At 50.2% G+C, this 277,144-nt stretch overlaps 15 protein-coding genes, 1 long non-coding RNA gene and 6 other non-coding genes across 42 annotated transcripts; 11 read left to right on the top strand and 11 right to left on the bottom strand.

Moving 5' to 3' along the window:
* Positions 1-7,413: 7,413 nt before the first annotated feature.
* On the top strand, positions 7,414-15,346 carry EGFL7 (EGF like domain multiple 7). 5 transcript variants are annotated; one of them, XM_060199370.1, is made up of 9 exons: positions 9,040-9,135; positions 11,349-11,472; positions 11,681-11,797; positions 12,925-13,025; positions 13,208-13,303; positions 13,402-13,560; positions 14,334-14,398; positions 14,648-14,810; positions 15,026-15,346. In XM_060199370.1, the coding sequence occupies exons 2-9, from the start codon at positions 11,393-11,395 to the stop codon at positions 15,046-15,048; spliced, it is 804 nt and encodes a 267-aa protein (XP_060055353.1). In that variant the 5' UTR covers positions 9,040-9,135; positions 11,349-11,392; the 3' UTR covers positions 15,049-15,346. The 5 variants fall into 5 exon arrangements, with proteins under 5 accessions (XP_060055356.1, XP_060055355.1, XP_060055353.1 ...); XM_060199371.1 differs by having other exon boundaries at positions 9,046-9,140; positions 11,351-11,472; XM_016187418.2 differs by lacking the exon at positions 9,040-9,135 and adding an exon at positions 9,405-10,024 and having other exon boundaries at positions 11,351-11,472.
* A 433-nt stretch (positions 15,347-15,779) lies between these two features.
* AGPAT2 (1-acylglycerol-3-phosphate O-acyltransferase 2) lies at positions 15,780-32,799 on the bottom strand. Of its 2 annotated transcripts, none has more exons than XM_007521515.3 (6): positions 32,483-32,799; positions 19,081-19,214; positions 18,734-18,909; positions 18,449-18,544; positions 17,177-17,249; positions 15,780-16,445 (listed from the first exon to the last, which is right to left on the bottom strand). In XM_007521515.3, the coding sequence occupies exons 1-6, from the start codon at positions 32,662-32,664 to the stop codon at positions 16,270-16,272; spliced, it is 837 nt and encodes a 278-aa protein (XP_007521577.1). In that variant the 5' UTR covers positions 32,665-32,799; the 3' UTR covers positions 15,780-16,269. The 2 variants fall into 2 exon arrangements, with proteins under 2 accessions (XP_007521577.1, XP_060055352.1); XM_060199369.1 differs by lacking the exon at positions 32,483-32,799 and adding an exon at positions 32,163-32,308.
* A 32,909-nt stretch (positions 32,800-65,708) lies between these two features.
* DIPK1B (divergent protein kinase domain 1B) lies at positions 65,709-74,287 on the top strand. 4 transcript variants are annotated; one of them, XM_060199368.1, is made up of 6 exons: positions 65,931-66,657; positions 69,795-69,929; positions 70,454-70,571; positions 72,023-72,130; positions 72,212-72,388; positions 72,870-74,287. In XM_060199368.1, exons 4-6 carry the CDS (start codon positions 72,059-72,061, stop codon positions 73,680-73,682), a joined length of 1,062 nt encoding a protein of 353 aa, XP_060055351.1. In that variant the 5' UTR covers positions 65,931-66,657; positions 69,795-69,929; positions 70,454-70,571; positions 72,023-72,058; the 3' UTR covers positions 73,683-74,287. The 4 variants fall into 4 exon arrangements, with proteins under 4 accessions (XP_060055350.1, XP_007521512.1, XP_060055351.1 ...); XM_007521450.3 differs by lacking the exons at positions 65,931-66,657; positions 70,454-70,571 and adding an exon at positions 65,710-65,918; XM_060199366.1 differs by lacking the exon at positions 70,454-70,571.
* A 69-nt stretch (positions 74,288-74,356) lies between these two features.
* LOC107522416 (uncharacterized) lies at positions 74,357-78,150 on the bottom strand. The gene is made up of 4 exons (XR_001601479.2): positions 78,023-78,150; positions 77,165-77,257; positions 76,349-76,414; positions 74,357-74,694 (listed from the first exon to the last, which is right to left on the bottom strand). It is a non-coding gene; the product is annotated as an uncharacterized LOC107522416 (long non-coding RNA).
* Positions 76,127-76,269, bottom strand: LOC132541123 (small nucleolar RNA SNORA43). Its single transcript, XR_009552297.1, has one exon. It is a non-coding gene; the product is annotated as a small nucleolar RNA SNORA43 (small nucleolar RNA).
* Positions 77,330-77,460, bottom strand: LOC132541129 (small nucleolar RNA SNORA17). Its single transcript, XR_009552303.1, has one exon. It is a non-coding gene; the product is annotated as a small nucleolar RNA SNORA17 (small nucleolar RNA).
* Positions 78,151-82,895: 4,745 nt separating the features above from the next.
* ABO (ABO, alpha 1-3-N-acetylgalactosaminyltransferase and alpha 1-3-galactosyltransferase) lies at positions 82,896-88,185 on the bottom strand. The gene is made up of 3 exons (XM_016187392.2): positions 88,079-88,185; position 87,836; positions 82,896-83,696 (listed from the first exon to the last, which is right to left on the bottom strand). Exons 1-3 carry the CDS (start codon positions 88,183-88,185, stop codon positions 83,091-83,093), a joined length of 714 nt encoding a protein of 237 aa, XP_016042878.2. The 3' UTR covers positions 82,896-83,090.
* A 16,872-nt stretch (positions 88,186-105,057) lies between these two features.
* SURF6 (surfeit 6) lies at positions 105,058-112,929 on the bottom strand. Its single transcript, XM_007521449.3, has 5 exons — positions 112,685-112,929; positions 109,595-109,801; positions 108,093-108,181; positions 106,690-106,875; positions 105,058-106,584 (listed from the first exon to the last, which is right to left on the bottom strand). The coding sequence occupies exons 1-5, from the start codon at positions 112,776-112,778 to the stop codon at positions 106,105-106,107; spliced, it is 1,056 nt and encodes a 351-aa protein (XP_007521511.1). The 5' UTR covers positions 112,779-112,929; the 3' UTR covers positions 105,058-106,104.
* An 8,038-nt stretch (positions 112,930-120,967) lies between these two features.
* On the bottom strand, positions 120,968-127,219 carry MED22 (mediator complex subunit 22). The gene is given in 5 exon segments (XM_007521448.3): positions 120,968-121,624; positions 123,677-123,885; positions 124,035-124,115; positions 126,503-126,667; positions 127,084-127,219. Coding segments are annotated over 4 exon segments (603 nt in total). The 5' UTR covers positions 126,626-126,667; positions 127,084-127,219; the 3' UTR covers positions 120,968-121,434.
* A 30-nt stretch (positions 127,220-127,249) lies between these two features.
* Positions 127,250-130,954, top strand: RPL7A (ribosomal protein L7a). The gene is made up of 8 exons (XM_007521446.2): positions 127,250-127,365; positions 127,907-128,027; positions 128,336-128,485; positions 129,539-129,679; positions 129,873-129,952; positions 130,211-130,341; positions 130,626-130,695; positions 130,796-130,954. Exons 1-8 carry the CDS (start codon positions 127,363-127,365, stop codon positions 130,898-130,900), a joined length of 801 nt encoding a protein of 266 aa, XP_007521508.1. The 5' UTR covers positions 127,250-127,362; the 3' UTR covers positions 130,901-130,954.
* LOC132541094 (small nucleolar RNA SNORD24) lies at positions 128,197-128,271 on the top strand. The gene has a single exon (XR_009552271.1). It is a non-coding gene; the product is annotated as a small nucleolar RNA SNORD24 (small nucleolar RNA).
* Positions 129,720-129,793, top strand: LOC132541091 (small nucleolar RNA SNORD36). Its single transcript, XR_009552268.1, has one exon. It is a non-coding gene; the product is annotated as a small nucleolar RNA SNORD36 (small nucleolar RNA).
* Positions 130,069-130,140, top strand: LOC132541090 (small nucleolar RNA SNORD36). Its single transcript, XR_009552267.1, has one exon. It is a non-coding gene; the product is annotated as a small nucleolar RNA SNORD36 (small nucleolar RNA).
* Positions 130,483-130,549, top strand: LOC132541092 (small nucleolar RNA SNORD36). The gene has a single exon (XR_009552269.1). It is a non-coding gene; the product is annotated as a small nucleolar RNA SNORD36 (small nucleolar RNA).
* A 166-nt stretch (positions 130,955-131,120) lies between the features above and the next one.
* LOC103112125 (surfeit locus protein 1) lies at positions 131,121-137,353 on the bottom strand. 8 transcript variants are annotated; one of them, XM_007521513.3, is made up of 9 exons: positions 137,250-137,353; positions 137,083-137,131; positions 135,733-135,866; positions 135,575-135,657; positions 132,986-133,177; positions 131,918-131,990; positions 131,660-131,822; positions 131,348-131,429; positions 131,121-131,267 (listed from the first exon to the last, which is right to left on the bottom strand). In XM_007521513.3, the coding sequence occupies exons 1-9, from the start codon at positions 137,307-137,309 to the stop codon at positions 131,198-131,200; spliced, it is 906 nt and encodes a 301-aa protein (XP_007521575.1). In that variant the 5' UTR covers positions 137,310-137,353; the 3' UTR covers positions 131,121-131,197. The 8 variants fall into 8 exon arrangements, with proteins under 8 accessions (XP_007521575.1, XP_060055346.1, XP_060055344.1 ...); XM_060199363.1 differs by having other exon boundaries at positions 135,575-135,660; positions 137,228-137,327; XM_060199361.1 differs by lacking the exon at positions 135,575-135,657 and having other exon boundaries at positions 137,250-137,334.
* Positions 137,348-143,870, top strand: SURF2 (surfeit 2). The gene is made up of 6 exons (XM_016187416.2): positions 137,348-137,504; positions 137,597-137,751; positions 138,230-138,333; positions 142,115-142,303; positions 142,460-142,620; positions 143,298-143,870. The coding sequence occupies exons 1-6, from the start codon at positions 137,427-137,429 to the stop codon at positions 143,379-143,381; spliced, it is 771 nt and encodes a 256-aa protein (XP_016042902.1). The 5' UTR covers positions 137,348-137,426; the 3' UTR covers positions 143,382-143,870.
* Positions 143,699-159,040, bottom strand: SURF4 (surfeit 4). Its single transcript, XM_007521443.3, has 6 exons — positions 158,825-159,040; positions 149,927-150,113; positions 149,399-149,475; positions 147,854-147,897; positions 147,233-147,419; positions 143,699-145,752 (listed from the first exon to the last, which is right to left on the bottom strand). Exons 1-6 carry the CDS (start codon positions 158,870-158,872, stop codon positions 145,486-145,488), a joined length of 810 nt encoding a protein of 269 aa, XP_007521505.1. The 5' UTR covers positions 158,873-159,040; the 3' UTR covers positions 143,699-145,485.
* Positions 159,041-159,404: 364 nt separating this feature from the next.
* STKLD1 (serine/threonine kinase like domain containing 1) lies at positions 159,405-197,143 on the top strand. The gene is made up of 19 exons (XM_060199358.1): positions 159,405-159,450; positions 161,868-161,954; positions 169,167-169,211; positions 171,759-171,833; positions 173,099-173,200; positions 176,076-176,146; positions 177,079-177,194; positions 180,094-180,212; positions 182,493-182,656; positions 184,785-184,915; positions 186,817-186,900; positions 189,841-189,957; positions 191,558-191,698; positions 192,896-193,024; positions 193,482-193,610; positions 193,816-193,944; positions 196,151-196,291; positions 196,435-196,514; positions 196,736-197,143. Exons 1-19 carry the CDS (start codon positions 159,436-159,438, stop codon positions 196,940-196,942), a joined length of 2,082 nt encoding a protein of 693 aa, XP_060055341.1. The 5' UTR covers positions 159,405-159,435; the 3' UTR covers positions 196,943-197,143.
* REXO4 (REX4 homolog, 3'-5' exonuclease) lies at positions 197,109-208,059 on the bottom strand. Its single transcript, XM_016187415.2, has 8 exons — positions 207,823-208,059; positions 204,101-204,444; positions 202,075-202,212; positions 201,765-201,958; positions 200,699-200,787; positions 199,313-199,387; positions 198,465-198,539; positions 197,109-197,973 (listed from the first exon to the last, which is right to left on the bottom strand). The coding sequence occupies exons 1-8, from the start codon at positions 208,012-208,014 to the stop codon at positions 197,860-197,862; spliced, it is 1,221 nt and encodes a 406-aa protein (XP_016042901.1). The 5' UTR covers positions 208,015-208,059; the 3' UTR covers positions 197,109-197,859.
* A 73-nt stretch (positions 208,060-208,132) lies between these two features.
* Positions 208,133-253,623, top strand: ADAMTS13 (ADAM metallopeptidase with thrombospondin type 1 motif 13). Of its 4 annotated transcripts, none has more exons than XM_060199357.1 (28): positions 208,133-208,160; positions 212,390-212,444; positions 215,034-215,209; positions 216,259-216,342; positions 216,639-216,763; positions 216,878-217,024; positions 220,655-220,798; positions 220,963-221,116; positions 223,123-223,227; positions 224,227-224,378; positions 224,473-224,536; positions 227,959-228,085; positions 228,582-228,730; positions 228,847-228,967; positions 230,523-230,603; positions 231,179-231,360; positions 231,782-231,917; positions 231,998-232,127; positions 233,430-233,613; positions 234,176-234,296; positions 236,561-236,690; positions 237,429-237,605; positions 240,689-240,893; positions 241,826-242,111; positions 242,545-242,691; positions 242,916-243,092; positions 250,447-250,631; positions 253,162-253,623. In XM_060199357.1, exons 3-28 carry the CDS (start codon positions 215,207-215,209, stop codon positions 253,345-253,347), a joined length of 3,702 nt encoding a protein of 1,233 aa, XP_060055340.1. In that variant the 5' UTR covers positions 208,133-208,160; positions 212,390-212,444; positions 215,034-215,206; the 3' UTR covers positions 253,348-253,623. The 4 variants fall into 4 exon arrangements, with proteins under 4 accessions (XP_060055340.1, XP_060055339.1, XP_016042900.2 ...); XM_060199356.1 differs by lacking the exons at positions 208,133-208,160; positions 253,162-253,623 and adding exons at positions 211,423-211,773; positions 249,846-249,904 and having other exon boundaries at positions 250,447-250,617; XM_016187414.2 differs by lacking the exon at positions 208,133-208,160 and adding an exon at positions 211,427-211,773.
* A 452-nt stretch (positions 253,624-254,075) lies between these two features.
* Positions 254,076-261,004, top strand: CACFD1 (calcium channel flower domain containing 1). Its single transcript, XM_007521441.3, has 5 exons — positions 254,076-254,265; positions 256,589-256,661; positions 257,639-257,764; positions 258,804-258,911; positions 259,208-261,004. Exons 1-5 carry the CDS (start codon positions 254,145-254,147, stop codon positions 259,296-259,298), a joined length of 519 nt encoding a protein of 172 aa, XP_007521503.1. The 5' UTR covers positions 254,076-254,144; the 3' UTR covers positions 259,299-261,004.
* A 306-nt stretch (positions 261,005-261,310) lies between these two features.
* On the bottom strand, positions 261,311-268,983 carry SLC2A6 (solute carrier family 2 member 6). 3 transcript variants are annotated; one of them, XR_009551987.1, is made up of 11 exons: positions 268,724-268,967; positions 268,035-268,197; positions 266,513-266,719; positions 265,849-265,948; positions 264,425-264,636; positions 263,923-264,075; positions 263,309-263,417; positions 262,875-263,060; positions 262,631-262,776; positions 261,677-261,904; positions 261,311-261,478 (listed from the first exon to the last, which is right to left on the bottom strand). XR_009551987.1 is itself a non-coding variant. In XM_007521440.3 (10 exons), the coding sequence occupies exons 1-10, from the start codon at positions 268,933-268,935 to the stop codon at positions 261,749-261,751; spliced, it is 1,644 nt and encodes a 547-aa protein (XP_007521502.3). In that variant the 5' UTR covers positions 268,936-268,966; the 3' UTR covers positions 261,311-261,748. The 3 variants fall into 3 exon arrangements, 2 of the variants coding, with proteins under 2 accessions (XP_007521502.3, XP_016042875.2); XM_007521440.3 differs by having other exon boundaries at positions 261,311-261,904; positions 268,724-268,966; XM_016187389.2 differs by lacking the exon at positions 262,875-263,060 and having other exon boundaries at positions 261,311-261,904; positions 268,724-268,983.
* Between the last annotated feature and the right edge of the window lie 8,161 nt (positions 268,984-277,144).

Raw genomic sequence — 277,144 nt, 5'->3', positions numbered from 1 at the left:
AATAAACCATCATCATCACAGAGAACATTCCTGAGATTATGGCTTTGCCCCATTACCCCAGCAAGGGGAGGGGGCACTCCAGGAGGAGAAGATGGAGATGAATGCAGAGCAGGGGAGGGCCCTGGGTAGCAGTGCCATCTGAGGCTGCTTCCAGAACCTTCTGCCAGGCGAGGAGGTGCCCATGGCCTCTTTGGAGCTCACAGGCAGGCAGGCCTCTGGCGGCTACCCCCAGCCTCTCTCAGGACTACACATGGCCAATCTGCTGCTCCCCCGAAAGGGGCTTCCGACCATTGTCCACAGCAGGCCAGCACAGGAAGCTGCTGTCCCCAGGCGGGGCCTGATGGTACTGGGGGGCTGGGGACATCCTGGCTTAGAATCCAGCTGATATCACCTAGCTGGGATGGTGACCAGTGACAGCAGCACCAATTCCCTGGCTTGGGGTCCCTGCTCAGGGGCTGTAATGGAAACTCTGGGGGGTGGGTAATACAGCTCCCTGTGGTTACATCCAGGGTAAATGGGGGTGATGAGGGCGCCCCAAGTAATGGGCTTGGGGGCCTAGGTATTGAGTACTCACTTGTACCAGTAGAATAGCTCACTTGGATAATGTGCTGCTTTGCCGTGTGTTGATCCAGGTTCAAGCCTAGCCTCATCACATTGAAGGAAGTGTCAGCGCTGTGTGTGTGTGTGTGTGTGTGTGTGTGTGTGTGTGTCTGTGTGTCTGTCTGTCTGTCTGTCTGTCTGTCTCTATCTTAAAAAATAAAATAAACAGGAGTTGGGCGGTAGCGCAGCATGTTAAGCGCACGTGGCGCAAAGCACGAGGACCAGCTTAAGGATCCCGGTTTGAGCTCCCAGCTCCCCACCTGCAGGGGAGTCGCTTCACAAGCAGTGAAGCAGGTCTGCAGGTATCTGTCTTTCTCTCCCCTGCTTTGTCTTCCCCCCCTCTTGATTTCTCACTGTCCTATCCAACAATAACAACATCAACAACAACAATAACTACAACAACAATAAAACAAGGGCAACAAAAGGGGAAATAATTAATGAAAAAATAAATAAATAAATAAATAAATAAACAAACAAGCAAAAGTTACCCAGGACCCTCATTCATACCTAACTACTAGGCTGGAACCGTGGTTTATGTCCTGGGGGTGGGGGGGAGGGCAGGCTGCAGGGTCCCACGGCCTTTCTGGACCTCAGTTCCCTCCTGATGCACTGGGGGATAGAAGTGGACCTCTCAGACTTAGCAAATGGAGGAGTGGTTAGCAAAGTGATTGTCAGTGTGGACAGAAGCCACTGGAGCCCAGGGAAGATGGTGATGTGCCCATGATGGCTCTGGGCCCTCTCAGCCCGACTCCTAGGGACAATGAGAGGAGGAGCTCTAATCTGGGAACTTCTGACCCCCCCACTTCCCCTCTGCCCTGACCCAGCCTCCACCACTGTCAACCCCACAGCCCCACACCCCCATCCACACCCCCAGCCTAGTGCACTGCCCTCCGGTTTGTGAGCTGGGGAGTCCCATGACCCATGAGAAGCTCCTGGAAACTTGGCTTAGCCCCGAGCCAACCCAGAGGTCACACTCCCTGGCTCCGTGCAAGCCTTTCCAACTCAGACTGGATCCCAACAGGAGGGGCAGCAGCCCCCAGCTTTCCTGGAGGTGTGGGGGGTATCCCCTATCAGACAGTATTAGAGATGGAGAAGCATGGTGCCTTGTTTGGGTTGAGACTAGAGAAAGAGAGCAAAGTTCCTTCACTTCTGACTCCTCAGGGACCAGGAGCTGTTGGAGACCCCCAGCTGGAGAGGTAAAAATGGGATGGCCACTCTCCAAGGACTAAGCACAGAGCTTCCAGCGGACCTGGGCACCTGATTTCCCAGCACACATATTTACACAGGAGCTCATGTAGCCGCCTCCCCTCCCACCCGCCACAGGTGCAGGTGGCCAGGTATCCTCCAGCCACTGAGGGCCACATGACACAATGCCAGCCTGGAGCCAGCAGGCCTGAAGCCCCAGCACAGTCCCAGCACAAGTGACCCTGGGAAGCATGGCGTGAGTGACAGGAGTGGACAGGAGGTGACGCTCCGTGGTTTCCATCCCAGAACTAGTGGTGGTGGGAAGAAAGTTAGGGAGTGCTTTTCTGGATCTGTGTGGGGCATAATGGCTCTGGAAAAGGGTCCAAGTCAGAGGGAGCGGTGCCTCAAGCCTGAGGTCTTTCCAGGCCTCAGTTTACCCACAAATTCAACATGGAACTGTCCCTAAGGCCCCAGGGGGCCTGACACCCAGGGACCAGGGTGGGCCTGGCACCCCAGCCCCAGACAATGGGCGCTGAGCTTTTCATCAGGAAGAGAACTAAGTGCGAGCCTGCCCCCACGGCCAGCAGAGCAGGGGAGAGGTCAGGCTCCAGACCCCGGGTCCTTGACGCAGTTCCTCTTCCTTTCTGGAGGGGGTTTCTATTGTTCCAGCAGCCCACTTCCCAATCTCTCTGCACACTCACTTCCTGTTTCCTGGACCAAAGGAAACAGAGATTTCTGGCTGGGCAGCAGATGCTAGCCATTTACTTTCCTTTCTCTTTTCACGTTTTTAAAGGAATGTTGAAAATGACTGATACAGACCTGAGACTACAGAGCGGAGGTAGGGGAACAAAGACTGAGGACCCTCTCGACCCCCTGTGAGGGGCTCCAAACTGAGTCACAAGCCCCTTTGAATATTTTGCCCCTGTCAACCCTCCTCTCTTCCAGAAAGGTCCAGGCACAGACCAGCCACCACCGTGAGAGTTTACAGACACCTCCCTCCCCAAGCATCCACAGGGCTCTCCAGTTCTTCATACTCTGATGACACATGGAGAAACTGAGGCAGAAAAACTTCAGTGGAGAGAGAGTGGGGATACAAAGCTTTGGTAGTCACCAAAGTAAAAGACTCTGGGGTGGGTGGGTTGGGGAGAGTACAGGTCCAAGAAGGATGACAGAGGACCTAGTGGGGGTTGTATTGTTATATGAAAAACTGGGAAATGTTATGCCTATACAAACTATTGTATTTACTGTAGAATATAAAACATTAATTCCCCAATAAAGGAATTAAAAAAACAAACAAAAAAACTTTGGTAGTGGGTATTGTGTGGAACTATAAATTGTAATCTTACAATCTTGTAACTAGCTATTAATAACAAATAAAAAATTAAAAAAAACTACATTAGAGACTAGAATCAGGTCACAGGCTAAATGGAGGTCCCCATGGTGACACAGTCTCCTCAAGAGGGGACTCCTATGACCCTTCTATATGCTACCCCAGGTGACTAGGCAGTGAGGAGCAGGAATGGTGGGCAGGAGTTCCTAGGTTCAAGGCCAGTCTCCACAGTGATAATCTCCTGACCCAGAGAGGTGGCAGGCTGACAGTTCCCAGGAGCACTGTGCGTGCAGCACCCAGCAGGCCTTAGCTAAGTATCCTATTATTTTCTTCTCCCAAAGGCTTCAGAGCACCCCACTCCCTCTCTCCTATGCAGGCAGGGCAGGAGGGGTGGGGGCTGCACTGAAGCGCAGCCTGTCCAACCTCCATTAATCTGCCCATTGCCCCCACCCCTCAACTTCCCTTTCCTTCCCCGGGAGATTAAGTGTTTTTTCCCCTCCACATTAACGGCAGCCCCATCCATCAGGACTGGCAAGTTGCATCCAAATTGAGTGGGGCTTCTGTCCAAATGGCCCCTGGGGTGGGGGAGGGGTGGAAGAGGGGACTTCCCTCCATAGCCTGGGGATGCTATGGGTTTCGACCTCCAAGCAGGCAGACGAACTGGGGGGCTCACAGCCATGTGCCTCACCACAGCCTCACTGTAGCACACACCTGCCAACAACTTCTGGAGGGAGAGTATCCTTTGTGGTGGAGCACCCAAGACCCCACGTCACCTATTAGGCCTTAGGTAGGGTGGGCAGCAGTGAGTAAGTGGGTCTCCGGTGAGTCACACCCCTCATGCAAGGGGTGGCTCTGTCCCCAGTGCTGTGGACTACCTTTGGAAGAGGCTACCTGATGTCACCCTGAGTCAAGCTCCCTGAGAACTGGGGGTGGTGGCAGGGATGCCCAGCAGACTGTGGCATCTAGGCAGGAAGTACAGTGGCCTGCACCAGAACAGGGACAGGTTCTGAAGGCAGAGTCCAGCCTGAGGAGAGAGGCGGTCACAGCCATGGGGCAGTCCCCAAGAAGTGATGTCAGAGTGCATTGAGAAGGGGTCGGTGACCCACCAGAGTACCCCTCTATTCGGTCACCCCCCGGGTCTCCTTGTCCAGGACTCGTACTTCTCATTGTTGTCCCTGGAAAAGCAGCTGCCTGCCGAGAGCCTCAGTTTCTCTATCTTAAATGCAATCTTCTCAATTTGGGGGTTTTCACGAGCACTGGAGTTGGGAGTCAGTGAAGGGCCCAGGTCTGGGGCAGATAGCATCCTGCCTGCTTGGGCTTGACTTCTTCCCTTTAGGACTTGATCTTGCTCAGAGGTAGATGGCTCACCTGGTCCAGGGATGCCAAGCTCAGCCCCCAGTACCCTGTCCCTAGGGCACCACATCGCCTGATGTAAGTTCAGCCGCATCTGGCTGGCGTGAAGCTGGGCTCAGCGTGGCTGACAGAGCCATCCTGTCCCCAAGGTGACGGGTGACTGCAGGGGGATAAACAGGAAGCCCCATCTCTCCCCTGCAGGTTTTCTGCTCCTTCCTTCCTGCAGCCCAGCTCCTGTTGGAGCCCGTACCCCCAGCCGCCTGCCCTGAGATGCCCGCACTGACATTTGCTGGGGACTCTGTCCACCCACTCCTGGGGCTGTAGAGACCAGATGCTGGGTGGTGAGGGCCCAGGAGAACCCAGCTGGACAGCGGAGACCCTGGCTGACCCCTGTGCCCAGCGCCTGACCGGCACGATCTGGGAAGGTAAGGCTGTGACTCCCTTCCCATGCACTGAAGGCCGGGAGCCATCACACAACCCTGCCACCAACCACAGCACAAAGGAGAAACTGAGGCAGGGTGGGCACAGTATCCAGTAACAGGAGGCAGGGTGCATATGCAGGCCAGGTGATAGCACCACCGACAGCTTCCAAACTTTGCAAGTGGGAGAGCAGAGATGGGGGAGAGGTTTCCTAGGGGTGGTCCTAGCCTATCCTGGGGGGCCAGGGGATAGAATGTGCCTCCATTGCTCTCCAGGATGCTCCTGGAGTCTGAGAGGAGTTGGGAAGCACCTGGTTCTGTCTTCCCTCTAGTTTAGGTAGGAGCCCAGCCCACCTCCCACAACTGCCCTGAGGCACCCCTGGACCTGAGGGTGGAGCTACTTATGGGGGTTTAAGGAAGTGAGTATTATGGGGCTGAGGTACCCTTCCTTGATTGGGTGCTGGTCTGAGCCCAGGAAGAACTTGGGGGGGGGGGCAAGCAGAGCTGTCAGAGGGCATCACAGGAAAGTGAGGGGTCCTGCAGAACTAAGAACTGGCACACAGGAACTGGTGTTGGAGAACCTACATGGGGGCTCCCAGGCCTCTGCTTTCTCTCCTTCCTCTGTGCTTACAACTCACCCATGCAAGATATCTTTCCAAAAATTTTCCTGGCATACACAGGGGTGTGGCGGGGTCGGGGGAGGGCATGGTTAATCACCTACTGCTGACCTCAGCTGGTGCCTTGGTGGGAAAGGGCTGTCCCTTGGGCATGTGGAGGGAGAAGGTCCACCAGGAAATAAAAAGCAAGAGCAAGGGCTGCTCCTTCTGCTGTTAAGCTTTGCCTTCCTGCTCACTGGACTAGGCTCTTCCCTTGTTGGGCCTCAATTTCCCCATCTGCGCACAAAAGGGGAGAGAGAGCTGTCTTTGCTAGCACAGAGCAGACCCCTGAGTCTGGGGTCTTGTGACGTGAGCAGCAGGCAGTTTCTAAAATGGGGGACAAGTCTACCTTGGCTCCACACTGAGGGGAGCACACTGAGCAGGTCACCCAGTCCTTTGGGGGTGCGGAGAGCAAAGGAACCCTGGGGAGGCAAGTGGACACCAAGAGTAACCACTATGTGGGAGCTATGAGGGGTGGCAGCTCAGCCTACCTGCTCCATCCTGGGGGAAGGACACCTTCAGGAAGAAGTCCCCAGCACCCCTTTTCTGCTCAAGCCAATGATGTCAGAGTGCCAGGTGCCTCCCCAACCTAGCAGCAGGCACCTCAGGCCCTATGGACAGGTGAATAAATCAAGGCCCAGAGAAGTGGCACCTCTCAGGGCAAGAACTAGCCGGTACCCTGAGTCCTGTGTCTGCTGTGAGAGAAGGAGGGGAGCAAAGCGGAGCTAGGCCCTGCTGGGCTGCAGCTCAGACTCCAAGGGGTTTTTTTTCTTTCAGGCTGTTCCTGCCTCCCTCCCTCCTCCCAGTGGGACTGCCAGTTGGGTGGGGCCAGAGGGAGGACCAGCAGGAGCACTCCATGCTTGTGGGCACATGAGAACAATAGGGCTCTCAAGAGAAAGTAACCTCTGCTGACTGTGTGGTCTGGGTGCCCAGATCCTGCCAACTTGGCCTTTGGGCTCCCAGGCTGCTTAAATGAGGACCCCTGTCTAAGAGAGGGGGTCACACTGGGGCTCCCACACCCTCCTCGCAACCACACCTGTGAGCCTGCTAAGTAAGGCCAAGGGAGTAACAGGGCTGGGGGGATAGGTCAGCAGGCTTTGCCCCCACTCCCCGCCTCCAATCCAGGTATTGTCACCCAGTGTGTCCCCACGGGGTGAGGCTGGTGGGGTGTGCCCTGTGTGCATACTTCCAGGAATAGGGTTTCAACCTCAAAGCAGGCAGATGCACTGGGGAGCTCAGAGGTGGGACTCCTGGTGGGGAGATCATGAAACCCAACTCCTGACTGGGGTGCCCTCTGTGTGACAGTTCACAGGGCAGTGCACTCACAGCCATGTGCCCACTGGGCACCCATACAGGGGTGATACCTTGGGGTGCTCACTGTGTCCACATAGGCCTCTGCCCCTCCCTCCCTCCCTGCCCCTCACCCACACCATGACCACTTGGGAAGCTGGGGACCCAAAGAGCAGGTTGCCCCCAACCTCCTTGGGTCATTTCTGATTGCCCCCAACCTGGGCCATGGCATACTCATATATGAGTCTTGGGGAGCCCTGTCTGTGACCCCGGGTCACTGGAAGGCCCAACCCCTCCCTACTCCCTTGCCCCACCACCACCATACACCCATCAGCCCATCTGCACTGGGGCTGAGCCCAGGCTCTGACCACTTCAGAGGGAGACTCTGGACTCCCAAGGGACCTCTCCTTACCCCTGCCTGGGCCCCTCCCCCAGTGCCCTCCACCGCCCCTTGGCCTCCTGTTTGTTCACTGGCAGATCCCGTTATCAGGGGAGAACACTCACAGGAAGTCCGGCCGGGAAAGGCCCATCCCAATCCCGATTTATGCGGCCCTGAGCATAAAAAGCCGCCCTTCCTCAGCCTGGGAAGAGCCTTCCCACTCCAGCCAGCCAGTCCACAAGGCTCATGCAGAGGCTCCACAGATAGGATGGGCAGGCTGCTGCGGGAAGCACCTTGGGGCAGCTGGCCAGGGGCTTGGCCAGGCCCTGGTCCTGGTCCAAGGAGGCAGAGGTGGCAGTCATGGCCAAACCTGGACCCTGGAGGCAGGTATGGCAGGGTGACATGTAGGGCAGGGAGTGGGCAGGGAGGGCCAGCAGGACACCTGTCAGCTGAGAGCCCAGGCCAGCCCTGGGCTTCCTCACTGCCATCTCAAACCCCCCTTTGGGACCACCCTCACAACACGGACTCCTTCTGTCTGACTCCCAGGTGCCCAGCAGTGGGCATGGGGCAGGAAGAAACTAGATACTGCTGGTACCCCTACCCTGGAGTCACCCCTCCTCTCTGAGACTCGGGTTCCCAAGGAGGATTAGTGGGGCCATCTCTGTGGAGGGAGCCCCAAGTCAACTCTGCAACTGGGATGAAGCAGCATGTATGTGGGGGGGGGGGGGTCCTGCTGAATTTGGGACCAGGAGCCCCCACTTCCTGTGGGGCTGGCTGGGACATAGCTCAGCTGAGGGACGGAGTGGTGGAGGGCAGTCAGGGCATTCTGTGGGTCTCCCTTGGTGTATAGGGGCTCTGTCCCCCCAAAGTGGCTGAAGTAGGTCCTGCACTGTCCTCTGGCCCCTGGTCCACACCAGCAGCCTGCAGAGAACCCATTTTCCAGATAAGAAGGTAAACTGAGGTCTCAGCAGAGGGTCAGCAGCATGGGGAGTGGGCGGGGGAGGGGGCACCAGTCACTCCTGCCCTCTCTGCTCCAGCCCAGAGGCTGCCCAGAGGGTCCAAGGATCAAGTAACCACAGCCTAGGGACAGAGTGGGAGCAGGAGACAGAGGGGACAGCCTCCAGAAGCTCCCCATTAATCAACTCCTTAGGCTCTCAGCTTTTAACCCTTTACTGCCTGGGGCCAAGGCTTACCCTCTGGACAGTAGGAGACCCAGGGGCCCCCAAGGGCAGGTACCCCTTTTCACAATTCCAGGCATCTCAGAACAGCACCCCCCCCACCCACACACATACATACCCTCACCCCAAGTCCTCAAACCTAGCCAGAGCTCTCAGGGTCCCATGTCAGAATAGTGGCCACCCAACAGCAGAAAGGGGAGACCTCATTCTGAGGACTCCTATGGGGCCACCTAGGTCCCCCTCTCTCCCCTCAGCTCCTGGGCATCAAAACATTCTCCTTCCCCAACTGTTGGCTCTAAGAGAGGGTCTTCCAGAAGGGTCTCCATTTCCCTCCTCCGCCCTACTAGGGTTTGCAAGACTAAAGAGCACTTGCACCCCAGGGAGCCCTGGGTTGGGGGGGGGTGGCTCCCAGTGCAGAGTGGGCCCTCAGGCCTGCCCCAACCTGAGGGTGTGAATGTGGGCAGATGTGAGATCCTACCAGCTTGGTATCACAGGGGTGGGCTCTGTAGGCTGTGCTGAGCTTGGGTCCCCTAGAGACATTAAGATTGGCCCTGGCCCCCTTCCCAGCCTGTGTGTGTGTGTGTGTGTGTGTGTGTGTGTGTGTGTGTGTTTATGGAAGAAACCAGATGCTAACCACTGATATCTCTGACTGCAGCCTCCAGCCAGCTCAGGGGACTCACAGGTGGCCCCCAGGCCTCCGAAGAGCAGACCCCACTGGTGTCCAGGGAATGACAAAGCCCTCTTCTTCAGGTGAGTCCCCCATTCTGCCCATCCACCAGCATCTTGAGGATCATAGCAGGAAAGACTCACAGCCCAGCTGGGCCTCTGGTTGTGGTGCCCTCCTGGGCCCCTGCCACATAAGGCTGCTTGAGCCTACACTGCAAATGCAGAAGTTGGGTCCCAGCCAGGAGCAGCCACATGCCCAGCGGCCCCTTGTGGACCAGGGAAGTGGAGGGGGTGCCTCTAGAGCACTGGGCTGATCCTTACTATCCAGAAAGCTACCAGCCAGGAAGGGTGGGTGTGTGTGTGTGTGTGTGTGTGTGTGTGTGTGTGTGTGTGTATGTGTGTGTGTGTGCACTTGGAGGGGCATGCCGCACTTCCCACGTGTGGCTGTGAGACAGAGAAGACCAACCCCTGGCGCCTTGTGCGCAGCACCCCCACTCCCACCCATCCCATGGCTACCCCCAGCGTTGGTGTTCAGTGTGGAGTGTGTAGAGGGGCAGGGGGCTGGGCAGCTACTAGTTCAAGGAACCCCCAGCTCTGGCCAGTGTGGGCTTCCCACAGGGGCCCCTGGCACCTGGCGGCAGTCTCAGTCCGGTTCCCTGCGGCAACTGCCGGTAGCCCCAGCCTCTCCGTGGAGGCGCAGCCAAGAGCGAGCGGGCTTTGCGTCAGGAGCCCCGGGTTCCAGCTGACTCACCCACTGGCCCGGGCGATCCGGCCGCCGCCGCGCCTCAGTTTCCCCATCCGCGCGATGGGGACGGCCGGCACCGGGGGCTGACAGGGGTCTCGGAGCGCACCCGGAGGGGGCGGGGCCGGCGGGCAGCCAGGTGGGGCGGGGCCCGAGCTGGCGGGGCGGGACTCGGGGCCCCTCGGCTCGGTGGTGGCGGCGGCGCGTGCGCGCCCCGGATCGGGCGGTGAGTGCGGAGGGAGCGGGGTGCAGGGTGCGGGACGCAGCGGCGACCCGAGTCCGATCGCCACTCTTGCCCGGGGTGGGGGACTCACCTCCAGGACGCTGAGAGGTGGGGGTGGGGGGAGACGTCCGGGACCCGGCTGAGCGCGGAGCTGGGGGTGGGGGGACGCCCACTGGGACGATGCAGAGCTGCGCTGGGGACTGGAGAGGTCAGCGGACCGGGGTGCCCGAAGCGGGGACTGGACCCCAAATGTGAGACCCAGATCCTGCGGCTGGATCCAGAGAATGGACCCAACAGCCTGGGGAAAGGGCGCCCCCTACTGGTGACGAGGGGCCAGGCCAGGCCGCGGGGGGTGCCTTAGCAGCCTCTCAGTCCCCTTAGAACCCCATTCCCAGCCGCCACCCGGGGCTCCAAGGCTGGGACCTCGCCGCCCAAGCCCGTCGTCAGGCAATCGTCTAGGGTGGTAGCACCCACCCCCACCAAGCCGCTAGTGCAGGGGGAAGGGGTGGCGGTGGGCTCGCAGCCCAGTGAGTCAGGCTGTCTCCTTCCTTCTCTTGGTGCCCGCGGGGGGTCCTAAGGTGCAGAGCACCCTCCCGGTGGACAGGGGACCGGCCCTTCACCCTGTGGTGGCGCAGGCCCCTCCCTGTGCGAACGCACATCTGGAGACGGGGCAGCGGGGGTGGAGGGGACGGTACTGCAGGTGGCCACACAGCTCCCCACCCCGGCACCCCTGGGAGCCACTCCATGGAGGGGAGTCAGTCTGCCAGCCCAGGCTCTGCGTCCTCTGGCCCAAGGGACAGAAGCATGACTTTCAAAAATGCAGTGACACCTTTTCAAACACTTTCCCTTCCTGAAAGTGAGCCGCGGAGTGCGGTGGGTGGGCATTTGTAGAGGGAGGTGAGCTTGCCCCAGGCCCCCTGACCAACCCAGGCCCCCCCAGCTCACTGGCCACTACCTGGTCCCCAGTGCTGCCTGTCCCGGGCCCATCCTGTGGTCCACCCCCTAACTGCTTCCTGCCAGGTCTGCCCCATGTGCATCTTCCTGAGCCTGCTCTGACCCTAAGGCATGTTACTGTCGAGGAACAGCTGTGAAGCCTCCCACAGTCCCACATGGTCCTCATGCTTGAGCTGGCCCCTGCCTTCCCCCTTGTGGGACCCACCAAATGCCTACCCCCAGGTGTAGGGCTGTGTGGTACAGTGGGCAGAGTCTGAGGGAGGTGGAAGGAGAGAGGGTCTACCCAGGGGGCTCATGGTGGAGAGAACAAGCTCCACAGGGGTCATGGACATGAGGGGGCCCTGCAGGACTTAAGGGCTGTGCTTTGTGCTGCAGGCCACCATTCGGAGAAGGCCAACCCTCACAGAGACGCTGGCCATGTGGGGATCCCCAGGGCTGCTTCTGGTGTGGTTCCTGGTGCTGGCAGCTGGTGGCACTAAGCATACTTACAGGCCTGGGTGAGCCCTCCCCCTGCCCAGAGCAGCCCCCTTGTGGTGGTGGTGGTGGGGGGGTGTTTCATGGCTTTTTCTATGGCTCCCACTGAGGATCCTTCCCTCTAGACATTGGGAACCCTTTCCCCCAGGTCCTCAGCTCCGTTGGGTCCAGGGGCTTGGAGGGTGCCAGCTCCAGGAGCCCCTGGCTGACCTACCGCCCTCACCCCTGTAGTCGCAGGGTATGTACCATAGGGGTGACGAGGGGCCCCAGGTCTGAGTCCTTCGCACAGCGTGTGTACCTGCCTTTCCTCACCACCTGCGATGGGCACCGAGCCTGCAGCACCTACCGGTGAGCCCACTCCCTCACCTGCACACTGGGACCCTGGGCCTAGGGGTGTAGTCCACCTGAGGACAAACTGATGGCAGAGCACTTAAGGCTCAGGTCTTGGTATCAGGAGGACACCATGGCAACCTCAAACACCAATCCTTGTCCCCCAAATCCCACCCACCCAAGGGCACTCATCACCTCTGCTCCCCTACCTTGAGTTTTTTTTTCGGTGTCTCACCCCCACCCTCTGCAGCCCTGGCTACAAGTCCTCCCCTGCTTTCCATTTTCTGTTTGAAGAGTTATTCATGAGAGAAAAGAGAACCAGCATATCCCAGCCCAACACATTCTCCACTGCGCCACCTCCTGGGCCGGGAGATTTATTTATTTACTTAATAACAGAGAGAGAGAGAGAGAAGGAAGGAGAAAGAACCAGAGCATCACTCTGCCATCGTTGATGCTATGGTGATCAAACTCAGGGCTCTCACACACAAAAGTCCAGCACCATACCCACTGTACCCTACCAGACCTACCCCTCATCCTGGCCTCAGTCTCTGGGCCCTAGACCCTACTCTTCCCAGGGGCAGGTCACAGCAGAAGTGTCTCCCCAACACGCCTTTAGCCTGACTGTGCCCACGTGAGGAATGTGTATATCCAAGTTCTCAGCTGTGCAGTGTGGCTTTCAGTGGTGTCCTGGAAGGTCCTAGAAAGCTTCCCTCAGAAGGTGGGGGGAGGGGCAGTACCACTGGGGTCCAGCGCAGACAAAGGCCAACCTCCTTCCCCTCCCAGAAACACTCAGAACCTCCAGGGTCACTACCAGAGGGCAAGGCCCAGGAGGGACCCCCCAGCCTGCCAGTTCTGCTGGTGGCCCAATGCAGGATGACCTCCACCCCTAGGATGGGAGGCTGGTCAGGTTATACATTCAGCATCTGTGCCCCCCACCAAACACAGGGTCCCAGCAAGCTGTTGTATGTAGTGAGCCTGCAGTGAGCCTGCGGTTTGGTCCCTGAGGAGAGGCCTTTGGGAGCATGCCTGGGTAATACTGTCCACTCTGGGGCTTGTGGGGGGTGTGGAAACAGGACTGGACACCTCACTTGGTGTGTCTGGCCTGGAGGCACCCCCTGAACTAACCCCTCTTCCCCACTCCCCAGCACCATCTATAGGACTGCCTACCGCCACAGCCCTGGGCCTCGCTATGCCTGCTGCCCTGGATGGAAAAGAGCCAGCGGACTCCCCGGGGCCTGTGGAGCAGGTAAGAACTGTGCCTGCTGGGGTCCCACTGCCCCGTCATGGTTCAGGCTGAGGCTGGGCACTGCACTTCCAAGGACAGTTTCCCTCCCCAGCACCTGAGCTGAGCACCACTTTCTCTGCCTGCCACCCTACGGGGCCTGAGGGACCTCCCTAAATTGGTGACAGTTTCTCCCCTCCCCCCAGCAATATGTCAGCCTCCGTGCCAGAATGGGGGCAGCTGTGTCCTGCCAGGCCATTGTCACTGCCCTGCAGGGTGGAGGGGCACCAGCTGCCAGACAGGTGAGAACAGGGAGCCCCCCTCAATAGGGGGGAGGAGTCCCCTGGATGCCTACTAATGGGGGTTCTTCAGGACTCTGGCTGACACCCCATTTCTGTAGATGTGGATGAGTGCAGTGTTGTAGGGGGCAATCATCCCCCACTCTGCGACAACACTGCGGACAGGTGCCAATGTCGGGAGGGGCACCCCCCATCTACAGACAGGGCCCTTGGCCCGCCCAAGACGGGGGCCCCCAGGGTAGCCCTGAACCCCACCACAGGTAAGCTCCCCACTTGTTCCCCCTTGCTACTTCTGGGGGTGTGAGGGGCACCCCCCTGGGGCTTGAGGTTGGGTGTGACGTGGGCACTCAGCCTTTGGTGGAGGGAGCTGTTCTACAGAGGAAGGCTGGGGTTTGGGGGGACTCGTCTCAACTGAGAGTGGAAGATGAAGACCCCCCACAGTGCCCAGGATACTGCACCTCCGCTGGCGACGGGACATTATTACTTTTGGTACGCGCTGTGACACTTCAAACTCGTACCGTGAGTAATAATGCGCTGTCGGCAGCCTGGCGCCAAAAGCATCTCCTGGACCTCGGCTCCCACCACTGTAGGCTCCGTGGGACCTCAGCGCCTGCCCAGAGCCGTGTCAAGGGGCACTGGGCACCCAATAGGCTTAGCCTCATCTGCCTAGCTGAGCCCTTAAACCTGGGATGAGGGGAGTCAGGCGGTAGCGCAGCAGATTAACTGCACGTGGCACAAAGCTCAAGGACCAGCATAAGGATCCCGGTTCGAGCCTCCGGCTCCCCACCTCAAGGGGAGTCACTTCACGGGTGGTGAAGCAGATCTATAAGTGTCTTTCTCTCCCTCTCTCTGTCTTCCCCTCTTCTCTCCGTTTCTCTCTGTCCTATCTAACAACAACATCAATGACAACAACAATAACTACTACAACAATAAAAACAATAAGGGCAACAAAAGGGAAATAAATATAAAAAAAAAAACCTGGGGTGAGGATGGAGAGCTGGGACCCCTGCTGACTCAGGCCTGGTCTCCCCAGGAGCAGGTGGCAAGGCAGAAGAGGAAGTACAGAAGCTTCGGTCCCGAGTGGAGGTGCTGGAGCAGGTGAGGCCTGCTGGGGACCACTGGGGTGCTTTCCTCCACAGGTAGTCGGCGGGGAGTGTGGGCCTGCCACGTAGGCTGAAGAGAAAGCTGACAGGGACTGAGGTGGGGAGGTCCCCACTTGGACCCAACTCACAGACTGGGCCTGGAACTGCTCCCCTACCCCTCTGCCCTTCCTGCTCCCTGGGTGGGCCCCAAGATGGAGCTGGCACACCTGCAGGCCACCCCCCAGCCCAACCTGTGTCCCCACAGAAGCTACAGTTGGTGTTGGCCCCGCTGCACAGCCTGGCCTCGCTCGCCCTGGAGCAGGGGCTCCCAGACCCCAGCAGCCTGCTGGCCCACTCGCTGCGCCAACTGGACCGCATCGACTCCCTGAGTGAGCAGGTCTCCTTCCTGGAGGAGCAGCTGGGGTCGTGTGAGTGCCGCCCCGGGGGCCCCCCCTGCCCACCCAGTAATCCTAGACACCCCTTGCAGTGTACTGTGCCCAGAGGGTGAGGAGGAGCAGCCACAAACTGGAGAGAGACGGAGGGGGGGGGTGCATTAAGGGGAGTGGGACAGACCCAGAAGGGCTGGAAGATGGTGGGGAGTGGTGACTTCTGACTTCTGACATCAGTTCCCCACTTCCCACAGGCTCCTGCAAGAAGGATGCGTGACAGGCCTGTGAGCGGTGCTCCTGTCATCCTCTCCTGCACTGGGACTCCCCTCCAAGGCAGAGGAGAGAGCACCAAGGGCGCTAGCCCAGAGGGTTCCCTCAGAGCTGAAGGGTGAGGGGATCCACCCCTGTGCAGCCAGCCCCTGCACGCCTGAAGGCTCAGGGCTGTGGCCCATAACAGGGAAGGTACGAGGGTCCTGGCCTAGAGCCTGGGCCATGCCACTCACTGGGCAGTGTTTCAGGGGGCCCCACCCAGCCCACTCTGACCTTTGTCATAATAAAAATGAGATGTGAGTGCTCATGTGTGCAGGTGGAGTCCAGAACATTCCTACACCCTGGGGCCTGGCAAGGGGAATCCCCTGTTTGGTACTAGCTGGGGGGTGGGGGGGGGGAAGGAGAGCAGCTTGGGTCAGGAAGGAGGCCTGTGGCTCCTGGGCAGGTGACACAACAGAGACAACTTCCTGCAGGTGACAAGATGGCTCCACCCCCACCCAGAAGCCAAAGAGCAAGGTGCACCTGTTCAGCCCATCTGTTCAGAGTGCATCTGTCGGCCCACCTGCCCGGCATCCCCACTACTGAGAAGCGTTATATAGGGTGATGGTGGTAGGCCTGGAGGGACAGGGCCTATGGGGACACTTGCACCGCTGCCAGGCTGTGCCACCCTGGTCATCCCAAGTACCAGGACAGAAGCCTGAGCACTGGCAATCTTCTGAGTGACCACAGCTCACCAGGCACTTGCACAAGTTCATTTATAAAAACACAGACTTAAGCACAGTGCCGTCCAGCTTCCCTCCCAAGGCCGGCAACAGCATGGCCTACTCAAGCTCCCCAGGCTCTGACTGCGTGAGGCTGGCAGGTAGTCTCTCAGACTTTTTCTGCTCCCAGCGAGCCTCCAGCAGCTGGACAGGACCAGTGTGGAGCCAGTCTCTATGCCCACTTTCCCAAAGGCCTGCCAGCCCAGCCAGCCCTGGCCCCCAGCCTCTCCTGCCCTGGATCCTAGAGGCAGCAGACTGTGGAATCCTCTGATTCCCTTTTGATGGGTGGGGGCAGTGGAAGGGTCAGTGAACAGGAGTCCTGCTGCCTGGGCCAAATGCAAGCCAGGAGCCATGAGGCAGGGCACAGTGATATTTGGCAGGTGGCACAGGGGAGGGGTCCCTCTGTCCAGTCTCTGGTCAACTCCTGCCACCCTGCCCCCCCAGGTCTCGCCCCACTGTGACTTTGGTTACTCGACTGGGTGGGCCCTAGGCCCCACTGGGGTCCCGTTCTCCTGGGGTATCTGGGATATGTGGAAGAAGGTGGTCCTCATGGCCTGGTGGCAGGTGTCCATAAGCTTGGAGACATCGGCCACAGTGAGGCCACTGGTGGGGATGGCGTCCAGCACTTCCACCTTGATGGTTCCTGTTGAGAGAAAGAATGTCTACTGAGGGGACTGGGAACTCTGCCTGTGCCCAGCACCAGCTGTACCCCCCTCCTCCTTGATCACCTTCCTGGCATAGCCCTCCAAGGACCCAGACCAGCCTAGCTAGGCTCTCCCTGAGTGCTCTGGTTTATTTTTAACTGAGAATACTTAATCCGCCCAAACACAGCTCCCGAGTATGGAGTCTGTGAGTCTCACCCACTGCTTCCCTATAAGCACCAACCCAGACTCAGCTCTTCCCTGCTTCCCCAGAAAGGACCCCTTCCAGCTCATCCCCACTGGTTCAGTCTCCTTCAGGTCGGGAGCATCTATGGTGCAAGGGAGAGGATCAGGCTCCTCCCCAGCTGCCCTTCAACCTTTGACCAAACGTTCCTGCTAGGTGTGTTCCTGCTAGGTATGCTCCTGAATGTGGGGACGAGGGGGAGGGGGTTACAGAGAAAGAGCAAAGGCCTTGAACTCCATGCTGGTGGGCATGGGGGGCCCTGGATGCCCCCCAGGTTTGGATGCTGGAGGCCCACTCCCCACACCTGCCTGGCATAAGCCTGAGCACCCAGCCACCCTCAGGGAACCTGCTTCTTTGTCCAGGAATTGGGCCTCTGCCACCCCCACCACCCTCGGCTGAGACACTTGGCTTCTTCTTGCCTTTCCCAGAGGGCAGTGTGAGGCCTAAGAGGCACCCCTTTCTGTGGGGTGACCAGGGTTGGGGCCCCACCTGAGGTGAAGAGCTTCTTCTTGGGGTCATAGAAAGAGGAAAAGGCAGAGTACACCACAGGGATGATGGGCACCTGTGGAAGGAAAACAGGCAGTCTGAGGCCACTCCTACCGGCCCTGTCACCTAGAGCAAGTTTATGGGGGCAAGTGGCTTCAGGGGAGGCCCATGGTCCTAGCTCAGGGTCCTGTATGCCTCTGTGTGCTGTGTGACTGGAGTTCCACAAACCCATTCTAAAGAATTTCTTTCAAGCACCCCCACCTTCGAGAATTCTCCCTGGACATGTTCATGTCTGTGTCCTCTGTGGGGGTCCTGAGATTACCCGGGGGGGGCCCTCATTTAGTTGGAGAATGTTCAAGTCCTCCCACTTACCTACCCCCACTTTCCAACTTCTCTCCCACCCCCAGGGTAGGAGAGCCCAATGCTGTTTCTGGATGACACCAAGGTCAAGTCCAGTGATGACACATGCGGCTAATCATTAACCCAGGCTTGTTAGCCCAGGGAGTCTCTTCCCCCAACAGCAGGAGACAGGGAAGCATGGGACCTGAAGCCAGGTGGGTGACAGTCTAGAAGGGGTGATAGGAAACACTGCCTCCTGCAGCCTGGGTATCTCATCTCCTAAGACCCCTCTCCAGGGACACCTGCAAAGGGCAGTGACAACAGCCTAGGCATGAAGCAGGTGTACACTCCACCTCCCTCCTAGCTAGGGGTTTAGGTGAGCCAGGCATAAGCCAGGCCGGGACAGAGGCAGGATGCTACTGCCCCCAACCCCACCAGGACACCCAGCTCCCCCAGAGCTAGGAGTCTCTGGAAGCAGTGCTCACAGAGCCAGGCACCAGGGGGCACTAGAGGCCATCTTTGGCAGGTGGAAGACAGGGTCTGGCAGATTTCTGCACCAACATGCCCCACCACCACCATCTTATGCTGGGACTCAGGACAGCTCAGAGCAGTCTTGCCACCTCCCTGCTCACGCGGCTACCTCCCGCTAAGGTCCTGGCCCCCAGCTGACAGGGGTGCTGAAGCCTAGGGAGGGATGGAGGCCCAATGGGATCCCCCTTTCCTCCAGGAGGCCAAGGGTGTGAGCAAGCATTTGCTTTAGGCTTGGAGTGGATGATGGGGCCAGGGCTGCCCTCCTCAGCAGTTCAGGGACCAGGTGTGTGTATTGGGGAGGCAGCCCCTGAGCATCAAGAGCCCCCAGCTGCTGGGCAGCCACCCTCAGCCTGATGCCCACTGTTCCCACAGCCCTATGCCCAGCAGCTTGGCAGACAGACGCACCTGGGCCTGCACCGCAAGGTAGAAGGCCCCTTTCTTGAAAGGCAGCAGGTCCCCATTGTCATTTCGGGTGCCCTCAGGGTAGATCCACACTTTGAGCTGTGGGGAAAGAGGAAGGAGAGAAGCAGGGGTGAGAACGCCCACCCCAGCACCCCAACACCCTATTCCCACATGGAAGGGGTACAGAGTCAGGCTGTGGGCATCTCTCAGATGTGGGCATCTATTCCTGCAGCCCCCCACCCTCACCCACTCCCCCAGGACATCCAGGAGCTTCACAGTGACACTCACGTTCTCCGAGACCATGCGCTGGCCCACCTCAGCCATCACGGACATGGCAGTGCTAGAGCGCTGGCGGTTGATGAAGAAGACACCCCCCAGGTACATGATGAGGCCCACGGGGCCCATGAACATCAGCTCCCGCTTGGCGATCTGCACACAGCGCTTGGGGAGGATCTCCATGAGGCCTGCAGTTCAGCCACCGGGCAGGAAAGGGGGGAAGGAGACACGGCTGTGGGTGAACAGAGCCAGTGCCACCCAGTCCACCCACCTCCCCCAGGGGTACCCAGCAGAGGCCATGGCTGACGCAGCTGTGCTGACCTCCCCACTATGCCACCTCTACCTTCCCCTATACCTACCCATCATGTCCAGGATGCTCTGGTGGTTGGAAATGATGACACAAGGCTGGTCCCCCTCCAGCTTCTCGAGGCCCTTCACCGAGAAGCGCAGGCCGTAGACATACTTGAAGGTCCTCACAAACCAGCTGATGATACTGAGGGGAGAGGCCATGAGCACCGAGAACAGCTGAGCCCACCCCTGCCCATGTTCTGCCCTGAATGGGAGGGAGGGTGGGGACAGGCAGAGCAAAGGGGGGCCTGCCTACACAGGTCCCCCTTATCCCCAGCTGGCTCAGCAGCTCCATGAGGGTGCTGGCTCCCAGTGGAGCCAGTAACAGAGAAAGGTACTGCAAGGTTGGGGAAACAACATAACAGTTCTGCAAAAAGACTTTCATGTCTGAGGCTCTGAGATCCCAGATTCAGTCCCATATGAAGAGCTGAGAAGTTGGAAGCAACCCAGGTGTCCAACAACGGATGAGTGGCTGAGCAAGTTGTGGTCTAGATACACAATGGAATACTACTCAGCTATAAAAAAAAAATGGTGACTTCACCATTTTCAGCCGATCTTGGATGGACCTTGAAAAATTCATGTTAAGTGAAATAAGTCAGAAAAAGAAGGATGAATATGGGATGATCTCACTCTCAGGCAGAAGTTGAAAAACAAGATCAGAAAAAAAAAAAAAAAACACAAGTAGAACCTGAAATGGAATTGACACATCGCACCAAAGTAAAAGACTCTGGGATGGGGGTGGGTGGGAGGGAGAATACAGGTCCAAGAAGGATGACAGAGGACCTAGTGGGGGTTGTATTATTATATGGGAAACTGGGGAATGTTATACATGTACAGACTATTGTATTTACTGTTGAATGTAAAACATTAATTCCCCAATAAAGAAATTAAAAAAAGAAACTGTACACATATGCCGATAACCAAAATGTAAAGCATTAACCCCCTCAATAAATAAATAAAAACAAGGAAAAAAAAAAAAGAGCTGAGCAGTGTTTTGGGTTTTTTTGTTTGTTTGTTTGTTTGATTTTTTGTTTTTTGCCTCCAGGATTACTGCTAGAGCTCGGTACCTGCACCACAAACCACTGCTCCTGGAGACTATTTTTTCCCTTTTGTTGCCCTTGTTGTTTATCGCTGTTGTTATTGCTGTCATTGTTGGCTAGGACAGAGAGAAGTGGAGAGAGGAGTGGAAGACAGAGAGGGGGAGAGAAAGATAGACACCTGCAGACCTGCTTCACCATCTGTGAAGTGACCTCCCTGCAGGTGGGAAGCCAGGGGCTCAAACTGGAATCCTTACGCAGTCATTGTGCTTTGCGCCATGTGCACTTAACCCACTGCGCTACCACCCGACCCCCTGAGCAGTGCTTTTAAAGAAAGGAGGCAGAAAGAGAGAAGGGGTAGGGAGAGAGAGAGGTACTTCACCCCTACAGAGTGACTACCCCCACTCTCCATGCTCTGGGCAAGTGGCCCTTCTCTCAGGTAGCACCCTGCCAGGAAGAAAGCATCTGGAACAAGTGGAGACCTTTGCCGGGAGCCAGAGTTTACACCCAGAATCACGGGAAGAGACCCCAGTGATGCCACATGCACTGCCCACCCACCCCCACACAGTCCTGCAGAGCCTGCACAAGCAAGTGACCTGCCCACAGCCACAGGCCACTCAGAGAGAAAGGAGCAGAGCAGAGGTCAAGGAGTTCATCCCAGCCTCTGCCCACAAAAGATGGCTGCCATGGAGTTTCCATGCACTTGGGGGCCTTGTCCAAGGAGCTCGTGATGAGTATGACCAGGTGTGTCCAAGGAGACACCTGTGACCCTACCCTAATCATCACTGGGAACTGTCTGCAGGCAGCTGGCAGGGTGTGGAGAAAGCAGAAGAGTGGAATTGGTGGGGAGGTGACGCAGTGGCTAGACAGTTGTTCTTGGAAATACGAGGTCCCTAGTTCAATTACTCAGTATCACATATGCCACAGTGATGCTCTGGTTCTCTCTCTCCTCCCACCTCTCACTAATGAATAATCGGTTTTTAAATTTTTTTTTTTAAAAAGATTTAAAATTTTTTTTTAAAAAAAGATGTATTGTATGGGAAGATAGCATAATGGTTCTGCAAACAACTTTCGTGCCTGAGGCTCCAAGGTCTCAGGTTCAACCTTTAGCACCACTAGAAGCCAGAGCTGAGCGGTGCTCTGGCAAAAATAATAATTTTTTAAAATATTTTATTTATGAGAAAGATAGGAGGAGAGAGAGAAAGAACCAGACATCACTCTGATACATGTGCTGCCAGGGATTGAACTCAGGACCTCACGCTTGAGAGCCCAGTGCCTTATCCACTTGTGCCACCTCCCAGACCACGTATTTGTTTGTTTACTTACTTACCAGAGCACTGTCCAGTTCTAGTTTATAGTGGTGCTAGACATCAAACCTGGGACCTGGAGTCTCAAGCATGGAAGTCTTTTTGCATAACCACTATGCTATCAATGCTGTCTTTCCCTCCCCCCACACACACACATTTTTTTTTTTTTTTACTGCCGCCAGGATTACCGCTGGGGCTCAGTGCTGGCACAAAAATCCCCAAGCCCCAGTACTTTTTTTTTTTATAGACAGAAATTGAGAGAGGAAGAAAGAGAGTCACCTACAGCACTGCTTCACCACTCGTGAAGCTTTCCCCCTGCAGGTTGGAACTGAGGGCTTCAAACTGCTACATGGTAATGTATGTGCTGCACCAGATGCACCACCCCCTTTTTAAAAATTTATTTAAGAGACAATCAGAGCATGGCTCTGGCACACGCAATGCTAGGAATCAAACTTGGAACCCCATGCATGCAAGAGGGACGTTTTGCCCTTGCCCACCCCTACAATGGGACCCTTGGGGTCAGCCCAGTGGGTAAGCAGACCTCACTGCTCTGTGATCTTGCAGCATCCCTGGGTCCCTTCCATCCCCTGTGGAAAGTATGACTGGGAGACGTGCTGCCCATGGACCTGGGGTCCCTTACCCAGAACTGCTTCAGGAACATCTTTCAGGAAGTCTGTGTACCCCTCCCCCAGGCTATCTGTTACCCCTAACAGTTCCAAAGGGAAGTGGCTTCCCACTTGGTACGGAAGCTACTAAGCAATAAGCAACCAGCCCCAGAGACCCATAAATGGCTTAAAGAGAGCAAACAAGGGCCAGGTGGTGGTGCACCTGGTTGAACTCACACATCACCATGTGTAAGGGACCCAATCACCCATCCACAGACCTCCTTCACCTTCCCAAACTGATACTCCATCCCCAGGAAATACCCCTCCTTGTCCCCCAGGCTCTGTCTGGAGCATCCCATGGGAGGAGGTCCCCAGGGCTCCCCCTCCCAGACAAGCTAAGTCCTGCCTCCCATTGCCCAGCTCACTCTGGCCTGTTCACAGTTGGGCCCTCCTCAATCGCTATGGAACAGGCCATGGCCGGTGCGCCGCTATGTTCCATCGCTGGGGAGCCAGAGACGACCCGAACTGCCCCTGTGGCTACAGACAGACTATGACCCACATAGTCAACGACTGCCACCTCTCCAGATTCAAAGGAGGTCTCGAAACTTTACATCAGGCTCAACCTGACGCTGTTGACTGGCTACGGAAGAAGGGCAAACGCTAGAAGAAGAAGAAGGGCTCCATCAGCCCTGCTTCCTGGAAGCAAGGGGCTTCCTCCTGGCACTGATCAGCCTCAGCCAGCTCCAGTCAGAACTGGCTGGCTTTCCCCATTCCAGTCACAGACAATCACTGGGAGTCGGTGTTCTCCTTGGCCCAGTGCAAACACCCAAACACCAAAAAGCAATCAAAGAATGGCACATGGAAGCAAGAGAGCCTGCTTGCATCCTGGAGGCTGGCTTGATTGAAGGCTGACAAATTATGTCTCTGGGTGTGAGAAAAGCAGCTATAGGCAGGCCGGGGAAGCAGGCACACTTCTGAAGGGCAGGCTGGCAGAGCCAGGACAAGCCCAGGAGACACCAGATCCCCTTTGCTTCTCAATCCTCTTCCAAGAATCCACCCCGAGGCTGGCAGGACGTAGGTCACACACAAGTGTTGTCACATTAGAATAAACATTGTGGCTGGAGGGAGAGCTCACTGGGGATGGCGTGTGCCCTGCCATGGCCTTGTGCAGCCCATATTTGAGACATGGCACCACATGGGAAGTGTTATGGCACTGGAAGTAGCTCCCATGTTATGATAGCTCACCTTATCCCTGTCTATCTGAATGAACAAGCAGAGAGAAAAGTTCCAGATGCACTGCTTGACATGGAAAGCCTGTAGTGCTTATTGCTTTATGGAGGAGTGGGCTGGGGTCAAAAAGCAGGTAGCCACAGCCTGGCTTAGCCTAGTCACGCCTATCTTTCCTCTACCACGTATGATTTTGTCCCTAGGTCAAAGTTCACATTTTATTTTTTTATATAATTATTCATTAATGATTTTTTAAAAGACTTTATCCATTTACTAATGAGAAAGACAGAAGGAGAGAGAGAGAGAAAGAACCAGGCATCACTCTGGTAGAGAAAGAACCAGACATCACCCTGGTACATGTGCAGCCGGGAATCAAACAGGACCTCATGCTCAAGAGTCTAGTGCTTGATTCACTGGACCATCTCCTGGACCACTAGTAATGATTTTTTTAGAAACTTTTATTTTTATTTGTTTATTTATTTATTTTTTTCCAGAGCACTACTCAGTTCTGGCTTATGGTGGTGTGGGGGATTATACCTGGAACTTCAGATCCTCAGGCAAAAGACTCTGTTTGCATAACCATTATGCTTTCTTCCCGTGCCCTAAAAACTTTTATTTATTATTGAATAGATGGAGAGAAATTGAGAGGGGAGGGGTAGATAGAAAGGGAAAGAGACAGACACCTGCAGCCCTGCTTCACCACTCATGAAGCTTTCCCCGTCGTGCAGGTGGGGACCAGGGGCTTGAACCTGAGTCCTTATGCACTGTAATGTGTGAGCTTAACCAGGTGTTCCACTGCCTGGCCCCCTCAAAGTTCACAATTGAACTTTGAATGGACCAAATTTCTGAACATAGTTTAAATGAGACTTTTTGTAAACGGGACCCTACCCAGAACCACAGTCAAGGCCTTTCTGGTCTCTGGCTCCCGCAGGTGTGAAAAGACCCTTCACACTCCTCTTGGAAACATTGAGTGTGGAGAGCACATCAGTGTACAGGATGGGGTTCCCCCCCGGGGTCAAAGGTCTTGTCTCAGGACATGGGGGGGGGGAACCTGCCAGGAAGGTCCCTAGCACCGGCAGAGATCATCTACACCAAAACACTCTGAACTCTCCTCTATTTTCTCAATAGATGGACCTGCCTGTAGGTGGGCACTGGGCAGGGTTCCTCAGGGGCAAAGCCTTCCTGTGCTCCCTAGTCGGCAGCCTAGCAGAGACTCCAAGAGTGACACTGAGTAGCCTGCTGCCCCAGGAGTACAGGAAGTAAGGTTCCCAGGAGAGCCTGTGCTGTGACACCACCCTGGCAGTTCCAGCCACACAAACAAGGTCATGGTCAGCAGGCCAGCACCCTGAAGAAGGTGACAGAATGTCCTCTAGGGCACAGTCCTGCTCGGCTATGACACATGTACTCACTTCCCTTTTCCTGATGTACATATTTTAAGGCTTCTTTGAAAAGAGGGGCTGTGGGGATGGTTCAGTGGTAGAGTGCACACACTGCCCTCTTGAAAGGATAAGGTGATGGCCTTGGTCCCCAGGGCTAGCTGAATACCTGGAGGACAGATATGCAGAACTCCATGGGTGGTGAAGAGGTGCTTTGCTCTCTCTCAGAAAATAAGTGGTGGGAAAATATAAATAAACTAGCAGTATTTCCACAAAGAGGAAGTAAAGGAAGCTTCCTAGAGCCCCCTGCAGCCAGTAGACCCCACCATGGGCCACTAGGCATAGACAAACCCTACCCACATCAGAACATCTGCTAATGCCACCACAGCCCAAGCATTGTGCCAAGGGCTAGACAGGATCAGGCTGCACAAGTCCATCTCCTGTCAGCCAGATAGTACCCCCTCACACAAACACACACATTCTCTCTCTCTCTCTCTGGCTGTAAGGCAAGGCTGTGTGATTGACTTGCCTCAGGTCAGCAAAGGAGCATAAAAGGGCTTGAACCCAGTTCTTTTTTTTTTTGGGGGGGGGGAGGCAGAGGGGATTGAACCTGGGACTTGGGAGCCTCTGGCATTGGAGTCTCTTTGAATAACCACTATACTATTCCCCATACTGCCAGTAAACTTTTTGTTGTTGTTTCCTTTTAATTTCATTTTTTCAAAATATTTATTGAGAGAACCAGAATATCACTCTGGTATATGCAATGCTAGGGTTCAAACTTGAGACCTCATGCTTAAGGGTCCAAGGCTTTTTCCACTATGCCACCTCCTTTTTTTTTTTTACCAGAGCATAGCTCAGCTCTGGCTTATGATGATACGGGGGATTGAACCTGGGATTTGACGGAGCCTCAGGCTTGAGAGTCTGTTTGCATAACCATTATGCTATCTACCCCCACCCGCCACCTCCTTTTTATATGAGGAAATGATACCACAGTACCACTCTACCCTTCATGGAGCCTCTTCTGATAATGTGCATAGTGCTTCCAAGTGGTGCTAGGAGTTTGAATCCAGATCCTTGCACATGGTAAAATGTGTGCTGCCCTGGCCTAAGTCTACATCTTAACCTCACTGTGAAATGTGCTAAGAGCCAGTGAAATATCTCACATGAATAATGCACTGCTTTGCCATGTGTGGAACCCAGGTTCAAACCCAGTACCCGCTACCTTGCAGGAAGCTTTAGTAATGAAGGTCTTTGTGTGTCTGTTTCTTTTCTTTTCTTTTTTAATCTTTTTATTTTATTCCCTTTTCTTGCCCTTGTTGTTTTACTGTTGCAGTTATTATTGACGTCGTTGTTGTTGGATAGGACAGAGAGAAATGGCGAGAGGAGGGGAAGACAGAGATGGGAAGAGAAAGACAAACACCTGCAGACCTGCTTCACTGCCTGTGAAGCGACTCTTGCACTTTGCGCCACCTGCACTTAACCCGCTGTACTACTGCCTGACTCCCCTGTATGTCTGTTTCTTCTCTCTCTCTTCTTTTTTAATTTTTTACATTTTTTGATGTCAACTTTTTATTTTTTTATTCCTCTATTGGAGGATTAATGGTTTACAGTTGACAGTAAATACAATAGTTTGTACATGCATAACATTTCCCAGTTTCCATATAACAGTACAACCCCCACTAGGTCCTCCTCTGCCATCATGTTCCAGGACCTGAACCCTCCCCCCCAGCCCCCACTATCCCAGAGCCTTTTACTTTGGTGCAGTACACCAACCCCAGTCCAGGTTCTGCTTAGGGTTTTCCCTTCTGATCTTGTTTTTCATAAATTTTTATTATTTGTTTACTAGTGGATAGGGACAGAGAGAAATTAAGAAGGGAAAGGGAAATAAAGAGGAAAAGAGACAGAGATACCTGCAGAAAAGAGACAGAGGTACCTGCAGTCCTACTTCACCATTTGTGAAGCTTTCCTCCTGCAGGTGGGGACCAGAGGCTTGAACCCAGGTGCCTGTGCACTGTAGTGTGTAACCAGGTGGGCCACTGCCTGCCCTCCACTCTCTCTTCCTCTCTGTCTTTGAAATTAAAGAAAAGCAGGTGCAGGAAGGGCTTATTCTGAGGCTTCCTCTCCTTCCCTCCAGAGCTCTGTAGCCCCCACCCCAACTGGCAGGGCTCTGGCCTCACCCCAGCAGCTGCCACCATCAGCTATGCAGCCCAAGTCTGAGCCCAGAGCTTTGTACCCCAAGTCCTTACTTGACACTCCTCTCTCCAACAGCAGCCTGTGTCCCAAAGCTTGGGGCAGGTTCCCTTTGTGCCAGCCTTGGAATGTAGTCACACAGCTCAGGTCACTGTCCCAAATCTACCATCCACTGACCTTGTGGCTCTCTCTCCAGGGAGGCCAGCAGGGGTGAAACCATGGTCACTCAAAGTCTACATGGCCCAGGAGAGAAGCTTTCTGGAAGCACTGTTGGGGTGGCTGCCAGGTAGGTGACAGTGTCAGCTCCATGGGTGGCAGAGTCCCCACCACCACCAAGTAGGCCCAACAACTGAAATGAAGGGGTGCTAGCTTCATGGACTCTTCTCAGGAGCCCCGCACTGAATAGCAGACCAGGTCACTAGCCAGCCTAGTCATGAGCACTGCTGACAGATTACCAGGGCCATAGCACCCAAGCTCCTGACCACCCCTGGGGCCACTAAGCCCTATGCCTGACCTCTGAGCAGAACAGACCCAGACCTGGCTGCAGTCGTGATTGTGGGATTTTGCCCTTGGCCTTCCTACATGTTCCTCAGCATCACATTCACCTGTGAGGTGAGAAGCCAGTGGAAGGACTGACTGAGGGACACACAATGATGGGAATGATGACACAAGCAGAAAGGAATCCAAAGTCAATTCAAGCAAGAGGTCCCTCAACTTGGCTCTCTCCTCCAATCTCCTCCCCTGCCAGAACTGAGCCAGATGCCACAGATGCAGTCAAGGCCAGGGTTCAGGGCTGGGAATGATGGGGGGCCAGTGTTGACCTTTGCCCTCTGCTCCTAAACCCAGGGCTAGATGGCTCCAGGAAGGGGCAAACTGTCCAAGCACAGGTCTGCCATTCCCAGCCTGTGCCCTGAGGGGTGGGCCTGGGGGAAGTTCTGGAAGCCCCCACCACCACCCTGGGGATGCTCTGCCCTAAGGATGGGAGGCCCTGGTGAGGCTTCTGGCAGAGCAAGGTGTTTTCCAAGCAGTGACACACGAGCTAGAACCCAAGGAGAGGCACCTCCAGCCCATGCAGGCACCCAGAGGAGAGAAACAAGTGGAGAGAAGTAGTGTGTGTGTGTGTGTGTGTGTGTAAGGAGAAGCAGCCATCAGGAGCTCTCCCCCCATGTGGCCCTGCCAGTGAGCAGGAACACACAAGGGAGATTTGGTTTCAAGGCCATCAGAGCACATAGACACAAACACTCACAAAGGAGTGGTCCCACCCTGTGAAGGTGGTGGGTGACATTTCTGCCAGACCAGGGCCCAACGCCAGTTCCCCAATGTGACACACACACACACACACCCAAGCAATTCCATAGTTTGTAGTTCTGGCTATGAACCTGGGCTCATATGGGTTCCAGTGCTGCCCGGCACTGACAAGCCCCACCTCAGTGCCTGAAATAAGGCCTGATCTCCTATCCTGGAGGGTCAGAGACAAAGGGTAGCCCCCACATAATTGTCACCCCATTGGCTGACATCCCATTGGCTGACAATTAGACAGACTCTCTGTCTCTGCCTGCCATGAGGCATAGAAAGTCAAGTCTATACTAAATTTTTAAAAATATTTATTTCCTTTTTGTTGATCTTGTTGTTTTTATTGTTGCTGTAGTTATAATTGTTATTGATGTCGTCGTTGTTGAATAAAACAGGAAGAAATGGAGAGAGGAGGGGAAAACAGAGAGGGGGAGAGAAAGACACCTGCAGACCTGCTTCACCGCCTGTGAAGTGACTCCCCTGCAGGTGGGGAGCCAGGGTTCCAGGGGCTCAAACCAGGATCCTTAAGCTGGTCCTTGCACTTTGCCCCACATAGCTTAACCCGCTGCGCTACCGCCCGACTCCCAGAAAATCAAGTCAAGGACTGTGTAAGGATCCCAGTTCGAGGCCCTGGCTTCCCACCTGCAGGGGGGTTGCTTCACAGTTGGGGAAACAGATCTTCAGGTGTCTTATCTTTTTCTCCCCCCCCACCCCGTCTTCCCCTCCTCTCTCGATTTCTCTCTGTCCTATCCAACAATGACAGCAATAACAACAACGATAAACAACAAGGGCAACAAAGGGAAAAAATAAGCTCCAGGAACAGTGGATTCATAGTGCAGGCACCAAGCCCCAGCAATAACCCTGGAGGCAAAACAAAAGTCAAGTCTATCTGGGGTCCAGTATGGCGGTGTTTCCCACAGCTATCCCAATTCTAGCAAAACCTGCTGAGTTTCACTGTCCTCTCCATCAAATGTGTGTGATAAACAGACCTATCTCCAGCCAGCGGGGGTTCTAGGTACCCCCACTCCCTCACCAAGGTCTAAATACCAAACAGACTCCTCTATTCCCACTGCTGTTCCCTGCATACTCAGAATCAGTCTGACCTCAGTGACCTCCCTAAGCCAGTTTTCTTTTCCTTTCTTTTTTTCTTTCTCTCTCTGTCTTTCTTCCTTTCTCTTTCTTTCTTTTCTTCCTTCCTTTTTTTCTTTGACACCAGAGTTATCACTAGGGCTCAGTGCCTACATGATGAATCCACTGCTCCCGGCACCCTTCTTTTTCTTTTTTTTTTTTTCCCTTCTCCCTTTTATTTATGATAAGGCAAAGAAAAATTGAGGGGGAAGGGGAAATAGGAAGGGAGAGAGACACACGCTTCAGTGCTCATGAAGTTTCCTCCCTGCAGGTGGGGTTCTGTGACTCAAACCCCAGGTCCTTGTGCATGGTGACGTGAGCTTCATCAGAGGGGCCACTGCCCAACCCTCTCTATTCTTTTTCTTGAAAGAGAGAAAAACAGAGACAGAGGTGAAGGGCACTGAAGCCCTGCTCCACCACCCTAGGAGCTCTCATGTGCTTGTGATCCAAAGGCACAGTCTACGGGAGGAGCCGTCTCCCGGCCCTTGAAGGCTTTAATTTCCAGTAGCTTCACTGAACCTTAGACTCCTTTGTCTTGACTAGAATGTAGGATGATCCTGAGTCCCAAAGTGGAACTACCTGAGGCTCATAAAATGCGCTTAGGTGATGGGCATGGGAACCAAGATACAGATGATAACAGGCAGGGCCTCTGGAAGTCAGGCACCCAGGCTGCTGGCATAGACTGGTAAGTACTGAGCACACCTCATCTTCAGGACCTTAAATAAGGGAGTAGGGAGGGAGCCTAGCCACTCAGCCCCCTCCCAACACTCCTCTTATGTCCTCTCCCTGGATTAGGCCTAGAGCAAAGTGATCATATCTCGTCTTCCTCAGCTCAAAGTCAAACTCACAGCTTGCCCCTACAGAACTGTAAGGACCCTGCTTCCTCTGTCAATCATCACCCTGGCTCATTCCTTAAGATCTGGGGTGCAGGGGTGGAAGAGGGGAGGAAGCTGTGAGCTCCTGCTGCAACGTGTTTTTGTCCCTATGCAGCACCATCTCAGGCATTGAGTCTAAAGACTGTCCTGGGAAGGGACAGATGGAGGAGGCTCCCACCAGAGCACCACTGGGGCCTCCAGGGGCCAGAGCATGGTACCCCGATATTCCAGTTGAGAGAGGCTGAGGACTGAAGCTGGGAAGCATGGGGTTGGAGTGGTGGGAGCTGGTAATGGTCTGCCCAGCCTGCCAGGCCCAGCCACTACATTAGAGAGAGAGGACAGCCGTGACTTCTGACTGGTTCCGTAAGAAGCAGCTTTGAAGTTGGGGTGCAGCCCCAGAGGAGCCAGTCCTGGGTGAGCAACCAGGGCCTCTGAAAGACCAGGAAGCTGTAATAAAGAGGTCACCCAGCTGGATGCCTGCTCCAGGCCCATAGGCACACATACACCCCACCCCAATAGCCACCGTGGAACCAGACAAGCACCCCAGCCTGGCTCTAGGAAGCATCAGTCTCTCCAAAGAAGCCACCTGGACATCCATCCCTGTCCTGCTGGGAGGCTGCCTGCACCTCCAGGCTAGGCCAGCCCAGGCCAGCCCAGCCCAGCTGGACTGAATGGAGGCTGAGAGAGAGAGAGAGAGAGAGAGAGAGTGGGGCGGTGGGTGGGGGGAGGGACGCCTAAAGTCTTAATCTTAGGCCAGGCCTTCTCCCTGTTCCCAACCCTGATCAACACCTGGCCCCCAGGGTCCATTCTCCCTGGGACACTGGCCTGGCAGGGGTGGAGGTGGGGGAGTGGCAGGTATGCAGAGACAACTGAACATGCAACAGGCCGTTCTGTGAGCTCCCACACCTACTCTTGTCTATCACACATTCTTTTTGGTTTGCTTGTTTTCATTACTGGCAGAGTTTCACAAGAATTTCTTTCTCTCTCTCTTTCTTTTTTTCCTTTCTTTCTTTCCCAGAGCACTGCTCAGCTCTGGCTTATGATGGATGACATGGGGATTGAAACCTGGGACCTCTGGTATCTCAGGCATGAAAGCCTTTTGCAAAACCATTATACTGTCTCCCAGGTCCAACTTTTTCAGATAGAAACAGAGACAGAGAAGGAAAGACACCACAGCACTGGTAGGGGCCAGGCTCGAACCTGGGTGGTGGGCATGACAAAACAGACACACTATCCCAGGGAGTTATCTTGCTGGCCCTTTCACCCATTCTTTGCACCCAGACGCTACCGGGAAGCCACAGTCCCCTCAGAATAGGGCCCAAAGGACAAGGAAGGGTGTGTGATTCCAGGCATTTGCCCATAGACCAGGCAAGGTCATGGTCTCACTCAAAGCCCTGTCTCCTACATGGGGGGTAGGGGCCTCAGGGAACCACAAAATCCCCACACCAGGCCATAGCCAAGAGGCTATTGCAAAAGCCAGCCTCCGGGCTGTGCAAGCCCAGAGAAGAAACAATTAGCAACAGCCGCGGGAATCAGAAGGAGCATGGGCAAGTAGGGGCACCCTTCTCAGGCAGCCACACCCCTCCTCCCACTCCCACCCCCTCACACCGGGCTCCCCGAGCCCTCAGGACAGCCCAGCCTAACCCCACCTTCCACCCCACCCTTCCGACACGCCAAGCTCCCGGCTCAGGCTCTGGAGGAAAATTCCAGCCTCCACCCCCTTCCTTCCCAGCTGGAAGCTGGTGCCCTAGGGCCAGCCCCCGCGGGGCAGCGCCCAGGCCCCCCACTTCCGAGAGAAGGAAGGAAGGCGAGGGGCGCAGGTGCACCCATCACCTGTCCGGTGGGCGGGGAGCCCGGGGGACGCCAGGGCCCCAGCCGCGTCCAAGCTAGGGCGGTGCCGGGCCACCCCGCGGTCACCGCCTTCGTCCCCCGGCGGGCGAGGCAGGACGGGGCCTCTCCCTGCTGGCCCGGCCCCCTTTTCTCTCGGAAAGTCGCCTTTGGCCGGTTCGGGGACGCAGTAGAGGCTGAGACTCCTTCAAAGTCCTCAGAATCTACCTTGGGGCAGAGCCCTCCGGACAAGGTCGCCGGGACATTGTGACATGGAGACACAGAGTCGGGGTAACCCTGCCCACCCCTGCTGGCGCACCCCAGGCGGGCCAGCCGAGAGCTGGGAGAGGCGCGGGCGGGGCAGGAAGGAGGGAAAGGAGAGAAGAAAGTTAGGGAAGCGGAAGCGGGGCGGCACCCGGGCAGTGCCCCTTGGCCCGCGCTGTCCCCCTGTACTGCTCTGTCCCCTGTCCCGCGCTCCTCTCCCCGCCCCCTGCTGTCCCGGGCCCCTCGCCCCACGATGCCCCCCACCCCCAGCCAGGCCTTCTTGCCTCATGTTGTTCACCGTCCGGCCCCCGTGTCGCAACAGGCAGACGACCGCTGCCACGGCAGAGGCGGAGAAGCAGAGCGCGCAGTACAGGCTGATCTTGGCGTAGAACCGGGCCGTGCGGCTCAACTGCACTAGCAGCAGCAGCAGCAGCAGCGCCGAGGTGACCCAGGGCCACAGCTCCATGGCCGCGACCCGACGGCGACTCCACCGTGCCGCCCCCGGAGCCCCGACGGACGGTGCAGGCTGCTGGCTCCCTCCCGCGCTCAGGCGGCGCGCACGCGAACCACAGGCTGGCGGCCACTGCCTTACCCCCCCCGCCCCGCCCTCCTTATGGCGAGGGCGGAGGGGCGGGGCGGCCCCGGTGGAGACAGCCGCTCACGGAGGTGCGGCGCGCCCCGCCCCGCCCCGCCCATCCCCAAGCCACCGCCAGGTCACCCACCAGGGGCCGCCCCACCCAGAGACGTGCCGCCGTCCGCCTTCCCGCTAGGTCTCCGGCTTTTGGCAACTTCCAGGCTCAGGGCACCCCACTCGTGACTACTGCCCCGCTCCGTCCTCCAGGATCACCCCCCCATATCCCCGGGACTCAGCCTCTATAGCCTCCAGACCCTGCCCAGCACACATGCACACCCTCATCTGAAAGCCCCCCCGCCCTCATACACACACACACTCCACTACCCAGTCTGGTCCCTTAGTCCTGTTCAATGTTCTCCATCTTCCGGCCATCCCTGAGCCCAGAACCACACTTCCAAGGCCAGCCCAAGGAGGTAGCAATCCGTGCCAGCCTTGTCATCACACAGAGGCCCTTGAAACCGACCAAGTGACCAGCAGCCACCTGTTCAGGGCCCCCTGGCCATTGCAGAAGACCAGGCTGGCCTTCTGACGTGAATAGTGGTGCACTGAACAGGGTGGAAGGCAGTAGGAATGAGGCGTCTTTCCTAGAGGGACTGGGGTGTCAGCACCAAGTGCCAGGAGCCATGTGTCATCATGGGAGTTCCTGGTGAGGGTTCAGCAACAGATGCCAGATGGTTGTGTTCACAGCGTGTAAGCAGACGTACTAGCCTGGCAGCAAAGACAGTCATTGCTTGGGACTTGGGGACAGACCCTTGTCACCCATGGGGTTGGAACCTTGTCCCTATAAGGACCATCAAGTCTCAAGAGCTGGGCTGTGAAGCAAGTGTCATTTCTGCACAAGCCCCTATCTTGTCACCAGGTGGCCTGGGGTCTTGTGTGGGCTGCCATTTCCCAGATCACCCTTGGTACACTCGGAGCTGCTGTGGACTGTATTTGGGGACACATTCTGAAAAACAAGAGGCTAGGCGATTTTATTGTTGTGGAAAGATCCTGCGGTTTACTCACACAAGCCTAGATGCCACCACTCACCACACAGCCAGGGCTGTTTATTCATAACCCACACCCACCCAGCCCCCCAAGTCTATGCACTCTGGGCTTTTGTTTGTTTGTTTGTTTTTTACTAGCACACTGGCTCTGCCTTATTATGGTACCAAGGATTGAACTCTGTTCCATAACCACTGTGTTGTCTCCTTGACTGCTGCTGGCTCTTGTTGTTAAGCATGGCCTATTATTGGCCTTGTGTTTTCAGATGCTGTAGTGACCTATTACTGAAATCTTTTGTTGATACCATCCGCCCAAAAAAAAAAACTATACTAGTTTTGCTCACCAATATACTACTTTTTTTAAAAAAGAGAGATTTTATTGGGTGCCAGGCTACCGCACCAGGTTAAGCTCACATTGTGCAAAGTGCAAGGATCCTGGTTCGCCCCACCACCACTGGCTCGCCACCTGCAGGGGCGTCACATCACAAACAGTGAGGCAGGTTTGCAGGTGTCTGTCTTTCTCTCTCCCTCTTGTCCTCCCCTCCTCTCTCAATTTCTCTCTGTCCTATCCAACAATAGAAGCAGCAGCAACAATAGAAAAAAGATGGCCACCAGGAGCAGAGGATTCATAGTACAGGCACCGAGCCCCAGCAATAACCCTGAGGCGCAAAAAAAGAAAAAAAAAATTATTATTATTATTATTTTGCCTCCAGGGTTATCACTGGGGCTCGGTGTGTGCCTGCACTACGAATCCACTGCTCCTAGAGGTCATTTTTTCCCTTGTTGTTTTTGCTGTTTTTGTTGCTGGATAGGACAGAGAGAAATTGAGAAATGAGGGGAAGACAGAGAGGGGGAGAGAAAGAAAGACACCTGCAGACCTGCTTGACCACCTGTGAATCGACCCCTCCTTGAAGGTGGGGAGCCAGGGGCTTGAACTGGGATCCTTACTCTTGAGGTCCTTGAGCTTTGTGCCATGTGCACTTAGCCCACTGCGCTACCACATGGCCCAAGTTTTATTATTTTGAAGATAGAGGTACAGAAAAAGAAAAATTAGAGCTCAGCATAGGCTTTGGTAGCACTGGGGATTGAACCTTAGACCTCAGAGCTTTAGACATAAAAACCTTTTGCAAAAGCACTATGTTGCCTCCCCAGCCTGCAGTACATGACTTTGGGTAAGTACTACTCCCTGGGTAAGTGGGAGCCTCTGACCCCAAAGAAGGTGGGGCTTCCTTGCCTCAGACTTTGTGTCTTTTTTTTTTTTTTTTTTTTTTACCAGAGCACTGCTCAGCTCTGGTTTATGGTGATGCAGGGGATTGAACTTGGGACTTCGGAGCCTCAGGCATGAGAGTCTATTTGCATAATCATTATGTTATCTACCCCTGCCTGCTTTTTTTTAGTTATTTATTTATTCCCTTTTGTTGGCCTTGTTTTTTTATTGTTGTTGTAGTTATTACTGTTGTTATCATTGTTAGATAGGACAGAGAGAAATGGAAAGAGGAGGGGAAGAGAAAGATAGACACCTACAGACCTCCTTCACCACCTATGAATCGGCTCCCTTGTAGGTGGGGAGCCAGGGGCTTGAACCAGGATCCTTACACAGGTCCTTGAGCTTTGCGCCGCCTGCGCTTAACCCACTGCACTACTGCCCGACTCTGCTTTGTATCTCCTTAACCTTTCCCTTAAATGGAGCTCTGTTTCATTTCCTGACACCCCAGCCCAGGCATTTTACAATAGCCTCCTAGCTCAATCTCATTCCAGATCTGTCTGGCCACCATGTTGCTTCAGTTTAGACAGACTTGTCTTTATTTCCACTCCTGGCAAAGGACACTGCTGTCCCATCCAGAGGAAGCTCAGAGACACATGCCACCCCACTCCAGGGAAGGGGGAGAGACTGCTGTGTCCAAGGCAGCTGCAGGATTGTCAGCTCCCTGGGCAGACAACAGCTGAACTCTGGGAGAGCAGGTGGGAGTCGTCCAGCTCCAGAGCCTTGAGTACAGGCAGACTCCTGGAGGGAAGGATGATGCTGCCAGAGGTTCCCAGAGGGGCTTCACCTAGAGGGGAGCCCTCTCCCATGCCCTCTGCAGGGCAGGAAGGCTGCTTCACCTGCAGGTCCTCTTCCTTCAGTGCCAGCCCACCAGCCTCTCCTTGCTTCCAACCCCCAGCACCCGCTTTGACTGCCCATCCACTGGGGCATCAGCAGCCCTCAGAGCCAGGCCTGACACAGGGTAGCTCTGCAAACACTCCTCTCAAGAGCAAGAGCCTGAGGGGGAAGAGTGGAGAGGAGAGATGGGAATGGGGGTGTGTGTGTCACCCAGCCAGGAAGTCACAATGAAGGAGAGGAGGCTCCCCATGGTCACAGTGTCCCATGTCCCCACAAGCCCTCCCCTCCTGCCCCCCCAGGGCACTGAAAGCCACTGAATTGTCAGGTAACAGAAACTCTCTTACCCAATGTCACCTGCCCTGGTCTACTTCTGGAAAATGTTGAAAGAAATCCTCTCCATTTCCTCCAACAGGAAGTTTGGGGGGGGGAGGGACTGGGGAGAGAGTGTCAAACGTATGGGACTGGAACAAACATTCAATATTTTAATGTTCTGTCCTATTTGGAAAGCTGGCAAAACCTCTTTTGTCTCTAGTGTTTTGTCTGCTTGCTTTGACTTGTTTTTGTTTTTTGACACCAGGGCTTCACCACTCTGGGGTGAATTTTTCAGATGGTGAGACAGAGAAGGGTCAGTGGGTCGATTGCACCAGGTTAAGTGCTTATATCACTGTGCACTTACACAAGGACCCAGATTCAAGCCCCCACTCCCCACCTGCAAGGGAGACGCTTCAGGAGTGGTGAAACACATCTGCAGTTTTATCTCTTTCCCCCTCCATCTTCCTTTTCCTCTCAATGTCTCTGTCCTGTCAAATAAAAATAGAAAAGAAAAAAAGTGACCATGGGAATGGTGGATTCATAGTGCTAACATTGAGCCCCAGGTAGTGCTAGCATTTTACCCTGGTGGATTAAAAAAAAAAAAAAAAAAGGGAGTCGGGCTGTAGCGCAGCGGGTTAAGCGCAGGTGGCGCAAAGCACAAGGACCGGCATAAGGATCCCGGTTCGAGCCCCGGCTCCCCACCTGCAGGGGAGTCGCTTCACAGGCGGTGAAGCAGGTCTGCAGGTGTCTGTCTTTCTCTCCTCCTCTCTGTCTTCCCCTCCTCTCTCCATTTCTCTCTGTCCTATCCAACAACGACAACAACAATAATAACTACAACAATAAAACAACAAGGGCAACAAAAGGGAATAAATAAATTAAATAAATATTAAAAATTAAAAAAAAAAAGGACGAGACAGAGAGAGAGGGAAAGACATCACAGCAGCAAAACTTACCCCAGTGCTGTGATGGATAGATTGGAAAGTGGGTTAAGCACATGACAAAGCAGACAGGATTTTGCCAGCTCTGCTTCTGTAAAGTTTTATAGAAATCCTGAATATTAGGTGGTCTGGGAGATGGCACAATGGATAAGGCATTGGACTCTCAAGCATGAGGTTTCGAGTTCAATCCTCAGTAGCACATATATAAAAATGATGTCTGGTGTCTCCTCTCTCTCTCTCTCCCTCTTTCTCACAAATAAATCTTTTTTTACAACAAGGGCAACAAAAGGGAAAATAATGTGACGCAAAGCACAAGGACTGGCATAGGGATCCTGGTTCAAGCCCCCGGCTCCCCACCTGCAGGGGAGTCGCTTCACAGGCAGTGAAGCAGGTCTGCAGGTGTCTTTCTCTCCCCCTCTCTGTCTTCCCCACCTCTCTCCATTTCTCTCTGTCCTATCCAACAATAATAATATCAACAACAATAATAACTACAACAACAATGGAAACAACAGGGCAACAGAAAGGAAATAAATAAATACTTTAATAAAGGGAAAATAAATAATAAAAAAATTCAATCTTTTTTTTTCAAGGGGGTGATGTCTGGTTCTTTCTCCTATATTTCTAGTTAATAAAAAAATCAAAATAAAGAAAGAAATTATTAAAGAATATTGGGAGGTGACACAATGAATAAGGCATTGGACTCTCCAGCATGAAGTTCAGAGTTCAATCCACAGCATTGCATATGCCAGAATGAGGCTCTGATTCTCTCTTTCACAAATAAATCTTTTTAAAAATTTTTCCGTATTAAAGTTGACTCAGGAAATACGATTCCCCCCCCCCCCCCAATAATCCTCTAGGCTGGTGGAAATACCAAAAACAATAAACTTTTTCTTGAAAAATCACTGATTTCTAGGGGGCCAGGTGGTAGCACACCTGGTTGAGTACACATGTTACAGTGTGCAAAGACCCAGGTTCGAGCCCCTGGCCCCCACCTGCAGGGGGAAAGCTTCACAAGTGGTGAAGCAGTGCTGCAGGTGTCTCTCTGTCACCCCCTTCCCTCTCAATTTCTGACTGTCTCTATCCAGCAAATAAAGATAAAAAAAATTTTAAAAAAAAAGAAAGAAAATCACTGATTTCCAACTACATAGGAGTTGGTGTGCATCCTGCTTGGTTTCTCTGAAGATTGTGGTGACATAAGGGACATGCTACTTTGATTGACCCAGCAACCTACCTGTCCCCACAGCCACGCAAGGAAGGTGCTGGGATCGGGGTTCCTTGATGATTCAGTCCCATCCTTGTGTAAGACAGCTGACACGCCCACCACCCCCAGCCCTGGGGCCCAGCCAAGCAGCACATGACACCAGGTGACACCAGCTGGGCAGAGTGGCATCACTTCCTGAGGCCCATGAGAGGCAGTGCACTGGGTGCTGGGTGAGGGGAGCTGACAACAAGGAGCACCCTGGCCTGAGTGGGCACTGGGTTCAGAGCTGGCAGCCTCCCCCTGCCCAGCCCCCAACTCCTCCAGACACAACTCGGGGGTGGGATGGGATCTGGAGGAGGGTTATGTTTTGAAGTTGCAAGTCAAACTCCAAATTACCCAGCAACCCCAAGCATAAGAGTTTAATTGTCTATAAAACAGAGTTACCTGTCTCCCCAGTGTGGGTGAGATGAAATGCACAGGTGCCCAGGTGATGATACTGCCACCAAGCCTGCTGGGCAAAGAGATGGGCAAGAAACCAGGGTGCCTCCAGACTTCACTTCTTCCAAGAAAAAAAGGAGGCTCCCTACCCTTCTAGCCTGCCGAGGAGATAAACAAGTGAAAGACTGAGGGTCGGGTGGTAGCACAGCGGTTAAACGCACTTGGCACAAAGCGCAAGGACTGGCTTAAGAATCCCGGTTCTGGGAGTCGGGCAATAGCGCAGCGGGTTAAGCGCAAGTGGTGCAAAGTGCAAGGACCGGCGGAAGGCTCCCGGTTCAAGTCCCGGACTCCCCACCTGCAGGGGATTCGCTTCACAGGCGGTGAAGATGGTCTGGAGGTGCCTATCTTTCTCTCCCCTCTCTGTCTTCCCCTCCTCTCTCCATTTCTCTCTGTCCTATCCAACAACAATAACATCAATAACAACAATAATAGTAACAACAATAATGATAAACAACAAGGGCAACAAAAGGAAAAAAATGGCCTCCAGCCAATGCAACAGGTGCCACTCAACATGCTTCACCTCAGACTGTGTCCAGAGACTTCACGTGTGGAATGACAACCCTTCAGCTTCATTACTCGGGTGAGACCTTTCCTTTCATAGTATTCTCTAATTCCATCCCAGGTGGTTCACTTCCTAACAAAGTCCCAAAACTTAGATATAGACCAGGTTCCATGAGATAGAGCATATGTTCACATGTATCCATAAACTAGGCCACTATATATATACCTGAAAGCAGAAGTACACTAGAATTTGCAGTGAGTATCCCCCCAACACTTCTTCTCCACTATTCCAACCTTTGGGTCCATGATTGTTCAACAATTTGTTTGGCTTTGTATGTTAACTCTCTTTTCAGCCACCAGGTCCCAGATGCCATCATGATGCCGACCAGGCTTCCCTGGACTGAAGACCCCACCAATGTGTCCTGGAGCTCCACTTCCCCAGAGACCCACCCTACTAGGGAAAGAGAAGCAGACTGGGAGTATGGACCGACCAGTCAACGTCTATGTTCAGCGGGGAAGCAATTACAGAAGCCAGACCTTCCACCTTCTGCAACCCACAATGACCCTGGGTCCATACTCCCAGAGGGATAGAGAATGGGAAAGCTATCAGGGGAGGGGGTGGGATATGGAGATCGGGTGGTGGGAATTATGTGGAGTTGTGCCCCTCCTATCCTACGGTTTTGTTAATGTCTCCTTTCTTAAATAAAATAAATAAATAAATAAAAATGGCCTCCAGGAGCAGTGGATTCGTAGTGCAGGCACTGAGCCCCAGCAATAACCCTGGAGGCAAAAAAAAAAAAAAAAAAAAGTGAAAGACTATCTGGGCCAAGGACAGTGATTGCACAGCTGGTGAGGGGCATGGAGGAGGTGTCCCAGCAAACACTCTCCCTGAGAGGGCATCTCCGGAAGATTCTTCCCTGGAGTTGAGCATAGGGAGAGCCCTGAAACTCAGCAGAGCTCCCCTGATCCCTGGGTTCTCCGTGGGTGTTCTGTGGCTGCAGCCATCCTGTAAATAAAGCAGCCTGTGAATCTTTCATTGGTCGAGCTTAAAAATAGATGAGGTGAGGCCTCTGGGCTAAATTTCTGGTTCTCTACCAGGGAGGCAGGGAGAAAGGGAGTGAGTGAGCTTGGACTCAGGGAACTCTGGCCAGGAGGGACATCCTCTGGGTGTTCTGGATCACAAAGCTGGGCACCGTCTAGTGGAGAGGGAACTTCTCCTAGGAGAGCTTCTGGGCTGGGGGACAGAGAAACAGAACAGCTGTTTTATTATAGAAGGTGTGAGACTTGTGTGTGTGTGTGTGTGTGTGTGTGTGTGTGTGTGTGTGTGTAGAGAGAGAGAGAGAGAGAGAGAGAAAGAAAGATTTTGAAAAAGAGACGCTTGCAGCACAGCTCTTCTTCAGGTGGAGACCAGAGGCTTTATCCTGGGTCCTCACATATCACAAGGTGTGAGCTCTGCCAGGTGCACCACCACCCAGTTCAAATAAGTAACGAATATATTCCTCTGAGGAAACTTTCAGAGCACAGGGCTGAAGTGGCAGCTGGACAGGCAAAACGGCATGTGAAAAGGAAGCAAGCAAAGCCACTGCCCAGGAGCCCTGGCAAATTTATTCAGGTTATACTGCCCAAATCTAGCACTGGCCAACGCCAAACTGTAACTGGAGCTGTCCTGTCAGAGTGAGCAGCCCAGGTTCTCCAGTCTTTGACCCTGGATACACCCTTCCTGCCTGCACAAGTGAGTCCCCTGTCTGTAAATGGGCCTACCACCTCTGGGTGAGAGGTCAAAGACAAGCTCCTATTGTGCTGACTGCCCCACCCCATCTATACCTGGATGTCACAGGTGCCCTGCCAATGTGCTCCTGACTCATGCCTTCGGACAGGTGTGGTGACCCATCCAGGCGCCAGTCAATAAGATACTGCACCTGAAACTAAAGCAGTGCTCGCCCACGCTACAGCTCCACTTACTGTGTAACTGAACTATCCCCATATCGCCACCTGGTGATACCCCCAGACCCACCCCTGGATTCGCTGCCTTTTGGGTCAGTCATCCAACAGCAGGGCAGCACTGCCCTCTAGTGGAAAGACACCAGAGGTGAACGGCCCTGATTCAGGACAGAAGGATAGAGGAACTCCAGATCTCTCCGAAGGAAGCATCCACCCTATAATCACATAATTGGCAGGCAGGAGCAGCCCACTCACCCAGAGCTTCTACCCTCTAGACTGCCAGCACAGAGTGGCTCTTTCAGGTGTCTCAGTGGAGTCTGCCTACCTCTCACTGCTCCAGCAGAAGTCTGTCTGTTCCCTTGCAGGTGTCTGTCTCACCCAGAATCTAGGTTTGCCAGGAGAAGGTCTCTGGGATGACTAACACACCAGGTTGCCTCTGGTGGACTCAATGGAAGAATGGATGAGTCACTCAAGTGGAAGAATCACATCTCCAACCTTCACAATTGAAGCTGTGAGCAGGGCTTCATTGGAAATGCAGGTGGATGTAAGTTAGAGACCTGGAAGTTTGGAACCAGGCAGTGGCACACCTGGTTGCGCACACACATCACCAGGCACAAGGACCTGGGTTTGAGCCCCTGCTCCCCACCTGCAGGGGGGGAGTTTCACGAGAGGTGAAGCAGGTCTGCAGTTCTCTATATTTCTCTTTTTCTTTTCTTCTCTTCTTCTCTTCCTTCTTTTTCTTTATAGAGACAGAAATTGAGTGAGAGGGGGTAGGGGAGACAGAGAGGGAAAGAGACAGAGAGACACCTGCAGCCCTGCTTCACCACTCATGAAGCTTTCCCCCTGTAGGTGGGGAACTGGGGTTTGAACCTGGGTCGTTGCACACTATAATGTATTTGCTTAACCAGATACACCACTGCCTGGCCCCCTCTCTCTTCCTTTCTATCTCCCTTCCCCTCTCAATTTCTCTCTGTCGTGTCCTATCAAGTATAACAGAAAGAAAGGGGAAAAAATTAAAAGACCACCAGGAGCGGTAGATTCTAGTGCCAGTACCAAGCCCCAGAGGCAACCCTGGAGGCAAAAAAAAAAAAAAAAAAAAAAAATCCTGGAGGTTCAGTGCCTGTGTGAGAGTTAGGACCTTTCTCTCTCTTCTCCTCTTTCCTTCCTCCTCCTCCTGCTCCTCCTCTTTTTCTACTCCTCCTCCTCCTCCTCCCCTCCTCCTCCTCCTCCTCCTTCTCCTTCTTCTCTCTCTCTCTCTCTCATTAATAACTAAATAAGTCTTTTTAAAAAAGTATTGAGGGGGTCGGGTGGTAGTGGATTAAGCGCAGGTGGTGCAAAGTGGAAGGACCAACATAAGGATCTCTGTTCGAGCCCTGGCTCCCCACCTGCAGGGGAGTCACTTCACAGGCAGTGAAGCAGGTCTGCAGGTGTCTATCTTTCTCTCCTCCTCTCTGTCTTCCCCTCCTCTCTCCATTTCTCTCTGTCCTATCCAACAGCAATAATAATAACTACAACAATAAAACAAGGGCAACAAAAGGGAATAAATAAAATAAATATATTTTTTAATTTTTTTAAATATATTTTTAAAAAGTATTGAGATTCAGACTAAGGAGTTGCACAATAGTACCACACCAGACTTTCATGCCTGGGGCTCCAGATTTCCTGGGTTCAATCCCCAGCATCACCATAAACCAGAGTTGAGCATCTCTCTGGTTAAAGTAAATAAGCAGAAGACTAGGAGATAGCTAAGTAAGGGGAAATAAAAGATGAAACTTAGACTGGGTGTCGTGTATTGCACCAAAATAAAGGACTCCAGGGAAGGAGGGGAAGGAATGGGATGAAGGGGCTCTGGGGTCTTATTGTATGATGGTGGAGAAGCACCTGAATAGGAGGAGACAGTGTTTTAGGACATCTGTCACACAGAGATGAGAAGCTGTACCTAAGTGTCCACAACTGCACTGTAAGCCCACCAGTAAAGTGGGAAAATATGTAGCAGAGTGATGTCTGGTTCTTAAATAAATAAAATCTTTTTTTAAAAAAAGTGTCCTTTAAAAAAAAAAGTGTCCTTTAAAAGAAATTTCTCTTGAGCTCAAGAGGACTTATGTGAGAGTCATTTGAGCTGAAACCACTCAGAAAGGGGTTTTCACAGGACTGGATGAAATTTCAGGGAATGGGAACAGCATTTGCAAAGACTGAGAGGCCAGGAAAAGCAAGTGTATTCTAGAAGCTGAAAACAGAATGGAGGCCGGAGAAACCGTTCAATTAGTAGAGCTCAGGACTTGTATTGTGAGGTTCCTGGTGCAAAACTTCCTGTTCTGCATGTACTGAAATGGTTATCTCTCTTCTCTCTCCTGTCTCTCTCCTCTTCTCTTCCTTTCCCTTCCCTCCCCTCCCCTTCCCTCCCATCCCCTCCCCTCCTCTCCTCTCCTCTCCCCTCCCCTCCCCTCCTCTTCTCTTCCCTTTCCTTCCCTTCCCTTCCTTCCCCTCCCCTCCCCTCCTCTCCTCTTCCCTTTCCTTTCCTTCCCTTCCCTTCCCTTCCTTCCTTCCTTCCCCTCCCCTCCTCTCCCCTCCCCTCCCCTCCCCTCCCCTCCTCTCCTCTCCTCTCCCCTCCCCTCCCCTCCTCTCCCCTCCCCTCCTCTCCTCTTCCCTTCCCTTCCCTTCCCTTCCTTCCTTCCTTCCCCTCCCCTCCCCTCCCCTCCTCTCCCCTCCCCTCCCCTCCCCTCCTCTCCTCTCCTCTCCTCTCCCCTCCCCTCCCCTCCTCTTCTCTTCCCTTTCCTTCCCTTCCCTTCCTTCCCCTCCCCTCCCCTCCCCTCCTCTTCCCTTTCCTTCCCTTCCCTTCCTTCCCCTCCCCTCCCCTCCCCTCCTCTCCTCTTCCCTTTCCTTCCCTTCCCTTCCCTTCCCTTCCCTTCCCTTCCCTTCCTTCCTTCCTTCCCCTCCCCTCCCCTCCCCTCCTCTCCCCTCCCCTCCCCTCCCCTCCTCTCCTCTCCTCTCCCCTCCCCTCCCCTCCCCTTCTCTTCCCTTTCCTTCCCTTCCCTTCCCTTCCTTCCCCTCCCCTCCCCTCCCTTCCTTGTTGTATGCTTTACATTGGGTAGTTCTCCCCCGCTAAGAGAATTGGATCAGTCCAGTTAGTTTCGCAGGCCCGCTTGGCCCCACCCCTAAGAACCCCGCCTGAGTTAGAGAGTTACACAGTTGGAGAGTTACAGAGTTCGAGAGTAAGAGAGAGTTGGAGAGTTGCAGAGTAAGAGAGAGTGTTTGTGCCGCTGCGGGGGGGAAAGAGGCAGCAGAGTTTTGTTTGGTGATTAGTTTGTCTTAGTTTATGAATCGTTGTTCTTGAATAAAGAAATACAGCTTCCCTGCCCAGTCGTATGTCTCTGGTCGTCTCTGTTACCTGCCCGTGAAACTAACCCAGCTAGAGCCTCAGAATTTTAACAACAAATGGAGCCCACGTGGACCTGACCTGCGCATTTCTCAGATAAGTAAAGACAATTTGGCTACCTATGCACTATGGCCTTCTCTTCTGCTTGTGAAGAGATCTCCAAAGGCCTCTGCTCTTTCTTCACGATACTGTTTTGCTGTTTCTGGAACATTTATCTCTGGACCACTCTGTGGTTTCCACTCGCTCGGGCGAACTCAGAACAGCCAGCGGGAATAGCCAGCGGGCGGGAGGCGAGGCGCAGAGCTGCTGTTTCCACCTGGTTAAACAGCCAGCCAGCCGGCTGCGCCCAGACAATCCCGCGCACCGCGCCCACAGCCCTGCAGCCCCGCAGCCCCGCAGCCCCGCAGCCTGCAGGAGGCTGACGCCAGCACACAGGAGCCCGATGCCACCACGCAGGAGCCCAATGCCAACACACAAGAGCCCGATGCCACCATGCAGGAGCCCAATGCCAGCACGCAGGCCAGCCCACAGAAGCTGGCTCTCCACCGCGTGGAGCAGGGCACTGGACGCGTGATCCCTCCACGCTGCTCGGCCACTGCGAGCAGGGCAGCAGACATGGCAGGGCCATGGGACAGGGCCGCGGCGGCCCATCATGGCCGCCACCCCTGGGCACCTAGGCCCACGCCTTCTACAAAGCTCGCCCGCCTGCCCTCTTGCTATGAATTCTGGGACAATCCCGGACCTCCCGGACCCCCTGGCTCCCTGCCGAAACTGGGCACATGAGATCTCCAGCCGTCGGTCCGGTCTGAAGGCAGACAAGCTGGAGTACGCAGAGATTTGTGCAGAGATCGCAACCTGCAATTCCTAGAAGTGAAGCTGCACGAGAAGCCACCTCCGGATGGTAAACCCCCCCCAACAACTAAGACAGTACAGATTTAAATTCGTGTTTGAAATGACATGTCTTCTTAACAAAGGTTTCTCTCCTTGTTTATTAATGACCATGTTTATGTGTATGTTTAAAGTTTGGTAAACAATAACTTTAAGGTTAAAAACAGTAACTTTAAGGCTAAATTCTTACTAGTCAAAGTTAAATGAAAAAGGTTTTCAACGTAATTCTCATAAAGATAAAATTAACTTACATTTAAAGTCTGAGGTAAAAATTAGTTAACAATCAATATATTTTAACTAAACAAAAGGTTAAATAGACTTGTTGATATGTAAAACTCTCGATTACCTTCTCTATTAGAAATGGTAGATCGCTAATTATTGGCTAATTATTATCGCTAATAATGGCTATGCTAATTATTCTTATGCCTGAGGTTTCCTTTCCTGACTCCATCTTAAATGGGTGTAACAAAAGGTTAAAAGACGTTGTTGCTATGTAAAAGTCTCAAATTCCTTCTCTATTAGAAATATGCTAATAACAAGTTTTGTTTCATAGTAAGTAAATTGCAGCCAGCTGCCTTTGGGACTCTAGGCCGTTCCCCGCCCCCATGCAAATGCCCGTCAAGGCAAGTACGCCCCCCAGAGGCAAGAAATGTTTTTTTAAGATGATAAAGTTTTGCCCACAGAGGCAGAAATGGCCCCCTCAGGCCTTCCCTTGGCAGCACACTGGTTCTTGTTACTTGCTTGCATGTTTCTCCATGTTTGTGCCAGTTTCTTTTTATAAAAATGCCTGTACGATATAGGTTTCTGTTCACCCCACACCCTTGATACTGTAGTCATTTAGTTAAAAAAAAAAAGGGGGAAATTGTTGTATGCTTTACATTGGGTAGTTCTCCCCCGCCAAGAGAATTGGATCAGTCCAGTTAGTTTCGCAGGCCCGCTTGGCCCTGCCCCTAAGAACCCCACCTGAGTTAGAGAGTTACACAGTTGGAGAGTTACAGAGTTCGAGAGTAAGAGAGAGTTGGAGAGTTGCAGAGTAAGAGAGAGTGTTTGTGCCGCTGTGGGGGGAAAGAGGCAGCAGAGTTTTTTTTGGTGATTAGTTTGTCCTAGTTTATGAATCGTTGTTCTTGAATAAAGAAATACAGCTTCCCTGCCCAGCCGTATGTCTCTGGTCGTCTCTGTTACCTGCCCGTGAAGCTAGCCCGGCCAGCTGGAGCCGCCGAATTTTAACAACACCTCCTCTCCTCTCCTCTCCTCTCCCCTCCCCTCCCCTCCTCTTCTCTTCCCTTTCCTTCCCTTCCCTTCCTTCCCCTCCCCTCCCCTCCCCTCCCCTCCCCTCCCCTCCTCTTCTCTTCTCTTCTCTCTCTCTCTCTCTTTCTCTCTCTCTCTCTCTCTCTCTCTCCCTCCCTCCCCTCTGTTCACAAGGACATGGACTCTGGGAGGAAGAAAGAAGACAGGCAGGAACTGGACCCCACCACCTTCTAGTTCACACAGAGCTATTACTGGAGCCTGATCTCCTCTAAGCCCAGCCTCATGGAATGAGAATGGGGGCTCTGCCCAGCATGTTCTCACAGAAGGCAACATTAAATGCCTTTGCCCTAAAAATGTCACCAACAAGGACAATCTGAGTTAATCATTAAGGGACAAAGCTCTGATTTCATTGGGAGACCATCCACTCAGCCTGGCCATGAAAGGAAAAGCTTGGGGTGGGGGGCAGGCAATGGCACACCCAGAGATGGGAAGAGGCTTCACAAGCTGTGAAGCAGGTCTGCAGTTCTCCCTCTCTACCTCCCCCTCCCCCTCAATCTCTCTCTGTCCTATCAAATAAAATAGGAAAAAGGAGGAGGAAAAACTTAGAAACCCCGAATGTTGCCAAGAGGGAATGGGCTACAGCATTTAGAGCCCATTCAGGCAATAGAATACTGTGCAACCCCCTTGGGGGGTCAGGAGGTAGTGCAGTGGGCTAAAAGCACGCGGAGCAAAGTGCAAGGACCTGCATTAGGATCCTGGTTCGAGGCCCCAGCTCCCCACCTGCAGGGGAGTTGCTTCACACGTGGTGAAGCAGGTCTGCAGGTGTCTGTCTTTCTCTCCCCCTGTCTTCCCCTCCTCTCTCCATTTCTCTCTGTCCTATCCAACAATGATGACATCAGTTACTACAATAATGAAACAACAAGGGCAACAAAAAGGAATAAGTAAATAAATATTTTAAAAATTTAGAGAGTCAGGCAGTAGTGTGGTGGGTTAAGTGCATGTGGTGCAAAGCACAAGGACCGGCATAAGGATCCCAGTTTGAACCCCCGGCTCCCCACCTGCAGGGGAGTCGCTTCACAAGCGGTGAAGCAGGTCTGCAGGTGTCTATCTTTCTCTCCCCTTCTCTGTCTTCCCCTCCTCTCTCCATTTCTCACTGTCCTATCTAACAAGGATGATATCAATAAGAACAACAAATACAACACCAATGAAAAATAACAAGGGCAACAAAAGGGAAAAATAAATAAATAAATATAAAAAAATTTTAAAACTTAAAAAAATCCATCTATGTTTAGAGTGTTGCTGTCTCACTCTCTCAGGTTTGTTTGTTATTATTCACTTATTATAGTGAGAGAGATACAGAGAAAAAGATTAGAAAAAGATTAATATACTGACCAGATTACTGCAGGTGGGGAGCCGGGGGCTCAAACCGGGATCCTTATTCCAGTCCTTGCACTTTGCACCACGTGCGCTTAACCCACTGCGCTACCACCCGACTCCCGACTCATTGATTTTTTAAAATTCATTATTTATTTATTTATTGGATAGAGACAGAGAGAAACTGAGAGGGAAGGAGGAGACAGAGAGGGAGAAATACACTGTTTCACTACTCATGAAGCTTCGCCCCCCTTGCAGGTGTGGACCAGGGGCTTGAACCTAGGTACTTGTATTTTGTAACATGTGTAAACATGTGTACTCAACCAGGTCTCCACCAGCCACCTTTTCCCATGCTTCAAACTACCTGACACCTTCTAGAACCTTCAAGAAGGAACATGGTCTGAATTTTGATGACTGTGAAATACATCAGAAAAGAACAGTAATATCTTCTACCTTGGACTCTTCAGAAAACAAATGCTCACTCTGCAAATTAAGCATGAGTCGGCCAGGTGGAGGAACACCCAGTTGGGTGAGCACACACATTACGATGAATAAAGACCTGGATTCAGGCCCTTGGTCCCCATCTGCAGATGGGGAGCTTCACAAGTGGTGAAGCAGTGTTGCAGGTGTCTTTCTCCCTAGCTCCCCTCTCCCTCTCAATTTCTTTCTGACTACCCGAAACAAATAAATACACAAGTCAAGGGTGAGTATCCACTGGTGAGGTAACTTGTAGTCCCTCCACCCTGGGGAAGGTCATTCAGCCATAAGAAGGAATGAAGCTTGCATTGTCTCTCAGAGAGAAGCAGTTTGGGAGTTCCCCGCATGCACACAGTTGGGTGGAATGTTTGCTGGGACTGGAACGGTAGCTTAGATACTGTTTTGTATTCTGTTCTCAAGTCTGGCTAGAGTCTCTTATCAGGCACACACACGTTGGGTCACTGTGGAGGATCTGCTGAGACACCATGTGGTCAGCCCTAAAATGTGCAGTGGTGTTAAGGTCAGTTTCAGGTACCACAGGTCACAGCCCACAGCAGATCTGCTCACAACTAAGAGGCTAGATCAGGTTTAGCTCCTCCTGCCTTCCTTAAGTGACCTCTCACAGATGGGGCTAGGGATCTAGGGCATCAATCCAACCATGTGAGGCTGGGAGACAGCATCATGGTTCTGCAAGAGACTTTCTTCTTCTTTTTTTTTTAATTTTTTTTATATTTATTTTATTATTTTATTTATTCCCTTTTGTTGCCCTTGTTGTTTTATTGTTGTAGTTATTGTTGTTGTTGTTGGATAGGACAGAGAGAAATGGAGAGAGGAGGGGAAGACAAAGAGGAGGAGAGAAAGATAGACACCTGCAGATCTGCTTCACCACTTGTGAAGCGACTCCCCTGCAGGTGGGGAGCCAGGGTTCGAACCGGGATCCTTATGCCGGTCCTTGTGCTTTGCGCCACCTGCGCTTAACCCGCTGCGCTACAGCCCGACTCCCTTTTTTTTTTTTTGACTTAAGAATTTGTTTATTTACTCATGAGAAAGACAGGCAGAGAGAGAAAGAACCAGACATCACTCTGGTACATGTGCTGCTGGGGATTGAACTCAGGACCTCATGGTTGAGAAACCAGTGCTTTTATCCACTGCACCACTTCCCAGACCACTGCAAGAAACTTTCATGCCTGAGGTTCCAAGAGCCCAGGTTCAATCCCCAACACAATTATAAGCCAGAGCTGAGCAGTGCTCTGGAGTCTCTCTCTGTCTCTTATTCCTACTGTACCTCTCTCTCTCTCTACTTAAAATAAAATTAAAAAAAAAAATCCCACCATACAGGATGTTTCCAAGGTTTATGGGATCCCCGGATTCATGCCAAAATAACCTCTGAAGCATGGATCAACACTCTGAAGCATGGATCAAGACTCTGAAGCATGGATCAACATAATGCTTGTAGCTGCCACACTTACCTGTCCTATGTTACAGAACATAGGCTTGGAAGTCTTTCATCTGAGTTTCCATCAATTTTGGCTAGAATGAGTATATTGGACAAACTTTTTAAATTTCTATAGCAGGTTTCCTGTCAGTGTCAGATATTGAAGATTCTCAAGAGACCAGTTGCTGGAGTTTTACATTATAGTAGGATCTGTTACCAGTAAAGCTTTTTTAAAAAATATTTTATTCCCACACCTATGGACATCTAATCTTTGACAAAGGGGCTCAGACTATTAAATGGGGAAACCAGAGTCTCTTCAACAAATGCTGTTGGAAACAATGGGTTGAAACATGCAGAAGAATGAAACTGAACCACTGTATTTCACCAAATGCAAAAGTAAATTCCAAGTGGATCAAGGACTTGGATGTTAGACCACAAACTATCAGATACTTAGAGGAAAATATTGGCAGAACTCTTTTCCGCATAAATTTTAAAGACATCTTCAACAAAACAAATCCAATTACAAAGAAGACTAAGGCAAGTATAAACCTATGGGACTACATCAAATTGAAAAGCTTCCTCACAGCAAAAGAAACCACTACCCAAACCAAGAGACCCCTCACAGAATGGGAGAAGATCTTTACATGCCATACATCAGACAAGAGTTTAATAACCAACATATATAAAGAGCTTGCCAAACTCAACGACAAGACAACGAATAACCCCATCCAAAAATGGGGGGAGAACATGGACGTAATATTCACCACAGAAGAGATCCAAAAGGCTGAGAAACACATGAAAAAATGCTCCAAGTCTCTGATTGTCAGAGAAATGCAAATCAAGACAACAATGAGATGCCACCTCACTCCTGTGAGAATGTCATACATCAGAAAAGGTAACAGCAGCAAATGCTGGAGAGGGTGTGGGGTCAAAGGAACCCTCCTGCACCGCTGATGGGAATATCAATTGGTCCAACCTCTGTGGAGAACAGTCTGGAGAACTCTCAGAAGGCTATATACGCAATGGAATACTACTCCGCTATTAAAAATGGTGACTTCACTGTTTTCAGCCGATCTTGAATCGTAGTGTGGCCAGTCTTGCAATGATGTTATTCCTCGCGCCCACCTTTGCTGCAGTCTTTATGAGATGTTTGTGAAATGACAGAGTGCGATCGAGAGTAACTCCAAGATAGACTGGCTGGGCTTCATGCCGGATTCTCATATCGCCAAGCTGCACATTAAGCTCACGCGAGGCCGAGGCATGGTGTAGATGGAAAACAGATGATACCGTTTTTGCAGTGCTAGGGATTAGTCGCCATTTTTTACAGTAATCAGATATCAGAGACATGTCTTTTGTGAGTGTTTCCTCGAGGATGTCGAACTTTGATGCCTGAGTTGCACAGCAGATGTCATCGGCGTAGATGAACTTCCTTGAAGAAGTTTCTGGGAGGTCATTGATGTAAATATTAAATAGCGTAGGAGCCAGAACAGAGTCCTGGGGGAGGCCACTTGAGACAAGTCTCCATCTGCTAGACTTGTCACCCAGATGACAAGCGAGCGCTTCCACACTACGATCATCATCTCTGGCATTATGCTATTCCACTGCAGAATACTGTGCCCCAGTATGGTTCCGTAGCCCCCATGTCCACTTGGTCGATTCCAAATTATATTCCTCCATGAGGATAATTTCTGGAACCATCCGTTCCACCCCGGTTCCATGGCTGCCAGTTCTTAGCAACATCGCCCCGCCAGATATTCGTCGGGATGCAGCATCATCTAAGTTCATTTCCCACGTCTACGCTCAACTGGACCTGCCAATATAAGTGGATATCTTCGCCCACCCTGTCCAACGCTTGACGTCTCGTCACCCAATCTGGTCCCCTACGCCTACACTGAACTTCTCTGTTCCAGACTCTTGGAAACAGAGTTGGCAGTCAGCTGAGGTAAAGAACAAACACCTCATCACAGAACCCTGCAAGCGTCAACCCGGCTTTGACCTAGCACGTTATGATTGGGCCTTCCTCAATCGCTATCGAACAGGCCATGGCCGGTGCGCCGCTATGTTCCATCGCTGGGGAATCAGAGACGACCCGAACTGCCCCTGTGGCTACAGACAGACTATGACCCACATAGTAAACAACTGCCACCTCTCCAGATTCAAAGGAGGTCTCGAAACTTTACATCAGGCTCAACCTGACGCTGTTGATTGGCTACGGAAGAAGGGCAATTGCTAGAAGAAGAAGCCGATCTTGGATGGACCTTGAAAAAATCATGTTGAGTGAAATAAGTCAGAAACTGAAGGATGAATATGGAATGATCTCACTCTCAGGCCGAAGTTGAAAAACAAGATCAGAAAAGAAAACACAAGTAGAACCTGAAATGGAATTGGCGTATCGCACCAAAGTAAAAGACTCTGGGATGGGTGGGTGGGGAGAATACAGGTCCAAGAACAATTCAGAGGACCTAGTGGGGGTTGTATTGTTATATGGGAAACTGGGGAATGTTAAGCGTGTACAAACTATTGTACTTACTGTTGAATGTAAAACATTAATTCCCCAATAAAAAAAAAAGAGGAAAAAATTTTTATTAATCGAGGAGAATGAGGAAGAGAAAGAAAGAACCAGACATCATTCTAGTGCATGTGCTACCGGGGATTGAACTCAGCACCTCCTGCTTGAGAGTTCAGTGCTTTATCCATTGTGCCACTTCCTGGAACACCAGTAAAGCTATCTTTATATGCTGTTCTGAAGAACCTGTACCTTTTTTTTTCCCAACAGGGTTATCACTAGGGCTTAGTGTCTGCACAACAAAGCCACTGCTTCCAATGGCTTTTTTTTTTCTTTACTTTATAAGATAGAGAGAAATTGAGAGGGAGAAGAGACACCTGCAGACTTGTTCATGAAATGTTTCCCCCCTACAGGTGGGGAGCAGGGGCACACAAACCTGGGTCCTTGCACATGGTAACGTGTGCTTTATTGGGTATGTCACCATCCTGAATCTGCATTTTTGGGAGAAACAAGCTGAGAAATGAAAAACCTTGACTTTTTCCTTTCTTTTCTTTCTTTCTTTCTTTCTTTCTTTCTTTCTTTCTTTCTTTCTTCCTTTCTTTTTATCCTTCTTTCTTTTTTTCTCTTTCTTTCTTTTACTACTCAGCTTTGGCTTATGGTGATGCTAAGGAATGAACCTGGAACTTTTGGAGCCTCAGGCATGAGAGACTCTTTGCATAACCATTATGCTACCCTTGCCATACCCCTGTTTTGTTTTTTTTTCTTTCCCATTCTCCTCCTCCTCCTCCTCCTCCTCCTCCTCCTTCTTCTTCTAATGCTGACCCCTGGAAGAAAAGAATAAAAGTATGTCCAGGGCTGCAGTGGCCATAGCTTTGGGCTTTAAGTAAGTCTTGAGGTCTAAAGGTTGATCCCAAGCATCACCTGTGCTAGAATGATCTGGTTCTTTCTCTGGTGTTAATAAAAATAATAAAATCTTGGGACCAGGTGGTGGCACACATTACAGTGTGTAAAGACCTAGGTTCAAACCCCTGGCCCCCACCCACGGGGGAAAGCTTCATAAGTGGTGAAGTAGGGCTGCAAGTGTCTCTCTGTCTCTCCCTCTCTATCTACCTCTCTTCTCTTAATTTCTCTGTCTCTATCCAATAATAAATAAATAGAAATATAAAAAAATAATAAAACCTTAAAAGTTAAAAAAAAATCTCCACATTTGCCCCATTCCAGTGGTGTTCCCTCCCATAACAATCTCATGAGGAGTAAGCTTCCAAGTATAAATGGGGGCGGTGTGAACTTCAGCTGTTGTCCCCGTCACTTTACAAGTAGCCAACACAAGCACAATCAGCTAAAGTAACAACTTGTGTGGGTCATCTGTAGGGCTTTGATGGTACACTGGCCAAGTTATATCCACCCGGAAAGATTTGAGGGTAACCATATTTGGAAAGAGTTACATCTGCAGATGTAACTGAGGATTTGAGATGACATCATCCTGCATCAAGGTAGGCCCTAAACCCCCTGACCGGTTTCTTTTCTTTTTTTTTTTTGTTATTTTTAAATTTTATTTATTAATGAGAACTATAGGAGTTGAGAGAGAAAGAACCAGACATCACTCTGGTACATGTGCTGCCAGGGATCAAACTCAGGGCCTCAAGGTTGAGAGTCTGGTACTTTATCCACTGCATACCTCCCGGACCACTTTTTTTTTTTTTTTTTTTTTTTACCAGAGCACTGCTCAGCTCTGGCTTATGGTGATGCAGGGATTGAACCTGGAACTTTGGAGCCTCAGGTATAAGAGTCTCTTTGCATAACCATTGTGCTATCTACCCTCTGCCCTCTTTTTTTTTGCTGTTGTTTCTTTCTTTATTATTTATTTTCCCTCTTGTTGCCCCTGTTGCTTTTTATTGTTGTTGTAGTTATTATTGTTGTTATTGATGTTGTCACTGTTAGATAAGACAGAGAGAAATGGAGAGAGGATGGGAAGACAGAGAGGGGGAGAGAAAGAAAGACACCTGCAGACCTGCTTCAGTGCCTGTGAATCAACTTCCCTGCAGGGGGGGAGCCAGGGGCTCTAACTGGGATCCTTACACTGGTCCTTGCACTTTGCACCACGTGCATTTAACCCGCTGCGCTAGCGCCCCACTCCCAATTTTCTTTTTTTTATTATGGATATATTTTTGGGGTGGGGGTAGATAGCATAATGGTTATGCAAAAGACTCTCAAGCCTGAGGCTCCAAAGTCCCTTGTTCAGTCTCCTGTACCACCATAAGACAGAGATAATCAGTGCTCTGGTTAAAAAATTATTTTTTAAAGATTTATTTATTTATAAGAGAGAAAAAACAGAGCATCATTCTGGCACTGCAATGTCAGGGATTAAACTTGTGACCCCATACTTAGGAACCCATGAATTTATCCCCTACATAACCTCCTGGACCACTAGAGAGATACAGTTTTATTTTTCTTTTCTTTGTTTCATTTTATTTTTATCAACTTATTTCATTTCTTGTTTATTTTCTTTTTTATTTCTTTATTGGGGAATTAATGTTTTACATTCAACAGTAAGTACAATAGTTTGTACATGCATAACAGTCCCCAGTTTCCTATATAACAATACAACCCCCCCCAAAAAAAAAACAACAATACAACCCCCACTAGGTCCTCTGTCATCCTTCTTGGACCTGTATTCTCTCCACCCACCCACCCCCACCCCAGAGTCTTTTACTGTGGTGTTATATTATTTATTTATTTTCAATTCATTTTATCACCAACTCTGGCTTATGGTGATGCTGAAGATGGAATAGAGGGTCTTTTTTAAAATTTCTTTATTATTGGATGGAGAAAGAAAGAAATTGAGAGGACAGAGAGATATAGAGGAGAGAGTCAGATAAACACCTGCAGCCCTGCTTCACCACTCATGAAGCTTCTCCCTGCAGGTGGGGACCAAAGGCTTGAACCTGGGTCCTTGCGCACTGTAATGTGTGCACTTAAACAGGTGCACCACTGCCTGGCCCCCTTGTTCTTTCTTTCTTCCTTTCCTTTCTTTCTTTCTTTCTCTTCTTTCCTTTCCTTTCCTTTCCTTATCTTTCTCTTTCTGACAAGAGCACTGCTCAACTCTGACTTATGGTGGCACTAGAGATTGAGCCTAGGACCTCAGGGTCTCAGTCATAACCACTATGACACAATATCTTTTATATATATATAAAGGAAACATTGACAAAACCATAGGGTAAGAGGGGTACAACTCCACACAATTCCCACCATCAGAAATCCACTTCTCATCCCCTCTCCTGGTAGCTTTCCTATTCTTTAACCCTCTGGGAGTATGGACCCAGGGTCCTTATGGGATGCAGAAGGTGGAAGGTCTGGCTTCTGTAACTGCTTCCCTGCTGAACATGGGCGTTGACTGTTCGATCCATATTCCCAGCCTCTCTCTCTTTCCTTAGTGGGGTGGGGCTCTGAGGAAATGGAGCTTCCAGAACACATTGGTGGGTTTGTCTGCCCAGGGAAGTCCGGTTGGCATCATGGTAGCATCTGGAACCTGGTGGCTGAAAAAGAGTTCATATATAAAGCCATACAAATTGTTGATTAATCATGAACCTAAAGGCTGGCATATTGCAGATGAAGATTTGGGGTCTCTGTTTTGGAAATAGCTAGTAGGTCTAATTTAGGTATATTCCAAAGGGCCCATGACTTTATTAGTTTTTGCCTGAGCCTGGCATCTGATGTTCAGGTGGACCCAGGTTATTCTCTGGAAAGATGATGTCATGGCTGGGAAAAGGGCTACAAAGCTGGATCAGGGAAGAGTAGCTCCCAAATATGGGAAAAGTGTATAAGTAATGTTGACTGTAAACCCCATCGATTTGATCTGGGGCCCATATTCAGCAGCATAGGAGCCTATATAACCTCTATATCCCTATAGGTCCGAACTTCATTCTGTCATCAGTAGGAACATTCCGAGATGCACCAATACTGCTCAGGTCTGGCTTACGGTGATTCAGGGGCGAAATCTGAGACTTTGGAATCTTAGGCATGAAAGTCTTTTTGTATAATCATTAGGCTATCTCCCTACTCATGTTTTCCCTTTCTTTGCTTGCTTCTTACTGCTCACCAGCATCATCCAGCATTCGTCTGGCTCCATCCGGCTTATCTCACATAGAAACAATTCCTTCAAGGTCCAGCCAAAATGTGGCAAAGGAGATTTCATTATTTCTTGCTTTTTTTTTTTTTTTTGCCTCCAGGGTTATTGCTGGGGCTTGGTGCCTGCACTATGAATCCACTGCTCCTGGAGGCCATTTTTCCCATTATTTTTTGTCCTTATTACCCTTGTCGTTATTATTATTGTTGCCATTGCTGCTGTTGCTGTTGGATTGTTGTAAGACAAAGAGAAATCGAGAGAGAAGGGGAAACAGAAAGGGGGAGAGAAATATAGACACCTGCAGACCTGCTGCAACACCCCTGTAGCGACCCCCCTGCAGGTGGGGAGCCGGGGGCTCAAACTGGGATTCTTTTTTTTTAATTTTATTTATTTAAAAAAGAGACATTACAGCAGCAAATGCTGGAGAGGGTGTGGGGTCAAAGGAGCCCTCCTGCACTGCTGGTGGGAATGTAAATTGGTCCAACCTCTGTGGAGAACAGTCTGGAGAACTCTCAGAAGGCTAGAAATGGACCTACCCTATGACCCTGCAATTCCTCTCCTGGGGATATATCCTAAGGAACCCAACACACCCACCCAAAAAGATCTGTGTACACATATGTTCTTGGCAGCACAATTTGTAATAGCCAAAACCTGGAAGCAACCCAGGTGTCCAACAACAGATGAGTGGCTGAGCAAGTTGTGGTCTATATACACAATGGAATACTACTCAGCTGTAAAAAATGGTGACTTCACCGTTTTCAGCCGATCTTGGATGGACCTTGAAAAATAAGTCAGAGCATCCAATAGCACAGCTATATACAAAATACCGGGTACTGTACAGCAAACCATAACAAAGGGACTTTTCAAAGTTAACCCAATTAACAAATAAAGTGATGATAATATCAACTATCGATTGTCTTTCTGAACCCTAAGACAGCAGGAACCTCACATCTTTACTATAGACCCCCTACTTCCCCCAGTCCTGGAACCCTTGGATAGGGCCCACTTTCCTGCATGCATCTCCCAATCCGAACCAAATAATATTGCATCCGCCGATCACAACCTAACCAAAGCAACGATTGCCACCTCAATATGCTTCACCTCAGACTGTATCCAGAGACTTCACGTGTGGAATGACAACCCTTCAACTTCATTACTCGGGTGAGACCTTTCCTTTTATAGTACACTCTAATTTCATCTCAGGTAGTTCACTTTCTAACAAAGTCCCATAATCTAGATATACACCAGTTTCTGTGAGAGCTTATGTGCACACGTATCCATAAACTACTGCAAAATATATACCTGAAAGCAGAAGTACACTAGAGTTTGCAGTGATTACCTCCCTAACACTTCCTCTCCACTATTCCAAGCTTGGGATCCATGATTGCTCAACAAATTGTTTGGCCTCATATGTTAACTCTCTTTTCAATCACCAGGTTCCAGATGCCACCTGGATGCTGGCTAGGCTTCCCTGGATTGAAGACCCCACCAATGTGTCCTGGAGCTCAGCTTCCCCAGAGACACACCTTACTATGGAAAGAGAGAGGCAGACTGGGAGTATGGACCGACCAGTCAACGCCCATGTTCAGCGGGGAAGCAATTACAGAAGCCAGACCTTCTACCTTCTGCAACCCTCAATGACCCTGGGTCCATGCTCCCAGAGGGCTAGAGAATGGGAAAGCTACCATGGGGGGGGGGGATTATGGGGATTGGGTGGTGGGAATTGTGTGGAGTTATACCCCTTCTACCTTATGTTTTTGTTCACTAATCCTTTCTTAAATAAAAAATTAAATAAATAAATAAATAAATAAAAAGAAAAATAAGTCAGAAATAGAAGGATGAATATGGGATGATCTCACTCTCAGGCAGAAGTTGAAAAACAAGATTAGAAAAGAAAACAAAAGTAGAACCTGAACTGGAATTGGCGTATTGCACCAAAGTAAAAGACTCTGGGATGGGTGGGTGGGGAGAATACAGGTCCATGAAGGATGATAAATGACATAGTGGGGGTTGTATTGTTAAATGGGAAACTGGGGAATGTTATGCATGTACAAACTATTGTACTTACTGTTGTAAAACATTAATTCCCCAATAAAGAAATAAATTTAAAAAAGAGAGAGACAAAAGAGAGAGAGAGACATTAACAAAACTGTAAGATAAGAGGGGTACAACTCCACACAATTCCCACCACCAGATCTCCATATCCCATCCCATCCCCCGATATCTTTCCTATTCGTTATCCCTCTGGGAGTATAGACCCAAGGTCATTGTGAGATGCAGAAGGTGGAAAATCTGGCTTCTGTAATTGCTTCCCCACTGAACAGCTGAACATGGGCATTAACTGGTTGATCCATACTCCCAGCCTGCCTGCTTACTAGGGTGGGGCTCTGGGGAAGCGGGGCTCCAGGACATATTGGTGGGGCCGTCTGTCCAGGAAAGTCTGGTCGACATCATGCTAGCATTTGGAACCTGGTGGCTGAAAAGAGAGTTAGCATACAAAGCCAAACAAATTGCTGAACAATCATGGACCTAAAGGCTGGAATTAAGCTGGGATTCTTACGGTAGTCCTTGTGCTTTGTGCCATGTGCGCTTAACCTGCTGCGCTACCGCAGAACCCCCAATGTCATATTTCTTTTTTTTTTTTTAAGATACTTTACCTTTTTAAAAAAATATTTATTTAGGGTGGGGGTTGATAGCATAATGGTTATGCAAAGAGACTCTCATGCCTGAGGCTTCGAAATCCCAGGTTCAATCCCCTGCACCACCATAAGCCAGAGCTGAGCAGTGCCCTGGTATTTCTCTGTGTCTTTCTCTCTCAAAAATGAATACATAAAATACTTTTAAAAAAATATATTTATTATTTATTCCCTTTTGTAGCCCTTGTTTTCTTGTTGTAGTTATTATTGTTGTTGTTGTTGTTGGATAGGACAGAGAAATGGAGACAGGAGGGGAAGACAGAGAGGGGGGAGAGAAAGATAGACACCTGCAGACTTAATTCACCGCTTGTGAAGTGTGACTCCCCGGCAGGTGGGGAGCTGGGGTCTCAAACCAGGGTGGTCCTTGTGCTTTGTGCCACCTGCACTTAATCCACTGGTTAACCGCCCAACTCCCCTCTCCCCTTTTGTTTTTTAAATATCTCCAGGGCAGGGGTAAATAGCATAATGGTATGCAAACAGACTGTCATGCCTGAAGCACCAAAGGTCCCAGTTCAATCTGCAGCACCACCATCATCCAGAGCTGACCAGTGCTCTGGTCTCTCTATATCTTTCTCTGTGTATTTCTTTCATTAAAATAAATAAAATATGGGGCCAGGTGGTGGTGCACCTGATTAAGTGTACACATTTCAGTGCACAAGGACCCAAGTTCGAGCCCCCTGCAGGGGGGTAGCTTTGTGAGTGGTGAAATGGGGCTGCAGGTGTCTATTTTTCCCCTTTTTTCTCCCCCTTCCCCTCTCGATTTCTCTCTGTCTCTACCCAATAAATTAATAAATAAACTAAAATGAAATAAATAAACTATTAAAAAAAGAAGTTGTGCTACTAACATATCGTAAGGTCCTAGTGTTATCATATCTATATATCTTGTAACTTTGTAATACCCAGATGTTGTTATAATTACATGCTACATAAAGATATAAAGATCAGGAAGCCTAAAAGATAACTAGTAGGGCAGTAGTAAGAGTTTTAGGCAGAAAGAATGGCATAAACACTAGCCAGGAAAGAACAGGGTAGCTTTTATTTCTTAATATATTTTATTTGTTTTATTTATTTATTGCCTCCAGGGTTATTGCTGGGGCTTGGTGCCTGCACTATGAATCCACTGCTCCTGGAGGCCATTTTTCCCATTTTGTTGCCCTTGTTGTATTTATTGTTGTCATTGCTGTTGTTAGATAGCACAGAGAGAAATCGAGAGAGGAGGGGAGACAGAGGGGGGAGAGAAAGACACCTGCAGACCTGTTTCACCACCCATTAAGCAACCCCCCTGAGGTGGGAAGGTGGCTTGAACTGGGAGCCTTACACCCGTCCTTGAGCTTCTCACCATGTGCACTTAACCCACTGTGCTACCACCTGACCCCTCATTTGTTTTTACACACACACACACCACAGCGCTGCTCAGATCTGGATTATGCTGGTGCTAGGGATTGAACAGGGCATCTCAGAGCCTGAGGCATGACATCCTTTTTGTATAATCACTATGCTATCTTCACCCCCAACCCCCAACCAGGTGTTTTCAAGAATCAAAAGGCTGGAGTGTGGGGTACAGTAGGACCTCCTCTGTATTACCTGTTCTCCTTCCTCCCAGAACATTCTTCCTATGGATGCTTCTCCAGGCATCAAATCCAAAGCAGCCTGTGTCCCTTACCTATCTGCAGCACCAGACTAACTACTTAGGCCTGGGTCAGGGGTAAGGGACAGCTCAGTCATAGCTGGTGAGACCTTCCCTAGCTCATAGGACTCCTTAGTCCCATTTCAGGTGGCACATCTCCTAACGAAGTTACAGAACCTAGATATAGAGCAGGACACATGTTGCTATATCCTTACCTTTAGGTTTCTAATTATTAAACAATTTGTTCTGCTTTATATCTTAATGCTTTTCAGCCACCAAGTTGCTGATGTTAACCATGATGCCAACCTGATTTTCCTGGGCAGACAACTCACCAATGAGTCCTGGAACCCCAAGGATGCACCTGGTGTTGAAGGATTTGCAGCGGTGCTCAAATACATAGGCCTATAGTCTATACACACAGTGATTTGAATTGTAATTGTAATACAGGTGTGTATAATTGACTCAGACAACCGAGCGTGCGTTGTGCCATTTTTCACTGTCTCGACCAACTTTTATTTATGTTGTTGAGCCAGATGTTGTGCGTGGGCCGCGGAGAAGAGAGAGGGGGTCCAGAGTGAAGAGGAAACACAAATCTTTATTTGCACTGGCACCTCAGAGTTGGGTGCGAGAGAAGCAGGTTGGGCCACGTGGAGGTAGAGAAAATGGCCGCCTCACACAGTAACCTTTCCTGCCCTGCGTCTGAACATTGGAGGGAAGCGCTGGCAAGAGAGTGAGGTGTGGAAAAAGAAGGGTTTTTATAGGAGTAGCTTTCGGAGAATGGGAAGGGGGAGGAGTAACCATAGCACTCCAGGATAGGATGATAACTCTCCTGAGAATGGGAGGGGGGAGGAGTAACCATAGCACTCCGGATATCGCGGGGATATAGACAATGTCCTGAGAGCACAACATGGCTGAACAGGCACTCCGAGAATGTCCCAACTCTCCAGGGAACTAGCAGTAGCCTGAGGGGACAACATGGCAGATGTGACTGCATTGGCACAATTTCCCAGCATATTTATTTATTTATTTTGGCTCCAGGGTTATTTCTGGGGTTTAGTACCTTCACTATGAATCCACTGCTCCTGGAGACCATTTTTCTCATTTTTGGCCCTTGTTGTTGTCGTTATTATTATTGTTGTCACTGCTGTTGAATAGGCAGAGAGAAATCAAAAGAGGAAGGAAAGACAGAGAAGGGGAGATAAAGACACCTGCAGACCTGCTTCACCACCTGTGAAAGCCCAAGGATTGGAAAGGAAGAAAGAAAGAAAGAAAGAAAGAAAGAAAGAAAGAAAGAAAGAAAGAAAGAAAGAAAGAAAGAAGAAAGGAAGGAAGGAAGGAAGGAAGGAAAGAAAAAAAAGAAAGAGGAACAAAGAAAAAACGCGGTGCGGTAGCGTGTGGGTTAAGCACACATGTCGTGAAGTGCAAGGACTGGTTAAGGATCCGAGTTGGAGGCCCCAGCTCCACACCTGCAGGGTGGTCGCTTCACAAGCAGTGAAGCAGGTGTCTTCCTCTCCCCCTCACTGTCTTCCCCTCCTCTCTCCATTTCTCTCTGTCCTACCCAACAACAATAACAAGGGCAACCAAAGGGGGGAGATGGCCTCCAGAAGCAGTGGATTCGTAGTGCAGGCACCCAGCCCCAGCGATAACCCTGGAGGCAAAACAATTTTTTAAGGAGGGGGAGGGGAGGGGGAAGGGAGGGGGAGGGGAGGGGGAGGCGGGGAGGGGGAAGAGGGGGGGAGGGGAGAAGGAAAATGAAGAGGAAGAAAGGGGAAGAAGGGGAAGAAGGGGAAGAAGAAGGAGAAGAAGAGGAGGAGGAGGGGGAGGGAGAGGGGAAGGAGGAGGAGGGGGAGGGGAGGGGGAGGAGTCGGGCGGTAGAGAAGCGGGTTAAGCGCACAGTGGTGTGAAGCACAGGGATGGGCGTAAGGATCCCGGTTCGAGCCCCCGGCTCCCCACCTGCAGGGGAGTTACTTCACAGGCGGTGAAGCAGGTCTGCAGGTGTCTATCTTTCTATTCTCCTCTCTCCATTTCTCTGTCCTATTCAACAATGACATCAATAACAACAATAACAACAATAAAACAGCAAAGGTAATAAATATTTTAAAAGTAGGAGGGCGGAGGTAGATAGCATAATGGTTATTATGCAAACAGACTCTCAAGCCTGAGGCTCCGTAAAGTCCCAGGTTCAAGTCCCCATACCACCATAAGCCAGAGCTCAGCAGTACTCTGGAAAAAAAAAAAAGGCAGAGGGTAGATAGCATAATGGTTATGCAAACAGACTCATGCCTGAGACTCCAAAGTCCCAGGTTCAATCCCCCGCACCACCATAAGCCAGAGCTGAACAGTGCGCTAGTTAAAAAAATAAAAAAGGGGGTCGGGCGGTAGTGCAGCGGGTTAAGCGCAGGTGGCGCAAAGCGCAAGGACCCGCGTAAGGATCACGGGTTCGAGCCCCCGGCTCCCCACCTGCAGGGGAGTCCCTTCACAGGCGGTGAAGCAGGTCTGCAGGTGTCTGTCTTTCTCTCCCCTTCTCTGTCTTCTCTGATTTCTCTCTGTCCTATCCAACAATGACAGCAATAACAACAACAATAAACAAGGGCAACAAGAGGGAAAAAAATAAAAATAAATAAATAAAAAAGGAGAAGGAGAAGGAAAAGGAGGAGGAGGAAGAGAAGAAGGAGAAGGAGAAGAAGAAGAAACTGCAATAGAGTGAAGCTGAGAAAGCTGAAGCTTCAAGTGGCAAGGGAAACCTGTACTGACATGTCTCTCTCTGTCTCTTGTAAAATGCTCTCATATATGTAACAAATACAACATTATTTTTTAGATAAAAGAGGTACAGGCCAGGTGGTAGTGTACCTGGTTAAGTGCACACTTTACCATGTACAAGGACCTGGGTTCAAGCTGCTGTTCCCTCTTGCAGGGGAGAAGCTTTACAAGCAGTGCTGCAGGCATATCTATTTCTCTCTCCCTCTCTACCTCCCCCTTCCCTCTCAATTTCTCTGTCCTATCCTAAATAAATTAAAAGATATACTAAAAATTAAAGGGACTGGCAGAATAACTCATCTGGATAGTGTGTTGCTTTACCATGTGCATGACTCAAGTTAGAGTCCAGCCCCCAGCACATTGAAGGGAGATTTGGTTCTGAGGTCTCTTCCTCTATTTCTCTATCTTTCTACCTCTGTCTCTATATATAAAAATATAAATATATGGGGCAGGGGTAGATAGCATAATGGTTATGCAAAGAGACTCATGCCTGAGGCTCCGAAGTCACAGGTTCACTCCCCCACTCCACAATAAGCCAGAGCTGTGCAGTGCTCTGGTGTTTTACTGTGTCTTTCTCTCTCTGCATCTCTCTCAAAAATAAATTTAAAAAAAAATATATATATATATATTAAAGGACAAGCCATAGACCAGGATATCATGATAATGGACTGATATCCAGGAGATATAAAAAGCTCTCAGATCTCAACATCAATTAAACGAAAGAGAAAAGAAAAACGAGAAAGATATGGATGGATAAAGGATTAAACGGTCATTTTTCCTAAGAAGGTTGGGGTGGCACCTACCACGCAAGCAAATAAGTTCACCACCGTTAGTTCTTAGGAGGATGACAATGACAACAGAGACCACCCCACACACACACCCGAATGGTAATTTTTTTCCTTTTGTTTTATTGTAGTTATTATTGTTATTGACGTTGTTGTTGTTGGATGGACAGAGAGGAATGGAGAGAGGAGGAAGACAGAGAGGGGGAGAGAAAGATAGACACCTGCAGACCTGCTTCACCGCCTGTGAAGCGACTCCCCTGCAGGTGGGGAGCCAGGGTCTTGAACCGGGATCCTTATGCGGGCCCCTGGGCTTTGCACCACGTGCGCTTAACCCGCTGCGCTACCTCCCGACTCTCCCGTATGGGAAAATTTAACAGTGACAGCCCCCCCCCCCCGCCCCCATCCCCTGCTCCCCTTTCCCCATCCATGTGAGAAAGGGCAGGGAATGGAAAGGGAACATGACAGCCATTAGTGAGATGACCACACCAGGCACTCACGCAGGGAATGAGAGAGGTCTGCACACGGCAGCCTAAATGCACACGAGCCAAGGCCAAGTCCTGCGGGGAGCCGGCTAACCAGTGCTCAAGAAATTGGAGGGGCCTAGCTCACCCGCACCTGCCCCAGGCGGCCACCCAGCAAGCCCATGCACGTGACCAAGAGACAATTGGGGCGGAGGCCGGGGCGGGCTACCGGAGGGGAACACACATAAAATAAATATATTTATTTTGATGCTAGATAAACAGATAAGCACCTGAACTTCACCACACGCTTCATATGTAAACACCCGCAGAACCGCACAGCCAAGAAGATGCCTCGTATTATGCGGCACCCCTCAAAGCGAGGACGTAGGCGAGGGCTCCACCGCCAGCTACAGGCGGTCCGCGCCCTCCCCAGACCCGGGGACCCCCGCACCCACCTCCCCCCGGCCTAAGGGACCTGGGACCCTACCCGGCAGCCGGCAGGGGGAAAGGGGCGGCGCGAAGTTTGGGCGCCCCCCCTCTTCCCGGGGGCGCGGGGGCGGGCTGAAGCAGGAGGCGGTCCCCGGCGCCCCCTCCCCCGCACCGCAGAGCCGCCCGCTCTCCGCGCGCCCCCGCCCCCTCCCCCGCGCCGCGGCGGCCCGGCGAGCGCGCGCCCTGGCGTGTACGCGGGCGGGGGGCGCGCGGCCGCGGCGGGAGGAGGCGGCGGGCATTGCGGGCCGGCCCGCAGGGCTGAGGCCGAGCCGAGCGGGGCCCGCGCTCAGGCCAGGGGCCACCATGCGGCGGCTGCGGCGCCTGGCGCACCTGGTGCTCTTCTGCCCCTTCTCCAAGGGCCTGCAGGTAGGCGCGCGCCCACCCCGCTCCCGGGGCCCGCGCGGCAGGGAGGGGGCGCTAGGGGCGGGGCTGGGCTCTGGACGCGGGGGTGGAAGCGCGGGGTGCGTGGCCTCCACCCGGGGGCTAGCGCATGGTGGGGGCCTGTCCATCGGCAGAGCGGGCCGGGGCGAAGGCTGTGGGTGGCCGCCTCCCCCTCCTCCAGGACCCCTTCCCCCACTGGCGGGACCCTGCTCTCGAGAGCTAGAAACCTAGCCGCGTCCCTTCCTCAGCCCCCCGCGTGGAGGATGAGGCTTGTTTTGCTGGTGCCGAAAACTTAGGACTCAGAAACGCCCTAAGAAGCGTATGCCCCTCCCCCGCTCCTGGTGGTGCCTTCCATCCCCCAGCCGGCGCAGAGAGCGATGAACTCTGAACCTGTGACCTTGGATCAGTCACCGCACCCTCTGCAGGGGAGGCCAAAGCGGCTCTGGGTGCGCGCGCTTCCCACCCCTGAGCCAGGCCAGCATCTCATCAGCTCCGCTCATCCGGGCTGCCTCACACCATGTGTCATCCCGGACAAGTCTAGTCGGAGCCATCCACACCCAGCTGGCCTCTGCAGAGGGGTCCTGTGGCCCTGGCTGAGGAGTCCTTGACAGATGCCCTTGACCCAGAGCCTGGGCGGCCTCTGTGCCCTCTGGGGAGAAGGGCTGTGTATCTGTGCCAAATGTTCTACCTGCTCTGCCCGCCCGCCAGCTCAGCCACGGCGCAGGTGGGCGCTGAGGGGGTCTATGGAGACTCCCACGCCAGGAGATGGGATGTGCGTTTGGCCCAGAGCTCTCAGGAAGGGCCACGGTCAGGCCCAGGGCGGGTGGTGGATTTGGTCACGGGCAGATGGGAACTGTGGTTCAGAGGTTCCCAGTGATCTGAACAGCCCTGCCCCACTCAGTAAGGTTAAACTCTGGCCCTCAGCTACCCCCTTGGGGCCAGGGGTGTGTGGGGGTGCACTGGCCCCTGAGCTGCACCTCTGTGGGTTGTCACAGGGCGAATCCTACTACCCTCCACGTGGCTGTTCTTGGAGCCTGAGCAGGGCTGGCACTGGACCCAGGGCAGGAGGAAGTGCCCACTGAGATAAGGGTCAGTGCGGCAGGCGGGGACTAGGGCCTGGTAAAGCGTCTGGCTCAGAAAGGTCCAACTGTAGAGAGGTCCCTCAGGCAGGCTCCTGCAGTCAACCTGACTCCAACACTGCTCATCCCTGCACACCTCCTACCTGTGCCCCCAGGCTGCCCAGTGCTGCCCTTGAGGCCCTCTGCCAGCTGAAAATCCACCCTAAGGCCCCACCCTTCACGTCTGCTTTGGGCAAGTCACCCAACATCCTGCCAAGCCCCCTTCTTGCTCCCCACCCCCATCCCTGCCCCTTTTCTCTGCTTTCCTGTTTTTCCTTTTAAACAAATCTGACGGAAACAGACACTATGGCAAGGGCCAGTGTTCTAAGGCCCAGCCCCCTCTGCCACAGTCCCTGTTTCTCTTCAGTGCTGTGAGTCTCCCAGTCTGTCCCAATCTAGGGCAGGGTGGAAAGGGGTGGAAGGGGTACCCTGAAGTTCTGGAGAAATAGGTAGCATCCAGCCTCTCCTAGAGGACCCATAAGTGGCCACAGCTGCCCTCAGTGTGTCCTGTCCTTGGTGGGGAGCCAAGGGCCTACTTTCTCTGGGGTCAGCTGCCATTCAGTGTGTCTAGGCCCCTGCAAGGGACAGCACCTGGTAATACTGTTCCCTCAGCTGCTGACTTCTCCAGGACAAAAGCCAGGCTAGGAGTGAGGGGGGTGCCCACACTCTCCTGCAGTGGTGTTCTGGGACCGCCTACCCTTATGCCACCCAGCCTATGCTCGCTCTTGCCAGGGGGTCTGACAGCAAAGCCTCCAACTGGCAAAGCAGTTCCTCCCACCGTAGACTTCTGGGACCCGGGCTTTGGAGGCTTTGGCAACGGGTCAGGCTATCTCATTGAGTCTTTTTTTTTTTTTTTTAGATTTAAGATTTTATTCATAAAGAATGATAGAAGGAGAGAAAGAACCATACATCACTCTGGTACCTGTGGTGCCCAGGATTGAACTTGGGACCTCATGCTTGAGAGTCCTGTGCTTTATTCACTGCGCCACTTCGTGGACCACTCTCATTGAGTCTTCATTGCAGTGGAAAACAGAGAACATTGGCCATCTAGACCATATCCAAGGGCACAGCCTGTCCCCCTCCATTCACAGAATCTGTTCATCTTCCCAAACTAGGCACTCTGCCCCGTGAGACTCTTCCCCATCTCTTTCTCCCCCAGCCTGTGTCCGTCACTACACTGGGGACCTCATATGACATCCTGCAGGACTGATCCTTCTGGGACCAGGCTACATTAGCTTTAGGTCCTTCAAGATACAGCACATTATATAGCTTTGTCCACTTTTTTTTTTTTTTTTTTTGTCGTCAGAACTTCACTGCTGTGGTCCAGGAGGTGGAGCACAATGGATAAAGCATTGGACTCTCAAGCATGAGGTCCTGAGTTCAATCCCTGGCAGCACATATACCAGAGTGATGTCTGGTTCTCTCTCTCTCTTCCTATATTTCTCATGAATAAATAAAAATCTTAAAAAAACTGCTTAGAGATGACTTTTTTTTTCACTGCTTAGAGATGACTTTTTTTTTTTTTTCAGCTAGAGAGAGACAGAGGGAGAGAGGGAAAGACACCAAGGCTTGAAAGCTTGTGCACTGGGGGCCAGACTTGAACCTGGGTCGCGGCATGACTGAGCATGTGCCGTCTCCACGTGGGCTATCATGTCAGCCCTTGCCAGGTTTGTAATCTTCCAAGACTGAGTGATACTTCACTGTGTGGATGGGTTTTGTTTTATTTCTTTATTTAGCCTTTATATCAGCCTTGGCTTTGAATCTGGAATCTTTAGTAGTGTTTCAGGCTTGGAAGTCTTTTTGCATAACAATTATTATCTTTCCAACCTTGGGCATATTTTTTTTCTGTCTCTGTCTTGATGGACATGGGGTTCTAGGGTGCAACGCCTGCAATGTGGGTGTGAATCCCTGTTCCATAAAGTGTCCGGCTATCATATCATACAACAAAACCCTTGTGGCCCCTATCCAGCCAGAACTTTCTCTGTTGGAGGTCTGTGTGCAGGTGTGGGTGCTGGTTCTACCCAAGTCACCTGCAGTGACCTGAGGTTCAATGTCATGAAATGAGGTCCCAAAGGGAGGGACGTGTGTGAGAAACATCTTCATTCGGTAAAACATGGCGTTGCTTGCCCTAGATTCCCATTTATTTTATTCTCTTCCCTTTTTTGGATTGAGGCAGAGAAATTGAAAGGGAAGGGAGAGAGAGAAGGAACCTAAAAAATACCCGCAACACTGCTCCACCACTTGTGAAGCTTCCCTCCCCCACCCCCCGCAGGTGGGAGCCAAGACTTGAGCTTGAATTCTTGAGCACAATAACATGTATGTTCAACCAGATGTGCCACAGTCTGCTGCTCCCCTCTTAGCCCCCACCATTTATGTTTGACTTTTTTTCTCTTTCAGATTTATTTACGTATGAGAGAAAGGAGCAAATAAAAAGAGCACCATAGCATCACTCCAGCATATGTGATGCCAGGGGTCAAACTCAGGAATTCACGCTTGAGAATCTAATGCTTTATCCACTGTGCTACCTCCCAGGCAACCTATGAGATTAAAGTCTGGGAGTCCCCAGACCCCACTCTGAGTTCCCCATATACCCTGGAGCAGGTGCACCAAGGAGCTGGAGTCAGGAAATGACCCCAAGACTTCATGGGGTGGGTGACAGGCAGCTCAGGAAGGTGGGACAAAACTGGGCTTTGTACTCTCCCCCCACCCATGTGGCCTTTCCCCATGTGACTCCCCCATTCAGAGCCGGCTCTCAGGTCTCAGGGTCAAGTACGTCTTCCTGGTCTGGCTGGGTGTCTTCGTGGGCAGCTGGATGGCTTACATGCATTACTCCTCCTACGTGGAGCTCTGTCGCGGCCATGTCTGCCAGGTGGTCATCGTAAGTGTCCTGGGGGCTGAGGCTGGGGACAGGGTGGGCTCTTTCCTGCCAGAGTTGGGGCAGGGCCCCTAAAGATCGGCTCTGCTCCTAGATGTGCCAGTGGCTTCTCAGATGGGTCTCATCTGTGCCCTTCAGTGCTACTACTGGCTGGGTGGGGGAGGATGGGGAAGCCAGTGGGGAGGGAGAGGAGCCTTAGAGCAGGAGGAGGAGCCCCAGGACAGGAGGGGGAGCCTCTGGGGAGTTTGCTGTGGACCCTGGAGCAAGGGTGTAGATGTGCTTGTGTGTGTGTCTATGGGTTCACCTGTGATGCATGTTCACATATGTGTATGCTTGTATTTGTGGGTCTGTGTCCCATGTGTCTGACTCTATTTCAGTCAGAGCCCTATGACTGGCTGGAGGGAGAGGCCAGGCCAGTCTGAGGGGTCCCTCCTCATCCCAGACCCACCAACCCCACCCTATACCCTGCCTGCTAGGAGTTCTCAGTGAGCTGGTGACCAGCATTGTTTTTTTGTTTTGTTTTCCAGAGCACTGCTCAGCTCTGGCTTATGGTGGTGTGGAGGATTAAACCTGGGACTTTGGAGCCTCAGGCATGAGAGTCTCTTGGCATAACCATTGTGCTATCTACCCCTGCCCAATGACCAGGTTCTGAGGTCTCCCCTCCACATGAAGCAGGGCTGGAAGGAGGGGAGTGGTTCATAGATTTGGGGAGACCCCAGTAAGGGGAGGAAGGGCACCTCATCTGCTCTGGCCATAGTCCCACCAGAGTTTAGGGGGTGCTAGAGGAGCCTGGGTGGGTGCAGGAGGACTTGTTACAGGACTTGCAGGGGACATGTGAGTCAGACTTAACCCTAGTGGCTGGGGACGAGGCTCTTCAGCCTCCTTTCTGGTCCCAGGTGCACTTACATTCCAGAAATACTCTTGGGGGGTCTCAAGTCATCAGGTCTGTGCTGGGCACCGCCCCATGGCCCCTCCCTTCCATTGGGGGGCTGGGGCTAAACCAGGATGGGAGAGTGGAGTTGGGGTCTCCAGTGTCTCAGAAAGGTTCCACATCTTTTTTTTATTATTATTATTTGATACAGAGAAATTGAGAGGGGAGGGAGATAGGGGGAGAGACAGAGAGATACCTGCAACCCTGCTTACCACTTGTGAAGCTTTCTACCTGGGACCTTGTGCTCTGTAATGTATGTGCTTAACCAGGTGCACCACCACCTGGCCTCAAGGTTCCACATCTTATGCAAGGTCACACAATACAGAGGGACCAGTCCCAGGGATCATGGTCAGGTGCTGGGAGACTATGGACATGGCCCATCTCAGCCCAGGCAGCTGCAGGAGCAGGCTGAGAGGGTGAGGGCCACGGGTGGCAGCTGGGCAGGTGTTCTCTGAATGGGGCAGCCAGCACACCCTGGTACCGGCACCCACTCCCCTGTGCTCCGTGGGAGAAACCTCCACAGTTGCTCAGCTTTGCAGGGTTTAGAGGGGTCAGAGCTGTCCTTGGGGTGGAGAGACCCCTACAAGGTGGTGGGTGGCAATGTGGAACTTTCCGGTGATAGTGGGCTCCGTAGTCCACACGCCAGGCCCAGGGCTGCTGCTGGTGGTTCAGACACTGTCTATGGTGTCCCGGAGGCCTTTCCCCCACAGCTTGGTGGTGCCTAACTACAAACCCTGCCCCTCCTTCCTCCCAGCCCGCTCAAGGGCTTGGCACCATGGTAACACTGCTGTGTGGCAGGGGTCACCCTGCTACTCCAGATGGCTCTCAGGAGGGGGGCAGGACCCCCTCACCTGATGGACCTGCTTGGTGGGGGGAGGTCTGGAGCTGGGGAAGTGCTGGGGTGTGGCAGCTGCTGGAGTCCCAGTTAATGCTGGGAGCCCTGCCCTGCTGTCTGCTACAGTCCTGCAGCCCAGTCAGAACACAGAGGTCTGGGGAGCCCCTCTGTCACAGGAGGTAGACTCAGTGGGGGCACCCCAGGGCCTGTGGTCCCTCTGAGAACCAGGGCCATAGCACAGATGTGATGGAACCCAGCCTGCCCCCTGGGGTCCAGACACCAAAGCATGGAGGGGAGAAGACCCTGTCAGTGGCTCTTCTTCTCCTGCAGTGTGACCAGTACCGAAAGGGCATCATCTCAGGCTCCATGTGCCAGGACCTGTGCAGCCTTCACAGGGTGCAGTGGGGGGCCTGCCTCTCCTCTCACCCAGGCCAGCAGGTAAGCTCCAACCACCAGGCCCTTCTGCCCTGAGGCCCGGGTAGGAGGGCGTGCGCTGATGGGCTCTGTGGCCCTGTCCAGGTGTACAGCGGACTCTGGCAGGGCAAGGAGGTGACCATCAAGTGTGGCATCGAGGACAGCCTGCACTCCAAGGCCGGAGAAGGTGTCACGCCACGGCGAGAGCTGGTGCTTTTCGACAAGCCCAACCGGGGTACTTCCATTAAGGAGTTCCGGGAGATGACCCTCAGCTTCCTCAAGGTCAGTAGGCACCCCTGTGGGTCAGGGCTGGAGGGAGGCCATGAGAGGACCTCACCCAGGGACATTGGTAGGCGGAGGACACTTCTCCCTGGGAACTGCATGTGGTGGGAGGAGGCTGACAGGAGTGGAGTGGGTGCAAGGTGGGCCCAGGTTCTCCAAGCCCAGAGGGCAACGGGCACAGGAACCCCTGGAGGGCACTCTAGGGAGATGAGACAGGCAGGTGGTTGGGGGTAGGGGGCAGCAAAGGGCCCCTCTTCCTCCTTGATCCCTCCCTGTGGCTGGAGTGTTATATATCTGGTGTAGCCCAGCCTGTTCCCAAAGGTTTGAGGGCCCTGCGAAGGACAGACTCATCTGTGCCCTCACAGTGGGCAAGAGCTAGCCCCCAGGAGCCTGATAGACGCACACCAGGAAAACTATTTACGTAATTTACATAATACACCGGCTCTGATCCACGTCTCCCCGTTTTGGTCTTGAAAACCAGGCGAACCTAGGGGACCTGCCCTCCTTGCCCACACTAGTGGGCCAGGTCCTGCTCATGGCGGACTTCAACAAGGACAGCCGGGTGTCACTGGCTGAGGCCAAATCGGTGTGGGCCCTGCTGCAGCGCAATGAGTTTCTGCTGCTGCTGTCCCTGCAGGACAAAGAGCACGCCTCCAAACTGCTGGGCTTCTGTGGGGACCTGTACGTGACGGAGGGTGTCCCCCACGGCTCCTGGCCCGGTGCTGTGCTCCCTCCGCTGCTGCAGCCACTGCTGCCACCTGCCCTGCACAGGGCCCTGCAGCGCTGGCTGGCACCTGCGTGGCCCTGGCGTGCCAAGATCGCCATCGGGCTGCTGGAGTTCGTGGAGGAGCTCTTCCACGGTGCCTACGGGACCTTCTACATGTGCGAGACCACGCTGGCCAACGTAGGCTACACCGCGCACTATGACTTCCGCATGGCCGACTTGCAGCAGGTAGTGCCTGAGGCGGCTGTGCGCCGCTTCCTGCAGGGGCGGCATTGTGAGCGTAGCGCCGACTGCACGTATGGGCGGGACTGCAGGGCCCCCTGCGACCAGCTCATGCGGCAGTGCAAGGGCGACCTGGTGCAGCCCAACCTAGCCAAGGTGTGCGAGCTGCTGCGGGACTACCTGCTGCCAGGAGCCCCTGCAGACCTGCAGGAGGAGCTGGGACGCCAGCTGCGCACGTGCACCACACTGAGCGGCCTAGCCAGCCAGGTGGAGGCACACCACTCGCTGGTACTCAGCCATCTTAAAACCCTGCTCTGGAAGAAGATCTCCAACACCAAGTACTCATGAGGACTGAACCACCCCTACCCCCAGACAGCTGGGACTCCTTCCTGGAGGGGTCCTAGAGCCCAGCCAGCCAGGAAAGACACCCACTGGGCAGACTGGCAAGGGGAGGGCAGGACCAGGAGCCCAAGAACTATGCAGACCAAGGCAGGTTTTGTTAATAATTATGTAGTTTACTTGCTGTGCACCTATCAGGCTCCTGGGGCTACCTTTTGCCCATTGTGAGGGCAAGACTGAGTACGCTGCCACATTAAAGCCTTTCTCATGTAGTGCTGCACAGAAAGTAATCAGCCCCAGCCTTGAATTTTACGTTGATGAGCCTAGCCACAGCACAATGGTTCTACCAAAGCAGCTTTCATGCCTGAGGCTCAAACTCCCAGTACAACCCAGAGCTGAGCAGTAAGTACTCTGGTTAAAAAATTTGAGGGTGGGGATAGATAGCATAATGGTTGTGCAAAGAGCTTCCAGGTCCCAGGTTCAATCCCCAGCACCACCATAAACCAGAGCTGAGCAGCTCTCTAGTAAAAAAAAAAGATTCACATCCAGTATCTAGAAAGCTGCTGTGGATTGCCCCACCCCTCCCCAACAAGTGTACACCCCCTCCCTTTCCATAGAGGCAAAGAACAGCCCCAAGGTGTGGGCTCAATTAGTGAGAAGTAGGAAAATTCAAGACATATCTTACACAAGTCAAGAGTTTATTTTCAAATTCCAAAGTCCCTTTAATTTTACTTTAGGGAACCAAACACACCCCCTCCCTCCCAAATTCATGAACTAGGAGAGCAGTGGGGGAGTACTCAGTGCTGTGAGGCCCTGAGCTTGATCAGCTGTAGATCTCCATGATTGTGTGAATGCCTCTGGAGGATGCAGAGTAGCCTTCCATTCCAGCATTTTTCTGATCTCTTAGCATCTCCTACAAGGTTGAGGATACTGGTCTGTCTGGTAAGGTCACTGTACCATTTGGTGATCAGATCTCTCAGATGATCTAACGCCACCTCTGGATACTGGGCTGGTTGGTAACCTTAGGACAAAAAAACAGATGTAAAGACAGCCTGCTGAAGCCTCTCCAGTCAACCTCACCACTCACTTTGCAGGAGAATTTGCATGGAACAGACTGGGGGGGGGAGGTACAGGTGGTGGCACACCTGGTTAAGCCCTCACATTAGTGCACAAAGACCTGGTTTCAAGCCGGTGATCCCCACCTGCAGGGGGAAAGCTTCACAAGAGGTGAAGCCGATCTGCAGGTATCTCTCCCTGTCTACCCCTCCTCTCTCAATCTGTTTCTATCCAATAATTAATAAAAATTTTAAAAGGGCAAAGTCCAAATGGAGGTTTGTAAGTAAATGCCCATCTTCCACATGAACCAAGGCTTCCCTTTTATCAGCAACCAGGATGGGACCACAGTCCCAATCTACATAGCCACTTCGCAAATTCTTTTTATTTGCCCTTGTTTTTTAATGTTATTGTAGTTGCTATTGAGGGGAAGATAAAGAAACCTGCAGACCTGCTTCACCACCTGTGAAGTGACTCCTCTGCAGGTGTGTGGGGGGGGGGGGGCTCGAACCGGGATCTTTACACTGGTTCTTGTGCTTAGTGCCACCTGCACTTAATCCACTTAATAAAGCCCGGACTCCCTTGCAAGTTCTATGGTGACAGTCACCTCCCCTCTTGTGGCCAAGCCCCCCCTACTACCAGCATACCTGTTAACCAACATAGTGAAAGATGGGCAAAACTCACGACCTTTTTCTTTTTTTGGTCATCTTTTGGGCTTTCACCACTTCAGGCTGTGCTGAGTTCCTTTTTATTTTTTCAGAGAAGGGGTAGGGTGGGTGGGAGAACAGCACCCAAGTTTCCTTTAATGTGGCAGGGACCAGGCTTGAAGCTAGGTCACCTCCCATGATCCAAGTGAGCTGTTATGCTGGCCCCTGATAAGGACCAACAGGGCTGATTACACACCGGTCCTGGGGAAGCCAATGCCCATACTGAAACACACCCACGCAACCAGAGGTGCCATACTCAAGGGAGCCCCTACTGGCCCACTCCCAGCATCCTCGATGAACAGTCAGGCCATAAATGAGACATGTCTGTATCTGTGGTTTAAGGGCACAAGTCTATAATGCAGCAGTTAGTAGCCGACCTCCTAGAGGTGAGGGCCAGCTAAAATGCCAGCTACTGTGCCACTCACCGGCTCAGCCTCCCGCTGCAGTCAACTACACCTCCCACCCTCCTCCAGAACCCGAGGCTCAGAGACCTAAAGCTCACAGCAGATGTCCACACAGGAATAAAAGGGCACCTGCCCAGGAACTTCTAATTAGTCCTGACAGACCTGCACTGCCACACATTACACAGTAATGCCCTCGACAGGCATTTATTAAGAGCATGCCGTGTCGTGACTGGGACTTGGAGTCAGAGTCAGGTCTGCCAATACCCAGAACCCAACTGCAGGGCTGGAGAAATGTCAGGCTACAAACCATTCTTAGTGCCCACTGGTCTGAGCACTGAGCGTAGAAATAGCCACTTTCCTCTCTGCCCTGAGGTCACAGGTGCAGCAGGATCTGCGTCTGTGGTGCCGAAGGATCGACATCTACAGGGCATCCCAGCTCCCACGCTGAGGCTTAGGCCTCACAGTAACCACGGGATCCGGGAGACCCCCCCCCCCCCCCCCCGCTCCTTACCTGGGCTTGGACAGAGGTCAGACGTTCCATAAGGTCGTTGTCACAGGCCAACGGTCACCTACCTTCCTGTGTTAAATAGAAAAACATCAGCACAGAACCCTTCCCCATGCCCAACGGGTTCTGAAAATCTAAAATCTACCCCCTTGAGATGGGTATAAAAGATACACAGAGACTGCAAAGCTACTGAAAATAAACAAAATTAAGACTTTGGGATGGCAAAAAAGCTTAGTGAGCTGCTTTGCCTGGTCTTGTGACCCAGGTTTGAGCCCAGCCCCATGGCACTGAAGCTGTACTATGGTTTGACTGCCTATTAAAAAAAAAATAAAAAAAGATATAAATTCACAGCTCTAGGTACAAACTTTACCCCTTGACAGGTGGGCACCTCTCTCCTACCGTCAATTCCAGCTCCCACTATTAACAAAAGCTGATACTGCAAAGGAATCAACCTTTTCTCGCGTTTGATGTCCCAAAGGGGGATCCAAGTGACGACCAAGAGCACTTGGCTGCCTCTGCAGCAGATCTGAAAGGGGTGTTCACCCAAATTGAATCTGCTCAGTGTGGGCAGGGGTGCCTTCACAGGGAGGTCTTTAGTAGTGCTCTCTCCCAGGGATACAAAGGAGCTCACAAAGGGAAAGGCAAAAAAAAAATGCTCTTGGTTAAAGATAATAATAACTCAGGCTCAAGTAGTTGGTCCTAAAGCTCTTACAGTAGCAAGTCTAAAGAACTTGCCTTCCCAATGTGCCCAAATGAGAATACCTAACCTTTCAAACCCCCTACAACACATTAGCTTGGACTGAAGCTCATCACTCAGCTCACCCCTTGAATGTGAGCCATCACTCTTCATCCAACAGGGATGAACACCAGTCTTCAGGTCACAGGGTCGCCTCGAAACTTGAGGGCAGGCAGCAACTACGGAAGAATAAGAGTTTGCTTACACGACAGGATTCGGGTCGCCAATAAACACGCAGTAACGCCGTGCTGAGTGTCAGACTATCAATCACCCAGTGGCTCACAGGTCAGAGCACTGGACGTAGACAAGCCTCTCTTCTCTCTGCCACCTATTGACACACATGTGACACAGCAGTCACATCTGTAACGCCTCTAGGGGCAGGGTGTGTGCGGGCACTAAGTCCTCCATTGCGTGGTGCGGGATGGGAAGAGCACTCTGGGCGGACTAGTTACACTTCACAGGCCGACCTGCTGTAGCTGAAGTCAACTCGCGAGAAGCCCCAGCAGGCCTTCCCCTCCGGGGTATTAATTTTCATCAGGCAACCAGCCCGGAGGGAAAGGGAGCCCCATGCTTTGTAAGAACCCCGACAGGACTGGGGAGACAGCGTAATGGTTATGCCGCAGACTCCCGTGCCCAAGGCTCCCAGGTTCAATTCCTGCACCACCAAAGGCAGTGCTCTGGCAAAAAAAAAAAAACCACTTTTAACAGCGGCCCCTCACCTTGACTGCCCCGGTACCTGACCTTCAGACAAAGGCGTGTTTGCTGAGCCAGCGCGCCCCCCGTTTCACTGGGCGAAGGCTGCGATGCTCGAGTTCCGGGGACGCAAGAGGCCGCGCGGGCCGCTGCATTTGCTGGCAACGAGGCGACCAGCAGAAATGGCTTAAAATCTTCAACGAGGTTGGCCGGCAGGGGCCCACCCGCTCCCTACAGACCCCCAGTCTCACCTGCAGGTGAAGAGCGGGAGCCGGAGGCCCCACGAAGGCACCACGCTGCATTTTGACTAATAAGCCGGCGGCAGCCCGGCCTGCAGGCTGCTGGAGCGCGAAAGACACACTAGCCGTGGCTGTCGCGGCGAGAAAGGGCGCGCGCCTCTGTGCGGAAGCTTTTATAGCGCGTACGGCGGCCCGCGAGGACCTCGCCGCGCCCGCCCACCTCCCTCCCAGCGCCGTGCCGCAGCGCCATCTAGCGGACGCTTCGGGCAGCGCGGCTTACCCTCCTCACCCCAGGGACAGCCAGCCCAAGGCGCCGGAACTCTCGCCCACCTGTCTGGCCTGAGGCTCTGTGCTAGGTTGTAATTGCGCGAAATGGATACCCTAGGGGAAACTAACTCCCATGGGTGGCAGGCTTGCCAGAGTCAGGCAACAAAAAGCATGTTAGTGCTATAAGCCTCTTCTCTAGTCCCCCCCAGAGCCCTGGTCAGCGAAGCCTGAGTCTGGCCATAGCTTTGTCCCCACAAGTGTTCCTCCAGAGGTTTCTTGCTGAGAACGCCCCCTTTGTCAGCAGGGTGGGTCTCCTGGTGCCATTCCTGACAGCTAGTAGGAGCTTCCTGACACTAGGCAGAAAAATTGGCTTCCTCCATTGTGGATGGTTCTGCGGTGGGGCAGGCAGAACCCACTAGGGTCCACTGATTCCCAGAACTCTTACAAGCCACTTCATTGTGGGGGGGGGGGGGAGAAGACTGTGGGACTCTGATTGGCTGTAGGGCAAAATTAGCCATTGAAGGCACATTGAGGCCCCTAATCCGGGGGACCTGGCATTGAGCTGTCTGGGCAGGCCCCTCACCGCTGGCTCCACAGCTTCAGGCATTCAGTGGGGGTGCTCCTGTGTGTGAGTGAGCATATGTGGGTTCTGGCAGGGAAGAGTCTAGCATTCAGGATCTCCTAGAAGCTGACTCCATAGATGCTGGCCTGTCAGGTTTCTTCTTCTTTTAATATCTACTTATTTCCTTTTGTTGCCCTTGTTGTTTTATTACTGTAGTTATTATTGTTGTTGTTAGTGATGTCGTTGTTGTTGGATAGGACAGAGAGAAATGGAGAGGGGAGGGGAAGACATAGAAGGGGAGAGAAAGACACCTGCAGACCTGCTTCACCACCTGTGAAGTGACTCCCCTGCGGGTGGGGAGCTGGGGCTTCGAATCGGATCTTTATGCGGATCCTTGTGCTTCGTGCCACGTGCGCTTAGCCCGCTGCGTTACTGCCCAACTCCCGTCAGGTTTCTTCTTCACTCTCAGAGGACAGTCTGGGGACAGGGATGGAACCTGGGTGGTGCAGAGCGCTGGGCTCCTCCAGCTTTAGGACAAGAGCACCCTATTAGAACCTCTGGTCTCATTGGAAGTGGGGATTGTGGCTCTCCTAAACTGGACACCAGGACAGGAAAGGGAAACATGGAGAGCCTAAGGACCCTGTCATTACCCCTAAAACCTACAGGGCCTTTAAAAGAAAAAAAAAAAAAAAAAAGATTTTATTTATGAGAAAGATAGGAAGAGAGAAAGAACCAGACATCACTCTGGTACATGTGCAGCCAGGGACCGAACTCAGGACCTCACGCTTGAGACTCCAATGCCTATCCACTGTGCCACCTCCCAGTCCACCTGCAGGGCCTTTTTCTTTGTCCCTGGACTCTGGTGGAGGCCCTTCCTTGAGATCACTCCAAGGTGATTGCTTTTTTGTGGCTGCAGTGCTGAAATTAACCACCAGAGGGTGACCTGATCTACGGTGCTTAAAGGAGCAACTAGAGAGGGACATGCAAGGGGTCCTTCTGGGCATCCCTCTGCCTCCAACACCTTTTGTAATTAGCCTCCCGTGATGTCCTTGTCATTATGTTGTGGAGAAGTTTGGTATTCTGAGTCACCTCTCAAACATTTGTGGCTAGAGTCCTTGTCACTCTTTTTTTTAAGATTTTATTTACTATGAGAAAGATAGGAGGAGAGAGAGAGAGAGAGAACCAGACATCACTTCGGTACATGTGCTGCCAGGGATCAAACTCAGGACCTCATGTTTAAGAGTCCAATGCTTTATCCATTGCGCCACCTCCCGGACCACTTTGTCATTCATTTCTAACTAGTTTGGTTTTTCTTCTTTAATTTTTAAAAATGTTTTATTTATTTATGATTGTAAGGAGACAGAGAGAAGTTGAGAGGGGACGATAGAGAAGGAGAGAGGCAGAAAGACACCCGCAGCCCTGCTGCACCACTGGTGAAGCTTTCCCCCTGCAGGTGGGGACCAGGGACTTGAACCTGGATCCTTGCACACTGCAATGTGCGCACTTAACCAAGTGCGCCACTGCCTGGCCCCCGTTTGGCTTTTCCTCTTTGACCCAAGATCATTCCTTCTTTTCTTCCTCCCTCGCTCCTTTTCTTCCTTCCTTTCTCTTTCTCATGTGTGGTTAGTTAGGTTTATTTATTATTACAAACTTTTCCCCAGCATAGTAAGGGAATGTTTATTGCAGAATGTGAATAAAAGGGGCCTGGTGGTAGTGCACTTGGTTGAGTACCCACATTACAGTGCACAAGAATGCTGGCAGGTTCAAGCCCCTCATCCCCACCTGCAAGGGGGAAAGCTTCACAAGGACTGAAGTAGCGCTGCAGGAATCTCTATGTCTCTCTCCCTCTCTATCTCCCCACCCTCTCAATTTGTCTCTGTCTCTATCCAACTCATTCGTGTGTGTGTGTGTGTGTGTGTGTGTGTGTGTGTGTGTGTGTGTGTATTAGGGAAGTAAATAAATGGGTTGGCAAAATAACTCACTTGAGTAGTGAACTGCTTTGCCATGTACAGGGCCCATGCCCATGTTCCAGCCCAGCCCCCGTCACAGTGAAGGAAACCAAAGTGCTGTGGTTTCTTTCACTTTGTCTCTGCCTTTCTGCCTCTATCTAAAACAAACAAATAAATAAAACAAAAACCTTTCCATTTTGTTGGTTTTTGTTTTATTTGTTTTGTGTTGACCAGAGCACTGCTCTTTTCTGGGGATTGAACCTGGGATGTGGCGCCTTAGGCATAAGAATCAGTTTTGCTCAGAGGCAACCAGTGGCACAGCTATTTACAAGATACTGGGTACTATATAGCAAACCCTAACAAAAGGACTTTTCAAAGTTAACCCAATTACCAAATAATGTGATGATAACATTAACTATCCATTGTCTTTTGGAACCCTAAGACAGCAGGAACCTCACATCTCCACTATAGAGCCTATATTTCCCCCAGTCCTGGAACCTTAGGATAGGGCCCACTTTCCCACATGCCTCTCCCAATCCATATCAAATAACATTGCATCAGCTGATCGCAACTTAATCAACACAACGATTGCCACCTCAACATGCTTCAGCTCAGACTGTGTCCAGAGACTTCACGTGTGGAATGACAACCCTTCAGCTTCATTACTCGGGTGAGACCTTTCCTTTCATAGCATTCTCTAATTCCATCCCAGGTGGATCACTTTCTAACAAAGTCCCAAAACCTAGATACACACTAGGTTCTGTGAGAGAGAGCATATGGCATATGTTCACACGTATCCATAAACAAGTGCAAAATATATACCTGAAAGCAGAAGTACACACATTATTATTAAGTGCCCAAGGACTTAGGTTCAAACGCCAGGTCCCCACCTTGTGTAATGGAAGCTACACAAGCAGTAAAACAAAGCTGCAGGTGTCTCTATTTCTTTCTCCCCTCTGTCTTCTCCTTTCCTCTTAATTTCTGTCTCTATCCAAACTAAATTTTAAAAATTAAAAATAAATTAATAATAAAGCTATCTTCAAGACCTTTATGGGGAAAAACTAAGATGTTCTGTTGAAACAAAATAATAAAGCACATCTAAGTAAATTGGAAAAAACATTCAGGGTGCTCACTGTTCAAAAGATGGCAGCGAGTTAAGCGCACGTGGCACAAAGCTCAAGGACCGATGTAAGGATCCCGGTTCGAGCCCCCGGCTCCCCACCTATAGAGGAGTGGATTCACAGGCGGTGAAGCAGGTCTGCAGGTGTCTGTCTTTCTCTTCCCTCTCTGTCTTCCCCTCCTCTCTCCATTTCTCTCTGTCCTATCCAACAACGATGACATCAAGAACAACAATAATAACTACAACAATAAAACAAGGGCAACAAAAGGGAAAATAAATAAATATTATTTTTTAAATTTATTTATTGGGGAATTAATGTTTTACATTTGACAGTAAATACAATAAAAAATTATAATTAAAAAATGGCAGACATCTTCAACAAAATTCTGATGAAAATGCCACAAGCTCCTTTATGCAACTGGGTAGAAGAAAAAAAAATCAAATGGAAATGCAACTGACAAGAACACTCAAGTTATTTTGGGAGAGCCAGGACACATGACCTGAGTTAACCAGAAACCAAGATTTATTTATGGGCAGAGGGTAGATAGCATAATGGTTATGCAAAGAGACTCTCATGCCTGAGGCTTCCAAGTCCCAAGTCTCAGCCAGGGCTGAGCAGTGCCCTGGTAAAAGAAAAAAAAAAAAAGATTTATTTATAAACCTAGAGTAATTAAGCAAGCATGTTATTGACAGAAAAACGGGGGGGGGGCAGATGGTGGTGCACCAGGTTTAGCGCACATAGTAATAAGCACAAAGACCTGCGCAAGAATGGCAGTTCGAGCCCCCAGTCCCCACCTGTGGGGGAAAGGGTTACTTCACCAGTGGTGAAGCAGGTCTGCAGGTGTCTATCTTTCTCTCCCACTCTCTGTCTCCCTCTCCTCTCTCAATTTCTCTCTGTCCTCCTATCCAATTAAAAAAATGGCCTCCAGGAGCAGTGGATTCAACACTGAGCCAGGAAGGTATGGGGACTCAAACCTGGGTCCTTGAGCATGGTAACATGTGTGCTCTACTAGGTGTGCCATCCACCGCCTGACCTCCGTCTCTTCAAGAAAGCAAAGCAAAGGCAGTGGGACCAGCGGGTTGTAGTCCAGGCGGTGTCACAGGGTGCGGATGGCTGTACGGTTCTTGGGCACAGCCACAAAACGCAGCTTCCTGAGGAAGGGCGGTCTCTACCACATCCTCTCATCCCAGAGGTACTCGGGGGAACAACACCTTGGTGGGCTTGTGATACAGCAAGTACTTGTTGAGGTAGCTCTCATCGTGCCACACAGCCTCGATGTCCTGGTCCCGGTCTGCCAGCATGGCCTGGTGACAGTTGGCGGTGAGCTGGCGGACCTCTGGCACCAACCCCCCAAAGATGCCTCCTGTATAGTAGAAGTCACCTTCATCCTCGGGGATGAAGGCCTGGGACTGTGGGCGGCGCTTGTAGGTGAAGGACTGGCGCTTGGCAGTGTAGAAGCCACGGTGGAGGGTGCCGAAGAGAGGGGACAGGATCTCCACACCCACATAGTCCCTGAACTTCATGTCCACATCCAGGCACACCAGGTACTGCACCTCCCCCAGGAGGCGCCCCTTGCAGAGCTCGCTGATCATCTCCATGCGCCCCATGGACACGTCCTGCCAGCGTGGGTAGCTCTGGGCCTGGAGGACCACTATCTGCCAGCCTGGCCGAAGGGCCACTGTGGGCACGTCGACCGGCCGATCGGTGAAGACATAATAGATGACCCTGTGTCCCACCATGAAGTACTGCTCAGCAGTCTCCAGGAACACCTGCAGGAATACCACGTACTAAGAACAAGAGGGCCACCCACAGAGCAGTGCATGTCAGCATAGGCCCAGCAGCAGGAAACCAGAGAAAAAAGCCCAACTGTCTTGTCTACTTCAGCCGGGGCCTGGAGAGCTTTGTGCTAAAGACTGAGCCAGCCGCAGGGAGCCAGCCCCACAGGATCACACTTACAGAGATGCCTGTGAATTCACAGAGACGGGAGGTGTGAATTCACAGAGATAGGAGTGTCCAGGGGAATGAAGCAAAGTCAAGCCAGAAAGGCAGCCTGGAGGTGGCGCAGTGGACTTTCAAGTATGAGGCTCTAAATTGGATCCCTGGCATCGCATGTGCCAGAGTGATGACTCAGTTCTCTCTCTCTCTGAATTTCAATCTCTTTCCTTTCTCTCTTATTAATAAATTTAAAAAAAAATGTCTGGGGGTAAGTCGGGCGGTAGTGCAGAGGGTTAAGCTCACGTGGCGCAAAGCACAAGGACAGGCATAAGGATCCCGGTTCGAGCCCCTGGCTCCCCACCTGCAGGGGAGTCACTTCACAGGCAGTGAAGCGGGTCTGCAGGTGTCTATCTTTCTCTCCCCCTCTCTCTCCCCCCCCATTTCTCTCTGTCCTATCCAACAACAACAACATCAATAACAACAACAATAATAACTACAACAATAAAACAACAAGGGCAACAAAAGGGAATAAATGAATAAATATTTTTTTAAATTATTTATTTACTAATGCATAGAGACAAAGAAGAATTGAGAGGCGGATAGGGAAAGAGACAGAGAGGTGCCAACAGCCCTGCTTTATCACTCGTGAAGCTCTCCCACTACAGGTGGGGACGAGGTCCTTGTGCACTACAACGTATGTGCTTAACCAAGTAAGTGCACCACTGCCTGGTCCCAAAAAGTCTCTCTCTCTCTTTTTTTTAACCAGAACACTGATCAACTCTGGTTTGTGCTAGTATAGGGGACTGAATCAGGAACTTCGGAGCCTCAGGCATTAGAGTCTGTTTGTGTAAGCATTACACTATCTTCCCCACTGAAGTTTTCTAGGATAATTATCATTTTATCTTCCCAGCCCTAATACCCAGGACCAAACTCAAGTAGGAAGGCCTGGAAGCTTCTTCACAGTCTGGGTGCCCGTAGCCAACCCCCTCCCGTCTCCCATCCTCCCATATCTCCAAACTCAGTGGCCAGTCACCTAACTCAAGTTGGACGTGCTAAGATCGACCCAGTCTGGAAAAGAGAAATTTCCCATGAGTGGTCATCCCACTTCCGGTTATCTTGTCCATCTCCAAAACTCTCTCCCTTTACACTGTCTGAACTGGAAGACGCTTTGAAGAGGGTTAAACCGGGAACAGCTGCTGGCTATGATAACATCACCCCAGAACTCATTCTTAACCTGGGTCCCGCGGCGGCAAAGAAGTGGCTCGCTTCATTCCTGTCCCACATCTTGGAATCTGAGTCTATGCCCAAAGTTTGGCGTCATGCGAAGATTATAGAGGTTTTGAAACCAAAGAAAGACCCAACACTGGCCGCCAGCTATAGACCAATTTCTCTCCTCTCCATGTGTTACAAACTCCTTGAGAGGCTGCTTCTGTCACGTATTTCTCATCTTACAGAGAAATTCCTATCACCCGCCCAAGCTGGTTTCCGCCCAGGAAGATCTACCTGCGAACAAGCCCTGGCCCTCTCAACTTACATTGAAAATGGATTCCAGAAGAACTTAAAGACGGGTGCTGTCTTTGTTGATCTCACAGCAGCCTATGACACGGTCTGGCACCGTGGTCTCCTAGTCAAGATCTCAAGATGCCTGCCTCCATGGGTGGCCAACACTATATCTATCGTTTCTTCTCCAAAACAGAAGATTCCGGGTGCATCTGGGTGACAAATCTAGCAGATGGAGACTTGTCTCAAGTGGCCTCCCCCAGGGCTCTGTTCTGGCTCCTACGCTATTTAATATTTACATCAATGACCTCCCAGAAACTTCTTTAAGGAAGTTCATCTACGCCGATGACATCTGCTGTGCAACTCAGGCATCCACGTTCGACATCCTCGAGGAAACACTCAAGAAAGACATGTCTCTGATATCTGATTACTATAAAAAATGGCGACTAATCCCTAGCACTGCAAAAACGGTATCATCTGTTTTCCATCTACACCATTCCTCGGCCTCGCGTGAGCTTAATGTGCAGCTTGGCGATACGAGAATCCGGCATGAAGCCAGCCAGTCTATCTTGGCGTTACTCTCGATCGCACTCTGTCATTTCACGAACATCTCATAAAAACTGCAGCAAAGGTGGGCGCGAGGAATAACATCATTGCAAGACTGGCCAGCTCCTTATGGGGCGCGAGCGCTTCCACACTACGATCCTCATCTCTGGCATTATGCTATTCCACTGCAGAATACTGTGCCCCAGTATGGTTCCGTAGCCCCCATGTCCACTTGGTCTATTCCAAATTATATTCCTCCATGAGGATAATTTCTGGAACCATCCGTTCCACCCCGGTTCCATGGCTGCCAGTTCTTAGCAACATCGCCCCGCCAGATATTCGTCGGGATGCAGCATCATCTAAGTTCATTTCCCACGTCTACGCTCGACCGGACCTGCCAATATACGCGGATATCTTCGCCCACCCTGTCCAACGCTTGACGTCTCGTCACCCAATCTGGTCCCCTATGCCTACACTGAACTTCTCTGTTCCAGTCTCTTGGAAACAGAGTTGGCAGTCAGCTGAGGTCAAGAACAAACACCTCATCACAGACCCCTGCAAGCGTCAACCCGGCTTTGACCTAGCACGTTATGATTGGGCCTTCCTCAATCGCTATCGAACAGGCCATGGCCGCTGCGCCGCTATGTTCCATCGCTGGGGAGCCAGAGACGACCCGAACTGCCCCTGCGGCTCCAGACAGACTATGACCCACATAGTCAACGACTGCCACCTCTCCAGATTCAAAGGAGGTCTCGAAACTTGACATCAGGCTCAACCTGACGCTGTTGACTGGCTACGGAAGAAGGGCAAACGCTAGAAGAAGAAACTCAAGACTTCATGCTTTTAAGCCCAATGTTCTAGCCATTATGCTATCTCTTGGACAATATTTTTTTATTTATCACTCATAAGAGAGTTTTAATTTACTTGTTTAATTTTTTAAAGATAGAGAGATAGAGAGAATGAAAGAGATCACAGCCCTGAAACTTCCTTCAACATAATGGGGGCTGGGCTCGAACCTGGGTTACACACACGGCAAAGCACACAATGTTCAAGGGAGCTATTTCACTGGCCCTTACAAAAGAGTTGTTTTTTAAATTTTTTAATATTTATTTATTTTCTCTTTTGTTGCCCTTGTTATCTTTTTTACTGTTGTTGTACTTATTATTGTTGTTGTTATTTATGTCGTCGTTAGGACAGAGAGAAATGGAGAGAGGAGGGGAAGACAGAGAGGAGGAGAGAAAAACAGACACCTGCAGACCTGCTTCACCGCCTATGAAGCGACTCCCCTGCAGGTGGGGAGCCGGGGGCTCAAACCCGGGTCCTTGCACTTTGCGCCACGTGCACTTAACCCGTTGCGCTACCACCCGACTCCCATAAAAGAGTTTTTATATGAAACAAAGAGAAAGAGAAAGAGAGAGGAACTAGAGCACCACTTGAGTACACACAGTGCCAAGAATCAAACCAAGAACCTCAAGCATGAAACTCCAGAGCCCTACCAGTCAAACTGTTTCCCTACTCCCTGACACTTACTTCTTCTTTTTTTTTCTGGCTTATGGTGGTGTGGGGGATTGAACCTGGGACTTTAAAAAAATTTTTTTTTATCATATTTATTTATTTTCCCTTTTGTTGCCCTTGTTGTTTTTATTGTTGCTATTGTTAGTGATGTTGTCGTTGTTGGATAGGACAGAGAAAAATGGAGAGAGGAGAGGAAGAGAAAGACAGACACCTGCAGACCTGCTTCACTGCCTGTGAAGCGACTCCCCTGCAGGTGGGGAGCCGGGGGCTTGAACCGGGATCCTTATGCTGGTCCTTGTGCTTTGCACTACGTGCGCTTAACCCGCTGCGCTACCGCCCGACTCCCTGAACCTGGGACTTAACAGCGTCAGGCATGAAAGTCTCTTCGCTAAGGAAGCCAGACCTTCCACCCTCTGCAACCCACAATGACCCTGGATCCATACTCCCAGAGAGATAGAGAATGGGAAGGCTATCAGGGGAGGGGATGGGATGTGGAGATCGGGTTATGGGAATTGTGCAGAATTGTACCCCTCTTATTCTATGGTTTTCTTAATGTCTCCTTTCTTAAAGAAAGAAAGAAAGAAAGAAAGAAAGAAAGAAAGAAAGAAAGAAAGAAAGAAAGAAAGTCTTTTCACATAACCATTATGCTATACCTCCACCCGATGACTCTTACTTCTTGACGGCAAACACTGTCAGTCCAATGGTGGTGTTTCTGAATTGCTCATCCAGGATGGTGATGTCAAAGGTCCCATCCCAGACAATAGGAGCAAACCAGGGCATCATGACCGGTACATATACCCTCCTGGGGAAGAGGATGACAACACAGGCAGTGACAGCAGTCAGGTGACATTCTAGCTCACTTGGCCTCTCATACCAAGCCCATCCGTTTAATCCAACATGTGCACGATGGTACCATTTTAACATGCCATCATGGTGGAAATGAAATGTTCCTTTTTTTTTTTTTAACCATTTTATTACTTTTTAAAGTATTTTATTATTATTTTTTTTTGAGAGAGATGCAGAAAGAGAAAGACACAGAGAAACACCAAAGCACTACTCAGCTCTGGTTTATGGTGGTGTGTGGTATTGAACCTGGGACTTCGGAGCCTCAGGAGTGACAGTCTCTTTGCATAACCACTATGCTATCTACCCCCACCCCATTTTATTACTTTTTGTTTTACTTTATTTATCTATTTTTAAATATTTATTTATTAATGAGAAAGATAGGAGAAAGAACCAGACATCACTTTAGTACATGTGCTGACAGGGATTGAACTCAGGACCTCATGCTTGAGAGTCCAATGCTTTATCCACTTTATCCTGGACCACTGTTACTTTATTTATGTATTTTTTAAACCAGATCACTGCACAGCTCTGGTTTATGGTAGTCCAAGGAATTGAAACTGGGATTTTGGAGTCTCAAGCATGAGAGTTTCTTTGCATAACCATTTTGCTATTTCCACCCCTCCATATATATATTAGCAGAGCACTGCTCAGCTCTGGCTTATGGTGGTACTGGGGATTGAACCTGGGACCTACCTTTTGGTGCCTCAACCATGAAAGACTTCTGCATAACCACTGTGCTACCTTCCCAGCCCTGTTCCATGTTCTTGAGCCACTGATAGGCACAGTTCACTCAAGCACGGCCATCTCTCAGTTTGTGGTCACTTGGGGCTGGTGGCCCTGCTAAGGGTACAGAAATGGTGCAGCTTCAGTCAGTGTGAGCAGTCAGTCTCCTATCTAGAGGTGGCACGGTGGGTCAGAAGCCACCAGGTTGTGTGGTCCAGGAGGTGACACAGTGGATAAAAGCACTGGACTCTCATGCATGAGGTCTTGAGTTCAATCCCTGGCCAGCACATATATGAGAATGATGTCTGGTTCTTTCTCCTAACTTTCTCATAAATAAATTTTTAAAAATCTTAAAAAAAAAAAAAAGAGGGTGAGTCAGGTGGTAGGGCAACGGCTTAAGTGCATGTGCAAAGCACAAGGACAGGCCTGAGGATCCTGCTTCCAGCCCCCGGCTCCCCACCTGCAGGGGACTCTCTTCAAAGGTGGTGAAGCAGGTCTGCAGGTGTCCATCTTTCTCTCTCCCTCTCTGTCTTCCTCTCCTCTCTCCATTTCTTTCTGTCTTATCCAACAACATCAATAACAATGACAACAATAAAAACAAGGGCAACAAAAGGAAATAAATATTTAAAAAGAAGAAGAAGGACTGGCATAAGGATCCTGGTTTGAGCCCCCAGCTCCCCACCTGCAGGGGGGTCACTTCACAAGTAGTGAAGCAGGTCTGCAGGTGTCTGTCTTTCTCTCCCCCTCTCTGTCTTCCCCTCCTCTCTCCATTTCTCTCTGTCCTATCTAACAATGATGGCATCAATAATAACTACAGCAATAAAACAACAAGGGCAACAAAAGGGAATAAATAAATAATTAAAAGAAGGAGGGGGATCAGGCGGTAGCACAGCAGGTTAAGCGCACGTGGCGCCAAGCACAAGGACCAGCATAAGGATCCCGGTTCAAGCCCCCGGCTCCCCACCTGCAGGGGAGTCGCTTCACAGGCGGTGGAGCAGGTCTGCAGGTGTCTGTCTTTCTCTTCCCTTCTCTGTCTTCCCCTCCTCTCTCCGTTTCTCTCTGTCCTGTCCAACAACGACAACATCAGTAACAACAACAATAATAACTACAACAATAAAACAAGGGCAACAAAAGGGAATAAATAAATATTAAAAAAAGAAAAATAAAAAAAGAAGAAGGAGAAGGAGAAGAAGGAGGAGAAGGAGGAGGAGAAGGAGAAGCCACCAGGTTGTGGAGTCCCTGGCTGTAGGTGACCATCAAAAGGCAAGACTTCATTAGGCCCTGGAGCAAACAAGGCTGCCGGAAGATAAGCATGGGAAAGGACCCCATGGCCTTTGATTGAACCCGCAACTTCTCCAGTTATGTCTGCAAACATTAGCAGAACATTCTGACCTGGCCTTGGCTTTGCTGGCTGCTGAATAAACCCAAACATATAGTAGGAGTTCATAAGCACCAGGGGCTGCTTGAACTTATGTAACCGATTGCCTATTGTTTAACTGATGATGTGAAGCATATATACATGTATTATCCTAAATTTGCTGTGCTGTGTCTCTGGCACAAGTCCTCCCTACCCCTCAGCTCTAGTTCCTCCTCTCAGGACCGTTTGACTTATCCCTGTTCAGGACACGGAGATTAGACCTGACCTGGGTCCTCGGCAGGTCCCCTCACCTACCTGAGCCTCCATTTACTTGTGTGTGGAATGAGGGCTTATCAAAGCAGTCCCCCTTGGGAGTCCTCAGACGTGATGCTGAGGCAGTGGTGTGTGCACACTGCTGAGGAGGCACCCCCTCGTGGAGGCAGGCTTGGAGCCACTGCCTCTCAGAGACTCACATGCTTGGAGGAGCCTGGTGGTAACAACCCACATCTCCACTGCCCAGGAACTAAGACCGAGGAATTCATGCTAGGTTTCTTTCTTGTTCAACTCTGGAACCTTCCATTATTCCCTCTACCCAGACCATAGCCTTTCCCAGCCAGCTTAGCTTCCTGTGGCCGTGAGAGAAAAGGATGAAGCACAGGAAGGGGATGAGAGCAAGGCATTTGTAAAAACAATAATAATGAGAGAGGGGCCCAGTGGTGGGAAACCTGGTTGCGCACACGTTACAATGTGGGAGGACCCAGTTTCAAGCCCCTGATCCCCACCTGCAGGGGGAAAGCTTCGTGAGTGTTGAAACAGTGCTTTAGGTGTCTCTCTTTCTCTCTCCCTCTCTACCCCCTCTCAATTTCTGTCTCTATCCAAAATAAATAAATATTTAAAATAATAAAATCAAGTAAAAGTAAGGTGCAAGTGCTGGTATCAGGAAACACAAGGTCGAAACTCTGTAGAAACTTGCCTACTTACGAGGGCTTGAAGAGTAGGATCTTGGGGTAACTCATCCTGCAGAGAAGACAGGCGAAAATTAGGAAGGACATTCACCTCCAGACAGATGGAGTACTTAGGGCTGCCAGAGTGGGGCGCTCAACCTCAGCTCTCCCTTCTCCCCTACATTCATTCATTCATTCATTCATTCATTCATTCATTCATTCAGGCATTTGTTCACTCACTACAAAAGTACCTCAGAATATGCCTGCCAGCCCTGGAAGTAATGATAGTCTTATTTATTTATTTGCTTGTTTGTTTATTTATTTATTTCCACCACTCCCATCACCAAAGATCTGCGTCCCATCCCCATCCCCATCCCCATCCCCATAGATAACCACTATAGTTCTCCCATAGTTTTAAAAATAGCTTATTTTGGGCGGAGGGTAGATAGCATAGTAGTTATATAAACAGACTTTCATGCCTGAGGCTCCAGAGTCCTGCACCACCATAAGCCAGAACTGAACAGTGCTCTAGTTAAAAAAAAAAAAAAGGGGGGGGGTCAGGCGGTAGCACAGCGGGTTGGGCACATGGGGCACGAAGCACAAGGACCAGCTAAGGATCCCGGTTCAAACCCCTGGCTCCCCACCTGCAGGGGAGTTGCTTCACAGGTGGTGAAGCAGGTCTGCAGGTATCTGTCTTTTTCTCCCCCTTCCTGTCTTCCCCTCCTCTCTCCATTTCTCTCTGTCCTATCCAACAATGACATCAATAACTACAACAATAAAACAACAAGGGCAACAAAAGAAAATAAATAAATAAATATTTAAAAAAATAAAATAGAGTGGACATCCTTGCCTAGTTCCTGATTTTAGGGGGAAAGTTCAATTCCTCCCCATTGAGTGCAATGTTAGCCATGGGTTTGTCATATTATTTTGAGGAATTTTCCTTTCACTCCTGATTTCTTGAGGGCCTTTATCATAAATGGATGTTGGACCTTGTCAAAGTTTTCTGCATCAGTTGATAAGATCTAGTGATTTTTATCTTTCTTTTTATTGAGATTGTGGATCACACTGATTGACTTAATGTTGAACCATCCTAATTTCCCAGGCATGAATCCCACTTGGTCATGATGGATTATTCTCTTAATATACTTTTAGATTTGACTACCCAAGATTTTGTTGACAATCTTTACATCAATGTTCATCAGTGATATAGGTGTATAGTTTTCTTTTTTTAAAAAAAAGAATTTATTTATTCATGAGAAAGACAGAAATAACCAGACATCACTCTGGTACATGTGCTGCAGGGAATTGAACTCAGGACCTCACGCTTGAGAGTCCAACGGTTTATCCACTACACCACTTCCTGGACCACTAGATCTAAAGTTTTCTTTTTCTTTTTTGCCTCCAGGGTTATCGCTGAGGCTTGGTGCTAGCACTATGAATCCACTGCTCCTGGAGGCCATTTTTCCCATTTTGTTGCCCTTGTTGTGGTTATTATAGCTATTGTTGTTGGATAGGATAGAGAGCAATCGAGAGAGGAAGGGAAGGCAGAGAAGGGGAAAGAAAGATAGACACCTGCAGACCTGCTTCACGGCTTGTGAAGCAACCCCCTGCAGGTGGGGAACCCGGGGCTTGAACCAAGATCCTTACTCTGGTCCTTGCACTTTGTGCCATGTGCGTTTAACCCACTGCACTACTGCCAGGACTGTATAGGTTTCTTTTTTGGTGGAGTCCTTTCCTGCTTTGGGGATCAGAGTGATAGTAGCCTCATAAAATGTGTTTGGGACTATTCCCTCATTTATTTTCTGGAAGAGTTTGAGGAGAATGGGTGTTAGTTCTACTTCGATTTTTTTTATTAAATAATTTATTTCTTTATTGGGGAATTAATGTTTTACATTCAACAGTAAATACAATAGTTTGTACATGCATAACATTCCCCAGACTACTTCGATGTTTTACAGAGGACAGTAGTATAGCCATCTGGACCTGGCTATATACTATTGTTCTTGGAGAGGCTTTTGATTACTGTTTCAATTTCTGCGCTAGTGACTGGCCTGTTAAGTTTATTTACTTCTTCTTGTGTCAAAGTTGGCAGTTGCTGTGAAGGGTTGCTACAAACAAAAGAATATGCATGATCAGGGGGCTAGGTGGTAGCGCAGTGGGTTAAGAGCACATGATGTGAAGCAAGCGCAAGGATCCCGGTTCGAGCCCCCGGCTCCCCACCTGCAGGGGAGTCGCCTCACAAATGGTGAAGCAGGTCTGCAGGTGTCTGTCTTTCTCTCTCCTTCTCTGTTTACCCCTTCCTCTCTCTCTCGATTTCTCTCTGTCCTATCCAAGAACAATGACAGCAATAACAACAATAATAATAACAAAAATAAACAAAAATGAGAAAAAGACCTCTAGGAGCAGTGGATTTATAGTGAAGGTTTGGAGCCCCAGTGACAACCCTGGAGGCAAAAAAAAAGGGGGGGGGGACACAAAAAGAAAGAAAAAGAAAAAGGAGTGGTCTGGGAGGTGGCATAATAGGTAAAGCACTGGACTCTCAAGCATGAGGTCCCGAGTTCAATCCCCGGCAGCACATGGACCAGAGTGATGCTGCTTCTTTCTCTCTCTCCTCCTATCTTTCTCATTAATAGATAAATAAAAACTTTTAAAAAAAATAAAAGGAAAAGGAAATGCTGGGGAGCCAGGCAGTAGTGCAGCGGGTTAAGCGCTTGTGGCGCAAAGCGCAGGGACCCGCGTGAGGATCCCAGTTCGAGCCCCGGCTCCCCACCTGCAGGGGAGTCACTTCACAGGCGGTGAAGCAGGTCTGCAGGTGTCTGTCTTTCTCTCCCCCTCTCTGTCTTCCCCTCCTCTCTCCATTTCTCGCTGTTCTATCCAACAATGACAATATCAACAACAATAATAATAGCTACAACAATAAAACAACAAGGGCAACAAAAAGGAATAAATAAATACTAAAAAAAAAAGAGAATTCTTTTAAAAAAAAAAGAAAAGAAGTGGAGGGCAGGCAGTGGCACACCTGGTTAAGTACTCACATTATAGTGTTCAAGGAATCAGGTTCAAACCTCTGGTCCCCACCTGCCGGGGGAAAGCTTCACAAGTGGTGAAGCAGGGCTGCAGGTGTCTCTTTATCTCCCTCCCTCACCATCCCCCTTCCTTCTCAGTCTCTATCAGTAATGAAAAAAATATAAAAATAATACATTTTAAAAAAAGAAAAAGGGAAAAAAATGTTTGCCTTAGGACTTCCGGAGGCGGAGCTACGAGCAGCAGATCGCTTTCTCTCCTCTCCTCTCCTCTCCCGGATCAACTAGGAATACCAAAGGAGACCACCCGGACCGAAACAAGACAGGACTAGAATGACCACAGAAACCCAGTAAATCACCCGTGAGTACAAACACGCGTGGCTGGTGACAGAGAGGAGAGAGGGGCCTAAGGAGAGATTAAGTGACTGCTAACAGTTCGACAGTTTGTCAGTGGAGACACCACCTCCAGTCTGCTCCACCAACAAGGGGACAGCTAAAGGGAGGAAAGGACTCCCCAGAGACTCACCAAGTACAACTCTGAGTCTCCATTGCTACTACCCTCAGAATCTGGAGCAGCAACAGGGAGGGACACCAGGGCACAGAGATCTAACCGGGAAACTCAGGAGAAGACCTATACCTCGGTGGCATAGCTGAAGGGCTGTGAAAGTCTCTTTGCATAACCACTGGATTATCTCTGCCACACCCTGCTTTATCTCTTGGTCAGGAGTCATTGATTAAGCCAAGAAGCCTATTGATAGTTTAAAAGCCCTCAGGCTACCATAGCCTACAGGGGGAAAAAAAAAAAGGCTTTTACACCACTGAACTCCAACTCAGGGATTGAAAAACCTCTTAACTTATATAAAATGGTTAAAACAACAAGAAAAAATAATGGAGACTCGAACCAGGACAAGAGTCCAGCTAAAAGTCCTCCAGAGGGCAAAGCACAAAACAACGAGTTCAACATCCAAACATTAGCTAAGGAAATAATAACAGGAGTGAGTAAAGAATTTGAAAAAATTATAATCAGAACTGCAGGAACAACAAATGAGAATATGGAAGAAAATTCTAATAATCTCATGGTTATTAGAGAGCTGAAAGCTGAAATTGCTGAGCTAAGAAGGCAACTAGCTGAACAAGCTAAAACAGTATCAGAGCAGGGCAACAAAATAGATGAACTCCAGAAAGCAGTAGAGGGCAGAGAGAATAGAATCAATGAGGCTGAAGACAGAATTAGCAAGATTGAGGATGAATTAGAGACAACTAAAGAAGAAGTAAGAGATCTCAAAAAGAGATTAAGAGATGCTGAAAACAACAACAGAGTCCTATGGGATGACTTCAAAAGAAACAATATACGCATTATTGGCTTACCAGAGGAAGAAAGAGAAGGGGAGGAAGAAAGCGTTCTCCAGGCCATAATAGCTGAAAATTTCTCTAGTCTAGACAACACCAAAGACATAAAGATTCAAGAAGCCCAGAGGGTCCCAAACAGAATTAACCCAGACCTAAAGACACCAAGACATGTCATACTTAGATTGGAAAGGAATAAGGATAAAGAAAGGATCCTCAAGGCTGCAAGAGAAAAACAAAGAGTCACCTACAAAGGAAAACCCATAAGATTAGCAGCAGACTTCTCCATACAAACACTACAGGCCAGAAGAGAATGGCAAGATATCTATCGAGTGCTCAATGAGAAAGGATTTCAGCCAAGAATACTATATCCTGCTAGACTGTCATTCAGACTAGATGGAAGCATCAAAACCTTCTCAGACAAGCAACAGTTGAAGGAAGCAACCATCACCAAGCCTGCCTTGAAAGAAGTTCTGAAAGGTTTCCTATAAACAACCAGACCACCACAAATAGAACATATATCAAAACACTCTAAAACTCTACAAGAATGGCGTTAAAATATCTTCAATCTTTGATATCAATAAATGTGAATGGCCTGAATTCACCTATTAAAAAAAGAAAAAGGAAATAAATGCTGGGAGTCGGGCGGTAGCGCAGCGGGTTAAGCGCAGGTGGCACAAAGCACAAGGACCGATGTAAGGATCCCGGTTCAAATCCCAGGCTCCCCACCTGCAGGGGAGTTGCTTTACAGATCCGCAGGTGTCTATCTTTCTCTCCCTTTCTATGTCTTCCCCTCCTCTCTCCATTTCTCTCTGTCCTATCCAGTAACAATGACATCAATAACAGCAACAATAATAGCTACAACAATAAAAAACAACAAGGGCAACAAAAGGGAATATATGTATATATATATGGAAATGCTTGACCAGGCAACAGCTGACTGATCAGCTGAAATGCAGATGTGCTCAGGAGATGGCTGTCTCTAAGAAACACTGTAAGCTGAAGTGTTGTGACCCAGAGCAGATAGCAAAGGGTCAGAAAAATTATGAATTGTTGCCCAAGCTGCCATTGATCACTTAATGACCCAAAGTCTGTTTTTACCCTATAAAAAAAGGCTCTGGTGGGGGGGGTCAGGTGGTGGTACAGACATGGCCCTAGGAAGCCTCACAATTCAAGGCTATCCTGGGAACTGTGAACACTTCTTTCCAGGGGACCAGGAACCTCAGTCTTGGGTGCACATTTGGGGGTCACTGCCCTTATAGGGCCCCCTGGACTCATTGGGGCCTCGTGTGCTGTGGGGCATTGATGCTCTGGAGTCTGGAGCCCACCCCCCATATATTCATGCTGGGACCTCTCTGCTTCCTTCATACAGACCGGATCTCAGAGCACAGTAATTTAGTGCGGCAGGGGATTTTTTTTTTTCCTCTAGGGTTATCGCTGGGGCTTGGTGCCTGCATCACAAGTCCACTGCTCCTGGAGGGCATTTTTTTCCCATTTTCTGATGCACTTGTTGTTACAGCCCTTGTTGTTGTTGTTATTGTAGCCATTGATGTTGTCAGATAGGACAGAAAAAAAACCGAGAGAGGAGAGCAGACAGAGAGGGGGAGAGAAAGACAGACACCTGCAGACCTGCTTCGTAGTTTGTGAAGCGACCCCCCTGCAGGTGGGAAGCTGGGGGCTCAAACCGAGGTTCCTTTTTATTTTTTTTAAACCGGGATTCTTACGCTGGTGCTTGCGCTTTGCGCCGTATTTAACCCACTGCACTACCACCCGACCCCCGCAGGGGGATCTTCACCCACTAGAGTGCACATTTTTCCATGCCTAAGAACTGGGCCACAAGGAGCCAGTTGGTGGTGCACCTGGTTAAGCGCACACATTACAGTGCTCAAGTGTTTAAGCCCCTGCTCCCCACCTGCAGGGGGAAAGCTTCATGAGTGGTGAAGTAGTGCTGCAGGTGTCTCTCTCCCTCTCAATTTCTCTCTGTCTCTATCCAATAATAAATAAATAATATTATAGAAAAACTGGGTTTTGAACTCCTGGTATGATCTGGAAATGCCCATGCATGGTAACCAGGGAAACTCTCATGAACAGTGGAAGAGGACTCTGGTGTCTGTCCTTCTTGGTCCCTATCCAAAATTATAAGGAAAGGGTGGGGTTGCAGCATAATGGCTATGAAGAGAGACTCACAACTGGGGCTTCAAAGTCCCAGGTTTGATCCTCTACATCACCATAAACCAGAGCTGAGCATTCAGTGCTCTGGTAAATAATAATAATTAATCAATAATATAGGGGAAAAAATTCTGGAAGTAGTGGAATTTCACAGGCACAAAGCCCCAAGCCCTAACTCTGACCCTTCCAAAAAATAAATAAAAGGAACACAAGGAAATGAACCCCAAAGCGACAGTGATTGCCTCCAACCTGTTTGGGGACAGGATATATATATATATATATATATATTCTTTATATTCTTTTTTTTTTTTTTTTTTTTTTTTACCAGACCACTGCTCAGTTCTGGCTTTTGGTGGTACAGGGGACTGAACCTGAGATCCTCAGGCATGAGATTCTCTTTGCGTAACCATTATGCTGTCTTCGCCGCCCAGTACAGGATTATTTGGGGGCAGCTCCCAGGCCCCTGAGGAGAAGGCCCACCTGCCCACCTGCCTGCTATCAAGGAAATAAATGTCAGGTTCAGGTCCCGGAACACGCTGGCAGCGGAGGACCTAGTGGGGGCTGTATTGTTACGTGAAAATGTGACGCATGTACAAGTTATTGTATTTTACTGTCAACTGTAAACCATTAATCCCCCAGTAAAGAAATGTAAAAAAAAAATGTCAGTGATAAAATACATCCTAGCTGTAATCAGAAAAAGAAGTGGCAGGGGTTAAGTGAAATCAGTCAGAAACAGAAGGATGAGTATGGGATGATCTCACTCTCAGGCAGAAGTCGAAAAACAAGATCAGGAAAGAAAACACAAGTAGAACCTGAACTGGAATTGGCGTATTGCAACAAAGTAAAAGACTCTGGGGTGGGTGGGTAGGGAGAATACAGGTTCAAGAAGGATGACAGAGGACCTACTGGGGGTTGTATTGTTATATGGAAAACTGGGAAACGTTATGCATGTACAAACTATTGTATTTACTGTTATTTAATTCCCCAATAAAGAAATTTTAAAAATAATAATAATTTAAAAAAGAAGTGGCAGGGGGCCGGGTGGTAGTGCACTGGGTTAAGCACACAGAATGTGAAGCGCAAGGACCCAAGCAAGGATTCCGGTTTGAGCTCCCAGCTCCCCACCTACAGGGGGGTCACTTCGCAAGCGATGAAACAGGTCTGCAGGTGTCTGTCTTTCTCTCCCCATCTCTGTCTTCTCTTCCTCCCTCCATTTCTCTCTGTCCTATCTAACAATGACAACATCAATAATAGCTACAACAATAAAACAACAAGGGCAACAAAAGGGAATAAATAAATGTTAAAAAAAAATACCAACAAGACAAGAATAAAAGCAGGGCTACCAATAAGAATAAAAAAAAATACCAACAAGAATAAAAGCAGGGCTACAAGTGTCTCTCTATCTTCCCTTCTCAATTTCTCTGTCTCTATCCAATAATAAATAAATAAATCACTAAAAAATATTTTAAAATAAAGAACATTGAAAAAAGTGAGAGAGAGAAAGAGAGAGAGAGAGACCTGCAGCACTGCTTCACCACTTGCAAAGATTTCCCCCTGCAAGTGGAGACTGGGGGCTTGAACCTGGATCCTCATTCATTGTAACATGTGCACTCAACCAGGTGTACTATTACCCAGCCCTACCCCAAAAGTATTTCTTTTGCATAATCATTAGCTGTTTCCCCAGGCCATGAAGAAGATTCCAACAGTTAGCTGCACCACCCACCCCATTCCACTCTCTACAGGCACTTAAAAAGGCCACGTTGTGGTGCATTTGGTAGATTAGACATTTAAAAAACATAATTTTATTTTAATGAGAGAGGAAGAGAGGAAGGGATAGAGGGAGGAGAGACAGAGACTGGAGCATTATGCAGCTCTGGCTGGGGACTGAACCTGGGACCTCAGAGCCTCAGACATGAGAGTCTTTTGCCTATTATGTTTTTGTCCCCAGCCCCGTAGATCAGACATTTTACAGTGCACAAGGACTGGGATTCAAACCCCTGGCCCCAACCTGCAGGGTGAAAGGTTCACAAACAGTAAAGCAGTGCTACAGATGTCTCACTGCCCCGATTTCCATCTCCCCATCCTATTGATTTCTCTCTGTCTCTAGCCAGTCAATCAATCAATATAAGGGGGACCTTCCTCTCAAATTAGAGGAGTCTCCTGTCTGTTGTTCCTCTGTTCTCTGACTCAACTTCAGAGGTTTACACTGTGTTTACAAACCAAGGAAGGGCAGGAGACTCCACTCCCTGACCGCCTCCTTTCTCCCTTCCCTCTTTCGTCCAGTGTTGCCCTGGGGGTTTCCTCCATCTACCCTGAATCTCTGGCAGGTACTGGCACCCCAAAAGTCCCAGACTTCACAGCAGAAGGAAACCCCTGTCGCTGGCCAATGTCCTCTCTGATCCAGACACAGAGAAAAGAGAACCCCAGAGAGGGGAAGGGTGGATAGGAGGCAGATCTGCATGGCAAAACAAGGCATCCAGTGTCTCTCCAGGGTCTGCTCTGTGCCCAAACACTGCCTTGGTGGCATTCTGTCTGTCTTAAATAACTAGAAAGCAGCAGCATCCTTGCCCAAGACCTCTTTCTCTCTCAATGCCTAGGTTCACATCTGTCCTCACAGAGGTCAGCTCACAGCCCTGGCTCTACTACAGCTGGGAAACACCCCAACCAGATGCCCGTGCCCCTCTTGCTTTTGTCTTCCACTCACCTCTGGCACCCATAACTCCTTGGGGATCTGGGAGCACCTTGGAAGAAGAGGCTGGGACCAGGCAGGGACTAAACAGGCTCAGAGCAGACTCAGAGCAAGGTGAATCTAGCGCATAAATCCCGCCCCACCTGCGTAAATCCAGGGCCAAAGCTCCCAGGCAGGAGGAACTAGCAGGTTTCTGAGCAGTGCAGAGCAGAGAGGGTGGTCATCTCGCCGAGTCGGTTGAAGGCGGACCACACCATTGCTCCTGCAGTATGTACCCCGCAGCTGGGATCGTCAAGCGGCCATACTTCAGGCTTCTCCCGGCTCTAGACCAAGCCCCGCCCTCAAGATGCCCCCTGTTTACCTGTCATTTGGGTTTATCCCCACGCCCTCTCTACTTGTCCTTCACACCTGAAAAATTGCTTCTTCTTCTCCTTCTCTTCCTTTTGTTTTTTTAAAATTTATCTTTATTTATTTATTTTTAAAATATGTGTTTATTCATTAATGGAGGAGGGGAAGCACATCACTCTGGTAATGGCAGGAACAAAACTCAGGGACATCATACTTTTTAAAAATATTTATTTATCCCCTTTTGTTGCCCTTGTTTTATTGTTGTAGTTATTATTGTCGTTGTTATTGATGTTGTTGTTGGATAGGACAGAGAGAAATAGAGAGAGGAGGGGAAGACAGAGAGGGGGAGAGAAAGACACCTGAAGACTTCCTTCACCGCCTGTGAAGCGACTCCCCTGCAGGTGGGGAGTCTGGGGCTCGAACCGGGATCATTACACCCGTCCTTGAGCTTTGCGCCACCTGCGCTTAACCACTTATGAAGCTTCCCCCATGCAGGTGGGGAGCAGGGGCTTGAACCCTGGCTCTGGAGCATGGTAATGTGTGTATTCAACAGGGTGTGCCACTGTCTGGCCCCCTCTCTAAAGTCTTTAAATTTACCTTTATCCCAGAATGTTGGACATCTCTGGGCCAGTGTTTTTCCTCAGGATGAACCCTTGAAGCAAGAGACGGTTTGACCTCTGGGCTGTATAGAGATGAGCATGAACTGTGCCAAGTGTTGTGAGAGAAGCAGGAGTGATCAGGGCAGGGGAGACAGCACAATGCCTGAGCAACACTTTCATGCCTGAGACTCTGAGGTTCCAGATTCAGTCTCTGGCACTACTTTATAAGCCAGAGCTGAGCAGTGCTCTAGTTAAAAAAGAAAAAAAAAAAATAGAGTGGTGGCACATCTGGTTAAGTATGATGCACAAGGACCCAGGGTCAAGTCCCTGGTCTCTACCTATAGAGGAAAAGCTTAAAAATCAGTGAAGGTCAGCAGGTGTCTCTCTTTTGCTCTATCTCCCCATCCCCTCTCAATTTCTCTCTGTCCTATCAAATAAAAATAGAAGAGGGGCTCAGGAGATGGATAAAGATTTGGACTCTCAGGAGTCGGGCGGTAGCGCAGCAGGCTAAGCACAGGTGGCGTAAAGCACAAGGACCAGCGTAAGGATCCCTGTTTGGAGCCCCTGGCTCCCCATCTGCAGAGGAGTCGCTTCACAGGTGGTGAAGCAGGTCTCTCTTCTCTGTCTTCCCCTTCTCTCTCCATTTCTCTATCCTATCTAACAACAATGACATTAATAACAAAAATAATAACTACAACAACAATAAAAGGACAAGGCAACAAAAGGGGAAATAAATAAAATTTAAAAAAAAGATTTGGACTCTCAAGTATGAGGTTCTGAGTTTGATCCCCAGCATTGTATATGCCAGAGTGATGCTCTGGTTCTCTGTCTCCCTTTCCCATCATAAATAAATAAATCTAAAAAGAAGGAAAAGATTGCTTTTGAGAGATTATCTTCAGGGTAAGACCAACTGCAGTGCAGGTACATCAGGGTCTGTGGCCCAGGCAGAAACTAAACATGGTACCCATAGGGGGCCCTCTCTCTGCCAACTGCCTATACTCACGCTTCCCTTGAAAGCTCTTACCTCACCAGAGGATAAGGTGAGGGCACATGATTATACAGATAGATCCTGGGGTCCCAGCCAGTGGCCCACTTGTTTCTTTCTCATCTCCAGCCCTCTGCTTCCAACCCCCCAGCCTGCTTCATGGCTCAGTGCCAGCCACTGGGGGTCGGGGTGAGAGAACCAGTCCTTCCTGCTTCAAGTACACCTGGCCTGCGTTAGAGCTGGTTTACAGGGCCCTTGCCAGGCCTTATCCAGGAGAGAAGCTAAATGGGGAGTCAGCAGCTCATCAGTGACCGATGAAATAGCTTAGGCTAAAACTCTTAGAGGAAAACTAAGTGTTTTGTGATGAGGAAGGGATGTCTTAGACATGGCCTCCTAGACACACACACACACAAAAATATTGGTCTGGGAGATGGTGAAGTGGGTAAAACATTAGATTCTGAAACATAAGGTTCTGAGTTCAATCCCCAGTAGCACATGAGCCAGAGTGATTCTCTTTCTCATCTCTTTCATTAATAAATATAATCATTTTTAAAAAATATTTAATTTATTCCCTTTTGTTGCCCTTGTTTTATTGTTGTAGTTATTATTGTTGTTGTTATTGGATAGGACAGAGAGAAATGGAGAGAGGAGGGGAAGACAGAGAGGGGGAGAGAAAGATAGACACCTGCTGACCTGCTTCACCACCTGTGAAGCGACTCCCCTGCAGGTGGGGAGCCGGGGTTCAAACCGGGATCCTTATGCCGGTCCTTGTGCTTTGCACCACCTGCACTTAACCCGCTGCGCTACAGCCCGACTCCCCAAATACAATCATTTTAATTATCTTTATTTGATAGAGACAGCCAGTAATCGAGAGGGTGGGGAAGACAGAGAGGGAGAAAGAGGAATACCTGCAGTACTGCTTCAGCACTTGCAAAGTTTTCTCCCTGCAGGTGGGGACGGGAGAAAGATAGGAAGAGAGAAAGAACCAGACATCACTCTGGTACATGTGCTGCCAGGGATTGAACTCAGGACCTCATGCTTGAGATCAGTGTTTTATCCACTGCGCCACTGCTTTTAGATTTTTATTTAGGGACTGAGTCGTGGCATACCTGGTTGAGCACCCATGTTACAATGTGACCATCCGACTCCCAACTTACACTATGCAGCTGTTATAATGAAGTCCTCTCCTTTGCCACATTATGGACAGAGCTCTATTTCCCCATCTCTCTCAATTCGTTATAAACAATAAAATGGAAAAAATAGCTGCCAGGAGTAATGAATTCATAGTGCCAGCACCAAGCCCCAGGGATAACCTGGAGACAAAAAAAAAAGTATTTTAGATAGAGAGAAATTGAGGGGGAGTGGGGAGAGACAACTATGAGTTTCAAGGTTTGTGAAGCTTCTCTAAGCAGGGACTTAAAACCCAGGTCCCTGCACATTTTAATGTGACGTGCACTCTACTAGGTCTGACAGGGTCACCACTCTCTTAGCATAACTAGCTCCATCCTGACCTAAATCCAAACCCGTTAAAAGTCCCAAGCTATAGAAAATTTTAAAGTGTGCTCAACCACTTATACTGCCAAGTTCCATGCCCCCCACTCCAGTCTTCCCAAACAAGACGTGTATCTCATTGTTCTCCTAACAGGTCTCCTTGACCACAGTCATGGGCTGTTCTGACTGCATTTTTAGCTTCTGTAACCAGGTTTGCTTCCCACATCTGTGTCGTTTTTGCCAGTAAGGTTATGGTTTTCCCCTATAAATATTTGCTTGAGTTAGAGCTTGGGACTGCACTCTAAGCAGCGCTTGAGCTTTGACTGTAGTCACTGGCTGGCTGACTACTCACAAATTTGGCTGAACTGGTCTCGGGTGTCTCTTGACACTTACCATATAATGCCAGGGGTGCCACTGCTAGGCCCCATTTTAAAGAGAGAGTGAGTGTGAAAGGGACCACAACACAGAGGCTTCCTTTTGTGGTGGGGACCAGGCTGGAACCTGGGCTGTGCCAACTAGCAATCTTCTTTTTTTTTAATTTTATTAATTTATGAGAAATATCAGAGAGAAAGAACCAGACATCACTTTGGTACATGTGCTGCCAGGGATTGAACTCAGGACCTCTTATCCACTGTGCCACCTCCCAGACCACTAGCATTTTTTTCTTTTTTAAAAAATATTTTTATTTATTTTTGAGAGCGATGCAGAGAGACAGAAACACCAGAGCACTGATCAGCTCTGGCTTATGGTGGTGTGGGGGATTGAACCTGGGACTTAGGAGCCTCAGGCATGAGTCTGTTTGCATAACCATTATGCTATTTCCTCCCCTCTCCCCCCCACCAGCAACTTTCTTAACAGGCTGTCAGCTTGTCTTCCTTTGTAAGAAAGTTCCTCTAAGTGGTCCAGGAGGTGGTGCAGTGGCTAAAGCACTGACTCTCAAGCATGAGGTCCTGAGTTTAATCCCTGGCAGCACATGTACCAGAGTGATGTCTGGTTCTTTCTCATGAATAATAATAATAATAAAAAAGTTCCTTTTATGCTCTGTATGCTGACTTGCACACATAGGTGTGATCTGGTTTTATCTGGAATCCGTGTCTGACTCATTCCTTGGAAAAACAGACTGAGCCAGAGTTAGAAGCATAAGCATTTTACTAGGGTATCAGAGAGGCAACGGGGATGCCTGGACCAGAGCAGATGCAGCAATCCCAAGCAGACTGCCTGGTGAGAAGCTGTATCAGGGTACAAATGCTCAGCAGCCCTCACTGTGCTTGGCCACGGGTGGAGGCGGCCAAGCAAGGGTTTGGCCTTAGCTCACAAAGGGCTAAAACTGGAAACAAACAAGTTGTTCCTGGACCACAGGAGTCCCTTCATGGCCTCTATGGGCTTCTAAGTACCAAAATGCGATTTTACGTAGGGAGTACTCTACCCGTCTTACGGGGGGGGGGGGGGTATTCATTTTAGAATAGCTGCTCGGTGAGATCAAGGGACATCCAGCCACTTGCCCACTCTGGTAGCAGGCATCCACACAAGACATCTGAACTGCTTGCACCTGCTGTTCCTGTCCCCCTCCCCAGTCCAGCACCTCATCTAGTAACAAGCTCCCTCTCACCCCACTTTTCTTCACCACTGAAGGCACAAACACGTGACAGTCACTGGCCACAGCCTGAGCAAACAGGAGCACATACTCCAAGAAAGTCAACTCTTCTCCTTTTTGAGGTTGGGGCTGTAGGGACGGCACACCAGGACTACCCAAAAGAAAAGAATGGAGTCCAGACAAGCAGAGAGCATGAGGAAGTCTCCAAAACTGGCCTGATGGGCTCTGACTCCCGAGTTACTGGAGCACAGCAACCTCACGCCTGGTTCAAGCCACGGAAGCTGAATTTATCATCTTTCCAAGGGCATCTGGGACTGACACAGGTAGTGACAAACACCACCTCCTTTCCTGTTCCTGCCACCCCTCTGAACGAGGGAAGGGTCCTGGAGAGTACCCAGCCTAAACCCTGCTCTTCACCTAGGACACTCCTAGAAATGGGAGCAGGGATGAAGCCTGAGGGACCCGGGAGCAGTCTCAATGTGGCCTCAGCCGTCACAAGCCAGGACGGTGCATGTGACAAGGTCCACAGCCCACCCAAAAGCCAGGAAAGGCCTCCCCAGCCCACCTGCAGGGGGCTGAGGCACTCAAGCCAGGCCAGCCCGCTCTAGGTCCTGGGGCAAGATGCGGCCCTTCTTCCGGGCTTTCTCCAGGCGCCGCTCGGCCCGAGCAGCCTTCTTTTGGCGCAGGTTCTGGCGCCGCCGGTCTTGGCGCTGCTGCATCTTCTCTACCACGTGGGCCGTGCGCTTCTCCCACTGGCGCTGACGCTGTGCCCGTCGCTTCTCCTTGCGCTTCAGCGCCTCCTGCAGCCGCTGCTCGTCGTCGCGGATCTTCACGCCCTCCGCCTTGTACAGCAGGTTGGTCCACTTCATCTTGGTCTCCAGCTCCTGGGCCTGGGCCGCGTCCCGCTCCCGTAGCTCCTCCAGCTGGTCCTGCCGTGCCTGAAGCCGCTCCAGGAGCTGCCGGTAGTTCTTCCCCGTCAGCGGCGTCAGGTTCCCCTTCAGCTTCTGCCGCTTCTCCTTCCGCCGCTGGGCCTTGCTGGTGGGCTCGTCCCCACTCACCTCCACCTGAGGGAAACCAGCGCCGATGTCACTGTCACACACGGATCTCGAGAACCCGCAGTGGCCCTGAACAGTGACCACCACCGGGGGGCAGCCCAGCCCGACTCTCACCTTATTGAACAGGAGCCCTGGCTGTTCTTGTGTCTCCTCTCTGGGCACCTCAGGGGGTGGCTGTGGGGCCTCTGCTGCTTTCTCCTTTGCTCTCAGCTCCTTTCGCTTTCTCTTTTTCCGCTCCCGCTCCAGCTTTCTCCTACGCCTTTTCTCCAAAACGGCAGTGGACAGTTCCTTGGGGCCACCCTAGAAAGAAGCTGGATCCTCACACCCATGCACCCTTCCCTCCACCTCACAAGCAAACCCTCTGCAGGAGCAGGAGTCACTGAGTTCAGTGTTCTACTCCAGGACAACTTAGGTCCAAAAAGGGGGACAGGGACCTCAGGTTCCAGCCACCTCCCATGGGTCAAACATGGTCTCACAACATGTTCCCATGACCTAGTAAGAGAACTCTCACAGATAAGAAATGCCAAGTGGCTTAATTAAACAGGTTCACCAACCAGAACTTGCTTTGGCTAGGCGAGTACACAGATGCCTTTTTTGGTGTTTGTGTGTAAACAAAATAATTTGGGCATTGGGTTGATCCAACCCTACATCCCAGGAATGGCAGACCTGAATCTTGTATCACCCCTGAGCAAGTCCCACAATGGTGTATAAAGAAGGTGGATGACATGGTCCAGGAAGTGGCACAGTGGATAACACATTGGATTCTCAACCATGAGGTCCTGAGTTCAATCCCTGGCAGCATATGTACCAGAGTGATGTCTGGTTCTTTCTCTTCTCCTATCTCTCTCTTGAATAAATACTTTTAAATAAATAAAGAAGGTGGATAACTGCTCCCTGCCGCCCCGCCCCCCCCCGCCCCATATAGGAAGAGGAGTGAAGGAAGCCGGCCAGGGAAGGCTGGGTGGTGGCCAGATGGGGCACTGGGGAGCAATGCCAGCAAGCAGCGGGAGTCCAGCTGGGCACATTCTTGGCACCCCCGAGACTGCTGCCTTGGGCACACCACTTCATCGAAGGCCTCTGTCTAACCCATAATATTAAAAGGACAGAAATACTACTTTGTGTGAGGTTCAATAAGAGCAACCTCCCAGGGATAAGAAGCTAGGCATCTGGGGCCAGGCAGAGCACACACGTCATCATATGGAATGACTTGGATTTAAGCCTTCGGCCCCACTTGCAGGGAGAAGCTTCACAAACGGTGGAGTAGTATGCAGGTGTCTCTCCTACCGTCTCCCCATCTCTCACACTCTACCAAAAAGTTAAAAAACAAAGAAAGAAAAGTTGGCTACGGGAACAGTAGAAATATGCAGGTGCCAGACGGAAGAGCCAGTTAGAGTTAGAGTGGCAGGTCTTCCTGAGACCATGAGAACCCACATGCCAACCCCTACCTCACTTAGATGCAGGGCCGAGGTGCACCCTCCTCCAGGAAACACTCAGCCGTCAAGGCCCCTCCTACATACCTGGCCGCGGGCTTCCTGTATCTTGTCATGTAGCCGCTGTCTCAGAATGTCCAGGGCAAAGAGAGAATCCTGCTGTGTGTGGGGGCCACCTGCAAGGATGGTCAGAGGACTGAGAGGAGACCCTCCCCACCTTAAGTTGCCTCCCCAGGGCCCAGTCTCCAGGCTAAGCCTCTATGAGCCGGACACACCCTCTAGTCCCAGCCCCCTACATGTGAACCTGACTCTTCATGTGTCCACAGGACATTGCTAGGAACTCTGCAGGGCAGCAGCCTGGGAGTTGGCTCAGTGAATAAAGTATTGGACTTTCTTTCTTTTTTTGCCTCCAGGGGTATTGCTGGGGCTCGGTGCCTGCACTACAAATCCACTGCTCCTGGAGGCCATTTTTTCCCTTTTGTTGCCCTTGTTGTTTATCGGTGTTGTTGTTACTATTATTATTGTTGTCGTTGTTGGATAGGACAGAGAGAAATGGAGAAAGATGGGGAACACAGAGAGAGGGAGAGAAAGCTAGACACCTGTAGTGGTCTGGGTGGTAGCGCAATGGATAAAGCACTGGACTCTTAATCATGAGGTCTTGAGTTCGATCCCTGGCAGCACATGTACCAAAGTGATGTCTGGTTCTCGCTCCTCACTTTCTTATCAATAAATAAATAAACTTTTTTTAAAAAAAGATAGACACCCGTAGACCTGCTTCATTGCCTGAAAAGCGACTTCCCTGCTGGTGGGGAGTCAGGGGCTCGAACCAGGATCCTTCTGCTGGTCCTTGCACTTTGTGCCACATGTACTTTACCCTCTGTGCTACTGCCCAGCCCCCAGCATAGGACTTTTTTTTTTTTTAAGTTTTTTTTTTTTTAATATTTACTTATTTTCCCTTTTGTTGCCCTTGTTGTTTTTCATTGTTGTAAGATAGGACAGACAGAAATGGAGAGAGGAGGGAAAGACAGAGAGGGGGAGAGAAAGACAGACACCTGCAGACCTGCTTCATCGCCTGTGAAGCGACTCCCCTGTAGGTGGGGAGCAGGGGGCTCGAACCGGGATCCTTAAGCATTAAGTCCTTGTGCTTAGCGCCACCTGTGCTTAACCCGCTGCACTACTGCCCGAGTCCCCAGCATTGAACTTTCAAGCATGGACCCCTCCTTGAATTCAATCCCAGCCTCACATATACCAGAGCGATGTTCTTGTTTTCTCTCACTAATGAGTAAACATGTTACAATAATCTCCAGCACAGGACACCCTCCAGACACAGAAGACACTTTATACAGTGCAAATCACACCTGCCTTTCATTTCTTCCAACTTCTGCAGCTCAGAGCTTCCCAATATAAGTCAGCTCTCATCATATCCCTTCAGGGACTTGAAAGCAGGGAGCTCTTCAAGGCAGCCTCCTCCCGTGAACTGTTCTCCAAAAACTCACATGTTGGCACATTTTACACTATCCAGTATAACAGACAATTTAAACCCAGAGAGGACCAGGTCTGAGTCCAGCCTCAACCCACAAGCACCTCACCTGCAGGGGCCTCCTTGGAGTGGGAAGCCTTGTCTTCCTTGGCTGTTGCTGCTGGCTTTTTGGCCCTAGTAGCTGCTGGAGACTTCTCCCCCCGGGGCTGGGCCTTGGGCTCTGTAGTATTCCCCTTCTGCTCCTGGAACTTCTTCGGTGCTTTCTTCCTCTTCTTACTTGGGGGCCCTGCAGCTGCTGAGCCTCGAGTTTTGCCAGCTGAAATGCAAGATGTGAAAGGCTTAGCATACCTGATACCATATTAAAAGGTAGGACAATAGATATGTGGTCTGGGAGGCTTCAGAGTTGCTACAGCTTTGGACTTAAAAAAAAAAAAAAAAAGGGTGTCAGGTGGTGATTCATGTACATATTACCAGGGGCAAATGCCTGGGCTAGAGCCCACAATCCCATCTGTGTGTGTGTTTGTGTGTGTATGTGTGTGTGGGGGGTAGCAGGTGTCTTTCTACCTCCCCACCATCTCTGATGAAAAGATGTTTATGGTGGTCCCGGAGGTGGCACAGTGGATAAAGCATTAGACTCTCAAGCACAAGGTCCCAAGTTCAATCCCCGGCAGCACATGTACCAGAGTTATGTCTGGTTCTTTCTCTCTCTCCTCCTATCTTTCTCGTTAATAAATAAATTCCTTAAAAAATGTTCATAACAATGTTGTTTGTTGGTAAACCTACAGGGCCCTTTACATAACAAACCAGGCTGCGGCCACTAAACACAATTATGTTACCAAATTGGGAAAACATCTCAACTCTAAGTGGAGAAGCGAGAAAGCGAGTACAGACTAGGGACAATTTGTCTTTAACAAGTAAGACACTCACAGAAACAGACACAGATAGCCTAAGTCATCAATTGGTTTTTTTCCACACATCTATTTCCCTTCTTTTTTTAAAATTTTTTTAATCTTTATTTATTGGATAGAGACAGTTAGAAATCAAGAGGGAAGGGGGTGATGGAGAGGGAGAGAGACAGAGAGACACCTGCAGCCCTGCTTCACCACTCGAAAAGCTTTCCCCCTGCAGGTGGAGACTGGGGGCTTGAACCTGGGTCCTTGCACATTATAACATGTGCGCTCGCCCAGGAAGATCTACCTGCGAACAAGCCCTGGCCCTCTCAACTTACATTGAAAATGGATTCCAGAAGAATTTAAAGACGGGTGCTGTCTTTGTTGATCTCACAGCAGCCTATGACACGGTCTGGCACCGTGGTCTCCTAGTCAAGATCTCAAGATGCCTGCCTCCATGGGTGGCCAACACTAGATCGTTTCTTCTCCAAAACAGAAGATTCCGGGTGCATCTGGGTGACAAATCTAGCAGATGGAGACTTGACTCAAGTGGCCTCCCCCAGGGCTCTGTTCTGGCTCCTACGCTATTTAATATTTACATCAATGACCTCCCAGAAACTTCTTCAAGGAAGTTCATCTACGCCGATGACATCTGCTGTGCAACTCAGGCATCCAAGTTCGACATCCTCGAGGAAACATTCACGAAAGACAAGTCTCTGATATCTGATTACTGTAAAAAATGGCGACTAATCCCTAGCACTGCAAAAACGGTATCATCTGTTTTCCATCTACACCATGCCTCGGCCTCGCGTGAGCTTAATGTGCTGCTTGGCGATACGAGAATCCGGCATGAAGCCCAGCCAGTCTATCTTGGCGTTACTCTCGATCGCACTCTGTCATTTCACGAACATCTCATAAAAACTGCAGCAAAGGTGGGCGCGAGGAATAACATCATTGCAAGACTGGCCAGCTCCTCATGGGGCGCGAGCGCTTCCACACTACGATCATCATCTCTGGCATTATGCTATTCCACTGCAGAATACTGTGCCCCAGTATGGTTCCGTAGCCCCCATGTCCACTTGGTCTATTCCAAATTATATTCCTCCATGAGGATAATTTCTGGAACCATCCGTTCCACCCCGGTTCCATGGCTGCCAGTTCTTAGCAACATCGCCCCGCCAGATATTTGTCGGGATGCGGCATCATCTAAGTTCATTTCCCACGTCTACGCTCCACCGTCTGCCAATATACGCGGATATCTTCGCCCACCCTGTCCAACACTTGACGTCTCATCACCCAATCTGGTCCCCTACGCCTACACTGAACTTCTCTGTTCCAGTCTCTTGGAAACAGAGTTGGCAGTCAGCTGAGGTAAAGAACAAACACCTCATCACAGACCCCTGCAAGCGTCAACCCGGCTTTGACCTAGCACGTTATGATTGGGCCCTCCTCAATCGCTATCGAACAGGCCATGGCCGGTGCACCGCTATGTTCCATCGCTGGGGAGCCAGAGACGACCCGAACTGCCCCTGCGGCTCCAGACAGACTATGACCCACATAGTCAACGACTGCCACCTCTCCAGATTCAAAGGAGGTCTCGAAACTTGACATCAGGCTCAACCTGACGCTGTTGACTGGCTACGGAAGAAGGGCAAACGCTAGAAGAAGAACCAGGTGCGCCACCACCCGGCCCCTATTTCCCTTCTATGAACAGAAAAGTCCTGGTCAAGTCCAGGAGGCGGCGCAGGCGCGGGACTTGGAAGCAAGGATCCCGAGTTCAGAGCCAGAGTGAGGACGCGCTCTCTGGTTTTCTTTCTCGCTTGTGTTGTTGACACATACACACATAAAAATCCTTTCACTTGTAGGGGTTCCTTGTCTGACCCTGCTGCAGCCCCTCCTCTCGGCCACACAAGTCCTAACCCACTGCAAACCCTGACACCTGCCGTGGACCCACACCCGAGAGCGGCCTGTCTCCCCTGCCTTGTAACATGCCCCCACCTCCAGGCGTTAATCTCCTTTCCCCGACACAGCACAGGCGCACAGTCCTGACCCACCGCCACTCGCTGGTGTCCGCCCACCGAGGGGGAGCTGAGGCGGCCCGGCGGGGAGTGCCCACGTTAGTGACCTCTAAATCCTGGCTTAACCCCCTGCCCTGGGGTCGCAAGGACCCGCGGCTCAGGCCCCGATGAGCAAAACTGGCGGGAACCTCAAGCGTCCCTTCTACCTTCTCCCAGCATTTGATGAACGAGTCGCCCGCGGGCCGTCGGAGCCCCACAGGTTCCCTTCTCGGGCCCCTGGCCCCGCTTTACCCGGGCGGCGCTCCCGCGGCTCCGGGCCAGGCTGGACGCAGATCTTCCGGGCCAGGCCCTGCAGGTAGGCGTCCTTGGCGCGCAGAGAGGCCATGGCCACCGTTCGGGGTCCCTAGGCCCCGAAAGGTGCACTGAGGCCGCGTGGGACACCAAAGTAGCACTCGGTCCGCCCGCGCGCCGGAAGCGCCACTGCACAGGCGTCGCTGCAGAGCGCGGAGTCGCCCGGCGCTCTACTAGTCAGGCCTGGCTGCCCCGGAAGTGGCGCGTAGAGGCCTTGCAAAGCATTGTGGGCCTGGGCGGGAGTGTCGCGCGGCTGACCCGTCACAGCTCTGCAGCCCTGACCCCCGACCTCTGCCCCAAGCCCTGAGGTTCACGCTTGTGTGCTCCAGCACAGTGGTGCCCGGAACGCAACGCACCGAGCTCCTGGGGCAACAGGTCAGAGGAGCAGAACCTCTGTCCTTGGTGGGCACGGACCAACGGCGAGTCCTGTCCTGCAGATGCAGTCTACTCAGGGATACAGGGCGCAGGAAATAGTGCCCTTGAATTTTTATTTTATTATTTTTTTAACCGGAGCACTGATCAACTCTGGCTTATGGTGCTGCGGGGGATTGAACCTGGGACCTTCGAGCCTCAGGCATGAGAGTCTCTTTGCATAACTATTATGTTATCTACCTTCTGCGACACTTAAAAAAAAATTCTCTTAATCTTTTATTTAAATGAGATAGAGAATAGGGGATGGGGGAGATGGAGGGATGAGGGAGAGGTGAGAGAAGGCCAGATTATCACTCAGCTATCTACACTCGCCCCCCTTTTTTTCTATTGTTGATTTAATATTGGTTTACAAAAAAATTTGGGGGGGGAGTCGGGCGGTAGAGCAGCGGTTAAGCGCACGTGGTGCAAAGCGCAAGGACTGGAGCAAGGACCGATAACTACAGCAATGAAAAAAAAATAATTTTATTTATTTATTAATGAGAAAGATAGGAGAAAGAACTAGACATCACTTTGGTACATGTACTGCCAGGGATTGAACTGAGTACCTAGTGCTTGAGAGTAGCACCTTGGCCACTGCGCCACCTCCCGGACCACCTGGTTTACAAAATTATAAAAGGTGTTTTCCAGTTTCCACCACCACAGTTCTGTGTCCCCATCCCCTCCATTGGGAACTGCAGTGGCTCTCCTAAAGTCATAGATAAGGGTAGATTTCTTTCTTTCTTTCTTTTTTTTTAGTTTATTATTGGACAGAGGAATTGAGAAGGGAAGGAGAGAGAGAGATATCTGCAGCTCTACACCACTGTTGAAGATTTCTGCCTGCAGGTGGGGACCAGGGGTTTGAATCTGGGTCCTTATGTACTGTAGTGTGTGGCACTTAATTAGGTGTGCTACCTCCTGGTCCCAAGGGTAGATTAGATGCCCAGAGGGCACCTTCCCCGAACATTATTGCTCCTCCTCTGGACGTTGATGTTGGTAGGTTGATCCATACCCTAGCCTCTTTCTAAGTCTTTCCCTAGTGAATGCCTACAGATTTGCTTTTAGGGTGATCAGTAGTAAATCAGATGGATAAGCAGACTGTGGGATAATGGAGTTCCCAGTAGTGTGAGGGACTATTCATACTATTTACACTGACCACTATGCATATTACTACCCCAGGGAGGCCCTTGAGGTTCTGTTCTAATCTGGAGGTAAAGGTGGGTGGTAGCAGATAGACACCACTAGAGTTGCCACAGGATAGGGAGAGAAAAGTGGTACTGGGAGTGGAGATCTTGGTTGCGGACCTACCAACTTTTAAGTTACTTTTCAGGATAATCTGATCACAATTTGGCTCCGTTTACAAACCTGGCCAATTAGAGATACAGCCCTTTTCACTTTTCCCCTCAATATTTATTTATTTCCTTTTGTTGCCCTGTGTTGTTGTTGTAGTTATTATTGTTGTCATTGATGTCGTCGTTGGATAGGACAGAGAGAAATGGAGAGAGGAGGGGAAGACAGAGACAGGGAGAGAAAGACAGACACCTGCAGACCTGCTTCACTGCCTGTGAAGTGACTCCCCTGCAGGTGGGGAGCCGGGGGCTTGAACCGGGATCTTTACTCGGGTCCTTGCGCTTTGCGACACGTGCGCTTAACCTAAATATTCATTAATGAGAAAGATAGGAGAGAAAGAACCAGACATCACTCCTGGTACTGCCGGGGATAGAACTCAGGAATTCATGTTTGAGAGTCCAATGCTTTATCCATTGCGCCACCTCCTGGACCACAAGATAACAGCTCTTTAGTTAAATGTTGGGCACCTGGTTTTGCCTGACAAGCTCTCAGAAATATCATCAAAATGTCCTAGTTACAGCTGTAGGGTGGTGCAGTGAATAAGACCTTGGACAAGAATGGTGTTCAGGGAGTCGGGCGGTAGCGCAGCAGGTTAAGCGCAGGTGGTGCAAAGCACAAGGATCGGTGTAAGGATCCCGGTTCAAGCCCCCCCCCACCACCTGCAGGGGAGTCGCTTCACAGGCGGTGAAGCAGGTCTGCAGGTGTCTGTCTTTCTCTCCCCTTCTCTGTCTTCCCCTCCTTTCTCCATTTCTCTCTGTCCTATCCTATAACAACAATAATAACTACAACAATAAAAACAACAAAGGGAACAAAAGGAAATATTTTTAAAAATTAAAAAAAAAAGAAATCACAGAAAAAAATGGTGCTCAATCCCCAGCACTGCATGTGCCAGAGCCATACTCTGATTCTTTCTCATAAATAAATACGTAAAATTAAGGGGCAGTTGAATGGCCATATTACAGTGTGCAAGGGTTCAGGCACAAGCCCCCCAGTTCCCACCTGCGGGGGAGCGGGAGGGGGCTTAATGAGTTATGCAAAGAGACTTTCATGTCTAAGGCTCCAGGTCCCAGGGTCCAATCTCCCATATCACCATAAACCATATATATCTGATTACGGTAAAAAATGGCGACTAATCCCTAGCACTGCAAAAACGGTATCATCTGTTTTCCATCTACACCATGCCTCGGCCTCGCATGAGCTTAATGTGCAGCTTGGCGATACGAGAATCCGGCATGAAGCCCAGCCAGTCTATCTTGGCGTTACTCTCGATCGCACTCTGTCATTTCACAAACATCTCATAAAAACTGCAGCAAAGGTGGGTGCGAGGAATAACATCATTGCAAGACTGACCAGCTCCTCATGGGGCGCGAGCGCTGGCATTATGCTATTCCACTGCAGAATACTGTGCCCCAGTATGGTTCCGTAGCCCCCATGTCCACTTGGTTGATTCCAAATTATACTCCTCCATGAGGATAATTTCTGGAACCATCCGTTCCACCCCGGTTCCATGGCTGCCAGTTCTTAGCAACATCGCCCCGCCAGATATTCGTCGGGATGCGGCATCATCTAAGTCCATTTCCCACGTCTATGCTTGACCGGACCTGCCAATATATGCAGATATCTTCGCCCACCCTGTCCAATGCTTGACGTCACCCAATCTGGTCCCCTATGCCTACACTGAACTTCTCTGTTCCAGACTCTTGGAAACAGAGTTGGCAGTCAGCTGAGGTAAAGAACAAACACCTCATCACAGACCCCTGCAAGCGTCAACCCGGCTTTGACCTAGCACGTTATGATTGGGCCCTCCTCAATCGCTATGGAACAGGCCATGGCCGGTGCGCCGCTATGTTCCATCGCTGGGGAGCCAGAGATGACCCGAACTGCCCCTGCGGCTACAGACAGACTATGAACCACATAGTCAACGACTGCTACCTCTCCAGATTCAAAGGAGGTCTCGAAACTTGACATCAGGCTCAACCTGACGCTGTTGACTGGCTACGGAAGAAGGGCAAACGCTAGAAGAACCATAAACCAGAGTTGAGCAGTACTCTGGTAAAAATAAATAAAACCATTAGCTGATATGAGAAAGACTGGGTAGACAGCATAATGTTTGAGCAAAAGATTCATGCCTGGGGCTCTGAAATCCCAGCTTCAATCTCTAGCACCACCATAAACCAGGTCTGAGTAGTGTTTTGGTAAAATAAAACCTCATGCTGGCTAATCCAACACTGTAGCCACTGTACCATCTGCCCTGGCCCAAAGGACTCAACATTTCAAACTATAGGGCTGGGGAGATAGCATAGAGTTTATGCAAAAACTTTCATGCTTGAGACATCAGAGATCCCAGGTTTAATCCCCACCATCACAAGTCAGTGTTAAGTAGTGCTCTGGTAAAAAACAAACAAACCAAGCAATTATCTTTTTTTTAAAAAAAACGTTTATTTATTTATTATTGCATAGAGACAGAGAAATTGAGAGGAGAGGGGGAGATAGGGAAAGAGACAGAGAGACACCTGCAGCCCTGCTTCACCACTTGTGAAGCTTTCCCCTGCGGGTGTATTAGGAAACAGAGTAAGTGATCCCAGTGCCTGCGGCACTGAAGGAAGCTTTGGTGCTGTGAGACTCTTATATTTTTTTAAATTTTTTTTTTTTTTTACCAGAGCACTGTTCAGCTCTGGCTTATGGTGGTGCGGGGGATTGAACCTGGGACTTTGGAGCCTCAGGCATGAGAGTCTGTTTGCATAACCATTATGCTATCTACCCTCCACTCTTTAAAAATATTTTTTATATTTATTTATTTTCCCTTTTGTTGTCCTTGTTTTTTATTGTTGTTGTCGTTGTTAGATAGGACAGAGAGATATGGAGAGAGGAGGGGAAGACAGAGAGGGGAGAGAAAGATAGATACCTGCAGACCTGCTTCACCGCCTGTGAAGCAACTCCCCTGCAAGTGGGGAGCGGGGGGCTCGAACCGGGATCCTTACACCGGTCCTTGTGATTCGCGCCATGTGCCCATAACCTGCTGCGCTAATGCCCAACTCCTTATCTTTTAAAATATTTTATTTATTTGGACCACTGTTGGATTTTATTTTTTTTCCAGAACATTGCTCAACTCTGGCTTAAGTTGGCGCAGGGGATTGAACCTGGGACTTTACAAAGGAATGCGTTTATTTGCATAATCATTATGCTATCTATCTCACCCTCTGTAGCATCTTTTTTATAAATATATATATATTCTATTTCCTCCAGAGTTATTGCTGGGCTCGGTGCCTGCACCATGAATCCACCGCTCCTGGAGGCCATTTTTTCCTCCTTTTGTAGCCTCATTGTGGTTATTATTATTACCATTGTTGATGTTGTTTGTTGTTGGATAGGACAGAGAGAAATGGAGAGAGGAGGGGAAGAGAGGGGGAGAGAAAGATAGACACCCGCAGACCTGCTTCACCGCCTGTGAAGCGACTCCCCTGCAGGTGGGGAGCCGGGGGCTGGAACCGGGATCCTTACGCTGGTCCTTGAGCTTTGCACCACATGCATTTAACCCACTGCGCCACCGCCCGACCCCCCATAAATATTTTTTAATCTTTATTTATTAGATAGTTACAGCCAGAAATGGAGAGGGAAAGGGTTAACAGAGGAGGAGAGAGAGACACCTGCAGCCCTGCTTCACCACTTGCTAAGCTTTCCCCCTGCAGGTGGGGACCGGGGGCTCGAACCTGGGTCCTTGTGCATTGTAGCATGTTCACTCAACCAGGTGTGCCACCACCCGGCCCCTGTGGCATCTTTCTATCAATGAAAAAAGTCAGCATGGAGGGGTGAAGTTCCAGTAATGAAAAGATTAAAAAAAAGCTTTAACGTGAATAGCAACATGGGTGTGGTGGTCAGTGGTAGATGGATGGGTACCTTGCATGTGTGAAGCCTGTGTTTGACCCCAGCACAGCATAAAAATAAAATAAATAAAACATAACTGGCAGAATGGTAACAACAGGTAGAAAGCCACCTCTCCCCTCCTGATTTACTCTACCACCCCCAAAAGGCTCGGTTGTACTGGTGTCTCCTCTGAACTGCACACCTACATTTTTTTTTTCAGAGATTTTATTTATTAATGAAAAAGATAGGAGAGATATGGACATCACTCTGGTACATGTGCTGCTGGGGATTGAACTTGGGAACTCAGGCTCGAGAGTCCAATGCTTTATCCACTGTGCCACCTCCTGGACCACCACACCTACATTTAAAAAAAATAATAATCTTTTTTTTTTTCTTTTTGCCTCCAGGGTTATCACTGGGGCTCAGTGCCTGCACCACGAATTCACTGCTCCTGGAGACTATTTTTTTTTCTGTTTTATTACCCTCATTTATCGTTGTTATTATTATTGTTGTCACTGCTATCGTTGTTGTTGGATAGGACAGAGAGAAACCGAGAGGAGGGGAAGACAGAGGGGGAGAGAAACATAGATACCTTGTGCTTGAGAGTCCAATGCTTTATCCACTAAGCCACCTCCCAGATCCGAGAAACATAGATACCCGCAAACAGGCTTCACCGCTTGTGAAGCGATTCTCCTGCAGGTGGGGAGCCGGGGGCTCAAACCAGGATCCTTAAGCCGATCCTTGCGCTTTGTGCCACGTGTGCTTAACCTATTACACTACCACCTGACCCCCCAAAATTATCTTTATTAGAGAGACAGTCAGAAATCAAGATGGAAGTGGGTGATAGGGAGACAGAGAGACATCTACAGCACTGCTTCACCACTTGCAAAGCTTTCCACCTGCAGGTGGGGACCGGGGCTTGAACCCAGGTCCTTAAGCATTATAGCCTGGGCACTCAACCAGGTGCACCACCACCTGGCCCTCACACCTACATCTGAACATTAACATATCTCCTGCCCTGTTCAAAGTAGAGATCCCCACTGCTTGCCTTCCAGCTCAGTAAAATAGGCCAGACCTTGAGCCACCCACCCCTATCTCAAAGTTTATCCATGCCCATTACCCTAATCTTTTTTTTTTCTTTCTTTCTTCTTTTCTTTCCCTTTTCTATTACCAGAGCATTGCTCAGCTTTGGTTTATGGTAGCGCTGGGGATTAAACCTGAGACCTAGGAGCCTCACAGTTTAAAGTCATTATGCTATCTTTTCCAGCCCATATATATTTACTTATTTATTCCCTTTTGTTGCCCTTGTTTTATTGTTGTAGTTATTGATGTCATTGTTGTTGGATAGGACAGAGAGAAATGGAGAGAAGAAGCCTGTGAAGCTATTCCCCTGTGCAGGTGGGGAGCCGGGGGCTCGAACAGGGATTCTTAACACCAGTCCTTGCGCTTCATGCCATGTGAGCTTAACCCACTGCACTACCGCCCAGCTCCCTCCAGCCCATATTTTTAATCCCACCAGGATTAGCACTTGGGCTCAGTGCCTACAAGATGAATCCAATGAACCCAGCGACCATTTTTCTTTCTTGATAGGAGAGAAATTGAGGAGGGAGGAGATAAGGGACACATCTGCAGCATTACCTCACTACTTGTGAAGCTCCCCCCACTCCTGCAGGTGGGGACCAGGGGCTTGAACCCAGGTCCTAGTGCATGGTAACATGTGCATTCAACCAGATGTGCCATGGCTTGGAAGCCCTCCCCCTCCACTACCCTATTGAATACTAACTATTCTGGGTATTTTGTTGTTTCCTGGGCTTCATTGTTCTGGGTTGACTTTTTCTTTTCTTTCTTTTTCTTCTTTTAAAGATTTTGTTTACTTATTAGTGAGAAACATAGGAGAGAAGGAACCAGACATCACTCTGGTATATGTGCTGCTGGGGCTTGAACTCCAGATCTCATGCTTCAGAGTCCAATGCTTTATCCACTGCGCCACCTCCCAAACCACTGTTCTGGTAGACTATTTCAACCCCTAAACCTGTACACTCAAAAAATGGAGGTAACGGAAGCAGCTCAGGGTGGCAGCAGGGACTGTGTGTGACAACAGTATGGAAACCTGGCATTTATTTACCAAAGGCTTCGCATTCCCAGGCCCCGGGCACCAGAGTCACCTGGATCCTGCCCCCAGGAAGAAGGCAGACCTGGAGCCTGCGGGTGTCCAGGCACAGCCAGGTCCATCATAGTGTTGAGAAGGGGTGTGTATGTGTGTGTGTCTCGGGACAGGCTGCGGTGGACCCGGCTAATCCCCAGTCCAAGCCCCCGGCTCCCCACCTGCAAGGGGGTCGCTTCATAAGCAGTGAAGCAGGTCTGCAGGTGTCTATCTTTCTCTCTCCTTCTATGTCTTCCCCTCCTCTCTCAATTTCTTTCTCTCCTTTCCAACAACAATAGCAACAACAACAACAACAATAAAGGAGAAAACGGCCACCAGGAGCAATGGATTTGTAGTGCAGGTACCGAGCCCCAGCAATATCCTTGAAGGCAAATAAAAAAATTAAAAACACAAAGAGGGGTGGGATGGGGAAGAGGAGAAACCAATTTGACAGGTGGTACAGGTTTTACTTCACATTTATTACAAAAATAAGATCACATGTGGCGGGCAGCAGAACCAGGACGACAGCTGGCCTCTGCATGAGCAAGCACCCACTCGTAAGGATGGCCCAGAACAGACACTTTGCAAGGGAGGTCCGGCCTGGGCAGGGTCTGGACTTGGCCCATCCTTTATAGGCATCTTGAACAACGTGCTCTAGTCAGTCTGGTCCCTGCCCCGTCTGTGTCTGTTTAGGGACAAACAGTTGGTATTTCTCTCCACCCAGGGGCCTGGAAGGCAGTGAATAAAGGCAGGGACTCCATGCAGGCTGGACTGTTCTGGAATTGGCTAGAAGAATGCCTTTCCCCCTAAAATTCCCAGGAGGCCCAGCCCTGGGCTGATGTGGCTCCCAAGGAAGCCATAGCCACTCCCACAGCTGAGAGGACCACCAGATTTCCTGAGACCCCGGGGTGTGGGCAGGGCAGGTTCAGGCGTGCTCTGTGGGACCAGGGCCGCTGGTGTGGGAGTGGGCAGAGGCTGCAGCCAGCAGTGGACCAGCGCTGGGCTCCGGGGACGCCAGCAGGGGGGCAGAGAGGCCATCAGCAGAATCTGTGTCGGGGTCCAGCCTCCAGTAAGCTTCGCACAGAGGCAGATCGTTAGCTCCGCAAAGACTTGAGCTTTTCCACCACCAGAAACCCAGGGAGACAGGAGCAGGCAGAGATGGAAGCCGGGGCGGGGGAAAGCAAGACAGAAGCCACTTTAAGGAAACAGACCACCTACGCCTCCCTCCTCTTCTTCTCATTGCCCTCCTCCCTCCTCCTTCTCTGTGCTGCCCTGTCCAGTAGGACTGACCGGGGGCAGGCACGTGGGTCACCCTTGAGACTGAGTCCTGCAGAGCATCTTCAGAGGGGGGAGCCTTCTGGGTGTAGCCAGAGTGGGCTGTGTGAGTCTACAAGGCCCTACCCCACTGGTGGACTAGGCATCCTTCCTGCCCACCTCCAACATGGCTGACATAGCCCTTTGCTAGGCCACCTGCCCTCCTCTTGCAAGGAACTGCCAGCCTCAATGGCTAGGAAACGACTGCCTTTACTTTGCAAGGCTGTGAGGGCAGGGACCTTGTGTAGTTTCAGGGTCTGCCCCTGGCTGGGGCTCAGCCTGATTAGGCTGACAGAGGCTGAGGCCCTGTTCTACCCTCCACCAGCTGTCTAACCCCTCCCCACACTTGTCTAAGTGGCATTTTCCCAAGCTCTGCCCTCAGCATTGGAACTCAGAAACCACCTCAACACAGAGAACAGAGGATGAGAGGTAGAAAAAGTGCAAATGGCAAAAAGCAGAAAGCAGACGGGAGTGCAGGATGGGCATGCAGGGCTTCAGACGCCACAGGGCAAGGTGGGTGTCAGCAGCAGCTTGGCTGAGGGTACGCGTAACCCAGGTCAGGGGTTGTAGGGAGGGGATATTACCCACTACCCTCGCTCAGCTGAGCTCTGGTCACTGACAAGAAAGGCATACAGTATCCCCAGGCACCAGCGACAACTGGAAGGGACACTGGGCTGGGTGACCAAGGAGAAATGGGGTATTCAGTGTCCCAGGTCCCCCGTGCCCCTGAATGATCTCGGCCAAATGGCCTCCCCTCAGGTCCTTGCCTGTACAAGGTGAGGCTGCATTGCCACCTCACAGGTCTAGCCCACAGGGGTGGCCATGGGCTCAAGTGAATGAAGATGAGGGACATGCAAATTCTGCAAAAGGTCCCCAGCTCCGAAGGCCTGGTGTGTGGGAGTGGCTTGTGACATTCTGCTTAGCTAATGGGAACTGAGGTCAAAGGCAGCCCCAGAAGCATTTGGAGAGCTCTAGAACCACTCCAGTCGAACAGTGTACTGTCCCTTCCCATGGAGACTAAGACAGGCAGGGACCCTGGGGTGGTGGAGTCCAGGACAGGGAAACCAAGTCCCAGGTCACAGAACATGCTGGCTTTGGGCATCTGTGGGCCAGAGACCCATCCCCAGGGAGGACAGGGCAAAACAGGGTGTGGACACTGTGCCTATTGGACTGAACCTTGGCTTTCCAAGCCAACAGGGACAGAGTGGCTCCAGCTATGTTGGATATATGTGGATGGCACTTCTCAGAATCCCTCCAGCTCCAACAGCCTCGGGTCTCACAATTCTAAGTGGTCCCTGTGAGAGCTGTGCCTTGCTCCACTTTTTCAGGAACCAGACTTGTGTGTAAGCTGGAGGGGAACCTGCAGGTCCACAGGTCTGGCTTTTAAGGTTATCCTCACTCAGGGTTTCCTTCCTTCTCTCTGCCCCACAGCCCCACTGCTGTGGGGCTCTGGTGATGCCCACAAGGAGCTGTAACCCTGAAGACAGCCTGGGTTGAGGAGCTAGACCTGTTGGGGCTGCAATGTTTCAGCTAGGAGCCAAAGGCACCGGCCTGGGGAGGAGCAGGGAGAGGCAGCTGCACGCAGGCAGGAACACAGGCTTGGTCCCCTTCTCCCGACTCCCAGCCCTCCAAGTTCTGTGATTTTCATTGGGCAGCCTGTGGCCCGGTAGGTAAAGTAAGTAAGTGGTTGAGAACCATCAGTCCATCACACATGCTCTGATCACGAGCTCTACTCTGGGACCTGGGCCCAGGCTTGGCTGCCAAAACAGGAAGGGTTGGAAACACAGAAGGCCCAGCCAGGGCCCCGGTCACTGCAGGCTAGGTTCTGTGCGGGGGTCCGGCCCTATTTGTACCTGGACGAGTAATACTCCTCCTCCAACTCGTACAGGTCAATGGAGACCTCATCTCAGAAGGTGATGAGCTTCCGGTCGCACTCCTCCTGCAAGGCCCGTAGCTGCTGGTTTCGCTGGTCAATGGCCTCGTTCACCGACGGGAAGTCATTGAGGATGAGGAACTGCTTGAGGTCGGAGACTAGCTTCATCAGGGACTCGCCAGCTCGGACCTGTGGCCACCAACAGGGGACAGGTGTGACGAGGGAGTGACAAGGCTCTAGCTTCCAGTGGCCCCAGTTCCCTGATCTGCACCACTTCACAGGGGTGTCATCAGAGTGAGTTAAAGCCATTTCCCCACCCCCACTCCTCAGGAACTTACAATGTTGGCAGCACGCACGTGCATCTCATAATTGTCCTGCTCACCCTGAGTGGCCCGGGATACCTGTGTCTCATCTTCAATCTGAAAGGCAAACAAGTTCAGCAAGTGCCCTGGCCACAGGCGCCCACTGGCCACCCAGTGCACCCACACACCCTGAACCCTTGCCCAGGACGTTGATAACTAGATCTCAACTGTTCCCTTTTCTCTCCTTATGCTAAAGAAAGGCCCCCACCTCCATCAGCGTGGGCAGACGCCTACCCATGAGGGTTGCACTGTAGGCCCAAGTCTAGCTGTCTAGGTCATCAAGTGCTTCTTAGTAGCAACAGATGTCACTAGCTTGGGTGGTCTCTCAGCTGCTAAATGGGTGAGCAAAAGGCCCAGGGTTGTAAGTGATCATTCAGGAAGTATATCCTTAGGGCCAGGATCAGAATGGAAGCATTCAACCTACCTTTATCTTAGTATCTTTTTTTTTTTTTTTTTATAATGTTTCATTTATTATAGTGAAAGATACACAGACACACACACTTCAGAGCACTGCTCAGCTCTGGCTTATGGTGGTGCTGGGAGTTGAACCTGGGCCCTCAGAGCCACAGGCATGAAAAGTCTCTTGTAGAGCCATTATGCTGTCTCCCCAATCCAGTCTTAGCGGTTCTTACATAAGTCTAGACTGCCATCCTAGGTTATAAAGGGATGACCAGGAGCTGGAGCAGCCCAGATAGTAGTGTCTCTGCCACTAAGGTCCGAGGCCCCGGCAACCTATTCACCCAGATGATTCTCTCAGGGGTCTTGCCAGGACAGACCTGGCATAGGGGATGGTCAAGGCATCTCAAGTGATTAAGAGTCAGAATTCCTGGATTTAAACCTTAGCCTGTTGGTGCTGGTGGCACACCTGGTTAAGTGCACGTTACCATGTGCAAGGGCCTGGGTTCAAGACCCCAGTCCCGTGGCCCAGGAGGTGGCTCAGTGAATAAAGCACTGGACTCTCAAGTATAAGGTCCCGAGTTCAATCCCTGGCAGCAAACGTACGAGTGGCATCTGCTTTTTTTTTTTTTTTTTTTGCCTCCAGGGTTATTGCTGGGATTTGGTGCCTGCACCATGAATCCACTGCTCTTGTGGCCATTTATTTTTATTTATTTGGATAGAACAGAGAGAAATTGAGAGGGGAAGGGAAGATAGAGAGGGGAAGAGAAAGGGGCTTGAACTGGGATCCTTGCGCTGGTCCTTGGATTCATACTATATGCTCTTAATCCAGTGTACCATCGCCTAAGCCCCTATCTAGTTCTCTCTGCCTATCATTCTTTTTTTTTTAATAAAGATTTAATTAATTTATTTATTTATGAGAAAGATAGGAGGAGAGAGAGAGATAGAGAAAGAACCAGGCATCACTCTGGTACATGTGCTGCTGGGTATTGAACTCGGGAATTCATGCTTGAGAGTCTAATGCCCAGGGTCATTCTGCAAGTTAAGTGGCAATGGCAACCAAGGTTTTGTATTGTTTAACTTTTATTTATTTTGATAGGTCAGAGAATTGAGAAGGAAGGGGGTTAGAGAGGAAGAGAAAAACAGAGACACCTGTAGCACTGCTTCACTGCTTGCTTGTGTCCAGCACCTGGACAGAATACATGCTGAGGGAGTCGCAGTAGTGCAGCGGGTCAAGGACCGGCAGGAAGGATCCCGGTTCAAGCCCTGGGCTCCCCACCTGCAGGGGAGTCGTTTCACAGGTGGTGAAGCTGGTCTGCAGGTGTCTGTCTTTCTCTCCCCCTCTGTCTCCCCTCCTCTCTCCATTTCTCTCTGTCCTATCCAACAACAACATCAATAACTACAACAATAAAAAACAAGGGTAACAAAAGGGAAAATAAATAAATACAAAAAAATACATGCTGAATTCACGAGGCATTTTTTCTTTTTATCTTTATTGGACAGACACAGCCAGAAACCAAGAGCAAGAGATAGAAAGGGAGAGAGACAGAGACACCTGCAACACTGCTTCACCACTTAAAAAGCTTTCCTCCTGTATGTGGGGCCCAGGGGCTTGAACCCAGGTCCTTGTGCATTGTAACACGTACACTCAACCAAGTGTGCCACCACCCACTCCCAAAAGGCATTGCTGAAAGTAGACTTTAGGTGGGGGAGATAGCAAAATGCTTCTCATGCCTGAGGCTCCACAGCCCCAGGTTCAGTCCCCTGCACCACCATAAGCCAGAGCTGAACAATTTTTAAGCTGGAGAAATAGCTCACTTGAATAGTGGAGCTGCTTTGTCATGAGAGGCACCCAGGTTAGAGCCTGGCCCCCACTGTACTGAAAGGAAACTTCGGTGCTGTGATCTTTTTGTGTCTCTATCTCAAAAAAATAAAGAATAGAAAAAAGAAAACGGACTCTTAACACCCTCCATCAGAGGATGCCATTTACTCGGGTCTCTTAAGACCGGGTTCCTCCGCCTGGTCTCTGACCTGCGGCTCCCACTCACCTTGGCGGTCTTGATGATCTCGGTGAAGTTATCCATGATGGACTTGATGTCATCCTTCAGCCGCTTGTTGTAAGACTGCAGCAGGGTCTCCTTGCTCTGTGGCAGGGCTCTTTGCTGGGCCATGGCAGGGCCTCGGGGACTGGGGGTGAAGGTTTGGGGCCACCACTGGCGACAGGAGTCTGGTGTCAGCAAGCGGAGTCAAACTTGGCCTCCCACCCTGCAAGTCCCGTCACCGCCCGATGTGCAGAACCCCGGAGACGCTGGAGTATCAGATCTCCCGCTCCACACTCCCGTCTTGCGGGGACCCAGCCCAGATCTGTCTGAGTCCGGGAGGCCCAGATTGTCTGCTAGAGACCTACAGAGCTCCCCACCTGTACCCCCTCCCCAGCGCTCCCCCGAGCCCACCTGCTCACTACCCCCCCCCCCCCGCAAGGAGCCCCCTTCCAGCCGCCGCCTCTAAAGGCCGCGCTCCTGGCCGCCAGCATCCTGACCGCAGGGCCAGGGCCCGGGAGTCACCCCTCCCTCACGCCCGGGATCGGGGGTCTTCACAGTGGGGGCAGGGACCCCCGCCTAGAGCCCACCTCTTAAATCCGCTCGCCGCGACACTGGGAGCGTCACCCAGGTCCTCCAACTCCGGAGCCTTGCCTGATCAGCTCTGTCAGCACCGCTCTACACAGACGCGCCCCCCCCATCAACATTTCCCCCAGGTCCCGCCCCCGGCCGGAAGTAGCATGCGCGACAGGAGTTGTTTAGTCACTTTAAATTTGAAATCCCGCGCAGACTCCAGTTCTCGCGATCTCTGAGGGTTTATACTTATTACCCACAATTCCCTTTCTTTCTCTCTTCTGTAGCCGGCCAAGATGGTGAGTGTATCTATTTCTCGATGTCCTCGTTCTAGGGATTATCCGATGCCATCCTCCCCAGGATGCCACCGCGCGGGGATCCTCCCGTCGCCCGGCGGGAGGAGACACTCGAGGAACCCGGTCCAGAAGCAGTTGGGCTGGCATAGGAGCCTAGCAGCCGCATCGAAAAAAAAGAACAGCGCCGCAGTGCAGTGCTTGGAGCAGACGGGCGGGGCGAACCGCGGGCAGTGGCGGGGGGCAGGGACCCCGCCCGCGATGCCAGTTTTGGGGGCTTGCAGTACCCCGGACCGGGGTGGGGGGCGCGGAGCCCCTCAGCTCATAGGGTCCTGGGTACCCGTATCCTGGTGAGGGGAGGAGAAGAGCGGGCAGCGCGGCGAGGAGACGTGGCTGTGGGCCGGGGGCGGCTGGTGGGGTCGGCCTGACTGCCCGGGTGGGGCTGGGTCTCCCCAGCGCTGGGGCTGACACCCGTCCGCCACCCGTGGCCCCGCTGCATAGCTTCGAGCGGAGGGAGCATGGTAACCAGGTCGTTTCTTTTGCGCAGCCGAAAGGAAAGAAGGCCAAGGGGAAGAAGGTGGCCCCGGCCCCTGCCGTCGTCAAGAAGCAGGAGGCCAAGAAGGTGGTAAATCCTCTGTTTGAGAAGAGGCCCAAGAATTTTGGAATTGGTGAGAAAGGGGAAGAAAAGGCCGTCTTTGGAGGGTGGCTGTTGAAATTTGTTAATTGTTGTAAGGCAGGCCATCGACCATGCCGGGCTTGGCCTTTAGGCGAGTGGCTTGCTGCGCGCACGGGCCACACCTGCCCCTGGGAGCTTGTTAGGCGGGGAGTTCTCGCTGGTGCAGATGATGTGAAAGAATATTTGCTATCTGAGAGATAGTGACGACATTCCAAACCACCAAGATCTCTGATGCACCAAACCCTTCTCTGTGGCCCTGAACATGGACGCAGAACCCCACTCATCAACCTGAACTTTCAGGACAGGACATCCAACCCAAGAGGGATCTCACCCGCTTTGTCAAATGGCCCCGCTATATTCGGCTGCAGCGGCAAAGGGCGATCCTCTACAAGAGGCTGAAAGTGCCTCCTGCCATTAACCAGTTCACCCAGGCATTGGACCGCCAGACTGGTGAGTTTCAGGGGCATAAAGCTAGTTCTCTGGAAGGGTGTTCTCAAGGTGGTACATGATTCCCACCTTAAGGACAGGGCTGGTCTAAGACCTTAAAGTTAACCAGATAGTGGCTCACCTGGCTGAGTGCACACATTACCGTGCTCAAAGACACCCCCCTTCAGGTTCCCCCTTCCTCTTGATTTCTGGTTGTCTATCCAATAAACAGATATTTGTTGAAAGTTAGCAGGTTTTCACATAGGTATTATAGTGCCCAAAACACTTACGTGGTAATTGGGAGAGTGTATATGTGACCTTTGGTCTCTTGAACAAAAATTGTCATGTTTAGGATATGTACAGACAGGTTTTTTTTTTTTTATAATATATATTTATTTACTTTTGTTGCCCTTGTTTTATTGTCCGCCTTCGTTGTTGGATAGCACAGAGAGAAATGGAGAGAGGGGAAGACAGGAGGAGAGAGAGAGACACCTGCAGACCTACTTAAGCGCTTGTGAAGTGACTTGACTCCCCTGCAGGTGGGGAGCTGGGGCCTCGAACCAGGATCTTTCTTTTCTTGTCCTTGTTTTATTGTTGGAAGTTATTATTGATGTTGTTGTATAGGACAAAGAGAAATGGAGAGAGGAGAGGAAGACGGGGAGAGGATAGTCGCCTGCAGGTGGGGAGCCCGGGGCTCAAACCAGGATCCTTAACATCGGTCCTTGAGCTTTGCACCACCTGTGCTTAACCCACTGCGCTACTGCCCCAACTCCCTTCTATTATCTATTTTATGGATGCCTACTCCAATCTTTATTTTTTCCCTCTTGCATGATTGTCTTTACATAACTATTGTGCTATCTGCCTAATTTAATGTTTGCATTAAGTGACATAGGTTAGAAATTATGCTACAGGGTAGGGGTAGATAGCATAATGGTTATGCAAAGAGATTTTCATGCCTGAGGCTCCAAAAGTCCCAGGTTCAATTTCCTACACCAACATAAACTAGCTAAGCATAGCTCTGGTTAGGAAAAAAAAAAAAAGGTTATGCTAGTCTCACACTGGTGTACATTTTTCCAGCTACTCAACTGCTAAAGCTGGCTCACAAATACAGACCAGAGACAAAGCAGGAGAAGAAGCAGAGGTTGCTGGCCCGGGCTGAAAAGAAAGCTGCCGGCAAAGGGGATGTCCCCACTAAGAGGCCTCCTGTCCTCCGAGCAGGTGAGTGTTTGCTTCTTAAAGAGGTGAGTGGTGCTGCTGTTGACAATGATGCATGAATTTCTTCATCTGCAACCACTGTGGAGAGTGAAACCGAGCTTTTTAACCCTGAGTCACAGCTGGGCCTATTTGCAGAGCTGCTTTTGTGTTAAGAGCAGCCCTGCCCTGCCTGAGTGTACAACCACTTGTCTCCTAGGGGTTAATACCGTCACCACCTTGGTGGAGAACAAGAAGGCTCAGCTGGTGGTGATTGCACATGACGTGGATCCCATCGAGGTATGTGGGGCTTAAGTGGACACTGCTGTGTTTAAGAGCTCAGACCTGAGTCTCGATGGGGTGACTGAGCCTGTCAGTTTCTCAGGGATGGTGCTCACCATTCCCATCTGTAGCTTTTGCAATGATGTAAGTTCCTTTCTGAATAAGACCTTGAAGTGCAAAATATGAGCTTTTTAACCCTGAGCAATTGCTACCAGCCTAGCTTTTAAATCACTGGTTTGGGTTAAAATGCACCCTAGAGCTAATTTCTCTTTCTAGCTGGTTGTCTTTCTGCCTGCCCTGTGTCGGAAGATGGGGGTTCCCTACTGTATCATCAAGGGGAAGGCCAGGCTGGGGCGTCTTGTCCACAGGAAGACTTGCACTACTGTTGCCTTCACACAAGTTAACTCGTAAGTGCATTTTAGCCCCTTGCCTATAAGCTAGTACTGCTCAGCTCTGGTTTGTGGTGTAGATTAAACTTTGGAGCCTCTGGCATGAGGTTCTCTTTGCATAGCTTTTATGTTGTCTACCCTAAACCAAATCTTTAGATTTTGCCAATGATGGTTAAGAATTTCTTCACCTGAATAAACCATGTGGTCATATTCTATCTGAGGCAAAAACAATTCACACTAAATACTGTTCTTGTTTTCTGGAAAGGTGAGAGACCAATCTGTATTTTCCCCATCCTTTTTAGGGAAGACAAAGGAGCTCTGGCTAAATTGGTGGAAGCTATTAGGACCAATTACAATGATAGATATGATGAGGTAAGAACACCCTCATGTACTATTCCTTTGAATATACTGAATCTTTCCTTGAGAAAGTTGTCTCTGAACAGGATAACCTGATTATTTCTCATCTTTGTAGATCCGCCGTCACTGGGGAGGAAACGTGCTGGGTCCGAAATCAGTTGCTCGAATTGCCAAGCTGGAAAAGGCAAAGGCTAAAGAACTTGCCACCAAACTGGGCTAAGTGTACGCTGCTGTGTCTTCTGTACATAAAAATAATAAAAAAAACCTTCATCCAGCCAGTATCAGTGGGATGTTTTGACATGGGCATTTCCAGACCAGGGCTTCCTGTCCCCTAGAAGGGTGGGCACTGTCAGAAATAACATGCTAGCCATGTTTATAAAGGGTTTGTGCCTAACCAACCCCAGCTTCTTTGATTCAGGTGCAGAGACAGGAGGCAAAGGGCATGTAGTTTAGATTTATTTGTCTCTAGATAACATTTTTCTAGAACAAAGTCACCATCACTATTCAGCTCATCTGGTCACATAGTTGGGGCCCAGCGTATGAATTTCTTAAACCACAAATAGGAAGTGGCTGCACAGAGTCCATACCTGCAATTAAAGGGGAGACAAAGGCTGAGTTGAGTCAGGGTTCTACTGGGGAGGGAAAGAGCAGCTGAGGCTGGACTCACCAAGTGATGATATACTGCAGGTGCTCATTCCTCAGTGTCACTCGGGTTTGCCCTCCGATGGGCCCTCCAGGGATTGTGCTCTCTGCAGAGACAGGATCAGCAGCCTCTGACCTCAGCTGACCAACTTCTCTGAATTTTTTTTCTCATCCCCACATGGCCAGTTTCAAGTTTGCTTCAGACACTAATTACAGCCAGCCACTTCCTTCCCCACTTTTTTTCCATAGATGTAGCCAGGCATACTCCTGCCCCTCCCAAAATTTAACCATAGTTATTGTAGAAAGCTTGCTTTGGGGTGCGCTGGCCAAAACATACCAAAGTCTGCATCTAAGAAAATGGGTTCTGTGCCTGTGAGCTTGGCCATAGCATCCAGGTCCCGATAATGCCAGTGGTTCCTTTCTGGATTGTTCTCAGGGACAAATGGTTTCCTGGATTCTGTCAGTCTCACAATCCCCACTAGTTCCACCTTTCCCTCAACCTGTAAAGGAACATAATTAGGTTACCCCTTAGGGGAAGAGCCTAAGATTGGTTTTGGTGGTAGAGATGTCAAGAGTGGAGGATGGTTCCCTTTACCTGGCCTTTCTGGCGAGTCTCAGGATTCACTTTCTTCCTGGGGACAAAGCCTCTGTTTACCAAGATGGTGATTCTAGAGGAATGAATTAAGACTTTGAGAAGGGTGTGGGTATTTTGCGTAACAGGTGAGCCCCCTAGCTGTGCTTAATGTTTTCTGAGTGATTGTATACATGTTGCAAAATGCAAAGGACCTGGGTTCAAAGCTGCAAGAGTGGTGAAACAATATTGCAGGTGTTTACATTTTTATATTCCCCTTTCAATTTATTTGTATCCAATAAGACAGTACTAGGAAAGCTTGAAATTGGGAGGGGGGGCTGGGAGCCTGCTCTGCCACATGGCTTGTGATTTTTTTTTTTTTTTTTTTTTAACCAGAGCCCTGCTCAGCTCCAGCTTATGATAGCGCAGGGAATTAAACCTGGGATTTTGGTGTCTCTGGCACCAAAAAGTCTTTGTATAACTACTATGCTATCTACCCATCACACACAACCAGGATTAAGTCTTGACACTACATGGGAGGTGGTGTCTTGAGCCAAAAAGGTAGCAAGGCTATACACAACAGAAAATTAAGATTTATTAACAAGTGAGTATCAGCACCACCGGCATATGATTGGGGGGATCATTAGGGCCTCACTGTACCACCTCCCAGGCCGACACAATACAAGGGCACAGTGATGGAGCACAGGGCTCAAAGCAAGTATAAATTCAACCCTGACTCCACAGAAGCCTAAATGTTGAGATTCCCTCTCAAATCTTGGTCTCTGGGATTGCCTCCAACCCTACAGGTACTCTCATATGAGCAACCATATTGAGCAAACCACTCCCAGAGTTCCTGTGGAAATCAGTGGCCAACCCCCCTTTCCCTTGGACTAAGCAGCACTCCCCCTATCCTGGGCAGTTAGCACACTTGATCCCCAAGCTTCAGGATCCAGTCAGATCTACCAATAATAGCCAAAAGCTGGATGACACTGAAGTGGTTCTAGAACCTGTACTGTAACGACCCCTCCTGCAGACCCCTCCTGCAGGTGCAGTCTTCATTCCCATGGAGGGCCTCCCGACAGCCCCACTCACCCCAGGTCAGTGCAGTGGAAGGGAGTGATGACATAGGCACCACTCTCAGCTGAAGAAGAGAGCCGGCCGGCCTCCTGAGCCTCCCTAGCAGGGTCCACCATGGTGCGAGGCATCATATACAGCTCCTTGGAGTGGTCAAAGTGCCCTCTGACCCTCACTGGCCGGTACTCCAGATTTCTCAGTTCCATTGGGCTACAGAGGAGAATAAGCAGAGCTGAATCCAAGTAAGTTTTGGCAAGGAAATCCACCATGGGTTGTAAACGAGACCTACCATGCCCGACATGCAACAGCACAAGCCCTTCGACACTGAAGCTGTTCCTCTGATGCCAAGCGGGAATGTGGATGTGTTAACACATAGTCCCAGTTTGCAAGAGAAATTAAAATTGAGTCCACTGAATCTAATGTGAGGGCCACAAGCTAGAGGGGGGGCCTCTTGTTTTTTTCTCCGAGGAGAAAAACATAGACCATACCTGTCCTCTAGGATAGTGTTTTTTTTTTTTTTTTTAATATTTTATTTATTGAGAAACAGGAGGAGAGAAAGAGCCAGACATCACTGGTACATAGGCTGCCGGGATTGAACTCAGGAATCATGCTTGAGAGTCCGCTGCTTTATCCACTGCTCCACCTCCCAGACCACTAGGATGGTGATTTTATTTTTTTTTTAATTATCTTTATTGGATAGAAGCAGCCAGAAATTAAGAGGGAAGGGGGTGATAGAGGAGAGAGACAGAAAGACACCTGCAGCCCTGCTTCACCACTAATGAAGCTTTCCCCCTGCAGGTGGGGACCTGGGTCCTTGTGCATTGTAACGTGTACTCAACCAGCTGCGCCACCACCTGGCGCAATGGATAAAACACTGGACTCTCAAGCATGAGGTCTTGAGTTCGATCCCTGGCAGTACATGTACTGATGTCTGGTTCTTTCTCTCTCTCCTATCATTCTCATCAATAAAGAAAATCTTGGGAGTCAGGCGGTAGCGCTGCGGGTTAAGTGCACTTGGCGCAAAGCACAAGGACTGGCGTAAGGATCCCAGTTTGAGGCCCCAGCTCCCCACCTACAGGGGAGTCGCTTCATAAGCGGTGAAGCAGGTCTGTAGGTATCTTTCTGTGTCTTCCCTTCCTCTCTCCATTTCTCTCCTCTCCAACAACAACATCAGTAACAACAACAATAACTACAACAATAAAAAAATAATTTTTTTTTAAAAAAGGGTGTCGGGAGGGTAGCACAGCAGCAGGTTAAGCGAAGGTGGTGCAAAGCGCAAGGACCATCAGAAGAATCCTGGTTCGAGCCCCTGGCTCCCCACCTCCAGGGAAGTCAATTCACAGGCACTGAAGCAGGTCTACAGGTGTCTCTTCCCCCTCTCTGTCTTCCCCTCCTCTCTCCACTTCTGTCCTATCCAACAACGATAACAACAACAACAATTAAAAAAAAAAGGCAACAAAAGGGAAAATAAATAAAATAAATATTTTAAAAAAAATAAAAGGGGCAGGGGTAGATAGCATAATGGTTACGCAAAGAGACTCTCATGCCTGAGGCTCCAAAGTCCCAGGTTCAAACCCCTGCCACCACAAGCCAGAGCTGAGCAGTGCTCTGGTTAAAAAAAAAAAAAGAAAGAAAAGCTAAAATAAAAAAAAATAAATGAAGGGTGAATGGAGGTCAGGCAGTGGCACACCTGGTTGAGTGCACGTTACCATGTGCAAAGACACAGGTTCATACACCCAGTCCCCACCTGTGAGGTGGAAGCTTCATGGGCGGTGAAGCAGTGCTGCAGGTACCTCTCCCTATCCCCACCTTCCCTCCTGATTTCTGCCTCTACCAAATAAGTTTATTTATATATATGTATGTGTAAAAAGGGTTGGAGCCAAATCAGGGTACTTCTCCCCCCATCTCCCCATACCACTCTTATGTCAACATATGATACTGCTTTCACCAACAGCTTAGAACCACTGCAGGTACTATCAGAACCAGGCCCTAAACTACACATAAGAACAAAGACAAGATTTGGAGGCTGGGGAGATAACATAATGGTTAGCAGAAGACTTTCATGCCTGAGGCTCTTGAGCGCCCAGGTTTAATCCCCAGCACCACCATAAGCCAGAGCTGAATACAGTGCTCTGTTCTCTATCACTCTCATTAAACTAAAATATTAAAAAGAAAACAAAAAATGGGAGTCAGGCAGTAGCGCAGCAGGTTAAGCGCAGGTGGTACAAAGCACAAGGACCAGTGTAAGGATCCCGGTTCAAGCCCCCAGCTCCCCACCTGCAGGAAAGTCGCTTCACAGGCGGTGAAGCAGGTAGGTCTGCAGATATCTATCTTTCTCTTCCCCTCTGTCTTCCCCTCCTCTCTCCATTTCTCTCGGTCCTATCCAACAATGACGACATCAATAACTACAACAACAATAAAAAGGTCAACAAAAGGGAAAAAATAGATTGTTTCAGTTGTGTCATGCAGCTTCCCAAGGCTATCAACAAGAAGCCCAGTAAGAAAGAACATCTTGAGGATGATTTCATCTGACAGGAGGCAAGCAGGAGCTGGGGGTCCACTTCTGACCCCAAGGGAGACCAGTGCTAGGTATATAGCTGCACTCACTCTGCTGACAGAGGGATGGGCTCCGCCCCAACTCTAGACTCAAGCTCCGCAATCAGCTCCAGCTTCCACTTCCGACGTTGAACCTACTGAAACAATGTTCCTGAGCAGATGGTGGTGGGATGCAGGGCTCACACCCTGAGCTACTGGCCTTTCTTTACCTGCCATGTCCCCAGGCCAAAAGCAGAAACAGGAATGAGGAGCAGGAGCCATTGGAGAAAGGAGTCATCTTCTGCTTTGGTGGCAGGTGCTTCTGCTGCAGAACTGCCACATCTACTCAGCCTCCAGGCCCAACCTGGAAAGGTGACAACACTGCATGGGGCCAGGAGTCACAGAACAAACAACAAGACAGCCTATTCCTCCAGAAAGCACTGCCAACATTGCCAGAGAACATGGCACAACTGGAGGTCACAACCTCCAGTCTGAAATTAGCTAGTGGCACCTGTGTCCCTCCTGCCTGGCCCCTAACCCAGTGACCCACAAACAGCACACAGTAGACTGAATAAATGAGACCCAGGGCTCTATCACTACTGCTCTGGATAATTTTTTTTTTTTTAATCAAAGCACTGCTTAGCTCTGGCTTATGTTGGTGCGGGGGATTGAACCTGGGACTTTAGAGCCTCAGGAAGAGTCTCTTTACATAACCATTATGCTATCCACTCCAAACCCTCTGTATAATTTTTAACTAGCTTATGCTTTTTATGCAAAACATGCTTAAGTACATTGTACGGCACTAAAAGGCACAGGTACTAGCTACTGTTCTATAAAGGGATTAAAAAAAAAAAAAACCTCAGTGACAGCTTGCAGAACTCCATCTTCGTTTTCATTGTGCAAATTAAAAACGGAGCAGTGTGCACAAAAAATATCCTTGAGATCTCAGAGTGAGTCCTATTAACTGAAAACATCATCAGGACGCTGAATACAGAGACCTGGCGCAGGTTTACAAGAACGCTTTTTCTGGCGTACAGCACCCTACACACCAAAGTACTCTTACAAGGATAGGCAGCGGTCAAGCCGTTAATCATTTGCTTTCCTACACACTGAGTTTCAATACTGAGATGTCCTCTCACAAGCACAGTGGCTGGGAAGCTGATGTGTGTAACATGATAACGAAGAAGCTGGCATTTGATTCAGACTGTTAGGAGGCTTCGAGACGCCCGCTCTTTCCCGCAGACATGCACCAAGTGGGCAGATACAAAGCTTGTCCTAACCCAGCACTTCCTTTCTTTTTAAATTTTTATTTATTTATTATTGCATAGAGACAGAGAGAATTGAGAGCGGAGGGGAGATAGTGAGGGAGAGAGACACCTGCAGCCCTGCTTCACCACTCGTGAAGCTTTCCCCCTGCAGGTGGGGACCAGGGGCTTGAACCTGGGTCCTTGTGCACTGGAGTGTGTGTGCACTTAATCAGGTGTGCCCACCGCCTGGCCCCCAACCCCGCACTTCCACAGAGCGGGGCGTGTCGCTCTGCGGCTTCTTGGGTGCCTGTCACACCAGAACTGGTTCCTCACCTGCGGGCCGGGAGGCTCCGAGGATGCTCTTAACAGCTGGGGTCGAAGCCTGCGGAGACCGGAGACCAAGGGGCTGAGTAGGTGGGGCCGGGACCTAAGCCTACCCGGGTCCTCCCCGGACGCCTACACCCAAATGCCCGCCCACCTCGCTCACCAGCCCAGCTCACCCGCCCCACGTTTGCCCTTTGCAGCAACTGCAGCAGCCACCGTGGCCTGGTCGCCGCCATAGTTCTCCGGGACAGAAGCGCTTCCGGAACTAGGGGCGTCTACTTCCGGGGCGCGGCCAGTCCGGGCCCCTGTGGCTTCCCAGGCCCCCACATGGTTGCAACTGCGAGGTTGCGGAGATGAGCGAGCCTCCGGAGGATGTTCAGGCCTTCCTGCTAGAGCACCCGAGCCTGCAGTTGCAGCCCGGCACCTCCAAGGTCCGCAAAGGGGGAACCCCTGACCAACCCTGGCCCTTTGCGAGCCTTCGAAAACCTCGGTCCTCTGAAACAGTGACCCACCCCCCCCTCAGGTAAGGTGTTCGCTGACGGGCCACGAGCTGCCCTGCCGCTTGTCGGAGCTCCAGGTCTACACTCGCGGCAAAAAGTACCAGCGGCTGGTCGGCGTCACCCCGGTCTTTGATTACGACCAATTCGAGCCGCACATCGTGCCCAGCACCAAGAACCCGTAAGTGATTGGGGTAGGTGGGGACGGTCGGCTCAGCCCTGCCGCTACCAACAAGACGCTGTCCTGGAGCTGAGTGACAGCTGCTCGGCGGCAGGTTCCAGACCCCGGTACCCATCCCCTGAGTGAGGGCTCCTCTAGGGTACCCTCCCACCTGTTGGGGCGCCAGAGACGCCGAGTGTGAGTCCTAGCGAGGAGGTGACCCCAGGTGAGCTTTGGCAACTGGAGATTTGTCACCTGGGCTTCCAAAAAAGTTGGTTTCACACCTTTAGTCTGGCTAACAGTAACAGTGGTGAAGACATCATTTACTTAGCACTTTACCAAGCAGTCGCCAGGGCCTCTTTTTCTGGACATCGTCTGGCCCCTGCTGAGGGAAGTGCTCCAGAGTTTATAAGGCTTCTGCTGCGAGGCCAGGGTGGCTCCTAGTGCAGCCACCTCGAACAGTGAACATGTCTGCAAACCTAGGTCTCCTGCCCCTCAGGCACCAGCTGTTCTGCAAGCTCACCCTGCGGCACATCAACAAGGCCCCAGCCCACGTGCTCAGGCATGCCCAGGGCCGCAGGTATCAGCGGGCTCTACAGAAATGTAAGTAATCCAGCTATTTAAGTATCTGCTCTCCCTCCCCCAGGACGGGCACACTTAGAAAACAAAAGTGGCAGACCTGGTTAAGCATACACATTAATTAGGGTGTGCAAGGACCTGGATACAAGCCCCTCGTCCCCACCTGCAGGGAGAGGGTTGCAGGGGTCTGTCTCTTCCTCTATCTCCCCCATTGCTCTCAATTGCTCTCTCTCTAAATATGTGTGTGTGTGTATCCAATAATAAGTAAAAGCATTAAAGTGAAAAATATTTAAAAGTAAAGTATCTTTTTTTAAAAAAAAAAAGCAGGGGGTTGGGCGGTGGCGCAGTGGGTTAAGCGCATGTGTCGCAAAGCGCAAGGACTGGCGTAAGGATCCCAGTTCGAGCCCCCGCTCCCCACTTCACAGGCGGTGAAGCAGGTCTGCAGGTGTCTGTCTTTCTCTCCCTCTATGTCTTCCCCTCCTCTCTCCATTTCTCTCTGTCCTATCCAACAACGAACAACATCACCAATGGCAATAATAATAAACCACAATGAGGCTACAACAAGGGCAACAAAAGGGGAGAAAAAATGGCCTCCAGGAGCGGTAAATTCATGGTGCAGGCTCTGAGCCCAGCAATAACCCTGGAGGAAAAAAAAAAAAAGAAAGCAAGAGTGGCATATCTTGGTTACCCTTTGGTGACTGCACTTGCTAGTGTCCCTGTACCTTGAAAAGAATGACGGGAGAGAAGGCTCACAGGAGACTGCAGGCTGAGGCATGTGTCATGAGGGAGAATGAGAGGCTTGTCCAACATAGGAGGCCTGGGAGAGGCTCTCTGAGGCTTGTCTTTAGACCAAAACTCAAAGGACTTGAGCACTCAAGGTGCAAGGCAGGGTCTGAGCCAGGTCTAGGAGGTGCTGCTGAACTTCATCGCCATCCATGGGAGTCGGGAAGGCAGCTGGGAAGACCACAGGGTTTTGGAGGCCATGGTTAGGAACCTCCACCTGCAGTGGGATGTTGGAAGAGCTGAAGTATGAGCGGGGCAAGATCAGTTTGTGTCTCTGGACACTTGCTCAGAGGGGCTGGGGTGGCAGAGGTGATGCAGTGAATGTGCACCAGGTAAAGAGCCTGGTGCTGGTGTTGTTGTAACTGAGTCACTAGGTGTTGGTGAGGAAGAGGGAAAGGCACGAGCAGGTTTTAACTATCCAGTGGATTAAACTAGCAGTGAGGGGAGGAAGAGGGAGAAGTTACCCTAAGTGTAGGGCTGGAAATGGGGAGGTGCTGGTGTTGTGAAGTCAGGAGATTGTGGCGTAGCAGTAGGACTTTGGGCATGCAAACATGGGATCCTGGCTCAAACCTCAGCATCACATGCCAGAGTGCTGCCTTAGCATCTCTGTGTAGCACATAAAATAAATGAAAATAAAAATCTAAAAAGGATATTCTGAGTGATGGACTTCTAGGGAAATTGATAAGTTCTCTGAAGCCAGAGCACAGCTTAACTGTAGCTTATGATGGTGCTGCGGATTGAACCTGAGACTGTAGAGCCTCATTTATGAAAGGCTTTTTGTATAACCATTATGCTATCGCCCCAAGCCCTTATCTTTTTTTTTTTTTCCCTCCAGGGTTATTGCTGGGCTTGGTGCCTGCACCATGAATCCACCGCTCCTGGAGGCCATTTTCCCCCCTTTTTTGTTGCCCTTGTTGTTGTAGCCTCGTTGTGGTTATCATTATTACCCTTGTTGATGTTGTTCGTTGTTGGATAGGACAGAGAGAAATGGAGAGAGGAGGGGAAGACAGAGACGGGGAGAGAAAGACAGACACCTGCAGACCTGCTTCACCACTTGTGAAGCGACTCCCCTGCAGGTGGGGAGCCGGGGGCTTGACCCGAGATCCTTATGCTGGTCCCTGCGCTTTGCGCCACATGCGCTTAACCCACTGCGCCACCGCCTGACCCCCAGCCCATATCTTTTTAAAGGTCCACTTTTGTGGCCAGAAGGTGGTACAGTGAATAAAGCACTGGACTCTCAAGCATGAGGTCTGAGTTTGATCCCCTGCATCTTATGTGCCAGAGTAATGTTCTAGTTCTTTCTTCCTCTCTCATGAATAAGCTAAAAGTAAACATTTATTATTACTATTATCTATTTATTAATGAGAGTGAGCATCCCCCTGGTATAGGTGGTGCCAGGGATTGAACTCAGAACCTCATGTGCACAAGCCCTGAGCCACTGCTAGGCCTGGTGCCTCCCTCCCCACCCCCAATATATTTTCATGAGAGACAGAAAGAAACAGATGAGAGCACTGCTCAGCTCTGGCTTATGGTAATACTGGGGATTGAGCCTGAGACCTCAGAGCCTCAGGCACGAGTGTTGCAGAAGCATTATGCTGCCTCCCACATTCCCTCAGAGGGGAGGGCAGCTGCTGGGATGTGGACCAGCACTCAGAGAACACAGATCTTGGCCCAGAGTTGGAGACCTGGCCTGAAGTAGAGGAACCTGAGGGAATGGGGCAGAATTGTCAGGGCAGGGAGTTTCATGGATGAAGTGGGCAGCTCTTGCCCGGGTTACCCAAGGGATGGTGAGGGCAGCAGAGTGACCTTGAGATGTGACAGCTGAGGTGGTGCAGTGGAGACACTCCCAGGCCACTGGAGAGACAGAAGAGTCAGATGGCTTTAACGATGGGAAAATAAGAGCTGTCTGAAAGCTCTTTCCCCAATGGAGGTCCTGTCTTCATATAGGAAGGAGCAGGCATCAAGGGGCTGCAAAGGTGGGTGCTCAGTGTGGACAAGAACTGGGTACACCTTGGCTGAGGTCTCCATGAGTAGGAGAGTGACCAGGCATTGAGATAGGACAGAGAGGCAGGGAGTCGGGCGGTAGCGCAGCAGGTTAAGCGCACGTGGTGCAAAACGCAGGGACCGGCTCAAGGATCCCGGTTCGAGCCCCTGGCTCCCCACCTGCAGGGGAGTCGCTTCACAAGTGGTGAAGCAGGTCTGCAGGTGTCTGTCTTTCTCTCCCCCTCTCTGTCTTCCCCTCCTCTCTCCATTTCTCTCTGTCCTATCCAACAACGACGACATCAACAACAATAGCTACAACAACAATGGAAACAACAAGGGCAACAAAAAGGAAATAAATAAATATTAAAAAAAAAAAAAAAGGACAGAGAGGCAGTAAGGGCAGTTAGAAAGTATCACAGTGGGGCCGGGTGGTGGCACACCTGGTTGTGCGCACATGTTACAATGAGCAAGGACCCCGGTTCAAGCCCCCAGTCCCCACCTGCAGGGAAAAAGCTTTGCAAGTGGTTAAGTTGTGCTGCAGGTGTCTTTCTATCATCCCCTCCCTCTCGATTTCCGGCTGTCTCTATCCAGTAAATAAAGCTGATAAAAAAATAATTAAAAAGAAGGGGGTTGGGCGGTAGCGCAGGGGGTTAAGCGCACGTGGCAGATCCTGGGCTAGGTAGAAGCAAGCACTAACATTAGAGCCAGGCTTGGCAGTGCCACCTCACCAGGAAGCTGGGCTGGAGAGGTCCAGGTGACTGGCGAGCCACATTGTCTCAAGCCCACAACTAACCCGAGCTAGGACCACTTCCTCTCAAGCCAGAGCCTGGCTACATGCCTGGGGCTGCCATGGCTTTTAGGCCAAGAGATACCTGAACCCTGTATTCACTTGGTACCAAGTGGCTACTACTTCCAGGAGCCAAGACATGGGTGCCCGAATCCTCCACCTCCATCCACGCTACCACTGGTTCTCATCCAGCTGGGTGGGCTGAGGTGGGGGTTGTGGGGAATCTGAATGGCAGCATTCTGGCTCTTGCAGATACCGAGTGTCAGAAGCAGGGTGTAGAGTACGTGCCAGCCTGTCTCCTGCACAAGAGGAAGAGGAGGGAAGACCCGGCAGACAGTGATGGGCCACCTCATTCACGAGGAACCTTTTGGGAGCCCTCATCCAGCGATGACAGTGCAGCCCCAAGTGACAGTGATGACAGCATGACAGACCTGTACCCATGTAAGCAGCACAGTCCCCGGAATTCCATCATGCTGTGGCCTTGGGTCCTTTCCCTCAGAAGCACAGGGACCCTGGGCTGCCCCCTTCTCACCCCCCAGTCCCCTTCAGGTACATGCATAGTGCTGAACAAGCTCCCATGTTCCCCATGCCTTTCAGCTGAATTGTTCACCACAAAGGACACGGAAGGGACTGAGGACAGCGCTGATGAGTTCCTAACAGATGAAGACAACAAAGGGTCCAGTGCCCCCCTAGAACGGGGCTCCGGGGACACTGAGGAGAAAGTAAATGACCAGGAGCTGGTCCTCAAGCGCAAGAAGGTGAGTCACCCCTTGGGCCTGCCTCCATGAGGTAGAATCCCCCCGCACCCCAAGTCATGGTTCAGCTTTAAAAAATAAGTGAGAATCCAGAAAAGAAAGCCAAGTAGAACCTGAACTGGAATTGGCATATTGCACCAAGTAAAAAATACAGATCCAAGAAGGATGACAGAGGACCTAGTGGGGGTTGTATTGTTATATGGGAAACTGGGAAATGTTATGCATGTACAAACTATTGTATTTACTGTTGAATGTAAAACATTAATTCCCCAATAAAGAAATTAAAAAAAAAAGAGAGAGAGGACCCATGGTCGCTAGAGAGGGGCTCAGCAGGGAGTGCAGGGCTCGCACGCATGAGGGAGGACCCATGTTACACCCCTGGCATCACATATTGCCGGACAGTGTCCTTTTACAAATGGAACAGCACGCTAACAGTCTGCATAATGGCTGCTTTCTGCCATGGGATAGAGATTGATGGGAACCTGGAGGAGACATTGTTTGGCAGGAGTAACATCCTACCTCCCCCCGCTTTGGCAGTGAGGGGTCCATGTCTCGGGTGTGAAGACTGGTGGGGTCCCACTGGGCAGTACAGTAAAAGCTGGGGCAGGAGACTAGGACTCTATACCACTGCAGCGTGGGTCTAATGACTGCACTAATAGAATTTCTCTGTTCATGTACAGAAACAGCGGGGCCCACTGAAGAAGAAATTCAAAGGTCATCACCGCAAACCTAAGAGCTTCAGCATATTTAAACAGACAGGTTAAGATTGCTGGAAAAGCCCATTCAGGAGGACTTGTGAGACTCCCACAGGCATTTCACTGGCTTCTGCTTCAAAGCCCCTGCTGGGTATCCTCAGGCACAGAACTCTGTCTTCCACTACTCATGTGCTGCCCCAGGGGGCAAGGCTGGAGGTCTGGTCCATGAATTTGCCCCCCCCCCACACTCCCACCCTCAGGAAGCAGCAGGGACCCAAGGAAAGTCTCTGGACGTGGCTTCTCAGAGGTCTTCAGCCAAACCTGAGGGTCCACCTGACTCAGCACACATCCAAGGAGAGCCCATCAGCCCGCCTGAGCACACTGCGTACAACAAAGGCCATCATTTATTTTGATGTGTTTCCAAAAATCAAAATGTTTTCAAACACAACTAAGATATATAAAATACAGCATAAAATGAGATTTATACCTATTTCCCACATTAAGCAAAAAAAAAAAAAAATTTTTTTTAGTTTTTTTTTTTTTTTTTAAGAAATTGTTTTGCCAAAAATTAACTGGTAGAGCATCCTCTCCTCTCCACAAAGGCATCTGCCCCACCCAGGTACAAGTCTCTGCAGGGCTTAGGGGACAGGCACATAGCCCAGCCTCCAGTGGCTAACCTCAGCTCCAGAGACTGCCCTGTCATTGGGAAGGGGTGTGACGGCACAGTTGTATGGGGGCCTGCTGAGAGCAGTATCTGAGTGTGGCCACTCTTCCTCCTGTGACTAACAACAGAGGAGTTGGGGAGCCTGCACCAGAGGGTCCTCCATTGTGGGATATGGGAGGGGTGCCTCAGGCTACAGTGCTAGGTCAGTTGTCAAAAGCACTGGTCAGAACCAGCCAGAGACCTAGGGAGGCCCTCCACTTCACCCTGCCTAGTGTCGGCCCTAGGTCCCCTGGGTTGGCACAGAGCCAAGAAGGCAAGAATGCTCCGAGGCAATGTTTTTTGCCGGGCATCAGACCTCTGAGGAAGCTCAGCCAGCAGGCTGGAGGGCCAGGGGGAGGCAGAGTGAGTCCCACTGTCCCCACGGTCACTGAAGCGTAGCCCAGTGGAGAGGAGAGCAACATGCTTACACCCCCAAGAAGAGAAACGCAGTATAAGGCAATGTTAGAAAACTTTAAATACAGGATTCAGATCCAATCAGTAAGGCATCATAAATTGTAAAAAGTAATTTGGGCTGCATTCGGTATAGTGAATAACAAGATCTGAGAAAGCAGCAGCCTCATGGAGATAGTAAATCCTGCCCCACAGCCTGGGAGGAATTCTGCGATCCCAGGAATCCCAGGCTGTGCTCAGCCAGGGCAGCACTCTGCAGAGGCCTGGTGAGGTAACTGGTCTGGGCCCGCTGGCACTGCCCTGCCTAGGGGCAGGGCAGAGAGGAGCATCAGTGGCCAACTTACAGGTGAGCTGCCCGGCAGGTGTGTGGCTTTGTGAACTCTGGGTGGCCTCTTGGGGCTTCTAGGCCCTGTCCCCACCCTGAACTGCATATCACCCCATAAAACACTGGGTGCCAAGCCAGTTTTCTGACTAGTGAATGACTTCTGCCATGAACGGCAGCTTCAGCTGCCCCTCTGCCACCGCTGTGGTCTGAGTATCACTACCCCTATAAAGCATGGCAACACAGGGCAGGAATAAGGTGGACAACACTCGTGTGATTTTTCAACCAGGGACTCGGACTGCTGATCTGTCCCAAATCACTTAGTAGTTTTAGCTTAAAACGTAAACTTTAAAAATAAAGAGGGAGACTGCTTTGAATGATACACAAATGTATCTGCTCACAGTACAGCTTGAAGGCCCCCCACCCCACCACCCCAAAAGAAAAACAAAACTAGGGCTGAGAGACTAGCCATCAAGCTGCTCTCCAGGAGACAGGAGGCCTTGCCTGGGCAGGAAGGCCCTCCACTGGCTGCCAGCCCCAAGTGGTTGGCACCAGACGGGGCTGGAGCAGGGTTAGCCATCAATTTTTCAGGTGTCTGCAAATAAAGTTCTCAAAAACATCTGTGCCTTTACCAAGGGGAGGGAGAAGAGGATACTTAAATGCTGGCAGTTTTGTCGAATCCACCCTGAACCAGTCCTTGATGGCTGTGTGTTTCAGCCACACAGGGACCAGTTCTGTTACCACTCTTTCTTCTTCTCATCCATGGAGACGCCTCCAGGGCCCAGAGCCACCACCAGAAGCAGGCCTCCGATAACTGACATGGTCTGGAAGAAGTCATACTTGAGAAAGTCGTGCATGGGCTTGTAGACAGGGATGGTCCAGAAGGCATTGAAATAAACATTGATAGCAAACAGCCAAACGACCAGAGTCAAAGCAGCCAGCTTGGTCTTAAAGCCAATGGCCACCAGAATCATCAGAGCCGTGCCCACGATGTTCTGCAGTATCTGCAAGGGGGAAAGTGTCTGATTCAGTAGGAGGAAGAAGGGCTGCACTGTGCTTTACAAACATTCCTGGTGTCTCACTGACGCAGTCATGCTGGGGTAACGCCACTAGGGGTGCTGAGGTGCTGTCTGAGCTAGAGGTTCACAGGAGGGTAAAAAAAGTCTTCCCTCAACAGGCTTGTGAGCAAGGCACACTCATGTTTAGAAAACATTTAAGCATAACTGTTCTCTCTTTTTTTGAGATATTTATTAATTTATTTACCAGAGCACTGCTCAGCTCTGGCTTATGGTGGTGCAAGGGACTGAACCTGAGACTTTGGAGCCTCAGGCATGAGTCTCTGCATAACTATCATACTATCTACCCCTGCCTGAGATATTTCACTTATTTTTATTTTGTTTTGGAGATAGAAATTAAGAGGGAGGATGGGGGAGACAGCATAATGAATGGTTATGCAAACAGACTCATGCCTGAGGCTCCAAAGTCCCACATTCAATCCCCCTCACCACCATAAGTCAGAGCACTACTCTAGTGTTTCTACATTTCTCTAAAAATAAAATATTTTAGAAGGGGGAGGGGGTTGAGAGGGAAAGGGGAGATCGAGACAGAGAAATTGACAACTGCAGCACTACTTCATTACTTGTGAAGCTTCTCCCCCCCCCCCACAAGTGGGAACCAAGGGCTTGAACCTGTGTCCTTGTGAACTGTTAAATTTGTGCACAAAACCAGGTGCACCACTGCGTGGCCTCTATAACCACACTCTTCAGTGCTGCTTCAAACCCACCTCTAATCCCCCAATGCCAGGGGGGTCATCCCATCACCCCTGGGCCCTTTGCCCAGCCAGGGTATATCATCAGTTAAGAAGCTTTGTTCTGGGAGTCGGGCTGTAGCTCAGCGGGTTAAGCGCAGGTGGCGCAAAGCACAAGGTCGGCATAAGGATCCCGGTTCGAGGCCCCGGCTCCCCACCTTCAGGGGAGTCGCTTCACAAGCGGTGAAGCAGGTCTGCAGGTGTCTGTCTTTCTCTCCCCCTCTCTGTCTTCCCCTTCACTCTCCATTTCTCTCTGTCCTATCTAACAGCGACAACAATAATAACTACAACAATGAAGGACAACAAAAGAGAAAATAAATAAAATATTAAAAAAAAAGAAGCTTTGTTCTGGGTTGGGGGAGAGCATAATGGTTATGCAAAGCGACTTTCATGCCTGAGGCTCTCAAGTCCCAGGTTCAACCCCCCACACTGCCATAAACGAGAGCTGAGCAGTGCTCTGGTAAAAAAAAAAAAAAAAAGCTTTGCTCTAAGCTCCCAGTGTGTGAAGACAAAAACCTTCTATTTCATCTCTGAAACTTGTCACACAAGTACCCAGTAAAGGTGGAAAACAAGACAAAGGGAACAAGAGGAATCCAAAGGAGCCTGGCGGCTTCCAAGAAAGGAAGAGGAAAAAAAAGGATGGGTAGCAGGACTGTTCCGGCAACCAGAGTACTCACGGAGAAGAAGCTGGCGTCAAAGTGAAGAAGGGTCATGAACATCAACACCAGCAGGACCCTGCCTCCGAGCTGCATGTACTGTTTGGGGGAACTCTCACGCATGGTGGGGACACCTGCAAACATGCTCTTCCCTTCAGAACGGGACTCTGCTAAGAGAAGCAGCAGGCCTCCTCCCAGGGCCAGGTTCCTGAGGGACAGAAATGCAATCACTAAGGTTCACGAGGCATGAGTGCCCTTAGATCAGACTGGGTAAGACCTTGGCCCTGGCAGCCCCCCTCTGCAAGCTAAGCAGGAGCAGGCAGACACCAATCCACAAAACTGCTGGCTCAGGTTCTGTTGGGCAAGCCTAGCACATGGAAGACATGGCTCTGAACACCTGAATCCCAGCCTTGGCTCTGCTGCTACTTGCTGAGTTCCTATGAGCAAGGGTGTCATAACTGGACCCTTGGTTCTCTACCTCCTGAACTACGGAACCCTCATTGGTGGTGAACTAGAAACTCAAGAGGAGGTGCTAAAATCCACTACAGATTTGAAGCATATTAGGCCCTAAGATGTTTACTCCAGCAGACAGTTAACTGAGTTCACACACTTAACAGTTGACTCAACCACCAATGTACATACCTCATCAAAAACTTCAAGTCCCATAATATGCTGTAGGCGATCGTCTGAGAGAAACAGAAAGAAAAGAAATTGAGTCTCAAAACTGTCAATTTTTTCTGATTATTTATTTTCAATAGATACATAAATTGAGAGGGAAAGACGGAGAGAGATGCCTGCACCAGTTTCACCACTTGTGAAGCTCCCCCCAGCAGGTAAAACATGGGACTTGAACCCAGGTCCTTGCGCACTGTAATGTGTGTGCTCAACTAGGTGCATCACTGCCAGCTCCTCAAATGAATTTTTTTTAATTTTAATTTTTTAAATATTTATTTTACCTTTTGTTGCCCTTGTTTTTTATTGTTGTAGTTATTATCGTTGTTATTGATGTCGTCGTTGTTAGAACAGAGAGAAATGGAGAGAGGAGGGGAAGACAGACAGATGGGGAGAGAAAGACACCTGCAGACCTGCTTCACCGCCTGTGAAGCGACTCCCCTGCAGGTAGGGAGCCAGGGGCTTGAACTGGGATCCTTACGCTGGTCCTTGTGCTTGGCGCCACATGCGCTTAACCCACTGTACTACCACCCAATTCCCCTCAAATGAAATTTTTTTAGTTTTTTTAATATTTTATTTATTATTTATTCCCTTTTGTTGCCCTTGTTGTATTATTGTTGTCGTTGGATAGGACAAAGAGAAATGAAGAGAGGAGGGGGAAGACGGGGGGGGGGGGGGGGAGAAAGACACCTGCAGACCTGCTTCACCACTTGTGAAGTTACTCCTCTGCAGGTGGGGAGCCAGGGCTCGAACCGGGATCCTTAAATTGGTCCCTGCGCTTTGCGCCACCTGTGCTTAACCCACTGTGCTACAGCCCGACTCCCCTCAAATGAATTTCTATAGAACAGCAGTAGCCAATATTTTCCAGTGTGAGAATGATACATAAAACCATGTTGTGACATCAGAGGCAGCTCTAAGTTCAACAATTTGATATTTGTTGAATTTGTTTACATCAGAGCTGTGCCCATGACATGGGAACACAAGACTCTTGAGACCACCAATATGGGCTAAACTCATGTACTAATAATAATAAACATGTCATCTGAATGGTGAAATTTTTTTTAAAGATTTTTATTTATTTATTAATGAGAAAGACAGGAGAAGAGAAAGAAAAAACCAGATCACTCTGGTACATATATTGCCAGGGGTTGAATTTGGGACCTCATGCTTAATAGTTCAATGCTTTATCCACTGTGCCACAGGGGAGGCAGGGGCTCAAACTGGGATCCTTACGCCAGTCCTTGCACTTTGCACCATGCACTTAACCCACTGCACTACCGCGCAACTCCCTTGAAATAGTCTTTATGGAGGAAAATCCCCTTGGTCAAAGCACCTGCTTGTCCAGCCCTGTGGGGCCGTCCCATTCTACTGTGACTGCCCTAAGGAAGAGCTAGTCACTTCCCAGAAGAGAAAAGGAGTTACAGAGATCCAGAGGGCTGAAAGTGTTGTAATACTGATTCCTCACAAATGCCCTTTCAGAAGCTCTGCTAGAAGTCTCCCCATGTGCCCAGTTACCTGCAGTGCTATGATTCCAAAGAGGCCGAAACAGGCATACTGCACAAAGTTCCTGCTCAGCACCAGGATGCAGCCCGCTGGAAGGAGAGGAGGAGCACAAGTCAGCCTTGGGGTGAGGAACCCCTGCAACCCTGCCAACAGTCACCTGCCCAGAGCAGAAAGTAACTTCTGGAAGAATGAATGACAGGCACAGGCTATACACTTGGTGTGTCAACTGGATTTATACAAGGGAGGGCCTGTCACCAGGAGACAGACCAAGGCCATTGCTGTGTTCTTGTCCCCAACCCCTTTCTCTGCCCACCTCCATTTAGTCTACCTGGACACTTGCGTCTTTGGCCATCATGCTCACTGCCACTCATGCCATCCTGCAACCACCACCTCTTATGCACGTAAGAGCAGAGCTGTATCCTCTTTTCTCAGCAACCCTCCCAGAGCAGTGAGTACAAGACTGCATCTGGGGCATGACTCAGCTGCCTACAGAACGGAGTGGCCAAGCTGTCCAGCTCCCGGGCACTGGGAGCCACTTACTCAGCTGTCCCAGCAGGTTGAGGAAGACAAAGGAAGAGGCCAGCAGGTAGCCGCAGTTCCAGGTGGTATCGATGTAGTCCCGCTGCTCACTCCACTGGAACCACATGCGGATGCCGTCCTCCAGGAACGTGCTGATCAGGCAGAGGCGTGCCACGTGCGGGAGGTACTGCTTTGTCACACGCAGGAACTGCAGCCACAGAAACCCGGGTGAGGGCCTGAGCACTCTCCCAGCAGGTCTGGGTGCGTGCTATCACTAATCATCACCAGTCTGGCTCAGACCCCAATATTCTACGGTATGGTACAGCAGAGGTGTTTGGCTGGCAACTAGAGTCTCAAATGTGGAACAGCCAAGAAACACACAGCTTCTATGCTGTCAAGAGCGCCAGTAGATCAGTCCTCTGGATGGTAGGCTAAGTAGGCCCTGGACAGAGTGTGTCCACCTCAGCACTACTATACCCTCTGCTGTGGGTGGGGTGGCCCATGCAGAAGGGGGTTGGGTACCACCTCTGAGCTCTACCCACAAGAGGCCACCAACAGTCTTCTTCCAGTTGTCACAACCAAAAATGCCTCCAGACATTGCCATGTCTCTCTTCTGCCATAACCCCCTTCTAGTCCAACTTCTGCTTTTATCAACAGTCAAACTGAACCCCAGAGGGGAGTGGGGCTCACCCAGCACTGCACTGACCTAACAGTACCAGATTGAACCCATGCTGAGTCTCTCTAAACCAAAGGCCACAGCCAGGGTCTTAAGCCAACATATCCGCACCTCTCCATATTTCAGGCAGCACACCAATTATAAGGAAACACAACAGGTATGGCCCCCCGGCTAGAAAGCTCTGGGTGTTTTTCAAAAGTCTGTATGATCCAAAGTAAATTTAAAACATGCTAATAAGGTTGGCAACAACAAAGAATTCCATTGTATTAAATAACAGGCAAATGTCAAACTAAAAAAAGCCACTATCACTTTTTCCTTTCCAAGTGATGCCATTTCAGACAGCTCCATCAGGAAGCCTTCGGGTGAACCAAGGTACAAATGTCACCTGGGTGTACCACCTGGACCTTCTTAGCAATTGCCAAAGCCGAGACAAGCAGGGAAAGAAATCCTAGGCTGCCTGATAACAGCAGGCGTCCAGGGGAAAGATCGAGGACCCACCCACAGGAGTGATGTGTCAGGAAGCCAGAGTCTAAAGGGCAGCATGAGTCTGACCCCTCAAAGTCATGGTCAAGTGAATGTCACACTTCCCCTTAGGGCTGAGTAAAGGGCTTGCTAGAATAATGGAAGGTGTGTATAAGTTTCTTTCTTTTTTATTTATTTATTTATTTATTAATGAGAATGATAGGAGAGAAAGAACCAGACATCACACTGGTACATATGCTGCTGGGGGGGTTGAACTCGGGACCTCATGCTTGAGAGTTCAGTGTTTTATCCATTGTGCCACCTCCAGGATCACTGTAGAAGTTTCTTAATCTGGAGCATTTTGAAAAGCTGCTTCAAGGTCCTAAAAATTGCTGAGCTGTCATCACAGTGAGTCTATCTGTAGCTGGGGCAGCAGAGAAGTGTCCCCTCCCCTGGGCCCTAGGCTGGGGCCATAGCAGACAGGCTCAGCTGAGAGTGGAAGACAGGAAGGAACTACAGGTAGGTGTCCACTCTACTCAAACCTACGGAGTCCAGGTCTGCACATGCTTGCTCAGCCGCCGACCCCATTGGAGAGTGGGAAAGTCACAGTGAGACCAGCAGATACCCAGACAGCTAAGCAAGCATGTGCTTCCGGCTTTAACACCCACCAACAGAGAACTACGTGAGGCAGACAAGCTGAGCTACCTGAGAGGCCCTCTGCTTATCCTGCAAAGTGAGGACTGCTGGATTAAAGGTCACGAAGATCCTCCCCAACTTGAATGAATAAGCAAAAGAGAGAAAGAAAAGAAAGGAAGGAAGGAGGGAAAGGGAAGGGAAAGAAGAGAAAAGAAAAAGAAAACAAAAGGGAGTCGGGCTGTAGCGCAGCGGGTTAAGCGCAGGTGGCGCAAAGCACAAGGACCGGCATAAGGATCCCGGTTCGAACCCCGGCTCCCCACCTGCAGGGGAGTCGCTTCACAGGCGGTGAAGCAGGTCTGCAGGTGTCTGTCTTTCTCTCCTCCTCTCCTGTCTTCCCCTCCTCTCTCCATTTCTCTCCGTCCTATCCAACAACAACAACAATAATAATAACTACAACAATAAAACAACAAGGGCAACAAAAGGGAATAAATAAATTAAATAACTATTTTTTAAAATAAACTCCCATTTAAAAAGAAAACAAAAAGGAAAAGGGGCGGGGGTAGGCAGCATAATCTCTATGCAGAGAGTCTCATGCCTGACGCTCCAAAGTCCCAGGTTCAATGCCCTGGCACCACAAGCCAGAGCTGACCAGTGCTCAGTGCTCTGGTAAAAAAAAAAAAAAAAAAGGGAGGGGTCAGGCGGTATAGTGGGTTAAGTGCACATGGTGCGAAGCGCAAGGACTGGAGTAAGGATCCCAGTTCGAGCCCCTGGGTCTCCACCTGCAGGGGGGTGGCTTGAAAGTGGTGAAGCAGGTCTGTCTATCTTTCACTCTCCTTCTGTCTCCCCTCCTCTCTTGATTTTTTCTCTCTGTCCTATCCAACAATAACGATAGCAATAACAACAATAATGACAACAAGGGTAACAAGGGCAACAAAATGAGAAAAATGGCTTCTAGGAGCAGTGGATTCATAGTGCCAGCACCAAGCCCCAGCAATAACCCTGGAGGCAAAAAACAAAAAAATTGTTTTTAGAAAGGTCCCAAGTCTTACTATATGGAGTCGTGAGAGTCCTTTGTAGAGACAGCCCAGGCTGTGCTTATATATGCAGCCCAAGCAACATAGTCAGACCCAAGCATATGGGGGCAATCAACAACATGATAGCTCATGTTTTCCCATTTCTACTTCTTGGCCCAAATGATTTTGAAACCTCACAATGCCGTCATCATCATCCTGGTTCTATGAGGAAATAGCACACCTCCTCAGCTCTATTGCAATGGGCCTGGTGGCAAGCCCAGCCGAGACGTCCTGGCAACCACACAGGCCTCACTTCCGGGTCAGCAGCAAGTGTGGAAGAGCTCCTGAGAGGGCTGGTCAGTGGAACAGCTCACCTGGGAGGCTGCCTGCTTTGCCAGGAGAGTGACCCAGGTTCAAGCCACGGGTTCCCTTACATGGGAGCATTACAGCATGGGGAGGCTCCGCTGCTGTGGTGTCTCTCCCTCTTTCTCTCTCTCTAAAAAAGTCCTCCCAAGAGGGTGAAGCTCCTGTGATGACCAAACACTAAAGGTGTGACCTAGGAGGTGGCCCAGTGGGCAGAGCACTAAATTTGTATGCATGCTTGAGGTCCCAAGTTCCATCCTTAACGTCACATGCCAGAAAGATGCTCTGGTTCTCTCTCATGAAAAAGATGATTTTTATTTATTGTTTTTTTAAAAAATTAAACTATTTTTTATTACTATTTTTTTACTAGAGCACTGACTAGCTCTGGCTTATGACAGTGCAGGGGATTGAACCTGAGACTCTGGAGCCTTAGGCATGAGAGTCCATTTGCTTAACTATTATGCTGTCTCCTTTGCCCTTTACTTATTTTACTTGATAGGAAAGAGAAACCGAGAAGGGTTAGCGAGGAAGGGAGAGGGAGAGAGAGACCAGCCGACACCTACAGCACTGCTTCTCCACTTGTGAAGCTTTCCCCCATGTAAGTGGGGACTGGGGGCTTGAACCTGGTTCCTTGTGCATGGTAATATGTATGCTTAACCAGGTGTACCACAACCCAGTCCCTTTATTTATTTTTTAATATTATTTATTTTGGGGAGAGACAGAAATTGAGAGGTTAAAGTGGAGATAGGGAAATACCTGCAGCACTTGTCTCATCACTCATAAAGCCCCCTCCCCCCCCCCCCCCGCAGCTTGAACCCGGGTCCTTGTGCATGGTAATGTGTGTTCAACCAGGTGTGCCACCACTGCCGTGCACCCCCCCCCCGACTTTTTTTTTTTTTTTTAAGTAAAGAAGGCTGGGTAGATTCAGAGACCAGAGCTCTAGTAGGACTGGAGGGTGGGCGTTGGAGAAGGGAGTGACCCTGAAAGCCAGTACAGACACAAGGGAAGTGTTCTGACTTGCCTCCAGATTGGAGCTGCAAGCCCCCCACTGCCCTGTCTGCTGCCCCATGCCAATTCCTCCTCAGCTAAAAGCAGCCCCGTTACTCAGCGTCTTCAGGAGCCTGCAGATCGGAGGCAGTGTTTAACAGGCTCCACCACGAGTCTCTCCCTTAATTGGAGGGTTTGGGTCAAGAGGATGAAAGAGCAATGGAGAGAAGCATCCCTGCAGATGGGTAATTCACTCCCTTCAGGGCAGACAGATGTCTCTTTACTTCGGAGGGTGGGGAGGGGGAGCAAAATTCCAGGTGTTTGCCTGAACTAAGCCATGTATCTGACTTTCAGAGGTAAATGAGGCCTGGCTTGAGTTAATGCACATTCTGCGTGAAACCACCATCCTCTGATGAGCACACTTTCACACTGAACGTGAGAGAAAAGCAGGTTTAATAGCACCAGATCTAGTGGTCGCCTTACTCCCTCCATTCCTTCAGCCACGATTATTCAGACAAAACCAGTGACCCCACAGCCTGCTGCTTCAGGCAGCATCCCAACTCAGTGTCCCTCAGCACAGCAGGCACTGCATGGGGCATCTCGAAAGCATCGTAATTGAGCCCAGAACCTCTTGGCAACAGGGATGGGATGTAAGTGAGGGATTTTCAGTATGACTGGGGTTCCCATACAAGGCTGGAAGGTTCTGGGGGGAGGGGTGCATGGAGTTTCAAGAATATCTACCTTCTCTCTGCCTTCTGGACAAGCAATCCATTAAAGAGGACTTGGCGGAGGCAAAAGGCAGGCATCTGTCATCACAGAGCCTGTGCATCCCAGAAAGCCAGGGCAGGCTGCCCGGCCCCACATAGGGCTGAGTCAGCAGGTGCATATGGGTGAGTCACCCGTGGGCATCCACTGTACCCCCCAGGATTCCCCGCAGGGATCCCTGAATGCTGCCCTCAGGTGTAGGTACCACTGGCTTCAGGGTTGGAAAAATAATTTGGGCAGTTTATTGTTTTTGTTTTCGATTTTATTAAAAACCCATGTTGGGGAAGAACTACGGAGTAAAGAGCAGTGTTGGGGCACATGGAAGATACAGTTGTGCCTCATCTTCTGGGAGGAGCCTCACTAACTGCTGGCTTCCCTGTGTCTCCCCCACCCCCAGGAGAGGTGTGGTAGTTTCTTTCCTTTTTAAATATTTATTTATTCCCTTTTGTTGCCTTTGTTGTTTTATTGTTGTAGTTATTATCGTTATTGATGTCATTGTTGGATAGGACAGAGAGAAATGGAGAGAGATGGGGAAGACAGAGAGGGGGAGAGAAAGACAACTGCAGACCTGCTTCACTGCCTATGAAGTGACTCCCCTGGAGGTGGGGAGCCTGGGACTCGAACTGGAATCCTTACGCTGGTCCTTGTGCTTTGCTTAACCTGCTGTGCTACCGCCTGATTACCCTCTTTCTTTTTTTTTTTTAAACCTCCTGTCTAAGATGGACAAACAGGGAGGCTGAGTCAGCTTCTCTGTCCTCCCCTCTGCAGAACACAGAAGCCCTTTAGGAGTGAGAGTGGAAACGCTCACTGGTGGCCACCCACACACTGTTCACCAGATCTTTGAGGCTCTGTGTGCCTGGCTCTGTGTCCTACCAGGACCGTCCTCACTACCCTTCCACTCTGATTGATGACAGCTGCCAGGATGGGGTCTGCCAAACCAAAGAACAGTGAAGTGCCAAAGGTCACACTGGAAACAAGGCCCCAAGCAGCTTATCTGTCACCTTGGTGACGTGCCATCAGGCAGAACCCATTAAGTACTAATACTCCTGTTTACAGGTATAGATGTGCACCTCATAACCTGCTGTGTAGACAGCACCAGCTGCTGGCACCGGCTGTGTGTGTCTCCAGCCCTTCCCCACCTGGTCTCAGATGGCTCTGCCGGCCTCGCTCCCAGAGAGTGCACTCTCAGCATTTTCTCCCTGACCTGGAACTGGAGCAAGAGAACACCGTCCCAGGCTGTCCAGGTCAAGCAGGACACCAGAGCTGCAGCTCAGGGGGAGCCTGCCAGCAGAAACTACTTGAACCACAGACCCTGGAATTGGCCTCACAGATTGAAGGGAAGGCCACAGCCCAGCTAAGAATGAGGAGACTGAGGGAGAACCCTAACATCCAGCCCACCACCACCCGTGCCAGCCTATTGCACACTACCCTCTGCATCTGGACACGAGACTCGGTCAACCTCAGCCAGCCGGGAGGGTGGCACAGAAATATGCGGAGAGCAACTGGCCCTGTGCCTGGTGAGGGTAAAGGTTCAATGTGTTGTCACCAGTACGGAAGGATGCACAGGCTCTTCCAGGAGATTTTCAGGCGTTGCTATCAGCAGTCCAGACTTTCTGGCCAAATCCTGTCACTTCATTTTTGCTGCTGTTTTCTGAAGACTCATTTAGAACAAATGAATGTCACATGATCTGATCAATGGCTGTAGTATTTTTCCAACCCCTTCAAATCCCATCATTTTAAAGGCCTGCACATGCACTATCTTCCTTACTGGCAACTCTGCTCTCTTCCTGTGCTAGGCCCACAGGAAGTCTTAGCCCTGTCCCTGTATTCTCCACTCTCCTCTGCATGTCAGGCCCACCTGTAGCAGAAGGGATTCGTGACTTCGGTGTGGCAGAGTGAGGGCTACTGTCATCCTAAGCCACCACCAAGGCAGGCCCTTCTGCTGACAAAGGGACAGCAGGAACCCACACGTCTGTCACATACAGCCCTGGTCCACTTTGGGGTTTTGTTTTCAGGCAGCAGGTCCTTTTACAATAAGAGTGCTCAACCCCAACACACACAGACACACACCACTTGACTTGCTCCAGAAGAGGACCCAAGGCCTAGAGGCAGGCTCCAGGGGGAGGCTGGGCTCCAGGGACCATACTCCCAGTGCCATCCAGAAGCCTCAGGCCTTGCCTTCCTTCCTGCACTGACTTATACAGGCCAACCCTGTGCCCCTTGCCCCAGGACATTCCCGACTCCTAGATTCTGCTTCTTTCACTTAAAATGCAAAGAAAAAAGACGAAGAGTTATGTAAACAGATGCTGAACTATTTTCAGTAGGAGAGTTGTTCCTTTGATAGTTGGCTGCAGCTTGATTGGAGACATTTTATCTACATTTGGTTATGAAATTTACTTGCAAAACCAGGCTGTTCCGGGCTGAAGAACAAGTGTCCAAGCCTCTCAGAGTTCCAGGAGCTAAAAGGAGCCATCTTCTTAGGGAGTTGCTACTTGCGGAAACAAAACTGGGTCACTAAAATCATGTCAAAGAAAACCAACAAAAGCCAACAAGGTTCTTGATAGTTTCTGAGAAGAATTTCCCCTCCCCCTGCAAGAGATGCATCTTTTAATTGTGTCTGTAAACGTGCCACCATGACCTCAGGTTAATATACTTGTTTCTCCTAAAACTAATTTTAAAATCCCAGTTCACAGGAAAGCTGTGTTTTCACAACCCTCTAGACATTAGCACCTTTAAAGGGGACAGCAGGAAATCTCCTGCACAGATAACTCACCAGAAAAAGGACAGCGGAGAAAGCATTGGACGCTCAAGCATGAAGGTCCCGAGTTTGATTCCTGATAGTGTATGTGCCAAAGTGGTGATGCTCAGGTTCTCGCTCTCATTAATAACACGTGATCTTTTTTTTTTTTTTAATCACACACAGCCTTTTCAATAAGCTCAGGACTCAGACTTGATTCCTCAATACCACCCATAAAAATAAAAAATAAAAAAAAAGTAACCTCATTACTTTTCAATTCTGGCAAAATCACAACAAGCACAAGGCAAGAATGGCAAGTGGGCCAGACAAGGATCTGTCTTCAGGGTCAGAGCCATGGTCTGTGGACCTAACGGGGGTGCTTTCCCAGCCAAAAGGCACACAACTAAGTCACCGCCACCACCACCTTGTCACTTTTTATCAGAAAAGAGGCGGAGCTCTGTCCTTCCCTCTTTCCAGGACCTGCCTGCCCAGCTCGCTTCTCAACACCTCGAGCAATTCACTCAACCCCCGACCCAACCCGACCCCACCCCACCCGGCCTTCCCCGTCGCCCGAAAGGCGCCGGGACACTTGTGCGGGGGAGCCCCTCCTCCCAGGCGGCGCTGAGTCCCACTCCACGCGGCCGGGGCAGAGTCCAAGCGCGGAGGGAAAGATGCGGGGAGACTCTAAGGGACCCCAGGAGCCCAGCACCTCTGGGAAGCTGAAAAGGGGGGCGGCTGCCGGGGCTTTCGGCAGTTGGGGTGCACAGCAGGCGCGCTTTCCTCCGGGAGGACCCCCACCCACCCACACAAGCCTCGGGTCGGGCCCGCGGGGTTCCAAGTCCCGGCTGCCCTCCCCTCCGCACCGCGCCTCCCGAGGGTCCCCGCGGAGGAAAAGCAGGGGCCACGCCAACACTTCAGAGCCGAGAGGACGCTCTCAAGCACCCCCGGGACTCGGGAGCCAACTCGGGAGCCCCCCCACGCACTTTTAGGGTGTCCGAGCTAGGGATGGGCGGGCGAGCTCGCGGGGCGGGCGCTGGGGCCCAAGAGCCCCGTGGAGTCCCGGGGCGCCGGCTGGGCCCAGAGGCCGAGTTTTGGGGGGTGGGGTGCAGGCAAAAAGGGAGCTGAGTCCCGGAGGGGGGTCCCGCTGGGTGGGGGTCTTCCCAGGACTCGGGCAGCACTGAGGGGCCCGGTCGGGCAGCCTGGGGGTGGGGGCTGGGGGGGCGAGGAAGCGGGCTGGGGGGTGGGGCTGGGGGTGGGGGGGGTCGGGCCACGGGCCGCACCTGGTCGGCGAAGTCCTCGGCCGTGCCCATCAGGTCGTTCTGGCCCATGGCGGCGGCGGGAGGCTCAGCTCACTCGCTCACTCGCTCGCTCGGCCCGTCGGCGTCGGCGCCCGAGCCCGCTGCGGCCTCCACAGGAAGTGCCCGGCGGCCGGCCTCACTCCGCGTCCGCGACTCTAGCGGCTGCCACGTAGGCCAAGCCTTAAAGGGGCCGCGCCGCCCGGCCCGCCCCGGCCGCGCCTTAAAGGGGCCGCACCGCTCGCACTTCGCCCGCCCGCAGAGCTCCGGACCACGCCTACCGCATTTGCTCTAGGGCCCCACCCCGGACTTCAGGCCCCGCCCCCGCGCCCTCTGATCCCGCCCCCCTTCCCGCTCCTACCAATGAATGGGACGGGCGCACAAGTGACCCCCCCCACCCCCCGAAGACGCCCTTTGAGCCTGGAGAGTCTGGGGTCAGGCAGACACTCTCGGGCTCCACGAGGTAGTTCTGGGGTGGGGGTGGGGGGTCTGGTGTTGCCGGGACGTGTAGCTACTGAGCATGCTCATTAGAGGGTGCTGCGACCGCCGGCGTCGGGTGAAGGGGACTGGGATCTGTAGTGTCCCCTCGACGCGCGATGGAGAACTACCAGGTGCCCAGCTGTCCTAGAGGGGAGACGGGGACCATCGGGCCCGGGACGACCAGCGCCGCACTAGCGCCCAGCGGGGGATAACGGCCACCATCCCGGAAAGACCAACGGGTCTGACCGGTTCCGACCAGAGGCCAAGTGCCCCTCTGCGCCTGAGGTCCTCTGGGTGTCTTGTGCCTCAGTTTCCCCTCTGACATCACTGCTGAGTCAGTCCTCTACAGCCTGGACCGTCTGAACACTGAGGGTGCAAGACGCTGCACACCCTAGAACGTCCAGATTATTCTTAACCAGGAGCCCGAGCTCCTAAAATGCCTCCATCACATCACTAGTCCCCAGCAGCGAAACATGGGTCTTCTCCAGGGTCTGTGAAAATGTTTAGGACCTTCCCGCCGAGGGAAGCTTGCAGAAATAGAAATGAATTAATGTACTACATGCGATTTAGAAAGTGGTAGATCTGATCTTTGTAAAGATTAGGTTGGGTGGAGGGTAGATAGCATAATGGTTATGCAAACAGACTCTCATGCCAGAGACTCCAAAGTCCCAGGTTCAATCCCTCACACAACCATAAGCCAAAGCTGAACAGTGCTCTGGTTAAAAAAAAAAAGATTAGGTAAATTTGAAAATAATTGACAGATTAGCTTCCCCTCCCCCCTCACTTAGGGAGACCTCTCTTTGTGGGAGCCTGCCTGTGATATAGGAGACGAATTTCCCAGGTCAGAGAATTTTAAATGCAGTTACTTTTTTCTTCTTCTTTTTTTTTTTTTTAAAGATTTTATTTATTTATGAGAAAGATAGGGAGAGAAAAAACAGACTTCACCCAGGCACATGTGCTGCCGGGGACAAACTCGGGACCTCATGCTTGAGAGTCCAAAGCTTCACCACTGCGCCACCTCCCGGACCACTGCAGTTACTTTTTTCAAGGAGGAGAAGACGGGAAAAAAAAGTAGAATTGATCTCAGATATGGGTGCATGTTACTGCTCGATTTGCCACCTGCAAGAGCCTAGGCATGTGCATTCTTGCACCAATTTAAGGGGCTCGGGACACTGTCCCTGACAGTCCCTGAGTAGAATTCAGGTCACTCCAGTAGCTGGATTACAGAATCCTGTGACCTGACTGGACCCTGTCTCTGCAGTCTGCCCTCTTCCTGCATCTTCTGATCTGCGCAGCCCCATGCCTGTCTCTAAAAGGCCTGGACCTTCCTGCAGAGTCGGTGCCTGGAGCTCCAGTGGCGCAATCAGTTAGCATGTGGTACTTATACAGAGTCGGTGCTTGATAGCCATCTCTTATATGTGGCTCCGCACAGCCTCTGAATCAGACCTCAAGCCCTGTCCAAACCGAACCATCATCTAACGATGGCTCTAATTTTAGGCAACCCTAGCTTTCTGTGCCTCAGTTTCCTCCAGCATGAACAGGGAGATGGCAATAGTGCCAGCTTCATCTAGATGCTAGGAGATGCTTGGCATAAAACCAGGTTTTTAATTTATTATTATTTTAATATTTATTCCCTTTTGTTGCCCTTTTTATTGTTGTAGTTATTGTTGTTGTTATTGATGTTGTTGTTGTTGGATAGGACAGAGAGAAATGGAGAGAGGAGGGAGTCAGGCAGTAGCACAGTGGGTTAATTGGCACGGAAGCACAAGGACTGGTATAAGGATCCTTGTTCGAGCCCCCAGCTCCCCACCTGAAGGGGAGTCGCTTCACAGGCAGTGAAGCAGGTCTCCAGGTGTCTGTCTTCCCCTCCTGTCTCCATTTCTCTCTGTCCTATCCAACAACAACGACATCAATAACAACAATAATAACTACAATAATAAAACAACAAGGGCAAAAAAAGGGAATAAATAAATATTTTAAAAAATGGAGACAGGAGGGGAAGACAGAGAGGGGGAGAGAAAGATAGACACCTTCAGACCTGCTTCACTGATTGTGAAGTGACTCCTCTGCAGGTGGGGAGCTGGGGGCTTGAACCAGGCATGAACCGGTCCTTGTGCTTCACACCATGTGCGCTTAACCTGCTGCACTATCACCCAACTCCCGGCATAGAATCAGGTTTACACAAGGTTGATTACAACCAATTTCCCAGTACTTTATTGTTTGATACCCAGTTTGGAAAATGGGTCCTGGAAATTGGGCCACAGGGGTGACAAGAGAGTGAGCATGCTCTCTGTCCAAGGGGTTGTGGATTCCTTAGATAATTGCTGAGCCTCATGGCATCTCCAAATAAAAACAGGTTAGTAAGAAGAGCTCTACATGAGCCCTGAGCCCAGTTTCCTCCTGAAGAGCTCCTCACTCGTCTTGGCTAGCTCCTTCATCTACCACACAAGAGTAGGTGAACAGGAAGTGAGCAGGGTCAGAAAAGACATCTGATTTGGGGTGCACTGAACCACGTGCATCTGCTGAAATCTCTTTTTCTTGTTGGTAGATTTTAGACCAGCTGCCTCCTGGGGCCTTGGGAGTGAACCTGGTGGTGGAAAAGTTAGACACCAAAGACAAGCTCGTGATAAAGCAGGTAAGAGGCCTTGAGGCACTCCAGTAAGGGAGGGTCTGTGGCTGATGTTATTGGAAAGGCTTCCTGATGGGACAATTCGGATGCTCTCCACTTGCTGTCACAGAGCCAAGTCCAGATGGGGGTAACCATAGTAGCTTGGCCTGAGGCTTCTCTTACACATTTGACTCTCTTACCCTGGTGGAGTGGGAATACTCATTTTATTTATTTATTTATTATTTGATAAAGACAGAAAAATTGAGAGAGAGAGAGGGAGCTAGAGAGAGAGAGAGACAGACACCTGCAGCACTGCTTCACCCACCACTCGTGAAGCTTTCCTCCTACAGGGGGGACTAGGGGTTTGAGCCTGGGTCCTTGTGCGCTATAACATGAGTGCTTAACCAGGTGTGCCACCGCCTGGCCCTGGGAATGCTCATTTTGTACCCCAACAACCACAGCTGTCACCTACTTAATGGAAACTTCCTACCAGCCTTTATTTCAGCTATTCTCCTTCCACCCCAACAAGCAGGAACTCTTTCCCTGCCAAGGATGAGGGAACTGCATGTCACCATTTCCACGAGGACTTGGTGCCCAGCTGCCTTACCAGGGACCATCAGTTTTACCAACAGGGCATAGGTATTGGCGCAGGGACTGGCCCATATCACACAGCCCCACCACCACCTCTTGCGGGGACTGGCACAGCAGGTGGGGGGCGGCTACAGCCTACATGGAGAGGAGGAACCAATAGCTTTCAGTGTGTGCAAGACAGGTTGGTGCAGATGATGGGAGGGGCCACGGGAAGAAAAATCCCTAAATGGGCAGGGGTAGATAGCATAGTGGTTCTTCTTCTTCTAGCGTCTGCCCTTCTTCCGTAGCCAGTCAACAGCGTCAGGTTGAGCCTGATGTAAAGTTTCGAGACCTCCTTTGAATCTGGAGAGGTGGCAGTCGTTGACTATGTGGGTCATAGTCTGTAGCCGCAGGGGCAGTTCGGGTCGTCTCTGGCTCCCCAGCGATGGAACATAGCGGCACACCGGCCATGGCCTGTTCCATAGCGATTGAGGAGGGCCCAATCATAACGTGCTAGGTCAAAGCCAGGTTGTCGCTTGCAGGGGTCTGTGATGAGGTGTTTGTTCTTTACCTCAGCTGACTGCCAACTCTGTTTCCAAGAGTCTGGAACAGAGAAGTTCAGTGTAGGCGTAGGGGACCAGATTGGGTGATGAGACGTCAAGCGTTGGACAGGGTGGGCGAAGATATCCGCGTATATTGGCAGGTCCGGTTGAGCGTAGACATGGGAAATGAACTTAGATGATGCCGCATCCCCTACGAATATCTGGCGGGGCAATGTTGCTAAGAACTGGCAGCCATGGAACCAGGGTGGAACGGATGGTTCCAGAAATTATCCTCATGGAGGAATATAATTTGGAATCGACCAAGTGGACATGGGGGCTACGGAACCATACTGGGGCACAGTATTCTGCAGTGGAATAGCATAATGCCAGAGATGATGATTGTAGTGTGGAAGCGCTCGCGCCCCATGAGGAGCTGGCCAGTCTTGCAATGATGTTATTCCTCGCGCCCACCTTTGCTGCAGTTTTTATGAGATGTTTGTGAAATGACAGAGTGCGATCGAGAGTAACGCCAAGATAGACTGGCTGGGCTTCATGCCGGATTCTCGTATCGCCAAGCTGCACATTAAGCTCACGTGAGGCCGAGGCATGGTGTAGATGGAAAACAGATGATACCGTTTTTGCAGTGCTAGGGATTAGTCGCCATTTTTTACAGTAATCAGATATCAGAGACATGTCTTTCGTGAGTGTTTCCTCGAGGATGTCGAACTTGGATGCCTGAGTTGCACAGCAGATGTCATCGGCGTAGATGAACTTCCTTAAAGAAGTTTCTGGGAGGTCATTGATGTAAATATTAAATAGCGTAGGAGCCAGAACAGAGCCCTGCGGGAGGCCACTTGAGACAAGTCTCCATCTGCTAGACTTGTCACCCAGATGCACCCGGAATCTTCTGTTTTGGAGAAGAAACGATAGATATAGTGTTGGCCACCCATGGAGGCAGACATCTTGAGATCTTGACTAGGAGACCACGGTGCCAGACTGTGTCATAAGCTGCAGTGAGATCAACAAAGACAGCACCCGTCTTTAAATTCATCTGGAATCAGATACAGTGATAAGTACCTGCAGGCTTTGCTGCCCTTCCCACTGTCCTACCTCTCTCCCCAAATAACCCACATCCTCACATTCAGGGACAGGGAAGTCAGAAGTGGTAAGATTAACACTTTGCGGAAGGCGGAGCTACGAGCAGCAGATCGCTTTCTCTCCTCTCCTCTCCTCTCCTCTCCTCTCCTCTCCTCTCCTCTCCTCTCCCGGATCAACTAGGAATGCCAAAGGAGACCACCCGGACCGAAACAAGACAGGACTAGAATGACCACAGGAACCCAGTAAATCACCTGTGAGTACAAACACGCGTGGCTGGTGACAGAGAGGAGAGAGGGGCCTAAGGAGAGATTAAGTGACTGCTAACAGTTCAACAGTTTATCAGTGGAGACACCACCTCCAGTCTGCTCCACCAACAAGGGGACAGCTGAAGGGAGGAGAGGACTCCCCAGAGACTCACCAAGTGCAACTCTGAGTCTCCATTGCTACTACCCTCAGAATCTGGAGCAGCAACAGGGAGGGATACCAGGGGACAGAGATCTAACTGGGAAACTCAGGAGAAGACCTATACCTAGGTGGCATAGCTGAGGGGCTGTGAAAGTCTCTTTGCATAACCACTGGATTATCTCTGCCACACCCTGCTGTATCTCTTGGTCAGGAGTCAGTGATTAAGCTAAGAAGCCTATTGATAGTTTAAAAGCCCTCAGGCTCCCATAGCCTACAGGGAAGAAAAACAAAGAGGCTTTTACACCACTGAGCTCCAACTCAGGGATTGAAAAAACTGTTAACTTCCACCACGGTAAAACCTTTAATTAACTTACTTAGACACAAGTCAATCCAGGCAATAGTGATCAATAATTTGAAAAGTACTGATAAAGGGAACTCATAACATAATATATAAAATGGTTAAAACAACAAGAAAAAATATTGGAGACTCGAACCAGGACAAGAGTCCAGCTAAAAGTCCTCCAGAGGGTGAAGCACAAAACAACGAGTTCAACATCCAAACATTAGCTAAGGAAATAATAACAGGAGTGAGTGAAGAATTTGAAAAAATTGTAATCAGAAATGCAGGAACAACAAATGAGAATATGGAAGAAAATTCTAATAGTCTCATGAATCGTTGTTCCTGAATAAAGAAATACAGCTGCCCTGCCCAGCCGTTGTCTCTGCATCTCTGTTACCCGCCGTGAAGCTAGCTGGAGCCATCCCGAAATTTTAACAACACTCATGGTTATTAGAGAGCTGAAAGCTGAAATCGCTGAGCTAAGAAGGCAACTAGCTGAACAAGCTAAAACAGTATCAGAGCAGGGCAACAAAATAGATGAACTCCAGAAAGCAGTAGAGGGCAGAGAGAATAGAATCTATGAGGCTGAAGACAGAATTAGCAAGATTGAGGATGAATTAGAGACAACTAAAAAAGAAGTAAGAGATCTCAAAAAGAGATTAAGAGATGCTTAAAACAACAACAGAGTCCTATGGGATGACTTCAAAAGAAACAATATACGCATTATTGGCTTACCAGAGGAAGAAAGAGAAGGAGAGGAAGAAAGCATTCTCCAGGCCATAATAGCTGAAAATTTCTCTAGTCTAGACAACACCAAAGACATAAAGATTCAAGAAGCCCAGAGGGTCCCAAACAGAATTAACCCAGACCTAAAGAAACCAAGACATGTCATACTTAGAATGGAAAGGAATAAGGATAAAGAAAGGATCCTCAAGGCTGCAAGAGAAAAACAAAGAGTCACCTACAAAGGAAAACCCATAAGATTAGCAGCAGACTTCTCCATACAAACACTACAGGCCAGAAGAGAATGGCAAGATATCTACCGAGTGCTCAATGAGAAAGGCTTTCAGCCAAGAATACTATATCCTGCTAGACTGTCATTCAGACTAGATGGAAGCATCAAAACCTTCTCAGACAAGCAACAGTTGAAGGAAGCAACCATCACCAAGCCTGCCCTGAAAGAAGTTCTGAAAGGTTTCCTATAAACAACCAGACCACCACAAATAGGACATATATCAAAACACTCTAAAACTCGTCAAGAATGGCGTTAAAATATCTTCAATCTTTGGTATCAATAAATGTCAATGGCCTGAATTCACCTATTAAAAGACACAGAGTAGGAAGATGGATCAGAAAACACAACCCAACAATATGTTGTCTACAGGAAACTCACCTAACTCAACAAGACAAACACAGACTTAAAGTAAAAGGATGGAAAACTATCATACAAGCCAATGGCCCACAAAAAAGGGCAGGAACAGCTATTCTCATATCTGACATGATAGACTTTAAAATAGATAAGATTAAAAAAGATAGGAATGGACACTACTTAATGCTCAGAGGATCAGTCAATCAAGAGGACTTAACAATTATTAATATCTATGCACCCAATGAGAAGCCATCTAAATACATCAAACTTCTACTGAAAGAGCTACAGCAATATATTAACAGTAACACAATCATAGTAGGGGACTTCAACACCCCACTATCTCAACTTGACAGATCATCCAGGAAGAAAATCAGTAAAGACATAAGGGAGCTAAATGAAGAGATAGATAAACTAGAACTATTGGACATTTTCAGAGTCATTCATCCCAAGAAACTGGAATACACATTTTACTCAAATCCACATGGATCATTCTCAAGGATAGACCATATGTTAGGCCACAAAGACAGCATCAGCCAATTCAAGAGCGCTGAAATCATCCCAAGCATCGTGGTCTCCTAGTCAAGATCTCAAGATGTCTGCCTCCATGGGTGGCCAACACTATATCTATCGTTTCTTCTCCAAAACAGAAGATTCCGGGTGCATCTGGGTGACAAGTCTAGCAGATGGAGACTTGTCTCAAGTGGCCTCCCGCAGGGCTCTGTTCTGGCTCCTACGCTATTTAATATTTACATCAATGACCTCCCAGAAACTTCTTTAAGGAAGTTCATCTACGCCGATGACATCTGCTGTGCAACTCAGGCATCCAAGTTCGACATCCTCGAGGAAACACTCACGAAAGACATGTCTCTGATATCTGATTACTGTAAAAAATGGCGACTAATCCCTAGCACTGCAAAAACGGTATCATCTGTTTTCCATCTACACCATGCCTCGGCCTCGCGTGAGCTTAATGTGCAGCTTGGCGATACGAGAATCCGGCATGAAGCCCAGCCAGTCTATCTTGGCGTTACTCTCGATCGCACTCTGTCATTTCACAAACATCTCATAAAAACTGCAGCAAAGGTGGGCGCGAGGAATAACATCATTGCAAGACTGGCCAGCTCCTCATGGGGCGCGAGCGCTTCCACACTACAATCATCATCTCTGGCATTATGCTATTCCACTGCAGAATACTGTGCCCCAGTATGGTTCCGTAGCCCCCATGTCCACTTGGTCGATTCCAAATTATATTCCTCCATGAGGATAATTTCTGGAACCATCCGTCCCACCCTGGTTCCATGGCTGCCAGTTCTTAGCAACATTGCCCCGCCAGATATTCGTAGGGGATGCGGTGAAGCAGGTCTGCAGGTGTCTGTCTTTCTCTCCCCCTCTCTGTCTTCCCCTCTTCTCTCCATTTCTCTCTGTCCTATCCAACAACAACGACATCAATAACCACAACAATGCTAAACAACAAGGGCAACAAAAGGGAAAATAAATAAATATAATATAATTTAAGAGCACTGAAATCATCCCAAGCATCTTCTCAGACCACAGTGGAATGAAACTAACACTTAACAATCAACAAAAGATTAGTAACAGTGCCAAAATGTGGAAGCTCAACAGTACACTTCTTAACAACTTCTGGGTCAAAGAGGAAATCAAGGAAGAAATCAAAATGTTTCGAGAGTTCAATGAAAATGAAGACACAAGCTATCAAGATATTTGGGACACAGCTAAAGCAGTCCTAAGAGGGAAGTTCATAGCTATACAAGCACACATTAGGAAACAAGAAAAGGTACAAATAAACAGCCTGATTGCACATCTTAAAGACCTAGAAGAAGAACAACAAAGGAATCCTAAAGCAACCAGAAGGACAGAAATCACTAAAGTTAGGGCAGAAATAAATAACATTGAGAATAGGAAAACCATACAAAAGATCAATGAAAGTAAATGTTGGTTCTTCGAAAGAGTAAACAAAATCGACAAACCTTTAGCCAGACTCACAAAACAAAAAAGGGAGAAGACCCAAATAAATCGGATAGTAAATGAAAGAGGAGAAATCACAACAGACACTGAAGAAATTCAACATATCATGCGAGGCTTCTATGAACAACTATATGCCACCAAGCTAGAGAACCTGGAAGAAATGAATGATTTCCTAGATACCTACCAACTTCCAAAACTAAGTAAAGAGGAAGTGGATAACATGAACAGGCCCATCACAGCTAATGAAATTGAAACAGTTATCAAAAACCTCCCCAAAAATAAAAGTCCTGGACCAGATGGTTTTACAAATGAATTCTACAAAATATAAATTTTTTTTTTAAACAACCAAAGATTTATTCATTTATTTTACATTTATTTGAGAGGGAGAGAGAGAGAGAAGAAGGGAAAGATATCAGAGTATCACTTATCTTGGGCATCTATGGTACCAGGGATTGAATCTGACATTTTGGGGCCTTGGGCATGTAATTTCAGTTCTCTAATGATGAGATAATTCCATGGTTCTTATAATTTTATTCTTTTTAATCCAAGTTTAGCTTTTATAAAAAAAATTTAAAAAAAAGATTAACACTTTGCCAAGCAGAATAGAGCTTTTCTTCCCTGCTCTCAAGACGGTCTGAAAATGAATCCTCTAATGAGCCCTGGGAATTTATATTATGCTTCCCTCAATATATCCTGGTAACTAGAGCAAAGATGTTGTCTCCGTTCAGAGTATTTTTGTATCTCTGCCTCAGGAACATCTCCAGGCCCCATCTGGCACCATGCATTGGATGTGAATGGTAGTAGCCTGGCAGCCCTGGTGAATAATGATGGTGATGATGGTTATAGCAGCTGTGGTGATGATGGTTAGAATGGTGGTGGTGACAATGATAGTAACAGTTTACTTATCTGCTGTTCATGTGGCCTTACAGGTGCAATGCATCGATGAACATCATTCCAACGAGGCCCTGGAGGAGGTAATTCTAGGTGGTTTCCTCTCTATCAACAGGGCATGATGGGTGTTCCCTGGAGTCCGGGGCAGAGAGGGGCGTAGAGGGTCAAAACCAGTTGTTGGCCTATGCTGTGAAGCCTGAAGCTTCCAGGTCATAAAGTCTGTACCCAAAATAGGCACTTTGATGTCCAGGTACTAATGACTTGGACTCTATGTCCACAGAGAAGGTACAGTTTATATGGTGGCCAGGTTCCTAGGTTAATCTGCCCATAGCCATGAAGATTTGTTTTTTCTCAATTGTCAAAGGGTTAGTTACAATAGGGAGCTAGGCAGTGGCACACCTGTTTAAGAGTCATAGTACTAAGTATAAGGATCGAGCAAAGATCCTGGATCAAGCCCCTGCTCCCCACCTGCAAGGGTGATGCTTTACAAATGGCAAAGCAGGTCTGTAGATATCTATCATTTTCTCTCTCTATCTCCCCCTCTTCACTCAATTTCTCTCTGTCCTACCCAATAAAATGGAAAAAAGATGGCCACCAGAAGCAGTGGATTTGTAGTGCCAGCACAGAGCCCCATTGATAACCCTGGAGGCAAAAAATAAATAAATAGATAAATGGATTAGTCACAACAGAAAATTTGACAAATACAGAATTATCTTTTTTTTTTTTTTTTTGTCTCCAGGGTTATCACTGGGACACAGTGCCTGCACTACGAATCCACTGCTCTTGGAGGCCATTTTTTTTTCCATTTTGTTGCCCTTGTTGTTTATTATTGCTGTTGTTTTTTATTATTGTTGTGATTGCTTTCGTTGTTGGAATGGACAGAGAGAAATGGAGAGAAGAGGAGAAGACAGAGAGAAATACAGACACCTGCTTCACTGCTTGTGAAGTGACTCCCCCTGCAGGTGGGGAGCCAGGGGCTTGAACTGGGATTCTTATGTTGATCCTTGCACTTCATGCCATGTGCATTTAACCCACTGAGCTACCACTCAGCCTCCCAAGAATTATTATCTTTTTAATTTTATTATTTATTTAGGATATAAATAGAGAGAAATTGAGAGGAAAGGGAGAGATAAAGAGAAAGGAGAAAAGAGAGAGACACCTGCAGCACTGCTTCACCATTCATGAAACATCCCATCTGCAGGTGGGGACTGAAAGCTTAAACCCAGGTCCTTTCACATGGTAGCATGTATATTCAACCAGGTGTGCCCCAGAAATTGTTTTTTTCTTCTTTAATTTATTATTATTATTATTATTATTATTATTATTATTATTATTAACCAGGTGGTGGCGCACTTGGCTGAGTGCACGTATTACAATGTTCAAGGACCTGGGTTCAAGCCCCAGGTCCCCACCTGCAGGGGGAAAGCTTTGCAAGTGGTTTGGGCTGTCTCTATCCAATAAAGAAATATAATTAAAAAGAAAAATATAAACTCATTTACAGTCCCTACACTGGCCAATCCAAGTGACAGTATCATTTACAAGAGCAGCAGTGCCAGCTCTCTGTGTTTCTATTTGCTAGACAAAGCTCTGAGAAGTTACTCTTTGCTTTTCTTGAATTTTGCATGAAGTTAATGTCTCCCCTCCTACAGAATCCTCACTTGTTTGTACTTCTGGAATGGCCAGTTTATAATATAAACAGCTATTGAGTCCATAGTGGTGATGGACCCAGGCCATAGTCTGGCAAAGTGGAAGGATGGGAGAGGTCCCCCTCATCACAGCTCCCACACCCCGCTAGGCACTCTGCTCTCACACCTTGCCATCCTCTGAAGCTCTGTCCATCAACTTTTCGGTTAAGCCACTTCTGCAGTGTGTGCAGAAACCAGGAGGCGAGGTGATCCACCTTTGCCCATACCACCACCTCTAGCCAGCCTGACTTCTTTTTTTTTTTTTTTATAAATATTTATTTTATTTATTTATTCCCTTTTGTTGCCCTTGTTGTTTTATTGTTGTAGTTATTATTGTTGTTGTCGTTGTTGGATAGGACAGAGAGAAATGGAGAGAGGAGGGGAAGACAGAGAGGAGGAGAGAAAGATAGACACCTGCAGACCTGCTTCACCGCCTGTGAAGCGACTCCCCTGCAGGTGGGGAGCCGGGGTTCGAACCGGGATCCTTATGCCGGTCCTTGTGCTTTGCGCCACCTGCGCTTAACCCGCTGCGCTACAGCCCGACTCCCGCCAGCCTGACTTCTTTGTCTCCTGTGCACCAGGACCTGGCCTACATCATCACACTTCATTCCCAAGATCCTCCTGGAGGCTGATGCCACTACTAACGCCATTTTCTATCTACCCCCACCCTGGGTAGGGTTTTTTTGTTTGTTTGTTTGTTTTCCAGGAATTGAACCTGGGATTTTGGAGCTTTAGGCATGATAACACCGTTTTCAGTTGCAGCTCAGAGCCAAGTCATGCTGGATAGGGGGCCCAGGGCCACTGACCAGCCCCAGGCTCCAAACTGCCTGGACTGACCCCTGCCTTGCTTGAGTGGGCTAACTCGGGCTTCCAGTTGGGATACAAGACAGAGAAGCACTCACCTGGACACATGCGTCCTGCAAACACTTGCTCTCATCCTTGCAGCTGATGCCCCTCCTGAAGCTCCAGCACTCGCATATTTCCTTGTACCTGGAGATGTTCATCATCTGGAAGAGCTCGGTGGGTCAGGGCCACTCCCGGACTAAGCCCAGAGCAGCCCCACTGTGGGATCCCTCGAGTGGCCGCATCAGTCACTCCCCACACAGCTGCCCTGACTCCAAGCTTACTTGGCCATGCTGGGGCTCTCTGAGTCTCCACATAAGAGTCATCACTATCCCATTTTTCAGGAAAAGAGATAGAGGCAAGAGAAGCCAGTTCCCCTTGGTCACATCTAGGATATTGACTAGCCAGGAGACCAGGCCAGGGAGATCTGACTCCCCACCCTGCACATCGAGGTCCTTTGGTGAGAGGCAGGCTGGGAGGTGCTGCTGTCAATTCCCAGGGGGCTCAGAGAGGCTTAAGACCCCTCCAGTGCTACATGGCTTAGGGACAGTCAGGTGGGAATTCAAACCCATGATTCATCCTTTGGCTAGAAGACTTCTTGTCTTTACAAGGAGCCAGAAACTTCAGGATTATTCTAGATAGGACTTGGGGTGGGGGTGAAGTGTGACTGCTAGGTCTCTGTATAGTGCCCCCAGGTATAGTGATATCCACGGAGTTGAGCAGAGGGGGGATCCTCCCAAATAGTCCTTCCCCCTTTGGCTGGGCCTACATGAAAGCCCTGGGGAGGGTACCTCATTGCATGCACCCCTGAATATTTCTTTTTTAAAATTTATTTTATTATTTAGTATTGAATAGAGACAGGAAGAAATTTAGAAGGCAGAGGGAGATAGAGAGGGAAAGAGATAGAGAGACACCTGCAGCCCTGCTTCACCACTCGTGAAGCTTTCCTCCTGCAGGTGGGGACCAGAGGCTTGAACCCTGTTCCTTGTGCACTGTATAGTGTGTGCTTAACCAGGTGCGATTGCATCTGCTCCCCCACCTCTGAATATTTCTTAAGCACTTCCTAATGCTCTTAAAGAGGACACAGAAGTGTCAAGAAACTGTCTCAGTGTGAGAGAGATGGTAAGTCTTTTAACAGTCCTGAGTTGAGACCCCTGATCTGGTTTTGGGGTCCCATTCGGTGCAGGCACCTCCAAGGAAGGGAACTGATCTCAACTGAGCCCTCAAAGATAAGCAGTGAGTGACTCCAGGAAGGGATGGCATCTCAGGCACAGGGGTCTGCGTGTGCCATGACCAGGAAGCTCAGGAGGTTAAGCGGAAACTGGGAGAGGAAAAAAGGAAGTTAATGTGACTGGGATGGAGTCGGTCACCACACAACAGTGCCAGGACCTGGGCTTCTGGGCTGGAACAGGGCAGCCAGTGAGGGGCCTCCTGTCCTGCAGATTTCCTCCCTGTTCCTCTGCCTGGTGATGGAGTACCACAAGAAGAGCTTCCAGACTGTCATTGAGGAGAAGAGGAAAGAGAGGGCGGTCATCAATTCTAAGGTAGGACACCCTCAGGGACACCAGGCCTGGCGACAGTCTGGACAATGTCACATCACAGGTTTTAACAGCAAGGGCACAGAGGCTGAGGTGAGAGCAGGACCTCTAGAGTTTGACCTCCATGTTTTGATTTTTCTCAAACCAATGTTTGATTACTTAAAAAAAAAAAAATTCCCCACCAAGGTATCACACCTGACAGATTTCCACTCTTCCTACTTCCCAGCAGACTTTTTTTTTTTTTAAATACAAAGTCATTACTTTTTTTTTTTTTTTTTTTTTTGATAGAGACAAAGAAAGCAGAGTGGTAGTAATAGGGTGAAAAGAGACCACAGTGCTAAGCCGTCCTTCAATGCCATGGGGGCTGGGCTCATACTGGGGCTCATACAAGGCAAAGAAGCCCACTGTCCAAGTGAGCTATTTACTGGTTCACCAACAGACTCCCCACCACCCCCTGTTCCTTTCTATCTGGTTTTAAAGGTAGAAACAGAGAGAGGGGGCCAGATGGTGGTGCACCTGGCTGAACACATATCAAAGCACAAGGACCTGGGTTCAAGCCTCTGGTTCCCACCTGCAGGGGGAAAGCTTTGCGAGTGGCGAAGCAGGGCTGCAGGCGTCTCTCTTCCTCTCTGTCTCTCCCTTCCATCTTGATTTCTTTTCTTGTTTTTTTTTTTTTTAAGATTTTATTTATTTATTTATTTTAACCAGAGCACTGCTCAACTCTGGCTTATGGCAGTGTGGGGGATTGAACCTGGGACTTGAAAGCCTCAGGCATGAAAGTCTCTTTGCATAACCATTATGCTATACCCCCACCCTTCCATCTTGATTTCTGACTGTCTCTATCCAATACACAAAGGTAACTATAAAAATTTAAAAAAGAAAGAGATAGGAGAGACACCACAGCACTGCTTCACTGCCCCTTCTCCTTGTGCACAGTGCTCTGTGGTGTGGCAAGGTGGAACCCACATGAGGATAACATTAGTCAAGCTGCTCCACCTGCCGGGTGAGCTGCCTCCCAGCCCCCAGGCCTTCCTGTTCCTGTCTTCCTCTGTGTGGGGGAAGATGTTCACATTGTAATGTGCACAGCTTTCAGGATCCAGATCAGCAGGGACTCACATAACCTCCACCAGATCAAGTCTTTTTTTCTATTTTATTTATTTTATTTTTTAGAGAAATGCAGAGAGAGAGAGAGAGAAACACCAGAGCACTGCTCAGCTCTGGCTTATTGTGGTGCAGGGGATTGAACCTGGAACTTAGGAGCCTCAGGCATGAGAGTCTGTGTATATAACCATTATGCTATCTCCCCCGCCATTTTTTTAATATTATATTTACTTATTTGAGAGACACAGAGAAATAGGGAAGAAGGTGGTAGGGAAAGAGACAGATGGGGCCGGGTGGTGGCACACTTGGTTGAGCGCACATATTACAATGCTCAAGGACCCGGGTTTGAGCCCCCAGTCCCCACCTGCAGGAGGAAAGCTTTGCGAGTGGTGAAGCAGTGCTGCAGGTGTCTCTCTGTCTCTCTCCCTTTCTGTCACCCCCTTCCCTCTTGATTTCTAGCTGTCTCTATCCAATAAATAAAGATTAAAAAATAATAATAAAAGAGACAGAGAGACACTTGTAGCACTACTTCACCATTCATACACCATTTATGAAGCTTCCCCATTTTCCAAGTGGGGACCAGGAGCTTGAACCTGGGTCCTTGCGCATGGTAACATTTGTACTGGGTATGCCACCGCATGGCCTTTTTGCACTGCACTAAGCCTTCCTTCAGTGCCGTGGGGGGAGTCTTGGACCTGAGTTGAATACATGGCAAAGCCAACTCCTTCCCCAGATCAATTCAGTTGACCCTTGTACAACACAGGTTTAAATCGTGTAGGTCGGGGGTTGGGTGGTAGCACAGCAGGTTAAACGCAAGTGGTGCGAAGCGCAAGGACCAGCGTAAGGATCTGGATTGGAGCCCCTGGCTCCCCACCTGCAGGGGAGTCGCTTCACAAGCGGTGAAGCAGGTCTGCAGGTGTCTGTCTTTCTCTCCCCCTCTCTGTCTTCCCCTCCTTTCTCCACTTCTCTCTGTCCTATCTAACAACGATGACATCAATAATAACTACAACAATAAAACAACAAGGGCAACAAAAAGGGCAAGTAAATAAATAAAATAAAAATATATTAATAAAATAAATAAATTGCGTAGGTCGGGCCAGCAAAACAGTTCACCTGGATAGTGTGTCAGCTTTAGCATGTTCTCAACTCAAGTTCAAGCAAGCTTCAGTTCCATGCTCCACTGGTTGAACTACTTCCCTAGCCAATGTTACTTTTTAAAAAAAAAAATTTATTTGTTTGTTTGAGAAGCAGAGCATCCTTTCTAGGGTCATGGTTTGAAAAAACACTACCCTGGAAACTAGATGGATCTTGCCTCTGCCAAAAAAAAAAAAAAAAAAAAAAGAAAAAAAGTGCTTCTAGAACATTGGTGAGGTGGGGGTGGGTGAGTTCCTTCTAATGACCTAGAAAGAAAAGCTGGTCATTGGCAACAAAGATTTAGTCTCATAAAGCCCAAGGGCCACAAATTCCTAGCCTGGGACAAAGCCCCAGGGTCTTGTCTGGAAGTGGGGACAGGAGTGCTAGGTATGAGAACTGAGTACAAGGAGGGTGTTGCCTGGCTGACTGGTTTGACTATCTGGAGGGCTGTCCACACACCAGCCTAGAAGAAGCCCGAAGAAGAGACATTTTACCCTTGCTCTGAGCTTTTGCTCACAACAAGGTGTAAGGAGAGACCATGCTCCCACCTAGGTGGCTACTAGTGCTTCCTGGCCAGCCTGGGAACAGCTGTGGGGAATGTGGGCACCTCTAGCCCTGGCACCTCCCCTGACCCCTTTCTCCTCAGTGGCTCCAGAACGTGCTGGGCCAGATGATGGACGCTTTGGATTACCTGCACCAATTGAACATCTTACACAGGTGACAGGATGCCAGGGTGTGTGTGGGTGGCATGGGGGGCTTGGAACAGTGGGGCAGTGTGGGGCAGTGGGGATGAGGGTGGGCCCATGCCAGATCACCTCCCAGGTTTAAAGGGAGTGTCATTCTCCACGTAAGCTCCAGTGAGTCACCCTGGATGCTGTGGGAACTGACAGGGCGGCCGGTTCTAAAGGGCAGAGGACAGACCCGATAATGGCATTGTGGCACCCAGGTGTCACCAGGGCACTCTGAGGAAAAGAGATTAAGCTCTGCGGTGGCCTCTGCCACCCAGGAAGTCTTAGGCTGAGCTGTGGCGTGGCCCTCTGGGTGCCTGGCCAGAGGGTCAGCGTGGTACTAATGACAAACTTCAGCCTGCCACACCACACCATGTGCACAAAGAAAATGCCACTACTCCCAGTAATGTCACTGGAAATGCAGTCCCTGAGCACAAGCACACTATGCTCTGGAAGGCAGTGACTGACTGTCAGCCAGCACAGGAGAATCTGGGGTGGCTTCCTGCTTGCAGTTGCCTTGTCTTCTCCAGTCTCAAAGCCTGGGAGTCTGTTTTATGCCTAGAGGGAAGACTTTTTTTTTAAAGGCCCATTTATTGCAGAGTGAGGGCTGCAGGCTGGGTGGGGCAGGGATAAGGTCCAGGACACACTCTGGCCTGGGAGCAGCACTGGATGGCCTGGGGGTGGCCTGGGGGGAAGGACTAGCACTGGATGGCCAGGGGATGGCCTGGGGGGAAGGACTAGCACTGGATGGCCAGGGGATAGCCTGGGGGGAAGGACTAGCACTGGATGGCCAGGGGATGGCCTGGGGGGAAGGACTAGCACTGGATGGCCTGGGGGGAAGGACTAGCACTGGATGGCCAGGGGGTGGCCTGGGGGGAAGGACCGAGGCAACTGGAGGAAATCCTGGCCTCTTGGTTTCAGGAACCTCAAGCCCTCCAACATTGTCCTGGTCAGCCATGAGCACTGCAAACTGCAGGACTTGAGTTCCCAGGCCTTGATGACCGACAAAGCCAAGTGGACCGTCCGAGCAGAAGAAGGTGGCCAGGGCCTCCCAGGGGACTGGGGAGCTGGGGAGGGGGGGGGGCTTTCCCTCCCCAGGGGGCTCACTTAAGTCCTCAGGATAAGGCCGCTCTGGGCAGGGGAACCAGGCAACATCAAACCCCTCTGCTCAGCTTTCTCTGAAACTTGTGTGGGCTCCAAAGAGATCTGCACCTGGTTTGTACTGGAGCTGGAGCAGGGCCCCAGATCACACGCTGGCTCCAAAAGACACGAGATAGTGAAAGATCCTGAGGAAACAACAGGAGGGGCACTTACCCAGGAAATAAGAAAGTTTACTTTAGTTTTGTTTTTCAACATTCACTATTAATGTGTGAGAGAGGAGGAAAGAGAGGACCAGAACATCACTCTGGTATATGTAATACTGGGGATCAAATTTAGTACCACTGGTTTATGGTGGTGTGGGGGATTGAATTTGGGACTTTGTAGCCTCAAGCAAGAAAGTATTTTTGCATAACAATTTTATCTTCCCCACCTTTTTCCTTCTTCCCTCCCTTCCTCCATTCCTCCCTCCCTCCCTCCCTTCCTTCCCTCCATTTTTTTTATTACCACCAGAGTTATTGCTGAGTCCACCACTCCCTGCAGCCATTTCTTCCCCTCCCCCTCCTTTTTTGCCTCCAGGTTTATCGCTGGGGCAAGGTGCCTGAACTACGAATCCATTGCTCTAGGTGGCCATCTTTTTTCCATTGTTGCTGCTGTTATTTTTGTTGGTGCTGTTGTCGTTGAATAGGACAGAGAGAAACGGAGAGAGGAGGGGAAGACAGAGAGGGGGAGAGAAAGATAGACACCTGCAGACCTGCTTCACCGTTTGTGAAGAGACCCCCCCCTCCCCGCAGGTAGAGAACTGGGGGCTCGAACCAGGATCCTTGATCGGTCTTTGTGCTTCGCTCTTCTTTTTTAAAAATTCTTTCCTTTTTATTTATTTATTCAAGAGGAAGATGGGAGGAGAGAGAAAGAACCACACATCACTCTGGAACATGTGCTGCCAGGGATTGAACTTGGGACCTCATGCTTGAAAGTCCAATGCTTTACCCACTGTGTCACCTCCCGGACCACATTTTTTTTAAAAAAATTCTCTTTCATTTGGTAGGACAGAGAGAAATTGAGAGAAAATTGAAAGAAATTGAGAGAAAATTGAGAGAAATTGAGAGAAATTGAGGGAAAGGTAGAGAGGGAGAGAGAAAAGATAGATACCTGCAGGTAGGGAGTGGGGGCTCGAACCTTGAGCATGGTAATATGTGAGCTCAACAGGGCGACCCACCGAGCTTTATCATTTTTTTTAAATTACCTAAAACATTTCATTTTGGGGGGGTGGGATTTGATTTATCACTGATATACTACAACTGAGCCATTCATCTTGTAGCATTGTTGACATTAACTGGCTCGTTTTCCTGACACTTCTGAAGAACCAGCTATTTTTTAAGAAATTATTTTATTTATTTATTAATGAGAGGCATAGGAGGAGAGAGAAAGAACCAGACATCACTCTGGTACACGTGATGCCAGGATTGAACTCAGGACCTCATGCTTGAGAGTCCAGCACCTTATCCATTATGCTACCTCGTGGACCACAGGAACCAGCTATTTCTAAAGGGGTTCAAAAGAAAGGCCTTTTGAGAAAGGTGTAAGTTCAGGCCGGGGTAGATAGCATGATGGTTATGCAAACTGACTTGTGCCTGAGGCTCCAAAGTTCCAGGTTCAATCCCCTGCACCACCATAAACCAGAGTTGAGCAGTGCTCTGGTCAAAAAAGAAGAAAAGAAAAGAAAGGAAAGGAGGGTGGAGGGTAGATAGTGCAATGGTTATGCAAATAGACTCTCATGCCTAAGGCTCCAATGTCCCAGGTTCAATCCCCCTCACTACCCTAAGCCAGAGCTGAACTGCTCTGGTTAAAAAATTAAAAAATAAAAAAAGAAAGGAAGGAAGGAAGAAATGTGTTAAGTTCCTGGTGAATATCTAGAGAAGCTTTATTCACTCAGTTAACCTTTTAATCATGCACAATGTTTATTTTTTGAAGATTAGTAGTGACTTTTTTTTTTGCCTCCAGGGTTATTGCCCGGGCTTGGTGCCTGCACCATGAATCCACTGCGCCTGGAGACCATTTTTCCCCTTTTGTTGCCCTTTTTTTAAAAAAAAAACAAAACAAAACATATATATATATATATTTATTCCCTTTTGTTGCCCTTATTGTTTTTTATTGTTGTAGTTATTATTGTTGTTATTGATGTCGTCGTTATTGGATAGTACAGAGAGAAATGGAGAGAGGAGGGGAAGACAGAGAGGGGGAGAGAAAGACAGACACCTGCAGACCTGCTTCACTGCCTGTGAAGCGACTCCTCTGCAGGTGGGGAGCCGGGGGCTTGAACAGGGATCCTTATGCTGGTCCTTGCGCTTTATGACACGTGCGCTTAACCCACTGCACTACCATCCGACTCCCTATTCCCCCCCACCACCAGAGCACTGCTTAGCTTTGGCTTCTGGTGGTGCAGGGGGATTGAACCTGAGACTTTGGAGCCTCAGACAAAAGAGTCACTGTGCATAACCATTATGCTATCAACTCCCCCACCCATAACTGGTTTTGCTTTGTTTTTAGCTTGTAAGTCCTTTTGGCTGGCTATGTGAAATACAGCCCTAGGCTTCTGTCCTCTTAGTTTTCTCTTGGCCAAAAGCAGACCTTCGATGTTATTGTGCAGCTGCTGAATACCCAGGTGGCCCGTATGATTCCCTTATAGATGGCTGATAGCAATTGCTTGTCAGATGTGTGATGTGCAAATATCTTGTCCTAGTTACTAGGTTAGAAGTCTCATTTCTCAAGCTGCTGACTTCCCAAGGAACACAAGACTCAGTGCAATGCACCCCACTTTATTGTTCCTGCCGGCAGACCCCTTTCAGAAGTCCTGGATGGCCCCCGAAGCCCTCAAGTTCTCCTTCAGCCAGAAGTCTGACATCTGGTCTCTGGGTTGTATCATTCTGGACATGGCCAGCTGCTCCTTCATCAACGTGAGCTGCTTGCTGCCCACTCCCTGCCACCTAACCCCTGCCATCTTGGCTCTAGAGACCACCCTCATCCCTCGGCTTCCTCCTGTCCTTACTCTGTGGACAGTGTGGAGTTTCTGGCTTCTGGAGGGGCAGCCACAGCACTTGGCCTGGATGGGTTCTAATGGAGAGAAGGAAATAGATCACCTGATAGAGTGTACACCTAGGAAGTTGGGTGGTAGTGCAGCGGGTTCAGCGCAGGTGGTGCAAAGTGCAAGGACCAGCGTAAGGATCCCAGTTCTAGTCCCCGGCTCCCCACCTGCAGGGGAGTCCCCGGCTCCCCACCTGCAGGATAGATACCTGCAAGTATCTATCTTTCTCTCTGTCTTCCCTTCCTCTCTCCATTTCTCCCTGTCCTATCCAACAACAATGGCATTAATAACAACAATAACAATAATAATAACAACAAGGGCAACAAAAATGGGGGGAAAAAATAGCCTCTAGGAGCAGTGGATTCACAGTGCCTGCACCGAGTCCTAGCAATAACCCTGGAGGCAAAAAAAAAAAAAAAAAAGAAAAAAAAGAATGTACACCTAACCATACATGAGGGCCTTGGTTTAAGCCCCAGGCACTACATAGGAGCACTCCGGCCAGCATCAAGAAATGTCCACAGATGGCAGAATAGTGTTTATCTCTCATTCTTTCTTTCTAACTAAAAAGTGAAAAAAAAAAATGGGTCTGGAAGCCACTCAATGGTATACATGTCGTACAAGTGAGTTCATGCCCTGGTACATTATTGGGGAAAAAAAAAAGGTAGTGTGAGCACGTTACAGTGCGCAAGGACCTGGGTTCGAGCCCCCAGTCCCCACCTGCAGGAGGGAAGCATCATAAGTGGTGAAGCAGTGCTGCCAGTGTCTCTCTCCTTCTCTAGCTCCTCTTTCCCTATCGATGAATGTCTTTCTTGTTTATTTATTTAATTTATTTTTTAATTATCTTTATTTATTGGACTGAGACAGCCAGAAATCAAGAGGGGAGGGGGAGATAGAGAGGGAGAGAGACAGAGAGACACCTGTAGCCCTGCTTTACCGCTTGTGAAATTTTCCCCTTGCAGGTGGGGACCGGAGGCTTGAACCCAGGTCCTTGCACATTGTAACATGTACACTCAGCCAGGTGTGCCACCACCCAGCCCCCTTTCTGAATTTTTTTTTTTTTTAAATCAGAGCACTGCTCCACTCTGGTTTATGGTGGTGCAGGGGATTGAACCTGGGACTTTGGAGCCTTAGGCATGAGACTCTATCTTTGTATAACCATTATGTTATCTACCCCTTCAATTAATGACTTTCTATTCCAATAAATAAATGAAACAAGAAGGGAGGGGGGATTGGGCAGTAGCACAGCAGGTTAAGCGCACGTGGCGTAAAGTACAAGAACTGGTGTAAGGATCCTGGTTCGAGCCCCTGGCTCCCATCTACAGGGGAGTCACTTCACAGGTGGTGAAGCAGGTCTGCAGGTGTCTATCTTTCTCTTCCCCTCTCTGTTCCCTTCTTCTCTCCATTTCTCTCTGTCCTATCCAACAATGAACGACATTAACAACAACAATAACAGTCATGACAGGGCTCCAACAACAAGGGCAACAAAAGGGGAAAAAATGGCCTCCAGGAGCCGTGGATTCATGGTGCAGGCACTGAGCCCCAGCAATAACCCTGGAGGCAAAAAGAAGGGGGGACTGGGTGGTGGCGCACCTAGTTGAGCACACATGCTACAGTGCATAGGGCCAGGGTTCGAGACCCTGGTCCCCACCTGCAGGAGGAAAGCTTTGTGAGTGGTGAAGCAGGTCTGCAGGTGTCTCTCTGTCCCTCTCCAGCTTCCCTCCTCCTCTCAATTTCTGGCTGTCTCTATCCAATAAATAAAGATAATTAAAAAAAAGGGGGGGAGGAAGGAAGGAAGGAAACCTGGTGTGTGGTGCCCCTTCCTCCCCTAGCTTCAGAGGGTCTGGGAAGTGGAGCCTGGGCCTCTGAGCCTGCTGCGTATGGAAGAGTGAGTAGGGTAGAGGGGACAGCCTGCCTCCCAGCCCACCTGCAAACAAACACCTCCCACTCTCATAAATGCTTCTCTACTGAGTCTGGATCAGAGACAAGGTGGACCTTCCTGACCAATGTGAAGGAGGGGGTTCCCCTTCTCTGGCCTAGCTCTCTGCACCTTACTTCTTCACAGTACGCGTATGTGGGGCCTTCCTGCAGGCAGAGGCCATGTTTGTACACCTGGTCCTTAGAATGCAGAGCTGTGTTTCCTATCTTCTCTCAGAACACAGAGGCCCTGCACCTGCGGAAGTCTATCCGGACATCCTCAGATCACCTCCAGGGGGTCCTGAAGACCATGGAAGAGAGGAAGATCCCCGACACTAAAATCTTTGGCTCCATTTTGCCTTCGATGCTCCAGATCAGTCCCTCAGAGCGAATAGCGATCCGGTGAGCTTAGGGTCTGTCTGGGGTTTCATATGAATCTGCCCATTTCTCCTACTCTTTTTTTTTTTTTTAAGAATTTATTTATTTATTCATGAGAAAGATAGGAGGAGAGAAAGAACCAGCCATCACTCTTGTACATGTGCTGCCGGGGATTGAACTCAGGACCTCATGCCTGAGAGTCCAGTGCCTTAGCCACTGCGCCACCTCCCGGACCACTCTCCTATTCTTTTAATTTAATTTTTCTTTTCGCTAAATCCAGCCTCATCAGTATATAATTTCACCCTCTAGGCTTATTTTAGAGAAATAGATATAGGGATGGGGGTAGATAGCATAATGGTTATGCAAAGAGACTCTTATGCCTGAGTCTCCAAAGTCCCAAATTCAATCCCCCACACCACCATAAGCCAGAGCTGAGCAGTGCTCTGGTAAAGGTGGGGGGCGGGGAGGGAGACAGCGCCCAAGCTTCCTCTAGTGCCATCGCACCTCCTCTGTGGTTGCTGGGGTTTGATGCTGGGCTGTGCACATGGCAATGCAGACACTACACCCAGTGAGATATGTCTCTGGTTCAATTTCCATCTTGTTATCGTCAAGACTTCTTGGTCTATTAGGGGTCCTGGAACATACACTAAGTTATCTGTGGACATGGGATTTCTCCAAGTTTGAATGTAGGTGGCCACAGGGTCAGCTTCTCTACTAGGCCTGGGAAGCATGACTGCAGGAACCAGGAAAATGTTTCAATCCTTACTTTACTATTTTTTATTATATTTATTTTATACTAGAGAGAGAGAGAAAGAGTGAAGAGGTAGAGATAGATAGGAGGGATAGATAGCATAAAGTTTATGCAGAGACTCTCATGCCTGAGGCTCCAAATCCCACTTTCAACTCCCTGTACCACCATAAGCCAGAGCTAAGCAGCTCTCTGGTATAAATAAATGAATGAATGAATAAATAAATAAATAATAAAGAGACAGAGTGAGAGAGAAAGGCATTCTGGTACAGGCAGCACCGGGGATCAAAGCAGGAGCCACAGACATATAAGACCTGTACTCTACCAGCTGAGCTAATTCACCCGACCACAATCCTCACTCATTTTAAAACCAAGGACCAAGATAGCTCACCCAGGACAGCGCACACTTTACCATGTGCAAGGCCCTGAGTTTGAGCCTCTCCAGCCGCCATATGGGAGCACCATGCACAGAGAAAGCTTCACAAGTAGTGGGGTGGTATCTCTCTTTCTCTCCCTCTCTGTTTCTCACCCTTTATCTGAAAAAAAAAATTCTATGGGAGTGACGGGGTTATGCAGGTGGGCAGCCCCAGCAATGCCTGTTGGCAAAAAAAAAATGTTAAAGAGGGAAAAATTATACTAAGTAATACGTGCTCTGGTCTTTTCTATGTTCACCTTTGTATCTGTACAATTGTCAGATCTGATTTTTTGTTTGTTTATTTGTTTTTTACCAAAGCACTGCTCAGCTCTGGTTTGTGGTGCTGGGGATTGAACCTGGGGCCTTGGAGTCTCAGGTAAAGAGACTTTTTGTAGAACCATTTTGCAAAATGGTTCTGATTTTGTGATGGCATGAAGAGTCGTGTGGGTGATGGCTGGCCCCAGCCAGCTCCAGCCCTTCCTGGAGGTGGGATCCTGAGGCTGCAAGCTGGAGCTGCTGAGACAGTGTGGGAGGCTGATGTCCTGTGTTACCCGCCACCCCCCCCTCACACACACCGAGAAGGCCGGGTGGTACCCCTGGTTGAACACACATTACCATGAGCAAGTAGCTGGGCTTGAGTCCCCACTCCCCACCTGCATGGGGAGGGGACGCTTCACAGGTGGTGAAGCAGGTCTGCAGGTGTTGCTCTTTCTCCCTCTCTGTCTTCCCCTCCCCTCTCAATTTCTCTCTGTCTTGTCAAATAAAATATAAAAAAAGAAAAAAAAAAGGCAGTGGGGGGAGAGCCACTAAGCGTGGTGGATTCATTGTGCAGGCACTCAGCTCCAGTGCTAACCCTGGTGGTAAATAAGTAAATAAATAAATAAAGCCACTAGAGCCTCTCAGAGAGAGAGTGAGCCTGTGGTGGTGTAGCGATCTCGCTCCTCCCCAGGGAAGTCATCCACCTAACCTTCGATCTCTCTCCTCCTCAGGGAAGTCATCCACCTAACCTTCTCAAGCAGCAACTTAAGCTCTTCCAGTGTCATGATGACAATGCACCACCAGGTGGTCCCCACCTTCATCACTGACTTGATGCTACAGGGCAGCATAGCCAGCATCTTAGGTGACAGGGGACCCCATGGGGATGAGGACCTAGCACCCCTCTGTGGTTTAGTTGTGGAAGAAGACCCCACTCACCCAGGGTTGGAAGGCTCTGGGCCATGTCCCTAACCATCCCGTCCCTAGCACTACTTGACTCAGAGATCTTTAATTTAATTAATTTATTTTTTTGACCAGAGCATTGTTCAGCTCTGGCTGATGATGGTGCAGGAGATTGAACCTGGGACTTTGGAGCATGAGAGTCTCTTTGCATAACCATTATGCTATCTCCCCCACCCTATTTTCTTTTTTTTTTTTTTAAGATTTTATTTATTTATTTATTAATGAGAAAGATAGGAGGAGAAAGAACCAGACATCACTCTGGCACATGTGCTGCTGGGGATCAAACTCAGGACCTCATGCTTGAGAGTCCAAAGCTTTATCCCTGCACCACCTCCAGGACCACTCTTTTCTTCTTCTTCTTCTTCTTTTTTAAATATATATTTATTTATCAGACAGAGACAGAAAGCAATTAAGGGGGAAGAAGAGATTGAGAGGGAGACAGACACCTGCAGATCTGCTTCACTGCTTGTGAAGCTTCCTCCCTGTAGGTGGGGAGTAGGGGCTTGAATCTAGCTGCTTGCACTTGATAATGTGTGCACAATCAAGTGGGCCACCTCCCCACCCCTCTTATTTGTATTTAAAAATATGTATTTGTTTATTAGTGACAGAGGGAGAGAACCAGAGCATTGCTCTGGCACACGTGTTGCCAGGGATTGAACTTGGTACTTCATACTTGAGAGTCTAGTATTTTATTCACTGTACCACCTCCAGGGGCCCCTGACTCAGAAACTTTTTTTTTTTTTAATATTTTTGATGCTTTATTTTTCCTATATTTGCTAGGACAGAGATAAATTGAGAGGGGAGGGGGAGATAAAGATGGAAAAAGAAAGACATACTTGCAGTGTTGCTTCACTGCTCCTGATATGTCACCCCTGCAGGTGGGGACTGGGGACTTAAACTGGGGACTTGTGCATGGTTGTGTGCACTTAACTGGGGGAGCCACTGTTAGTCCTCTTTTTGTTTTTATATATTTAAATATTTTGTTTTGTTTTAATGTGTGTGTGTGGGGGGGGGAGAAGACACCAGAGCACTACTCAGCTCTGGCTCATGGTGGTGCTGGGGATTGAACCTGGGACTTCAGAGCCTCAGGAAGGAAAGTCTTGCAGAACCATTATGCTGTCTCCTCAGGCTTTTTTATTTTTAGATTCACTTTCAAATTGAAGGTTAGTACTGCCCTCCCCTTGCTGTGTCCCCAGTGCACAGGCTGCTCACCTCCTCTCCCTTCTTCTCCCTCTTCCTCTTCTTCCTCCTCCTCCTTGTGGATCCCTGTGTGGGCTGCCTGTGCCACCCCCCACACACACACCTCTGCCCCTGTTTCTAGCAGTGGGATACCCATTCCCTGCTGTTTCCTCACATGCCATATAGGCATGTGCAGAACTGGGTTTAGTCAAACCCTGTAGCCCCCCTAGTGGGTAGTTTTGAGTGAATGATCCCTCTGGTCCCTTGTGTGTATCCCTACCCTCTCCCCCCATTTCCTTATCTAAAGCAAGGGTGGTGAAAGGTCCACTCAGGGTCTGCTGTGAGGCAGATGTCACAACATAGGCTTCCCTGGTGTGGGCACAGGCTCACAGGCAGAGGGGCCCCAGTTGATCACAGGAGGACAGGTGTGTGTTGGGAATCAAAGGAGAGAGATCCATGAGAGAACCGACCCTCCACCCCCCTCCACGGAGCAGGGGAGAGGACCAAGTCTCCAGTGAGGAAGGCTTGGAGGGCACTGCAGCCTGTGTAGCTTTGGACAGGGGACAAGAGCGCCATCTGGTGCCTGTGACAGGTGCCACTCATGGTCCCCTGTGTTCCTTGCAGAAGTCATGCAGATCTACTCCAGCCGGCCTGAAGTCCAGTTCAGGGCTCTGAAGAGGCTCTTGAGCATGAGTGAAGAAGAGCTAGGTAGAGACATTCCCACCGGGGGCCAAACCTGGGGGAGTCTTTGGGGAAAGTGTGGGCCCTATTTTTGAGCACCCACCAGGCTAACACCTCAGAGCCTACTTATCTATTATGTAAGACCTGCTTGTAGAGAGCCTGAGGGTCTGCCCATGTTGCCATCCTTAAAAAAGATTTTATTTGTTTATAAGATTCACTTGCTTATGAAAGAGAAGGGGAGGGAAAGAATGGAACAAGAAGGAGTCGGGTGGTAGCGCAGCGGGTTAAGTACACGTGGCGCAAAGCACAAGGACCAGAGGCTTAAGGATCCCAGTTCAAGCCCCTGGCTCCCCACCTGCAGGGGAGTCGCTTCACAGGCGGTGAAGCAGGTCTGCAGGTGTCTCTCTTTCTCTCCCCCTCTGTCTTCCCCTCCTCTCTCCACTTCTCTCTCTTATCCGACAATGACGACAACAGTAGTAACTACAACAATAAAAAGAAACAAGGGCAACAAAAGGGAATAAATAAATAAATAAATAAAATTAAATTAAAAAAAGAATGGAACGAGAACCAGAGCATCACTCTGGCACATGTGATGCCGGATATTCAACTCCCAACCCTATGCTTGAAAGTTCAACAGCCTATTCACTGCACCACCACCTGGACTACTACTACTACTATGTTGTTGTTATTATTTATTAAAGATTTTATTTATTGATTGATGAGAAAGATAGGATGAGAGAGTGAAAGAACCAGACATCACTCTGGTACATGTGCTGCCAGGGCTTGAACTCAGGACCTCACGCTTGAGAGTCAAGCACTTTATCCACTGTGCCACCTCCCGGACCACATTATTATTAATGAGAGGAGAGACAGAGAACCAGAGTGTCACTCTGGGACATGTGATGCTAGGGATGCTTGGGACCTTATGCTTGTAAATCCAGCATTTTATCCACTGTGCTACCTTCTGGACCACATTAAATAAATATTTGTAATAAGTATATTATTATATAACACACATAATTATAACATAACATATAATATTTCATGTATTTATTAGTTAGAGATTGATTGAGAGGGGAGGGGGAAATAGGGAGGGAGAGAGACAGAGAGGCACCTGCAGCAGGGGACCAGTGGCTTGAACCCAGGTCCTTGCATACTGTAACTTGTGCACTCAGAACCAGGTGCACTATACTGCCCAGCCTCTTTGTCACTGCAATTATTATTTTTTAATATTTATTTATTTATTTTTGTTGCCCTTGTTGTTTTATTGTTGTAATTATTATTGTTGTTGATGTCGTCGTTGTTGGATAGGACAGAGAGAAATGGAGAGAGGAGGGGAAGACAGAGATGGGGAGAGAAAGATAGACACCTGCAGACCTGCTTCACCAATTGTGAAGTGACTCTTCTGCAGGTGGGAAGCCAGGGGCTCGAACCGATATCATTACACCACCAGTCCTTGCAGTTTGTGCCACATGCGCTTAACCCGCTGTGCTACCGCTCAAATCCCCGTCACGCAATTCTCACAGGTACAGGACACCCTATCTCTTCCGCCCTCTCTGCCCATGTGCAATCATTTCCTCTTTTTTATTTTTTATTGTCTTTATTTATTAGTGGATACAGACAGAGAAATTGAGAGGGAAAGGGGAGATAGAGAGGGAGAGAGGCAGAGAGACACCTGTAGCCCTGTTTCACTCCTCGAAAAGCTTTCCCCTTGCAGGTGGGGATCGGGGGCTTGAACCTGGGTCCTTGTGCACTGTAACGCGCACTAAGCCAGATGTGCTGATGCCCAGCCTGCTCTCCTCTTTCTCCAATTTACCAAATTATACCAAACTCCAAACTATATGACTGAAAATCTGGAGCGTGCGTGTCTGTCCTCGTCTTAGTGTTTTCTGTAGGATGAATTCCTAGATGTCTAGGGTATGGACATGCAGCACCTGTCATGGAATCTTTTCTGGAAAATTGCTCCCCTGGATAGACTACCTCTCCCAATAAACCCCATCAGTCAGCACTCAGCATCTTGCTAAAGTTGCCAAAATGTGGCTTCATACAACTTCAGCTTCTGTCTTATTAGCCTATGACATTCATTCATCTGTCTATCCATCCTTTTGTTCATATATTTTTTTTGTTTTGTTTTTTTTTAAATTTATTTCTTTATTGGGGAATTAATGTTTTACATTCAACAGTAAATACAATAGTTTGTACATGCATAACATTCCCCAGTTTCCCATTTAACAATACAACCCCCACCCTTTTGTTGTTTTATTGCTGTAGTTAAATATTTGTTCATATATTTACCCTTCCACTCCTCCAACCATCTTTCTATTTCCTGTCCATCCATCTCTCCATCTATCCATCCGCCCGTCTTTTCTCCTTCCACCAAAGACCTATCCCAGTGGCTGGGGAATCAGAGATTACAGGGGTATCAGGAACCTCAGAAAGACCCCCTGCCTTTCCCTCCCTTTACCTGCCCTTGGATCCCTCTGGAGTGAGGCTACGGCCAGAGGGGTGTTTAGGCTGATGGGCTCTTCCCAGGGTGGCCTTTCCTGGGAGCCAGCACCTTTGTCCTTGTCACTCTGACCTGTGATGAGGGGACCACTATCCAAACTTTGTCATCGAAGAAACTGGGGAAGAGGCACAGCTGGGTCCGTGTCTCCCCACTGCATTCTCCCCTTCCCCAGGTCCTTGCACAGCACAGGCCCCAACACAGAAGGGAGCTAGGGGAACCCACAGGGTTCTGGTTTCAAAGCCAATGCCACCAGCTCTCTGGCTCAGTTCCCTCTTTTGTGAGTGAGGCTGGTTTAGGAAGGGCCTGCCTTGAGAGACTGCCAGCCTTAGAGTTGGTGCTGTGCAGATGCACCAGCCCTCTGGGAATATGGGGTGTCGTCACCTGCTTGGACTCCCAGCAGCCTCTGGCCCCCTGCTTGAGTCCCTACCCCCACTCCCACTCACCAGCTGTCCTGCCCCCAGGTCTGCCATGGCCATTGGAGTTGGTGGACATTATCACCACCACCATGCAGCAACACGAGAGGGTCCTGGACATTCAGCTGTGTGCCTGCTCTCTGCTGCTGCGTGCCCTGGGCCAAGGTAGGTGCTGGGCAGGGGAAGATGCCCTGGGATAAGGTGGGTGCTGGGCAGGGGAAGATGCCCTGGGATAAGGTGGGTGCTGGGCAGGGAAGATGCCCTAGGCCAAGGTGGGTGCTGGGCAGGGGAAGATGCCCTGGGATAAGGTGGGTGCTGGGCAGGGAAGATGCCCTGGGCCAAGGTGGGTGCTGGGCAGGGGAAGATGCCCTGGGATAAGGTGGGTGCTGGGCAGGGAAGATGCCCTGGGCCAAGGTGGGTGCTGGGCAGGGGAAGATGCCCTGGGATAAGGTGGGTGCTGGGCAGGGAAGATGCCCTGGGCCAAGGTGGGTGCTGGGCAGGGGAAGATGCCCTCGGATAAGGTGGGTGCTGGGCAGGGAAGATGCCCTGGGCCAAGGTGGGTGCTGGGCAGGGGAAGATGCCCTGGGATAAGGTGGGTGCTGGGCAGGGAAGATGCCCTGGGCCAAGGTGGGTGCTGGGCAGGGGAAGATGCCCTGGGATAAGGTGGGTGCTGGGCAGGGAAGATGCCCTGGGCCAAGGTGGGTGCTGGGCAGGGGAAGATGCCCTGGGATAAGGTGGGTGCTGGGCAGGGAAAATGCCCTAGGCCAAAGTGGGTGCTGGGCAGGGGAAGATGCCCTGGGATAAGGTGGGTGCTGGGCAGGGAAGATGCCCTGGGCCAAGGTGGGTGCTGGGCAGGGGAAGATGCCCTGGGATAAGGTGGGTGCTGGGCAGGGAAAATGCCCTAGGCCAAGGTGGGTGCTGGGCAGGGGAAGATGCCCTGGGATAAGGTGGGTGCTGGGCAGGGAAGATGCCCTGGGCCAAGGTGGGTGCTGGGCAGGGGAAGATGCCCTGGGATAAGGTGTGTGCTGGGCAGGGAAGATGCCCTGGGCCAAGGTGGGTGCTGGGCAGGGGAAGATGCCCTGGGATAAGGTGGGTGCTGGGCAGGGAAGATGCCCTGGGCCAAGGTGGGTGCTGGGCAGGGGAAGATGCCCTGGGATAAGGTGTGTGCTGGGCAGGGAAGATGCCCTGGGCCAAGGTGGGTGCTGGGCAGGGGAAGATGCCCTGGGCCAAGGTGGGTGCTGGGCAGCGGAAGATGCCCTGGGCCAAGGTGGGTGCTGGGCAGGGGAAGATGCCCTGGGATAAGGTGGGTGCTGGGCAGGGGAAGATGCCCTGGGCCAAGGTGGGGGCTGGGCTTAGCTGAGGGAGACATCCCGGCCTTGGTCAGCTTCTCCCTGGTGCTCCCGCTCCACTATCCCACAATGGTTTACATCTGGCCCTATGGATGTCACTCGTCTGGACCCTGCCTCTCCCTCTCCCTCCCAGTGTGACAGGGAGGATACAGGCCCCAAACCAGAAAGTGTGGGCCACTTTCCAGGTCTGTCTGCTTTTGACCTGCAGGGTGAAGCCAGGTCAGCTGGGAAACAAGGATCTGAATCCACGTACCCTCAGGGCTCCCCTCTGACATGCAAGGATGTACCCCCAGCAGATGGCAGGAGGGCATCTGAGGGGGCAGCGTGGAGGCCCCTGGGGGGTGGTGAGAAATCAGGCCTTAAGAGCCGGGGCCCCCAACTGTGGGGGGTGAGGCTCACTACATCACTTTGATCAGCATTGCTGCAGCACCCAGAGGCTGAGATGCCCAGCCACCGAGACATCCTTGACGTCCTGCTGAGCATCGCGCGGAGGCACCAGGAGTCGGAGCAGCTCCTGCTGATGCTCTATAGCCTGCTCACTATCATCGCCAGCCAGGGTGGGTCCACACCACCAGACCCTGCCATGCTCCCATCCCAGGGGCCAGTGCTTGGGTGTCACGTAAGGGCTTCACACTGGGGACACCTCCAAACACTTCTGTCCTTTATGCCCTGCACGTTTCCAGGCTTCTGAGGCCACTTGGGATGGGGCAGCATGTCTGGCAATCCAGTGGGCACGCCTTCCTTTCTTTCTCCTTCCATCAGGTTATTGTTGGGGCTTGGTGCCAGCACTACAAATCTACTGGCCATTTTTTTTTTTAAAGATTTTATTTATTTATGAGAAAGATAGGAGGAGAGAGAAAGAACCAGACATCACTCTGGCACATGTGCTGCCAGCGATCGAACTCAGGACCTCATGCTTGAGAATCCAAAGCTTTATCACTGTGCCACCTCCTGGACCACAGGCCATTTAAAAAAAAAAAAAAAACTTTATTTTTTCCCTTTTATTGCCCTTGTTGTTTATCATTGTTGTTACTGCTGTCGTTGTTGTTGGATAGGACAGAGAGAAATGGAGAGAGAAGGGGAAGACAGAGGGGGAGAGAAAGACACCTGCAGACTTGCTTCACCGCCAGTGAAGCAAACCCCCTGCAGGTGGGGAGCCGGGGGCTCGAACTGGGATCCTGATGCTTGTCCATGCGTTTTCCGCCATGTGCGCTTAACCCGCTGTGCCTCTGCCCGGCTCCCCCAGCCATTTTTTTCCTTCCTATATTTGACAGGACAGAGAAACTGAAAGGGGAAGGGGAGATAGGTAGAGAGATAGACAGCTGCAGACCTGCTTCACTACTCATGAAGCTCCCTCCATGCAGGTGGAGAGCTGGGGCTCAGACTCAGGTCCTTGTGCCTGGTGCAACCCCCTCCAGCCCCTCCCCCCCGCAGTGGGCATCGATTTCTCCAAGACATAGAGGCCCCAGGACACTCATCCAGAGTCCCAGGGCTGTCAGGGGCAAGGGCTCAGCATATACTACTGACTCCATGTTAGGAAGAAGAGCTTGAAGCCAACCTCCATCTAGCCAATGAAGGGATCAGTTGGTGACCCAGGGGATGGCTCATATCTTGAGACTGGCCAGTCGGGCACCCAGTAATGCAGGGTGCTGGGTTGTAGTGCTTCAGGGTGACAGAGGAGGGATGTGGGCACTTAGGGAGGGCTTCCTGGAAGAGGGGGCTTTTCACAGTGCTAACCCCGGAGCCACCTGCAGCCTCGGGTGCAGAGGAGCTACAGAAGGCAGGGGCATTCGAGCTTGCCCTGGAGCACTTGAGCTGCTTCTCCACTAACAGGGACATCTGCATCAGTGGCCTGAGCCTGCTCTGGGCCCTCCTGGTAGATGGTGAGAAGGGCTGGCATCCCTCTACCCACTCAGAGGTCTCCCTAGACTAGCCCTTAAACCCTCAGTGCAGACTGTGGCCTAGGGAGTCTTCCACAAGCACCTGAACAGAGGGGAGAAGCGTCAGGGAAGAGGGGAGGAGTAGGGAAAAGACAACTGGCAGGAGTGGGGAGAGGTCCATAACGATCTGTACTACTGCCTAGGGAGTCCCTTCTGAGTCACACCTTGCAGGACTTCCAGAAGTCAGCTTAGCATCACCTAGCTTCTTCTGACACTTGAGCCAGAAAGAGGCCTCTAGACCCCAGCTTGGCCCCCCACCCAGTGCCAACCACCCCCCAAATACCTCTCCTTGGGGCCTAGGTAACCCCCACCCTCCACAGGCTCCCTGAAGGCCTAGAGAGAACCTCCCCCCCACTATTGGCAGCAGAGGACAGAACACTGCCCCCCCATCCTATTTTAGTTGCTATCGTGAACAAGGCCCCTCTGGAGAAAGCCTCGGTCCTGACTGCAGAGGTGCTGGCTACCTTCCCCACAGACATGGAGATGGCTGAAGCTGGCTGCGGGGTCCTTTGGCTGTTGTCCCTGCAAGGTGAGTGGCCTGGGCCCTTGGATTCCAGAACCCTGGGGAATGTGGGGGTACAGCCTGCAGTTTTCAGGAACTAGGGGAGTAAACTTGGACCTCTGAGTTGGGGAGGCAGAGCCAGGTCTCTCAGGAGCTGGGAGGTGGACACTAGACTTCCCCAGGCCCCCAGCAGCAGGAAGTAGATCCACCAGCTGCTCTGGCCCCTGCCCAGGGTACCTGAAGGAGCAGCAGTTTGAACAGATGGTTGAGCTGTTTTTACAAAGCATCCGGGTGGGCCAGAACCGAGTCCAGCTGGTGAACAATGCCTACCGGGGGTTAGCCAGCCTTGCGAAGGTGTCAGGTGAGTCCGGGAAATCTGGGGGCTGCTACAAGGTGGGGGCAAAATGCAAGGCCACAAGCCAAAAATGAAAGCAACAAGTACAAGGAGGGAAAAGCATAGACAGATCTCTAGTTTCATCACCCAGAGGAAATTCACACTCACATCTGGTGGAATTGATTTTTCTTTTAAATCCTTTATTTCTCATTAAAATAAAGACAGCTAGAAATTGAGAGGAAAAGGGTATGTGTGTGTGGGGAGGTTGGGCAGTGGTGCACTGGGTGAAGTGCACATAGTATGAAATACAAGGACCGGCGTAAGGATCCCGGTTTGAGCCCTTCCCTCCCTACCTGCAGGGGAGTCGCTTCACAAGTGGTGAAGCAGGTCCGCAGGTGTCTACCTTTCTCTTTCCCTTGCTCTCTCTCTCTATATATATATATATAATTTATTTATTAATAGGAAAGATAGGAGAGAAAGAGCCAGACATCACTCTGGTACATGTGCTGTCGGGGATTGAACTCAGGACCTCATGCTTGAGAGTCTAGCGCTTTATCCACTGTGCCATCTCCCAGGCCACTCTCTCTCCCTCCTCTCTCAATTTCTCTCAGTCCTATCCAATAAAATGGAAAAAATGGCCACCAGGAGCAGTAGATTTGTAGTGCAGGCACCAAGCCCCAGCAAGAACCCTGGAGGAAAAAAAAATCAAAACAAAACAAAAAGGGGAGATAGAAAGGTAGAGAGACACCTGCAGCACTGCTTCACCACTCACAAAGCTTTCACCCTGCAGGTGGGGACTAAGGGCTTGAACCTGGGTCCTTGCTCATTGTGACGTGTGCTCCAACCAGGTGCACCACCACCTGGCCCTATTTGGTAGACTTGTTTTCTTTACTTTTACCAGAGCACTTGCTCAGCTTTGGCTTGTGGTGGTGCTGGGGACTGAACCTGTGGCTTTGGTAGTGTGTTATTTATTTTATTTTAAAAGAATTTACTTATTCATGAGAAAGATAGGAGGAGAGAAAGAACCAGCCATCACTATGGTACATGTGCTGCTGGGGATCGAACTCAGGACCTCATGCTTGAGAGTCTAGTGCCTTAGCTACTGCATCACCTCCTGGATCACATGTGTGTGCTCTATTGGATGAGCTATTTCCCAGCCCTATGAATCTGTGAGCTTGGATGCTCAGGCATGAGTCTGTGTAACTACTATGCTACCTCCTGTGAACTTGTTTCATTGTGTGCACGTGTCCACCTTTCCTGAGCCACAATACCCTACATCTGTACAACCCTCACCCTGCCCTTGAGGGGCCTTACCACCTGCTGGTTATGACACTGACCTGGGGTCCCCAAGCCCATCCAGTCCTGCAGTCACCACCTGGAGTATGTGGGGGTGGCTCAGCCCCTCTGGCATCCAGTCTCAGTTCAGGAAGGTGGGCTTGGCTAGAGGCCCAGCACCTGTCTGCTACTAAGCATGAATGTGCCTGGTGGCAGTGGACCTAGAGGGGGTTGTATTGTTGTGCGGAAAACTGAGAAATGTTATACAAGTACAAACCACTGTACTTACTGTCAACTTAAAAATATTAATACCCCAATAAAGAAACTAAAAAACAAACAAATTTCCACAGGGGGAAAAATAAAGTGCCTGGTGGTGGCGGTAGGGTGCATCCTCTAGGGAGGCAGGTTCCAGGGCCGGCAGGTCTTCCTCAGGCAGAAACATCTGGGCTCCCATGGCTCCAACAACAGCATTAGAGGCCATTACCTCTGCTGGGCAGGAGAGACTGAGGTCCCAAGAGCAACAAGGACCTAGCTCAGATCAGAGTGGTCAGAACTAGGCACCTGGGAATCTGGGTAGGAGGGAATGATGCCTTGCGACCTGCTGCCTGTGACATTCACCTTTTAGGGCCCTTCATTATTATACCAGCCCTACCCAGTCCCACGGGGCAGCCTGGACCCTGATGCCTTCCTTGTGGGCACTCTGGGGCATGCATGCCCTGTTCCTGCTGTCAGATGGAAGGATATGGGGGCATACACTCCCACTAGGAGACAAAATCAGTGGAGAAACAATAAGGGGCTCCCAAGCTGCAGAGAAGTGGAACCTCCAACTCCAAGTAACTGAGGCCCTGCTGCCCAAGCATGATGAATCCTCAACAAGTCCATGGAGCCCCCCCAACACCCATGAGGGTACAGGGCCAGGGACTGTAGGCAGCAGGCTCAGTACCCTCTCACCCCCCAGAGCTGGCCGCTTTTCACATGGTGGTGCCACAGGCAGCAGGCAGTGGTCTGGCCCTCATCCAGGAGACCTACAGCCTGTACAATGATGACCCAGAGGTGGTGGAGAACATGTGCATGCTGTTGGCCCACCTGGCAGCCTACAGTGAGTGACCTGCCTGTGGATGGGAGGGTACTTCAAGACACATCACCGGACAGAGCGCCCATGCTGTGCCAGGCGTGGGATGGGGGGGGGGAGGGGGGTGTGGAGGAAGGGTCCCCACACAAGCTCCTCTGCTCCACCCACAGAGGAGATTGCATGGGAGATGGTGTCCAGCGGCATCTGGGCCCTGGTCCAGGAGATGAAGGGCCGTTTCACTTCCAGTCTGGTAAGTGTGAGCCCTCTGCAGGCTGGGCTGCCCAGCCTCCCGCTCACTGACCCAGAGGTGTCTGGGGGACCTGCCTGGACAATACCAGGTGGGGTTTTTAGTGAGTTTTTCTGTCTATCACCCCAAGTCTGTGATGAGGCCAAAATGAGCTGAGTGGGAGGGGTGACCACATGTCTTCACAGAATAATGATTTAACCCTGAGTGAAACCTTCTCTTCCCAGGAGCTGGTGTCCTATGCAGAGGAAGTACTCCAACACATGGAGGCAGCCATGTCCCTTGGATATGAAGATACCGACAGTCATTGGCTTACTTCTGAGGAGGAATCGGCCACCTCACAGGACTCCCTCCTTGCCGGACACTCCTCAGTCCCGTCTCAGGTCCAGATGTCAGAAGTGCTACCAGCAGAAGAGCCACCGTCACTGGGCTAGCGTGCACTTTCTTCTCTCCTTTATAAGTGACAGGGACCCTACGCCTCATGGAGTTGGCGTTTGGGGTTCAAGAATCTGTAGCTACTGTCCCTGGCTCGATGCGGGCAGTGCTTGGACCCAGAAGTCCTTTCTCAAGTTGGTAAAGAAAGTGAGCCCCACACACTCGTTAAGTAAAAATCTGTTTTATGTCCAACAATCTCAGTGGATCTGGACCCTTTTGTACAGTGGTCATGTGGCCTTGGTGACAGCTCACATTTTATTCAGTGCCAGCGGCTGCTCTGCTTCTGCTCTCCCGGGTCTGCAGGAAAGACGAGGCTTTCCCAGCTCAGATGGCCCCACGTCAGCATGGATGCCCTAGATTCCTAAACACAGAGGCACAGAGGCGCTGCTTCTAGGGACAAGAGCTGTACCTCTGTGTGTGTGTGTGTGTGTGTGTGTGTGTGTGTGTGTGTAATCTGAGAACAGAAAACCCTTGCTTTAGAAAGTGTCTCAGTGCAAAGACAGTCACAGAAAGCGCTGGAGGCTGCATGTAGCTGCTGACTGCAGACAGGTGGGTGGGCCAGAAGTTAAAGACCCAGATTGTGATCAAATGCTTCTTAGACCAGTACCTCAGGTCCCCAGGAAGCCTGCTGCCTTGCCCAATGGGGTACAGCCCAGACTTCCTGTCCTGATGGTACAGCAGTCCTGACACCCACCTCCTGGCTGTACCAGAACAGACACCCCAATGCCTTGTCCCCTTTCAGCTCCGTGCTGCCCTACTCCCTCTTCCCCCCAGGGTGGGACATGGTTTCAGAGCACAGAATCAGAGGCCGCTTCTCCTCAGCCGCACACATGCCGCAATGGCCTTGCTGCTGTGATTCTGAAACCATTTTGCCAGCTGCCATTCCAGGGACACTCCGTCAGCTCCAGGGTCCCTGCTAGGCATCTTGGTCATGCAGAGCGATGGCCTGGGGGCGTCTGTCTTGGGCTGTGCTCTCCCACTCCTTCTTGACCATGATGTACAGTCTCATTGCTGCCTGGGCATCCTGAATCTACATGGAACATGGCAATATTGGCCCGGTGTGACAAGTGTGGCCACAGGCCAGTTAGTCCCACAATGACTGAACTCCAGTGCCAGCCAGGTGTATGAAGGGCACAGTGCAAGCAGGCTCACTGGCTGGTCTTGCTGCACTGTGTCCCTCACAGATGAGAAAGGACCCAAAGAAGTGACAGCGAACTCTAGGTAGGCATCTGCCTGTGGCCTGGACTCTGTGGGAGGTATAGGAGTGACAGGAAGAGCCTGGAGGCTCAAGAACTGTCATGGAGGGACACAAAGACCCCAGGGGACTTCACTGTGTGCTGGGGACTTGTCTACAAAGCCACCACATAGTCATTTTCTAGGCTATGTTAAGCAGACATCAAACCAGATTTTAGCCAACACTTTGTGAGTCTGCTTCCCTGTTTCATCTTTCAGGCCTTGCCACATCTGTGTGAGGTGAGCCTGTGGGAGTCAGGCCCAGGGACAGTCATCCGGAACACTCACCGAACAGTGCTCTGCTTGCTGCATCTGGATGCCCAGGATTTTCTCTGCGAGTAGCTTCAGAGACGGCCTCCCACTCTGTGGGGGGGAAAGCACACAGGGCGCTGGGTACGGGACCAGGCAGGGGTCACTGACTGAGCTCCAACACAAGCGACTTTCAGCGTGCCTTCACCAGCCGGCTCAGGAGGGCCAGGGGAAAAGAGTCTGCACCACCTTCCAGCCCCTGACCTTCAGCTTACTTCAGGGGGCACCCTGTCCTGAGCACCTCTGCAGCAGATACCAGGTGGCTCCTTAATAGGGATCAGAAGCAGGGTCTGGGTGGTGGTTGAGTGCACATGCCAAGAAGTACAAGGACCAGGGTTCAGGTCCCCAGTTCCCACCTGCAGGGGGGAAGCTTTGCAAGTGTAAAATAAGTGTTTCTGTCTCTCCCTATTTCCCCCTTAAATTCTATCTCTATTAAATAAATATATATTTATATTTTTAATATTTATTTTACCTTTTGTTGCCCTTGTTTATTATTTTTGCTGTAGTTATTGTTGTTATTTATGTCATTGTTAGATACGACAGAGAGAAATGGAGAGAGGAGGGGAAGACAGAGAGGGGGAGAGAAAGATAGACACCTGCAGACCTGCTTCATCGCCTGTGAAGTGACTTCCCTGCAAGTGGAGAGCCAGGGGCTCGAACCAGGATCCTTACACCGGTCCTTGCATTTTGCGCCACGTGCGCTTAACCCGTTGTGCTACCACCCAACTCCCTCTATTAAATATTAAAAATAAAAAAAGGGGGAGAAGCAAGAAATACATAGATCACAAAACAAAAGCTATGAGCATAGAATCACAGCCTGTAAGTACCTTCACTTGTGTCTTGAAAGGCTTGTACTTCTGTGTGTCCCGAATCTGTTTTTTGGGGTGATCTAGAAATAGTACCTGGAAGAAAGAATATAGAGATGTTTATTTTCATTTTAATATTTAGTGGGGGTGTGTCCCTTCCTATAGTACACCTCAGTACTTAAGATACATAAATAAGAAAGGGTACAGATGTGTCTTGAACTCCAAAGAGAATGATCACACTAGTGACCTAGGAGATGGTGCAGTGAAAAAGCATGAGGTCCTGAGTTTGATCCCAGGGGCCAGGCAGTGGTGCACACATTACAGTTACGTGCACACATCAGTGTGCAGGACCCTGGTTCAAGCCCCTGGTCCTCACCTGCAGAGGAAAAGCTTCACAAGTGGTGAAACAAGGTTGCAGATGTTTGTCTCTCTCTCTCTCTCTCCTCCCTCCTCAATTTTGCTTTGTCTCTCTCTAATAATAATAAAAATTTTATACATGTACTAACAAGTGTATTTACTGTAAACCATTAATCCCCCAATTAAAAGAAAATCACATTAGAGACAGAGCCCAACAGAGTAACCACATGGACAGAGACTCTGAAACCTGGAGCAGGCCAGCCACCAGCTATCGGCTTAAGTCCTGCATTCTGGGCTGGTAGCACAGTCAAGAATAATGACAAATGTTAATGCCATCTCATGACCATGGGCATCAGGAGAGATCTGGACAGAGTCACCAGGGACAAGGGAGCTCTAGGCAGCAGCAGATCTAAAAGGGCAGCCTCTGTGGTGAGAACACACACCATACAATGCACTTCAGTAGGTGGGGGGCCTACTGTGAGTATATACTAGTTCAGAATTGATTATTTTTTGTGTGGTGCTGGGGATCAGACCCAGAGCCTCACATATGCAAGGCATGTGCTCTTCTGTTGAGTTATGCACCTGCCCACCTGCCTCCCCCCAACCCCCCGTTTGTTTGAAATGCTACTAGGATCAGCACATGGCAGTCCCTGAAATTGCTGATGATCTATGGAATGCTGTTCATGAAGTCCCAGAAATGGATTATCTGAGCGCACCCACTGTGCTCGGCACGAGTAGCATAAAGATGGGGAGATCAGTCAGCCAAGACTGCCTGGTGGCTGAGGGCCGCCCCAGGTGGCAGGGATCTTAGTACAGGGCTTGCGCCTAGCTCTGCCATGCTGACTCTACACAACCTCACCCTTACCCTCACAAAACCTCATTTGTCATCTAAAAGACGAGCAAAAACACCTGAGACACCCTTAAAGAATGAAAGGAGACAGGTTTTGAGTGGCTCCCGGAACATGTAAGAACCCAGTCATGGTTCCGACATTACTTCAAGTAAAAATGCCACCCCTGCAGGTGTGTAGAGAGGGCATGAAGAGCTGGCACCTTTAAGTCATTATGCAGTGCATGTCCCACCAGAATTCGTCCCTTCAGCATGTCAGCCACCTCCTTCTGAACCACCTCCAACTTCTCTCCTGAAAAGCAAAACCCGACATGCAAAATCATAGTTGAGAGAACTAGGTCCTGCCTTTGGTCAAGACTTAAGACAACAGTCAGGCTCTTTCGCTGTACCTGGCACACAGGCCAGGGCTGAGTTGCCTCACTACCACCAGAAGGCTCCAGGCAGGGTGTGGGGCAGGAGGGGGTGGATCTACACTCAGCCCATCAGAGCAAACTCCCAGCCCATAGGAATATGGTCCCAAATGGGTACTTGGTGTTTGTGGCCACTTAGCCAAGCAGTTCTGATGTGAATCTAGTAAGAAATCTTGTTTTGTCTTCTCGTTCCCACAGTAGGGGAGAACTGTTATGAGAGACCCAACTGTTCTCACAGCAGACACCTTAAGGGGTCAGCTTTTTGGCCCTTCCCCAGGACCAGGAAGGGACTAAGGGGGGCTGACAGGTGAGGCTAGAAACCGAGGCCAGGTAGGGCTGCATGTTCAAAGGAGCCAAGGGGCACAGGATCTCTCCTTCTTGGATGCTTTTTGCTCGCCCTGCTTCTACCTCCCCCAGGGTCAGTCTGCTGAGTGTATCTGGAGTTGGTCACATACTGTCTCCAACTCATTTGCTTGTTTCTATCCCCACGGCTCTACTGGCTGTGCTCCAGGGGGAACCTGCACACCAGTCCAACTTCCATGAGTCCCAACCTCCCCATGGCTTCACACGGTGCTCACAAGGGTCATGGGAACACAACCAGCTCCCACCTGCCTTCCCTAATCTCCATGCCCATATCTTGGGCTCAACTATGAGGTCACAACTGTGACCATGCTCTTGGATTACTGATCCAAGAATATGGTCTCAGGGTCAAGTGGTGAGGGACACTAAGTGAAGACAAATATGGGCCCAAGGGCCACCTGACAGTCACCCATGGATGCCGAGAACCACCAGGACTTGCCACAAGGAACAATCCAGGGCAGAAAAGGGAAGATGCTGGGGCCCGGCTGGGATGACCCACCCTGCCCGAGGTGCTCCGGCCGGATCCCGCTGACTGCCGTCCTGTAGTCCGTCACGGGCTGGGTGGGCTTGACATACTTGTCGTACAAGCACTTCCCAAACTGGTTCACGATGGACACTCGGGCTGCGATGCTCTCTTCCCCATTGGGGCCCACACCCACCATCTCGCAGTCCATGGCGAGGGCTCGCGTCAGGCTGCAGGGAGCCACAGGTTTGGTCACCAACATGGTGGATGCGCTCCCATGACTGCAGGACTCAGAGGGCTGTCTTTCTCAAGACCCCCACCCACATGGCCCCCACCTTCAGCATACCCGCCGAAGGCTTGCTCCTTCACCAGAGACACACGGTTCCCACTCTGGCCCAGGCGCTTCTTTGCTATCTGGGCTGCCTCTGGGCCAATGGCTGCTTCGATGTCCACGGGGTCAACATCATCAAACCAGATGTCATCTCTGAAAGGCAGAGGCAGGCAGGCTGATGGGATGGCTGTGCCAGTGAAGGCTGTGTGGCCTCAGTCTGCTGCCCTGAGATACTGAAAGCCTCTATATATTCCTGCAATCGCCTCTTCTGAATTGAAAAATACACCCAGTATCTGAAATATAGGCGCTACAGATGAATACAGATGTAAAATTGATACCTGAAACTCATCTGCTGCCCAGCACAATGACCACAGTTAAAAAAAAAAAGTTCATTTAAATTTGTTATCAGCATGAGGTCCTAAGTTCAATTCCCAGCAGCACATGTACCAGAGTGATGTCTAGTTCTTTCTCTCTCTCTTCCTTTCTTATGAATAAATACATAAAAAAATTCTTAAAAAATTTTTTGCTTGTTATCTATATAAGACATTTTGAAAACAGATCAAAGGGCTCAGGCAGTAACGAACCTGGTTAAACACATATAGCATAATGTGTATGAACCCAGGTTCGAGCCCCCGCTCTCCACCTGCATGGGGAAAGCTTTACAAGTTACGAAGCAGGCCTGTAGGTATCTTTCTCTTCCCTCTCTATCTTCTCTCCCCTCTCAGTTTCTCTCTGTCATATCAAGTATAATAGAAATGAAAAGAAAAAAAGAAAAAAAAAAAACAGGGGCCAGGTGGTGATGCACCAGGTTAAATGCACATAGTATGAAGTGCAAGGACCCCAGTTTGAGTACCTGCCCACCTGCAGGGTGTCACTTCAAAATTGCTGAAAGCAGGACTGCAGGTGTCTCTGTGTCTCACTTCCTCTCTTATCTTCCCCATCCGTCTCAATTTCTCTCTATCTTATCCAGTAAAATGGAAAAAAAAATGGCCTCCAGGAGTACTGGATTCATAGTGTAGGCACTGAGCCACAGCAATAACCCTGGAGGCAAAAAATAAAATAAAATAAAATGCTACCAGCAGTGATAGATTCATACTGCCAGTACCGAGACCTAGTGATAACCCTGGTGGCAAAAAAACAACAAAAAACCAAACAACAACAACAAAAAACAAACAAACAAACAAAAAACCCCTCATCAACAGTGACAATAAGAGAGAAACACATTAGACCCACTAGTTACAAAGATGTCCTTTGTGCTTAGAGGCCCATCCATGCAGGGGGCACACATTCCTGCCTGGTGAATTCCAGCTTTGGGCTTCGGCCTTAATGCCATTTCCTCAGAAATCCCCTGATCCTGGTGAGTGGTCAAGCTCCTCTGGCATTTGCTCAGTAGACTTCTTCCTCTCAGATTAATCCTGACCACACTCAGGAATCCTGAATTGATTTTCAGGTCAAGATCTGTCTCCCCTAGGTAACCCAAATCTCTGGGGGATGGAGGGTGGAGTGTCACATGGGTGCTATTTGCAAAGTGCCTGGCATTGAAAGCACTGTGACCTGCAGCATATGTCACCAATACCTATGTCCAGCTGAATCTCTCTGTTGACTACTGATTCCTGGTTCCCATCAAGGAAACAAACAGGGTTTGGTGGACAACCACCAGGCTCTGACGCCTCATATCCTCAGGTACCACAATGACTGTATTTAAAACCAAGTTCAGGCTATCTAGGCAACTGGTTCTAAACAATCTAACAAGCAATATGTGGGCATCCATTTTAAATTCAGATCTTTCTAGTTTTGGCATTCATTTAGTCCATAAATGTTTACTGGGAGCTACTAAGTGCTGAGCTCTCTCTATTCTAGGTTCTGCCTCCACCCCAGTGGAGAGAAATACTAAAGAACACACTGCATTAGGTCTGTGGGAGGAGCCACTAACCTTGACTTCCTGAAGGAGACAGGTCTTTACTGTCATTTGTTCTCATGGTGGCAGAGGCCATGCCAGTCCCCATGCTACGCATACTTGGGCAGGGATGCCAGGACTTACTCAGTGGGTGCGGCTGGAGCCAGGGCTACAGATGTCTCCTTAGTTTTCTGCTTCTTACGCTTTACATCTCCTGGTTGCCAAGGAACATCTCCATTTAGTCTTTTCTTAGCTCCTTTCTGGTCTTTTGCTCTGCCAGCTTTGGTGGGAGGTACTGGGGGGGTCTTGCACGGGAGAGGTCCTGAAGGAACAATACCCCCATTGGCCCCGTGGTCTGTTCTTTCTCGACTCTTCTCATCTCTTTTTGATTTAGCTGATGCCTCTTTTCTGTTTTGTTGAGTAATTTTGGGCTGCTTTTTAGAATCCATCTGAGGCTTTTCTGGGGTCTGGGATTTTTGTTTCAGCAGCTAATGGGATCCAAAATGAAACAGAAGACACATTTTAATCTGGAAACTATTGATAAACACAAGTCATTAAAACATACATGTGGACCACAGAAGAGATCCAAAAGGCAGAGAAACACATGAAAAAATGCTCCAAGTCTCTGACTGTCAGAGAAATGCAAATCAAGACAACAATGAGATATCACTTCACTCCTGTGAGAATGTCATACATCAGAAAAGATAACAGCAGCAAATGCTGGAGAAGGGTGTGGGGTCAAAGGAACCCTCCTACACTGCTGGTGTGAATGTCAATTGGTCCAACCTCTGTGGAGAACAGTCTGGAGAACTCTCAGAAGGCTAGAAATGGACCTACAATTCCTCTCCTGGGGATATATCCTAAGGAACCCAACACATCCATCCAAAAAGATCTGTGTACACATATGTTCTTGGCAGCACAATCTGTAATAGCCAAAACCTGGAAGCAACCCAGGTGTCCAACAACAGATGAGTGGCTGAGCAAGTTGTGGTATATATACACAGTGGAATACTACTCAGCTGTAAAAAATGGTGACTTCACCGTTTTCAGCCGATCTTGGATGGACCTTGAAAAATTCATGTTATGTGAAATAAGTCAGAAACAGAAGGATGAATATGGGATGGTCTCACTCTCAGGCAGAAGTTGAAAAACAAGATCAGAAATGAAAACACAAGTAGAACCTGAAATGTAATTGGCATATCGCACCAAAGTAAAAGACTCTGGGGTGGGTGGGTAGGGAGAATACAGGTCCATAAAGGATGATAAATGACACAGTGGGGGTTGTATTGTTGTGTGGAAAACTGGGAAATGTTATGCATGCAAACTATTGTATTTACTGTTGAATGTAAAACATTAATTCCCCAATAAATAAATAAATTTAAAAAAATTACAATATTAATGTAAAACATTAATTCCCAAATAAATAAATAATAATAAAAAAACATACATGTGGGAGTCGGGCGGTAGAGCAGCGGGTTAAGTGCACGTGACACGAAGTGCAAGGACTGACAAGAGGATCCCGGTTCGAGCCCCCGGCTCCCCACCTGCAGGAAGTGGCTTCCCAAGCAGTGAAGCAGGCCTGAAGGTGTCTGTCTTTCTCTTCCCTTTCTATCTTCCTCTCCTCTCTCTGTCCTATCTAACAACGACAACATCAATAACAATAATAATAACTACAACAATGAAAAATAACAAGGGCAACAAAAGGGAAAATAAATTAAAAAAAAAACAAAAACGTGTGTATAGAACTCACACCTATATCTACTTCCTAACTATATCACTGAAATTCATTTTGATTTTTCAGACAACTTTTCCTTTAAAATGTTTTTATTTATTAACCATAAGAGACAAAGAAAAGAGAGGGACAGAGAGTGGTGCGAGAGTGCATGCGCATACACAAGTCTGGTACACGTGGCACCAGCGATTGACTCGGGAACCTCAAGGCTGCAAGCCTAGTGCTTTACCAGGTTAGCTATTTCCCCAGGCAACTGGAACTCATTCTCCAAAATGACTTGGCAAAAGCTCTTTTCATTTTCTGAGCTCATCATTTGTGTTGAAATAATTCTCTTTGCTTATCTCATTACAGGGACAATTACACACCCACTTCCTCACGCCTACAAAAAATCCAAACCCTACATCATTAAGAGGAACTGGATAGAGATTATTGTACTTTGAGTCTAAGCAGATTGCTCCCGTATTTATAGTTTACAGTTTATGTCAGGGTTACTAACAGTTTGTGTTAGTTATTACAGTTTATTCTTCATGTTAAGAGTTCAGGAGCTCACAGCTTAGGTCAACATGCAGAGTTCGCTATTGCTCTCAGGGTCTCGGGAGGAAAGGGTACCTTGAAATAAAGTTTTTGTCAAATTGGAGGTGGCAGAAGAATTGCTGGCAGTCACACTTTGTTCTCATGAGAAACTGCCTGGATGAAGTCTTTCAGTGTCCCCCTCTTTGAGCTCAAATCCCCAACATAGGTGAGGATAAGTTGAGTTCTGCAGACCTGGTTCTATGATATTTATTTGCTTATAGGATGTGGGGGATGGAACTCGGGGCCTCAAACATGCAACCTGTGCACTCTACCTACTGAGCTACATTCTTATCCCCCTTCATAAAATTCAAACAGTCAGATGCTTTACTTTCTTGAATGAACTGGAGAAGACTCAAGTGTCTGTCCGTCTGTCTCCCTACCCCCAGCAGAAGAGAAAGGCTGTTGCTCACAGAGGAGGCACAGAGCAGCCTGTTTGTCAAAACTGGAAAATGACTATGACTCTACTCCCTAAGATACTGGGCTGTATTAAGAGGCCCAGGTGGGATGCATTGGATCGACCTTCTCGTGGTGCATCCCGTGAGTACCCATTTATTGGGGAAACTGACGATCCTTCCTAGCCGACTGAATCCACATGGATCCCAGTCACTTTCAAAGCCAGCAACAAGCAGACATCAGGCTCAACCTGACGCTGTTGACTGGCTACGGAAGAAGGGCAAACGCTAGAAGAAGAGGCCCAGGAAGCTCTCTTCTATTCTCTCTCTCACTGAGGCTCCATTAACAAACTCCAGGAATTCTAGAAGAGACCACGATGGCCAGCTTCTAGCAAAGTGCAAATATCAAGCTCGAATAGGTGAATTTGTATCCAGACTGTCATTTGCTAGTTGTGACCTTGGGCCAAATTCCGTAAAAAGACTGTGCGATCCCCTTCAGCTAGAAATTAGCGAGAAGACAGATTAGTGCAAGTGAAGCACCTGTGCAGCGCTGGCCCTGTGTGGGTGCAAAGCTGCTTTTGCGAAGCAACTTGGGTAGTCCGGGAGGTGGCGCAGTGATAAAGCTTTGGACTCTGAAGCATGAGGTCCCTGAGTTCGATCCCGGGCAGCACATGTGCCAGAGTGATGTCTGGTTCTTTCTCTCTCCTCCTATCTTTCTCATAAATAAATAAAATCTTTAAACAAAAAAAAAAAAAAAAAGGAGAGAGAGAGACGGAGGGAGGGAGGGAGGGAGGGAGAGAGAGAGAGAGAGAGAGAGAGAGACAAGGCACTTGGTGTGGGATTCCCCTTTCTGGCTGCCCGGCTGCCATCGAGAATAATGGAATAATGTACTGAGCTGCCAGGGCCCATTTCCCCCTGTGCAAGTGGGGCTGCTAGGGGGTCCAGCTCACTGCCTGTCGGGGGGCTCGGGGGAGACAGGCATGATGCAGTGTTTTGGGTTCAGGTGCTCAGAGGCGGACACATGTCATCAGTCATCAAGACAGCTCTGATGTGTGGCAGGGACGATCACCAGCAGCTCCTATTCTCCACTAGCCCCTGACCTCCCTTAGACCACGGTCCGCTTTTCGGGGTTCAGGCAACAGCTCCCCCCGCCCCCCTGCCCCTCTTACCTCTTGCAGCGCCTTCCAGTTACGGGAAAAATCTTCCGGGGCTTTAGGTGGTGGCCCGACGACCAGCCCAGGGTGTTGCCCCGGCTTCCTGCCGGCGTCCCGTGCTCCGATTTTCCAGAACCTCTTCTTGTTTTTCTTTCGCGTCTGTTCCCTGCGCGACTTGGCTCCGGGCTTCGGCTCCTGTGTTGCCATCACTCCCCAGGTGCAGCCGGTCGCCCACGCCTCTAACCTGGAAGTTGAACTGGCACGCTGGTGCACGTGCTGCTCAAGCCCCCGGAAGTGCTCTTCTCTTCCGGACCGGAGGAAAGCCAAACCTTGTCAATCGGGTTCCGTGAGCGGTAACCTGGCCTTTCAGGGAAAAGGGGGCGCTGCCCTTGCGAGCGAGCGGCGTCAAGGCATGACCCTTGGCGGTCTGGGTGACCCCTGAATGTCGCCGGAATCTGGGCGCGAGCGGGAAATGGGCAGAAGATTCTGGGGGACAGAGCCCCACCCTACTAGGGAAAGAGAGAGGCAGACTGGGAGTATGGACCGACCAGTCAACGTCCATGTTCAGCGGGGAAGCAATTACAGAAGCCAGACCTTCTACCTTCTGCAACCTACAAGGACCCTGGGTCCATACTCCCAGAGGGCTAGAGAATGGGAAAGCTATCAGGGGAGGGGGTGGGATATGGAGATTTGGCGGTGGGAATTGTGTGGAGTTGTACCCCTCCTACCCTATGGTTTTGTTAATTAATCCTTTCTTAAATAAAAAAATAAAAAAATAAAAAAGATTCTGGGGAGGGGCTGGGAAACTGAGCCCTCCCTTGCGCAGTCTGGATTCCCGGGGCTACAGCACTTCTGCGAGATGATCTGGGAGAGGAGACTTTGCAGTGAAACTGGGACGCGCTCTGGCAGGCACATTCCTCGAAGAAAAAGGAAAAACAACTAAAAAGTTGTGCAGCGCCACAAAACCCCGCGGACAGTCAAAGTGATTCTGAGAAACTCAGAGGCACCACACTCTCAGGCTTCAAACTGCAAAATACTAGTCATTAAAACATTACAGGGCGAAATAGCATAGTGGTTTTGCAAAAGGATTCCCATGCCCAAGGCTCGAGGCCTCGGGTTTAATCAGAAGCCAGGCCTTTGTTACAAAACCAAAAATAAAACGAAACAGTATGGCATTGGAATAGAAACCCACACCCTGACCAGTGTGGGACCAAATAAAAAATAGAGGACCCAGATAAAGAATAGAGGGCCCAAAATAAACCCCACACATGTATAGATATCTAACATGCAACAAAGGAGTCAAAACTATTAAGTAGAGAACAAGTGGCATTAGAAAAACTGGACAGATACTTGTAAAAAAATTAAACTTAAGTAGTCAGTTAGTACCATATTAGAAAAGTTAAAGTAGTTTTGAGCAGGGGTAGGGAATGTCTGACCTGTGGTCTGGTCTTGCTTCAGCAACCCCAGACGGGAGTTGAAATTCAGTAAGTCTAGGCACTTTTTTCCACAGCAATACCAAAAGCTATTAAAAAAAACTTAATATTATTTATTGGGGCTGGGTGGTGGTGCACCTGGTTGAGTGCACCCATTACAGTGTGCAAGGACCTGGATTCAAAACCCCAACCTCCACAGTTGGGGGAGGGGGAGGAGTGGCTTGAATAGTAAGTCAGCATTGCAGATCTCTATCTCTCTCAATCTCCCCCTTCCTTCTTCTCAATTTCTGTTTCTAGACAAACTATATAAATAACTAATAAAATATTTATTAGGGGCCAGGTGGTGGCGTACCTGGTTGAGCGCACATGTTACAATGTGCAAGGACCCACGTTCAAGCCCCTGGTCCCCACCTGCAGGGGGAAAGCTTTGGTGAAGTAGGGCTGCAGGTGTCTCTCTGCCTCTCTCCCTCCCTCTCTCTCTCTCCTCCTTTTGATTTTGGGCTATCTCTATCCAATAAATGAATACAGATTTAAAAAAGATCTTCTGGTATTTAAAAAATATACTTATTACAATTTTTGATACTAGAGTTATTGCTCAGTGCCTGGATGATGAATCCACTGTTCACAATGGCCATTTCCCTCCTTTCTTTTATTTTATTTGATAGGACAGAGAGAATGGGGGGGTGACAGAAAAAAGAGGAAGAGAGACACCTGCAGCACTGCTTCACCACCCATGACACTTCCTCCTCTACAGGTGGAGAACAGGGACTTGAAAACAGGTCCTTGCACATGGCAACATGGTCACTCAGCTGGGTGCAACACTGCTCAGTCCCCTCTCATATATTTTGTAAATATTTTAAAAATATTTACTTATTCCCTTTTGTTGCCATTGATGTTTTTTTGTTGTAGTTATTGTTGTTATTGATGTTGTTGTTAGATAGGACAAAGAGAAATGGAGAGAGAAAGGGAAGATAGAGAGGGGGAGAGAAAGATAGACACCTGCAGGGAGTCAGGCGGTAGCACAGCAGGTTAAGTGTATGTGGTGCCAAGCACAAGGACTAGCTCAAGAATCCCGGTTCGAGCCCCTGGATCCCCACCTGCAGGGGATTTGCTTCACAGGTGGTGAAGCAGGTCTGCAGGTGTCTATCTTTCTCCCGCCCCCCCCCCCGTCTTCCCCTCCTCTCTCCATTTCTCTATCCACCAACAACGACATCAGTAACAACAACAACAACAATAACTACAACAATAAAACTATAAGAGCAACAAAAGGGAATGAATAAATAAATATTAAAAAAAAGAATTCAAAAAAAAAAAGACATCTGCAGACCTGTTTCACTGCTTGTGAAGTGACTCCTCTGCAGGTGGGGAGCCGGACGCTTGAACTGGGATCCTGACGTCGGTCCTTGTGCTTTGTACCACCTACCCTTAACCAGCTACGCTACCTACCGCCTGACTCCCCTCTCATATTTTTTTTTAAATGACTTTGTGATGGCACAAGAGCTTTGGTGATGGGAGCTGGGAGTCACGCACAGCTATATGTGAAAACTATACACCTGGTATATTACTATAAATGATGTTGTGAGTCAAGCGGTAGCGCAGCGGGCTAAGCACACGTGGCGTGAAGCGCAAGGACCGGCATAAGGAACCTGGTTCGAGCCCGTGGCTCTCCACTTGCAGGGGTGTCATTTCACAGGTTGTGAAGCAGGTCTGCAGGTGTCTATCTTCCTCTTCCCCTCTCTGTCTTCCCCTCCACTCCCCATTTCTCTTTGTCCTATCCAACAACGACAACATCAATAACAACAACAATAATAACTACAAGGGCAACAAAAGGGAATACATAAATAAATATTTTCAAAAAATAAGTGATGTTAAATTAAAAACAAAAAAAGGGAGGGAGACCAGGTGTCTAAATAGGAATGGCACAGGAACATGCATGAAGGAGCAAGCTAGTGCGAGACCCCGAGTCTAAACTGGCTGAAGAGGGAGTAAGAACAAGAGGGTGATCACAGAGGTGATCACAGATCCTGGAAAACAGGATTTTGTGTCATTTGGGGAGCGAGCAGGTAGCCTGAAGCTAGCATTGTGTAGGGTGCAGTCTTCTGGGAGAGCTAGCCCCTGACTCTAGTTCCTGTGAACCCACATCTCTAGGTGCTGCTACATCCTGGGGCTCCTTCCTGCAACATGGGCTGTTCAGCCAGCTCTACTGCAAGGCTGCAGGATGGGGTGGGGGATGATCAGAACTCAGGACCACCTCAGTACAGGACCCAGGTTGCAGCTGGAGCAGCCTGTGGCCCTCTCCCCCACCCACCCCAGCTCTGGGAGGAAGCTGTCAGATAAACAGTCTGTCATTCTGCCCGCCCACCACCCGGGAGTTCCCTCACATTCCACACCAGATTGCCAGAAACCAGACTGCAGGCCTTCTGGAAAGACAGTGAGAATGGGGGAGCTTCACCACCTGGGAAAATGCCTGCAGGGGATCTCCACTTCTGCCTTCTTTCTCCTGGGCTGTTGGGGATTCCTCAGGGTCTCACAGGTAGGTGAATTTGGGGCTAGCCCCCAGGGAGAGAGTGCACTTCCTTACTACTACTACTACTAATTTTGTCTTCAGGGTTACCACTAGGGCTCGGTGTTGGCTCTATGAATCCACTGCTCATGGTGCCATTTTTTTTTCTATTTTTATTGGATAGAACAGAGATAAATTGAGAGAGATGGGGGAGATAGATAGATAGATAGATACACCTGCAGATTTGCTTTGCAGCTTGTGAAATGTCCTCCCTGCAGGTCGGGAGCCGGGGTTTCAAACCTGGGTCCTTGTGCTTAGTACTATGTGCAATTAACCAGATGCGCCATGGCCCAACTCCCCTCCTAACTACTATTGAGGTTGCGAGGTGGGGAGAGGAATCTGAGCTTGGGGTTTCAGGAGAAGATATGTACTTACTGAGAGAAGCTAAGAGACTCAGTATCACCTGCCTGTCTGAGAAGGGCAGGCACTACCAATCCCCTCCCTCCCTCCCTCTGTCACCTGCTCTCCCTGTCCAGGCCTTGGGGACTGAACCTGGGACCTTGTAGAAGCTGTATGCATAACCATTATGCAATCTATCCCCCCTCCCCTTCCTGCTTCATTCTTGTTTGTCCTTTTTCACCTGTAGGCCTTGGAGCCCCAGGAAGCAGCTTCTGACTTTGGCCCCAGTGCTACCTGGAAAGGTACTTAACCTGAGTCCTTCAGACAGTCTCAGCCTTGGGGATGGTGGTGGTGGTGTGGGGGTAAGAGTGGGGTGGGGTGTCTGCTGGGAGGAGGTCAGAGAAGCTGCCTGCTAATGAACTGGGCTACTTCCTGCCCAGTTTGTGATAAGGCTGGTCTGAGTGTTCTCAGCACTTTGACCCCTAGATTCTGCTCAGGATCTCAAGGGAATGCCTTCTAATTAGCTGGTTCTTTCTGTCCCTGGGTCTCAGTTGGGCTGATTTTTTTTTTTTTTTTGAATTCTTGTGGCTTCTGGCCATGGATATAAATATTTATTCTTCTGTGGGAGACAGGATGGTTATGAGAGAATCCTTCAGTTCAAAGTCTGTGGGCACCCCTACAATGAAGGCTTCCCCTAGGCAGGGGCTTTTCTGGGGTGGGGGGTGTGCTGACATTTTGCCAGTACAGTTTTGGTGACTTTGATCAAAAAGCTGGGGGATGGGATGGGGAGATGGCTCACCTGTTAGGGTGTATGTTTTGGTGTGTATGGGGCACTGCAATCTCTGCCTTCTGTCTCTGTCTCTGAATGAAAAAGTTGGCCTGGAGAAGTGACATTGTGTCTGCATGAGGCTCCAGATCTTGAAAAAAAAAAGAATACAGAGGCTGGGTGGTGGTGTGCCTGGTAGAGCAAACATGGGTTCAAGGCTCCAGTTCCCACCTGCAAGGGGAAAAGTTTCATGGGCAGGGGTTTGAACCTGGGTCCTTGCACATTGTAATGGTGCACTTAATAAAGTGCACCTCCACCTGCCCCCTCTCTTTCATTCCTCTCCTCTCCTCTCCTCTTCTTTTTCTTTTCTTTTATCTCCTTTTCTTTTCTTCTTCTTCTTTTTTTTTTTTTTTTTTTTTGCCTCCAGGGTTATCACTGGGGCTCAATGCCTGCACTACAAATCCATTGTTCCTGGAGGCCATTTTCCCCATTTTTTGCCCTTGTTATTATTGTTGCATAGGACAGAGAGACATCAAGAGAGGAGAGGAAGACAGAGAGGAGAGAGAAGATAGACATCTGCAGACCTGCTTCACTGCTTCTGAAGTGACCCCCCTGCAGGTGGGGAGCCGGGGGCTCTAACCAAGATCCTTGTGCCGGTCCTTGAGCTTTGTGCCTTGTGCATTTAACTCATTGTGCTTGGCCTCCCTTTCTCTCTTTTATTCCTTCTTTATTACCCTTCCCCTTTTGATTTCTTTCTGGAAAACTCTACCCAATAAAAATATTTAAAAAGATGAAACCAGAGGGCCAGGCCGCAGTGTACCTGGTTAAGTGCACATAGTATCATGTGCAAAGACTCTTGCAAGGACCAGGGATTAAGCCCCCTCCCCATCTGCAGTGGGGAGCTTCATATGTGGTGAATCAAGTCTGTAGGTATCTCTCTCTCTTTTTTTCCTCCAGTGCCCAGTGCTGACACTATAAATCCACTGCTGCTGGAGGCCATTCTTTCCATTTTATTGGATAGGACAGAGAGAAACTGAGAGAGTAGGGGGAAATAGAGAAAGGGAGAGAAAGATAGACACCTGCAGACCTATTTCACTGCTTGTGAAGCGACTCCCCTGCAGATGGGGAGCCAGGGGCTCCAACCAGGATTCTTGTGTGGGTCCTTGCATTTCCTACTATGTGCACTTAACCTAGTGTGCCACTGTCTCCCTCCCCTTCCCCTCTCAATTTCTCTCTGTCATATCAAATTAAAAAAAAAAAGCCACAGGGAGCAGTAGATTCGTAGTGCTGGCACTGAGCCCCATTGATAACCCTGGTGGTAATAAAAATAAAATAATAATAATAATAAAAGAATAAATCAAAATAAATACTGGTTTGGGCAAGGTAAGGAGAATTTGGGACCCCGTCTGTGACTCAGCTTCTCTGTGGTCTGGGCTGGAGGCACAGTCACCATACTTGGGGCCAGACTAGCAGGTCAGGGAGGAAGGTCTTCATAGTACAGTTCCTGACCAGGGGACTGTTCTGGGGAGCATCAGTCTCCCTGGCCCTCAAGCAGCCTGTTTGGCAGACAGGGAGAGCCCAATCTGTGCACAGCTCCTCACAGTTCACAAAGCCACTGGTTAGTTTGGGCTTCCCCAGGACTGATCTCTCCCTGGCCACAGTTGGAAGCACAGAAGCCCAAAGATGGGACGAGATCATTCCTGCTCCCTCTTGGACTCTCAAGGCCATGTGCAGCGGGGTGTGGTTGGGTAGAAACCATGTTCTTCTTAGGCCTTTTTTGGGGGGCCATATTAGGGTGTCATGTGTCCAGAGAGGTACCTGGGAGGTAGAGCAGGCACCTGGGGCCTAGAGGGACCTGAAGGGCATAGTGGTCACAGCAGCTGCCAGGGGTCCTGGGGCGGGTGCAGTGGATTGTCCTGAATTGATACAGACCTCCTCCTGAGCCCTTGTGAGAAAGCTGAGGCCCAGTGACTCCCTAAACCTGGTGATGGTAACAGCAGGGTGCAGACATGGTTCCCTCACACTGTTTCCAGGCCAGGAGCACAAGGAGACAGGGAGGCCTGGCCAGAGAGGTCCTGGGGAGGGCTGAGTGACTCGCCAAAGCCATGTTTCATCTGCTTTCTAGAATCTTCGCTGTTGACCCAGCAGCCTGCCTCCCCGAGTCCTACCCCATCCTCTGGCCTCCAGAGCCCGGCTGTCGGGGGCACCCTGCATGTGGAGCTGCTGGTGGTCTCAGGTCCCGATGTCCATGAAGTTCACCAGGAGGACACGGAGCGTTACGTGCTCACCAACCTCAACATGGTGAGACCCCATGGGAAGAAAATTCTGCCTCCAGCACTGGAGGCATTTGGTGTCTGGCAGGGCAGTGGCTGTCCTGGACAGCCAGGATTGATGAAGAAAACAGGAGTGTGTGAGCTCTGAGTTGAGCTCAGGAGTAAACCCCTGGGTCATGTGGCCCTGGAGGTGGTACAGTGGCTGGAGTGCTGGACTTGCAAACAGAAGGTCCTGAGTTCAGTCATATCGAAGGTGCCAGAGTGTTGCTCTGATTCCTGCTCCCTCTCAACCATTAATAAAAAAATAAACTTTTAAACCTCTGAGTCACACTGAGGTTCAGGGACCCCAGAGTAGAGTAGAGAGAGGGTGTGGTTTCTTCCATTCTCTTCTCCCATGGAGTGGGTGGAGGCAGGAGGTCTGGAAACTTCTCTTATCTCCCTGGTGCACCTCACATCCTCTGGCTGCTTGGGTCCCTCAGCCCGGGGGCTGTTAAGGCTGACTCAGGGTCCCTGTGATCTAGGGGAATCTTTAATTTTTTTTTGTTTACTTATTCCCTTTTGTTGCCCCTGTTTTACTGTTGTAGTTATTATTGTTGTCGTTGTTGTTGGATAGGACAGAGAGAAATGGAGAGAGGAGGGGAAGACAGGGGGGAGAGAAAGATAGACACCTGCAGACCTGCTTCACCGCCTGTGAAGTGACTCCCCCTGCAGGTGGGGAGCCGGGGGCTCAAACCGGTATCCTTATGCTGGTCCTTGCGCTTTGCACCAACTGTGCTTCACCCGCTGCGCTACCGCCCGACTCCCCTGGTCTCTCTCTTTATCTCTCTATCCTCTGTCACTTTCTCTCTGTTCTATCTAATAAAAAATATTAGGAAAAAAAAAGACCTAACCATCTCTTACACAGTCTCAGTGGCCAACTCCCAGAACAAGGGTTAGTGTTTAGGGTGCTGGCAGTGCATGCTCTCCAGCCCCACTCCCCACACCCCTCCCCCAACACTCCATTGCTGGGGGTGCTCAATTTCTGGGAGTCGGCCACATCCACCCACTTAGTGGCACCTCTCCTGCTTCTTTCCACAGGGGTCAGAACTGCTGAGGGACCCTTCCCTGGGGGCTCAGTTCCGTGTGCACCTGGTGAAGATGGTCATCCTGACAGAGCCTGAGGTAGGTGCCTAAGTGCCCAGCTGGAAGTCCAGTGTCACCGGAGACCTGTCTGTTCCTGTAACCTCTGCATATGCGTGGATGGGTGTCCACAAGGCAATGTGGGTGATGGTTGTGCTTCTCGACGCCAGATCTGCCATGAATCCTCACTCCGGCGGTACTTGGCACCATCGAGCTTATCTCCTCATCCATAACACAGGATAATAATAAGGCCATCATAAGGGCTTCAACATCAGCAGTAGTAACACCCCACTTGGTATATGCACCCCTAAATGCATGCTCTATTACCCATCCCCCAGGATGCTCCGAATATCACAGCCAACATCACAGAGTCTCTGCTGAGCGTGTGTCGGTGGAGCAGGACAGTCAACCCCCAGGATGACAGGGACCCTGGGCATGCTGACCTGGTCCTCTACATCACCAGGTAGCCAGCACTCCCTCCCCCAGTAGCAGGTCAGCCTCCCCAAGCCTTCCTGCTCTCTGCAAGGGTGGCTCCATGACAGGCAAGCACCCAGCAGTCTTGTTCTCTCTTGCTCAGGTTTGATCTGGAGCTGCCTGATGGCAACCGGCAGGTTCGGGGGGTCACCCAACTGGGCGGTGCCTGCTCCCCCTCCTGGAGCTGCCTCATCACTGAGGATACCGGCTTTGACCTGGGGGTCACGATAGCCCATGAGATTGGGCACAGGTATGTGGTCCCACTAGCTATCCCCAGGCTTAGGACAAGTCACTGATGTTGGTCCCCGGCACATATGGGTGTGATTGGCTATAGAAGGAGCCTGTGCCTTTGACTTGAGGGGCTGGGCTGGGGTCCTGAGAAGGGAGATCTATTACTTTATTTATTATTATTTTAAAAATATTTATTTATTTATTTATTTATTTCCTTTTATTGCCCTTGTTGTACTTATTATCATTGTTGTTATTGATGTCATCATTGTTAGATAGGACAGAGAGAAATGGAGAGGAGGGGAAGACAGAGAGGGGGAGAGAAAGATAGACACCTGCAGACCTGCTTTACCGCCTGTGAAGCAACTCCCCTGCAGGTGGGGAGCCAGGGGCCTGAACTGGGATCCTATGCTGGTCCTTAACCCGCTGTGCTACTGCCTGACTCCCTTAGTACTTTATTTTAATGAGAGAGATACATAGAGAAAGATAGAGAAAGACCAGAGCACTGGTCAGCTCTGGCTTATAGTGGTGCTGGGGATTGAACCTGAGACCTCAGAGCAAAAAAGTATTTTGTATCACCATTATGACACCTCCCCAGTCCAATCTGGTAGTTCTTAACTACTGAATGATTAAAAAAAAAAAAAAAAGAAATGAGGTAAAGAGAAAAAAAGGAAGGTAACTTGGAAGTAGTAATAGGTGTTGGCGTACATGGTTGAGTGCACATATTACAGTGCACAAGGACCCAGGTTTGAGCCCCCGGTCTCCACATGCAGGAGGAAAGCTTTCCAAGTGGTGAAGTAGGTTTGCAGGTGTCTCTGTCTCTCTCCTTCTCTATCTCCCCTCCTCCTTTCAATTTCTGGCTGTCTCTGTCCAATAAATAAATAAAGATAATTTAAAAATATTTTTAAAAATAGGTGTTGGTGTGACTTAGAAAGGAAGTGAAGGCAGGGCTGTAGCAGTGCATAAAAATGGGGAAAACACACACAAACACACACACACACACACACACACACACACACACACACACACACTCTCTCTCTCTCTCTCTCTCTCTCTCTCTCTCTCAATGCATATCTAGGACCTGGGGAGAACTATGGCAGTTTCCACTGGAGGGGGATGGGGGCACAGAATGCTATGGGAATGGTGTGTAATTATAGCCCTATTATCTTATAATTTTGTAAATCACTAATAATAAAAGAAAAGAAAAAGAAACAGAGAAAAAGTAAGATTAGTAATTAGAAATATTCATTCTGTAGGAAGTTCAGGTAAAGAAAAAGCGGGTTGTGAAAAGTGATCTCAATTCTACCACTTAGAAATAACATCTCTTCCTATTGTTTTTGTTTATTCCACACACACTTTTTATTTGCAAAGCAGGATTACATCATATACTGCATTATATGCTTTTTATTATGTAACATATCCAAAGCATTTCTCTCGCAGTTTTTTTTTTTTTTTTTTTTTGTGCCTCCAGGGTTATCACTGGGGCTCAGTGCTGGCACTATGGATCCATGCTCCTCGAGGCCACATTTTTCCATTTTATTTTCTAGGACAGAAAGGAATTGAGAGAGGAGGGTAGACAGAGAGGGACAGAGAAGGAGAGACACGTGCAGAACTGCTTCACTGCTTGTGAAGCATCTCCTTGGCAGGTGGGGATCTGGGAGGATTGAACCTGGATCCTTGTGTGAGTCCTTGCACTTAGTACTATGTGTGCTTAACTGGGTGTGCCACCACCTGGCCCCTCATTCTCTTGTTTAAAATTTTTTTTTCTGCATGTACCATAACTTACTTAATATCCTACTGTTGGATATCTAGGTTGTTTCCAAAATTATCTTGTTTTGAATATTAGTCATTCTTTCTAGTATATCTTTGCTTCTGTTATTTACCTGGAGTGATAAATTTCTTTTCTTTTTAGTTTTTAGGATTATACCTATGGAAGTAACCCTCCGCACTATAAAAATCCATATAATACTCACCTGCAAATAAATTAGGCTAGTATTTTTTAAAAAAATAACTCCCGTTCCACTAGGTAGGATGTTCAATTTCTCTGAGCTCACAGCGTCCATCCCAATTTTTGCAGGTGGTGCTGCTGGGTGACTGAAGTTCCTATAAGGTTGGGTGTCCTCTACCTTTTCCCCTCCTCAACCCACAACAGCTCTATTTTCACACCTGCTTCAGTATCCGCATTTGATGTCCTCCATCACCTCAACTTCTCTATTTTGTTTGGAGTGTGTGTGTGGGGGAAGCGTTACTGGTAACCATTGCCTTCTGTAGGGGGAGTAGAAACATGGTCAAAGACCCCCCCCCATTTTTTTTTATTACTGGGGCTTGGTGTCTGCATGACTTCACCATCCCTTGTGGATATTTTTTTCTTTCCTTTTGATAGAGGGTGAGGGTGAGACACAGATAGGGGATACACACACACACACACACACACACACACACACAGACACACACACACACACCAGCACTGCTCAAGAAGCTTCCTTCAGCAGGCAGTCTGTTGTGGCTCAGACTGGAATCTGGTGCCTGTGTATGGCAAATATGTGCATTCTACCTAGTGAACCACCTGGTGTCTCCTCTTTCTAGCTTTGTATGTCACCATCTGTTTACCAGTTCTAAAGAAGTCACATGGATCAGCCCCAGATCAAGAAACTGCTGATAGGGGCCTGGTAGTGGTATACTTGGTAGAACATGTGTTACCATACACGAGGACCTGGGTTCAAACTCCCAGCCCCCACATGTGGGGGGTAGGAAGCTCACAATCAGTGAAATTGTGCTACAGGCCTCTCTTTCCCTTTCTTTTTACCCCTTCCCTCTCAATTTCTGTCTATCCAAAATAGATAAAACATTAAAGAAGAAGAAGAAAGAAAGAGCTGGTAGGAAGCCACGAATATCATGCACCACTTTGACGTATACTTTTTTTTTTTTGGATAGAGACAGAGAGGAATTTAGAGGCAAGGGGGAGATAGAGAGGGGGAGGCACACCATGGTCTGGGAAGTGGCACAGCAGATAAAGCATTGGGTTCTCAATCATGAGGTACTGAGTTTAAACTCCGCGGCACATTAACCAGAATGATGTATGGTTCTTTCTCTCTCTCTCCTCCTCCTTTCTTATGAATAAATAAATAAATGAGAGAGAGAGAGATATGTACTTGTAATACTGTTTCAAAGCTTGTGAAGCTTACCCCTGAAAGTGGGGAGCCAAGGCTTGAACCCAGATCCTTGCACTGTAATGTGTGCACTCAACCAGGTACACCACCTCAGGCCCCAGGCCTACACATTTTTTTAAATAAATATTTTATTTATTTATTAACGAGAAAGATAGTAGGGGAGAGAGATAGAGAGAGAGAGACAGAGAGAGAGAGAACCAGACAGACATCACTCTGGTACATGTGCTGCCGGGGATTCAGCTCGGGACCTCCTGCTTGAGGGACCAATGCTTTATCCACTGCACCATGTCCCGGACCACAAGGCCTACACATTTTTGAAGCCTTTTGATATTAGCCACAAGGGTCAGGTGTGAGCCCTGGGGCAGAAGGAAAACTGAGGCAGAAAGAGGTGATCCACTCATGGGGTCTGAAAAGGCTGGGCACAGACTGGCAGCTGGGGAGTGAGGGCCCCCCCACCTCCCTGAGGCCCCACCTCTGTGCAGCCTGGGACTGGTGCACGACGGGGCATCCCTGGCCAGCCGCTGCAGCCCCAGCGGCCATGTGATGGCGTCAGATGGTGCGGCACCCACCCCTGGGGGCCTGCAGTGGTCGGAGTGCAGCCAGTGGCAGCTGCACAGTCTGCTCAGGTAGCCACCTCCCCATTCCAACCCCATGCACTCCTCCCTGCACCTCTGTGCTCGTTGTCCGGGTCTTACCCTACCCCAGTCCCACATCCCCTCCCCATTCGCACCCCATCCCTTCCCTTGAACTTCCTCCTCTGCCCTGCTGTCCACCCTGGGCCTGGTCCCAGCGCAGGAAGGTTGCGCTGCATGCGGGACCTGCCAGGGCAGCAGACTGGCCACACCCTTGAGGCGCACCCAGGCCTCTACTATGGCGCAGACGAACAGTGCCGTGTGGCTTTCGGTCCTGCAGCCAGCGCCTGCACATTCTCCAGGGAGAACCAGGTGAGTCCCACCTCGGTGGCACCTATTGGGGGTAGGAGGTGAGGGGTGGGGTGGGAAAATACTTGCTCCAGGACATCCTCTGCTGGCGCCTGGCGCGCCATGGTCCAGCTCAGGCCTCACAGTGAGGGCCTACCGGGACAGGCTCTGTTGGAGTTCTGAAGAAATCATGTTAAGTGAGATCAACCTGAAAGAGAATGATGAACATGTATTGTAATTAAAAAATAAAAAGGCAGGGGTGGATAGCGTAATGGTTATGCAAAGAGACTATCATTCCTGAGGCTTTGAAGTCCCAAGTTCAATCCCCCACACCACCATAAACCAAAGCTGAACAGTGGGGTATGGAATCCTATATTTTAGCTACAGCAAAATAGGCAATTATCGGCAGGGGTAAAACTAGGGCAGGCTGGTGAATCCATGAGTTAGTTACCGGATTTCAGCTATATGTATACAAGCCCCGCGAGGAGCGGCCATGTTGGGCACCATGATCCAGGAAAGCAGGGAACTTAGGAACAGAAGGGGTCGGGGGTGGGGAGGGGGATGGGGAAGGGCGGACTTGGACAAAACTTAAGAAACAAGAACAGAAATGGGAAACAAAGTAAAATTGGCACTAGTGGTGGTGTTTTCAGGTTCTGGTACAGGATGATGGACCTAAGTTAGGAGTGAGAGTGTCTTGTAGACGGCTGTTGTGGTGAGATGAGATATTGTATCCATGTGCCAACAACTGTACCATAAACCATGAACTTCCAATAAAGAATAGAGGGAGGAAAAAAAAATGAGTCTCCTCCTCCTCCTTTTTGTCACCAGGATCACACTGGGGCTTGATGCCTGCATGATGAATTCACCACTCCAGTGGTCTCTCCCTCCCCGTCTCTTTCTTTCCTTCTTTCTTTCTTTATTCATTTATTTATTCTCTTTTGTTGCCCTTAGTTTTTTATTGTTGTAGTTATTATTGTCGTTGTTGTTAGATAGGGTAGAGAGAAATCGAGAGAGGACAGGAAGACAGAGGGGGAGAGACCTGCTTCACTGCTTGTGAAGTGACCCCCCTGCAGGTAGGGAGCCAGGGGCTTGAACCAGCGTCCCTGCGTGGGTCCCTGGGCTTTGTACTATGTGTGTTTAACCCATTGCACTACCACCCGCTTCTATTCTTTCTGTTGACAAAGGAAAGAAAGAAAGAAAAAATGACCACCAGGAGTGGTGGATTTGTCATGCAGGAACTGAGCGCCAGAGATAACCCTGGTGGAAAGACAAATAATAAAATAAAATAAAATAAATGGGCACTGACTAGGGAGATAGCACAGTGGTTATGCAAACAACTTCTTTTTTAAATTATCTTTATTTGGTAGAGACAGCCAGAAATTTAGAGGAAGGGGATGATAGAGAGGGACAGAAAAGGAACTAGGCAGTGTTACGCCTGGTTAAGCACACACATTTCAGTGCACAAGAACCCAGTTTCAAGTACCTGGGTGTAGGGAGGAAGCTTCACAAGTGGTGAAGGAGGGCAGCAGGTATCTCTCTGTCTCTTTCCATCTGCACCTCCTCAATTTCTCTCTGTTTCTGTCCAATAATAAATAAATAAGATTAAAAAAAAAGAGGGAGAGACAGACACCTGCAGCACTGTTTTACTACTCGTGAATGCATTGTAACATGTGCTTAACCAGGTACGTTACCACCAGGCCCCCTGCAAACAACTTTCCTCCTTGAGGCACTGAGATCCCAGGTCCAGTTCCCAGCATCACCACAAGCCAGAGCTGAGTAGTGCTCTGGTTCAAAGAAAGAAAGAGTGAGAGAGAGAAAAATATGCAAAGCAAAGGAAACAGGCATATTTATGTAGCGCCCTCCCAAAGAGTGTGGACCTAGTCCCATGGGAAAGTGATCAGCCCTGTGCCCCCTTCACCCTGGTACCCTCATAGCAGTGTATGGCAATGTGGGTGTGTCCTGAAGTCTGGGAGGGACAGTTAGTGTGAATATGGCCCAATAGGCCTTGGTGGCCCTGCCTCCTGTCCTAGGACATGTGCCAGGCTCTCTCCTGCCACACAGACCCCCTGGACCCCAGCAGCTGTAGCCGCCTCCTGATTCCTCTCCTGGATGGGACCGAGTGTGGTGTGGACAAGGTCAGAAAAGAGTGTGATGAGTGTGTATGTGCATGTGTGTGCGAGTGCCCAGGCTGTGCAGGTGTGTGTACTTGTGCGTGAGTGTACATGGCAGCTTGCCCCTACAACCTGGGAGCTTCATTCTTGGGGTGGGGGGGAGGCAGGTGGGGGCCAGCTAGCAAGGCAGAGGGTCCCAAGAGCTGACTTTGGCCACATGAGCATCTACTAGCTTCTGGGCACCTCTGCAGGGATGGAAGGCTGGTGGCTTTTCTAGATTTGCAGGAATAATCACTGCAGTCAAAAGGCTTGCTTGTTGGGGCTGGGCAGTGGTGCACCCTGTTGAGTACACACATTACCATGTGCAAGGACCTGGGTACAAGCCCTCCCCCCCAGGCTCCCAGTCTGCACGGGGGGGGGGGGGGGGGCGCTTCTCAAGTGGTGAAGCATGTCTGCAGGTATGTCTCTTAGTCTCTCTTTTTGCCTCCCCTTCTCCTCTCAATTTCTCTCTGTCCTATGAAATAAAGTAGAAAGAAAAACATGGAAAAATGGCTGCTGGGAGTACTAGATTTGTAGTGCTGGCACCAAGCCCCCAAAATAACCCTGGTGGCAAAACAAACAAACAAACAAACAAACAAAAAAGGCTTACTTGTTACTCTCCCTGGATTTGTGGCTTGGTTTAAGTGGAGTACCTTGTGGGGGTGCCTCTGTGGGCAACCCTTGTGGGCATGCATGGAGGTGTGAGGGGGTCTTGTGCATGAGGGGTCCCTTGTGTGGTGATATATATATATATATATATAGGGGGTACCCTGTAGGAAGTGCCTATGTGTGGGTACAAGCAGATGTGGCTGTGATGTGCCCTGCATGTGAGGGAGGCGTGCATTGTGGGGTGCTCTGCCGAGGCAGACTTGAACATGCTAAGTGTGAGGTGCCCTGTGTAGGGGTGTTGCATGGGGTGGCTGCATGTGTGGGAGTGCCATGTGTGGTCCCTGGGTGAGGGACACTATTGCCCCTCTCTTGAAGTGGTGCTCCAAGGGTCACTGCCGCTCCCTGGCAGAACTGCCCCATGTTGGGGTGGTACACGGGCACTGGGCCAGCTGGGGTCGCCCCAGCCCGTGCTCCCGCTCCTGCGGAGGAGGTGTGATCACCAGGAGGCGGCGCTGTAGCAATCCCAGGTACTTCCAGGTCAGGAGGGGGTGGCTCCCTGCTTCCTGCTGGTGACAGTAGTTTATCTCTCTGTCTCTTTCTCTCTCTCCTGGGCATTTTCAGGCCTGCCTTTGGGGGACGTGCGTGCGTCGGTGCTGACTTTCGAGCTGAGATATGTAACACCCAGGTAGGCCCTTTTGTCAAGCTCTGGGCTGGTCATCAGCTTGGGTCTGGAGGAGGCTGAGGACTGTTTTTTCTTTTATTTTCTTTCTTTCTTTCTTTCTTTCTTTCTTTCTTTCTTTCTTCCTTCCTTCCTTTCTTTCTTTCTTTCTTTTCTCTTCTTTCCTTTCCTTTCTTTCTTTTCTTAATCTTTATCTATTCACTTATGTTGCCCTTGTTTTATTATTGTAGTTATTATTGTTGTTGTTATTGATGTCATTATTGTTGGATAGGACAGAGAGAAATGGAGAGAGGAGGGGAAGACAGAGAGGGGGAGAGAAAGACAGACACCTGTAGACCTGCTTCACCGCCTGTGAAGTGACTCCCCTGCAAGTGAGGAGCCGGGGGCTCGAACCGGGATCCTTACACCGGTCCTTGCGCTTTGCGCCACGTGCAAAGCTGCGTTACCACCTGACTCCCTCTTTTTTTTTTTTTTTTTTTTAACCAGGGCACTGCTCAGCTTTGGTTTATGGTGGTGTGGGGGATTGAACCTGGGAAGGTCTGTTTCTGAGATGAGACAGTGGCTTTTTATTTTATTTTTATAATTTATTTCTTTATTGGGGAATTAATGTTTTACATTCAACAGTAAATACAATAGTTTGTACATGCATAACACTCCCCAGATTCAATACAATAACAATACAACCCCCACTATGTCATTCATCATCTTTCATGGACCTGTATTCTCCCCCCCCCCCACCCACCCCAGAGTCTTTTACTTTGGTGTAATACTCCAATTCCATTTCAGGTTCAACTTGTGTTTTCTTTTCTAATCTTGTTTTTCAACTTCGACCTGAGAGTGAGATCATCCCATATTCATCTTTCTGTTTCTGACTTATTTCACTCAACATGAATTTTTCAAGGTCCATCCAAGATCAGCTGAAAATGGTGAAGTCACCATTTTTTTATAGCTGGGTAGTATTCCATTGTGTATATATACCACAACTTGCTCAGCCACTCATCTGTTCTTGGACACCTGGGTTGCTTCCAGGTTTTGGCTATTACAAATTGTGCTGCCAAGAACATATGTGTACACAGATCTTTTTGGATGGATATGTTGGGTTCCTTAGGATATATCCCCAGGAGAGGAATTGCAGGGCCATAAGGTACGCCCATTTCTACCCTTTTGAGAGTTCTCCAGACTGTTCTCCACAGAGGTTGGACCAATTGACATTCCCACCAGCAGTGTAGGAGGGTTCCTTTGACCCCACACCCTCTCCAGCATTTGCTGCTGTTATCTTTTCTGATGTAGGACATTCTCACAGGAGTAAAGTGGTATCTCGTTGTCTTGATTAGCATTTCTCTGACAATCAGAGACTTGGAGCATTTTTTCATGTGTTTCTCAGCCTTTTGGATCTCTTCTGTGGTGAATATTCTGTCCATGTCCTCCCCCCATTTTTGGATGGGGTTATTTGTAGTCTTGTTGTTGAGTCTGGCAAGCTCTTTATATATGTTGATTATTAAACTCTTGTCTGATGTATGGCATGTAAAGATCTTCTCTCATTCTGTGAGGGGTCTCTTGGTTTGGGTAGTGGTTTCCTTTGCTGTGAAGAAGCTTTTTAATTTGATGTAGTCTCATAGGTTTATACTTGCCTTAGTCTTCTCTGTAATTGGATTCATTTCACTGAAGATGTCTTTAGAATGTTTTTGGAAAAGAGTTCTGCCAATATTTTCTTCTAAGTATCTGATAGTTTGTGGTCTAACATCCAAGTCCTGGATCCACTTGGAATTTACTTTTGTATTTGGTGACATACAGTGGTTCAGTTTCATTCTTCTGCATGTTTCAACCCATTTTTTTCCAACACCATTTGTTGAAGAGACTCTGCTTTCCCCATTGAATAGTCTGAGCCCCTTTGTCAAAGATTAGATGTGCATAGGTGTGGGGGAAAATTATTTATTTTAACCAGAACACTGCTCAGCTCTGGCTTATGGTGGTTCAGAGGATAGGACTTTGGAGCCTCAGGCATGAGTCTCTTTGTATGACCGTTATTCTGTCTACCCCGCTCCCCAGCAGTGCTTCCCACTGCTATAAATCCTCCAGGGAGTCTTTTTAAAAATATATATTACACATTTTTAAAAAAATTATTTATATTTTCTTATATTCATTATTATTGAATATTGACAGAAAGAAATTGAGAGGGGAGGAGGAGATAGAGAGGGAGAGAGACAGAGAGATACCTGCATCCTGCTTCACCATTTGTGAAGCTTTCCCCCTGCAACTGGGGACAAAGGGCTTGAACCTGGGTCTTTGCACACTGTAGTGTGTGCACTTAACCAGGTGTGCCACCAGTTGGCCTCTTCTTTCCTTCTTTCTTTCTTATATAAGTTTATCTATTTTGGGTAGAGATAGAAATAAATAGAGAAGGAAAGAGGAGACAGAGAGGGAGAGAGATACCTGCAGCCCTGCTGAAATGTCCCTTCTTGCAGGTGAAACCAGGGGTTTAAACCTGGGTCCTTGTGCACTGTAACATGGGTGCTCCGCTGGGTGTACCAACACCCGGTTCTCCAGCAATTAATTTGGGTGAAATTAACAGAGCATAGCATCCATTCTTTCTTTTTTTTTTTTATATAAATTTATTTTAAAAATATTTTATTTATTTATTTATTCCCTTTTGTTGCCCTTGTTGTTTTATTGTTGTCATTGATGTCATCATTGTTGGATAGGACAGAGAGAAATGGAGAGAGGAGGGGAAGACAGAGAGACGGAGAGAAAGACACCTGCAGACCTGCTTCACCGCTTGTGAAGTGACTCCCCTGCAGGTGGGGACCCGGGGGCTCTAACTGAGATCCTTGCTCAGGTCTTTGCGCTTAGTGCCACGTGCGCTTAACCCGCTGTGTTACTGCCCGACTCCCTCTTTATTTATTTTTATATTTTACTTATTTGATAGAGACAAAAAAAATCAAGAAGGAAGGCAAAGATAGAGACACCTGCAGCACTACTTCAGTGATTGCAAAACTTTCCTCCTGCAGGTGGGGACCAGAGCATAGTATTCAACCAGGTGTGCCACTACCCTGCTCCTTTCAGTCTGTTTTTATGAGGGTTGGTCTCTCTCTCTCTCTCTCTCTCTCTCTCCAGGAATTTTCCTGTTGGCTGTTATATCTGGCTTGTCAGGGGAGAGGACTGAGGCTCAGGCAGGAGCTAAGATCAAGCCATGCCCCATGGATAGCAGGCTGTCTCCCAGTGACAGCCCCCCATGTTTTCCAGATCCCTGTCCCCAGCCATCAGCACTGGGCCTCTACCTTGAGCCCCAAGCCCTGGACCTATACCCTGACCTTTTTACCTGGTCTCCCCAGTGTGTCTCCTCTCCAGGCCTCTAGGCCTCCGGGCCTGGTTTCCCTGTCCTGGGCACTCCCAGCCCAATTCCTGTGACAGTGCTCACCTCCCCACAGCCCTGTGAGAAGACCCAGCTGGAGTTCATGGATGAGCAGTGCGCGGAGACTGATGGGAAGCCCCTTCACCTCTCCCCGGGCAGCCCCTCCTTCTACCGCTGGGCTGCAGCTGCGCAGTACAGCCAAGGTGTGGCCTGGAGGGCGGAGGGGCAGCCAGACACGGGATCCTGGGGCAAGGCCCGGGGCTGCCCACCTTCACTGGGCACTGCCGACAGGAGGGCACGGGCTCTGCATCAGATACACGTGGGCCGTGCCTTCTGGCCCTTTGCTCACTGAGAGGCGTGACTCCTCATATCCGAGTCCCAGTTTCCACATCTGCAGATGGTGATGGATGCTACTTCTTCCCATGGGTAGCTAGGAGGGGACCTCTGTGGGCGATTCGGGACATAGTGATCAGTGCACCCTGCTTGCTGTCCCATGAGCCCATCATTGTGGTTTGTAAGGGGTCAGTCAGTCAGGCAAATGAAAACCCTGGCCCCAAAATGCAAGGACAAATCTGGGTGGTGTGATCCCCAGGGTGATGGCCCCCTCAGATCATGTGTCCTAGTGTCCCTTGGTGGCTTCCCACAGGGTCCAGCCCTCTCTGACCTGCATCAGGGTCCCTACCCCCTCTGCCTTCCCAGGGGATGCTCTTTGCAGACACATTTGCCGGGCTGTTGGCCAGAGTTTCATTGTGAGGCGTGGGGACCGCTTCCTTGATGGGACCCGTTGTGTGCCTGTTGGCGCCAAGCAGGATGGGAGCCTGAGCCTGTGCGTGGCGGGCAGCTGCAGGGTAGGTGAGCAGGCAGTGGGGGTGCCCTCACCCCTGCCGTCTGGGGCTATGCTGCAGAGGGGCCTTGAGGAGTCAGAGCCTCCTATGACATTGGCCCTGGCTTACCTACTGCACAGATGTTTGGCTGTGATGGCAGAATGGACTCCCAGAAAGTTCCAGATGTGTGCCAGGTGTGTGGTGGGGACAACAGCTCTTGCAGTTTCCAGAATGGCTCATTCACCGCCGGAAGAGCCAAAGGTAGGAGCCTCCTGGGGTGTAGTGTGTGTGTGAGGGGCCCAGAGCTTCAACTTAGGCTGCCCAGGCTGGAGGGGCCCACACACCCACACGGCCCTGGACTCTCCTCAGCCTCCGTTCCCTAGCTGCCTCCCCACAGTTCAGGTTTGGACAAGAGGCCACCAGCAGGATTGAGGTGTATGGGTAATGGCTGCTGCCTGTGGCTGTCTGCAGATCAAATAGGAACTGTGAGCAATCTGTGGTGGGCAGGCCTTCCCTCTCCCACTCAAGGAGTCCTAGCCAGAGGAATGTTGTACTTGGGGAGACCTTGACTTTGCTCCATTGACAGATGAGGTCAGGTCATTTTCAGTGTCTCTGGGGCTTAGAGGCTCCATGGAAGAGTGAGCCTACCTGCCTCTCTCTGTGTTGTGTGGAGAACCTTGACTAGGGTCCTTGTGGCCTGCTTTTTTAAAAAAATTATTTTTATTATTTATTTTCCCTTTTGTTGCCCTTGTTTTATTGCTGTTGTGGTTATTATTGTTGTTGTTGATGTCATCATTGTTGGGTAGGACAGAGAGAAATGGAGAGAGGAGGGGAAGACAGAGAGTGGGAAAGATAGACACCTGCAGACCTGCTCCACCGCTTGTGAAGCGACTCCCCTGCAGGTGGGGATCCTTACACCAGTCCTTGTGCTTCACACCACCTGCGCTTAACCTGCTGCTACCGCCCAACCCCTGCTTTTTTAAAAGTGTTTTTTTCTTTTTAAAAAAGATTTATTTATTTATGAGATAGAGAAGAAGGAGAAGAAGGGGGGTAGAGAAAACTAGAGTTACTCTAACACATACATGCTAGAAATCAAACTCAATATCTGAGTTTGTTTCAACTCAAGAATTTTTTTCAAGATTAGAGTCTAACACTTTTCCCACTGTGCTACTTCCCTGACCATTAATAACTTGTTTTTTTTTTAACATTTATTTTTATATATTTATATTCTTTTAAATATTAATTCATTTGTTAGCGACAGACAGAGAAACTGATAGGAGAGGGGAAGGGAGAGAGAAAGAGACACTTGCAGCACTGCCTCACCGCTCATGAAGCCTTCCTTCTTGAACCTGGCACTAGTGCGTCATACACACGTGAACTCTACTAGGCGAACCACCACTTGGTCCCTATTTATGTTTGTAACATATATTGTTTTGATAGAAACTGAGAGGGAAGGGGGAGATAGAGAGGAAGAGAGAGAGAGTGAGAGAGAGAGAGAGAGACGGAGAGGGAGGGAGAGAGAGAGAGACAGACACCTGCTTCACCACTTGTGAAACTTCCCTCTTCACCTGCAGGTGGGGACCAGGAGCTTGAACTTGGTTTCTTCCCCATGGTATAGTGTGTGCTCTATAGCATGTACCACTGCCTGGCTCCATAGTCTGCTTTTGCTTCCTGTTTATGCTCGGGGTTTACTGCTGCCCCAGGCAGCCCCATGGCTTACAGTATGAGCTTTCAGGATTATGGTTTTTCTGCGGAGCTTCAGTCTGTGTATTTTTGACTTCAAGGTCAGTGACCTGACAGCCCCTCTTCCTTGTAGAGTATGTCACCTTCCTGACGATCACCCCCAACCTGACCAACATACACATTGTCAACCAGAGGCCTCTCTTCACACATTTGGGTGAGTGGGCCAGTATATACCCGCTTCCTTGATGGGACCCATTCTGTGCCCGTTGGTGCCAGGCAGGATGGAAGCCTGAGTCTGTGCGTGGCAGGCAGCTGCAGGGTAGGGTGATCCAACCTTGAAGGGCCTTACATCTGATGTTGACTGCAAGTTTTGGGGCTCCCCCAAACCATCATGGGATTGGACCACCCATTAGGAGAACACCCAGAGCTCTGAGAACTGTAACCCTCAACATTATGACAGGGGATGGGCACAACAAATCCAACCAAGGAGTGGCCTCTGTGCTTCCACATCCCGCCCCATCCCCCAACCCTACTCCCCCAGATCTGAGGCCAAAGCCTGCCCTCAGCTTTCTAGCACCTGACTCAAATGCTTCAAACTCTAGGGCCCCAGGAGAAGAGGGGTGCAGAAGTGATACATGCTGGGAGATGGCCTCTCCTTGCCCAGCTGACTTTGCTTGTCACATCTGTTCCATTCTTTAAACCAGGACGTCAGTCTGAAAGGGGGGGGTGGCAACCCCCATCCTCTGAAGGGTGACTGGGGGGAGCTGACAGGCCTTGGTCCCCCCACAGCGGTGAGGATAGGAGGGCGTTATGTCGTGGCCGGGAATTCGAGCATCTCCCCCAGCACCACCTATCCCTCCCTCTTGGAGGACAGCTGCGTGGAGTACAAAGTCAGCCTCACTGAGGACCGGCTGCCCCGGCTGGAGGAGATCCACATCCGGGGACCCACCCAGGAACACATGGAGATCCAGGTGGGCGGGAGGGCCCAGGGGCCAGAAACCCCCACTCGGGCCCATTTGCCCATCATTTGTCCACTTATGGTCACTGAGTAGCACCCAGGTGCCTGTGCTTAGGGTCTGTGTACACAGGAAGCAGACTGAGGATAAAGGGAAGGGACTTGGCAGAGGAGGAGGCTGAAGCCCCATGCCACCACCCACTGGGTCTTCTAGAACCATGAGCTTCTACCCTACCAGCTCATAGGAGCTCCTGGAGGTGGGGGCTGTGTTCTGTCCTCAGACCCCCAGAACCTGGCCTGGGGATGTTTGGTGATTGCTTACTGAGCAAAGGACAGGGTAACTGGGGGAGAAAAAGCAGGAGGAGAGTGGAGGATCTTGACAGTGACACTCAGGGAACCCATTGGACCAGGCCCCAATGCACCTCTTTGGCTGGCAGGTCTACCGGCGCTATGGCAAGGAGTTTGGTGACCTCACCAGTCCGGACATCACCTTCACCTATTTCCAGCCGAAGCAGTGGCAGGCCTGGACCTGGGCCGCAGTGCGGGGGGCCTGCTCAGTGAGCTGTGGGGCAGGTGAGACCCAGGACAGGGCTGGCCCCACACCAGGTGTGCCCCCACCCTGGAGCTGGCCTAGCCTTCCTCTGCCCTCCCAGGGCAGCGCTGGGTGACCTATCGCTGTCAGGACCAGGCCAGGAGCCAGTGGGTGGAGGCTGCCCTGTGCAGAGGGAGCCAGCAGCCAGCAGCGTGGCCTGAGCCCTGCACCTCTGAGCCCTGTCTGCCAAGGTGAGCCTGAGGTGGGGGTCTATGACCAAGTCTGCTGGGGGGTTCTTCTGCCAGGGTCTGCCCCTCTGAGTGTTCCCTTCCCAAGGCTTCTGCCTATCTCCCCCATCCACCACCCCCACCCCCAGTGACAGTGATGGCCCAGAGTCACAAGTGCTATCTTCAGATTTTGGGGAGTCTCTAAGTCACATTTTCCTCTCTGAACTCCTGGGTCCTTGCTTGATGATGAAGTGAAGCCATGGATGGCAAGCAAGAAATGTCACCTTGTCATCACTATCATCATTTCCATGGTGTCTTTCATCCCCTCAGTGCTCAAGCTAACAGTGGCTTATTTTTCTCTCTGACCACCAGCTGACTAGGTGACTGGGGCAAGCCCCCCTCTCTCTGGTGCCATGTTTGTTACCTGTTAGGGTGAGGGGGCTGACCTAGGTGAAAGCTGACTCTGGGTTCTTTCCCTTCTCAAACCCCCAAAGATCACTGCTTTCTCCCACTGACACCTGAAACTGCCTCAGAATCATATACATAAATGTTTATTTTTAAAAAGATTTTATTTACTTATTAATGAGAAAGATAGGAGAGAGAGAGAGAGAGAAAGAACCAGACATCACTCTGGTACATGTGCTGCTGGGGATTGAACTCAGGACCTCATACGTGAGAGTCTAGTGACAGGCTGGGGAGACAGCGTAATGGTTATGCAAAAACCTTTCAAGCCTGAGGCTCTGAGGTCCCAAGTTCAATCCCCAGCCCCACCATAAGCCAGAACTGAGCAGTGTTCTGGTCTCTCTCTCTCTCTCTTTCCCTCTGTATCTATACTTTCTCATTAAAATAATAAAATAAATAAAATATTAAAAAGAGAAGAGAGAGAGAGTCTAGTGCCTTAGCCACTGTGCCACCTCCCAGACCACTATAAATGTTTATTTTTAATGAAAGAAAGATACATAGGAAGAGACCAGAGCACTACTTACCTCTGGCTTCTAGTGATGCTGGGGACTGAACCTGGGACCCCAGAGCTTGAGGCATGTAAAAATCTTTAGCATTACCATTATGCTGTCTCCCCAGCCCTCAGAGTCCTCCTTAACTCAGCTCAGCAATGCACTAGTGGGTTGGAACACTCTTGAAGCCATTCACCAACCTTGGCCTGCCACCTGCTTTGTAGCACCTGTGGCTATGTAGGGGGCCATGCTGGTACCTGGTGGGTGGGAGTGGGGGCCTTCTGAACCTTGGGCTTGAAGACCAAGCAGTAAGCTCAGTGCTTCCCGTACTGGAACCAGGCAGGGCATGATGGCTCTCCTGTGCTGTCCTCAGTGCGGAAGTGTCAGGTGCAAACTCATCGTCCTGTGGAGGGGACCTGGCCAAGAAGAATAGGATATGTGTGCAGGAGAGAGATGGCCTGGAGGCACTGGTGACCACTGAGCCCTGCTCCACAGACCAGAAGCTGCCCGGTCTAGAGCCCTGTACCAAGCAGGCATGGCCTCTGGTCTCAGGCCATGTGAGTGTCCTGGATGTGGGGATGGCCAGAGAGAGTGGGTCCTGATTGGCCTGAGAACATGAGGCACACTGGCTCCAGGCCCGAGTGAGGACTGTCCCTCTGTCCTGCGATGCCTGGGTACCCCAAGCTGGGAAGGTAGCACTCAGGACCCATGGGGAGCCCTGCTCTTCCTTTCAGAAAGTCTGGGAGAATTTGGACTCTGTCAGAAGCATTTTGAAGGAGGTTAACAAAGAAATGCTGCCAGTGACCCCCTAGCAGCCAGGCCAGAGGTTGGGTGGTGGGCTTCCACATGAGGGTGATAGTCTACTATGTTCCCTCATTGCCGGTGGGGACTGCAGGACCCAGTGTGCCTGCAGATTCTGAGCACGTGCACACTCAGCTTCACCCCAATGACATCACTTAGCTGGGAAGCAGGTCTCCCTAGGAAGAAGCAGCAGGGAGAGGCAGCATGCTGGTGACCCCCTTCTAGAGCGGAGAGGCTGGAATAGGGAGGTGCTGGGGGACTGGAGGGGTACTCACGTGAACACACAGGGTAACTCAGCTGTTGTGTGACTGCATGCAGATGGATCCCCAGGTTCCGGGGGAGGAGGCTGTGTCCCCAGCAGGCAGTGCCAGACCAGAGACACAAGCTGCACATGTGTGGACACCCCTGCTGGGGCCGTGCTCTGTCTCATGTGGTCGAGGTGAGGCTCCTGTGCTCGTCAGCCTACTCTCTGTTTGCATGTTGCCTCTTGAAAAGCATTCCAAGTGGATCACAGAAAGCCTAGTATTGGGCTGGGGAGACAGCATAATGGACTGAGACTAAGATCCTAGGTTTAACCGTAAACTGAGCTGAGTGGTTCTCCAGTTAAAAAAGACAACAACAACAACAACAACCAAGTAGCCTAGTGTTCACAAGAACATAATGTAATACTCATGGAGACTGGAGGGAAGTGCTAACCTAGGGCAAAGCCAGGTTAAGTATGTTTATTTGTTGGCTGAAAGATGGGAACAGGTCACATACCTGGAGATGTGGCTTCCCAGGAGTGAATTTCATAAGACCCAAAGGAACTGCAAGAGTGGGTTGGGAGGTAGCGTAGTGGATAAAGCACTGGACTCTGGAGCTTGAGTTCCTGAACTTCATCTCTGGCAGCACATGAATCAGAGTGATGCTCTGGTTCTTTTTCTCTCATGCTTTTAAAAAATTAATTTAATGTATTTATTACTGTATAGAGACAGAGAGAAATTGAGAGGGAGGGAGAAAGACATTGAGACACCTGCAGCTCTACTTCACCACTTGTGAAGCTCTCCCCCTGCAGGTGGGGACCAGGGGTTTGAACCCAGGTCCTTGTGCACTGGAGTGTGTGTGCTTAACCATGTGTGTCACTACCTGGACCCTCTGGTTCTCTCTTTCACTTTCTCTCTCTCATAAATAAATGCATAAATATTTAAAAATAAGTAAAAATACTTGTTAAAAATAATAGCGAGATATTGGCCATGCTATGTTATGAGCATAGGAAAAAAAAGAGAAAATAATTTTTTCCCCTCCAGGAAACATTTATTGCCCATATGCAATTTTACTGCTCCCAGTGGGCTCTTTTTTTTCCTTCTTCTTCTCATTATCTGAGAGAGGAAGAGACACATCGAGAAGAAATACCACAGCACTACCCCACTGTCTGTGAAGTCTTCCTGGTGCTCAGGCCTCCCATATAGTCCTGGGGGCTGAGAGTACACAGCATATATATGTGCGCTCTACTGGGTGAACTGTTTTCCAGCCTCCAAATTAATTTCAATATACAGTTTCTCTTTTTGACTGTTCAGCTCTGGCTGTTGGTGGTACCAGGGATTGAATGGGGCCTTTTGCATCCACATTCTGTGCACCGTCTCTCCAGCCCACACACACAGTGTTAACTGGAACCTTAACCACTTACTTACGGGGCTAGAAAGACTACTCACCTGGGAAGGGTCCCGCTTTGCCACTGATTCTATCCAGGTTCAAGCCTGACTCCTATGGCACTGGAGGATGCTGTGGTGTCTTTCCTCTCTTCTGTATCTGTCTCTGAGAAGGTCGTCCCAGAGCTGTGAAGCCCTGGTGACAAAACAAGACAATGCCCTCCTTTCCTCCCCCTTCTCGTCCCCCTCATACATTTAGAGTTACAGCAGAAATTTCCTTTGAAGAGACTTTTTTCTTTTTAGTTTTTTTTTATTAGTGATTTAATATTGATTTACAAAATTATGAGATAAGAGGGGTATAATCCCACACCATTGCCACAACCAGAGTTTTCTGTCCCCATTCCCTCATTGTAAACTGCAGTAGTTTTGCCAAGGTCACAGATAAGGGTTTGCTATTATTTCTATATTTATATGTATGCTCATTTCTTCTATGGCTCTGCCTTTTCTTCCTTTCTAAGTCACGCCTACACATATTACTTCTGAACGTCCTTCCTTTTTTTTTTTTTCCTTTCTTCTCTCTGGATTTGATGGAATTGGAGTTCAAAGCCTTCTGGTCATATTCCCCTAACATTTCTCCCCCTCTGGGGGTATGGGCCAAAATTCTTTATGGGGAGCATCTTTTTCCTTTTTAAATAAGATTAACTTAATTCAAGAGAGAAAGAAAGGAGAAGCAGACCAGAGCATGACTCTGGCACATGCAGCGTCTTATCCACTGCGGCTCCTGCTGGGCTTCGAGGATACCTCTAATGCCCAGATGTGTGGAGAGTGGGCCCGCTTCATGAGGAACACAGCCACTCAGCCTCACAGGGCAGTTCCTGTAGCGCTTCCCAGTAAGCAGGACCACTGAGCACTGACTGCAGGCCACCTAATCTGTGTGTCCGCACTGCAAACCTCAGTGACCCTGTAGGCAAAAGCCTACTGCCCAGTGAAGATGTTGCTGGGACCCAAATCACAATGGCTCCATGGCTGAACCCAGTTTTTTTTGGGGGGGTGGACCCCTGATTTTTCCCTGCAGGCTTGAAGGAACTACGTTTCACATGTGTGGACTCTGTCTTCGGAACCCCTGTCAAGGAAGGGCTGTGTGAGCTGGCCCATAAGCCTGGGGCTCGGTGGGAAGTCTGCCAGGCTGCCCCTTGCCCAGCTCGGTGAGTGGATGGGGCAGCAGTCTGGGTGTCCCAGGGAGAAAGGCATGTGACTCTGGCATGTGGCTCCCTGCCAAGTGCTGGCCTCTCCTTCCTGTGTGGAACCTGTGCGTGGTGAGCGGGATGGGGGTTGCGTGGTATGCATGGCTATGGTGACCACTCTGTCTCCATACCTGGGGGTGCCATATCCTGCCCCCCACCCCCAAGAGGGATGTAGCCCAGTGGTCTGCTTGGCCAGATGAATCCCTTCTCCAGGAAGAGAGAGCAGTGCCAGCATGCATCCTGGGAGGTGACACCATTGTCACCTCCCACTAGGAGTGGATCATGATGGTAATCAAAAGAGATCTGGAGTGCGGGGGACACCATCAACAAGACTGACGGCTCATTTTCTACCCCCTGTTTTTCCTGCTCTCCCGCTGTGCTTTGACTCCTGGAGCCATGTGTCACCCCAAGGGATAAGGCAGGGGGGCACCCTTACTTTCAGGGAGCTGCATTGGGGGGGGCTGGGGACATAAGGACTTGGAGGGAGGGAGGCTGAGCAGGCCAGATGGGGTCTCATGCCCATGTCAGCTGCCCCTTCTGTAAACAGGATCTTCTGGGTGTCCTCTGCCCTCCATGCCTAGTCCTTCTGTGGGGATGTGAGGTGGGGCCCCAGAGAGGGAACCTCTCCACATCCGTCCAGTGTGGGGACAGAGGAGGAGACCTGGCTCCTCTGGGTCCCCTGACCTCAGTCTGCTGCAGGTGGCTCTACAAGCTGGCAGCCTGCAGCGTGAGCTGTGGGGGTGGGGTTGCCAGGAGGATTCTGTACTGTGCCCGGACCCTCGGGAACCAGGAGGAGATCCTGCCAGACACCCAGTGCCGGGGGCTGCCTCACCCTGAGCAGCAGGAGGCCTGCAGCCCGGAACCCTGCCCAACCAGGTCAGTTAGCTCTGGATGGTTGGTAGGCCACCCAACCTCCATGTGTGCAGATGCCAGGCAAGGTGCCCTGGGGACTCCAGGCTCAGACACGCTTAGGAAGCAGGTCACTTGGCAGGCCACATGAGGTGTCACAGGTGACATTCTGCAGATCACAGGCAGCGCTATTGGCTCTGATGGGATGTGGGTGTGAGGAGAGCTGCTGAGTGGGGATGAGGGTGGGCGTGGGGGCTGCAAAAGGGGAGAAGGTAACATTCGAGGGGGAGCAGAAGGGGATGGGGTTCCTAATTGCTGGGGGAGGGAGACACGGGAAAACATCAATCACTGGGCTCCAGAGATAGGGTTGGAGTCTGCTGGGGAAGGGCTGGCATTCACCCTTTGCTTTCTCATCTTTCTTTCTCTCTCCCTCTCTCCATATGGTGCTGGGAAATGAACCCAGGGCCTCACATGTGGATGATAACTTTGAGCTGCCTTCCGGGCCCAGTTTTTTTTGGTTAAATATTTATTACTTATTCCCTTTTGCTGCCCTTGTTTTATTGTTGTAGTTATTGTTGTTGTTGATGTCGGTGTTGTTGGATAGGACAGAGAGAAATGGAGAGAGGAGGGGAAGACAGAGAGGGGGAGAGAAAGACAGACACCTGCAGACCTGCTTCACTGCCTGTGAAGCGACTCCCCTGCAGGTGGGGAGCCGGGGACTTCAACTGGGATCCTTGTGCCAGGTCCTTGAGCTTTGCACCATGTGTGCTTAACCTGCTGCACTACCGCCTGACTCCTGGCCCAGTTTTTTATTTGATACTTTTAGAGAAAGTTACAGGGAAAATATAAATAATAAGCAATGTATAATGTAAAAAAAAAAAAGAAAGGAAGAAAGAAAGAAAGAGGACCCCACACTGCTGAAGCTTCCCTGAGACAATGCTCCCATGTAAGGACTGGAGGCCGCAACCTCGGTCCTTGAACTTGGCAAAGAGTGCACTCCACTGGGTAAGCTTTATCTCAGCCCCATCTCTCTCTCTCTTTCTTTCTCCCTTTTTCTTTTTTCCCCATTTTTGTTGCTCTTGTTGTTGTTATTACTGTTGTTGTTATTGCTGTTGTTCTTGGATAGGACAGAGAAAAATCCAGAGAGGAAGGAAAGACAGAGGGGGGAGAGGAAGACAGACACCTGCAGACCTGCTTCACCACTTGTGAAGCAACCCCTCTGCAGGTGGGGAGCGGAGGGCTTGAACCGGGATCCTTGAGGCAGTCCTTGTGCTTCATGGCATGTGTGCTCAAACCACTTTGCTACTACCTGCCCCCCCCCCCCCCCCCCGTCTTTCTATGTGAAAAAGTTACCCTGGAGCAATGAAAGCCTGACAATGGGGAAAATAATTTTTTTTAAAGTGAAATCTTATTTGTGACGGCGAATTTCCTCAAAAGTGAGGAGACAGATGTGAGAGAAACATAGTAGTGTGGCAACAAGTTACTACACATGGATGTTTTTGGATGCTTCCGTAGGATACACAAAAGCATGTTACTACTATAAGTGCCAAACTCCAGGGCCTGGAGGAGGCTCTGCAGAAAAGTGCAAGTCTTACCATGAGGCTGCTGTCCTATGCTGACACCACAGGACAGTGCCATAGACAGCACCAAGGGAGTTCTTTGACGATGCAGTGATGTGTTAAGGGCTTTCTTTTTCCTTTCCTTTTTTTAAAAATTTGTTTTTTAATTTTTATTCATTTTTTTATTAATTGGAGCACTACTCGGCTCTGCTTATAGTGATGCTGGGGATTGAACCTGGGATCTCAGAGCCTTAGGCAGGAGTGTCTCTTTGCATAACCATTATGTTGTCTCCCCAGTATACTGGGCTTTCTGATGTCATTGTTGTTGGATAGGACAGAGAGAAATGGCGAGAGGAGGGGAAGACAAGAGAGGGGGAGAGAAAGATAGACACCTGCAGACCTGCTTCACTGTGAAGTGACCCTCTGCAGGTGGGGAGCCAGGGACTTGAACTGGGGTCCTTATGCTGGTTCTTGCACTTTGCACCATGTGTGCTTAAACTGCTGCACTACCGCCCGACCCCCTGGGCTTTCTGTACTCTACCTCTGAACCGCTTCCCTGGCCTAACCCTTAACTCTTTTTATTTATGTATTTATACATGTGTTTATTTATTTATATTTATTAACAGAGCACTACTTAGCTCAGGCTTATGGTGGTACAGGGGATTGAACCTGGGAATTTTGCAAAGTAAGGAGCAAATTTAATTTCTTAAAATATTTATTTTAAGCACAAGGACTGGCATAAGGATCCCGGTTCAAACCCTGGCTCCCCACCTGCAGGGGAGTCGCTTCACAGGCGGTGAAACAGGTGTCTATCTTTCTCTCCTCCTCTCTGTCTTCCCCTCCTCTCTCCATTTCTCTCTGTCCTATCCAACAATGACAACAACTATAATAACTACAACAATAAAACAAGGGCAACAAAAGGGAATAAATAAATAAAATAAATATTTAAAAAATATTTATTTTATTTGATAGGACAGAGAGAAATTGAGAGGGGAAGGAGAAATAGACACCTGTAGCGCTGTTTCACCACTCATGAAGCTTCCTCCTGCAGGTGGGAGGTAGGGAGTTGAACCTGGGTCCTTGCACATGGTAACATATGGGCTCTATCAGGTGTGCTCTACCAGGTATGTTATTACCCAACCCCAAAGATTTATTATTTTATTTATTCATTTATTGGATAGGACAGAGAGAAATTGAGAGAATAAGGGAAGATAGAGAGGGAGAGAAAAAGAAGCTTTTTCTCTCACGAAGAAGTTTTTTTCACACATGAAGCTTCTGCCCTGCAAGTGGAGGGGCACTGGGGGCTTGAATCCCAGTTCTTGAGCATGATGACACGTGTGCTTAATCCAGTGTACCACCACCCAGCCTGCAAACAATTTGTCCAAACCATCAGCCCTCTACAGCATTGTCCCCCACTCCTGTCAGCGCTTCTTTGTCATTTCCTGCATCCCTGTGTCAGCTGTTCAAGCTAAGGCTCATAGAATCCCTTGAGGGGCACAGAGCCAGTTTTAGGGAGGTCCAGCCCCTCTCTGGGGTCTTTCCTTCCTGCAGATGGAAAGTTATGTCCCTTGGCCCATGCTCAGCTAGCTGTGGCCTCGGCACTGCTGTGCGCTCAGTGGCCTGTGTGCGGCTTGACCGGGGCCAGGACGTGGAGGTGGATGCGGAGAACTGCATGGGCCTGAGGCTGCCACAGGCCAGCATTCCCTGCATGGTGGCCGACTGTACCTATCGATGGCATGTTGGCACCTGGACACAGGTGAGTGCACAGGACCCTGGGGACTTTGATTCTACCCCAAAGAAATGGGGAGGGAATCCACAAGGTCTGGAGACACCAGGGATAGGCAGCTGGGGCTAAGGGACCCCAAGGTCTGGGACCCCGGAAGATGTAATGCTGGTCACTTGGTTCCACCTGGACAGTCAATGCCACTGTGTTGTGTGTGTGTGTGTGTTTATTATGTCTTTTAAGTGTTTGAAGTACCTGAAAGTTTAACCAGTATCATATAACCTCTCGCTATTTTTAAAAAATCTTTATTTATTGGATAGAGACAGCCAGAAGTAGAGAGGGAAGGGGGAGATAAAGAGGGAGAGAGACAGAAAGACACCCACAGACCTGCTTCACTGCTTGTGAAGTTTTCCCCCTGCAGGTGGGGACCAGCGGCTTGAACTCGGGTCCTTGGTGCACTATAACATGTACACTCAACTAGGTACGCGGCCTCCTGGCCCCCGGCAATGCCAGTTTGTTCCTGGCTCCTTGCAAGGCATTGCTTAGTGTTCTGTGGGGTCAGGTCTCCTGGGTGTGTGTGTATGTGCTCAGGTGGAAGGGCAAGCAGAAAGCTCTGGCTGCCTGGGACAGAAAAGTCCTGGGCATATTATGGGTTGGGCAGAGGCGAGATCTTGGATAGGGACAGTGCAGGGCAGACACATGAGTGGTGACAGCCACCCTCCGGCCCTGCAAAGGAGTTTCCAGAATGACAGCTGGGGTCTGGAGCACCAGTCTCTGTTCCTCCCATCTATGTCACACAAGCAAGGTGACCTTTCTGAGCCCCAGTCTGCTCCTCTGCAGCACAGAGACGTGCACCCCCTTCCTGAGTTGTGCAAAGACGGTATCAGACGACTCCTGGCCTATGGCCACATTGTCACTGTCACATTCTCAGAAGGAAGCCTAATCCCTCTCCTCTTCTCTGGTAGTGCTCCGTCTCCTGTGGGGAGGGCATCCAGCGCCGGCGAGATGTCTGCCTTGGACCCTGGGCCTGGATGTCCATGCCAGCCGACTTCTGCCAGCACTTGCCCAAGCCAGTGATGGTGCGGGGCTGCTGGGCTGGGCCGTGCCCGGGACAGGGAATGGCCAGCCCAGCACCCCACCAGGAAACCATCTCTGGGGTCTCCCCATTGTGGCCCCTACCCTGGGCCCAGTTCCTCTCTCCAACCATCCAGTCTTGGGGGACCACAACCCAGGAAACGACGACAGAGTCCAGTTATGTTTCTTCCTTCTACCTATCCTGATGCCTGTGTATGTGGCAGGGTGGGTGAGCTGGAGAGGTGGGTGAAGGTGTCTCTTCCTGAGAGGGGTAGGGTGCGTTCCTTGGGGGGGGTATCTGGAGACATCCCAGGACACTAACCCCACAGGGGTACCTGGGACACTAGGAACAGGGCTGAAGGGTGGGCTAAGGAAGCCAGCCCAGCACTGTTGATATGCAAGCTGGCTTTTATCGCCATGGAGAGAATGGAACTGGCAATGGAACAGAATTAGGGCCCTGCCTGGGAGACCTACATACACCATTCCCTTCTCCATGCCTGGGATACTGGCAGCCTTCAGCTTCCCCCTCCTCCTCAGCATGGGAACCCTGGGTCCTGCTCTGTCCCACCTGAAGCCCCCCTCACCCATGCTTCTGCTCCCTCACTCCCAGGTGCCTGTGGCCGGCAGCACCTGGAGCCTACAGGCATCATTGACATGCGGGGACAGGGGCCCGCTGACTGTATGGTGGGCATTGGGCGACCCCTGGGTGAGGAAGTGACTCTCCAAGTCCTCGAGAGCTCCCTCAACTGCAGCGCAGGTACGTCCAGGCCCCTGACAGGCACATCGGGGCACCTGCCCCAGCATTCAAAGTTATCTCTCGTCTGGGGTATGACTGCCCCCGTTATACACAGGAGGAAACAGCCAGGACAAAAGTCCTTAGGCTCTGCTAGTCAGACCCCAGCTCAGCTCCACCTGCTATGGAGGGCCTTGTGGGGCTGGCCCAGGGGCGCAGCCAGGTCCTGACCAGGTGGCCTGCCCCAGGGGACATGCTGCTGCTGTGGGGCCGGCTCATCTGGAGGAAGACATGCCGGAGACTGGCTGGCCTGGCTTTCAGCTCCAGAGCCAACACACTGGTGGTGAGGCAGCATCGGGTGCAGCCGGGAATCGGAGTAGTGCTGCGATACAGCAGTCGGCCTGCTTCCAGAACCCTCCACAGAGGTGAGATGAGGTGCTGGGGGAGGGGAGGCTGGGTGAGTGCTGCTTTCAAGGTGTTGGAAGACATCCTCTAACACTCCCATCCAAGATGGCTCTTGTCCATTTTTTTTTTTTTTTGCATTTAAAAAATATTTATTTATTCCCTTTTGTTGCCCTTGTTTTTTTTTAAATTTATTTCTTTATTGGGGAATTAATGTTTTACATTCAACAGTAAATACAATAGTTTGTACATGCATAACATTCCCCAGTTTCCCATTTAACAATACAACCCTCACTAGGTCATTTATCATCCTTCATGGACCTATATTCATCCCACCCACCCCAGAGTCTTTTACTTTGGTGCAATACGCCAATTCCATTTCAGGTTCTACTTGTGTTTTCTTTTCTGATCTTGTTTTTCAACTTCTGCCTGAGAGTGAGATCATCCCGTATTCATCCTTCTGTTTCTGACTTATTTCACTCAACATGATTTTTTCAAGGTCCATCCAAGATTGGCTGAAAACGGTGAAGTCACCATTTTTTACAGCTGAGTAGTATTCCATTGTGTATATATACCACAACTTGCTCAGCCACTCATCTGTTGTTGGACACCTGGGTTGCTTCCAGGTTTTGGCTATTACAAATTGTGCTGCCAAGAACATATGTGTACACAGATCTTTTTGGATGGATGTGTTGGGTTCCTTAGGATATATCCCCAGGAGAGGAATTGCAGGGCCATAGGGTAGGTCCATTTCTAGCCTTCTGAGAGTTCTCTAGACTGTTCTCCACAGAGGTTGGACCAATTGACATTCCCACCAGCAGTGCAGGAGGGCTCCTTTGACCCCACACCCTCTCCAGCATTTGGTGCTGTTACCTTTTCTGATGTATGACATTCTCACAGGAGTGAAGTGATATCTCATTGTTGTCTTGATTTGCATTTCTCTGACAATCAGAGACTTGGAGCATTTTTTCATGTGTTTCTCAGCCTTTTGGATCTCTTCTGTGGTGAATATTCTGTCCATGTCCTCCCCCCATTTTTGGATGGGGTTATTTGTTGTCTTGTTGTTGAGTCCGGCAAGCTCTTTATATATGTTGGTTATTAAACTCTTATCTGATGTATGGCATGTAAAGATCTTCTCCCATTCTGTGAGGGGTCTCTTGGTTTGGGTAGTGGTTTCTTTTGCTGTGAAGAAGCTTTTTAATTTGATGTAGTTCCATAGGTTTATACTTGCCTTAGTCTTCTCTGTAATTGGATTCGTTTCACTGAAGATGTCTTTAAAATTTATGCGGAAAAGAGTTCTGCCAATATTTTCCTCTAAGTATTTGATAGTTTGTGGTCTAACATCCAAGTCCTGGATCCACTTGGAATTTACTTTTGCATTTGGTGAAATACAGTGGTTCAGTTTCATTCTTCTGCATGTTTCAACCCATAGTTTCCAACACCATTTGTTGAAGAGACTCTCCTTTCCCCATGTAATAGTCTGGGCCCCTTTGTCAAAGATTAGATGTCCATAGGTGTGGGGCCTCGTTTCTGGGCTCTCAATTCTATTCCACTGGTCAGTGTGTCTGTTCATGTTCCAGTACCAAGCAGTTTTGATGACAATGGCCCTATAATACAGTTTGAGATCTGGGAGTGTGATGCCTCCGGTTCTGTTCTTTTTTCTCAAGATTGTTTTGGCAATTCTAGGTCTTTTCTGGTTCCAGATAAACATTTGTAGCATTTTTTTCTATGATCCTAAAAAATGTGCTTGGGATCTTGATGGGGATAGCATTAAATCTGTAGATGGCTCTGGGTAATATATTCATTTTCATGATGTTAATTCTTCCAACCCATGAACATGGAATATCTTTCCACTTCTTTGTGTCTTTTTCAATTTCTTTGAGTAGTGACTCATAATTTTCAGTATACAAGTCGTTCACTTCCTTGCCTAGGTTTACTCCTAGATATTTTATTGTTTTTGTTGCTATAGTAAAAGGAACTGATTTCTGGATTTCAATTTCTTCTGACTTAGTGTTTGCATAGAGGAATGCCACTGACTTTTGAATGTTAATTTTATAGCCTGACACTTTACTGTATAGCCTGATGATTTCCAAAAGCTTCTTGCTGGATTCCTTAGGTTTTTCCATGTGTACTATCATGTCATCTGCAAATAAGGACAGTTTGACTTTTTCTTTTCCAATCTGTATGCCTTTAATTCCTTGCTCCTGCCTGATCGCTATGGCAAGAACTTCCAACACTATGTTGAATAGTAATGGTGATAGTGGGCAGCCCTGCCTAGTACCTGATCTGAGGGGAAATGCTTCCAGTTTTTCACCATTGAGTATGATGTTGGCTGTAGGTTTGCTATATATAGACTCCAATATCTTCAGGAATTTTCCATCTATTCCCATTTTTTGTAGTGTTTTGGTCATAAAGGGATGTTGTATTTTGTCAAAGGCTCTCTCTGCATCTATTGATATGACCATGTGGTTTTTGGTCTTGCTTTTGTTGATGTGGTGGATCACATTGATTGATTTACGTATATTAAACCAACCTTGCATGACTGGGATAAACTCCACTTGGTCATGATGAATAATCTTTTTGATATACTGCTGTATCCGGTTGGCTAGAATTTTGTTCAATATTTTCACATCTATGTTCATCAGAGATATTGGTCTGTAGTTTTCTTTTTTGGTTGTGTCCCTATCTGCTTTTGGTATCAGGGTGATATTGGCTTCATAGAAGCTGGCAGGGAGTATTCCAGTGTCTTCAATCTTCTGGAAGACTTTTAAAAGTAGAGGTATTAGTTCTTCTTTGAAGGTTTTGTAGAATTCATTTGTACAACCATCTGGTCCAGGACTTTTATTTTTGGGGAGATTTTTGATAACTGTTTCAATTTCATTAGCTGTGATGGGCCTGTTCATGTTATCCACTTCCTCTTTACTTAGTTTTGGAAGTTGGTAGGTATCTAGGAAATCGTCCATTTCTTCCAGGTTCTCTAGTTTGGTGGCAAATAGTTGTTCATAGAAGCCTCGCATGATATGTTGAATTTCTGCGGTGTCTGTTGTGATTTCTCCTCTTTCATTTACTATCCAATTTATTTGGGTCTTCTCCCTTTTTTGTTTTGTGAGTCTGGCTAAAGGTTTGTCAATTTTGTTTACTCTTTCAAAGAACCAACATTTACTTTTGTTGATCTTTTGTATGTTTTTCTTATTCTCAATGTTATTTATTTCTGCCCTAACTTTAGTGATTTCTGTCCTTCTGGTTGCTTTAGGATTCCTTTGTTGTTCTTCTTCTAGGTCTTTAAGATGTGCAATCATCTGTTTATTTGTGCTTTTTCTTGTTTCCTAATGTGTGCTTGTAAAGCTATGAACTTCCCTCTTAGGACTGCTTTAGCTGTGTCCCAAATATTTTGATAGCTTGTGTCTTCATTTTCATTGAACTCTTGAAACATTTTGATTTATTCCTTGATTTCCTCTTTGACCCAGAAGTTGTTAGGAAGTGTACTGTTGAGCTTCCACATTTTGAGACTGTTACTAATCTTTTGTTGATTGTTAAGTGTTAATTTAATTCCACTGTGGTCTGAGAAGATGCTTGGGATGATTTCAGTGCTCTTAAATTGGCTGATGCTGTCTTTGTGGCCTAACATATGGTCTATCCTTGAGAATGACCCATGTGGATTTGAGAAAAATGTGTATTCCAGTTTCTTGGGATGAATGACTCTGAAAATATCCAATAGTTCTAGTTTATCTATCTCTTCATTTAGCTCCCTTATATCTTTACTTATTTTCTTCCTGGATGATCTGTCAAGTTGAGAGAGTGGGATGTTGAAATCCCCTACTATGATTGTGTTACTGTTAATATATTGCTGTAGCTCTTTCAGTAGAAGTTTGATGTATTTAGATGGCTTCTCATTGGGTGCATAGATGTTAATAATTGTTAAGTCCTCTTGATTGACTGATCCTCTGAGCATTAAGTAGTGTCCATTCCTATCTTTTTAAATCTTATCTATTTTAAAGTCTATCATGTCAGATATGAGAATAGCTGTTCCTGCCCTTTTTTGTGGGCCATTGGCTTGTATGATAGTTTTCCATCCTTTTACTTTAAGTCTGTGTTTGTATTGTTGAGTTAGGTGGGTTTCCTGTAGACAGCATATTGTTGGGTTGTGTTTTCTGATCCATCTTCCTACTCTGTGTCTTTTAATAGGTGAATTCAGGCCATTGACATTTATTGATATCAAAGATTGAAGATATTTTAACGCCATTCTCGTAGAGTTTTAGAGTGCTTTGATATATGTCCTATTTGTGGTGGTCTGGTTGTTTATAGGAGACCTTTCAGAATTTCTTTCAGGGCAGGCTTGGTGATGGTTGCTTCCTTCAACTGTTGCTTGTCTGAGAAGGTTTTGATGCCTTCGTCTAGTCTGAATGACAGTCTAGCAGGATATAGTATTCTTGGCTGAAAGCCTTTCTCATTGAGCACTTGATAGATATCTTGCCATTTTCTACTGGCCTGTAGTGTTTGTATGGAGAAGTCTGCTGCTAATCTTATGGGTTTTCCTTTGTAGGTGACTCTTTGTTTTTCTCTTGAAGCCTTCAGGATCCTTTCTTTCTCCTTATTCCTTTCCATTCTAAGTATGATATGTCTTGGTGTCTTTAGGTCTGGGTTAATTCTGTTTGGGACCCTCTGGGCTTCTTGAATCTTTATGTCTTTGATGTTGTCTAGACTAGAGAAATTTTCAGCTATTATGGCCTGGAAAATGCTTTTTTCCTCTCCTTCTCTTTCTTCCTCTGGTAAGCCAATAATGCGTATATTGTTTCTTTTGATGTCATCCCATAGGTCTCTGTTGTTGTTTTCAGCATGTCTTAATCTCTTTTTGAGATCTCTTACTTCTTTTTTAGTTGTCTCTAATTCGTCCTCGATCTTGCTAATTCTGTCTTCAGCCTCATCGATTCTATTCTCTCTACCCTCTACTGTTTTCTGGAGTTCATCTATTTTGTTACCCTGTTCTGATACTGTTTTAGCTTGTTCATCTAGTTGTGTTCTTAGCTCAGCTATCTCAGCTTTCAGTTCTCTAAGAACCTTAAGATAGTTAGTGATTTCTTCCAAAGTCTCATTTGTGTGAGAATTGTGTGGAGTTGTACCCCTCCTACCCTATGGTTTTGTTAATTAATCCTTTCTTTAATAAAAAAAAATAATAAAAAAAAGAGAAAGATAATGAAAAAAAAACAACAAAGTCTCATTTGTTGTTCCTGTATTTCTGATTACAATTCTTTCAAACTCTTTACTCACTCCTGTGATTATTTCCTTAGCTAATGTTTGGATGTTGAACTCATTATTTTGTGCTTCACCCTTTGGAGGGCTTTTAGCTGGACTGTTGTCCTGGTTCCTTTGTCCAATATTTCTTCTTGTTGGTTTACCCATTTTATGTACTATGTTATGAGTTCCCTCTCTTAGTACTTTTCAAATTACTGATTACTGTTTCCTGGATTGACTTGTGTCTAAGTAAGGTAATTAAAGGGTTCACAGTGGTGGAAGTTAACAGTTGTTTCAATAGTATTTTAGTCCCTGAGTTGGGGCTCAGTGATTTAAAAGCCTCTTTTTTTTTTTTTCTTCTCTGTAGGCTATGGGAGCCTGAGGGCTTCTAAACTATAAGTAGGCTTCTTATCTTAATCACTGACTCCTGACCAAGAGATAAGGCAGGGTGTGGCAGAGATAATCCAGTGGTTATGCAAAGAGACTTTCACAGCCCCACAGCTATTCCACTGAGGTATAGGTCTTCTCCTGAGTTTCCTGGTTAGATCTCTGTCCCCTGGTGTCCCTCCCTGCCACTGCTCCAGATTCTGAGGGCAGTAGCAATGGAGACTCAGAGTTGCACTTGGTGAGTCTCTGGGGAGACCTCTCCTCCCTTCAGCTGTCTCCTTGTTGGTGGAACAGACTGGAGGTGGTGTCTCAACTGATAAACTGCTGGACTGTTACCAGCCACTTAGTCTCTCCCTAGGCTCCTCTCTGTCACCAGCCACACGTGTTTGCACTCACTGGTGATTTGGTGGGTTCCTGTTGTTGTTCTAGTCCTGTCTTGTTTCGGTTCCAGGTGGTCTCCTTTGGTATTCCTAGTTGGTCCCTATTATTATTTATTTTCTTATTGCCATCAGGGTTATTGCTGGTGCTTGGTGCTGGCACGATGAATCCACCACTTCTTGTGACCACCCCCCCTATTTTTTAAAAAAATTAAAAAAATATTTATTCCCTTTTGTTGTCCTGGTTGTTTTATTGTTGTAGTTATTATTGTTGTTATTGATGTTGTTGTTGTTGGATAGGACAGAGAGAAATGGAGGCAGGAGGGGAAGATGGGGAGAGAAAGAGAGACACCTGCAGACCTGTTTCACTGCCTATGAAGTGCCCCCCCTGCAGGTGGGGAGCCGGGGGCTCGAACCGGGATCCTTCCATAGGTCCTTGTGTTTGTGCCACCTGTGCTTAACCCACTGCGCTACCGCCTGACTCCTTCCCCCCCTCTATTTTATTTGATAGGACAGAAATAGAGAGGGAAGGGAGAGATAGAGAAGGAGAGAGATAGACGCCTGCAGTGCTTTCTTTACAGCTCTCCCCTATAGGTGCAAGGTAATGTATGCACTCAGCTGGTACTCCACTGCCTAGCCCCTGAAAGTGGGGGTCTTTCTTTAAACATTAATTAATTAATTTATTATTGGATAGAGACAGAGAAGTTGAGAGGGGAGAGAGAGATAGGAAGAGAGATACCTGCAGCCCTGCTTCAACACTTGTGAAACTTCCCCCTGCAGGTGGGGATCAGGGGCTTGAACCTGGGTCCTTACACACTGTAGTGTGTACACTTAACCAGGTATGCCACCGCCTGACCCTGAAAGTGGGATTCTAAGGACTTGGCCTCTGCAGACTCCCTGCATGCTCTGTGACCTGGAGCCCAGGCAGCGTGAGGCCTGTGGCCTGCCTTCTTGGTGCTCCTTGCTGCCTGTGCACCTTGAGTGTTGCCTCTGGGGGGCCCATGAGCACAAGCAGGTATGCTCATTCTGTGGACTTTGTGCCGTGTTGAGTTCAGTGCCGTTATGCATGTGATTTTGCTGGATCCTCATAAATGTCCTGCCTGAGATGTGCTGTGGAGTGTGCTCTGCTTGCCATCTCTCTACTAAGGAGGGCAGACAGACAGTCCCCAGATGGAGCCTTCCTACAGCCCAGAGAGCAGAAGGGAGGCACTGGTGAGGATTCTGCTCAGGAGCCCATCTCCACCACAGCTGCCCCCCACCCCCACTGTCCCCACCCCTCTTCAGCTGGGAAGAGCTCAGCTTCTGCCTTATCTGTTTTTCTCAGGGTTCCTGTGCTCCTGAGAGGACTACAGCCTGTCCACCCACATTCTCTCCCCTGCAGAGTGTGACATGCAGCTCTTTGGACCCCGGGGTGAAATCGTGAGTCCCTCAGTGAGTCCAGACAGTAAGAGTGCAGGCGGCTGCCGCATCTTCATCAGCGTAGCGCCAGGGGCACAGATTGCCATCCATGCCCTGGCCACCCACAGGAACACTGGACCCGAGGGCACTGATGCCAGTTACATCTCAGTAAGTATTAGACTGGGTGATGGGAAGACACAGGAGTGGACCGACTTCATTCTTTTTCTATTTTTTTTTTTTGGGGGGGGAATTAATGGTTTACAGTAAACAGTAAATACAATTGTTGGTACAGGTATACAAATTTTCAGCTCTCTGCAAAACATTCTGATCCCCCAGCTACGTCTTCTTTCACCATAGTACATTGGGACCTGTAAGTCAAGCCCCTCCAGTTCTTTGCTTTGGTCTAATAAGCCAAACTCAGTCCAAGTTCTGCTTTGTGTTTCCCCTTCCCCCTACTGTTCTTATTTTTCAACTTCTGTCTATGAGTGGGATCATCCCATATTCATCCTTCTCTTTCTGGCTTATCTCACTTAACAGGTTTCCTTCAAGTTCCATCCAAAATGAATTCATTATTTTTCGTTCCCCCCCCCCCCATACACACACACACACATCACAACTTTCTCAGCCACTCGTGTTGCTGGACAGTTACCTGGGTTGCTTACAGGTTTTGGCTATTATAAATTGTGCTGCTATGAACATAGGTTTATGCAGATCTTTTTTAGATGGTTGTGTCTGGTTCCTTAGGATATATCCCCAGGAGGGGAATTTCTGGGTCATAGGGTAGGTCCATTTCTAGCCTTCTGAGAGTTCTCCAGACTGCTGTCCACAGGGATTGGAACAATTGACATTACCACCAGCAGTGCAGAAGGGTTCCTTTGTCCCTACAACCTCTCCAGCATTTGTTGTTGCTGTTGTTTCTGATGTATGACATTCTCACAGGAGTTGAGTGGTATCTCATTATTGTATTTATTTGCATTTCTCTGACAATCAATTACATGGGACATTTTTTAATGTCTATTGGCCTTTTGGATCTCTTCTATGGTGAATATTCTGTTCATATCCTTTCTCCACTTTTGGATGGGGTCATTTTTTTTGTTTGTTTGTTTTTTGTTGCTGAGAGTGGTGCTTCTTTCTTTAACATAGAGGGTGAGAGATAGAGAGGAGAGGGAGAAACAAAGAGAGGAGAGACACTACAGTAATGCTCCTCCAACTTGGGAAACTTCCCTTTTACAAATACTCACATGTAGTGACCAGGGGCTCAAACCTGGGTCCTAGTGAATGGTAAAGTGTGAAATCTACTGGATGAGCTACCTCCTGGCCCCCTACATTGATTTTTTCCCCTTAAAGATTTATCCAGGGGCTGAAGAGATAGCATAATGGTTATGCAAAAGACTTTAATGCCTGAGGCTCCAAGGACCTAGGTTCAGTCCTCAGCACCACCATAAGCCAGAGCTGAACAGTGCTCTGGTAGCTCTGTGATTTTTATCTCTGCTATTTATAAATAAATAAATAAATAAATAAATACATAAATAAGATTTATCCAAGGGCTGGGCCGTGGTGCATCTGGTTGAGCACATACATTACAGTGCACAAGAATAGGGGTTCAAGCCCCCAGTCCCCATCTGCAAGGGGGGAACTTTACGAGCAAGGGTTTCTCTTTCCATCTATTTTCCCATCCCTCCTTTCTCTGTCTCTATCCAATAAATATGTAAATAAGACAGTAAAAATGATTTTGTGTGTGTGTGTGTGTGTGTGTGTGTGTGTGTGTGTGTGTGTGTAGAGAGAGAGAGAGAGAGAGAGAGAGAGAGAGAATGAATGAAGGCATCACGCTGGCACATGAGATGCCAGAGTTTGGACCGAGGCCCTCATGCTTCTGAGTCCATTCCTGTAGTCACTGTGCCACCTCCCATGCTACTGATTTTTTTTTTTTTTGCCACTAGGGTTATTTCTGGGGCTCAGTGCCTGTATGACAAATCCACCACTCCTGGAAGCTACTTTTTCCTTTTTTTTTTTGTTCTTTATTTGACAGGACAGACAAATTGAGAGGGGAGGAGGAGCTAGAGAGGGAGACAGATACACCTGTGGTACTTGCTTCACTACTTGTGAAGCTTCGCTCCTGCACGTGGGGAGTGTGGGCTCAAGCCTGGGTTCTTTGCATGGTAACTTGTGTGTTTAAACAGGTGCACCACCATCCAGCCCTCAGCTCCCTGATTTCTTGACAGTTCCTCCTGGGGATGGGAAATGGGGGTGGTGGTCTAAAGGATCCCCTGGATTTACTTCAGACTCCAGGTCTCAAAACCATTAGTGAAAGAATGGGAAAAATGTCTCCCATTTATTCCCCAGCAAACGCCTACTGAAATACTGAATATAGAATACATCAGTTTAGCCCTCATGTAACATCCAAGAATGTGCCTCCTCACTCCTTCAGGACAGCTCCCCCAGAGGAGACAGACTGACACCAAGGAATCAGACAAACCTGGGTTCACATGCCAGCTCTGACATCTGGCTGCATGTCCTTAGGGAAGAAGCATAACTTCTCTGAACCTCTGCTTCCTGGGTAGAATAATAGTGTCCTAGCACAGTTGCTGGAGGATTAAACGTGACCCTGCATGTATGATACTTTGAATGTTAAGGGTTCTGTGAATGCCAGCTAATTGGCATTTGTGGTTGGTCCTCTGGACTGCCCTGTTCCTTTCAGATACGTGACATCCACAGCCCGAAGACTACGACGTTCCGTGGGCAGCAGGCACTCTACTGGGAGTCACAGGGCAGCCAGGTGGAGATGGAGTTCAGTCAAGGCTTCCTGGAGGCACGTGCCAGCCTTCAGGGCCAGTATTGGATTCTCCCCTCTGGAGTGCAGCAGCCTACGAGGAGCCTGCCCTAACTGCTTTCTAAGCACACCCCTAGTTGATGCCGGATCGCTGCCGGGGATGCCCTTCCCAATCCTGGAAGCAAAAGGAAGGAACTTGGCATTTATGAATGAGGTGACCGGTAGCCCCCAGGGCTGATTCTGATGATCTCTGCTTTCTGAAAGGTTTGCAATTGAATGCTCACAATCTCAAGCATGTCTCTTAGGGCCTCCTCCAACGTGCAAATGGCTAGAGAATGGGAGGCAGGACTCTGCGAAGGCAGCATGCAGTACAATAAATGGAGCACGTTGTCTCAGTGGCACTTTCTTTACATATCCTACCTAGCTTACAGCCTAGCAGGCCTTCCTCTGCGGTAAGCAGGCTCCAGTGCGAATTCTGATCAGTGTCATTGCTGCTCCGAGCAATCCCTGCCCACTCCTGTCTTATTTTCTAAGCAGTCTCCATCTGCTTGTGACCTGAGGCCTCGCTTTACTCTCCATAGGCCCCGCCTCCAAGCAGATTGGGGCGGAAGAGCTGACCACCTGGGAATCCCGCGCCGCCTGGACCCGCCCCTTATGTTAATAAACACAAGTCGTGGAGCCCCGATACGCAGTCTAGTCCCATAAGCCCCGCCCCCTATGCTAATGACACCGGCGCTCGGCCGCTACTACGGGCCCTTAGATTCCGTACTCTTAAATACGAGCCACTCCTAGGTCCGCCCGGAGCCCCGCCCTCTATGCAAATGAACCTCTCCCACAAGGCTGCGCGGCAGGCCAACGCGGCCGGCTCGAGCCCTTTGTGCGTGCGGCTGGCAGCTCTGGGTAGCGGCATCATGAGCGGCCCGGGAGGGGCGGCGGCGCCGCCCGCCAGCTCGGCACTGCCTGCGGAGGAGGAGGGCATGACGTGGTGGTACCGCTGGCTGTGTCGTCTGTCGGGGGTGTTGGGGGCAGTGTGTGAGTACGGGCCCCGCCCCTCCGCATCCGCCCGGGACCCGCGTGGTGGGGGTCAGTGGGGCGGGGCTCTGCGGTTGCTTTGGTGATGAGCAGCCCGGGGCTCGCGGTCTGGGAGGAGCGGACCCGGGGCTGCATGGCCGGGCTCTGTCACCGCGGTCCCCGGCTTCCTGGGGAGCCTTGGTGGTGCCGGACAGCTGGCCCCAGGCAGCCTCACCTGTTGACATGGGCTGGGGCGGGGCTGCAGCTGGGCGAAGGTTGTTTATTGGGGGAGCAGTCCTCCCAGAGAGGCCAAGAGGCCGCCTCTTGATTTCTCACTGTCCACCTAAAAGTAGTGCACTCTCTCTGCTGCCCACTCTCCTTTCCCCACCTTCTACCCCTAGCTTGTCCCAGATGCCCCCCTCCCCAAGTTTCTTTTAGCATAAGCCTCCCGCCCCAACAAGTGTCCCCAAGATCAATCTCCCCATTGGTGCTGTTTGTCCCTGTCTCCCTTGCATAGGACACACAACCGCTGGAGTGGAATGAGGATTTCAGGGGAGTTGCTCAATCAGCACAGAGGACTGGAGCTCAGCCGGCAGCCCTGACTGACTAGATCTGCCCTGGGCAACAGCTTCTCAGGGTTCCCACAACCTCACCATCTCCCTGGGGACAGGGGTTCAGCAGTGCATGGCTGGGATTACATGGCTCTGGCAGGACACCCAGAGGCCACAATGGGACAGGCTCGCCCCCAAACCCAGTCTCTGTCCCTTCAGTCATGCTCTTAACTTGGGAGAGACTTGGGGACTCAGGGTGAGGCCTGAGAAACTGACTAGTTGTTTGCCCAACACATCAGGAGGGGGGTGATATGATGGCCTGGCACTTGGGGGATGGGAAGGTGGTCCTGGATGACCTGGGGACTTCCTCTTCCTGGAGTCAGTGACTCTACGGGTCCCCAGACTAACCATGACATATCCAGTACTGTGCCACTCAGTGGGGTACACATGGCACCCTAGGAGTTCATGGTGTTGGAACTACAGACAGGCTTCAGAAGAAACTTGTGGGCTTGCTCTCAGGTTGGGAGGAGGCAATTGTGAAGTAAGTGTTAGGCAGTTCATTACAGGGTGGAAAGCAGAGCAGGGGGAAGCTTGAGAGACTAAGCTGGCGTTCATATAAGGGTTGCTGTTCTTGCTGGTCACTTTGGGGCAGAGGCACTCTCCCCTGCAGGGCTCCTGAGGCTTCCAGAGACTGTAGCTTGGAAGGAGGCAGCATGGTGGGGGCAGCATTGAAGTTCCCAAGACACAGCCTTTAGTGCTGACTCTTAAGGGTTTTTGCCTTTTCTGGGTGAGGCCTAGTTCTCCCCCAGGCTGGTTGTTGGCGAAACATTATGGGAAAGGGTGAGAGCCAGAAGTGCTGAGCATTGCAGGGGAGCTGGCCTATCTGGGGGTGCTGCCTCTGTGCCCTGGAGCCCCTTAGGCATATGTGCTATGCCTGGGATCTGCGCAAACTACTCAGGAGACAGGAAGGGCACTTGCTGCCCTAGGAGACTTGGGGGATGCTCAAGAATGTTCCACTGCCATTCAGGCTCCCTTCTCCCTCTACTGCCTGCTGCCTGCGGGTGTCGGGTGACATGGGAAAATGGGGATCCAGGCCTGTATCAGAGATCAGGTACAGAGGGCCTGCAAGTTTAATGAGCCCATTCAGAGGGCCTAGTCTGCCTGCTCTGCCCTGCTCCATGCTGGCTGGCTGCGGGTCCTCATGACACAGGGTTGTGGGTGGGAAAAGATGACTTGGCAGCTCCAGCCCTCAAGGTATATAACCCCCTCAGGGGGTTTGGCCTCACAGTGGAGATGCTGGGGAGTCTGCTTGGGGAGGGGTGACCTGCACCTGCCCTGTGGACCCTTTAATCTCAGTCTCATTCTGGGTTCTGGGACTTGCCTGTGTGCTGAGCTGGAGAGAACACAGACGAGTCCCCTGCCAGCATGCAAGGCAGACTGGACTGTGACCTGGGCCTGTCCTGTCCCCCATTTCTGTCTCAAGAGAGGCAACCCCTTTCCTAAGCAAACCCAAGCTGAGATTCTGAGCCTGAGCAGCCCTGGGTGCAGACTCCACAGGCCTGAGCCCTTGGGAGGCACCATTGTCTCCTTTATCCTGCCCAGCTTCCCAGCAGGGGTGCCGAGGGCTGGTGCCTCATCCTGGAGTCCAGAGAGAGTCAGCTTAGATTCCACCTTGACCGGTGGGTCCTGGGGCACTTAAATCCCATGGTGACCTCCCAGCAACTCTGACCACCCCCCAGTCCCCGCACTACCCCACCCCCTGCTAACTTTTGCCTGTGTCTCTTGCTTTTAAGCTTGTGCCATCTCTGGCCTTTTCAACTGTGTCACCATCCACCCTCTGAACATCGCAGCTGGCGTGTGGATGATGTGAGTAGCGGAGGGGTCGTTCTGCCCCCGGGGCATAAGGGGGGCCAGTAAGTCCAGTGAGTTTCCGGCTAGGGACTGTCTGCACCTCCTCCTGGGTGGATGAGCCATGCCGGCCACAGAGGACACTGATCAGAGCTAGCATGGCTCTGGTGACTAGAGCACATTGGTCTTGCCTGCCTTCTGCCAGGGTGGGTCCAGAGAAGACTGGGTGTAGCTCCAGCAGCATCTTCTTCCCACCCAGCCCACCCCCAGGCACACAAGAGGCAGCCATGCACCTGTCTACTACATGGGGCTGCGGGTTCTCAGAGAGGGGTGTTATGGGGTCCTGCTGTGGAGCACAAGGCAGTGATGAGGCTGGGGGCTGGCAGGGACCTGCCACAGAGGCCTGTGTATCAAAGGGACCCTTTTGAGAGAGGCCCTGTGTCCTCGGTTGTGGAGGGGCAGCATAAGACCTGCCTGTGAGGGGCACAGTGGCTCAAAGGGCTGGGGACCCTGATGAACTCAGGAGCACAGGGGAAAGGTGATGGGGTTTGAGAGCGCCCTGAGTCTGCATTTCTTCCAAGTGGGGCTGTCTTGCCAGGCTAGGTGTTCTAGTGTGTGGTGAGTATGACTATGGACCACCTATGGAACACAGGGCCTGGAGGTGTCCTTGGGGACTTGGCTGTCCCTAGCCTGACACAGGGCTACACAAGTAGACTGGCTGGTTCCTGGGTGTGCTGGGGGCTGGCCGTGGCAGGGACATCTCTGCTAGGCTGACTGTGGTGAAGGTGACTCCCTGCTAAATGTCTGAATGAAGATATGGGAGACCTGTGGCCACACATAGCAGGGTAGAGGGACCCGAGATCCAGAGTCTTCAAGGAGGTTTCCATGGGATAGGGCAACTGCCACAAGGTGGAGTGTCAGGGACAAAGGTCCTGAAAGAGAGGGAAGTGTGTCTCCCCCCAGCCATCATCCTGCACCTCCTTCCCACCCCGCAGCATGAATGCTTTCATCCTGCTGCTGTGCGAGGCACCCTTCTGCTGCCAGTTTGTAGAGTTCGCAAACACAGTGGCTGAGAAGGTGGACCGGCTGCGCTCCTGGCAGAAGGCTGTTTTCTACTGCGGGTAAGCGGTGTCAGGAACCTGAGTGGGGGCTCCTCAGTCCTGCTGCCTTAGAGCCCCAGGGTGAGCAAGACAGAGTGTCTGTCTCCTCCCTGGGCTAGTGTAGCTGGACGTGGCTGCTGCTAAGGCATCTGTGCAGCCCTGCATCCAGAAACTTAGCCCAGCCAGGCCAGAGGGGCCCCTGCACATGTGAGACAGAACATTTCTGTGTAGCTCGTGACCCATGAGGGCATGTTGTCTCCCAGCTGTGTCTTCTCTTCCCTCTCCTCCCCCCCACCTTAGTGCAGACCAACACCTCCCTTTGCCATTTGTATTATCCTCATCTATATATCTTTATTGCGAACAGGTTATTTCTGAGGCTCTGTGCTTGCCAAACGAAACAAATCTACCACTCCTGGCTCTTTTTTTTTTTTTTTTTGGACAGAGAGAAAATGAGAGGGAATGGGGATCTAGAGAGGAATAGTGAGAGAGACATCTGCAGTACTGCTTCGCCACTCATAAAGCTTCTCCCCTGCAGGCGGGGAGCAGGGGCTTGAAACCGGGTCCTTGCACATAGTAATATGTGTGTTCAACCAGGTGCACCATTGCCTGGCTGTGTGGGGTTTCTTGTTGAGGCTGGGATGTGGAGCCCTGTTGAAGAGGGTGACACACCAGTGGGCCTCCCCTGGGTTTTTGTGAGCTTTGGCCCCATTTGACGGTGTGTGTGTGTGTGTGTGTGTGTGTGTGTCAGCAGTTCCCTATTTGTCCACTGTCACAGCCCCTGAGGAATGCCCCCTCAGACCTCCTGCTGTTTTGGTGGACAGCAGAGGGGGTGATGGAGTGTCTCAGCAGTGCTGTTCACCCCTTCTGAATCCTGGACCCAGAAGACTTGGAACCCTTGCCCCAGGCAGGCAGGCCCCTGGGTATCTGCAGCCTCCCTCAGGCCTGTAAACTCACATCCTGGCTGATTTCTGGGGCTTCCTCATGTCCCCAGATGTGTGAGTCAGGGTGGGTGGAGCTGGTGGGTACCAGGCCCCTGTAACCGTGTCCACCTCTCCCCCAGGATGGCTGTCGTTCCCATCGTCATTAGCCTGACACTGACCACTCTCCTCGGCAACGCCATCGCCTTTGCCACAGGTGTCCTGTATGGCCTCTCTGCTCTGGGCAAGAAGTGCGTCCTGAGGGCTCCAGGGAGGAGGTGGTGTTTGAGAGTGGCAGGAACTGAGACAGAGGCTGTCAGTACCAGAGGGGCTTGGCTCTGAGCTGGGAGGAGAACCTGCAAGACTTGCTGGAGGCCCTGGCCTGCTCCCTGCAGTCCATAGCCAGGGTGTTGGTGGGTGGCTCTGAAGGCCCTCTCCCACGTAGAGCCCCTTTGGCTGACCCTTGCCAGCCAGCCCCTGCAGCCCATCTATTAGGGGTACCTGATGGGTCCGGTCCTGGCATGACACCCATTCGCTTTCTCCACAGGGGTGATGCCATCTCCTACGCTCGGCTCCAGCAGCAGAAGCAGCAGGCAGATGAAGAGAAGCTCACAGGAACCCTAGAGGGAGAGCTGTGAGGCGGTCCTTCCCTCCTTCCCTGCTGTGGCTCTGTGTCACTGAGCAGACCTAGAGGGCTGCCTGGAGGAGGGGCCTCTGTCCAGCTCCTATCAGTGCCTCTGCCCTGCCCCAACCACAAGTCTACTGTGCTTTCTTCTCCAGATGGGCATCACCTGACCCTAAACCAGAGTCTGGGGCTGGCCACCGTGAAGACATGGGGTGGCAGACAGTGGTCCAGGCACAGACGCCCCACCCCCACAGCTGCCTGGCCCAACTGGATAGCGCCCAGAGGATCTCTAGACTGACTCAGGTGGCAGTACTTCAATGATGACTGGAGGTCTGGGGGAGCTCTGTCTGCCCCAGGGTGGGGCCCTGGCATCAGGCAGGAGGTCCTATGGATGGAGCTGCCTGGGCCCACCTGTCTACCTGTCCCTGGGCACAGCGATGTCCCATCTACAGTTCCCCATCCTGTGGGACCTAGACTGTTCCCGCATTTCACCTGGAGCACTAAAAACAGTGGCCTTGAGGATCTTCAGACACTTGGGTGGGGGTGCTCACACCTCGGATCCTACAGCCCTGGACCAGCCACTCCTGGACACCTATTGTGGGCCTGGCCTGGACCCTGGGTTCTTCCCATCCTGCCCAGGCCCTGGTGCTAAGGAAGTGGGGGATAGGCTCCACCCACCCCCTTCTGTTCATAATCCTGCCACACTCTCGTCTGCAGTGACTCAGCCTCTGGGTAGTGACTGAACTTGAATCCTGACCCCCTTGGTCTTTCCCTGGGAGCTGCCTGCCCTCAGAGCACCGTTGCCCTTGCTGTAGCTGTCCTTGGTACCCCGGGTGCCAGGCTGCAGGGGTGCTGTCCCTCCTGGGCATCCTCTTCTGCATGGGCCCTTAGGCCACCCCAGTCCAGAGCCTGTGGGGCATCTTGGTCTTCAATGAAACCCCATCCCAGGTGGTGGTTTTGTTACCCAGAGAGCCCTTTCCTGCATGGCCCCGGCCAGCTTCTGAGGCTGGGGACAAAGTGGCAGGCTCCCAGTCAGCAGCGCCCCCACCCCCACTCCCACCCTCCAGGTTGACTTCAGCTGCCTACCAAGGGCAGTAGGGGCCCTGTGGCATGGCCACAGGTGTGGTGGGACGTGCCTCCCAGAGTCCTCTGGGCCACCTTCCTCAGGCAAGCCCAGGCTCCAAGGGCTGAGGACACTGCCTCCCCTGCGGGCAGTGTGTGTGTGTGTGTGTGTGTGTGTGTGTGTGTGTGTGTGTCTGTCTGTGTGTGCACGCACGAGTGCGCCTGACTGAGTGCAGTGACGAAGAATTGACCTTGGGCAAGGAGCCAGGGTCCTGTCCTGCTCTTGGATTCTTCTTGTCTTTGGAGGTGAGGTTTAGCTGCCCCCCGTCTGCCTGCCCTCCCACCCTTGCCAGGGGGGCCTCACCCACAGGCTTCCTTGCTGCAGGGAGGGGCTAAGGGGACCAGGCAGGTCGTAGAGTTGGCCACAGGAGTGGAAAAGCCCTGGGTACCTGGCCTCGGTCTCTGCTTCTTGCCAGGGTTCCTGGTGGTGTAGCTGGCAGTTCTGGTGCTGCAGCCCCATCCCCTTGTCAGGGTGCTGTCTTGTCCACAGCAGCTGCCCAGCTATAGGGCCACTCCAGCTGCCCGTAGTGCCCAGTAGTCTGTCTTCCTTGGCCCCGAGTGTGTGACTTGAGTAATAAAGCTAGGAGGTAGCATGCATGCCCACTCTGCCTGGTGCCTTTCTGATGCCGGGATGGAAGGGCAGGCTGTACAGCTGTGCATTACCGCTGACCTCCAGGGTTACAGCTGCTTTATTCTGGCCTTGCTGGACTGCCAGCTCTGTCCCTAATGTGACAGCTGCAGGATGGGGATCTGGGAAGGATGGGAGAAGGGGTTCATTCCAAGCTGCCTCACTTCTTCCCTCCATCTTTGGGGCCACAGGGAGGCCCCTAAGGGACCTTGGCTGAGGGTTTGGGCTTGGCCCTGGCTGTTGGGGGTGCCCCCACCTAGAACAGACCCACTCCATGGGTTCGGCTTCTTTATTGTATAAATAGGTGAAAACAGCTCGCGAAACTCATGTTCTCCACTCAAGCCCTGCAGGAGCCTGGAATGTTCCCTGTAGGTAGGTCCACATGCCTGCAGTGAGTGCTGCTGCAGAACAGGATGCCCTCGCCAGTCCATCCATGTCATGGCCTGCCAGGAAAGGCGGGTCCTCATGGCAGTGAAGAGCCAGGCCCCAGGGTGCCCAGCAGCGTCCCCACCCCTGGGCCAGGGACTCCCCTGGGCCCACAGCTTTGCAGGCCTTGCAGACCTGTGCACTAAGACTGGGACATTCTCCCGAGGGGTCCTGTGGCATTTGGGGCTAAGCTTGCAGCAGAGAGACACCCCTACCCTCAGTGCAGCTCTGTGGCCAACACAGGCCTGGCACCTACTGCTTAGGCCCCTCTCCGGCAGGACCCTTGCCTAATGCAGGAAGGATCGCCGCCCAGTGCGGAAGTAGGACTCGATCTGCTCCAGAGACCGGCCCTTGGTCTCAGGCACACAGCAGCCGGTGAACACCAGGTTTACCAGGCAGATGGTGGCAAAGAAGAAGAAGGGCACCTGGAGGCCCAAGTATTTCTGGAGGACAATGGTAGAGAAAAGGAGGTGTTGATTACATGGGGTACCTGTGTCTGCTCTTTCCCCTGCCGGCCTGGGCACTGTGTGTATGGCCTTCCTCCCTGCCACCCAGCCCCCTACCTCCCTCCTTTGCCCTGAGCCCATATTCCTTTTAGCTGTTTCAGGCTCCAAACCAGGAGGGACCCCCATGTCCTCCCTCCCACTCCCATCTGGGTCTCTGGGGGATGGATAGGCACACACTACCTCCCAGCTGGTCTACCTTCTGTGGCCCCACCCCTGCCCTGGCCTATCATCTACACTGAGTTGGGGGGTTCAACTGATTTGGGACTTTAGGGTTTGCTGTGGGGTTGAACTAAGAGGTGGGGTTCTGCCAGATGGGAGATGGTAATGTGTATGTGTGAGTGAGTGAGTGAGTGGGAGGGGAGATGGAAAAGTATTCACATGCTATTGGGAGCCCCAAACTGCCCTCTAGTCACCCTGGGGGCCAGGGGAAGAGTTGGGGTGACAGGTCCTTGGGGTTGTTGGCGGAAATCTTGCCATATCCCACCCTGAGTTCTAGAAAAGCCCTGCTCCCCCAGCTCACACATGTTCAAAGGATGGAGTCCTGGCTGGGTTATCACTTGTTGGCCCTTGCACTCTATGCCTATGGGGTGCTGCTGGTTAATTTCTGAGGCCACCTGTGCAGTGGCACCTAGCAGGGGGTCCCAGAGTCCTGGGCACACTCACCACCACCAGGGGGAAGGTCTCAGTGAGGACAAAGGCAGTGAGCCAGCTGACCAACACACACAGCCCCGAGGCCACACCGCGGGCACGCAGGGGCAGGATCTCAGACATGAGCAGCCAGGTGATGGGCCCCCAGCCCATGGCATAGCCTGCAGGGGAGGCCCAGAGCTGCTCAGAGAGCCCTCCCCCAGATGAAGCCCCTCTTTCTGCACCCCCAGCCCCCACAGCCTGGCTCCTGGTCACCTACCCATGATGAAAAGCATGGTGGCCAGCAAGGGGACTAGGGTTATGTAGCTGGTAGGTGTGGCTAGGGGCTGCTCCGTCTCCTGCAGGGACAGTCCCTCGAGGCTCACAGTGGTGTTGGGGGTCACATTCCTCGGCCCCAGTTGGGCATATAACCCCAGTGTCAGATTGGCGGCAAACATGATGGTGGCTGTGGGCAGACAAGTGCCCCTCCTCTGAGCCAGTGCTCCCCCACAGCCCCATCTCCGGCACATTTCTGGGGTGGGCTTACTCCAGTTGTGGGGTTCAGCTGGCAGCCTGGTCACTCCCTCTGTCTCCTAGACCCTTCCCCCCAGAGCAGTTATAAGTGTGGAGCACTGAGGAGGTCTCAAGCCCATGGGAGGGCTGCACCCTGCTGCTGAGAGCACAGTCAGAGAGTGGGGCCCCCGGCTTGCTCACCTGAGACAAACAGCAGAATCTTGCGGCCCGCCCGGTCCATGGTGAGGGCAGCGATGAGCACGGACACCAGCCTTACCGCACCCACGATGGCTGCATCATTCTGGGGCCGCTGTGGGGGAAGTCACCTAGGCTGAGGTCCCCTCCCACATGATGCCACAGGATGCTGTGACCCAGAGTTGACCCAGAGTTGGACCCAGGACTCCCTGGGAGCATGGAGCTGAGCACCTGCTGTGTGGTCGCATCCCTCCCTCAGCCTTCGGGGACCCTCAGGGACGGAGCAGCACAGAGCCCAGGCAGATGAAGACTCTTGCAGCTATGCCCTCATTAATCTCCAAATCTCATTTCCCACGACCAAGCTTCTTATCTCCCTCTTGCAGGGGAGGAAGCTGAGGTCTGCAGGGGAAGTAGATTTCCAAGGGGGCAGCAGAGGGTCCCTGGATGCCCCCCTCCCCCAGGGTCTGCATATCTAACAATTTGGTTTCCTTTGCAGTCCTGCAGCATTCACTCTTAAACACACTGCTTCCCTGACAAATGTTATTCTAAAAGCAGGAGCCCTGGAGGTCTCCAGGAGTTGTCCAGAGTTCTGGGCCATGGCCAGGGGGCAGGGCTCTCACCAGCAGGACTGCTGTGCTCTCAAAGATGGACTGCAGATAAACCAAGATGGGTGTGATGCCCGTCAGTTGCTGCAGGAAGCGCATCAGCAAGGCGATGGTGATGGGCCGGTACATGTGAGGGTCCCGGATCTCAGCCCACGATATGCGGCTACTCTGGAGACATGAGACTGTTGCTGAAGGTGGGGAGGGAGGACCAGCCCCTCTGGCGGGGCCATCCTGTCCCAAACCTCTTGGATCCCATTCCTGTCAAGAGCCCCAAGGCAGCCAGGCTCTGGGGACTGGCCCAGGGGCTGCTCCCCCACCCACATGCACCCCCCACCCCACCCCACCCCTGGCTCCAGGGATTCTGTGTGGGTCCAGGCACACTTGCTGGAGCAGGTGTGGGGGCCCCAGGGCACTGCAGCAAGCCTTCTCCCCAGTTCCCAGGGGAAGGGAGTAGCTACCGGCTCTAGCAGTTGGGAAAAGCAATCCAGCTCTGAGAGGCCCAGCAAGTCCTCCCCACCTGTCTCTGGACATTGTCCTGGATTTGCTCGAACTCCCAACGGACATCAGTACCGGCCCCACGCAGCCAGCCCAGAGCCTTCAGCGCCTCCTCGTCTCGGCCCCGAGACAGCAGGAAGCGTGGTGAGTTGGGCATGAAGCTGAGTAGCAGGATCATGATGAGCACTGGGCCCTCCCCAGCCACAGCTAGCCAGCGCCAGGACAGCAGGAGGCCTGCAGGCAAGGAGATCCTGAGGGACGGGGGTCCCTCCTGTGGGGTCTCTGCTCTACCTCATCTGGTGCCACCTTCTACAGGAAGCTGACCGGGATTGTCCCAGCTGTCTACTCTCCACCAGGAGAGGTTGCATCTATTGCCTGGCTCTTGCTAAGGGACCCAGCATATAGTAGGAAGCTCTTAGGGAGTCTTGAGGATCATGGCAGCATGACAGAGGGGCATCCTAGCTAGGCCTCCCCCTGCCCTGCCCCATCAGGACAAGTTTATTCTGAGTTCTCCTCTATCTGAACTTCCCACTCGGCAGTATGGTTCCGTAGCCCCCATGTCCACTTGGTTGATTCCAAATTATATTCCTCCATGAGGATAATTTCTGGAACCATCCGTTCCACCCCGGTTCCATGGCTGCCCGTTCTTAGCAACATCGCCCCGCCAGATATTCGTCGGGATGCGGCATCATCTAAGTTCATTTCCCACGTCTACGCTCGACCGGACCTGCCAATATACGTGGATATCTTCGCCCACCCTGTCCAACGCTTGACGTCTCGTCACCCAATCTGGTCCCCTACGCCTACACTGAACTTCTCTGTTCCAGACTCTTGGAAACAGAGTTGGCAGTCAGCTGAGGTAAAGAACAAACACCTCATCACAGACCCCTGCAAGCGTCAACCCGGCTTTGACCTAGCACGTTATGATTGGGCCCTCCTCAATCGCTATCGAACAGGCCATGGCCAGTGTGCCGCTATGTTCCATCGCTGGGGAGCCAGAGACGACCCGAACTGCCCCTGCGGCTCCAGACAGACTATGACCCACATAGTCAACGACTGCCACCTCTCCAGATTCAAAGGAGGTCTCGAAACTTTACATCAGGCTCAACCTGACGCTGTTGACTGGCTATGGAAGAAGGGCAAACGCTAGAAATAGTAGTACTTGGCAGGACTTGGTGGATACATTCTGCTGTCCAAAGGTTCTGCTGACTGCTGTCCTCATTCCTCCTTTAGGGATGGGCCTCCTGACCAGGGAGAAGCAGGGAATTTCCGGGAGGTTCCTTGTGTGGTGCTGGTTCAGGGCAGCTGGCTAGCCAGATCTCCCACTTCCCAGTTCAGAATTTTGGGGTGTAACCATTGCCTGTCCACCATGTCAGCTGAGCAGCACCCCATCACTGCCATCCTTGCACATAGAAACTGCCCAGCTCTGATGGGAGAGATACTTACCAAGGGCATAAAGGGACAGTGACCCGAACACTGCCATGAGCTGGGGTGTGGCTCCCAGGGCCCCCCGGACACCTGGAGGAGCAATCTCAGACACGTATACCTGCAAGACATATGCCCCAACTCTAGGACTTTGGTGGGAACACAAGTTCCCAGGCCTGGCCGAGATGGGAGGGGGCAGATAAGTCCTGGCTAACAGGGAGTGAGGGCTTCTGGAAGGATTCCTTTTCTAATCAGGACACAGTTTTTCCAAGCTAAGAAGTGGGTGGAGCACCCCACTCTGAGCTGGGGGGCGAGGAGGCCCAGATGCATTCAGACTGCCTCTGTCCCGCCCCTACTCTGGGGGCAGCTCCAGCCCCAGCCCTGTTTCCCCTCTGGGGAAACAGAGGACAGGCTTGTGGGAGAACTTCCCTTTCCTCCCTGTTACTCAATGTGTACTTTCTCAAGTTGAGCAATGAGTCTGGCTACAGAAGTTTGGGCAGTCAAGAGTGAGGCACAGTTTCCTAGCTGTGGGGGACAGATTTCCTATAAATAAGCCACCCTAGGGGATGGGTGGGTGGAACTGAGCCCCAGTGCTTTTAAAAGCAAGTATACTGACATGGACCTGAGGCCAGGAATCCTGGGCACTCCCACAAACTGGGTGGGGGGTGGGCAGGGCTTATCTTACCGGGATGCAGGCAGCCGTGAGCCCCCCAGCAAAGCCCGTCAGCGTCCTTCCCAGAAGAAGCATCCAGAGGTTCTGGGCACCTGCCATGAACGCGTAGCCAGCTACTGAAGGCAAAGCTGAGAACATGATGCTGAGCTTCCGGCCCAGGAGGTCATTGAGGACCATGGCACTGAGACCCCCAGCTGCAGCACCCAAGGTGAACACAGACTGCAAAGAAGGGGTTCAGGGCAGATACATCATGGTACCCTAGCATCCTTACTTCCCCTCAGAGTTAGCCCCCCCACCCCACCCCAGGCTGAATCCAGGAACCTGGACTGGATTCAGGCATTGTGGGGTAGTGAGCCTCCTGTCTCCAGAGGTATACCAGCAGCATGGAGACAACTAATAGTAGGGACTCCACTATGGGGAGTTCTACCCTGGGAGGAGGTAGTTCTTGTGGTCCTCCCAACCTAGCATTTACATGCCCTACCCCACTAGGGAAAGATGGAAACACTCCAGGAGTATAGATTGACCTGTCAATGCCCATGTCCAGTAGAGAAGCAATTACAGAAGCCAGACCTTCCACCTTCTGCATCTCATAAAAAAAAAAAATCCATACTCCCAGAAAGGGAGAAATGATAGGGAAGATGACCAGAGGGTTCTTAATTCCCATTCCATCAGGACCTGGGGGAGAGGGAGAGAGAGAGAGAGAGAAGAAGAAGAAAAGAAGAAGAAGAAGAAGACGAAGAAGGAGGAGGAGGAGGGAGGAGGAGGAGGAGGAGGAGGAGGAGGAGGAGGACACTCAGAAGTAGTAGGTGTAACTTAGGAAGAAAGGGCAGAACCATAGAGGAAAAAAATATATATAAATATATAGAGCTAAGTTTGGAAATAATAGTCAAACCATATCTGTGATTTTGGGAGACCTATGTGGTTTCCAGTGGAGGGAATAGTGACACAGAACTCTGGTGGTGAGAAAGATGTAGAATTATACCCCTATCATCTTATAATATTGTATATGAATATTATATCATATCATAATAAAAACAGATTTGGGGTTCTGGGAGTCCCTGGAGAAGGTAGGACCTGGGTGCTCAATATCCGTTGAACATTGTTGTCTAATTAATGTATCATGTCTACACCTTTGAAGCTACTTAACTGTGATTCTGTTGTAAAGTCTTGGCACTTTTGGGGCCTTGCTCTCCCCACTTTCCCACAATCCATTCTGGGGCCTTTTGGGCACCAGCCAGCACTCCCTTCCACTGGCATTCTGTGCCTTACCCCCACCCCCTGCAGGGAGATGGCTGCTCTGCTCTGGGTGGGGGCATGAGATAGGGAACCCTTCATCCGCCTCCCACTTCTCCTCACTGGTCCTCTCCTGACGTCACTTCCTCTTATTTCACGGTGACAGTGATCTGGCCTCGCTCTCTTTCACCCCAAGGCTGAGTTTCATGGGGTCCCTAGATGGGGCAGAAATCTGTGAGTTCTTTTCCCCCTGTCCCCTCCCCCTCGCCCACTCCTCCCCAGCTCAAAGCATGGCCCTTACCCCAAACCAGGATGCCTGAAACTCATTGAGTCTCAAGTCCGTGTCAGAGGAGTGCTCTAGGGCTGGGATGACAGGGGACGTGTAGACGAGGGCATACCCGAAGCTGAAGTTGCCGAGCACAGCAGCAAATGTGGCCAGGAACACCTTTTTCTTCTGCACAGCCCTGGTGGGGGGTAGGGATGGGCACACAGCAGCGTGATGGGAGGCTGGGCTCCCCTTCTCCCTTAGATGCCCTTTGCCCCCATTAGGGGGCAGCGCTGGGAAAGGCTGGCTTGAGGGTCAGGTTGGCACCTGCTCTAGGGAAATTTCCAGGCTGTGAGTACGGCCCCTGCAGCCCATTTCTGTGGCTGGGAACTCGATGCTGGACTTTTTTTACCTAGAAGAGGAGGTTCGCTTTCTACTCCCAGATTTGTTACTCCGGGCCTGCTGTACAATCTAAAGCAAGCTCTTTGCCCCCTTTGGACTTCAGTCTCCTTGTCTGTGACATTTGGGCTGGGCCTGGTATTGGAGGGGGAGGTTATTAATTCCTTAAATAGGAATTGTCTGGAGCAGGGCCCACTGATGGCTCCTTGGTGGCCGCGCGCCTAAGGTCAGAGGAGCCCCCAGTCCGGAGCCAGATGCCCCCTGGAGGGACCAAGCGCTGGCCGCAGCACACCCCCCCCCCCCCCCCCCCGTCCAAGCTCACTCACCCCAACAGCGTCCTCTCTCCAGTCGACCGGGACGACCTCTCAGAGAAGGTGTCATAGTCTGGGCCGTCGACTCCCAGCAGGGGCTCCTGCATGGCTGGCATCTGCTCCGGGGGCGCCTCAGGGTGCAGGCAGGCCGCCCGAAGCTGGAGCCGGGAGCTGGACCGCTGAGGCTGGGCGGCTAGAGCATCCGGAGAGCCCTCGGCCACACCCATGGCCGTGACTGGCTGCGGGGCGGCCCTGCAGAGAGAGCGCGGGCCAATGGGATGGCGCGGCGAGGATGCTGTGAGGGCGGGTCACCGGGGCCGGTTTTCCCCAGCGGATGCCTGGGCGGGCTCGGGGTCTAGACCCGACGCGAACCCTAGGGTGCAGGGCATGAGGCGTACTTGTCTTTATGCAGAGCTCATGCTTGGGTGCAGGTGCAGTCAGCACAAAGTGCATCCCGGAGGCCCTAGGGCGCCCCTGCAGAAGTGTTACCGCACCTGGGAGGGAAGCAGTTGAACAGTGGGTGGTGCTGGGTCTGGAGGCGGAGCCCTTGCTGCTGGGTCCAAGCGCCAAACCCAAACTGCTGCCATCGAGTGGGCAGACGTGGTTTTCTACAGAAGCCCAGAGAGGCTAACGACGCGCCAAGGTCACACAGAAAGCTTTTGTCTACCTCCGAGCTATGGTCCTGCCGTCTACACCCCCAATTCATCGCATCGGCTGCACCCCCTGCCCTCCCCTGTGTGAGCAGGTGACGTCCATAGAGGGGAGAGGAAAGGGTGTGCAGGTGGGTGTTCTCGCCCATCAGGCCGTAACGTCCCTATTTGTTTTGTCTGATTGCACGGATAGCTTGGGCTCCTTGTGAATCAGCCAGATAGTAAGAATGGAAATAGAAGATGAAGAAAAGCAGAAACGGAAAGTTCTCTGGAAGTCCTGGAAGGAACTATTCCCTGTTCTTCCTTTGAACTTACTCAGAAAGAGAAACAGATTCAGGCCATATTGTGCTGGACCAATGGTGCCCACTGATCTTAAACCTTGGGTTATCTCCCAGATTTAAGTATTAAAATAGCAATGCGCTTGCAACAATTATAATTCCCCTTCCACTGAAACGCAACTCTAGTAGAAAGGATGCCGTAGTCTGCCACTCTCTGTGCTAATGGTTCCAGCAAGTGGACACCATTGCCAGATCACACCAGAGTGCAGTTACAGCATTTTTCTCCCCTTAAGGACACAGAGGGGCTGGTGGAATAGCTCATTTGGATAATGTGCTGCTTTGTCATGTACATTAGCCAGGCTGGAACCTGTTACCCACCACACTGAAAGACACTTTGGTGTTGTGGTCTCATTCTGTCTCTCTCTTTTCATTTTTATTTAAAACATTTTTTTTATTATCTTTATTTATTGAATAGAGACAGCCAGAAATCGAGAGGGGAGGGAGAGGTAGAGAGGAAGAGAGACAGACACCTGAAGCTCACAAAGCTTTCCCCCTTCAGGTGGGGGAGGCTTGAACCCGGGTTCTTGTGCATTGTAACATGTGCACTCAGCCAGGTGTGCCACCACCTTGCCCCTCTGTCCCTCTTTATATGACTGAAAGGAAAAGAAAAGACGCTAGGACTCCAGTACATGTTGGTTCTTCTAGTCTCATGGCACTGGTCTCAGGACTGTATTTAAGGAACTGGAACAGAACACACTTTAAACACACAGTTCAAAGCATCCTGAAATGCTATCAGTTTGGGAAACAGAAGCTTCCCCTCACTCCAGAAAGTCCCTGTTACTCCTCCCTAACACACCTGCCTAGCCACCACCCCCCACTCTGACTGCCCTCATTGTGGGTTACATTTTTCTGCCTTGCATTCAGATGAATGGAATGATACTTTAGTTTGTGACTTTTTCCCCCCATTGATAATGAACTTTAGAGGTGACTCAGTGCAGGACTTGAAGGTCTGAGGCCCAGGAGTTTAATCCCCAGCACCATATATGTCCAGAGAAGAACAGTGCTTTGGTCTTTCTTTCATGAAAGAAATACATAAATCTTCTTTTTGTTTATTTACATATATATATATATATATATTACCAGAGTACTGTTCAGCTCTAGCTTACAGTCATGTGGGGAATTGAATCTGGGCCATTGGAGCCTCAGGCATGAGAGTCTTTTTGCATAAACCACTGTGCTATCTACTACTGCCTCAAATACATAAATCTTAAAAAAAATCCTCAGTTTTTTTTTACAGCATGTAACGATGGCTTTATTTATATGAGGGCATCACAGGCACCTGGGGACATTCAGCTGAAGAAGTAGGTGGAATGCTTCACCTGCTCAAGGTCCAGGGAACCTGTTCCATGTATGGTCTGTAGTATTCTCTGCAGCTTGGTGCATTGGCTGACCTTAGTGGGTCTGAATCCAGTCCAGAGCCTGGAGTAGAAGTGCTGCATCAGGAATGTTGACAGGTCCTGCAGGATGAGGTGGTTGTGCAGGTGCGGGAACTGCTCATGGTACACCTTGTTCATGACTACCACGTGGCCACATGTGTCCAGAAGCAATCATGCAGGGAGTCAAAGTTCAGCCCCTTTCTGTTGCAGGGCTGTGAGCATCATGTGAGAGAAGTCCAGCCAGTGGAAGAAGTTGGAGGTGAGGTGGGTCAGTTCGTTCTTCTGCTTCAGTCTTGGGCTTCTGGCTGCACTCATTGGTGCTGCTGTTGGTGAGGGTCTGGATGCTGACGATCATGACCTTGCAGTCCACGTGGTAGGGCTGGATGTTGGAGACCCTCCAGTGGGCTGGCCCATTGCACAGCCCAGCAGATTTGGAGATGAGCTTAGCAGCCTGGATCAGCCAATGCTATTTGGTGGGGGAGCCGGAGAACCTCTCTTGGAGGCTGATGAACACCAGGTAGGGGGAAGCCTCCCACATCAACTTCTGAGATAAGTCGTCCAGCTAAGAAGGTGCTTCTCCACTGCAGGTGGCCACCTAGCAGGTGACCCCAGAGACCACGGTCATCACTGTCTGCCTGACCACCTTGTGACTGATGAAGCCAGGCAGTTTCTGCACCACTGGTGTTATCAGCTTCTCAGGCAGAGAAACGGGATACACTGAGGCTCTAATGCAGGAAGCAGCATTTATTATGCAGCAGATCCAGCCGGACTCATGTCCACAAAAACTAGGGCCTTGAGCACAGTGGCATTTGCCCTTTTATACACTTATCAACTGCTTCACTGTAACTCATAGCAACAAATTTAATAGGTTACTTTTTCTTTTGTGTATATAGAGAGGACAACTTGTTTGGGTTACCTGCAGACTTGAGCAGAAGTAGCAATTTTTTAATTAATTATTTTTAAAAATATTTATTTATTTATTCCCTCTTGTTGCCCTTGCTGTTTTATTGTTTTAGTTATTATTGTTGTTGTTATTGATGTCATCATTATTGGAAAGGACAAAGAGAAATGGAGAGAGGAGGGGAAGACAGAGAGGGGAGAGAAAGATAGACACCTGCAGACTTGCTTCGCTGCTTGTGAAGTGACTCCCCTGCAGGTGGGGAGCCAGGGGCTCCAACCAGGATCCTTCTGCTGATCCTTGAACTTTGTGCCACCTGCTGTACTACCACCCACTGCGCTACTGCCCGACTCCCAGAAGTAGCAAATTCTAAGGCAATCCAACAAGGCCACTTTGATTACAGCAGTAGAAGGACCTGTTTGGGGGCTGGGTGGTGGCGCACTTGATTGGGTGCACATGTTACAATGCTCAGAGACTTGGGTTCCAGCCCCCCTCCCTCATTCCACTTTCAGGGGAAAGCTTTGCAAGTGGTGAAGCAATGCTGCAGGTATCTGTCTATCTTTTCCTCTCCATCTTCCCCTCCCCCTCGATTTCTGACCATTAAATAAGTAAAGATAATAATAAAAAGGTAAAAAATAAAAGAAGGGAGTCAGGCGGTAGCGCAGCGGGTTAAGCGGGTTAAGTGCATGTGGCACAAAGCGCAAGGACTGGCCACAGAATCCAGGTTCCAGCCCCTGGCTCCCCACCTGCAGGGGGAGTCACTTCACAAGCAGTGAAGCAGGTCTGCAGGTGTCTATCTTTCTCCCTCTCTGTCTTCCCCTCCTCTCTCCATTTCTCTCTGACCTATCCAACAACAATGGCATCAGTAACAACAACAATATTAACTACAACAATAAAACAATGAGGGCAATAAAGGGGATAAATAAATATTTAAAAAATATTTTAAAAGCCCTGTTCATCCTGGGAGGAGGGGGAAGATTGTTTTTCTGTTTAAAAATTAACTCTTGTTGCCTCACCAGCAGGCCCTGCTTTGCGCCCCTCCTCCACCTGCACCTGCTGCTGTTTCTGGAGCCATCCTGGGGGTCGGGAAGTGGGAGAGACGGGCAGCGAGGTCGCCCTCTCCATGCAGCAGGCCCACTTCTGCCAGGGCTCCCCGGCTTCTACTCACTACGTGCAGTCCACTATGGGCCAGACCTCGAGTCCCGGACCTGGTCCAGGACGGTGTTGGTGGAGGAGGCCAGCAGGGTGCGCAGCAACTCGCGTTTCTAGAAGCCCGTGAGGTTGCAGTGGTGGTTCTTGAGCCAGCCCAAGGCGGCTGAAGTGCGGGCAAACAAAGTTAGTAAGTTGGGCTTCAGAAGTCCATATTGTGCCGGAGTCAGAGGGTGTGGTCACACAGGCATTGTAGGCCCGTAGGGTGCGGCTCAGCACCGCAACTGGGCCTTGGGGCACAAGGCGTGGCAGGAGGAGGGAGAGGGTAGGGCACGGGCACGACGAGTTCACAGAGGAGCTGCGACACCAGGGTGAGCCTTGCGCAGCTGCGGAGCTGGCTGAGCCTGTCCAGCGCCCAGTGCAGCGCCCCAGGTGCAGGCGGTCAGTAGGTGCTGCTGCTGAGTGGTGCCCTTCACCGGTGCGCTTGAACATCGTGAGTCTCAACAAAAACCTCAATTTGCATGAAAATCTAACTTACATACTGTAGGGGCCAGGCAGTGGAATTTTTACCTATTTTTTATTGGATATGGCAGAAAGAAATTGAGAGGGGAGGGGAAATAGAAAGATATACACCGGCAGTTCAGCTTCCTGTTTATGATGCGACTCCCCAGCAGATAGGGAGCCGGAGGCTCAAACGGGGATCCTTGCTTGGGTCTATGCTGAGTACTATGTGCACTTAACCAGTGGTGCACCGGGTTAAGCACACATAAGAAGCCACCTTGTTAAGTGCACATGTATCAATATGCAAGGATATGGGCTGAAACTGCTGGTCTCCACCTGCAGGGGGAGTAGCTTCACAAACTGTGAAGTAGTGTTTCAGGTGTCTTTTTCTCCCTCTCCCACTTCACTCTCAGTTTCTGCCTCTATCAGATTAAGTGAATACATTTTAAAAATATTTTATTTATTCCATTTTTTATAATTTATTTCCTTATTGGGGAATTAATGTTTTACATTCAACGGTAAATACAATAGTTTGTACATGCATAACATTCCCCAGATTCCCATTTAACAATACAACCCCCACTATGTCATTTGTCATCTTTCATGGACCTGTATTCTCCCCACCCACCCACCCACCCACCCCAGAGTCTTTTACTTTGGTGCAATACTCCAATTCCATTTCAGGTTCGACTTGTGTTTTCTTTTCTAATCTTGTTTTTCAACTTGGGCCTGAGAGTGAGATCATCCCATATTCATACTTCTGTTTCTGACTTATTTCACTCAACATGATTTTTTCAAGGTCCAACCAAGATTGGCTGAAAACGGTGAAGTCACCATTTTTTAGAGCTGAGTAGTATTCCATTGTGTATGTATACCACAACTTGTTCAGCCACTCATCTGTTCTTGGACACCTGGGTTGCTTCCAGGTTTTGGCTATTACAAATTGTGCTGCCAAGAACATATGTGTACACAGATCTTTTTGGATGGATGTTTTGGGTTCCTTAGGATATATCCCCAGGAGAGGAATTGCAGGATCATAGGGTAGGTCCATTTCTAGCCTTCTGAGAGTTCTCCAGACTGTTCTCCACAGAGGTTGGACCAATTGACATTCCCACCAGCAGTGCAGGAGGGCTCAATTGACCCCACACCCTCTACAGCATTTGCTGCTGTTACCTTTTCTGATGTATGACATTCTCACAGGAGTGAAGTGATATCTCATTGTTGTCTTGATTTGCATTTCTCTGACAATCAGAGACTTGGAGCATTTTTTCATGTGTTTCTCAGCCTTTTGGATCTCTTCTGTGGTGAATATTCTGTCCATGTCCTCCCCCCATTTTTGGATGGGGTTATTTGTTGTCTTGTTGTTGAGTCTGGCAAGCTCTTTATATATGTTGGTTATTAAACTCTTATCTGATGTATGGCATGTAAAGATCTTCTCCCATTCTGTGAGGGGTCTCTTGGTTTGGGTAGTGGTTTCTTTTGCTGTGAAGAAGCTTTTAATTTGATGTAGTCCCATAGGTTTATACTTGCCTTAGTCTTCTTTGTAATTGGATTCGTTTCATTGAAAATGTCTTTAAAATTTATGCAGAAAAAAGTTCTGCCAATATTTTCCTCTAAGTATTTGATAGTTTGTGGTCTAACATCCAAGTCCTTGATCCACTTGGAATTTACTTTTGTATTTGGTGAAATACAGTGATTCAGTTTCATTCTTCTGCATGTTTCAACCCATTGTTTCCAACACCATTTGTTGAAGAGACTTTGCTTTCTCCATGTAATAGGCTGGGCACCTTTGTCAAAGATTAGATGTCCATAGGTGTGGGGCCTCATTTCTGGGCTCTCAATTCTATTCCACTGGTCAGTGTGTCTGTTCATGTTCCAGTACCAAACAGTTTTGATGACAATGGCCCTATAATACAGTTTGAGATCTGGGCGTGTGATGCCTCCGGTTCTGTTCTTTTTTCTCAAGATTGTTTTGGCAATTCTAGGTCTTTTCTGGTTCCAGATAAACATTTGTAGCATTTTTTTCTGTGCTCCTAAAAAATGTGCTTGGGATCTTGATGGGGATAGCATTAAATCTGTAGATGAATCTGGGTAATATATTCATTTTGATGATGTTAATTCTTCCAACCCATGAACATGGAATATCTTTCCACTTCTTTGTGTCTTTTTCAATTTCTTTGAGTAGTGACTCATAATTTTCAGTATACAAGTCTTTCACTTCCTTGCCTAGGTTTACTCCTAGATATTTTATTGTTTTTGTTGCTATAGTAAAAGGAACTTATTTCTGGATTTCAATTTCTTCTAACTTAGTGTTTGCATAGAGGAATGCCACTGACTTTTGAATGTTAATTTTATAGCCTGACACCTTACTGTATTGCCTGATGATTTCTAAAAGCTTCTTGCTGGATTCCTTAGGTTTTTCCATGTGTACTATCATGTCATCTGCAAATAAGGAGAGTTTGACTTCTTCTCTTCCAATCTGTATGCCTTTAATTTCTTGCTCCTTCCTGATCACTATGGCAAGAACTTCCAACACTATGTTGAATAGTAATGGTGATAGTGGGCAGCCCTGTCTAGTACCTGATCTGAGGGGAAATGCTTCCAGTTTTTCACCATTGAGTATGATCTTGGCTGTAGGTTTGTTATATATAGACTCCACTATATTCAGGAATTTTCCATCTATTTCCATTTTTTGTAGTTTTTTGATCATAAAGGGATGTTGTGTTTTGTCAAAGGCTTTCTTTGCATCTATTGATATGACCATGTGGTTTTTGGTCTTGCTTTTGTTAATGTGGTGGATCACATTGATTGATTTACGTATATTAAACCAACCTTGCATGCCTGGGATAAACCCCACTTGGTCATGATGAATAATCTTTTTGATATACTGCTGTATCCGGTTGGCTAGAATTTTGTTCAATATTTTCACATCTATGTTCATCAGAGATATTGGTCTGTAGTTTTCTTTTTTGGTTGTGTCCCTGTCTGCTTTTGGTATCAGGGTGATGTTGGCTTCAGAGATGCTGGCAGGGAGTATTCCAGTGTCTTCAATCTTGTGGAAGACTTTTAAAAGTAGAGGTATTAGTTCTTCTTTGAAAGTTTTGTAGAATTCATTTGTAAAACCATCTGGTCCAGGACTTTTATTTTTGGGAAGATTTTTGATAACTGTTTCAATTTCATTAGCTGTGATGGGCCTGTTCATGTTATCCACTTCCTCTCTACTTAGTTTTGGAAGTTGGTAGGTATCTAGGAAATCATCCATTTCTTCCAGGTTCTCTAGCTTGGTGGCATATAGTTGTTCATAGAAGCCTGGCATGATATGTTGAATTTCTGCGGTGTCTGTTGTGATATTTCCTCTTTCATTTACTATCTGGTTTATTTGGGTCATCTCTCTTTTTTGTTTTGTGAGTCTGGCTAAAGGTTTGTTGATTTTGTTTACTCTTTCAAAGAACCAACATTTACTTTCATTGATCTTTTGTATGGTTTTCCTATTCTTAATGTTATTTATTTCTGCCCTGACTTTA

This window comes from Erinaceus europaeus, chromosome 10, assembly GCF_950295315.1.
Source record: "Erinaceus europaeus chromosome 10, mEriEur2.1, whole genome shotgun sequence".
In the NCBI taxonomy this organism is placed as follows: domain Eukaryota; kingdom Metazoa; phylum Chordata; class Mammalia; order Eulipotyphla; family Erinaceidae; genus Erinaceus; species Erinaceus europaeus.
Note: the sequence above shows the minus strand (reverse complement) of the source record. Positions and strands in the feature narration are given on the sequence as shown.

Bases quoted from the DNA above. Each gene is read 5' to 3' on its own strand.
- EGFL7 (XM_060199370.1), top strand. From the start codon at position 11,393: ATGTGGGGATCCCCAGGGCTGCTTCTGGTGTGGTTCCTGGTGCTGGCA. The intron at 11,798-12,924 runs GTGAGCCCACTC...CCCACTCCCCAG, and splicing joins CGAGCCTGCAGCACCTACCG to CACCATCTATAGGACTGCCT. The intron at 13,561-14,333 runs GTAAGCTCCCCA...TGGTCTCCCCAG, and splicing joins AGCCCTGAACCCCACCACAG to GAGCAGGTGGCAAGGCAGAA.
- AGPAT2 (XM_007521515.3), bottom strand. From the start codon at position 32,664: ATGGAGCTGTGGCCCTGGGTCACCTCGGCGCTGCTGCTGCTGCTGCTG. The intron at 18,545-18,733 runs GTGAGTGTCACT...CTTTCCCCACAG, and splicing joins AGCGCATGGTCTCGGAGAAC to CTCAAAGTGTGGATCTACCC. The intron at 17,250-18,448 runs GTGCGTCTGTCT...TTCCTTCCACAG, and splicing joins ACCTTGCGGTGCAGGCCCAG to GTGCCCATCATCCCTGTGGT.
- DIPK1B (XM_007521450.3), top strand. From the start codon at position 65,856: ATGCGGCGGCTGCGGCGCCTGGCGCACCTGGTGCTCTTCTGCCCCTTC. The intron at 65,919-69,794 runs GTAGGCGCGCGC...TCCCCCATTCAG, and splicing joins CCTTCTCCAAGGGCCTGCAG to AGCCGGCTCTCAGGTCTCAG. The intron at 72,131-72,211 runs GTAAGCTCCAAC...GGCCCTGTCCAG, and splicing joins CCTCTCACCCAGGCCAGCAG to GTGTACAGCGGACTCTGGCA.
- ABO (XM_016187392.2), bottom strand. From the start codon at position 88,185: ATGCCCTGGTTTGCTCCTATTGTCTGGGATGGGACCTTTGACATCACC.
- SURF6 (XM_007521449.3), bottom strand. From the start codon at position 112,778: ATGGCCTCTCTGCGCGCCAAGGACGCCTACCTGCAGGGCCTGGCCCGG. The intron at 106,876-108,092 runs GTATGTAGGAGG...GCTTCTTTCTAG, and splicing joins TACAGGAAGCCCGCGGCCAG to GGTGGCCCCAAGGAACTGTC. The intron at 106,585-106,689 runs GTGAGAGTCGGG...GGTTTCCCTCAG, and splicing joins CAGGGCTCCTGTTCAATAAG to GTGGAGGTGAGTGGGGACGA.
- RPL7A (XM_007521446.2), top strand. The intron at 128,486-129,538 runs GTGAGTTTCAGG...ACATTTTTCCAG, and splicing joins GGCATTGGACCGCCAGACTG to CTACTCAACTGCTAAAGCTG. The intron at 129,680-129,872 runs GTGAGTGTTTGC...CTTGTCTCCTAG, and splicing joins GCCTCCTGTCCTCCGAGCAG to GGGTTAATACCGTCACCACC.
- LOC103112125 (XM_007521513.3), bottom strand. From the start codon at position 137,309: ATGGCGGCGACCAGGCCACGGTGGCTGCTGCAGTTGCTGCAAAGGGCA. The intron at 135,867-137,082 runs GTGAGGAACCAG...TCACCTTTCCAG, and splicing joins CGGAGCCTCCCGGCCCGCAG to GTTGGGCCTGGAGGCTGAGT. The intron at 131,823-131,917 runs GTAAAGGGAACC...GTTCCTTTACAG, and splicing joins AGACTCGCCAGAAAGGCCAG to GTTGAGGGAAAGGTGGAACT.
- SURF2 (XM_016187416.2), top strand. From the start codon at position 137,427: ATGAGCGAGCCTCCGGAGGATGTTCAGGCCTTCCTGCTAGAGCACCCG. The intron at 137,752-138,229 runs GTAAGTGATTGG...CCTGCCCCTCAG, and splicing joins GTGCCCAGCACCAAGAACCC to GCACCAGCTGTTCTGCAAGC. The intron at 142,304-142,459 runs GTAAGCAGCACA...CATGCCTTTCAG, and splicing joins CATGACAGACCTGTACCCAT to CTGAATTGTTCACCACAAAG.
- SURF4 (XM_007521443.3), bottom strand. From the start codon at position 158,872: ATGGGCCAGAACGACCTGATGGGCACGGCCGAGGACTTCGCCGACCAG. The intron at 149,476-149,926 runs GTAAGTGGCTCC...CTCTCCTTCCAG, and splicing joins CAACCTGCTGGGACAGCTGA to CGGGCTGCATCCTGGTGCTG. The intron at 147,898-149,398 runs GTAACTGGGCAC...TGTTTCTCTCAG, and splicing joins TTGGAATCATAGCACTGCAG to ACGATCGCCTACAGCATATT.
- STKLD1 (XM_060199358.1), top strand. The intron at 173,201-176,075 runs GTAGGACACCCT...CTTTCTCCTCAG, and splicing joins GGGCGGTCATCAATTCTAAG to TGGCTCCAGAACGTGCTGGG. The intron at 186,901-189,840 runs GTAGAGACATTC...TCCTGCCCCCAG, and splicing joins CATGAGTGAAGAAGAGCTAG to GTCTGCCATGGCCATTGGAG.
- REXO4 (XM_016187415.2), bottom strand. From the start codon at position 208,014: ATGGCAACACAGGAGCCGAAGCCCGGAGCCAAGTCGCGCAGGGAACAG. The intron at 204,445-207,822 runs GTAAGAGGGGCA...GGATCCCATTAG, and splicing joins ACTGGAAGGCGCTGCAAGAG to CTGCTGAAACAAAAATCCCA. The intron at 202,213-204,100 runs GTAAGTCCTGGC...TCTGCCTTTCAG, and splicing joins GCTCCAGCCGCACCCACTGA to AGATGACATCTGGTTTGATG.
- ADAMTS13 (XM_016187414.2), top strand. From the start codon at position 211,459: ATGGGGTGGGGGATGATCAGAACTCAGGACCACCTCAGTACAGGACCC. The intron at 231,918-231,997 runs GTGAGACCCAGG...CTGCCCTCCCAG, and splicing joins CTCAGTGAGCTGTGGGGCAG to GGCAGCGCTGGGTGACCTAT. The intron at 243,093-250,446 runs GTGAGATGAGGT...TCTCCCCTGCAG, and splicing joins TTCCAGAACCCTCCACAGAG to AGTGTGACATGCAGCTCTTT.
- CACFD1 (XM_007521441.3), top strand. From the start codon at position 254,145: ATGAGCGGCCCGGGAGGGGCGGCGGCGCCGCCCGCCAGCTCGGCACTG. The intron at 254,266-256,588 runs GTGAGTACGGGC...CTTGCTTTTAAG, and splicing joins GGGGGTGTTGGGGGCAGTGT to CTTGTGCCATCTCTGGCCTT. The intron at 256,662-257,638 runs GTGAGTAGCGGA...CCCACCCCGCAG, and splicing joins GCAGCTGGCGTGTGGATGAT to CATGAATGCTTTCATCCTGC.
- SLC2A6 (XM_007521440.3), bottom strand. From the start codon at position 268,935: ATGGGTGTGGCCGAGGGCTCTCCGGATGCTCTAGCCGCCCAGCCTCAG. The intron at 263,061-263,308 runs GTGAGCAAGCCG...GTCTGCCCACAG, and splicing joins GATTCTGCTGTTTGTCTCAG to CCACCATCATGTTTGCCGCC. The intron at 261,905-262,630 runs GTGAGTGTGCCC...ATTGTCCTCCAG, and splicing joins AGACCTTCCCCCTGGTGGTG to AAATACTTGGGCCTCCAGGT.